This window comes from Hirundo rustica, chromosome 3, assembly GCF_015227805.2.
Source record: "Hirundo rustica isolate bHirRus1 chromosome 3, bHirRus1.pri.v3, whole genome shotgun sequence".
Classification (NCBI taxonomy): domain Eukaryota; kingdom Metazoa; phylum Chordata; class Aves; order Passeriformes; family Hirundinidae; genus Hirundo; species Hirundo rustica.
Genome location: NC_053452.1, coordinates 82,905,194 through 83,153,335, shown reverse-complemented (window position 1 = coordinate 83,153,335; position 248,142 = coordinate 82,905,194). Strand labels below are relative to the sequence as shown.

At 38.8% G+C, this 248,142-nt stretch overlaps 3 protein-coding genes across 8 annotated transcripts; all 3 read left to right on the top strand.

Moving 5' to 3' along the window:
• The first annotated feature begins 31,397 nt into the window (after positions 1–31,397).
• Positions 31,398–59,795, top strand: TTK (TTK protein kinase). Of its 6 annotated transcripts, none has more exons than XM_040060338.1 (24): positions 31,398–31,514; positions 32,877–33,046; positions 33,801–34,033; positions 35,232–35,376; positions 35,642–35,867; positions 39,103–39,209; positions 42,324–42,467; positions 45,565–45,673; positions 45,795–45,870; positions 45,953–46,050; positions 46,528–46,627; positions 47,341–47,464; positions 48,858–49,039; positions 49,161–49,297; positions 50,772–50,898; positions 51,980–52,072; positions 53,781–53,938; positions 54,022–54,173; positions 55,339–55,463; positions 55,780–55,860; positions 57,073–57,249; positions 57,577–57,667; positions 57,894–57,991; positions 59,087–59,795. In XM_040060338.1, exons 3-24 carry the CDS (start codon positions 34,013–34,015, stop codon positions 59,174–59,176), a joined length of 2,661 nt encoding a protein of 886 aa, XP_039916272.1. In that variant the 5' UTR covers positions 31,398–31,514; positions 32,877–33,046; positions 33,801–34,012; the 3' UTR covers positions 59,177–59,795. The 6 variants fall into 6 exon arrangements, with proteins under 6 accessions (XP_039916272.1, XP_039916275.1, XP_039916276.1 ...); XM_040060339.2 differs by having other exon boundaries at positions 31,455–31,490; XM_040060340.2 differs by having other exon boundaries at positions 31,476–31,572.
• A 27,317-nt stretch (positions 59,796–87,112) lies between these two features.
• On the top strand, positions 87,113–92,834 carry LOC120750970 (nuclear receptor subfamily 0 group B member 2-like). Its single transcript, XM_040060175.1, has 2 exons — positions 87,113–87,716; positions 92,581–92,834. Exons 1-2 carry the CDS (start codon positions 87,113–87,115, stop codon positions 92,832–92,834), a joined length of 858 nt encoding a protein of 285 aa, XP_039916109.1.
• A 19,398-nt stretch (positions 92,835–112,232) lies between these two features.
• On the top strand, positions 112,233–222,271 carry BCKDHB (branched chain keto acid dehydrogenase E1 subunit beta). The gene is made up of 11 exons (XM_040059896.2): positions 112,233–112,375; positions 114,862–114,939; positions 117,502–117,570; positions 135,223–135,356; positions 136,005–136,160; positions 139,722–139,830; positions 146,112–146,209; positions 149,446–149,556; positions 175,497–175,583; positions 215,683–215,835; positions 220,654–222,271. The coding sequence occupies exons 1-10, from the start codon at positions 112,240–112,242 to the stop codon at positions 215,821–215,823; spliced, it is 1,119 nt and encodes a 372-aa protein (XP_039915830.1). The 5' UTR covers positions 112,233–112,239; the 3' UTR covers positions 215,824–215,835; positions 220,654–222,271.
• The last annotated feature ends 25,871 nt before the right edge of the window (positions 222,272–248,142 follow it).

Sequence of the window (248,142 nt, the reverse complement as noted above, 5' to 3'; positions counted from 1 at the left end):
TTACGTAAATGTTAATTCCATAATATGAGGTGGGGTAACTGCACACAGGTATTCCACAGCACAGAGAGCCTTCCATAGATCCTGCTTTTCCACAGATCCTGCTTTTTGTTTTCTAAGCCATCTGCTAGATGCCATCTGTCCTTTCATGCATTTAACTGCATCAAAAGATTTTTTTTCCAAACTAAATATATTGGAGTGATGCATCAGAAAGTGTCCAGAGATGCTAATGCTCAGTGCAGGCTTTGGCCAAAACTTACCTTTGGTGTAAGTTCCCACAAGGTTCCACTGTTGTCACTAGCATTGAACTGGATTCCTTATATGTGTCAACTTCATGTTTTGAACATCAGCCATTTTACTGTGGCTATAGCAGAAATATGAGAATTAAAGTATGTTTAACATCCTGGTTTAAATGATCAAGGGCCTGACTAAACACTCCCAGTGAAGTAAATGCAAGTTTTTTTCTCCGAAGGGCTCTCTATGCCTATTGACATTTCTTCTTCATCTTTCTGCATAAAAATTTGGTGGCAAGAAGATGAGGGAAGTGGTGGGCAGCTTTCTCCCAGGCCATAGCAGGCTTTACTCTCAAGTAAATATAACTGTGGTTTGACTCAGGATCATTATATTTAGAGGTTTTTTCCTAAACTGTAGAGCTAACCCCATTTACTGCAGAGACTGGAAGTGTTGGCCTGCAGTGCTGGGCTGCATTCTGCTTAAACTGCTGCTCTTTAGTTCTGGTTCAGAAGAGGAGCCATTAGTCCAATGTTTCTCAGTGCCATTCTGAGAGATTAATTTATAATTGATTCCCGTGTGGGAGATGTCACTAAGCATGAAGCTAATGTGTATATCCAGTATCTGAGATATGTTGTGTACCCAGCAGGTACGCATGTATTCATAGACTTACCTGCATTGCAGCTTCCTTTTAAAAATGAATGCTCAACAGACACGAGGATGATAAAAACCCATATATGTACTGTCGCGCTCTGCCTTAATGATACTTTTCTTTATGGTTTCTCATACTTTTACACAGCTAAGATTTTTATCTGCAGCGATATCTGTCACAGCATCTATCATTTGTGAGGTGTGGCAAGCACGCTTTTGCAACGAGGGCTTCATATGTGTACATGCTGGAGAAGGACGATGCTAAACTATGGGCTGATGTTTTGAGGGCACTGTGTTGAAATGACAGCAACATGTATAGTCAGATCTGCAGCAAGTCGCTAACTACCAAATCCAGCCTTTTCCATAGGTGTGTGTCACTGCTACTGCACCCACTTCACTGGGTGTGTCAGCCTCCTGAAGGCGTGTAGCTGTTTGTAGGGATGATCTTGCACCTTTGCTTGTGCGCTAGTAATGGCCTGAAATGTAGGGCACAGTCCCCTGCAGAAGCTGCTTATAGCAATGTAGTCAGGTGGAAGGGCGTTGGTTATGCAAGCCGGGTGCCATTGTGCTGTCTCCGGCTGTAGCTGTGTGAGTGCTGGTGGTAACCATGGTGCTGCCCATACCCTTCGTCTGTGTGGTATGTGGAGGACAGAACTGTGGCAAAGGAGTTACATAAAGGCTGTGTCAGCCTCTGGGCCTCTGAACTGGTGTGACCCGGCCCACGCTCCGCCTTTCACTCTGCCAGGGGGATATGCCGTGGATCTGCACGCTCTGGACGGACAAGCCTGAGTGCCAGTCCTCATTATAGGCGTGTTGTCTTATCCTCAGAAAATCATGTGAAAGTATTTGCCACAGGCTTACACATTTTATAAACAGTAGGTTAGCCATATAGCCCTACTGAGGCAATCTGGCATTATTAATTTCATTTTATGTATGAGGGCAAACCTAGAGAAAAGCGATGCCAGTTCCAGCCATTTGGAATGGAAAAGAGCAGAAATTTTTAAATTAAACTAGCTGTCTCTTGGTCACTCCCTGGTATAAAGCCATGGTTCACTGGTCTTTCCAGTGCCATATGCAGGAACGGGCACGTGCCTCAGGACACTACTTGGAAAGAACCTGAAGATCCACCAGGTAGTTGAAGGCAAGACAGACACATATATAGCATAACACTTCCTCTGCTTGTATAGTGAAATTCCAAATTCCTTACTAAATATATGAGGTTTTGCTCTAAGTTTTTGTGCAGTGACTACTGTAAATCTTTTAGTTGTCAGGATTTGCAGTAGAAAATGTTGTAGTATGTGTATATGTGTGCGTATAACACAGTAGTGTCTCCAAAGAAAAAAGCAAAAGCAGAAAAAGATAACAGAACACATGAATATTTAGCTGTTGAAATCATAAATACAGTCATTACCTTGTAAAGGACCTTGACATCATCTTATACCACATCCTGTTCACACTCAGCCCAAGTTGCCATGCATCCATCTCTCCTGCCTGGCGAGAGGCAGGGAAATCCCCAGGGAGGGCTGCTCTGCAGGCACACTGTGCTTCCTGCTGGGATTTGCACTGCCCATTACAGGGTGTTGTGGCACCGGGCTTGGTGTTAGCCTCTGAGCCATCCATTCTTAGCGCAAGAGGCAACTAATGCTCAGGAAGATTTTACCAGGATTACAAAGCTCTGGTGGGAATGAAGTCACCTGTCCCCAAGGTAAGAGTCACAGCTCAACGTGGCAGATAAATGGACTCTCAAAAGGGAAGCTGACACCTTAAACTGTTGTGTTTTTTAAAAGACAATTATTGCCTATGAGTAGGTCCACAAAATAAGGACATTTTATCTGTGTGCACTTTTTATCTGCGTGCACATTTTATGAACTCTGCATCTACCCACAAATCTTTATTTTGCCTGCGGTCTTGTCTCAAAATATTAGGTCTTATCTATGTAATGGAGCAGGATGCTTAAAACTAAAACCTGTGAAGCCTGACGTTGAAAGAGAATCTGTTAGAGGCAATATTAAAGTATGTCCAAATGTCAAAGGCAAATCAGATACTGTAATACCTCCCCAAAAATCTGAGGTAATGAGAGGCGCATGGACACAAAAGGATAGCTCCGTATCTGAATTATTTCAAAAGTTCATGAATCAACACTTGGAATAGATCTTGTGTAAATGAATGGGACTCTGCTGAATTCAGCAGAGTCTTTGCAGACACCTATTTTATACTGTTTACAGCAGAAACCCCAAGAGAAGTTTACTACTTGCCTTTTAATTGGGAAAGTGGCCAATGCGAGGAAGGCCAAGGATGCTGGATTGGATTATAAGAATACAATAAAATATTTACAGTAGTATTGATTGTGTCGGTATTATTGATACTTGTCAAGATGAAAAAAATTGTGTTCTTTTAAATAAGCTTGTTGAATAATAAAATTGGTTTTTATTTCTGCCTAGCTGATTCTAATAACAAAAGAACCAGGATTTCTTGGTCTAGACCTAGTAAGCCATGAGTTTTGAAGATGGAAAGCAAAAGAGGCAAGAATTGATATCAACTCTGAACTTAAAAGAGGACCTCAGTGAGATTATTGTTGTGCAAATTCCCAGGAACTGCTCCTTTGAAAGAAAAAGCCCAGGACAGTGAGTCTCAAACCATGAGAAGCAACTTCTGCCTGCAGGACATGATGCAGATGTGAGACAGCCAGACTATCTCAATGGGGAGCTCCTGACAGGGCTTGGATCGGAAAAGGGAGACAGAAGAATGCATGGGCTACTCAGGATAAATACAGAAGGAATACCCAAGTTTAAAGCGATTGAATTAAAAAAAGAAAAAAAAAAAAAAATTAAAGACTAGCCAGAGTGAAAATTGGTGAAGTACATGAAGGAAACAGCAAGTGGAAGAATAAGGCCAAGTGAACAGGTAGCCTAGTAATGAAGGAGTCAGAAAGGTGGAGATTTTTACATCTGTTTTTATTGGCAAAATTTGTTCTCAGGCTTTCCATATGTTTGGTGGAATATAACCAGTCTTAGAGGAAGACTGAGTTAGGGATTACTCAAGCAATTTGAACAAAGAGCCAAGTAGGAAGCCTGACTGATATCACTGCAAGGCTGTTCTCTGTCCCAAGAGGTTACGGTGATCAGAAGTTCCCAATGACTGCAGAAGCAAATGTCACACTCATCTTCCAGGACGACAAGGAGAAAGAACTGGGGAAATAGAGACCACCTGGCCCTACTTTCATCTTTGTGGAGGTTAAGGAGCAAATTCTTGTGTAAGCCATGTACAGGCACATAAGAGAAGAAAGTGATTGGGGAAAGAAACGTATGGATTTACCAACTGCAATTTTTTCTTGACCAATCTAATTACATTCATCATTGTAGTGACTCAATTTGAAGATGAGGGCACAGAAGTGGATGCCCTTCACTTTGGCAAGCTTTTGTCTCTGCTCTTACAATACCTTTGGAGCTAAACTAGACAGACAGAGTAGGTGGGTTTACCCATTAGTTTAATTCACTAGCTGGGTGAATTACAGTGACTAAAAAAAAAGGCTGGGGCAATAGGCTGAAAATGATGTGATGTCTGTTTACAAGTGGTATTCCTTGGCATTCTTGTTGGGAGCAATATTATTTGACATCTCCATTCATGGCTTTGACAATGGAATAGCTCGTATCTGGCACAAGCTGATAGATGATATCCAAATTTATGAAGCAGTCATTGTGTTGGATGATATGTCTGTTGTTAGAGTCACCTTGAAAAGCAGAAGAAATGGGCTGACAAACATTTTATGAAATTCAACAAACACCGTCCGGTGTCTTGGGCAGAATGACACCATGCAACAGTACTGGTATCTATGCAGTATACATTATATATAGTATCATTCATCATGCCATCATGCTCTACAGAAGTGAAATGATACTTTTAATTTTTTTACAGTTTTACACAGTACAATATTGGTACCTAAAGAAAAATGCAGTGCAAGACAGCACGTGATTATAAAAGAACCTATCTCCTGTATTTTGCTGACACAGGGGTAAAGGAATGCACCAGAAACTTCTGCCAAAGTGCAGGTCCATGCATAACCCAGGGCCAGCCCAGAGCTGCTTAGTGGCTGCAGCGCAGAGGTCATGGTCCTCAGACCTGCTGGTTATTGTGTCAAGAAGCAGATGAAACATCCTTCTTGTTGCTGCCACCGTCTCTGCTCTGTTTTCAGCCCAGACTGGCTGCCTATTAAATTGCCTCCACATAACTTTCTGCAGCAAAGAAAAAAAGGTCATAACTGTGGCATACAAGTGTGATCGTGATACGCAAAGCAATCACACGAGAGACGAGAAGTTTCGCAGGGCAGAGACTTTCTCTGATCCAGCTCAAGCTGAGTCAGGGCGGAGAGAGCCTCCTTGTTTATTTCTTACTTTTTATACATTTGTGGGTCTGGCCGAAGATTGGCTTCTGGGGTTTTTTCACCCTTCAGGCAAGTGGGCAGACCAACTGTTAGTTACAATTGTTTTCAGGTTAGAAATATCCAAACAAAGGACAGAGAATGAAAAACAAAGGATTTGTTTATGTTACATTTGTGAGAAAAAGGTAGAAATTGCTTTTAATATTGTACAGTAGCTAAAAGGTCTGACTCCATTTTATGAAAATTCAAAAGGCTTTAAAAAACTCAGAAAAACCAGGGTAACATACAAGTGATTCCATTTATCTTTTTTTTTTCCCCTGAATTAATTACTTATAAGGTGTTACTTATCATTATTTTTATGTGTTAGAATTTCCAGTTGCAGCTTTTATACCTACTCAGCCCTGCTGTAGAGATCTGTCTATTTTCAGTAATCTCTTCTCTATGTAGGTATTCAATTCATATTTCTTCATTTAGTAACTTATTCATTTTTTTTTGGACTGCAAACCAAATTAGTATTATTTTGTTGATTAGTGTTAGGCACATTCCAGATGTTATATTGTTCACCAAAGTTTTTGCAAGTTTTTAGTATTTTTGTGGAAATGTGAATGCCAGATCTGTCCATGTTATCTCAGAAATTACTGTACTCCATACAGCTTATGGTCTATTTGCAGTTACCCCGACTTTCACATAGCTTTTTGTCAATCCATATAAATGAAATTAACTAGTTTTTGCACCTCTAATTTTTTAAACTCATGTAATTCAGATGCTTGCAGAAGCTTTATCTTATAGGCCAGTATCATTACCTTTATTGGTCAGACTTCTGATCTTCAAATAGTAAGCCTGTCTAACAAAATCTGTATTTCATAATACATGGTTGTTGGCCATTAATTGCTTACACATTTTATTTTTGTTTTAATGAAATCTAATTTCTTCCTTTTTAATTGAGTCCTGAACCTGAGTCATGGTGATGAGTTACAAGTTTATGAAATCAGCCAATTTAATATTTGAACATGCTTTCTCTAATGCACATTAAATTAATGAGTGTTTCAATATTAGGGAAAAATCAACTTTAATATTTAAGGGGGTCAATTGGCCAAGTATTTTATCATATTTTAAATTTTAATTTAATTTAATTTAATTTTTTGGACTCTGAGTTTTCAATTTCTGTACTGTTTGGTTTTTTTTTTTTTTAATGTAACCAATACAATTAAAGATCTGCATCCATTAAACTATAATATTGGCTCAAGTGTTTCAAATGGGATAGCTTTACTTGGTGACTTGTGAAGTGGCTAGGTGGGAAGCAAATTGTGTTCTATTCCATGTGTACAGCATTTAATGTGTTAGCACTGACAGAAAATTTCTGCATGACAAGTAAAAATGAAATCTATCCCTAGATTTTTTATTTTTTTTTTCTAATATGTGCAAAAGTATCCTAGGACACAGGTTACAATGTGACATGTCCTGAGGTGTACTTTCTGTATATGCTATCTCACAGTACATCATACAGGATTTATGATCAGGTAATGTTTATAATCCCAAATTTACTCATATTCATGAAGGATACAGATTATATAATAATGTAAAGGAATATTTGTGAATGTACAGATGTAATAATAATCACAACCATGCTACTGTATAATATATATATATTATACAGTGATACTATATATAATACTGTGATTAATAATAATAATAACAGCAATTACAATACAACCAGAATATCCAACATGGTCATCACAGGAGTTTTGGAAGACCATTTTACCTAGGAAAAAATCAAACATTAAACCATATATAGCACTTGTAGCAACTTTTATTGCCACTTGGGCTCAGATTCCCTATGAATAAATAGAGATTTTTCTTGCATGACAATAATAAACATGTTAGACTATCTTGTACTATATCCTAAAATGTGAATATTCTGTATGTCTTATGTAAGTATAAATGGAATTTTATCTATGACTGGAATACATCCACTGTATAACAACTATGGATTATAGGAGGTGGAGAAAATATTTTACTAATTGCAAATAATAATAGTTTATCTTTAATGTAAAGTGACTAGAAGTGGAACCTTTATGCTAGAAATCACACCTAAAGCAGGAACAGAGCCATTACCAAAAAGGCCTTGCAAAATAAACTTAGATAAAAATATCTTGCAGGCAAGTTGAATACTGGCAGTTTTAAAACACTCTAACATAGCTGCATGAAAAATGCTTTGGCCATAGGAGGGAAGGCTAAGGAATATGGCATCTGGTCCACGTTATAGTTAGAGGCTGCCAAGATAATATTCCTACATAGGTATAGTGACCTAAAACAATGATTCACTGATCTTACTGATGTTTAAATGGGTACCTGAGATGAGTTCACCTTCACCTCTTCCTACTCCTCCTTTCCTTCTTCCAAATGTGGGCTCAGCTCTGATGTTAAATTTAAATGGATTCTTGCTGCATATTCAGTTTCTGGGGTTAGGGCTTGCCATGCATTCAGCAAAGAAACCTGAGCTCATGCCTGCAGAACTTGGGAGTTTACAGAGTTTCCAGGTGATTCTCCAGTGTTATGTCTGTACACTTAGAAACACAGTGTAATGAGAACCCACATGTGCAATAATAAAGCTGGGTACACACTTGTATAATTTATTTTTTTTTAATGCAGCTGTCCAACTTAACTTTAAAGGATATGGTGGGTACAATATAGGGGATATTTTAGCCTTATCATTCTAACGAATAAGTAATAAACAGTAAGAGTTGCTTGATCAAAATGGCAAATTTGTGCTTAGTCCCACTTTCCTTTGTGCACCTGCAAATCTTCTATTTGCTCCAGGTTCCATAGCCAGTGGGGAGAAATAGATACTTAGAGAAGAAGATGTTTTCTATCACTCTTAGATAAAAAAGTCCTTATCTGAGGTTTTCTGTCCCTATCAATAATATTAAAAGCCTACAACACTGATTAGTAAGTGTTATGTGACTAAAGAAAATTAATCCCACTCTTATGTATAGTTTAGGTAAACTTTACTCATTCTGAGCCTTTGTGTATATTCCCTGTGCACATACAAACATAATGTGCTGTCATAATATGATTAATAAGAATACTTTTCATGTATCTAGCTCATTCACCCCAGGATATCCTCTGTTTATCAATGTTAATTAATGTGTCTTCATAACAATCTCATGAGGAATGAATTGCCCCCAATTTAGAGATGAAGAAACGGAGCCATAGCATATTTAAATACGTTGTCCCCAGTTGCACAGAAAACCAGTGGCAGAAATGTAAATACAAGAGGATGCCTCACAATCATAGCCCAAAGATAAGGTAATCATAAGGTGTGGTTCCCAAATCAATACAAACAGTGTAATATGGTCCTTGCTTCCGGCCCATCCAAAGTAAATAGGTTGAGGTGTGGTGTGCACAAGGCAATTCCTGATGAGTTCACATCACTCATACACTAAACTTGGTACAGATATAGCCAGACTGAGGACAGAGCAACAGGGCAAGGGTCAAATACCTGTTCTGCATACTTGACATATTTTTGTGTCTGTATGATTCGTGTATTTTGATTCCATGGAATCCAATCTTTCAGCAAAGAAGCAATTCGGTAGCCCTGATGAGAAGGACTAGGGGCACTGGTGGATGAGAGGCTGGACATGAGCTGGAAATGTGCACTTGCAGCCCAAAAAATCAACCATATCTTCGGCTGTACCAAAAAAAGTGTGACAAGGCAGTCAAGGGAGGTGATTCTGTCCCTCTGCTCTGCTCTGATGAGACCCCACCCGTGTCTAGCTCTGGGGTCCCTAGCACAGGAGCAGGTCCACAGGAAGGCCATAAAAGTGATGAAAAGGGTGGAGCACCTCTCCTATGAAGACAGGCTGACAGTGTTCGAGTCCAACTCGCTGGACAAATCTTCAGAACATCTGGGAAGAAGCCCAGCTGGTTTAGGCTGAAAACAAGACAGAGAGTGTTTTAGGAGTTGCTAGTGCAGCTAATTTAATTTCAGGATCATGAACATTCCCTGCTGCCAATTTATTTTTGGGGACATAAGTATCTACTGATGCCAGGTTTTGTTTACACATTCAGTGGGTTTGATGTCCCTACGTATGAGCTTGTCTTCAATACAGAACTGCTGTATATTTTTCCCCCACAGCACTCCTCTCCCCTCCTGGCTTCATTTCTCTACTGCCATTCTTGTCCAGCATTTATTTGCATGTCTAAACCTGTCATCACTGTGAGAAATGGCACAAGCCAAAGAGTGTAACTGTACTGAGTTACAGTTCAACTCATCAGTGGGTATCACCAGAGCTGCAGGAGAAATCCTGCGCAGTTAACTTCCTGCTTTGCTATATGAAAGAAGCAAACACATTTTTTGAAACTAAACTAGTTTCAAAGTATTATTAATATAATTCTCTTCACATTTTTATTTTCCCTGAATTTTCCCTTTTCACCCTTCCATGTACTGTACAACTTCCTAACGAGTTGACACTTGCAAAATGTTTCACCTTCCATTTCCATGTGCCCCTCTCCCTTTGCTACACAGTTCATCACAGTTATGCCATCCAACACAATGCCAAATCACTTTTCCTGCTGCTATCTGGGTCATGGTATGGTTTGGGTTAGCTGCTGGTGTGAGCAACCAACAGCCAACTCCTTGAGCCACCATCATGTGCTGTGACATAACTTCGAACAGAGGCTCTCTCACCCTTTCCCTGTAGGATACAGGTGAAAGTAGCATTCAGCCTCTCATTCAGGTAAAAGGGGTAAAAGGGATAGTACCTGAATGAGAGGTTGAGTGTCGTTGGCACAGAGGAAGGAGAAGAGACCACGATGACCGTGGACCTCAAGGTCAGCCTCTGGCTGTGGGTGGACTAGAAGATATTCTGCTGAATGCTCCAGGCACTAAGTAAAAGCTGTGTCTTGGAGAATCTGTGACAGGAAAAAGGCCACTGATCCTTTTTACTGTTGTCACAAGTGAGTTGTAACAGAACAGGAAGAGACTTCTGAATATTGCTACAGTATCAAGATTTATGCACTGAGTTTATTACTGGTTTACAGCTATGGTTTGCATTTGTCTTTGTGTAAAGACAGGAAAAGAGCATTTCTCTTGCACCATTTCCTTTTTTTCCTGTACCTGGTAAAATTCAGAGGAGGAAGGGAATCGATCTAAGCATACAACTAGGGCCTCTTTCAATTCGCCTTTGCAATTTGCAGAAACATAAGAGATATAGGTGTACTAAAGAAGAGTACCCATCTCTTCCAACATTTTTGTAGCTCTAACATAGCAGCAGACTAAGAAAAATTAACTTACACTGAAAAATTATCCTAAATGGACTGTGGAACATGGTATACTTACAGTCTTTGGCTTGTGCTATTTTTCAGCAAGCTTTTTCTGACTGAAAGGGATGTGGAAAAGCTTGTGAAACATTTGCTTTTTTGGAACTCCTATAGTTCAGCTTCTTTTCATGCTTGTCTAAATTTTCCTTATAGATATCAAGAGACATCTCAGACCACTTCATACCCCTGAATTGCAGTGGTCAGTGAGATGCTGGTGAGTGCTTGTTTTCAGTAGCAACTGCCATAACTAACACAGGTTGCAGTCCATAATACACTATTGAGTCACAAGGTAATGAAGAAATTTCCTTTGCATTAACAGATGGAATTATGCTTATCTTTCCAGGGTTTGCTTGTTTTCAGTCTCTGTTACTAATGTGTTCCAGGACCTACCAAGTATGAAGCAATAGTGAAACCATTTCATGACCATGATGCCATACAGGTTATATTATTATTTTCCCTAGCAAATCTTCCTTAAATTTTCTCAGTTATTAAATTTTTTTACTAGTTGATAAAGAAAAATAGGTTCTTAATGGAGCCCTCTATTTATTTTGCCCCAGACTTCATCAGAGCAGGCTTCCAAATGCACATTATTTCAAATGGGACTTAGATGCATGTCATGTTGATAACAATTCCTAACAAGGCTTTATTTGCTTAGATTAAGAGGAGAACATTTTTTCGCCTCTCCTATTAAAAAATATTTTCTGTTGTTCTGCACATACTTTTGCTTTTGTACATAATGGCTGGGTACCCTAAAAATGGTATTATGTACTTGGAAATTGAAGGGGAAACATGTCTCACCAAAAACATGTAATGTGGATAGAGTCTATAAACCCAGAAGCCTCTGATGCACAACATAAATCAGTCCATAACAGCAGAGTGGATGTGCATACCACACCAGTGCACAACACATGACACAGGGTTGCCTGGCATTCCTTCATTCCTAAGCTACGTCACTGTGCAATAAGGGATGTGGGAGCAGGAGGCATCCCTCATTTTCCCTGATTGCTTCCCCTTAGACTTAGAGGGAGGGGATAGAATTTCTGTCTGTGTGTGCCAGATTTACCAGCTGAGTGTGTATGGGGATTATGTACGCAATCAGAGCCTGCCATTATCTGCTCAGGTAATGAAAAGGTAACATGTAGAGTGTGCAAGTGCTTGCTCTGTAAGCTTGGCATTCTGCAAAGACATGGACAGGACTGCATCCAGGTGTTTCCCTACACACTGGTGTTTTCACTGCAGCCTGCACATTCTTTCATCATCGTGCAATTGGCACCGTGGTAGGAGCAAGTCAGTGGGATTTCTTGCAGCTACTGTGAAATCATGTGCTTTAAAATGACCTTATCAGTAAGAGACTAAAATCTGTCTTGTCCCAAAGATCAAACATCCTAACTCTTTAACAATGTGACAATGCATGTCTTTGTTATATCCCTGGAGGTGTTTGAGGGCAGGTTAGATGGGGCTCTGAGCAACCTGGTCTAGTGGAAGGTGTCCCTGCCCCATGGCAAGGCGGGGGTGGAACTAAATGATCTTCAAGGCCCCCTTCCAATCCCAACCACTCCATGGGTCTACAGTTTTGTGACTCTGTGGTATATACACATCCTCATGCTGAGTACCACTTGAGAATGATGGAATAGCAGCCTCAGCAATTCAGTTTCCATGTGTTTATTTAATGGATAAATAACATGTGTTTGAGTACCAGTGATGATACTGACACTTGGAAAGTCCCATTCCAGACAGCTGTTATTTCAGGGATATTTGCAAATTTTTTCTAGGTAACCTAGAGGTTATAATTTCAAGGTCTGCTTTTGTATGTGTGGTGTCCCACTCCTGCTGGACTAACCCTTTTTCTGACCCAGAGATGAGGCTCCTGAGAGGCTTTTAAAGACTTTTATTCAATTTTCAGTCTCATGAGAAGGGTGAGATGGTACAGATGTCACAATTCACACTGTAAAAATCAGAAGCCAAACTATTTCCTAATTAAAATACATTATAAGTGTTTTTTTGCCTATCAGCTTTTGTCACACAATGCTGCTAATGCTTCTAAGCCAATAATCTAAAAGTACCCCACATGGGTCCTACTAAAATACATCTTTCATAGTTCTAGTTCTCAAAAATATCTAGTCTATTTCCAAGATCATAATTTGAAACTTGTTTCTAGTTCAATTTCTCTCTCAACAATGTCTGTCCTATTCCATGGCATTTCTAAGTCAGCATACATTATCTCAAAGATTGCATACAGATGCATACTGTGTGAGCCTTATGTCAGGCTTTGAGAATTCTCTACAAATCCATTTCCCACACACTCCCAGGGAAAGGGAGCACCCAACAGTCATAGATGTTTGTGGTCAGAAAAGAACAACAGAATTTAGAGGGTCCTCAAAAACTTACAGAGTTTTATTAGCAAATTATACACTTGGAAATTGATATGAGTTAGTCCCTTATCTTCTACTATAAACAAACACTGGGGGAATTTGAATAAGGAGTAGGGTGAAAGAGAAGAGAGAGGGAAAGACTAAAGGGAAGGAGGGAGGGACAGAGGGAGGAAGGATGGAAGGGAGGAAGGAAGGAAGGGAGGAAGGGAGAAAGGGAGGAAGGGAGGAAGGGTTCTTCCTTCCTTCCTCCTTCCTTCCTTCCTTCCTTCCTTCCTTCCTTCTTCCTTCCTTCCTTCCTTCCTTCCTTCCTTCCTTCCTGCCTTCCTTCCTTCCTTCCGTCCGCCTCCTTCCTCCTTCCTTCCTGTCCAGGAAGGAATTCCTGACCACCATCCTGTCTCCAGCACCACCCTCCCTCTAGGAGGGTACCTATTGAAACAGGAGTGAAACATGCAGCAGTAGAGCAGCATCTGGATGCAAATAAGACAGATGTAAGTGAGGAAACAGATGGGTGTTACCCTGGGCCTTTCTGACTGGGAAAAACAATGTGAAGACAGAGGGAATAAGTATATTTGTAGATTTGGGAAAGAATTCTCTCAAAGAGGATGGGATTGTTGAAGAAGACATGAGTATAGTACAACCAAAATCATCCCATCAGAGAGGCAGTGCACATGTAAATCTAACTGTAGCTTCTCTTATGAGTACAATACAACCACCTTTCTTAGGAGTATATTAAAAAGGGATTGTACCTGAATGCTCAGGTTATTCCTTCAGAACTGTTCCCGAGGTCTTCAGTTCTCTAATGGAACTTATTTTCTTCTTTCTTTTTGCTTCTTATGATGAAAAATTTTGATAAATTTATAATTCCACAAAAAGCTGTCTAAGTCTTGCAACAATTATGCATTCCCTGTTCAGCATAAAGGTCACATCTGAAACAACCATCTCTTAGAAGTCTTATTTTAAAACCATCTTTAATAAATTCACCATTTCAACAGATGGAGTAGAGAAGAGATAAGACTAAAATGCATAATGGTAGAAACTCTGATGCAAAAAAGAGTTCCACAAAATATTCATGTCATATGAATTGCACCTCCTATACAGCTACACAACCCAGTCACTCAGCATATGGAAAGTCATTTAGGAAGCAAAAGTAAGTAGTAAATATAAAACAGACATGACATTTGATATTTCTGGCATGTTTATCTACAACAAAATCAACACCATTGTCAGTGCTGCAATGTTGTTAAGAATGCAGAGTAATGTACACACTCAAATGATTAGTCCATGATGACAAAAAATGGATGTAATGCCATAGAAACTTCATTAGTGCAAAAATTTTATTGAAACACTGTTGAGTAGGAGTTTCAAAATGTTCACTGTTTAGTGGGATCTCTTCTCTTTCTGATAAAATGATCTCATGTTTTACTAGGTTTTTTTCTATCTTCATGCACTCACTGCGTGTTTTTAATTCCCATCTAATTTTGGTGTTCATGCCTCGACAGTGATCAGAGGTACCTCAGCCTGACTGCTATTCTTTAGATGTACAGCATCAACCATACCCTTCAGCACAGACAGCACTTTTTGAAGTCTGACGTTGGTTTTGGCCTCAAACTCACTGTTAGGAACTCTGTAATGAATTACGTAATCGTTTCAAGTCAGACAGGACCGTGAACTTAACATCTGTGTTGATATACAAGACTCACTGTATTTCATTGCATTACATTTGTATTGAGACAAAGAAACTCTTGACAAAAAAAATTCTTTCAGAGTAAATTTGATTCAAAGATGTTTATTCACAAATCCTCTTGAAAGCTTTATGTCACTGCTTATGCTCACTGCTGTGCTTTGTCTCCAGTTTTATCTTCTAGACACTGGTTCCTTGGAACTTTTTCCCACTAAATTAGAGACCACTGTAATACACACTTTTTTTCCTCCAGCAAAGATTAACCTCAAACACCTTTTTCTTTTCCTCCTTAAATAGTAAGGCATTTTGTTCAAGTCTGAGGCATTTTTTGTGTATTTCAATGACTTGGCTTTTTTGAAATGAGTCATTTGCTGTTGACTAATTTGAGACTCCCCAGCACCACATGTAAAAATAAGATCGTGTCTGATCGTGTCTACTCACTAACCACATGATTTTTATACACAAGAATTGAATAATTTGGTTTTGCGATGCCATCATAGTTTTAAGTTTTCTCTCCCTAAAATCCTCTCACATAAATTTCAGAGTTTCCCAAGATACATAAGGGTTCTAGAGCAAGAAAGACTTTTTATTGGTGGATGAGGAAAATGTTAGGGACTATTTAAATAAACTGGACATACACACTGGACCTGATGGGACACACCCACAAGTACTGGCCAATGTAATTGAAAAAACACTCAATTATCTTTGGAAAGTCATGGCAACTGGGGTAGATAACCGAAGACTGTAAGAAAGCAAATTTCAGAGAAAATAGTTCTCTCTTCAAACATCCAAAGCAGTCCTAGAAAATGTCTTTTCTGGCCTTTACAGGGTTTTATGCAACATATTTTTTCAGAAGAGGTGTATTTTATATAAAAAAAATCAACCTGGAAATCATTCCATGATAGTATTAGAAAATATTTAATTTAAAGAAATTAGATCCTATTTTCTTTACTATGCAGCAACATTCACAAAACCACAGTTTAATATATCATCTCTGTAAATAAGCAGGGAAGTATTTTGCTTTGTGGGGAAATCTTGAAATATGCCTTTAAGCTAGATGCTGTGGGTTTTCTGAATGGAAACAATTATTCTTCTTGATTGCAGTGACTGTCCCTGACCTAAAAGCAATCAAACTTAGGAGAACAGCAATGGGGCAGACGGCAAGCAGTAATCTAGGGATCTGAAGGCCTCACATATCAACAACTCTTCAGTACCTCCCTATGTGTCCATTCTCACCTTGTGGTAAAAGTGAGCTCACTGAGAGGTGAACGGTTGACCATATTCTTTGGAGGTTAAACCAGACAGTAGTGCACAGTAACATGGGCACTTAGGCTAAATTTAGACTCTACCTTAGCCCACAGTAACTGGCCGATATATTCCTCTCTTCAATGTACCTTCATGGTATAAAGATGCGACCACACATGGTCGGAAGACATGTAAGATAAAGACTTGGTCAAAACCAGATCTGATGTTATGGGCTGCTCTGCCAGTCTTCTGGCCAGCTAGTATTAAGCATTGTGGTACTTACAGACCTGGGAATTCAGATTCCAGTGAAAAAAATCAAAATTAATTGTAATAGTTTCATATGTGAGAAAATGTTGCTGTGTCTGCCTAACGATGGGTGAGAACTAGGCAGACTTTTTGTAAGATGCTTTGTTGGTCTTTTTGGTGAAGAAATGAAATAAATCAGGGACTCTGATATCATTACTTCAGAGAGACAACAAGCACTTTTTTGGACAAAAGGACTCAGGGACTCGTTTTTTTGTAGAGTGCTCACAGAACAGTATAAGCTATATGGAATTGGATTTGTTCAACCATGAATGCTTTATTCTTTCAGTTTAACATGGAGAAATCTTCCTTCCTATCCATTTAGATTATGCTGAATTTCCACACTACAGTGAATAATTCACTACTGCTCTAATAAGACGTTAAAATTTAACTTCTGTTATCTTCGGTTTTAACTTATTTTTTGAAGTAATAACTCCGGTGAATATGACAACTCTTACTTGTAATCTTTTTTTCTAAGTCCTAAAAGTATTAGATTACATTTTTGTATGAAAGAGTTCGTACTGAGGCATGGGGTATGCCTGTATTTGTTAGTGGCTGAGCAAGCAGGAGTGCCTGTAAACACTCAGGATCTAGGCTTTACAGAAATGATAGAGATCATCTGCCGAAACCACTTTCAACATCTGTACAGTAGATTTCCTTTATATCACTCACTGACAGTTGATATTAATTGCTAATTCTAACATATTCCAGTCATCTCCTTTGCACGCTTTTTTCTTTATGCTAGCTCAGTCCTTGATCTTTGCTGCTACCTTGTTCAAAACTCAGGCCACCTTCAATGGGCTCAGTACTTTCTAAACATCCACTGGGATTTAAGACACCGATAGCCTAATGTTTCCAACATAATCCTTCAAACAGCATTAAGCTTGAAGGGTTCCTGACAGATTTCTCTATTTGGAAGACAGCCCTCGCATCACTTCTTGGTGTTATGGGACTTCCTTTTTGACAATCAAGGTATTTCATTTGGTCATAATTAAATTCCCTTCTCACCACTGCAAATGGGCACAGGTATTTCAAACTAGTTTTCATACTCATACATTGGAGCACCACAAGGCTAAAGAACCTCCTCACCGAGAATGAGGCTAAGTGCCAATGTCCTACCAAGTAATTACTGTAGCCAATAATCAAGCTTTCCTGGTATATATGGAGTACATACCAGGTAGGGTCAAAATGTCAGCAACCTTGCCTACATGCGACTGTTACTCCAGTTTTGAAGGATTTAATATGAGCAATGCTAAGAACATTTGCTTGCTTAAGAAAATTGCCTTAAGGTCTTCGAAAGTGTCATAATCTTGAATTTCAACTTTCCCAGGGCGTAAGGTAATAAACTGGAGGACAACTGATGGGCTTTCTCTGCTATACAGCATCAGAAATGTGCACTGCCATGGTGATTTCCCTTCGATTATCCTTGTATTTTTCTCCCTGGGGATAAATCCTCTTGTGATACAGTCTAGGCATGGGATAACTGTTTATCCACGGCCTTACTTTTAAAAAGAAGTTTTGTTTTGTCTTGTCTTACCTCTGGGTATCTATTCCATGCACAGTGTAAACAAGTGTTGCTGCAAGACTACCACATGTAGGTCAGCCTTTCCAATGAGCCTGGAGTTACCTTGGCAGGCAACCAAGAGTAATGCTCTGCATAGCATAACCCACTGCCTCCACTGGCCTCTCCCTGTGCTCATCCACAAATGGGATGGACAGCAGCAGCACTGGTAAGAACCACTATGTGGGCTGTGCTCTGGGCAGCTCAGATAACCACGGTGAACCACAGACAATGGGCAGTCGCCAGGGCTATCCAGTGAATATCGAACACATTCCTTCCTGGCTCACACTGTACGGCCATACCTCAACTGCTATTTTACCTCTGCTTATTGGATTAACCAACTTGTGCGTGTCCCCTCATGCTGCTCACACTCCCAGTAGAAACAGGGTGGACAAAGCCTTCTAATCTTTTCTTTTATCGGTATCATGTGTCTGGACATTTGCTAATTGCTAATTTCAACTCTTGTACCTTGAATTTGATCACTCTTGGTGATTGGTTCCATCGTGCCATTAATCTGTGGTTTACTTCTTGAGTAACCTCCTTCCTTAAGAAACCTTGGGAGGAGGTGTTGCTGGAGAGAGTTAACACAAGCACAGTTTGCTACTGAAACTATGGTTCCTTTCCTAATTTTCTGCTGCTTTCATATCCCATCAATAAGGGAAGTGTGCAGTCAACCTGCAATATCTTATTCTCAGGGAAATCACCTGATTTTTCATGATTACCTTCATTTCAAGCCTGTCAGGAGAGAACAGGAGAGATGGCTTTGCACAAAATTATCATCATCTCTTAAATTAGTCATATTCTTACGGAGAAAGCAACACTTTCTATCAGGCAGTAGTCACTATTGTGGTATATATTATAGGTATTCCTTAAAAAATGCTGAAGCAACAGTGACATCATGGAGAACTGTGCAGGATAGTGCATGGCTTCTCAGCTCAACAGTTCGCAGCAGTGCATGGGAACCCAGGTTGCTCTCCGTTGCTGCCCTTGGACTGCTTTCAATAACCAAGTTAGCTCATTTAAGACGAGCTAAAATTAAGAGCTCTAACAAGGATGTCCTGAGGTGGATCTTTTGGCAATCATGCTGGTATTTACAGCTGTGATAAAAATCAGTTACATATTTATTTCTAGTAATAAGATCTTAAAATGTACTTCATGTTTGTCAGGCTTAGATCCAATTTTTTTTTCTTTTAAATATCTCCTCAGGCTCCATTCTGGGCAATCTGCCTACTAAAAATTTTAATGCACTTTGCTTTGCTGTGTAATCTTCAATCATATTTTCAGCTAAAAAAAACCCAATTATTTTTGTGGGAAAACATCATTCCATATCACAATTTTAGCCCTTTCAATAGCTCAGTATTGGGGACTAGACTGTTAGTATTGGTATGTTTTTTGGACAATTGTTTTGGAAAGACATCTGGAGATTTGTATTCAGCAGTACATCCTGAGAAGTGGATGTCAGATCACAATCACTTTTTTTCTGAAAGAGATAATATAAACAATCAGGGACTGACTAATATGCTGTAGTAAAACTGCTCGTAGCAGCAGACTGCATTGCAAATAGCATAAGCTGTTGCTTGAATAATAGCAATTATAAGTAAATCTAATCAGTTTCATCACTTCAAAGAAGGGAGAGATTGAAGAAAGGGACTGAAATGGGCATCTCCTGGAGCATCACAGAGAAGACCACCCGTATTCCCCATAAGAGAGGAGAACACTCTCCAGTTCCTCCACTTACTTAGCATTCCATCTCTTTGGGCAATCAACAAGCAAAAGACAATAAGAAACACTATCAAGTTGTGCCAGAGGAGGTTTATATTGGATATTAAGGAAAACTTCTTCCCCCCAAGGGTGGTCAGGCATTGAAACAGACTGCTGGGGAAGTGGTTGTGTCACCACCCCTGGAAGTATTTGAAAGACACACATATGTGGCACTTAGGGACATGATTTAATGGTGGGCTTGGCAATGCTGGGTTAATAGTTGATCCTAAAGTTCTTTTCTAACCTGAACAATCTATGATTCTATGTCTTTTTCCTTCAGCGCCAATTTTTTCCTTTATGCTTTACAGAAACAGCATTTAAATCCATTTTGAGTATATACTAAAATTTCAGCTTGCTTCTCTTTTGCTCAAGTTTAATAACTATTTTTAATTCCTGCAATGGAAACAATCCCTGATATTTCAAATCTTACCATTCTTTGCTGTTTACATATTATGCAAACAAAAAAGGTTTTTATTTCTGTTTTTCTCTGGAACATATCCCAAAAATAGCTGAAGAATCGTTCAGATGTCTTCAGCTGACCAAAGTTTTATGTTTTCATTAAATAGAAAATAAGCTCTAATTTAAAACTTATCACACTTAAAAACTTGCAGAGAAAATATTATTTTCTTGACATATTAAAAATGAAACCACAAAATTCAATTCAAGGGAACTACTGACTCTTTTGAAGGAAATATATTGAGGAAAATAATCTCCCAGCAGAGCCAATGAAAGAAAACAGTTTGATGAGATTATTTGGCTGTATTTGTAATTTAAAAACTACTTATGTAACTTCAGCTTAAGCAGTATCCACAAGCAGGTATTTTTCTGAGGCAGTTTGCATCTCACATCCTATCCTCCTCCCTGGCAAAATCTGATCAATCCCTATTTCCTATATGATTGGAAATAACAGGCTCCTCTTTCTCAACAATACCGATGGACAGTAATTACAATGTACATCCAAAGAGTGCTCAAGACAATTAACACCAACATGATGCAGTACAAAGCTGACCTATCCATATGGTACTAGAATCTGCTGTCATTTTAAATATCCGTCCAACTGAATGGAATGATACTTTCCTGCTTCTTGTCTGGCTTCACACCATAATTTAATTAGATTTTGGTCCTATGTAATTTTTTTTTTTTACCAAATGCCTGCCTTTTTTCTAAACTATTTCCAAATTGAAAATATCTTTGTAATAACAATAATTTTGTGACCAGATGGTAATCAGGAGCCACCATGATGCTCTTGATGCAGTCTGTCCAGGGCTGCTAAAAACAAGATCAGAAAATTCAGCAGCATTCTCCTAATTCTGGCAGCAAAATTTTGACAAGCTTCTTTGTTAGCAGATCATTAATTTGTTGTACAGCTGTGGTTTGTGCACACTCATGGTTCATCTAACACAGGGGAATCTCCTGTTGAAATGAACAGATGAGTGCTTTGTGCCACTGGAGTCTTCCACAAAAGCTCAATATGAGATAAATGTGAAATACTACATGCTGAAAACATCAGAGTTGTTTTCTCATTATTATCAGCAGAAACAATGAGAACTTTCAAGGCAGAAAAAAATTTATCCATTTCCAGGGTTAGGAGATGATTTTGACAGTAATTGGCCTTGAATGTTTTGATCATGCTGCTGAGAAAAGAGGTGAGCCAGTCTGAGATACTCCATTCATCCCATGGCCTCGGGTTACTTTCCCTGTAGCAGAGTGCATCAAAAGGAACGTGTATTTGAGCTGCACAGCTTCAGTGGAGCATCCCACTTTGGCTGGGATTAAAGAAGTACCCTGGATTCTTTATCTGCATTATGAAAGTAGGGACCTCTAACAGAAAAGGGAGTAATCAGGTATGGGGTGAAAAACAAGGTTCATGAATTGCATAAAAGCCATTGCTTTGGGGGGCAGTTATGACATACTTAAGTCCTTGTGTAACATCACCTTCACTTCCCTTGCAGCATTACTGCTTGCTCACTTGGTCATTTTTTTTGAATGCTTACAGGGTTCTTTTTCCATTATTTTGTTTTCTGATGTGGTTTAATTTTTTATTCTTCTAAGGTTGTTATATGTTACTTCTATTCCAACTCCTTCTATTTACTTATCAATTTCACTAATATTTTATTTACTTCCGTCTTAAGGCCATTAGTAGAGGTTTAATTAATAGGTCAGAAGTGCAATCTCTGTGGCTTAATGATACATTGTTTGGATGCATTGATAATTCAGAGGGTGGAGTATTAATGATTGAGTATTTAAATAAATTTAGGACCCTACTTCTTCTAGTTATGAGGGGACACTTTGTGCCAGTACAAATATATTTTCATACATGCAATAATAAGAGTAACTCAATTTACATAGTTGTAATAGCATCTGCCACATGAAGCACTGAGATGATTACAAATCCTTTACTACCATCATCATTTTTCACAGATAAGGAAGAAGAAAAAAAACACACTCTAAGCCTTAGCTGTATATTGGTAAGAGAGTGGAAGACTTGTAAAGAAAACACTTTTCCTTATTAGCTTTTTGTCAGCTCAGTTTTTACAAAATTGTTGAAAAGGGACGCTGGGAAAAGAAGTAGCTGGCAACTAAGAGGTAGCATAGAAACAGGATCATAAGTATGCCTGAGGGGCAGGGCAAATGTTACTATATTTTGGATTTATCCTCTGAAGACCCTGTCTAAGCTTCTTGGACCTTGATTCTGCCTTCTTGGAGGTAGTTATCCTCAAACACATTCCATCACTTTTTTTTTTTTTTTTTTTTCTTTTTTTTTTTTTCCCCCAGCAGATGATTTCTGGAAAACTAACCCTTCTGTTGTTGTTGTTTTTTTAATTTATTTTTTTTTTCTGTTACTAAATATTACAGGTACGCTGGCTAATAGAAGCAGCATATAAATCCCGACGTGTCTGATAAGAAACAGCTTCTTGATTAAATATTTAGAAGTCACTTCATGTCCTTCTGGTTAAGAGCACAATTTAGATTGCTGAAATCTAGATATTAACATCACAGTGTTATATATTAAGAAATTCACAATTTTATGCGGTATCTTTTCTTGCTTTCACTGTTTGCGGTAAAGGAGACTGAACAGTTGCAATGGTATCAGCAGTTAACAGTCTGTGGAGCGCCACCACCAACACTTCATAGCTCTCCTAACCTCTCAAAGACCCCACATGGTCAAATGGACTCATGAATTAGCAAAAACAAATCTGTATCCTATTTTCTCTGCAGGATCCTACAATCTGGCAACAAACAATGTGGTTTGCTATTAATCCCTTTTTTCAGAGAGTGAAACAAGAAGTGTGTGATAACATATCCGTATGTCCCATTACAGCTACAATGGTGATTGCTGTTCACATGTCTATTACACCTCTTTGGAAAGATACATGTTAAAATGACGGATACACATTATTGCATTATGGCCACCTCCTCTCTGAAATAGTCGAATAATGCAAGGAACAATGGTGATATGTTGTAATAACTTTAAATCCTGATCTGGTATTGCACAAAAATACATCTTTCAGCAATGCACATCTTTAAATTTACTACTTTGAGCTGCCCAAGTAAAACCTTTTTTTTTTTTTTTTTTAATAGTCTAAGTATTTTCTCCAAAACCTAACAGTAGCTAAGTCTCAAGCAAGGAATTTATGAGGGAAGATGTCAAGAACGGATGTTGTATAAACTCAGGTCTTAGGTTTCTTAAACTGGGTGGCATTCACCAATTATATCACTCTGCCCCACACCCCTTGTTTTCATTAAAAAGTAAATAGGAGTCTCTCAGGGCTTCCTCACTCTTTAGGGAGTGGCAAAAATAGAGTCAAGTTTCTCTGGCCATGCTTAAGTAGTCACATAGGAACCACATGCAGTCTAAGGGCTGTGCAGAAGAACTCTTGCACAAAGTAGCATATGCTGTTTTCCAGACAGGTGTCAGAGGACAGTCTCAGCCCAATTGTGTCTTTTCTGAACTGGGCTTCTTTCATGTCCAACTGGACCAGAATGTAGGCAGGAAAGATTATAACTTGTGATTGTCTGACTAATTTGCCTAAACTGACAACTTCTGCCGAAGCTTTAATCTCAGAAGTAGTAGTCAGCATTAGCTGCAGTTTTAAAGATCAAACCTCAGATTTAAAATTTCACTAAAGAATTGAATAGCACCCAGTGTAACAAGTTTGATAAGTTTTATTGCAGTTAGTATATATTATCTGTCATTTTTAGAAATATTCAAGAACACACTAATATAAAGTGTGCTGCCATAAACATGGGAACTGTACCATGCTCAGCTTCTACAAAATGGACACTCAAAAGGAATTTTCTGACAGATATATACACACACATATATATAAGTTTTTTTCTGTTCTTTTTATGTGGACATTAAACAAAACCTACGGATCCAGCATGACCTAAAGCTGTGAACCTGCACAAGCAACATTTTACGATTTCTCAACTCTGTTCTTTTCTAGTTATTTCCAGCCCACATAAATCTGTAACTCAGTTTGGTCATAAATGAAATAAGCTGCTGAACAGCACCAGCTGGATCTGATGAAATCAGTGTGTACAGCTGGGTATTATCCTCCTACTGGAGGTACCACAACTCTCATATCATCACGGATTTCCTGTGTGGCCTCATACATGCATTATACTGGCCAGATAACAGAACAAAACACAGAAGAACTCCAGCTGAAAAGTCATCCACGGCGGATTACTAATTATCTAGTGGGCAGGTCAGCAATCATCTTGTTTGTTGTACTCATTGTCAACCTGGTTTACAGAATTCCCTAAGAGAAGTCCTGAGGGCAAAAGAGTCCAGGCTGGTTGGACATTCTTCAAGGAGGAACTCTTATAGCCGTAGGAGCAGGCCATTCCCTTGTGCCAAAAGATGACAGCAGGGAAATCTGGCCTGGCAGTATAGAGAGCTTTGGCTGGAACTCAGGGTTAAAAAGAGATCACCTTTGAAAGAAGGAGCAGGCAGCTTAGAAAGACTACAGGGATGTCACAGGGTTATGCAGCGAGAAAATTAGAAAGCCAATGCCCAATTAGAAGTTAATCTGGCTACTGACATAAAAGACAATAAAAAATGTTTCTATAAATATACCAACAAAAGGAGGGCTGAGGAGAATCTCAAAGAATCTCACAGAATGGACAAGGTGGATCCACAGTGGATCATCTGGTCCAACCTCTCTGCTCAAGAAGGGTCATTCTAGAGTACTTTGCATAGGATTGCGTCCAGATGGGTTCTGAGTATCTCTGGTGAAGGAGACTCCACAACCTCTCTGGACAATGTGTTCCAATCATGGTCATCCACACAGTGAAGTTCTTCCTCATGTTTTCCAACCTTTACTGGATGCAGGGGGAACATAGTGTCAAGGGATAAGGAAAAGCCTGAGGTACTAAATTACTCATTTGCCTCAGTCTGCAATAGTGAAACCAGTTGTTCTCTTGGTACCCAGCCCCCTGAGCTGGAACAAAGGGACTAGGAGCAGAACGAAGCCCCTACAACCCAAGGGGAAACAGCAACCTGTTACACCAAACAGACACACACAAGTCTATAGGGCCAGTATCGACACAAGGATACTGAGGGAGCTGGCAGCGGTGCCCACCAAGCCACTTGCAATAATTTCAATTATTTATCATCCATGCACTACAGGTGTTCTGGAGTTCCAGTGCAGTCTGACTCACTCTGTGGCAGACGATAGGGCTGTGTTTCCACTCCCAGGACAGTTGATCCCTGGTGTTCTGGATGCCCCCCGAGCAGTGTCCCACGCTCTGCTGACAAAGGACCGAGAAAAACACACAAGAAATGTCAATTGTGATATGCTTGTTGGCTGCCTTTGACTCCAACTTGTGTCAAAGTTCCAGCATGTCCAGTATGACATGATAGCACTGAGTGGTGGCATGACTTCATTCAGGCCATGATAGTTTATTGTTTGTCTCCTTTCTCTGTTAGACTTTCACACTGTCCATATGGGACTGTTAAAGGGTGAGTCCCACCCGTCACTCATTGACTCTTCAGTTTATGAATCATGGATGGGAATCAGGGAGTCTCAGTTGGTGCAGTAATACACTGTCAATACACTGCAGTGGTAGGAATCAGCACCTGCTGCTCTTCAGCCTTCAGCAATGCTGCTACAGAAGGGTTCTCTGAGAGACCTGGTAAGGTAGACAGCTGCTTAATTTCCTCCTGCTCCAAGGCAGCTATACTGAAAGGCCACCAACACTCTTTTCCTCCAGAGATGTCTACAGGGCAGATGCAGGGAGCCGGTCACAGAGGGGGGTTTTTGCCACTCATTCTCAGTTAGACTTAATTCAACCTTCAACACAGACAGATCCTGTGATGTCCCATTACTCCAGAAATACAGGTGGATTCTGCCTCTTTGTAATCTGATGGTATTAGCGTACTGTGCACTGGTATTTGCTAGAGCCCGTGGATCTGATGTACCAGGCCATTGGGGTTCAGACAGTCCAGTAAACCAGGCTGTCCTCTTCTTTCACCTGTTTGCAGGCAGGGCCCCTCTGGTCATAGATAACTCCATTGACTTGTAAAATCAGAATTAATTCCCACAGGATCAGAAGTAAGACCAGCCCTTCCACTCTGACTGGAGAACTGCCCTCTGAGGACTGGGGCAGCAACTTTCGAGGAAGAATCCCCATTTGTGATTACTTTTCTTTGCAACCCATGTACCCGTGCCTCTAGAGTCAAGGCAGATTTTCCATTTCATTTCCTCATGTCTTCTTTGTGGTCCTACAGGAAAAACCACAGCGTATCTTGTGGTGTACACCCTCTATATCCTCCCCCTTGAGCAAAAGAATGCTCACAGCTAATAGCTGAGATACTGGTCTGTACAGGTGAGGAGCAGGCCTTATTCTCTTTTTGTTGCCGGAACTCCTGCAAGTTTTCCCCACTTTTGGACAGGTTTTCTACAGCCAAGATGCAAGTTCATAGGGAGAAAGAAAGATTTTCTTCATATTGCCAGAGTTGGTGAGCCACTTAATCCATCATCAGTGCCTCTTTGTCTTTCCAGGTAATTACTGCCAATGAGGTGGCATATGCAGACCGTGCATTCTGTACAAATTTCTGCCACATGGGACATGTACATTAGATTTCATCTCGATCTGTGGGTGACTGCATATTGTTTGGGTCAGAATAAATCATCTCTAGCATGGCTAATTCCTGAAGGTACTGGATACTTGTCTTTCTTGAAGGGATTCCTTTCCTTCACACCTGACAGGAATCACCTCCACCACAGGCTGAGGACTTGTGTTCCCCTTTCCATCTGCCTTATCGATACTCCCTTTACCTAGAAAGTGATCCCAGCTGCTTGGCTTCCTTACCCTCTAACTCCAGGCTAGAGTCTAGAGCCTAGCCTCTAGATCCATTATCCCAGCACTGGAGCACCCAAGTGACAATGTGCTCATCTGAATGATGGCTGAAATCTTTTCACACATCCTGCAGATCACCACAGATAGGGATCAAGGAGTTACCTCTTGTTCTGCTTCTTCCTCCTGTTCTTTCAATAACCCTGCTTTGTCCTTTACTAAGTGAGCTTTCATGTCCATTTCTTCTTGTGTGCAGGAACAACTGACACTAGCACGGGTTGGCTCTCAAGTTCAGCTGCTGTGCCTGTCAAAGGAGTTGGATTAGCCCTGGTGTCTGTCCCTGGGCCTGGGGTAACCACAGTGCCTGTTGTTTTGTTCTCTGGTCCAGAGACTTCTTCTTCCCTGTAGAGTACTGAATAGTGATGAACAGCGCATGGTAGGTAAAAAAGTTATCATTATTAATAGTTTCCAATAGATGGCTCCCAAAGTACAGTGGTGAGAATGATGCTGAGTAAAAATACTAAATTTGTTTCACGACCAGCGGTTCTGTCATATCATAACCCGGTGTTAGAAAGTACAGCAACGTGAAAACCTTAGCCCAGTTCCCACAGGTGAGATACTGCAAGTAAGGTATGATGTAGCACAACTGAAAGAACAAGCATGCCAACTTTGAGAGCAAATAAATCAACATTGTGCCCAGTGACTGTTAAACTAATATAACAAATGCTTATAATAAAATTGTTCTAACACATTCTAGTCAGATTTGTCATTATCTCAAGACATCATGCCCCATATTGGGAGCCAAAAAGAACTGTTAAGGACTGTTATGGCTTAACCACAGTATCTCTCACTGCTCCCCACCACTGCTGGGATGAGTAAGAGAATCAGGAAAGAAAAGGTAATACCCATGGGTTGAGATATGTACAGTTTAATAATTTAAGTAAAATAAAATAAAAATAACAATATAATTTTTATGCAAAAAAAAAAAAAAAAAAAAAAAAAAAAAAACAAAAAAAAACAAAAAACAAATATAAACCAGAGAGAAATAAAACTTAAGAGGACAAAGTGATGCACAATACAATTGGTCACCACCTGCTGACCAATGCCTGTCCCATCCCTAAGCAGAGATGAAGCCCTTCCAGCCAACTCCTCCCAGTTTATACACAGGGCATAATGTTCTCAGATATGGGATACTCCTTCAGCCAGTCCAGCTCAGCTGTCCCGCTCATGCTCCCTCCCAGCTTTTTGTGCCACTCCTTACTGGCACAGTATGAGAAACTGAAAAGACCTTTACTTAGGGTAAGAACTACTGAGCAACAAACATCAGGGCGCTATCTACACAATTCTCCTACTAAATCCAAAACACAGCACTTTACCAGCTATAAGCAAAATAATTAACTCTATCTCAGCCAAAACAAGGACCATGTGGCACTTAGGGACATGACTGAGTATTGTGCCTGCTTTTCTCTGTCTCAGTCTCCTCCATACAGAACCCACCTCTAATTCCTTTTTCTCCACTGATCCTAGTTTTGATAAATCTACATTCACATCTGGTATGGCTGGCACCGTTACCCAAGTGATCTCATACTTTTGTGGTGGTGGTATTCTTGATGTGCTTATGTAGGTGCCCGTCATGGTATATGATCCTGATACATGAAAGATTACCTTTTCAAAATATTCCACTTCAAATACCTGTGAAGTTTAGCTGTCCCTCACACAACTCCTCCATAACAACATGTGAGATCCGGCCAACTTTTACAGTTTGATCTGAAGGTTTCATCAGCTGCTTACAATGTTATCCTGAGCAATTTCTCATTACCTTTTCTATATTTCCACCTCCCCTCAGTCAGCCTAACCTCCATCCAGGCCCTAGTCAAGAGCCTGATCATTTGCCTGCGGCCTTAACACCATCTTTGTGTCAAGTTAATCAGCAAAAAATTAAAATCACCAATATAATATGCACATCACTGTTACAGCCAATCCCCGAGGCATCCTTCCAGATACAAACAGCTTGAACACTTCTTATTGACACTTCCTTTCTACATCAGTATTTTGTGTCCATGAAAAACTGTGCATTTTATAGACCTTCAGCAGAAACTGGAATCAGACAACACAAAGAAGCCCAAAAGAGCAATGGTTCTCATTATTTTATTGATTAAATACGCCCATCAATATAGGAAAAAAGTTTACTTTCCAAGTCCAGCCACAAAGAATGCATCCAATCTGTAACTGAAGAAATGCCATGGGGTAAGATCCACTGATACACAAAACCAACAAAACAATTACACATAAATCTCAAAGTAGTCAGTAGTGACAAATAGGTAGTATGTCACGGAAACATAAGATGTAGGAGGACTGGGAATACATGACATCTGGTGATTATTTCTGCTGCTTGAAATTTTAGTAGTTGTTACTTACTCATTGCTTTCAGGACAACTCAGTTATTGAGGTGACTGTCATCTAGAATGTTTGTTGGCTTCTTCTCATGGACATCCACAGCTCGTAGCAATGCATTGGGAGTCAGGGATAGTCCAGATATCTCAGTAGATGGTGTCCATGAAATAGTCAGCAAAGCTTTCTTCAAATGCACTTTCCACCAAATCAGCTACACCGAATGTCTGTCTACTTTTTTTTTTTTAAGGTAAGCCCTTCATAGGCTTCAGACATTAAACCTCAAGTACCAAATTGAGAGGATGGGCTAGTAACTGCCAATTTTTCAAGAGGAAGGCCTCTCTCTTATATCTATCACCGAAAACACCTTAGTGTGGTATAAAGATTTTACCAACATTTGAAAAATGACTTTGTGACTCACCTGTACCTTTGTTACATTTAGATTTGCAATATCATTATCCAAACTGGATACAAAGTCCTACCATATGATGAGGTATTTATAATAGTCAAACAAGATTCCCCTGACAGTGTCCCATTACAAAAGACTGACCTCTTTCTCCTTTTGGTTGTTATCCAGTCTAGTACTTGTTTTTGCAACTCACAATTCACTTTGGTCATTCAAAGTGGAATTACCTTTAAGTGGAGACTTCAGTTCATAAACCTCTTAAATGCCCTATGTATCTATGACTTTATATTAAATAAAATGAGAAGCATAAACATTTATAAGCAAATAAAGAATGGTTCTACCAACCATCCAAAACCCATGCATATTCTATGTTTTGTTGCAGAATACTAAATGGAGGTTCCTTTACTTTTTTCTATGAGTATTACAGCCTTTCTTTCTCTGACTCTTTTTCTCTTGTTTGTTTGCGTTTTTTTCCCCCCCAAGATCTATCCCATTTTCTTTCTCCTATTTATTTTGATTTTGCCAGGAATGTATACGGTATCAAGTTTTCTTGTCACAGCTACAGAAATTAATGACAGCTCCTTATGGCATTATTCACTCACTAGAAGAATACAACTTTCCTCGCCTTTAACAACCATCAAAACTCTGCTAATAAAATAATCTACCTCTATGTCTCTCAAGTGAAGCCAGATGCAGAGAAGATTCATGCAACTTGTGCTGTTTCTTTACATATTCACTACATTTGGATTCTGGTGGAATGCAAGACCATCAACACAACAAACCCACCAAAAATGTGTATATAAACGGAGGAGTAAGGCAATGCCAAAAAATATCATCTCACTTAGCCTTAGCTGAGAATCAGCATTGTTCTTTATTTAGTAGAGAAACACAGAGACCTCCATGGGATCTTCCATTACATTCTAAAAAAGGTGTTTGGACTAAATTTCCTTGTTGAAATCTTTTTGTTGAGTGTAGAGTGAGCCTGCATCACTAGATTAGATGAGATGAGATACTTAAAAAGTAGATGAATAAAGAATAATGATATAAATGTCAATGAAAGGCCAGTGAAAGTATCTTATTATTAGACATCACATGTGATGTCTATGGAAAGCAACTGATTAGCAACTTATCAAATTAATAAGGCATAAATACACACTGATTTTTATAATGTGCTATCAATCTTGAAAACAAATCTTGAAAACAAATATAATATTGCATACATTAAAAGCATCAGAAGAACCATACAGCTGCAAAGAATACAAATTACTGCATACACCAAGAATGCAAACCAAGAGACCGAACTGCTCTGCTCAGTGTGTTCTGGTTACTACAATCCAAGAACGGGACAGCTCAGAGAAGGAGCTGCTTATAGCAGCCTTAGGCACACTGCAGATACCGGATCGGCTTATGAAAGATCCCCCGGAGGAAAAGGTAGAGGGGAGATGTAATCTTCAGGAGCTACTCAGGACACACAGCCCAGCTACTCCGTTACAGCTAAATGAAGCTTCAAACCATAACCGGCTATGGCCAAACGAGGAAAGCATTTTCAGACACATAACTTGAGGCAGTCGGCGCTCCCCCATTGCCGCGCCGCCCGTCCGTAACGAGGAGCGGGCCGCGGCCTCCCCGGCGCGCCTGCGCAGTCGCCCCTCCGCTCGGCCCCGCCGGGGCGCTGGGGCCCGCGGCCGCCGCTCACGGCCCAGACACCGGCCAATGGAAACACGCGCCCGCCCGTGTTTGCCTCCTGCGGCCAATCAGCGCTCGCTTCCTCCCGCCTTCCGGCCAATGGGAAGGGCTCTCTTGGGGCGTCGGTCACATTCAAACCGGAGGCAGCGCGCGAACGCGCTCGCGAGGAGTCGCGTCCCGGCCCCGCAGTGGCGGCGGCCTCGGTGAGAGCGGCCGGGCCGGGCTGGGTAAGACGGCGAGGGAAAAGAAAAGGGACCGGTCCAGGGAGCACCGGAGTGAGGGAAGGTGGGTGGGGGGGTCAGTGGGGGCTCTGGCCTGCGGTGAGGCCGTGGCGGAGCTGGGCCGGGCTCCTCGGCAGCTCCGGGGCTGCGGCTGCGCTGGGCTTCCGCCCTGAGGGCGAGGAAAGTTGGTTGTGTTTTCTCGCCTCCCTCGCCACCTCATTCTCGCCGCCTCACGGTCTTTGTTTATGCCACATTGTCTCAGCTGCTCTGCTGCTGTTCAGTCTCTCTTACTTAGCCCTGTTTCGCATCTTGGAGTCTTATATTTTCTGTGTCTTACACAGAATTTAATATTCTTCTATTTTATTTCTTCGTTAGTATTGCTATGTTTTCTACATCGATGGCGCTTTTTCTTAGTGTTAGGAGTTTTTTCCTTTTAAGAAAAATCCTGATTTAGGACTTGTAAACAAAACACAAGAAAGATCATGCACTTTTATAGATTGTATTTTTTAAAGTCTGGGTAGGTACTTCAGAAACAGGTGTCATTTTACCTCTCCTCCACAGAGGGCATAAACAGAACAAGTAGTGTAATACAGCAAATACTGTATTTCAAGACTGGATGATGTTACTTTGTATTACCAGTGAGTATTTTTGAGTGTTAGACGTGGAATTTTACGGCTAAGCTGTACTGCCACTTTTTCCATTTACTGCTCTGAAGTCTCTGTCCTTTGGCTCGTTGGGTCTGTACGAGGGGTTGAAATTATTTCAGCTACTTTATATAGGGGTAATTCTTCCTGATCTTTGCATTGTTCTCCCTGTTCCCTGGTTTCCTGTCCCTAACCTTCTCTCCTGTAGGCATTTCTAGATCTCAGGTATGCTGGCAGTGTAGCTGTTGCGGTTATGACCTCGGATCCTTATTTAGTGCCTTTGTATCAGCATATGATTGATTTAGGTCTTTGCTGTTGTCAGATTTTAAATATATGTGTATATATATAAACATCAGGGAAATTCATGGCAAATTATTTCTTTAAGAGTAATTATGCAGCAGATTAAGTAAAAACGAACCTTTGAATACTTGCTTGTGGTTGAACACTGGCATCAGTAGAAAGATTGCTGGCAAATCATGACTTGTAGATGATTATGCTCTTAGTGTACTTTTTAGTCTCTGAAAGTTAGAGCAAGCTGACACATTTGGAAGTGCTTGTCCTCATTCAAAAAGCTGTATTTACGCTTTTTTTCTGTTGTGTTTTTATTACTAACTAGGAATAGTTTAATTGATTTTGATGCAAATTGTATTTCTGGTATATGAAGATTTAGGAATGCTTACAGGGTAAGCTTTCAATGTTTAACCCATCAATTTTTGATACACAGGAACTTCTTCAGGATGGAGAATGTCATTTCTTGCCTTTGGGTTCCTGGGATCATCTGAGGTAGTCTGGCCCTCATCCATCTTACCTTTTTGACAAGGCATATCCATTCTTCAGGAGAGTTTTTCTCCATAACGTATTGAACCTTGAGCAGTTAAACAGCACACCAGAAATGTAAGTTTGATGTGTATTGTTGAGACTTAAGATCAATTTTTATACAGAAATTTATTTTTTCTGCTTGTCTACTGCATTTGGGAAGCTATCACTGCAGGAAGAATAACGAACCTTTGACATTGGTGAGGGAAATATAAAAACTATGTTTAAGAAATCCAAAATCCACCTGGGAATTGTTAGCAGTTACAACTGTAATGATATACTGTGGTATTCCTTAACATGAAGTAAATTTCTTTTGGTTGTCTTGGTGCTTCACGTTCTGGAGAAGCTGACTTCATCCATACTTTGAGGGAGTGGGTAGAGTTGAAAACCAGATCTCTCTGGGTGTTCTTACCCATAAAGAGGTGATTTGGATTTCCTGTAGTCCCTTCCTTTCTACAGTATTTTTAAAAGGTGAAACTGCAATGTGTCCTAAAATCTTCCTTATGAAATAAATAAGTATTATCTGTAGAATGGCACATGAGCATTTGCTCTAGTAATCCCCTCTAATTTTTAGTAGCATGAGCTGCAAAAGATAGGGCAGTTTACAGATCCACTCTCAGAACAGCCCAACTTTACTCTGAGGGAGAAATAGATATTAAAGCAAGTTCCAAACAAGCATTGAAATTAAAATTTATTCATTTTTCAATGCAAATGAGAGAGGGATTCCTTTATTTGTCTCTTTTTCAGTGAAACAAAAATAGTATTTCAGATACTATTGATTTAGCATACAGTCTTTAGCTTTCATGGGATTTTGTGCTTTCTTTCATCGTAGGTCTTGCTTGAGGCTATTTGAGTGTATCTCCAGACCCTTAAGGTGCTAAGGCCTCTTCATAGTGGTAATGTGGATGGTGCTTTTGCTGGACTAAGTCTTGGAACTTACACAGCAAGACTGTGTTTTGGACCTACAAAACACCACTTCTGTGTAGCCAAGAGCAGGCTTGGCATTGTTGGTGGCCCATACCTAGTTAAGGATGAACATGAAACATGCCTTATAAGCAAGCTCTTGTAAGCATGATAATCTTTCTGATTTCTGTTCTTCACTTGGGGAAAGCTGGGAGCCTGCTGCTTTTAAAGAGTTGCCAGCTTCTGGTGAATAATACTCTAAAAATTATTTGTGAGACTTTCTAAGAGTGGTGCCTGGTGTATTTTTTAGATTGTGGGGTTAAAGGCAGATGAATTTCATTCCATTCAATTCCTTCTCTAGCAATAATTCACTTTAAAGTAGATCTAAAGTTTCTAGCCCTTTAGCAGCTTTTTGTTGATTTGTTATATACAAGTACAAGAGGAACAGACCAATATTTCACTGTAAAACTAAATTTAGTCTTTCTTTGAACCTATTTAATGTTTCTGAAGTGCATTACTTTCCCTGTTTCCGTGCCCAGCTTCACCCTAATTGGGACATCAAATTCCCTGAAAATGCACTAAATTCACCACAGTTTTTACTATAATTCTCATGTTCATTAGATGCATGGAATATTGATGTGGGAAAAATATTTATTGTAGGCAGAAAAGGAAGAAATCATTAGGGCTTTTTAAGTTTATTTAAGCAGTCTTGCTCTGCTCAGATTGCCTAGATTCTTATTTCCCAGCTATATTCATGTATTATTCCAGCTGATGATAAACTGTCAGAACGTTGAGGATTTGGCTTAAGTTTCCTGTAAGAAGTCTTTGCATCTCTAAACCCCCTTTCAGGAACTTAAAAATAGGTGTCACTTGTCTTTGTCCTTTGAGCAGAAGAGAATGTGAATTCCTTTCTGCTTAGCCCGCTGTGAGAACTAATTGCTGTAACCTGTGGCAAGGAGCTTGGATTAACAATGTGCTAAACTAAAGCCAGCCTAATTATGAGTACAGAATGTGATTTAATGCAATGGACTGGAAGCTATTTCAGGCAACACATCGTACTTCCCATTTTATTAAAATGTTGAATATACCTTCTTGGAGAGGGCTACTGTGGAGCATGGATTAGGATTTGGGTGGGTCAGTTAAGTCCCAATTTCTTTTTATTTGTCCAAGTTGTCATCTGACAAGTTTACTTGTATAACTACATTGACAAAGGCTTAATAGAGTATTTGTTACATAATGTGGTTGAGTCTCAAGCTCCTCTCATTATACGTGAGAGGCTTTCCCATGGTAATTCCAATCAAAGTGAGCTACAACAGGGTTCTTCAGTAACTTCATGGTTTCTTAACCTTGTGTCTTGCAGATGGAGGAGACAGACCTAAGTGAAAGAGGATTGCCACAGATTACATCAATCATGAATAGAGTTAGAAACTTGAAAAACAAATACAGAAATGAAGAGAACATCACAGATGAATTTAATTATACTAAAATCTCAGCTGATACAACAGGTATTTGCTTTTGTTATTCTCTTGCAACTTACGCAAAAGATCTTAGTCTAGACTGAGTGAAAGAACCATTAACTGAAAGGATTTCGAGTTTAGTGTATCATCAATCTTAATGACCACAGAGTTAATTTCATCTGTCATTATTTCTTAGCTCTGTTGCTTTAATCTCTTTTAAAAAACAGTAACTGTCTTGCACAAAAGCTTATACAAAGTGTTTTCTGCTGTACATGTTTGCTGCTATTTTAATCAAGCTCCTTGTTTTTGTCAGATAACTCTGGAACTGTCAATCAAATAATGATGACAACAAATAATCCAGAAGATTGGCTATGTTTTTTACTTAAACTAGAGAAAAAGGGTGTTCCTCAGATGGATGTTAGCCTACTCAATAGACTCATTGGTCGTTACAGTCAAGCAGTGACTGCATTACCTGCAGAAAAGTATAGTCAAGATGAGAGCTATGCTCGCATCCTTGTGAGATTTGCTGAGTTGAAAGCGTAAGTATAAATTTTCAATATGAGAACTCATTGGTTTTTGACTTAAGATAACAGTACCTTGTTTCATTAGTGTTTTCTGCAACAAACTATCATTTTGAGTGTGGATGCTATCATTCTGGTTCCTTGAAGGAAGGAGCTTTGCTTAGTCAGCTTATCTGTTGTTTCCACAGTACTTGCATTTCTTGTACGTGCTAATAAACATGACTGTTTAGAGCTATTTGATTTAGAGATGTTAAAACACTACCTTTTTTCTTGGTTTTCTATGTAAAATACAAGGGAGAATAGCATGAGATCCTTTTTTGAGCTTTATTTTAGTGTGCTTTCTCTCTTAATAAAAAAGACTCATCACAGTTTGATTAAATTACTGCCTTAGGATAGGAAGAATGTCTTGGAACATTATTCTCTAGTTTCACACTTTGAAAATTAGTTTTGGTTGTGGTCGCTTATTGCTTTATTCAGTCCAAATTCGAGCAGTGTGGAGTCCTGTTGCTCAGATGTGTTCAGGCATAATTTGGGACAGGGTTATAATAGAATTTTTTTAATAAGGGGTCCTTTTACTTGAATTATTATTATAGCAAATATTTTTGAAGAGCTGTATTTAAAAAGTGGAGCAATGTAACAAGTAGAGCTGAGCAGGTGATCTTCCAGTGAACATAGCTAATCTTCTTGTATGTTCTTCCCCTATTTGACTTCTTGGCATATGATTTCATTTTGCAGTATGATAAATATGTATTTCTCTGCACTTCCATTTGCATGGATCTTGCTGCATCACTGTTACTAAAAGCACACAGTGGATGTAATCTGTTGAATCTCCTGTTAAGAAACAGGAGTGAATCTTTAGTATCTTGAAAAGGGGAGGTGTTTTTGTGTTAGTGGAGTAAAGAATCTCTTCCAGAAAGGTTTAAAGAGACATTGCAAGATGATGTCCTTATTCAGAAATTAATTGCTTTTCCTCAGAGCAGGAACTGTATATAGGCTTCTGGATCCTAGTTTGTGGGAATTCTAATAGTGATCAAGTCATATGTGTTATCTTGTAGGAGAGTTTAAGTTCAGAAAGATTATTTCCTACCTCCCTAATGACTTGGACCTATTTTCACTTGATCTGTAGAATATGGTTTGAAAGGTGGATGCTTTTAAGATGTGTGAAAGAGCTATGTTCAGTATTCTGCATGATGTATTGCAGAAAGCAAAACCAAAGGTGCTGTCAGTAGCTTGCTAATGCATTAATAGTATGAACAGTTTTAGTTAGTGGTGTCTCACTGAAATGTCTTCAGTTGTCTCACTGCTACAGGCCTCTAAGGATCTTCTTTGGAGAGTAGTCTGTCTTGTTTCACTACTAAAATGCACTCTACAGCTATACTAAAAGAACTTCTACTTTAGTAGCCAACATTACAGAATCTACCTATCTCACCAGGTAGCTCAGATCTGCTCTTTTTGTATTCTGCTGCATATTCTTTAATTGGCAAATACCATCAGTCAGGTTTCCTGACATGTCTGTAATAAAAATTTATTTTAAAAAGATGAGCTACCCACTCCAAATCCCTTTTAAAAAATGTACCCACCAAAATCTCATACAGCATCAATCCCACTGGAACTTGACTATAAGCATCTCCCTAAACGATGGTTCCTCATCTGGAAATTGCTTTCAAATACTAGCTTATTCTTAATAATTTTTATAAGTTAATACTTCCTTGTCCAGAGGAGCATATTATATCAATTATTTATATGAAACTGTGTTTATGAACTACCTCTGTAATCTCACCAGCAATGAAATTGCTTTTGGCTGATTGGATCTAAAAACCAATAGTGCTGACTGTCTGTAATTTTTGGAGATTAAATTAATCAGTGGCTACTTATTTGGATCTTTTGTGTTTGGTATGTTTACTTACTGCTCATAACTTACTCTCATTGCTCATAATTTTTTTTGTTTGAAATTTCCCTGGTGTTCTACACTTGCCTTTCCTGTTCCTGAATGTCAGTTTGTCCCATCCTATATATTTTGCCTTTACTTGGTTTGAGCTTCTGTTAAAGAAAATCTTCTCATCTTGTGACTTTGTAGAGTGTTTCTGGTTTATTTTTTAGCTATTTCAAGTAAAGCAATACTGATAGTGCAAGTTAAGCGACACTGATAGGTGCTCTGATGGGTGGGAGAAGAAATATGCTTTTCAGTAGAATTGTTTGCTGTTCTCCCAAATGTTCTACCTAAGCAAGGTGGAAAAGCAAATCAAACTTCATAAGCAGTATCTACTGCCATCAACACTGTTTTGTTCTGATTGTAGAATTGTAGAATGTTAAGTGATTGGAATGGATCTAAAAGATCATCTAGTCCCAACCCCCCCTGCTGTAGGAAGGGACCAGGTAGCTCCAGGCCTTTTCCTGCCTGGCTGTGAATGCTTCCAGGGTTAGGGCATCCACAACCTCCCTGGGCAACCTGTTCCAGTGTCTCACCACCCTCCCAGTAAAGAATTTCTACCTAACACCTGGCCTAACTTTCCTCTTTCATTTTGTATCCACTCTTCCTAGTTCTGCTGCTAGAGTTCCTGATAATAAGTCCCTTTCTGGCTTCCCTGCAGGCCCCCTTCAGATTCAAAATTCCACAGAGTTCTACTGGAAATATGTTCTTTTCCTTTCCATGTTGTATTTTCCTGTACTTTTTATTGAATCATGTCATAGATCTTTCGCTCTTCCCATTTCTAAGTGGTGCCTTTGTGTACCTGTTGAGCAAGAGGGAACTTAGGAAAGATTTCCTTTATTCCTTGATTATGGATGTTACTGATAAAAATATTAAGCTCCTTTTTTTTAATGTCAGTTGAAATGTAACATTAATGTATTTCATAGTGATGTAGATTTTGTATCTTGACCGGTATTTGCATAGGCTGTAGTTGCTCTTGAATATTTAAATGTTGATGTGCTGTGTGTAACCATTAACCTGCTCAGCAATCTATGGCTGAATGTAACACTAGGCTTAAAATTGCCTAAAATAAATGAACTATGAAATGTGAAGGAGCTTAAGGATTGAGTCCTTGAGTTTTGTCAGGGTCCAGCTTGACATTTTTCAATTGTTAGAATTTAAAATTCTTTGCTTGTTTGTAGTTCACTGATTGCTCTGAGAGGAACATCTTTAGCCTATAGGTGGATTGCTTTTTCAAAGTTATTTAAAGGCTTCATCAGGCACATAAAACTTCATCCTTTTCAGGCTCTTCACCTTATATAACTGAATGTGCTGTCTTTACAGTCTTCAGGATCCAGAGGAGGCACGGGACCAATTTCATCTGGCCAGACTGAACTGCAAGAAATTTGCTTTTGTGCACGTGGCTTTTGCACAATTTGAGCTATCACAAGGTGTGTAAAAAAAACTTGTTTGGTGTTGCTGTTCTGTGTTTTGGTGTTGCTGTTCTGTGTAGTTCTCAGTTTTGTTGTTTTAAACTTGTGCTCCTGTACATAATTGGTAAGGAAACTGGTAGGTATTGAATCAGAAAGAAATCTGGATTTTTAAATTGAAATTTACTGAGAACGTGTTCATTTTTAAAATGAAAATATGCACACAGTTCATTTTTTCTGTTTTAGAACTACCTTTCAAACCAGGTGAAAGTTGTTAATAATTTCAGCTTTTCTAATTTAGATCTTGCAGTGGAAGGCTTTTGAGTAAGGTTCTTCCTGCATTGAAGAGTGAGGCTCAAATACTTTGCTTGCTTGTGGAAGAAAATCTGTCTTCTGCCAAACAGCATCTGTAGATTGAGGATGTTTTTTATTAAACCAAAATGCACATTTTTTTCTATACATTTTTCCTTCAGTACTACTTTTTAACTGTGTTTTAGGATATAGTTTAGATGTTCAAAGTGTGGTGCATGAGGCAGAGCCATTTTGTAAAAATCAATAAGTTGATACTCATTTATTGTCTCAGATTTTCTAGTTTTTCTTAACTGATAAATTGACTGTCATTGCAGCAGGAAAGGCTGTGAACCAACTGCCCCCCCAAAATACATGTTACGTTTTATGAGTGTCTCCTGTACAGGATGGGAAAAGACAAAAATCTGCATGTTTGTGTCTTGAAATTACACAGTTTCTCTGTAATTTGACCAGTCAGTTATTTGACCAGTCTTGTTTTAATACAATCTTGTGGTATTGAACTTCTAAACAGTAGTAAAGAGAAGTTATTTATTTAGTGAGCACTGGATGCTTATTTAAACAGATAATTAAACACTAATACTGCAATAACAAAGGTATTGTTAAATAAGTGTAATAAAGCCTATTGTGTAATTTAATAGAGTGTAGAAATGTTACCACAGGTTACCAGTGACTAAATTCATCCTGTACCTATGGGATGTGTTCATGCAATAGTTTCTTACTTTGACAGCAAGTAATCAACCTGAAATGAAGTCCTAATCCTGAAGGAAAGAAGCCATTTATGATCGGCTTTGTTCTATCTGCAGCGTGCTCTCTGATTTGTATCTGATACCCTTGAGCTGATCTAGGTGTCCTTTGGTAATGTGTATGGAGCTACAGTGTCCCTGCTGGGTGCCTCAAAGAGGATTAGTGGAACATGTGAGTTGTAAATTGTTACTTAGGAGCACTGTTCCTTTTTCACTGTGTCCACTTAGGCCAGAGGGAAAGGAGGAGGGTAATGCATTATTGCTTCTTCATCCCTGTGATTTTAGCAGTGCTTGCACACCTGCCAGTATTTTCTTCTGCATGAAGAAAAACTTAATTGCACCTTCTCTTCTTTAGCTCAGTTTTGCTCAAGATAAAAGCTCAAGTTGAAATTGTGAAATTAGACTTGGCAAATTGATGTTGATTTCTTAATAATTTAATATTAGTGACCTGGAAATGGAGTGATACAATAAAGGTGCCATTGTTTTCTTTGTGGGTTGTGCTTTTTTTTAACTTAAATACTGACTACAATTTCATTTAAATACCTCAGATGAGGTCTTGTCTTTACTTGAGTGCCTTGGGTGGTATTCTTGAGGATGACTTGCTGTGAATTGGTCAGAACTCATGACCATAGATAAAACAACTCTACTCTTGACTATTTAAAATCTTATGACAATGTGATTGATTCAAGCTTCTGGTATGTGATGGAAACTCAGAAATAGTTCTGGCTTTATTTTGTGCCTTGCATCCTCATCTGTTAAGGGGGATGAAGCAGTCAATTTTTCACATACACGTTTGATGTCATGTTCTTTCTTACTCAATGAGAGACAATACTAGGAGGAATACTTTCGAGTAGTGCGTCTTGTTGAAGCAATGTGTGGTTACTAAATATAGCCAAAGGTAGAATCACAGAATGCTGGTTAAGGATTCTTAGGGACTAATGATTCATGAGAAAAACCAATATTTGACTATATGGTTAAAAACCAAATTCTAACAAACTAGCATGAAATTGTTGCTCATCTAATTTTGGTGCTTCCTTGCTTCAGTGTTTGACGTCATCCATTTAATATTCCTGAAATAGGTTACTTAAAGCTTAAGTTCCTGATACCTATACTGCACTTCCACCAGCCTGAACTACAGGCAGCAGTGATGTGCAGCATCATTTACAAGTGGAGTTTTGAGTGCAGGGGGCATGGTGCTCTTAAATATACTATAATGTATTATGAAAAATACTTAAGTATCTGCATATCTGGCATGAGTGTAAAAACAACGTGGTTTATGTTTTGCTGCTTTGCAATGGAGGAAGGACATTTGGGGTTTCAGGGGCATTGACAGCTGTAGTAAAACTTTGCATCATTTTGCCCATGTGATTTTTAAACCAAGTAAAGTATTGTGGTTATGGTACACTTTTTCCCTTATTTGACTTTTTAAATAGATGCCTGTGTACCTGTTTACATATGTAAATTGACTGCTTCAATGTGTTTAATTAACATACTTCCTTTCCCATCCCAGCTCTCTTCAAGTTCTTTTTATAGCATTTTTAGTAATGTCTAAAACCATAATGAAAAAATATCCTTGCTTTTCTCTCCTCTTTTCTTAACTGTAATGCTGTCCAGAGTAGTGATGTTTTATTTAACAACAGCTGGTTTTAAATTTGATTTCTTTTAAGTCCATTTAGGATGTTTTAGACTACATACATAATAAAACTTTTACCTGATCAGATCTAAATGGAAGTCCACAAAGGTCATATTTCCTTTGATACTATAGAAAATGTTGGATTTTCGAATGAATAGAATTTTCTTACAGTTCCTATAACACTAAAAAAAATACTGAGAATATGTATTTTGTGACTTGGTATTCAATTTAATGTGAAAAATTGACTTGTGATTTGCTTGTAACTATTTCCAGGCAGTTTCCTTAAATGGCAATGTAAGGGGAGGTGTCCCTGATGAACAATGGCTTCATAGAACTATGCAAAGTGCATAGAAGACAACAGGAATGTAACCATCTCGTTAAAAAGACCTTGGCCCAGTGTAATTGTTTTTTACTTCTGTGATTTCTAACTCTGCACTTCTTACCACTTAGAAAATGAGAAGAAGTGTAAGCAGATACTTCAGAAAGCTGTGGAGTGCTCTGCTGTTCCCATGGAATTGTTGGAAACTGCTCTGCAAAACTTACATTTGAAAAAAAAGCAATTACTTTCAGATGAGGAGAAGGAGAACTTTGCAGGTAATTGCAGTTTTATAAGATACTGCTTGTTTGTACATGTTGTGATTCTAGATTGGAAAAAAAATCACTAGTGTTTGTCCCTTCTAGATACAAACTGACTATTGCCCAATAAACACATATATTTGTCTGTACTGAGTCTTATTCCTTCAGTGCTTGTTTTCATTTTCTGTGCAGTGACTGTAGTTTGCAGTGGGATGGGTAGATTCTGTAATTCTGTAGAGGGTGTTCCTCTGTCATCAGGCATCCGCAGTGTGTAACAGACAGCTCTAAGTGTGAAGAGCTACTGTTGGTAGAGAAGAAACAGGGCTGAAATAAGCCTCCAAGCTACCCATATGTGTGTAGTTTAGTTGTGTATCTTGTGACAGACTGGGGAAGCTTTTACAGTCATTTCAGTGAAGTCAAGTCTAGGAAAAATAATCCGTTTCAACTGTATTTTGGACAAAACCCATATGTTTATCCGTACAAAACTGAAGTGCTTGGCCGTATCATAAATCCTAAGTGATCCTTATTGCTGGGTATATAACTTCAAAAAGGGAGCAGGTATTTCTTGAGGCTTTCAAGACATAGATTTGTTTGGAGTAGAATTAAGCAAAAAATATGGCTTGACTTCAGCACTGAAGTGTGTGTAGCTCTTTCAAGAGTGATGTCTAACACTTCCACATTTTTGCATTGTCTAAGGACAGAATTAATGTAAAATAGGTCTGATTTAGTTTCCTTAGGGATATATCTTCAGGAGTGGTGTTTGAGGTTTGCCTGGTACCTATTGAATCAACCTTTGAAACACTAGCAGGGGTGAACCCTTTTAATAGTATTCACCTATGGCATTATTTTTAATAAAGTCTCTTTTCTGTCTTGTTCAGTTTATTGTTAATTTGATATAGACATCATAAATGCCACTGCTGATGTACTGTGCCACAGGGAGGATGTCTTTAAGGTATATTTAAGATATTCCTTAAATTGAAGAATACCAAGAATATCCTTTGTGAATTGTACAATTTCTTGCTGACATTATTGACTTGCTGCTGCAGAGCTAAGGGAATACATGTGAGAATGCATGGCAAAACCCTGCCTGCCAGTTAGGAAGCAGTGAACTTTTGGAGCAAGAGTAGGCTCATTTATTTTTTCATGAGTTTGTAATTAGGTATTTGAGAAATGCTAACTATTTACTTAGTTATTTACCTTTTAAATTTTAATCTTTAAATAACACCAGACTTGAAATATCTCAAACTCTGGGATATACATGGCCTAAATCACTGAATTTGGCTTTAAGCAAATTTGTATGGTCCTCTGGAGCAACAGAGGCTATTTTAGTGTATTGGCAGTTATGTGTTTTCAGTTTTGTATTACCATTTGAAGAGCTGCTTTTGAAAGTTTATTTGAAAATATGAATGCTGTATATATAAATGCACTTAGTCACAGCTTCAAAAGATTATATAGAATGCTTTTGACAGTTATATGTAGTTAGTGTTGTGATGCAAATATAAACCCTGCATCAAGTCTAGAAACCCTTGGTTTAATTAGCTTTTCTTCTCTTTCATTCATGCACAGCAATCTAAAGTATTTGACATACCAGGTGCAGTCAAACGTTTAGTATTTAATATTAAAATGCAGAACTGTTTTGGGTGGAAGAGAGCCTTAGGTCATGGGGTCCAGCTGTGGTCAGGAGTATCATGAGAAGCAGATAGGCTGTCTTAGACTGTGAAGGAATGAAAGTATTTTAGATCACCAGCTGGATGGGAGAGTCCAGTGGCCAGCTTGGTGGTTAAAAAAAAAGGAAAATCTTTGTTTGGGAAAAAAGCATGGGATGCATTTGTGAGATGGTGATGATCCTAGATTGGTAATAAAACTACACTGTACATTGAGGCACTTGTCTTATTTACATGAGTGGTTTGGTCTATTGGAGTAAGTAGTTTATAAAGCAATAAGTACTAGAAATAACTAATACTGCACTGTTCATCTACCAGAAGTCTGACTTCTGGCTGAAAGTAGAAGAGGGATATGGGAGAATTTTTAAAAAAGTAAAATCCATTTGAATGAGCTAATATGAATTTAAAAATGTTAAGATAAGTGCTATATAAAAAAGTCCTTAAATTGTGCTTTTGTGGAAGGCTGTGGATAGCCATGAATTTTGTGGGTCAAGCAGATAATTTCCTATACTGATGGAACACAAGGCCTATGTGATGTAGAAGATCATATTATATAATAAGAGTTTTTGAATGATTTGGGCTAGAAGGAACATTGAAGATCATCTAGTTCCAATCCCCCCGCTATGGGACAAGAACACCTTCCACTAGACCAGGTTGCTCAAAGCACCATTCAGCCTGGCTTTGAACACTTCCTGTTGCCCTTGATTGTTTTTTTAAAATATGTTCTTTGATGTCTGTCTTTTTTAAAAAAATCTTGTAGCATTAAAGAGATTGCAATCAAAATAACCAGATATTAATTTAATTTTTTAAAAAAAGATTCCTCAGGAAAATGGCTGAGTTCGAGAGATTATTGTTTATCTGAAGGTGCTTAAAATAGCTTGTACTCCACATTGTTCCCTAAATGAAAAATTTAACTGTTGTAACACGAATGTGTGTTCATTAAGGTGTCGATACATTTTCATTAGTATATTCTGAGTTCTTGTGGTCTCTGTCTTTGAGAAATGACCTTCCCTTCACCTGTAGGGAAAAATAATGTGGAAGACAGTGTTGTTCTGAACTGTTTATTTGTGGGTTTGAGGTTCTAGAATGACTTTTCAAAAAACTTGATTTCGGGTTGTGTTTACCCTAAAGTACATCTGAAATATATACTTCCACAAAGTTTATTAAGTTGACTTGACATTTCATTTTAAGATTAATATACAACTTTATAAAACTTCATCTAAGTCTTCAATAATCAAGCAAGATTCTCTTCTGGATTAAGATTGGGCTGGTGAATGGGCTATTTTGCTATTTGTCTGCCTTGATACTCCCTGACCTTGCACAGTTTATATGACCACTCTCAAATTTGCTATCAATGAAATCAGCTGGTTTAATTTAACTCAATTAATTGCTTAGAATAATTTAGTTGAAATTATCTGATATCTGAATCATTCTAGCTATTTTCCCTTCAGTATCAAGCACACAGGAGTCTGGACTTCAGAATATAGGTGGAAATCACAGAAGTTTAAAAAAGAATGATTCTAGTGAAAATTCCTCTACTGTTACCAGATCTTTATTTAGGTAATGTCTTAATTTCTTATTTAATATCTTATAACTTCATTTAAACCAAAACTAAACACACACACACTACAGTGTTGTGTGTTTTGTGGATTTTTTTGTTTGAGTTTGTTTTTTCTTATAGGGAAGAGAAGTCACAGGAACTGGGTGCCCTAGTTAATTACCACAATCCATTGAGACCACTAAACAAATCTAGCCAGGTACAACATGTAACATTTTCTTTAAAATCTTAAACTCTTTATTCTGCTTTACACACCTGATAACTTTTGAATTTGCTCTAAGATTTGTCCATTTGGGAGGATTCCTGTCACCCTAGTAGCTGACGATGCTGATGACATGGAGGATTCAGATGTCCCACTCACGGCTAGTGTTATGAAGAGGTATGGTTATTGGGTTTACCTACAGCCCCACAGATTTTAACACTTTTCAATAGCATTTCTGTTGGATAGTGGAAATGTCAGATGTTAATGTTCCATTTGACCTGAAGGATAGAGAAAAATAGTCATTATAGTTACAGCAGGTACTGCAGTAACCTACTTCTGATCTTACTATGCAGATTCTTTGTATGAAGCATGTAAAGATGGAGAGAAGGCATGTTCTGGCTAATCAGTAAGCTCAAAACAAATGGAAATTAAAGTGGAAATAATTTAGCTCAAAATATATATAAGAGACAAGACAGTCTTGTAACTTTCAGAATATTTTTTAATTCTCATTTTGTAGGAGTTCTTTGCTTTTTTGTGTATTTGAAGCTTGTAGGCAAAAGTCTTCACACAACTTCTTTTTTCATCTCATTCACAAAAAAGGCCATTGCCACACTGTGTTGGCACGTGATGTAATTAAGAATGTTACTTCAACAGGCAAACGTCCAGCTCCAAACAAACAGCCTTTGTTGCACCTTTTCCACCATCAGAGCTGAAACCTTGTGGGCGTGATTCATACAGCCTGGGAGATTTGCAGGTAACTTAAATATTTTTTAAATACACAAAAGGAACTCTAGCTATCCTATGATATTAGTAAGGAAAATAACACCTTTTTCAATGCAAGAAAGAAATAATGTAGGGTTTCCCTCTAAGTGATTATTTGTGAATAGAAACATTCATTGTGGCTTTTAAACTTGAAAACTGTTATGCATTATAGGGCATTAAAAAAAGCTTTCTCTGCACAGTATATCTGATGGGAGCAATGGGAGTGGTGTTAGGAATGTCATTCATGAGGAGGGGATAAACAGATTTCAACTTGACTACAGGACGTCTTTCAAGCTGTAGTCATGAATTTTACCATGGGAAGTACCCTACTTAATGAAGTCCATTCAACTAAGGTATAGTGCTCTGTGGAGCTATAAACTACAGCTTTTGATAGATATTTGTTTTCATCAAAAAACAAATGTCTTGCTTTACTACGACTTACATTTTCATGTCCCCATGCCTTAAAAGAAAATTTCAGAATAGAAAGCATTTAGGCCTTTATAATAGAAACTGGATTATGGAAATACAAAATGTTGATGTATTTAAAATAAGCATCAGTAATACTTGTCTGTGTAACCTGCACAGTTCCCTGAAGCATGTTTGCTTTGCATTGCACCTGCCATTTAATTACCTTAAGGAAATGTCCTTTGGATACTACTCTTGAGTTTACCTTTGGTTCTTTAAGATGCTTTTTATGTTCTTTAGTCCTTACAAGAAAAAGCAGCTTTACAGTTGCAGATGTTGGATGAGGGCAGCTCAGAAACAGCTACCAATTCAACTGTAACTCTCAAAACCAAAGTGGATGCAAGTCTTGTGACAGAAAGAGAAGGTAACTATTAATGTCATATCTGAGTAGTTTGAAATAGAATAAGCATTGAAAATGTGCTGTTCTGTATAACTTAAAAATGCATTGCTAAACAAGATGCTTTTCAAAAAGCAGAAGTTACTGCATTATTAACTTTCAGAGACTTATGCTTACAGTTCTTTTAAAAACAGCCAGTTTTGGTGTATTTCAGAAATAAATACTTCATTAGATATCGGGTTATCAATACATGGACTTTGACTGTTGTGTGAAGTCAGCTAGATGAGGTCACGTTATGCTGTGTCTTTCTGGAAAATGTCGTAACCAACTTGGATTTATAGCAAGGATTTTAGGGCTAGTAAAATCTAGAAGGCTGCTAGTAATTTTTTACAGACTTCATGGAATATGGAACACGTACTAACCTCCTAGGCTACTTGCTACTTCAGTGTTTCATCAGAAAGCTGGTTCCCTGAGTGGCTCTCTCATCCTGCTAAAAATATTAGGTGAAAATGTCTAATATTGCAAGAGTGGGATTTAGGATTGTATAAGTACTTATGTATTACAGGAAAGAAACATTTCCGTTGAAAAATGGTGATTTTTCAACCTCAGTGTCCCCTCAGCCCTCCATTGAGCTTTTCCCACTGACTTGCATTTGGAACAGTTTGGGTTTCTGATAATACTTTCCTTGTTTTGCTTCATTCATGTTTCCACCTGAGATGCTAGTTGAGGTAGTTCAGTCCTTCAGCAGCTGAATTGCACTAAGCTGCTCAGCATGGGATGCTCCTTTCTAGAAATTCAAAAAGAAAACTCTTCAAGCTTGTGAAGGAACACTCTTAAGCTGTGCTGTTTGCAGCCTGCACTCACATCCCATTTCACTCTTGTACTATCTGTGCAAAAGCAACCAGGAGACAGGTTGCCAAGTCCCTTCAGGCCTCTGGCTTCAGTCATTACACTGAATTATAGGTTGCCAATTGTCACAGACAACAGGCTTCTAATTTGGAGTATGGTAATAAGCTTATCTTCAATGCTTTATAAACCTGCTCAATATCCCAGGATGTAGTACAGTTTATTAACTTACTCCTGTTGTGTGTTTTGGTGAAGGAAACAGTTGCATGTCTGTTACTGTTACAGTATTATTCTGAGATTTTGAAGAAAGTTGCCAGTTTACTACACTGAATTGAATATGGAGCCTGAGGATTTCATTAATTGTTTTTAAGGCCTAATTCCAGTAAATCATGGAGTGTTTGTTTAGTCTGATCTAGAAAATGAGGTAGAATTATTCTAGAAACTTTTCAAATGTTGAATATTGAATCATTTTAATGATCTGGGTGTTTTTTTCATTCTTGTTTGGTTGTTTTTTTTTTTCTTCCCTTTTTATTTGGTTTTGTTTGTTTGTTTTGGTTTGTGTTTTTTCCCGTAGAAAATAAAGTTCAGCATCTGGAGCTGAAGATACCAGAGCCCAGGAATCTGGAAAGTCAACAGCAACAATCTAGTTTTGGTGAAAGCTATAGAAAGCAATTGGAGCTGATTAAACTAAACTGTGTTAATGCCAGAAAAAAAATGCCAACTCAAGAAGTGTCACAGAAAAGCTGCTATGGAGAGGTAAAGTAACAAAAATATGTGCTACATGTGTGCTAGGAGCAGCCTTCTCATGTTGAACAAATTATTTCTATGTTCTCAATTGCAGCTCCTTGTATCATATATCTTGCTTTGCCCTTTGTAGGGAAAACAAACAAACCTTGAACAGTCTGGTCATCCTGTTTCAAGACGATTATCACCACCAGATGCTGGTTCTAAGAAAAGTGACCCATCACGCATTTATGGAACACCAAGTACCACATCTAATGATTATATGGCCTGGTAAGCCTACTATAACATGGTAGCTGATATCTGGAAAGACTTAAACAGATTTTTACAGGGTTTCTTAAATTTTTCTGTTTAGATAGCAAACATTCCAAGTGCTTCTGTAAAGTGCCTGATTTTGAGATTCAGATGGCATTTAAGGAACTTTGCTTTTTTGGGCAGCTTTTCAGTATTTGAATGTTTGCCATCAAATCAGTCAGTCCTTAGTAGAGCATTTACCTTTTTCCCTGATCCCTGCTACATGACACTTCCTTTTAGATAACTTTTTTAATGTGTCTGACAGGTTATCTAGGTTGATAAATATATATCAGTTTATTTCCCATGATGCAAGTGTATGAAGTTTTTTTAAAAGCACTTCAAGAAATCCAGAGGCTTGAAGAATTAAGCACTTATGTTAGGAAAATATAGCATTTGTTTATCTATATTACCTTAAATAAAGCATAAACCCCTATGCCTGTGTTGGCAAGTCTTTCTAATTATGATTGCTTATTATTTTCATAGGTCCTAGGATGAATCATACAGGTCAAGGTTATATGCAGAGTAAGCACGGTTCTGTTGGTAGGACCTCTGTCTCTATAGCTGTAGAATTCAGAATTTATGTAGGGCATGAGCTACATAATTTCATGAAGGAACTTGATAATAGTCCTTGACTAGATTCTCTTTGCTTAGTTTATATGTACGTGGTAAATATGCAGAATTGCTGTGTGTTTCTGTATTCAAAGAAAACCATGCTTTGGACTGGTTTTGTCTTTTTTTTTCTTCTGTGATTTTACTTTACCACTGAAATCTATCAATATATTAATCTCAAAAATCTACTCTTTAAATCTTAGTTATAAACATTCTTTTCCAGCTCTGGTCTTGGCATTAGATTCTGTAAATATAGTGGGGAAAAATAAAGTGTGTTCAGAAATATAACTAAATAGGTGGTAGACACACCAGGAGAACAAATAAAAAAACCAGGATTTTTTCATTCTTAAGTTTTCTTAAATCCATGATCTTTCTGCTCATACAGTGTAGCTAAAGCTCTCAAGGCAATAGTGAGGGTTTTTGAAGTTTGTGAAGGAACACTCTTAAGCTGTCTTAATATGCTTACTTTAAAACTAGATAATCTAAAAATTTTTTGAATAAATGACAATAAGCTGGAGAAGAGTAACTGGCTCAAACTCTTGAAAGTCAGCTCTTCTGGCTTTATACTTTCACTTTTCAGTTGCTGGGAAGTGCCAGCTATTGTCTGAAGATAGCAAATACTTTTAAAAACACAAACTCGCTAAGTATGTTATAGCTTCAGTGTATTTCTAAAAGGACTTCTAAATGAAGAAGTGGTCTTAATAATGATAACTTTTAAGGAGGCTTGGGCTCTTGCTAGTCAATAGGGTTTAACTTTCAAGGAACAGTGAAGATTTCCACTTTGTTGTTAAAATTACCTTAAGAAAATACAACTAATGCAGATATTGTTCACATTTTTTGTTAGTTTCAGCACACCAGTTGTAAAGGACAAGTTTCTACCAGGATGTCAAATTTCTACTCCCTACAGCCAGTTCCCTTATTATTTACCACATACTCCAGCAACTCCATTTCAAAATCAAGTTGGTTTGCAGGTAACAATTTTCTGTCATGTTTTTAGTACATATTTTCATTGGGAACTACTTTAGGTATGATAAATATATATATTTTTACTTTGAAGTTACTGTCCATCTTCCTGGGTGAATAATGGAAAGTAGTCTATTATGCCCAAAATAACTTTCTTCATATGTATGTCTGAATTTAGATGACATAAGTCAGACGTTGAAAAATCAGTTCAATTTTGTCAAAATGCTGGAGCCTTTATGTCTGCAACCTAAACCTTTTCAGATCCTACTTAATGACAGGGGAAAGAGTTGGAGCCTCTATTTCTGTCCTGCAGGGCTTTTAGAGTGGTACTACCCACTACATTACAGTACCAATAAAGAAAAGCAGTGTGTGTTGAAAACCACGAGTTTGAGGGAGGTAAAAGATTGCATTTCTCCTCCACCGTTGTTAGATTTCACAATTTTTGATACATTTATTGTGGGCTGACATAATGTGAAAATGGATTACCTTATATGTGTTGCACATTCAGGTAGGAACCTTCCCAGTTGTAGATAAAACTGGGGGATAGGTGTAGATAAAACTGGGGGATAGGTTTAAGCTTCCTACCAGATGATAAGTATAATAAATCAAACTTGAGGCCTTTCTATGGCTTGGTGTAGCAGATGCAATGTAGGCTGTTTCAATTTCACAGTATGGCAGTCTTCTAGCTAGTAATTAACTTCAAATAAAATGATAGATGATTTCAGTACAGCTCTTAAGTTTCATGCTGGGACTGAAAGTCTCTTGGATAATAGTTTCTGATGTTATATGTAAAGAGGGAGTTGTCCTAATGATCTGGGAAGCCATATTAAAGAACATCCTTCCCTTGATTTCCAGTATGAAGAGCATTGGCACCTTTTACCGAGAGTTCAATGATGTCACATGCCAAATTATAAACAGTATATGGGGATTTGGCTTTCATTTGAAGTTTCTTTATTGCTTCTAAACAAATTTCTTCTTCAGAAAGAGCGAGACAGCTTAAAATGTTTTAACTTAATAAAAAGCAGGGCTTTCTGAAGTTCTGTTGCATGTACCAATATTTATTTCTTAACCTTTTCTGTGTGTACACAGGTCCCAGCTTCTATACCTTCACATGAATGTCTTGTCATCAATGGAAGAGTTTATACAGTGTTAAAGCAAATAGGTAGTGGAGGCTCAAGTAAGGTAATGTGCTTCTTTATCCTTCTAGGCAGTCACTCATTTACACAGTAGTACTGTTGTTAATACACATTGAAATCATCTAATGATTGCCCAGTGTTAGCAAGTACATAATATTTGACCCAGGGAATCCAGAACTTGGCTGGTTTAGTGCTATGCTTAGACTCTTTGCTGTTGAAGATAATTTCTATGGTAGAATAAGCATTAAAATTCCTGGTAGAATCAGCACTTCTGTTAAGAGTTGTGCTGCATTGTGTACGTCCTAATGCGAGAGGCTGTTGTTTAAAGCAGTGTGATCACACTGTTGGGAAATGGGTGACTTGTGAAGTTGATTGAGAGCCTGAAGGAGGCAATCTTAACTACTGTAACTTGTGTGAGAAGTAAAGTTGTAGCTATGTCTTAAGTGGTAAGCAAGCTACTTTTTACATGGAAATTTGGGTTCATGGGAGCTTGGGAAACAGTATTGGTGGAATATCTTGGGATTGTTATAGCTCCTTACTTTCTTAACAGCATAAGCAGTTTATCTGGTTGTTGTGTGGGACTATGTCAAAGGTCTTACAGAATCCAGACAGATGACATCTGTCTCTTCCCTTGTCCACTGATGTAGTCCCTCCCTCACAGAAGGCCACTGGGTTGGTCAAACAGACTTGCACGTGCTGAAGCAGTGCTGACTCTCTCAAATCACCTCCCTGTTCTCCATGTGTTTTAGTATAGCTTCTAGGAGGATGTGTCCCAGGGATAGCTAATTTAACGGATTACTTAAAGAGGTCTTTCCCTTTGTGAATCCATGTTGACTGTGTCTGATCATTACATTTCAGTAGTACCCAGTAGGATATTCTCTGTAATTTTTCCAGCAACTGAGGTTTAGGCCCACAGGTTTGTAGTTTCCTGGGTCTTCCCTCACATCCTTCTTGTCAATTAGACTAATATTAGCCAGCTTCCAGTCAGCAGGGAACTCCAGAAAGAAGGGGTCCCTGTGTTGCCAGGGTATGATTGTAGAGTGAGGTAGGATGGCAGGGACCTCTGTGTGTCACTTTGTCATAGTCTGCTTAAAACAAGGCCAAAATAGACCACGTTACATGTGGGGGTTTGTGTTTAAATATCACAAAGGATGGAGATTTCATAGCCTATCTGGACAAGCAGTTTTCCTGTTGGACTATATGACAGTGAAAAAAACCAAAATATCCAATTGTAATTTTCCTTGTTGTTAGGTATGTCTGCTGCATCTCATACTTTGATGGTTCAAGAGGAGTCTGTCATATCTTCACTTTAAATAGCTGAAGACAGCAATAGGATTTTGTGCAGCCTTCTCATCTTAAGACTGAATGAGACTTTGTGCTCTCAACCTCTTCTAATGTGCCATGTGATCTAGCCTCCAAATGATTTTCCTGTGACAAAATGAATGTGTGAGGGCAGATCAAACCTGTATCTCTGGGAGTGTTATTTTGTAGTCTTTATCCTAGGAACACTGCAGACTCATGATGAACCTGGTGAAATATAATGCGGCACCAAGACAGCTTCTGGTAGAGGGCTGTTTCTGTTTTAGCTGGTGTCTTCTTTCTTGATTCTTTTTCATGCTGACTTGTATGAATTTCTTTGTATTGTTTCTTCCTTTTGAAAAGGTAGTCTTTGGTATTCTGGCTGAGTTGAGGTGAAGGACCCAAGCAAATCAGAATTGGGGTGAATGAAGTTATTAACTCATACTGTTTTGCAGGTGTTTCAAGTACTGAATGACAAGAAGCAGCTGTATGCTGTCAAATACGTGAATCTAGAGGAAGCTGATCAACAGACTGTTGAGAGCTATAAGAATGAAATTGCTCATTTGAGCAAACTGCAGCAACACAGTGATAAGATCATCCGCCTTTATGGCTAGTGAGTAAAGACTAACTTTATTTAATCAGTATTTCTCTATACAAAGATATTTCCTGCACTTTTAACACATATTTTATTTTTAGTGAAATTACTGATCAACACATCTACATGGTAATGGAGTGTGGAAATATTGATCTCAATAGCTGGCTTAAAAAGAAAAAAAAGATGGATCCACTGGAACGAAAGAGCTATTGGAAAAATATGCTGGAAGCTGTTCACACAATCCATGAATATGGTATTCTTAAATAATTCTAGGTATTTGTATAGGATATATGGCAGATAATATGGATCTGGTTTAATTTTGGAGGTGGTATTGTTTTTAGTGTTGGTGTAACGTAAAGCTGGGTATTTACTGTATTAAAAAAAAACAAACAGTGAAGCAAAGAAACAAGGTAAATCTTAATCCAGAGATAGACCTAGCTAACTCAAGAAGGAATCTCACAAATATCACTGTTTATGCAATGCTATTTTCTTTCAGCAGCCATAAAATATTTTCTGTTTTTTTACATTGTATACTCCCAATTCCACTTGTTCTGTTAGACTCAAATTTTAGCCACTCATTCTCTCCAGAAGTTGCTTTGACATTAATGACAGCTCTGCCATCTTTACTTTGACAGTGTTTTAGCCTTTTCCTGGAGTTCTTCAGGCCTTCCTCTCATATTTACCTATATACTTAAAGTGTATGCATTCTGTTTGTATAGCATAAACTAGAGGGCAGACTTGGATCTTTTCCTATGTAATAATGAAGTGAAGACTAGTACATATAGCAGAAAGCATCACCTATTTTCAGGACTAGAGCATTCAATAATATAACAAACAGCAAAACCTACTGAAAATCAGGGTACATACATACATGTGATGTTTTGAAAAAAAATACATTGATTTTTGTAAACTTTCAAGCTAGATTGGTTGATTATGTAGATAGTAACCAAAATTCATGTTAAATTGGGCAAGTAGAGTTTGTGAGAAATCAGTTGTGTATGCTCCTCAGTGAATGGTACCTTTACTGAGACTAAGCAATACAATTATTTATATACCTGCTTAGCTAATTAAAGAGAGAACTACAGGCATGGACAGGCCACTGAATTGCTCCAGAGCACCAGTTCAGTGTGGCCATGTGCACACAGAGCTGGAGGGTCTCTCCCAAAGTGAGACAAAACTGTGCAACTCAAATTGCTTGGAGCTGTTCTGGGGTACCTGCAGATTTGAATGAGTAGTAATTCTAACTCTGAACTCATACAAGTCTTAACTGTTGAGGAAAGAATGGAAGCACTTTTATGAAATCTGCCAAGACTCAGAAAAAGCCAATCTGCACTTTCTTTCTGTGCAGAGGTTATGGGAGTTGAGTAATGCTAAACCTTATCGTAGTAATATGGATTTACTTTAGACTCTCTTTACAGGCATTATTCACAGTGATCTGAAACCAGCAAACTTTCTGATAGTTGATGGAATGTTAAAACTAATCGACTTTGGCATTGCAAACCAAATGCAGCCAGATGTGACAAGTATCATTAAAGATTCTCAGGTGAAATACTTCTGGAAAATTCATGTCCATTTTTCTGTGAAGTGCTATAGTACCTGCTGATAACTTTGATTGTAATAACTTAGATTACTATTGAAATTTTATGCTGAATGGTTTTATATGTGTATATGAATATTCACATAGACTGTTTTTTACTTGTTTTTAATGAACAGAATAATAATAGCTTTCAGCCTTAATATAAGAAGATTTTCAAGATGCTTTTCAGTGTTTTGGGACAGAAATTTTAAAGTTTTTATTAACTGAATTAAATTTAATGCATGCTTTACTTAACAGGATATTTTTTCATGTTTATGGCTAGGCTGGCACAATGAATTATATGCCACCTGAAGCAATAGAAGATAGGTCTTCCTATGGGGAAAATGGCAAGTCTCGGTCTAAGGTAGTATGATCTTTTTCTTCCTATTCCCTTCATGTTGAGAAGGAAGTAATTCAATCATGTATATTCAGAATTGGGTTTTTTTTCAAAATCTTCCTGAAACTTGAACATAAGAAAATTTATTGTGCCATGATGATGGTGTGCAGAGTTGGAAGGTTAAGCCTAATCTCTACCTAAAAGCATTTGGCAGATGGTCTTTAGAAAAATGTAGAGCGCTCAATTAATGAGAAAAATTGAAAGTAAAACAGAGGCACAGGCTTGGGCATTTTAGGGCCACATGTGTGAGTTCAGTGTATCCTATTAATTTTTCTGTGCTACATAGTATTGTATATTGTAGAAAATTTTATAACATCACCAGGGCAATGGAATGTAAATGATGAGAAAAGTACTGAGGGGAGGCATTTTCACACTGGCAGTTCACACTTCAATGAGGGGTACATGGTTTGGTGAAAAAGTATTTAAAATCCAAATGTACTGGCATGTACATGAAGATTAACTTTTTAACAGTTGAATGAAAGTATTATTATGCAATGAAATACAATCTTGTCTTTCTAAATGGAGAATAAAATATAAGTGGATTTCTTGATAATTTTTTACCTTGTTTTGTAGTTTTAATTTAAAACTGCATGCAAAGTGCAGACTTGTTTAGCTCATCTAAGCAAAAATCTAACTGCTCTGCTGGGAGTCAGATTATCTGTCTGCATCTTTCTCCACTTCCCTCCTCTCCTCCATTCTGTGCTTCTTAAAGTGCTTCAACAGAAGTGGAAAGTTGTCCTGCAAGCAACAGCCTGGGTGTCATGGTTGAAATATGGTTCTGAATCCTTTAAACCCAGGGGGAACTGAATTGTGACTTTGCACTTTGGAGACATAGTTGTGATCTTTCACTCTTTCCTAGATTTAAATAATTTAGTATGCTTTTACTTGTATTTATTTTTAAATCTGAATCCTGCAGTTTGACTTGTTAAGGACTAACTTTAGTTTTAAGCTAGTTCTAAGTAAGTTGATTTTCAAAAATAGTTAATAAGAATAGTTTTCTTATGGAATATCAGTGAAGGAAGCCAGATCACTGTCTTAGTAGATAATGGCATGCTGCCTTGGTGATTTTGTGTAATAGTTAGAGATCTTTTATACAATGAAAACTGTACAATTACATGATAAAGTGACTGAAGGGCCAGTTTCATAAGTAGAGTAATCTTTATATTTTTCTTATATTAGATAAGTCCCAAAAGTGATGTGTGGTCACTGGGCTGCATTTTGTACTGTATGACATATGGAAGGACTCCATTTCAACATATAACAAGTCACATCAATAAAATGCATGCTATTGTTGATCCAAATTATGAAATAGGGTTCCCAGATATTGCTGAGAAGGATCTTCAAGATGTGCTCAAGGTAACTGTTCCCTTTGATTTAAATAATAGTGGTTTCTTTAAATAAAGCATATTTTCTAAAACTGAATGAATTGTGCTTGAGAGACTTTTTCCACAAATAGTTGCTGACTGCTACTTGTAGTAACAGGCCTTATTCCAAAAGTAGAATAAAGCTAGAGCTACTTCATATAGTTTCCATATTAAAGTCTCTTTTCAGCTCAGTACCAGCTAAGTAAATACTGAAAGCAATCTGACTTAAGTCCTTTGGTTGAACATCCAAAGTAAATACTGTTAATTCCTAGGACAATTCATAATTGATAGGCAAAACATTCTTCTTTCTCATTTGCAGCGCTGTTTAATTAGAAATCCTAAAGAAAGAATTTCTGTTTCGGAGTTGCTGGTACATCCCTATGTTCAAATTCAAAGTCATTGTCAAACAGGTAATTTATTTTAAATTACATTTTTATTAAATAGGATTTGTAACTATGCTTTAAAAAACGTTTTAGTCTTAGATATACTCTGAGCTTGTTGTCAATTTTGTTTGGTGCCTAAGTCTGCTTCAGAAAAGACTTCAATATTTTAATTCTTAAACCTCTTACCAACTGTTCTGGCAATTTTTATACTGCTAATGTATACAATTTCATCATAACTATAAATTAACTGCAGGTGTCCCAAATGCAAAAGGAACAACAGAGGAAATGAAACGTATCCTTGGCCAGCTTGTTGGCTTGAATTCTCCCAATTCTATTTCCAGAGCTGCGAGGGTAAGTAAATTCTTTTCTGTTTTGTACAGTAGTACATGCTCATGCAGACAAAGGTTAGGATGTTCGGTAGTGAAAGCTGAAACAATACATATATGAAATCTTTAACCATAAATGGAAAAACAGTGCATATCTTAGTGCTTTTATTTGCAAGGATGCAGAATCTCTCTACATTCTTCTGAATTGGAAGGGTTGAAAATGATGCCAGTTATCTTTACTTTTAGTTTTTTCTTTCCTTTCCATGTCCCAGTAGATCTGCTTTGCTTTTAAACTTCCCTTATTTGGGGGTCTTCTAATTTAAGAGCCCTCACTGTGGAGAAATTATCTAAATTGATCTGTTAAGTGTGCTCACTTTTGGACTGCAACGGTTCCTGCTTCCTGGAAGTTGCTGAACTGTTAATGCAGTGCTATGTGTAAATGAGTTCCTGTGTGTTACCACCTGAAAGAGAAGCTTGATGAATCTTCAACTCTCTTCTTCCTACCTGTGCCTCAGAAGAAGCAATGGTGGTAAACTATATATAAGACCTTGAGAAGACAAAGCTGCTTTCGTGGGGAGGGAAGCACATTCAGTGTATATTAAATCTAAAGGAATTTATGCTTACACTTCTAATTGCACTTGATCTATTTTAAATATGAGGATGACCAAGTAGATATTCTTCTAACAAAATGGTGGTCTGGCTGTTTGTGAGCATTTGAGTATCTCATGTAAAGCTTGCATGCTCTGAGTATACAAATAACTCTCCTTCCATGCTGGTGTTTCCATAGTGGAGATATTTAATAGAGTAAACTTGATTTTTAGATCTTGATTTTAGATTTCTGTAGCTCATTTGTTCTGTCCTGACTTGTGAAGCTCTGTGACTTTGCCCACACTGCTAAGTCAGTGTATGTATTGTCTTCTGGGCACAGCACTGCATTACAGCTGGTACAACTAAACTGTCTTAAGTGTTTTTATTTTTTGATTTGACAGAGTAGTTTTGGTATGGAATATTTCAGTATGTGATGATTTATTTCAAGTGGTAATGTTTGTTACATGGTTTGAATCCATGTACAGTACAGTACAACTGTGTTCACCTGAATACCATGTGTGTTAACTTTCAGACTTTATATGAACAGTGCAGCAGTGGTAAAACTCTTGATGTATCAGCGTTCACAAAAACTGGGAATCAAAACACATGGACAACAAAATGATGTACGACTGTTCAGGAGGCAACAGATGTCTGGTCTGTTCAAAATGTTTTGTGCTGCTAGCTTTTAAAAGGACACTCAGCATAAAGTTTGCATTTTTATATGTTCGTTGTGTTCTTCTGATAATGTTTGCAGGTCATTAAAAAGAATTGAATTGAATGCTTTTCACTGTGGGCTCTTTCACTCCTCGCATGCTGCTCGGGTTGAGCAGTGACAATGGCTACTTGGTGATTATGGTCTGTGTTACTTACAAAGCACTACAGTGTCTGGAGTACAAAAACTTGTATGAGAATCTTTTAAGATGAGCTTTTATGTGAAGCTAATATAAAAAAGTTCCCAAAAAATGCCAGTTGATGTATGTGAAAAACATGAAATACCTTTTGAAATATCTTTGAAGGCATGAACAGTGTTATGCTGTTCTGTCCTTTACTAACGAATACCTGGTGTCCAATTTTGACCATAACCAAGGAAATGAACACTGTATAAACCACCAGTTACAGTATTGGTAGATGCATGTGAATGTCACCCAGTTTTTGAGCTGTTCCTGTGGTTAAGTGTTATGATGGAATCATCAGCACTGTTGTCAACTTACATGAATAAAATGGCTCTTGTTGTATTAAAATGCTATTATAAGTGTAGTCTGCTTTTCCAATTTAAAAATAATACGAAATCCTTCAGGATTCACAATGGTAATAAATTACTAATCTGGATTTTTAAAAACGTTAATACTAAGCATTCTCTAAAATGCACCGAATGTAAGAGAAGTGGATTTTACATGGTTATTTGATTGGTGATTATTTAACTGAATTACATTTCTGGTGCAAATGTATGTTCATACATGCCCTTCCTTGTTTTGGGTTAGCTGTGATTCTCCACATTACACAGGGAGAGTGATCACGAGTGGGATGGGAACTATTCCTGATAGAGGAGGGCTGGAGCAGGGGCAGAGAATGTGTGCTCAGCCCAGTGTTGGAGCACACACAAGAACAAACCTGGAATGATAAACTTAAGGTGTTGATCTCACTGTCATTATATGAAACAGGGTGTGGAATCTCAATTAGTCATCTGTCAGGATGGGGGTAGTTGTCCCATATTTCTAGTGAAAAAGGTTTGTTCCCCATAATCGTCTTGTTCTTGCTAATTTTTTTAAAGACTTAGTGCTGCTGCAGAAGTTCAGTGGCATTTCAGGCATAAGGAGTACATATGCTAATTGTACTCCACCTTTTGTTTATAGTTTGTTATATAGATGTTAAAATTTTCAAAGTTGAAGCCAATGAAGAAAAAATATTGCTCTGCACATTTCATATTCTAAACAGCTTGAGAGACTGGTATGGTATGGGACCTGAAACGCTTTGGCTTTCTCTGGAAGGGGGGGAAAGAAGTATCGGCCATTTCAGAGAAAAACCTGTGAAGAAAGTCTTTACTCTGCAGAAATGTCTTTTCCATAAATTGAAAAGTTTCCCAAGTACTTGTCTAGATTACAGATCTTGGAAAAAAATCTGTAATTATTCTGATGTTACAATTGTTATTTTTTGCTGTTTTGCTTCACTAGCTTGTGTAGAAAATTGAGAAGCAGTGCTACGTTACTGCACAGCAGTGCTACAATAGCTACAGCTATTTTTTTTATAGTGTATGCTTTATCAAACCTTTCTCTTATTCCATGACTGCTGAAGAACCCACAGGAAATATAACTGGCATGAGAGAGAGCTTATGAAAGTGCCCTGGGGCTGCTGAGAGGCAGTGGGCTGTTATCAGTCATCCCTTTTAAATATTTTTTTCCATTGCAGATGGGTAGTTCATTTATATTCCTTCCCCACCTCAATGACATGCTGCAGGATGCCTGTCTAGCTTGGCAACTGCCACTTACCAGTCCTCAATCTATTCCAGGTTTTTTTCTGCCTTATAGACACCTATGTTCCTTCTCAGGTTCTGCTGCTGCCTTAACAGTATAAGTGAATTACAGAAACATTGTTTGATTAGCTTTAAAGGACACCCCCCGCCCCCAGTCTTAAATGTTGGGTAACAGGAAACTGCTAGGTGCCTTTTCAAGGTTACAAAATGTCCGTCCTGCATTACTGTCTCCCTCAAGGCTGCATTTTAGGACATTGTATATAACGAAAGACAAGTTGGCTGGTCTGTCTCTGTATAAGTTGTTACTGTATACATGTACAGTATAATACTGTATCAGCTAATAGTGAGATAGCACAGCTATGTGACCTGTACAGAGGTAAATGAGAACACTTCAGTAAGTTCTGTTGTAATTTTTGATGGAAAAATGGGTTTGGGAACTTAAATCTGAAACTGTGGTCCAAAAGCTCTGCTCAGCAGCTGACACTATAAAATAAACCGAACTGCAGAAACCTAACTGAAGAAGACTTCACTTTTCATTTATGAATGAGTATAGCATGACTCAGTCTCCAGCTCCCTCATGAGGGTAAGTGGAGGGGCAGGCACTGATCTCTCCTCTCTGATGGTGGGAGCTGAGGGAATGGCAGGAAGCTGTGTTGGGGAGGTTTAGGTTGGATATCAGAAAAAGGTTCTTCATCCCAGAGGGTGGCTGAGCACTGGAACAGGCTTCCCAGAGATGTGGTCACAGCACCAAGCCTGACAGAGTTCAAGAAGAGTTTGGACAATATTCTAAGGCACATGGTGTGACCCTTGGGGTGTTCTGTGTAGGGCTAGGAGCTGGAATTGATGATCCTTGTGCATCCCTTCCACTTCAGGACATTTCTTTATTCTATGAGTTTATGACTGCCTGAAATCGGCTTGGTAAGGTTACTTGGAATTCAATTAACTAAATAGTTAATTTTGAAGGCTCTGCTTATGTAGTCAATCTTGTTGTGACAACACCTAGAACTGAGTCCTTGACAAGTAACAAGAAAAGGGGGCTGTTTGATTGCATATCTCTCTGCTCTAAGGACACTTTACTAAGGAACAAGAAAAATCTATTCACTGATCCATCACCATGATGCTGGAGGAGTCAAACTCCTGCTCATCTTGTGGAAGGCACTCTTGAGGTGCTACTGCTGTACATGTAGCTGTGCAGGAGGGAAATGGTAAAATCCCTAACAGCAGAGAGTGCAGGAGAGGGTGTGAGTTAGTCTGAAGGTAAGTCACTATTTTGGTCCCTCCTGTGGATTTCTGTTCTTTTTTTAAGGACCTGATAATGCTAAACAGTTTAAACTAATTCTGGGAGTGGTGATAAGTATCAAATTAAAAATTCAACAGTTGAGGAAAGCTTGAGTTCTAGCCCAGGTGTGAAGTCTAGCTTGATCCCCAAACTCCTTGGCAAGGATATCTGGCTAATCCTTGCAGGTGCCAGTTACTACAACTCCTTGCTTCTCTCTTCCAGTTGTTTACACTTATTGCCTTCCTGCTCACACTAAATGGAGATCTCAGCAGCAATGATAAAACATACCACATTTTATCATATTTCTCTCTTTAACACTCTTATTGCTAAGGCATGTCCTCTTTCAGCTAAGGATAAGCTGCTACTATGGGTGTATTTCCTTTCTACTTGATGTATATATCTCCTCCCAGCTTGGGTATCTATGCCCACCTGCCTGGAGCACAAGGCTTGTCAGTCTGTCAGGGCGCTGGCACAGTGTGCCTTTGCTTACTGCTTCACATAAAGTAATCAAGAGATAAATCTGGTGAGATAGAGGCCATAAAGAATGGAGCAGGCAATGCAGTGTGATTTACTTGTAGGATACAGAGGTGTACACCTGTATGGACGCAGAAGAATTTATAGAGCCTGTCCATACACTTACATGGGAGTTGCTGAAATGAAACCTGAGATAAAAATCTGACTCCTCACCTCAATTCCTTTTCTTGGCAGGTAGAATATTCACAGCTAAACAATGATGCAACTTCAAGATTTTGGCTCTAATCAGATGAATTGCTAAAATCCAGGCAGATTTTGCAATGAAAGATATGACTAATTTGGTGTGGAATAGTGGTACCACTGTTCTGAACCCTGAATAAACACAAGGAATAGGTCAGTTTTGAACACTTCTGAACCCTGAATAAACACAAGTAGGTCAGTTTCAAGCAGCATCTGTCCATTGGTCTTAACCCTTATATGTTTTAAGGATCTCTGGTTTGTCTCTGTACCCACTTAATGTGTATGTTATGTGGTAAGTGCAGGCATGCTTTGAATTCCTCTTTGTTACATGCTCCGTGTCTCTGGCTTTTCCCCATTTTGTCACTGTTAATTGTATTTTTAATTGGCTTTTGAGTAACTATATCTAAGGAAATATGAATTGGATTTGTACTTCCTTCCTTTGTAGTCTTAATAGACTAAATAAATGAATCTGTTAACCTAGTACTGCCAAGTCACAGATAAAATATTTCAGTGAAGAGTCAAGCTCTTCACATTCCTTGTCTGGTTGGAGTTTGGCAGAAAGCTGTTCAGTACCACGGATCTGTACAGTGCTGCTTGTCTTCAGCAACTCATTGGGGCATAAAGCTCTTCCCTGCTATTGCAGAGTGGCATCGTACTTTGAAATGCTCCTATCAGGTATAAAACTTGTCACCCACATGTGTTTGGATGTTCATGCAGTGCGACATAGAGTTCTCTGCAGCAGAAGGCAGTGCAGTCCCCTCCACATTGGTGAGGAAGTGCTGGGTACTGCAGCAGCTGTTGTGTGGTAGAGGGGACTCCCGAGCAATCCATCAGGAATCACTCACCAACATCTCCAGAAGGTACCTCAGTAATGAGAAGTTCTGAGTCTTCAGCAGGTCTTGGGTACCTGAGTGAAAGGTGAGTGTCTGCCTAAATCTCGTTCAGTCTGATCTTTGGACTTCGCAGATGTCTAGCACTGTGAAGGTAAAGGCACTTCCTAACTGCAGTGATGGGTGCTGAGCAATGCAAATGTGAACAAAGCATTGGTTTTAGTGATAGCAGATGAAGCTTCAAGGAAACCCTGGCTTTTGGCTTGCTGTTTGCCATGGATTAGAGGAATGCTTGTGTTGCTGCTCTAGCTTCTCATCTGGAAAGAAAAGCCAAGTCACATGCATCGATGTTCAGAGCTGAGAAACTTGGAAATTTTCATGTCAATCCATACTCTATAAGATGTTAGTCCAAGGAACTACGTATGTGCCAGTGGCAGCTTTTTAGGGCAGTTGATAAAGCACTCCAGACCCCAGGCAGCTTTGACTGCTGGAGTCTAAAGGAGTTAGTAAGAGCTGTATCATTTTTAGATTAGCCTTAGGAACACAGAAAGGGAAGGCAGTAAATATGATACTGGTCTTCATACATGTTGAAGCTTGTAAATTAGACTGCCAAATATGCCTTCCATGGTAAATAAAGCCTATGTTGATAGAACAAAAAGGAATTCACATGGGAAAAAAAAGTATCCTAACATACATACAGCACAAGGGGCTGTGGAGTGGTATTTGGGGGTATTTCTGCATTATGCATAGTTCTCTGAAAATGTCTGCCCAAACCTTGTACCAAAGGAACAGGAAGAGAATGCAAAAAAATATTGGTGTGCTGCTATGTAAACATTTGGTTTGAATGCTGTCTGCAGTCCTTGGAAAGGTTTAATAAAGCTAGAGAATATGGAGAGAACCAATGCAGGTGTCCAAGGAGATGGAAATGACTTCCCTACGAGACTAAAAGCTGTATGACTTCCTGAGGAAACTCCCACTCTGGCTGGCTGCTGGATAGGAGGAATCAGCATTGCATGGGGCTAGGAGCTGATGAAATGATCAGACTGTTTGAAATGGATGAAAGGAAGATCCTAGGGTTTAGTATGTAACATGTAAGTACAGCTGAAGTATTGTAGAAGCCAAAGATACCAGTGTGTTCAAAAAGAGATTGGATGTATTCAAGGAGGTCAGGATGATCCTTGGCTTACACTTACTGTATGTAAGTGGTGAGATGTAATCTCTGGCTTGGCAATTCCCTCTCTATTATATATATATATATATATATATGTCTCTGATCCCAAGTGCCTGAGATGTTTTGCCAGAAATGGAATCGCTTACCTTGCTGAAAGGGTTCATGATAAAAAAGTTTAGCAGACCATATTACCTTGTGCTTTGTCCCCTGTGACAATAGATTCTTTAATTGGTTGGGTTTCTTTGGGTCCTAGATAATTGATTTCCATCTCTGTGTCTGTCAGTGTGGCAGCTTTCGCAAGCAGCATTCGAATGTATTTGCTCCATCGGTGTCAGTGGAAGGCGATCATGTTTTAGCAGGCATTGTGTACCAGCAGCGGCTTGGCCAGAGCTCTGCCCCCTTATCTCGCTTCCCACCTGCCATCTGAGCCACTGCCTCAAGGAGTCAGGCAGGTTTTGTAGCTTTGCTGTAACTTCCCTGCTGAGATCATACGCTGTACCTCAGCAGGGCACCGGGAAGCTGGGATCACGGCAGGCTGATGCCTGGGTGTCAGCTTTGAAGCAAGGCTACAAGAAAGCAAGTAGTGCAAGGGTCGTCAACTACAGCACTTTGTGGTAGAAGGAGGGTTCAGATCCGCTTGTCAGAGCTTTGGTCCCACAGATTCATTTCTAGGCTCTGTATACATGCTGTGGCTTTCTTGTGACTCTGCTTGTAACCACGTCCTGACCTAGTTGGCACGAGGTCCCACTTCACACGCTGCCTGCTGATAACACCAGCAGCAATTCCTGCTGGCAGCTTAGGTCGGTGCAGGTCGTGATGTTTCAATAACCACTTTGGCACACTGGTGGGTTTTTGTAGATGGGTGGGTCCTGCAGAACTTGTTCAGCTAGCCCTTCTTTTTCAGAGTTCCCTGTGTGCTCAGTCTTCCCACAGCACCTTGCCTCACACTTTGCTATATGCATGTCCCTACACCCTGTTTCAAGCAATAGCTGGAACCTTTCCAGTGGTGGTTTCATGGGGAAATGCTAGTTCAAGGAGCTCATGCTGTTCCTTTCAAATTCTTCTGGGTTTCACTTTAGACAGGGGTCTGGTATCGTTTGGGTAGATTTCTGCCATAATTCTGAACATAAGGCCTCCATGGCCTGGAGTTTAGGTCCTTCCAGGATCTGGAATAAGTGCTGAATAATAAGGAGCCCAGAGCATTTGCTGCTTACTTTGTGGTCTGTCGCTATATTGGAGTATTAAATCTTGTCCTTACAAACTCTGGCCAAGGATCTTTTTGAGTTCAGGGAGATTCTTCTTCATGGAATACAACTGAAAAAATAAACTTTCCTACATATCAGACATCCTGGTTTTGATTATGTCTGGAAACTTTATGTTCTCAGAAGGGAAATGCAGAAAAACTGGCTGTGTAATGAGTCAATCCATAAACATTGCTAATGCATGAGTTGTGCATCCAAAGCTACATCCAAGCAGATTTTCCATAAAAGCTTATTCATTGTGTCTGATTACAGTAAACAGGAGTCACTACAACTGGAGTCTTACTCAATCTATTTACTGAAATATTCTATCTTTCTCTCAATTTTGCAATAATAATAATAACTTGAAGTTTATATTGAGATATGGTATCACAGAGGTTAATTGATTTTCATCTTAAGCATCTCTTTGAATATCATAGCCTGATAATGAAAAATTTCCCTAAGACAGGCCAAGCATAAAGGAAAGATGAAGATATTAATCCAGGACTAGATGAAGCATCCACTTCTATCTAAAGGAAAACCCTGCAGTAGTTCCTGGTGTGAATGGATCCAGTTATAAAACCAAAACACACAACCAAGTTAAAAAGCCCAACCAGAGAGAGGAAGGTGTTACAGCCCGGCTGTTCTGCCTTGTGAGCTGTTATGAGCCTCTCTGGGAGGGTGTCTGCTCTCTTGCTTTCTCCCAGACTTCCTTCTTCTTGGCTGAGTGAGTCAGATTTTTTCTGCAAAGCATTTTCCTGACCCACCTACTAAACTATCTTTGCCCTTCTGCACATCCTGGTTGGCCACATTCAAACAAGATGCATTGAAAATGAAAAAATGTCAGAAGTCTCACCAGGTGCCTTTTTAGAGGGAAATATTTATCTTTTCAGGGAATGCTTTTCTAAGTACAATCCCTAGATAACATTTTTTTTCCTGGCTTAAGCAGTAATGCTTTGTAACTAATAATAATTTAAAAAAATACTTATGTAGAATTCTTCTTCTTGACCCTCTTTTTGACTTCCAACAGTTAGCTTACAGCACACAGTGAAAGGCTTTGGCTCTATGTACTTAGCCTGCTCTTTGTATGACTGAGGTTACCATGACTTCTTTTCCTTACCACCTAGACCCGAATGACTGATTCTGAATTGAGGATGATAAAGGTAGGGGTAATAATAAATTTTATTAGAATATTGGCGGTGTCATGAATTATCTGTGATCCTTAAACTTTGAAGGTGCTCCACAAGCCTCTTTTCAGACTACTGGATCTGGTTTTGCTTTGCACTGAGCAACTCAGGCTTCTGATTTCTTTCTGACCAGCAGGATAAAATCCAAAGTCACATGATGAATATGAAAAGTTAGTGCTGTATGTTGTCACCTGTCTTAATGGTTCACTTTTCCCCCATTTCACCCAGTAAAAAGTTGTGCCAGAAAATGCATGGAAAGATACATGCAATGCATCCTGATCTCCTGACTCTCATAAGGAAAGAAGCTATTTAGTAGGGTCTCATCATTAATACCCAAGCTGTGTTTTGTGTCAATTTCTACATTATTGTTACATATTTTTAAATCAAGACACACTTTTGAGATCAAGCTAGTCAGTCTTGCATGGATCAGCACATTTATTGCCTTTTACTAGTCTTGGTGATCTTCAACCATGTTACATTCACTCCAAAATGAGTCTACCTAAGCTGCAGTTTCATATGCCAACTCTTTCAAAGTTACTGAAAAGCAGCTTGTTGGGGTTAGAATTAAGGTCCATGCTGCCTCAGAGCTTGTCTCTGGCCAGTACTGGATGCTAAGGAAAGAGTGGCCTGGGGCAGGTGTGCAGTGATGCTTCTGATATGGTGATCAGCGCCTTCCCTTGGCTGCAAACACCACTGCTCTTCCAGTTCCAGGACAACGGAGTGGTGCAACACCATGCTCAGTTTCAATGCCTACCATGCCTTTGCTCCAAGAAGACATCATGGTCCTCACTGAAAACTGAGGCAGAGAATAGATTTCTTTTGGGTTCACATGTAAATTTAGCTATATTTATATTGTCCTCATTTTGTCTGTTTTTTTTTATGCATGAGAACATCCAGTTAATTTTGATTACCTTGTAGATGAAAAAAAATTTTTGAGAAGTTCTAAAACTCTCCCCTCCCCTTTTTGAAATAAAGTTCTGAAATGTTATATCTGGAATTCATGCTTTTTGAATATTTTAGAAATCAAAAGCTGTTTTCCTTAATCTGCATTTGTTTGTCCTGCCACTTTGAATCTCTGATGATTTGTTGTTTCCAAAAGCGTATCTTGTAATCCTTCTATCCTCTTTGCATAACAAAATGAAACCTGGCTTTTGGACTTTCAGATTTAGGAGCTATTTGGTAAGGAGAAGTGTCTCGCTCCAGTTTGTGTCTTGAGGTTTACTTTTGAGGTTGTCAGCCTCCCAAAGGGTATATCACATGGTGATATTAATCTGTTTTAGCCTCCAGGTCTCTGGAGAGCAGCTCTTTCCTGCAGACAGTGCTGCTGCCCAGGGTGGCAGAGCTGGATGTCATCTGCTGGCCAGAATGGTCATAAAGGAATCAGAAGCCTGAGGATCTTGGTCTGAGGCAAGCCTATAAATGAGGGCTCTCCTCATGCTTCTGGTTTGGTGTGGCCACAGGCTTGCCCTGGGAAGTGCATTTCAGGCTGGGCCAGGACAGGTGTTTGGTGAGCACTAAGGGCCAGAATGCTTTCTTCAGCAGAAGGATATTCTGCTACATCTTCTCCATCCCGAACTCAACTCTTTGCCTTGATCAAAGCATTGTCTTTTAATTGCTTGATGTTTCATTTCTGCAAGTAAACTAATGTTGTATTTCTGTTGTAAGTAACTGCTGCTTACTGGTTGCCCTCGTATTAATGACTGCAAGCTTTTAATGTGAGCGGTGACTATCCAAACCAGGTGTGTGTGTGTACCAGTGGCAGCCAGAGTTCAGATTTGCTTCCTTCAGCTATCCCAGTGTCATGGTCAGAACAAAGTGCTGGGAGTGGGCAGGGCTTCTTTTCATGCTGTCCTGGGGTTTGTTGTCAGTGATGATGCTACAGAGCAATATGTCATTGTCCAGTCAATGTCGAATTGATAGTGGCACTGGTCAAACAGCTGCTATGGCAATGTCAGCAGTCCCTCCTGTTCTCTGCATGGGCCTGTATTTTTGGCATAGAACTGGCAGGTGTTGACAGTGTCCTCAGTCCACCTTCAAGATCATATGAAATGTCTTTTAGCTTGCTTAAATCTCTCTCTATAAAAAATAATTTTATTAGTCAGAGTCTAGGTGCCTTTAAGCATGTTTCTACCTGTACTGACAGCTTCCTCCTCTGTCCCTAAGAGATTATGAACAATCTTATGTATTCATAGCTCTGCCTTTTTTTTTTGGTAGGGTTTTATTTGAGTTAAGCTCTTGTAATTGGCTGAGCTGTACAATACTGACATGCCACTGGCTGTGCACTATAGTTTAACTCACTTCTGATGGATCCTCAGGGAAAAATTCCTGCACTCACCAAATATCTCCCAGGTTGGCATTTGATTTGTGGGTTACCTATGTTGATTTAAAGCACACAGAGCTTTTTGACTATGTCTGAAAGGAATGTCTCTTGAGGACAGGCATGACAAATGTGTTTTGTCCAGAGTCAAACACTGGTCTTCCAGTAGTAAGTCTAAATTGTGCTGTGACTATAGGCTGTGATCAAACCTGCTGTTTCGGCTCAAACATGCTGCTTGCTGGGGTCTGTTTGTGCCTGGATCACATGCTAGAAGCACCATGTCCTGCTGGTGTTTTAGGAGTGCATTACCCATGTACTCCTTCAGTGACTCACAGGTATTGTAATCAGGTTCTTTAATTAACTCCTTTGAGAATTAAATCTTTAAAAGGTTTTTAACAGTGGCTTGGGTACTTATGCATAGAGATACTCTAAAACAGCTGATTCAGAGAACTAAATTAAGTAAGCCATTTCTGAACTTAGTTCACTGCTTTAAGAAATTTTGTATTCTTTCCTGCTCTGCTGGACAGTTGCTTCTGTTTGCCTCTGGTTGGCCATGATTCCTTTATGCACCTAGGAATGTTCTTTCTAATCAATATGGTTTGAGGTAACTTTAGTCTTGTATTGCCAGTTCTTTCCACAGCTGCTCACAAGTTTGTCATGCTTAACTAATCTGATGGCCTTCTATGGCAAAATGACTGGATCAGGGAAAGAGAGGTGAGCAAGAGATGATGTTTCCCTTGACTCTAGCAAGACTTTTGGCACTGCCTCCCATAATACTTTTGTAACCAAGGCAGGATATTAGGGACTGGGTGGATGGACAGCTAGAAGATGGATGAAACGCTGGCTGGATGACTGGGATCAGAGGGCAGTGCATAATGAGTTGCACTTCACAGACCCCTGCAGTTCTCTACTTGTTGCTCGGGTGTGTCCTATTCTACATCATCAATGGCCTGGAGGAGGCAATGCAATGCACCCTCATCACATTTACAGATGATTAACGCTTGAGGTCAGGGATGCTTTTCCTGGGCAGGCTGGAGGAATGGATAAACAGGAACCCCATAACACTCAGCAGGGGAAATGCCAAGCCTGCCCTGGGCACCAGGACAGGCTGGGACTGCTGGGGAATAGCTCTGTGGAAAGGGCCATGGTTAGGCAGTGAGCTGGGCATGTGTGTGCCTCAGATCAGCACCTGCAGTGCTCTTCCAACAGAACCTCTGCCCACGGAGTGTTTAGCTGAGGTAAATTAGCTAAACACTGATGTTACATTTTGCGTCATTCCCCCATGATTCAAGTTCTCTCTAGCAGTAGCATGACTTGCCCTGTGATCTCCGAGCAGTAAGCACAGCCATGCTTGCTGTATAGTCTTAAAAGTTAGGAATTTAAAAAAATTATGTGACCTAAGTGTCAGGATGTTTTTATTACCTTTCCAGCCTCTCAAGGTCTTCCCTGTCTTCTCTAAGGGTGGCTGTCAGAGCCTGTGCTGCCCCCACGTCTTTGTGTTGTGACAAAGAGCACAGTAAATGGGAAGAATAATCACGAAGAGGAGGAAGCCATACCTGGGTACCTTGCCACCAGTGAAGCAGCAGGTGGGAAATGGGGTATTTCACATCTGCTGGTCAAGAGAAGTGGTTGGATGGCACATTCATTGGTAGGGGCTGATGTCAGGCAATTTGGTATCTACTGCCAATTTCCAGAGGAAGGCCAGCAATACTCCATCTGGTGAGGGGAATCAAGCTCAAGGGCATTTGATCTGTGGTTGGACCCAAAAACATCTCTATTTTCAGCTTATTCCTTGAAAACATCATAAGGGTAGTGCTGTAATCAATCCTCCTTTCCCCCCCCCCCCCAAATCAAATAATTTATTAAAAAATAAATTCATCTTAGAAACTTTTGGTCTGGCAGTCTTAATGTTGAAGCACATTTATTCTTCTGGCATTGTAAAGAGCTCTTGGGGTGGGCATGGGCTTTGTTTTCAGGCTGGGTTGTGAGGCAGGGAGCAGGGACTGCAATGTAGCACATTTCTCAGCTCTGCATCCACTTGAGGGCACCATAGTATTGCCGGTAGCAGGGATTTTGTTAACTGCGTGGGGGGACTGCACCCTGTGCTTTAAAGGAATCCATTAGGGGAAAAAAAAAAAAAAAAAAAAAAAAAAGGCAACAGCATAATTTATTTAAAACCACCACCACACTGTAAGAATGTGCATTTCTATTTCTGCCCTGCGTGATCTTCCCCCAGAATGTGGGCACTTTGCCCCAGCACAGGAGACCCTCTTGGGGGTGCACACATCCTATCAGCCCTTTCCCTGCCAAGAGGGACATGCGCTTTGTGGGTGAACAGACTCAAATGGAGAAAAAAACAAGGAGTAATTTAGTCCTAAGCTCTGGTGAGAGACCAGCTTTTCTGGGAGAGCCAGGGCAGTGACAATTCATTTATTTGAGAAGGGCCTGTGAGCCAAAGGCAGACACTGTGCTCAGTATGGGGAGTGGGCTGGGCATGCAGCCCTCTGCACCCTCCCTCCAGCAGACAAAGCCACTGCCACCACTAAGGTGCTGAACCTCTTCTTCCTTCCTCATCACATTCCATGTCCCCATGCCACGCTTCCTCTCCTTTCGAGCACGGCTTTACTCTCATGCTCTGGCCTTTCCAGAGGCACGCAGCCTACCGCAGTCCCGTTTGTTAGCGCCCGCGGCAGCATCCCTGCAGGCAGGCGCAGTCCAGCCCCGGGTGCAGCTGCATTCCCCCAGCCAAGTGAGTTCCTTCAGCAGTGAGGTCTCGTTCGTGCGGCTGAGGAGGTCCCCCTAGTATCTGTCACACAGCTCCCTGGAGAAGCAGAGGCTGAACCAGCCCCAGAACAAAAAAATGGCCTTGGCTCACCTCAGTAGTGTGGTCCCTTGGCTGGGTTGCTAGAAGGAGAGCACTGCTGGCAGTGGTTGAGGGATGGTTACTTGCTGGTTTTAGAGGGAGGTTTCTGAATTTTCATAGTATCATTAAAGTTGGAAGAGACCTTTAAGACCATCAAATTCAACTGGTAACCCAGCACTGAGAAGTCCACCACTAAGCCATGTCCCTAAATGCCACCTCTGCAGGCCTGTTGAATCCTTCCAGGGATGGTGATTCCACCACTTTCCTAGGCAGCTGATTCTAATGTCTGACCACCCTTTCAGTGAAGCAATTTTCCCCTAATCCAGCTCCTCAGCACAACTTCAATGCATTTCCTTTCATCCTGTCACTTGTTACACGGGACAAGACAAGAGGCCGATCCCCACCTGGCTATAACCTCCATTCAGGAACCTGTAGAGTTGTAGGCTGATAAAAGGTGTCCTCTGAGCCTCCTTGTCTCCAAGCTAAATGCCCCCAGCCCCCTCAGCTGCTCATTATAAGGCTTGTGCTTCAGACCCTTCACCAGTTTGTTGCTGTTCTCTGGACACATGCCAGCCCCCAGTGTCTTTCTTGTAGTGAGGGGCCCAGAGCTGGACACAGCACTCTTGGTGTGCCCTCACCAGTGCAAAGGGACACTCCCTGCTCCTATTGGACACACTATTGCTGATACAGCCCAGGATGCCATTGGCCTTCTTGGCCACCTGGGCACACACTGGTTCATGTTCAGCTGCTGTCACCAGCACCCTCAGCTCCTTTTCCTCTGGGCAGCTTTCCAGGCACCCCTTCCCCATCCTGTAGTGCTGCAGGGGGGTGTTACCACCCAAGTGTAGGACCTGGCACTTGGCCTTGTTGAATCTTACAGTTGGCCTTGACCCAGAGACCCAGCCTGTCCTGATCCCCCTGCAGAGCCCTTCTGGAAGAGAGGGCTGACTGAGGATCTGACTAAACCAGAAAGAACCAGTGGGTGGTCTGTTCTTGCTAGAGCCATTTGTTAACAGGTCAGGAGTTCTCCAAAGCACTGTAAAGAGCTCACTGGTGAAACTTCCTGAGGGGTACTCTGAATTTAAGTTTATTACCTCAGAGGAACAAAAAGAAGGAGGTGTCTGCTGCTCTGGCAAGTGTTGCAGGCCTTGGAGTTGTGCCCCAAAAGTGTTTCTGTTTGCATTTCAGGGGCTGGGCCACTGCAGGCTTGTCAGGACAGGAATGGGCTCCTAAATGCATAAAGCTAAGAGGAGAGTTCTGTCCTACAATGCAAGAAAGAATATGAACTGACTCCAAAGGGCCCTGGCTGTTAGGGTGCCAGGTAAACAAAAGGAAAAAAATGGGTTTGAGTCTCAAATCTACCACCAGGTTGTGTGAAAAACTGTGTGCCTTCTCTGAGCTTCAGCTTCAGTAGCTGCACATCACACTTCATTATGTTCACATTCAGTGGCCTAAAATGTAGGGGTGACATTGCTGCCTAGATTTGTTATTTACGGCCTCATTGAGAACCTTATCTTTCTCATTGACTCATCTCTTTCAGAACTCCTCTGCAACAGATGAAATTTCACCTGATAAAATGACTTTGGACAGGCTGGTGTTGGTCTAAAGGGTGGGAAAAATGAATGCCTCTTGTCCCTGGATCAGCTGCTTCCTTGCCAACTATTATCTCTCTTTTAGCTTTGTTGAATGAAGTTGGTGATCAGACTATGAGATTTGGGACTGCTAATCATTCTGCTGAGCTTGTGCCAGCCAGGAGTGAGGTGCAGCCTGCACTCCCCACAGAGGCTGCAAATCAAACAACAGCTGATTTTAATTAACTGTTTGAAGAAAAACATTGATAGAAATAAATGCCTCGATTTCCACAGTGAGAACCCAGAAGTTTCCCTGTTGCAGAGCTGTTGCACTGAGCGAGCTGTGTGAGGGTCTCCTGCTGTCCCAGCCAGCCCATGTACTGGGGCTGTCTCTTGCTTCTTGAAGCAAAGTGTGGTCTGAAAGCCCAGGGATCAACTCCACAAGTTGTTTTATCTCTTTCCTCTGTCAGACCAGCTAACCAACCAATTTTCTGGAAAGAAAACAGAACTACGTGCTGTGAACATTGACTCCAGCGATGTTTCCATCACCCTTTTTAAGCAGTTTGGTGTAGGTGTCATAAGAGAATGGTTCCTGTTCACTGGCATCTAAGAGATCACTATTTAACAGGCATCTGCACAGTTCAAAAGGACACTGAGAATCAGGCTTGCCTATACTTTTGTGGTGTGTTTCTACTACCTTTGGAGGCCCTGGGCTCTTCTGCAGTTGTCTGTGAATTCTACTCTCCCTTTGAGGTGCTAGGTAGTTCAGTTCTACTTCTAAGTCTTCAATTTCATTCCTTCCTGCCCAATTGCTCCATTCATGCCACAAGGAGTATCTGCATGCAAATCCCTCTGTCTCCTGGTTTTCTTTCATATAAATCCATTATCTTGGCAGCTTCTAGTACCTTTACACCTTCCATGGTTCAACCCCCGGCAGCAGCCAAGCCCCACACAGCCACTTGCTCACTCAGCGCCCCACTTGCAGGTTAAGGGAGAGAACTGGATGGTTAAAAGGTAGAAAACTTGTGGGTTGAGATAGAGACAGTTAGATAGGGAAAGTAAAAGCTACTCACACAAGCAAAGCAAAGCAAGGAATGAATTCAGTGCTTCCCTTGGGCAGGCAGCAGTCTCCAGGAGAGCAGGACCCCATCACACCTGGTGGTGACTTGGGAAGACAAAAGCCATCACTGCAAACATCCTCCCCTTCCTCCTCTTCCTCCTCCCCGTCTTATATACTGAGCATGAAGTCATATGGTCCTGAGTGTCCCTTTGATCCACTGGGGCCCCCTGTCTCAGCTCCCCTAAACCTGCCGGGCACCCCCAATGTCCTCCCCAGCATGGCAATACGAAAAGTAAAAAAGGCTTTGGCTCTGTGTAAGCCTTGCTCAGCCTTAACAAAAACATCTCTATATCATCAACCCTGCGTTCAGCACAAGTCCAAAACACATCCTCCTGCAAGCCACTTGAAGGAAGCTAACTCCACCCCAGCTAAAACCAGCAAAACCCCTCATCTTCTCCAGTGCAGCTTTTTCATTCAAGTTCTTACTTTACCCCAGGTGGGCCCCTTGGCCACCATCTCTGCTGCAATGAGATACAGATTTCATCTCTGTGTCCGCAGAGTGGTCAAACTTGTTTTGTATTTCTAGTTCTGTCTTGTACAGTAGCACTTCCCCAGATAATGATTTCACATGGAAATACTAATGATTCAAACTGCCTGGAATATCTGCATGCAGTGGAACACAGGGATGAAGGTGCAAAGGACTCCATTAATAAATTTAAGTGAGGTTACACAGTTTACTTTTTCTTTTTTTCCTGCTCTAGGTCTCCCATGAAGATAAATGAGGAAATTAGTATTAGAGTCATATAATAATGGAGAGAAGTGCCTGCTTGTGTTTAAATACATCTATGTGTAAATGATTTTTTTTAAAAAAGACAACTTTTACATCTGCTAAGTGAACATTAAAGCACTGCTTTCACAGTGTAAAGTAAAGGCAGAGCCAAAGCAGTCCATCTTGAGACTCAGTGTTGAATAATACTCACTGCACAGTGGCTTTACAGGGTAAACATGGTCATGTTAGACCAGAGATTAACATTTTCCATTAATTTTACTTGTTCCATAAACAAGACAGGACTGCGTTATTATTTTGCTTTTAAGGCAGCATATTAACGAGCACATGCTGCTGCTGGATCCCAATTAAAGGTTAACTGCAGTCAGCTGTCATATTGGTGGCTTATCAGTTGCTTTCTATCAGTGAAGTCAGCTTGAATATATTTCTCTGTCCTTGGATTTTGCAATTACACTTGGGTAGTTTGGTTTACCTTTAAGATGGTTAAGGTGAAAATAAATATTATACTCATGGAGGTGACTGTCAGATCAAAAGTCGCTGGGTTCTTGCAGAGAATTACCAGGTGTGTGGTCATCATCCTGTTCTAGCTGTGCATTTAGGGACTCAAAAGTGTACCTGGATTTGCCCAACAAGGGAGTGAGAAAAGAAAATAGGAAACAGGGAATTGGAAATAGGGTGACAGAACAAAGCTTTATATAATACTCCACAAACAGGGAAGTATTTTCCTATCAGAGCTGCTCTTGTTATGTGCACTATCATAAATAGCATCTGCTATGTGATACACATACACAAGGGCATATCCCAGCAATCGTCTTAGAAATAATGATATTTGTTTGTCAGGGTTAATGTCCTTTCCTTCTTTACTTTTACATTTAGAAATCTTCTGGGCTTTGAGAGCAATAAGCAAGGATCCACCTGGAGCTTGTTTACTTCTTGTATTAATTTGTTTTGTGATGAATTCAAAGAAGGTCAAGGTCCAGTTGTTACACCTGCTCAAACATCCAGTGACAAACAAGCAGACAAAATAGAAAGCAGGAAAGAAAGGGTTAGAAGAAACTATTTTTTTAATAAAGTAAATTAATGCCCATTTTGATGTATCTTCAAATGTCATTGTTTCTTTTAGCAGTTCTGAATCATAGCATCAGCTCTGTGCAGCTAAGGCACATCCAAACCCAACAACTTGTGTGGTTTCTTGTGGAGATCAGTGATAGCGATGCCTATTTGCAGGAAAGAAATTATTTCAGTGTTAGAAAAGAAAACTAAAGGGTGAAAAAAATCTTCCCACCTTCATCTATTTTATCTTCTTTGAGGTTAACACTTCCATAGTAAGCTCATGGCTCAGGCAGTGAAGTGCTAATTTCCTAATAAAAAATAACAGTGAAAACAAATAACCAGTAGTAATAATTTTTTTCCCCAATAATTTTATTTGCTTGCCAGTTTTCTTCCTTAGTTGTTCATTTCTTCTAAATGCCTCCATCTGTTGAGATTTCTGTGTCAGGAGTTAATATGTCGCAGAATGCACCAAGACCTCACACTTAATCTCACCCTTATCCTTATCAAAATGTTAATTTTTCAGAAGGTTTGATATTCCAGAGACCTCTTCCTCTCCTGCTATAATTACTTAATAGGATTTTTCTATCATCTACTGATTTTTTTCTTCTGTTCTCTTGCTGCCTGTAATGATATTTTGGGTCAAGATGTGTGTTTTCTAAGGATGTATTATCAATCTGCTAATCCTCTGGGCACACTGAAACACAAACAGAAGGTGAGGAAGGCCAGCTAATAGAACAACTGTGCTTTTTTTTCAAAAAACCATATTGCTTGCTGTGGACACATGAATTGGGGCTGGGGATGGTTCTTCCAAAAATAAATCTTTCTATCTGTTCTGCTTGCTGTTTTTAAATATATTCTATATTGTTTGTTTTAACTTTAGAATTTTTTCAGCTGATGTCTTGCTCTGACATTACAAATAAAACCAGAAATACTTTCCCCCCTAGTTTTTTTACTTCATTGTTGCCCCAGGTTTTTGGGATTTAAAGGTGACACTCGCAGTCACAATAAACCAAACATCCCATGTGGATAGTTACTCAAGAGAAAACATGTGAAATTAAAATTTTCACAGGTTTGTTGTCTTCTGGGTGTTCCATTCCCACATTTGTTCCGAAAAAAACCCCCAAGCTATTCTTTGTCACACTTTATCAGTAAGGTGATGTTAGTATGACAGCAGAGCAAAGGTGAGTGCTGCCCTTTCCAAACTCTGCTTGCAGAAGTGTGGGGGACTGGGCAGGAGCACAGAGCTCTGAAGGGGTGACCTCCTAGCACAGGATGGGACCTGTTGGGCCAGCTTAGTACAGCTTATCCCAAAAGCCTCTCCAAACACCGAGCTGGGAACTGGGTCCAGGTACCCTCCAGGTACTGGCACCTCCACGTGTGGTTGCCACCAGCTCTAGTCCCAAATGAGATCAATAATGAGCTGTGTCATTTGTTCACACTTATGAAATCGTGTAAAGCATGATGGGCAGGGTACTTGGTGTGGGTTCAGAGTGGGAGTTCTAACATGAAGCATTTGTTTAATGGGATTTGGACATTTCCCAGATCAGTTCTACTTCACGCTGAGCTGAGAACTTGGTAAATCCTGGCTTGCTATGGAAATAGTTATAAACTGTGCAAGGAGAAATCCTTCTGCTTTGTCCAAGAGAGAATTTCATCTGCACAACAAATGGCATCAAGTGATGCCATCTGACTTAATGGAAGGAAATTCTAGGGCCTTTCCTGCTTGACCTAATGAACCAGAAGCATATGAGGCAGGAGGAGAGAAGAAAAAGGGGAGAGGTTTGGGCCAGAATGACCTGCACTGTTGGACCTGAGCTATAAAGGGAAACAGGTCCTGGAGATATAAATGCTTCAGTCCATCTGAATTTGGATGTAACCTGCCACAAGATTATCACAGGGCTCTCACCATCCTGTCACAGGAACTGGGGGGGGTGAAAGGACTGTTGAGCACTAACTAAACACTGTAGACCCATGCTTCTCTTGGTCTTTTGCTTCTTTTAATGTGTTCACACAAGCCTTGCAGTTAAACTGATCTGATTCATGATTTTCAAACCTTGCCTTTCTGAGCACAATTTCAATGCACTTGGCAGGACTCTAAGGTGTCTGTTCCCTTCAAAGTGGGAGATTTAGGTATCAGACACACTCCTGAGGACAAAGTTCCTTCTACATATGTTTCCCAGGGTAGCTAAGGGAGAAAAAAGTTTGTCTCTGCTTAGTTTCAAAGGCTGGTTTGAGAGGTGACAATGGATGCATCTCTGAAGGAAATGTATCTTCCAGTAGCCACTTCAAGCTAGGAGCAGTCACTGGCACGTAGCATGATAAAATCCCGCTGGAACTGTGTGGGTCCCAAAGGAGAATGTTACACACTTGATTTCTTGTCCAGTTTTAGAGTGTGTTTGAAATCAGTACATTGCATACTCTTCAGTTTCCATTGCTCTAATGATCTGATGATATCCTGAAACACTTTAATGGAATTTCCACTGACCTTAAAATAATAGTGGGGATTTTTTAAAAAGTGGTTAAGTGCAGACTTTTATGAGACAAATGGAGCCAGACTTCTCTTTCAAAAATATGATTTTTGCAAATGTGCATGGTTCTAAAAATCTCAGAGCTGTTTTTCATAGTGACAGAAATAACATAAATGCCAGAGTAAGCAGCAGTTGATCTTGCAACACTGAAGTTTCAATACTAAGTCTTTACTGTATACAGAAACAGGTCCAGAAGAAGCTCTGAATGTCTTTTAAACTACCACTGAACAGCATGGAAGTGCCTGTGTCTTGTGGCCACCTTTGACCCAGCAATTCATATCTTCATACAACTATTTGCATTTATCCTATCATAATCTGTTCTTATTAAATGTGCTCAGATTGATCTTTCCCTCCTTTCCCTCCCTTCTATTTTTAACCTGTACTATTTAACATTTTCAGGTTTCAGAATCTTCTACTCTCTCAGCATCCTTGTTCTTTCTACAGAGGCACCGTGACTGTCCTCCTCTGGGTTTGAGCATTAGAAATCCATCTCCTCAGCCTTAATTTCACAGGACTGCTGGCTCAAAACCATACATGGTCTCTGGCAAGGTTTTCAGTCTTCTTCATCCCTGCTGGACTCAATGGTTCTTAGAAAGTTGGCGCTTTCCCCAATCTATCTTGGCAGCCAAGCCTCTAACATGGAGATAGAAAAAAAATTAATTTGCAATTTGCAGTACCACTCAACATCTTTTCTTGCTCCCCAGTTTTGTCAGACCAACCTATTTCTAAAGAAATAATTGCCCAAGGGCAGGCAGACTCCTGCCCTTATTGGCCTCCAGTGCTGCCAGTCAGGTGAAGGTTTAACAGATTGAGTATCCATTGTATGCAATACCAGAGAATTTTCTGGTTTTAAGTATTCTGAGCTCTTAGAAAATCCAGATTTTGAGATAGAACTGCTTTCTTCCTTTCCCCCAGTCTGAATAGACAGATATTTAAATCAAGCATTATTAGTAGAGAAGTTATCCTATGGCAAACAGCGAGGGAAGTTTGGGCACGGTAATTTTGTCACACGGAAAATTCTAAAACTTCTATGTTTCTCACAGAAGACATCTTCTGATCTTTTTGCACCCTATATATTTCAAAATAAAATGAAAGAGCTTGAGATTCAGTTTCTTGGGCCTTGCTAATCTGATCATAAATGAAATGTGTAAAGGCAAGATTGAAGGTATACATCACATATCTAATCTGCCATCTAACCTTCACTCGCCAATCTGTGGTATTTATAGAGTGCTAATCCCTAGATTAGGCATTTATTTTCGATGATATACGACAGACTAAACTTTAATATGATACTGGGCTCCATACTACTTTAAAAAGTTTATCATCTAAACCACTCTTCTCAGCAGGGGAGGGGGCTGAAGGAGGAGTTGCTTTTCAGTGCCGCTCTGGTGATGGCATTGCTAGCCAGGAACATCTTCTAACCGTGCTTTGCAGCCTTTTTCACTTGCTGAGCAATAATAAGCGGTGATCTATCTGTATTTAAAATGACAGATGGTGCCTGTCCCGGCGCTGATAGGGGTGGCTGTACAAACACCATCTCCTCAGCGGGGAAGCTGGAGAAAAATGGCACAAACTTGTACAAGGTCACTTCTGGTTTATTTTAGAACCTCTACATCCCAAGATGTGCCCTTACAAAAAAATTGCCAGTTCACCCTTGTAAAAGTTTTAGCATGAAGAAAGCAAACAATTGGTGTTGGGCAGCTTGAAAGCTATTCATGTCTCCAGATTCATGTCCATTTCCAAACAAGACTTAAACCAATCCCTTACCTGTCACCAAGGGAGAAATGTCCCAGAAGCAGCACATCTGCTGTGGTGTGCAAAGTGGAGAAGGAGGCTCTGACCCCATGTTACTGCGAGGCAGGTTAGAGCTATTACAAATTTGCGGGAAGAGTTTACTTTTCCAGGTGGGTTTGTTTTATTTTCTTTTCTGTTGTTTTGTTTGTTTGTTTCTTTGCTTTCTTAAACAACTTGAAGAGCCCTTTTGGGTTTATTTCTGCATATGTATGCAAAGAAATCTATTGCTTCTTTAGATTTATAAGAAACAGAAGAGTTAAGATGTTCCTGTGCCATCCTTTCTTCTGCCTGAGGAGCACTGCTGAGCTGTTATTTACTTTTTGTGCTAATATTTTAGTCTCATATTTGGTTATAGCTCCAGATGGCACATGTTTGCATTCACATTTGCAACAGATGAGATACAGTCAGGCAGCATAATATCTCTAACAAAATGTCCTTGGTTTAAAATGAACATGAACACTCCCCCTACTTCAGCTAGTGAGCAGCAGCCGCCAAAAAGTCACTTTAAATGCTACCCCAAGGTTTCTTGAAACAAAGAACAGGAGGACATGAGTTAAATATGATGGTTTGGATTGGTTTTTAGGGAGGGGGCTTCTCAGAACTCCAGTTTTGCACCAAGATTTGGAGCAGAAGTTCAGAGATACTTGCCTTCCATCTAACTCAGTCACCAGAGGCAAATTTAAAACAGGCCCAGTTTCAGTGATAGACAACATTTCATAGCAGGGCAGCTGCCTCTCTATTAATTTGCTAATTTATTCAAATGGCTATCATCAACAAGATGATGATTTTATCAGACATGACCAACCAAAGTATTTTAGGCACATACTTAATTTTTAATCACTGGAGCTTCAAGGTAGGCTAAACATGTTTAAATTAACAGGATTCATTATTCATGTAGACTTGCTTCAGATATAAGGATCAAATCCTACTGTACCATGGCATTTTCATAAGCTAAAGACACTGTTTCAGAACTTGTTTAAAAGCTGAGCAGGCTTCAATGTGGCCTGGTATTTCCCAGTATCTGCCTAGCCAAAGGAGGCAGTCTGAATGGTAGCTCTTGATTTCTCTAGCTAAGAAATTAATGCCTTTACTGCTCAAAAAAGATGGAGGAAATGCAATCCTTCTAGAAAGATAATAGTTTTATTGCTGTTTCCTTTTCTTGAGGCTGTTAGAGAGGTCAGCTGTCCTCCAAAGTGCCAGTAGCATGGAATTCACCCAACTTGTCCCAGGAAACACATTGTATAAAACTCCTAGAGATTCCTGTTCTGAAGTCATATGGATGTTTATAGGCCAATTAAATGTTTTCAAGTGAGACCAGAGAGATAAGAGGTCACTGAATCAAGGAATATGTGCATATATCAACCTGGTGTGACGCCAGAAAGGCTGCTGTCAGTTTCCTAGGAAGGCAATTCCCTCTTATGGCCCATATGTAATAATAGCAAAAGATTCTTCTCCTCCAGAAATGCAGCTGCCTCCAATCTCACCTTTTAGAAAAGTAGGAGAGCTCACATCAATGCTTGATAATAACATAGTTCCTATATACAGTGTACAAACATATAGTCCAACATGTATGTGCTTGTAGATATGGAAACTCTACTATAAGGACAGTGTCAGATTTTCTGTCCCATAGTTAAATTATTACATTCTTTTAAACAACTCACAGGTTGAGTGAACTATTCTGAAGAGCAGTGCCTTCAAAGTTTGAGAATACGAATGTCTGCTGATGGTACAAAATTATTTGGAGGAAGTCAGGACTATCAGAAGAATTGTAGAAAGGCTTTATGAAAATCATCAACTAGGTGTCAAATGGTGATGAAGTATATGTGTATATGCATATATGGCAAAAGATGCACATAAACCACTCCTCACTCTACTTCTGATGAAGTTAAGAGGCTCTGAACTGATGACCATCATTCAGGAATAAAACCTGGGGGCTGTGATTGTTCCACAGCAACAACAGCCCATTGTTCAGAAGTGATTTCTGAGAAAGGCAAAATAGAGAATTTCATCCTGTCTCTGTTTAAATCTGTGCTTTCCCAAGTCCTAGATACTGTGTCCTATCCTGATACTTCCTGCATGTCCCCCTAAAGAATATCTTAGAAAAGCTGTAGGGCTAGGAAAGAGTCAAACAAGGGTAACAAAATGATCAAAGGCCTCCTGTCACTCTAAAGAAAGAAGCTACATCTCTTTAGTTTAGACAAAGAGTGACCACAGGAGTCTTACTGAGGTTTATAAAGTAGGCCAAGCAATAGACAGGATGAATAGAGATTGATTGATTCCCTTTTTCCCTCCACAGTAAAAGACCAAGAAGGCAAGAGATCCCATAAATGTAATGTTTGATCAAGTATTGCTTTGCTTAGAGGCATCCACAGAATGGACATAGACTTGACGTGGATGTTCTTGACATAGACTGATGTGGATGTTCTTATGGCTTTAGGAGCAGACTGCATAAGAGCATAGGTTAGAAACTAATGGAAAGTTATTAAATGCATAAAATCATTCTGGTTCAATAGTTCCCTAAGATGCAAATTATTGAAGGCAATAAAAATAGTCATGAGAAGAGTGGTATATCTCATATACTCTTCCTGAAAGATTTGAATTTGGCTAGTGCCAAGGTAAGATTGCCATGTAAGCCCCTGTACTACCTGACAAGTCTCTTCAGACTTCCAAGTATTCCATTAGGTGAGTTAATGCTATGGACTATGAGCCAAAAATAGTACACGTCTTATATGTTTGGACCCAATGAGATATTTATTATTTTAATTCCCAGCAATGGTGCAGCAATCATAGAGACATAGAAAGGAGGGGACCTTAAAGATACCTAGCTCCAACCCCTCTGCCATAGGTAGGGGACACCTTCCACTGACCAGGTTGCTCAAAGTGCTTTCTAACCTGGTCTTGAACCCTCCTAGTGATGGGGCATCCACAGCTTCTCTGAGCAACCTGTGCCAGTGCCTCACAAGTGCCTCACTGTCAAGGTTTCCTTCCATATATCTAATCAAAACCAACTCTCTTTGAGTTCTTTTAATTTCGTGTATGAACTTAGGACACATTGTGTTATTGTCCAAATGGCAGCACCTGTGCCAGAGGAGCAATTCTGACAGTTTCAGAGAGAATGTGGTGGCAGTGAGTATTTGTGGGCATGGTGTCTTCTAGGTTGAAAAAATGTATAAAAGCAAAACAGAAAAAAACCCACTGATGTGACTGTGTCTTATTGTTCTCAAACCAGCATGCTAGAGACAGCTAAAATAGATAAAAATCCATGGGGATTTGTCACATCACAAAATTGGGTTTTGTATTGTGTGTTTCCTTAATGTTTCAAAGTATGAAGCATTACTACGGTAGCATATGCTTTTTATCTAGATGCATGTGGCTGCAACCATTCTATAGGTAAGATTTAGAAAGAAAAATTAACTGTTGCCTAACTTATGAGTATAGAGCTGAATTTGGCTGCTGGTCTTCTACCTTTGAGAAAACTGTGTCATGCAGAATGTTCGTTTCAGTCAATTTTGAATCAGGGCGACCAGGATCAGTTTCACCTGCAATTCAATGTTGACTCATAATGCTAAGTAATCATTTTCTCAGGAAAGCTGATAATGTGTAATGCGTCCCAGGCAGTCATACTCATGCAGCGACCTTTACTCTTATTTTTGGTAAATAGTCATAAAGTTATTTTTTTAAAAAAAAAATATATATATATATATATTTATATTTATATTTATATTTATATATACACACACACACACACACACACCCCCCAGGAATTTCTGATAGAAAGAAATATAATTTACTTCTGCCTCTTAGATCTATACACAACCAAAGGAACTAAATGCTGACAAATAGAAATGGTATCCAATACCATATGTTGCTGACTTCAAGGCTCTGGATATGACTGATGCAGACCTCAGAAGGAAAGAAGAGTAGGAAAATAACCAATTTAATCTGAGGTAGAATTTTCATAAACACAGTTGATAGGAGCTGTGAAATAATGACACGAACCAAGACAGTGAAATGATTAGCCACGAGATGTTGCTCTTGGAGCACAGCAGCTGGGTTGTTCAGAGCTCCACTGCCTAGACTACATGCTTACCAGCAGTTAGGAGACAGAACTTCTTTTAACAAGCAAACATTTTGCAAGAATGATTTTAGCAAGCTCAGTCTCTCTTTCTAGTACATTCATTAGTCAATCAATGTAATTCACGCTGAACCTCAGGTGGCATTGGCCCTGTAACTGGAGTTCATCCAACTGAACCTCAACGCAGCTTGAATTTTACATCATGAATAAGAAGGATGGGACTTTCTGGTGACTTCCCTGTTGCTGTGCCATTTACATAACTTACAAAGCTCTTTGATGCCCCAGCAATGGACAGCAACAGGGAGCTGTTGAATGAATGGAGAGGTGGACAAGCAAACACCACCAGGTGTTCAGTGCTGTGTGTGCCTAGAACCTCCACAGCAGTTAGTAGTAACTGCACCTCAGCAGCACTACACTCCTAAGTTTCTCAGCTTAAGAGCAGTCATCTCTTCTTCCACTTTTTGTCTCCTCAGAAGGGAGACATAAATATCATGAAGAGGTAAAGAAATGTAATTTTTAAAATGGTCTACCATGGGAAAAAACCCAACAAAACTGGTGTAGCAAAACATAATTTGCAATTATGCCTCTGATGGTCGGGGCAGGGCAGGGGGACTTTACATGCCAAAGGCCTGGAGATCTGGCAGATGAAGACCTTCAAGCTGTTATTTTTAATGCTCAGTTTTTGCTAAGACATGCTAAAAGCCCAGATGGTAGGAATGCATAAACATCATGCTTGTGAAAAAAAAAAAACTTAGTACCTTTTCCCCTCTATAAGAACAAGCAAGAGAGTAGACTGTGAAGTAACAAAAACTTGAAGTTTCAATGTCTTCTTATTAAGGCTGAGTTCCTTTCATTCCTGCTACCTAGAGTTCCCTGATGTTGACTGAAGAGTCCTGACAATTCAATCATTCACCTCTTGAGCCGCTACAAAAGTTCACATGTACAGTAGTATGAATTACCATTTGTACTTCATCAGTTTCTATGAGGAAGATTTAATTACACAGCCTCTCTGGGAGAAATATTCTGAAGGAATAAACTGTACTGGATGTCTTGTGTCGTCTTGTTCTACATCAAGGCCCAGATTCCCAGGCTGCTCAGGGAAGTGATAGAGTCACCATTCCTGGAGGACTTAAAATCATGTAATTGTGGCACTGTAGAAAATGGATTAGTGGTGGACTTGGCAGTGCTGGGTTAATGGCTGGACTTGATCTGAAAGGTCTTTTCCAACCTAAGAAATTCTGTGACTCTAAGCCCTCACATTCTGTGTTTGAAGTTATCATTTGTGAAACGCAAGAGAGAACACTCTCATGAGTTCCAACAGCTGACCTTCTCTGAAGTTTCTCTCAAATCTCACAGAAACATGAGGTAATTCTGAAACACAGGATTTCTATCCTCAGGACTGGCCCATGTCACCCACTACCCTTGGGCTACAGCAGCCCAGGGACATCAGCAGCTTGCAGCCACACCTCGTTCAAAACACACTGGTGCAAGTAAAGTTCAAGGTAACCTTATGAATCAGGGTCATATTACGTTTCAACACCTGCCCATGTGTATATAACCACACAATGCCTCCCTGTGTGGCAGAAATGCCCTCCCCTGCTGCTGACGCATAGCTCCAGACATGCTGTTTCCTGCCGGAGGGAACTCTGCCTCCATGGCCACCAAGACCCCAGAGGAGAAATTTGGGAAATGTCAGTGTGAGACATACCATTCTAAAAGCATCCTGTACCAGATCCTTCACAAAGAGCATGCAAGTGAGACCAAGAGGCACCAGCAGCATTGCAATCCCCACTGCTCCACAAGGAGCAAAGGCTGCCCTTGTTTGGACAGAAGAGTTGTCCTGAGGACACCAGAAGCCATATGCAGAAGAGCATCTGAAGTGCTGTTGAAGACTTCAACTTTTATTAGAAACTTACCTTCTTTTTATCACATGCCTTGGGAGGATCAGTTTGTACTCATACAACAGAACTGGGCCCCTCTTTTTGTCCTGGGCATGGCACAAGAAGGGGTGGATTTTGACCTGAGAGAGATTCCAGCCACCAGTTTATTGAAAAAAATCCTCCTCAATCAGTCTTCAACAGCTATGAATGAACTGGGCAGCTCATCAGCGGGAGCATCTTTAGCAGAAGTTCAGAAGATGAAGAATTTATTGTGGAAATTCTGGGACCTGGACATAAGTGCAAAGGAATATGCCTATCTTAAAGGAATTATTCTTTTTAATTCTGGTAAGTCCTCCTAGAAATTACACAAATGATTATGTGCCTAGAAAGATATTTGACATTTTTATTTACCTATAGACAAATGTTTACTCTTTTCTATGAATATAGTTAAATATTCTCAAAAACCTGTATTCCATGATTTAACAGTTTTTCTGCCTGATGTGGTTTATTTTGGTTCCTTGGATATGTGCAGTATGTCACCCACTGTAAACCAAAACAATCTCTATTACACAAATTTTAAACCATAAAGAATTAAGTGCATAACTTCAAACTGACTTCCAGTTCAAAGGTAATAGAGCTGCCTCGCCCTCACGTCACAGCAAAGGAGAGATGGTGCATGGATATGTGATGCGAGCTTTAGAAGTATTTTAACAAAGTAACAAGAACACGGGAGAAGATAACCATCTGATTTTCATCAGTGAGGTGAAAGGATGCTGCATTGAGGTTACACAGCTTTTATATGTTTATATCCTTTATTTATGTAATTTAGAATCTCTACATTCAAAGCCTGAGACAGCAGTCACAGAGCAAACTAAGACTGCTGATTGCATCCTCTCACTTCTGATGCCAAGTCCAGGCTCCTTAGGAAGGAAGGTTGCCTCGGTCAGCACCACGGAGTGCATGAGTCATTCAGAGCTGAGCTCTAAGTACACTAAAGTAAATGGAAAGACTTATTGACTCCAGTCTGCTCTGGCTCAGATCCCCGGGTCCTTCCACAGCAACCACTGCTGTTGGCTGCACTGTCAGCAGCGTGCTGTACTTGGGACTGCACCAAAAGGATACTTGAATGCTTCAGTTATTCCATTATATACCTCGTGGTGGATGGTTTATAGGCTGCTCAAAGGCTGTGTGACTTTATATTTGTTTCCAATGGGATTCAAATTCTGATTCTTGAGGTGTAATGTCATCCAGATGCTTGGTATTGCCTTGAGTGTCTATGCCACAGAATCAAACCAAAAAAGTTTGTTTCAGTGCAAGCTTTTTTCCACAATAAAAATCAGGCTAAAAGAAACTAGTGGTTATATCCAGGGGGATGATAAGAAGAGAAATCCCTCATCTGCAGCAGCTTGCACAGTTTAAGTAGCTGGCATTTTTATTGTCTCTGTGCGTAAAACGCAATTTCCACTTAAGAAGAAAGTAGCAGAAGCAGGGTTATGTTCTGGATTTGTGCCTTCTAAGGCCTGCTGCTTCCCCAGGGTGCTGTATGAGAGAGCCAGCAGCCCTCGATGCTCTCTGTAGATACATTCCACAGTTTCAGGAGTGACACTCGGCTCTTAGGTGGGCTGACCCTATTCTCTGGAATGTTTTTCCACAGGCTGCAGAAGGCAGCCCAGGGAACATCAGTTAAGCAAGCCTCCATATGAAACAGAGTCACCATCTAACTCTGGGCTGAAACAGGTAATCAGGGCTTGTACACAGCCCAAACCAACCTCTGCTGCAAACAAATCTGTACAGCTGTTGTTTCACAGCTGCTACTTTTGATAGTTTTTCAACACTTTCCACCAAACTCAGAAAATGTTTTCTACATAGTTACAACATATTTTTAAACTTTTCAAGTTTTGGCTTGATGTTTGGCAAAGTGCTACTATTTTTGCAGGCCTCAGTTCTAAAAGGATTTCAGGAAGTCACCAGCAGTGACAATGGTAAACTAACTCTCTTTTGGATCATGGAGTACCTCATTACTACCCTTAGTGTTTTGCTTCTGTTGGAACCGTTACAACAGCCATCTCATTAGAAGGAAAAAATGAGCTGAGGCACGGACTTCTTGTTAAACACAGCATAAAAAGGGTCCTGGTTTATTCCTCTCCATGGCTTAGTCATTTTAACTCTAACTATTCAGTGACTCTGGCTGCAGGAAGCTCCTACTGTAGGCGTCCCTTGCAGCCTCTGACTGCTGGTTATTTCCTGCTGAACTATGACAGCGTGTATCAGTTTGCAGACTCTGAATGCAGGCTTTTACCTAGCTAGACTGTGGTTGCAGGTTCTAACAACAGGCTCTAACTGCAGACCCAGACTGACCTTGCAGCAATGATTCTCTCTCCCCAGGATCCTCCTTCATTAATCCCCAATGCTTCTCCTCCATGATGACCCTCCCCTCACCGCCTACCCCCCTCTTTTATCTCACCCATCCTTATTGGATACAGCTGTGATGCCTCAGGGGCGAGGCTGTCTTGGGTAATTAACACAGCTGTTACTTATCAGGGGTGAGGTCACCTCTATCCCCTTCTCCTACAGGGACCACCAAAACTGACGGAAGCAATGGGCAAGGGTCAGGTCCAGAGCTGGGTCATGAGCTGGAGTTCAACAGGACATCGAGGCATGCAGCGGTAGCAGTCATCACTTGGATAAGAAGCATGACAACTATGCAAAGCCTTGCTTCTACCCTGAGTGATCTTTGTGGCACAGACATTGTGCTTACTACCCTTAGAAAAATCCCTTTAGCAAGATGGAATGTAGGTCCTCCTGCCAGAATCATAGAATGGTTTGGGTTGGAAGGGACCCTAAAGTTCATCTAGTCCAACCCCCTTGCCATTGGGAGGGATACCTTCCATTAGACCTGGTTCCTCCAAGCCCCATCCAGCCTGGCCTTCTGATCATCTTCTGGGGCTGTGGCATTCATACATCTCTGGGCAACCTGTTCCAACACCTCACCACTCTCACAGTGAAGGATTTCTGCCTACACATTTAATCCAAGCCAACCTACTCTCTTTCAGTTCAAGGCCATTCCCACTTCTCCTGTCATCACAAGCCCCTGTTAAAAGTCCCTGTCCAGCTTTCTTCTAAAGCCCCTTTAGGTACTGGAAGGCTGCTCTATGATCTTTCCAAAGCTTTTTCTTCTCCTGGCTAAACAACACCAACTCTGTCAGCCTGTGTTCATAGGAGAAGTGCTCCAGCCCTCTGATCATCTTCAGGGCCCTCCTCTGGAGTAATTCCAGCAGTTCCATGTCCTTCTTATGCTGAGGGCCTCAGAGCTGGAAATGACAACAGATTCTGTGCAGCACCTCTGTGTGGAACCTCTGGCTGGGTTACTCATTGACCACATTTGAGACAGCAAGAACCAGTGAAGAAGAAATTGTGCACCAGCCCCTGAGGAGAAACCAGCATCTTGTATCAGCAGAATCCAGACTCTCCAGAACATACAGGCATCCCCACTCTGCCCAGGGGAGCTTTGGCTGGGTGTCTTTGGAGCTGTCTCAGTATCTGTGGGTGAGGAGTCCAGCCTCAAGGCCTTGTCTACTTGGACCCAGGCAGTAAGTTACGGGGAGGAGCAGGTAGGACTGTTCTGCCACACAGGAACAGCACAGAGTGAGGTGAAAACATTTTTGCATTTTTGACAGCTTGAAGAGCACTTGAGACTGCACAGTGAAGAGATGGGAACAGTGAAAAACAGTGCTCTTATTATATCAGTGCCATACATATACATATTTATGTATGCATATATATTCAAAAACTCCATCAAGGCTGTGACAGGGCTTCTGCTAAAAAGAGATAGTCTTAAGAGGTTTACAGTTCAGCTGGAAACATATGTTTGACTGAATATTATTACAACAGATCTCAGAACAAGAAGTGTCTCCTTACATTTAAATTAAAACCAGTGTTTGGTTACATAGAAAAGAAGACCAAATGGGGAAATTAAGCATATTTGAAGAGATATAAACTATTGCAACTTCATCCTGAATCCACAAAATCCTGACAATTTCCTTTCCATGAAAAATTTAACATTTGGAACCAACCTCACAGCTTGCAGCTGCTGGTAATCCTGGGGGAAGTGATGACTTTTCCAAACTCCTAATTTCTGGCTAGCTTGTTGCAGGTCTGGCTAAGGCTTCTCTTCTTCTGTCAGTGATGTCTAGGAAGAAGAGAGGTGCTGAAGGCTGACAACAGTCAGCCAGTTACAGACTGAAGGAAACCCAACCAGGTTGTTTTTTTCCTGGTACAGAGCACAGGGCAAGAATGCTAAACTTTCCACACTGAAAGGAATGATCCTGTCTGAAACACACCTGGTGTGAGCTATTCCAATTCTGTTCAAGGGAGGTATGGATTCAGTCACTGTAAAAGATGCCAAAAAAATGTGTTCTACCCTCTGTCCAGACTGCAACAATCCTAGGAGAGAAAAGATATCCTTAGAGAATGAGGAGGAGAGGCAACAGGTTGCTGAGAAATACAGGACAAGGCGATCCCTCCAGAGGCAAAGGTGTCCTTAGCACTGAGTTCTGGCACTCACAAACACCCTCACTGAGCCAGCAGGTCACATGCTATGGGAGGTATGTCATTGAGGCTCAAGACCATGACTCCATAGGGCAAAGACCTCTCCTTCTTCCGGCACTCCTCTTGATCTTTTTAGACTGTAAATGAAAATACCTAGATAGTGTGGTGAACCACAGTGCCCCAGCTTAGTCTAGTAAGCAGAAGCAACAAGAGGATGGAGATGGGGCTGGGTATACAGGAAACCTACGTCTTCAGGCTGCGAGTCTGCTCACTGCTCCAAACCATCATCTCCATCTCCTGATGTTACCAAGGCAGAGTAGATTGGAGCTGGAATATTTCCACCTATGCCCTGACTACTACCTCAGCATCATTTAGTGGGTAGACAACACTACAAAACTTCTCCATCTGTACTGAGTCAAAATTACTCACTGTTACCATTTCAAGGCTAGATTGCAATGTGCTTACAATGCTGCCCAGTGCTCATTCAAGTTATTGAGCTACGGATACCTTCTTTTTCCAATAAGTATGTTTAGAAAGTGTTTATTTTTTTTTTTTTTTCTATAGAGAAAGTAGTGCTATAAGCCAAAAATCCAGACACCCATCATTACAAAGGGCAGTAATGTTTACTCAGGATTTGTTATTTTACTTTTTGTTTTGACAGAATGTAGCGTCCTGAAGTGTCTCCCTTATGTACAGTCACTGCAGCAGGAAGCTCAAAAAGCCCTGATGGAGTTTATCTCAACAATGTTCCATGGAAGCCTCGGAAGGTTTTCTTTGATTCTTCAGCTAATCAAGTCTCTTCGAGACATTGATGCAAATGCTATTGAAGAGCTCTTCTTCAGGCCCGTCCTAGGAGAGGCCACCCTAAATGTACTACTTTTAGAAACCCTATATATCAAGCCAGACTGGCTTTGAAAACAAAGTACATCTGAGTGCTAAAATATTTCGTTTTGAAGAGATGAGACAATGTTATGAGCTAAATAAACACATTTCAAACAAATCATTGATGCGTATCTGTAAGCCATATATGCTTCAACAATGAAGTAATTTTGTAACATTTTAGAATTAAAAGCAGACAAAATTAAGCATTTCATGATACTGTGTGCTTTAAAAAAACTTTAGTCTAAGTATTTAAAGATGGTCTAGGAGGAGCACCAGCATACTTTCCAGTTGTGCTAGGTTCAACTGTATTATTTCTAGTAAGCATTTTTACAGCTGTTTATGCTTTTGGCTTTAAGGAACAGGGACAATGGTAAATTTTATTCACTTGAAGATAGACACATAAATGGTAAAATGGTAAAATCAGTATAAATCCTTCACTTTCCTTGTCCGTCCCTGATCCCAATCCTTTTTCTGTTCCACTGACAACTCTAGTCCTTGGCTGTAATTGCTGGATGGAGCTCTCCCTTACTGTTTTCTTATAGGTTCTTTTCTAAGTCTTGCAGCAAACTGTGGGCATTAAATCCCTCTCCCAGTATTTACAAAGTCCTTCCCTAACTAAAGAACTAAACAACATGAATCAAAAATTTGTTGACTGGACAAAAGCCATTGTTCAGGATTGTTACCCTGGTTTTTCTGAGTTTCTTTATTAGCCTTTTGATTTTCATAAATGGAGCCAGATCTTTTAGTTACTGTAGAATATTAGAGCAGTTTTTCTACCTTTCCCACAGAAGTAATATAAACAAATCCTTTGTTTTTCATTCTTTGTCCTTTGTTTGCATATTTTTAACCTGAAAACAATTGTAACTGACAATTCGTCAGGCCACTGAGGCTGAGGGGTGGAAACCCCAAAAAGCCAATCTTCTGCTAGACCCACAAATGTATAAAAGTAAAAGAATAAACAAAGGGGTCTCTTCTCTCCGCCCTTTTAGCTGGAAGCTGGATCAGAAGAACCTCTGCAGAAATCTCTTGTCTGCGTGTGATTTCTTTGTGTTTCACGGTGACACAGGATTGTTTCCAGAATGGCAATAACAAGGGCTGAAAGTTACTTTGTCATGCTATAAGTGGCAGAACTAATGTAGCCCAGTTTCCTACACATTTAAGACCTTTCCCTTTAGCCCTGCCTGTGCCCTTCTATAATCACCCTCATTTCCTTCCAAATAGATATCAGATATTTCTTGGACAGTAGAAATGCTAAAATACGGTTTCCTACAGATGTGTGCAATCTGTTCCTACATCTCTCATTGCAAGAGTTCCATGTCTCCACCTCCAAATGCACTATAGCATGTCCCAAAAATGTCTCTGTCTCATACCCATCTGGCTGGAGAAGAAGCAGCACGTGTTGGGGCGGGTGCCAAGCGATGTGTGTGCTGACTGCACATCTGTCAGGATGAAAAAAAACATTGATCTTATACTTTAGCTGCAACAGGGGAAGCTATTTGTATCCATTTCCTGTTCCCACTCCTCTCCCAATGATTTTCATGAAACTTAAGGGAATTAATTTCTGAGTTTTTTCAGTAGCAGATCCAGGCTAGTTTTGCTTGACAAGGGGGCTCAAATTCAACAAATGAGGGCTGACAGACACAAAGACAGACAGCACAACAAAGACTATGATAGCTTAGAATTCCTTAGAATGCCAAGCTAAAGTCAAAGGAAAGAGAACTTGTAAATATACATATATATATAAAATCTATATTTATTTGTAAAAATGCACATCAACAGAGATGGATGTTGAAAGGACTTCTAGAAATCAAACAACTAAGGGAAAATAAGTTTAAGTAATAATAATAATAATAGTTTAGTACCTATCAGTTTTGACAAAAGAAATCACATTTTTCTCCTACTTTGGTAATCGAGGAGTAAATTGCAAAAATAAAGGGGAAGAAGCGAACCCCAAACAAGACAAACCAACTAAGCCCCTGGGTAGTGGTGATCACGGAAGTAATAACTTCTACAGTAAACACAACTCAGCTTCCTATGTCCCTAAGCTAACTAAACCTTTCAGAACTGCAGAGTTTTGGACTGATATTTTCCATGGAAAGCCCTCAGAGTAGAAATTTTCAGTAGCTTTTCTTTTGTTAAAATGGTTCAATAGTACTGCCACAGATCTGCTGGTGCAGGGCAACAGGATATTCCATGGTTAGTTGTTTGTGATGCTGAATGAAAACATTAGTTTCAGAGGTGTTTTTTTTGTTGTTGTTGTTGTTGTTTTTGTTGTTGTTTTGGGGGTTTTTTTGGTTTTTTTTGTTGTCTGTTCTTCTTAAGATTTAAGCAAGCAGAATACAGCCCAAACTGGCATTTGTACCTCTGGTATCTACAATATGATTTGGTAGCAGACACAGGAGTTCAAACACCTCCCAAGTCCCAAAAACTTCTCCCTCTACTACAGATACACCACTTGCACCCAGATAATACGGGACAGGCCAGGGTGGAAGGGGCAGGGTTCAGGTGGCCTTGCACATGCAGCAGCTTCTGCAATGGAAAAGGGAAGAAGGGCTATGCTCTCATCTCAGTGCTGCCAGAGCTGGTTTGAAGAGTGTACAGAGGGGAAGGAATACCCTCAGCTCAGTGGGAGGGGTGAGGAATTTTAGAAAATTTTAGAAAAATTTTAGAAAATTTACAGAAAATATGTATAATGAAAAACAGATATGGGGGCTTAGACAGAGGAGCACAAAGGCTGAACAAAAAAAAAAAAAAAAAAAAAGAGAGAGGGACAGAAGCAGCTTATTAATAGAGCTCATTTCTATGTAGAATCCAGATCACCTTCATAAGTCAAAGGGCTGCTTAATGACTCACCAACAACCTGAACCCAGGACATGGTTCATGGTTCTGTAACCTGAATTTCAGGCTAATGAGACCACACCAGACAGTCTCTGCTCACAGCTTTATTATCAAAATCTGTTCAAGGTCTTTGACTTTATCTACATGATATACAACAGCTTCAGGCTGTTTTCCAGGCTTGGCTCACCTGGAAAACAATGGTGCACTTGCTAATGATTCTTTCAGCCTGGTGTGATTCTGTCTAACCATGTCTGAAAAGAGTGCCTAGTGCACCGCAGGGAAGACTGTGGTAAATGTCTTGGGTTTTGAAGATGACTTCACCTTCTACCATGAAGGCAAATACTAGGTTTCAAATGGAACTCCCACAAGATCTGATACTCATAGATCTCACCTCACTGTGCTTGGAATACAAGATTCTTCAGAAGATCAACAGATCTTATCTCAGTATCCTGTTCAAAGGGGCTGAGATACCACAGTCTTGCTGAGGACAGAGTAAGAACCTGTATTTACTCTATTTAAGCATCACATGAAGTTGGAGGCTTTGCAGGTACAAGAAACTGGCAGGAACAGGAGAGGTGAGGGATTGTGAGCAGAAGTTAGGAGCAAAAACAGGAGCTCTCCCTGGAAGGTGGAAAGGCACAGCACCAGACAGCCTTTAGAAGTCAATGGAAATAATGCTTTGGAATGAAGAAGCAGAAACAGAAATGAACAGAAGGCAAGAGGATGGCAACAGAAAATCCCTACTCCAGGGGGAAAAAAAAAAAAAAAAAAAAAAGAAAAAGAGAGAGAAAGAGGGAGAGACATGGAGAGAGAAGCAACGAAGAAAAGTTTGTCACAACTTTCTTTGGCTTCTGGGAATGTGAACAGAAGCATTGTTTCTCCAGCTGTGAAATCCACCAACAAAGCATGTGTATCCATCCCCATCTAGCGCCCAGGAGATGACAGTATTGCCATCACATAGAGTGTGAGCTTAGCTGCTGGAAGTGTGCCAGATAAAGCACCTACCGCTGCTGATGACCCAGGCAGAGCCTTCACTCAGGGACACCTCTCCTCTCTCGTTGCTGACTTGTTCAAAATAGCGTATGACAATATTTTTAAATCGTTAGAAGAAACTTACATTTGCAAAATCAAGAATGGAAAAGTAAATTCAAATTGCTTGTCAAACCTTACTCCAGCCTCCTTCTGAATGTGATCATAAATTCTTTTCATGTCCTGATTACAAACTCCTGTGGTTTCCCCTCAGGACTCCCTGCCTTACTTGGGGCAAAGAATGGCCTGTGTGTGCTGTGGGAATTTGTTATGACTATGTTATGACTATGAATATGTGCAATGGAGGAGGCTGCTGTCAGCTAAGGCTCAGCTGCTTCTGTTGCAGCACCATCACTGCAGAACCTGAACTAAAAAGGATCTGCAGTGCCAGAAACAATGTTCTTACAGTGAAATTGGTTGAATGACACCTTACCGAGTGTGGGCCAGCCACGTAAATTGAAGTGGCATTATTCCAGAGTGGTATTGTCCCAGAAAACAGCTACTGCTAACAGTGTTAACTGGAGTAAGAGGTTATAGTTTTTCACACTGGCACACACAAGACCTGGGAAAAGGTGGTTTGCAGAAGTCAGAAGGCTCTCACAGTTAAATCCAGGTCACAACAGGCTGTCTCACACTTCCAGAATGATGTATAATGCTGTAAGCACTGAAAAATCAGTCTATGCACACCTGAAGTGCAGGAAGCTTTCATCGATTCTGATCTACGTGCTTCAATTCCTCCTTTGTAAAAAGAAGTGGTAATAATAATGCCTTCCTTTTTTGACACATCTTTGAAGATTTTAATCAGTGTTTGTAAAGAGACAACAAATACTGTACTTGAGAACATGAGGCAATCCAACTGAAAATTAATAAATTCACTGTTCTACACTAAATTGAACAGCACACAGTAAAATAATGGAGAATCCTACACACTACAAGGAAAGGATAAATAGAGAAGATACTGAAGATCAAGCTTTAGTAAGCATCAAGTAAGGCAGTGATCCAGTAGCAAAAGTAACATGACATTTCCACTGGTGGGATCCATCTTGCAAGAGTCACTTTGCACTCTCTCTAGAGCATGGAGACGGACATGCTCTGAGGGAGATATGCCTCAGACATCTCTCTCAGTTTTGGATGAATCACACCATGAAGTGCTTTACTTCTGCCTATTGTACATCTAAGGAGCCCACCTGACCATTTGAGATTCACCGCCTAACTTTCACCTGGTAAAAATGAGATTAATCCTACCTCTAGGGCATATACAGAAGTGGTCTGGATCTGGTTTGCACCTGAAATATTAACTTTAATGTCTTCTAATTAATGTCAGAAGCATGCTTGGATTTGCAGTCTTGACCTTTAAACAGTAGGTTTTGGACTTTATTTTCACCTAAACGTGTATTTCTAATAACAAAAACCTGATAGAGGCTTGGAAACAAAGATAATCCTGTGATTTTATTCACCTGCCCACAAATGACTAAGAAGGCACACACAGGACATCACATTTATAAATCTATGTCCTATCTATACTATCTATATTATTATTTCTATGGAGTTGTGGTTTTGTTTGTTTGTTTGTTTGTTTTTGTTTTGTTTTGTTTTGCTGGGTTGTTTTTCCTGTGGGATGCCTTTCTGACCTCCTTGGTAGAAACAAAGGCATTTCATTGAAATCCTAAAATTTCACTACTGCTAGAAAGCACTTGCAAGTCATAATCACAGACAAGTTTATTTGCAGACAGGGCACTATTGTAGGGTACGGGTATGTGAAATATGCAGTTCCTGACTTCATATTAATAGAGGCACACAATGAAATATATGCCCCTTTTCTATCACAGGTCTACTGATAAAAGCACCCTGGCTCAGGGGAAATAATGGAGACAACTTTCTACAATAAATGCATTGTCTAAAAAAAGCATCAATTCCTTTAATGACAAAAAAAAAAAAAAAAAGAAAAAAAAAGAAAAAGAGGGTCTCATTGAAGCCAGTGTTACTATTTGTGCAGAAATCATCAATCTTTCCCAGTAGGGTAGGAGAGAGGAGGGTGAGTCAAGGTTTTGCTTGGGCTTGTTATCAACTGTTGTCCTTATGAGGCTGTGATTTTGAAAGTACAAGTTGTCATTCTTCCTGTGTTCTCTCTCTCTTTCTCTGCCTGGGGGGGTAGCAGAAATGTTGCAAGATGAAGCACTCCACATCTCACCTAAGATAAGAACATCTTCATCAAAGGAAGACATGGCCACAGCTATCTGCAAATAATCTCAGGAGCCAATAATGCAAAGCTTCAAGTAGTGTGGGAATGGTCCCATTGCAGTCACAGCGGAAACACTGCAACCCACGCACACTCATAACCATAGATAACTAGGAGGGAAAAATAGAAATCTAGTGTGAAAAATGAAGGCCTTGTTTGTGCAGAAGACAACACAGTGAAGGGTCCAATGATCTTTCCTTACCAGGATCTTATTAGCAATAAAAAGTAATCTGCTATACATCTGTAACAGACAAATGACTGCTTCCAAACATACAAATGTCAGTTGGTGCCTTGGAACACAACTTGATGCAGTAGATGGCTGTGGCCTCTGCAGCATGAGCAGGGGGTTGCACATCTGTTGAGGAGCAATGCAGCTCCTGGGAGCAAGACACAAAGTATGATGATAGACCAGGAAGGGATACTCCAACCAGGAGGAACAGGACACCATCTCCACTGTGCAGCATTGTGTAGGAACTCAACACCACTGGGAGGGCAACCAAAGATGTAAGAGCAAGTTGTCATTCCTGGTGCCATGGTGCACACTGGTAGTGTATCAGAGTAGTCTGCTACAAAACACCACATTGCCATACGGAAGCGACCACAGAGATGTTGCAGGCGGCTCCTGACCATACTGCTGTGGCACCCTGGTCTGGCAGATGTTGCTCCTATACTTCTGGGATCTTGAGTGCCCGCAGCCCTGCTACATCACCCTGTACAGTCCCTGCATCCCTAATCTATGGAGTTTTCACACTCCTCTGAGGCACCAAACATGTGAGCTCCGCATAGCCTTCTGAGGGTGTATGGATAGGTGTGAACTCCCTCGCCCACACTCCAAGTTAGGTGAAAGCAAGCCAGTTCAGATCTGAAAGTCATGTATTTGCACATTTACAGATTTAACAACTTGGGTACAGCCTTGGGCCACCCCAGCTACACAGATTCCAGAAGTGGGTGGCATCCCGTTGGCTTGGAAAGTGAGTGAGGCAAATGTGTGTCTGTCTGCACCTGTCCTGGTCAATATATATGAGTCAACAGCATCATCATTAGGAAAATAAGATTAGGGTAGGGACTAGGAAGGTCCTCCTACGACATCCAATCTGGTCTCACTCATCATGGATATCAATTGTGTATATGATTGCATCCCCAAACTTATCAAGCTCCCCCTGAAGATAATCTAGGATGTGTTTGCATACCCTGTTCCTATTAGGACAGCATGTAATGGGACAGAGCCTTCTGACCTGATGGTTAAGAACTTTCTAATTCCAATTCCAGATTACTAACATTTTATTATATTCACATTCTTTCTACTACCAGTGTCAATTCAAATTGCTTTTGTCACTCAAGGTTGGATATCCAAGCTGTTTGTAAACAACAGCAGTGTCCCCTATCCATCTGCCTCTGGCAGCTCCACTTGCCATCCCCACTCTGATAGTTTGCAACTTCTGGTCCACATCTCACTCTCTTGTTTTTGACTGATGAGCTAACATTATGCTCACTTCACCTCCTTGATGAATCTTTTTGATAGAGAGGTGAATCTCAGATTTGCTTCCATCTGTTCTCTCTTTCACCTGAAGATCATTTTGTTTCCTGTCCTACGTCAGTATCACATAAGGCTTCATTGCTCTGAGACTCCACCTTTGAGCTATCTCAACCATATCTCTCTCTCCTCTGTTGCAACTGTCTTCCCTAATTTTCTCTTTTGCCATTCCATCATCTGCCTGATTTTTCATATCCCTTTCCATTACTGCAACTTAATTTATCATTTTGTTTCTTCTTTATCAGTTAGTCTTTTTTTGTTTTAGTTTTGCAACTGCATTCTTCTTCCCCTCTTACCCTTCAGGTTAGTTTCCTAGATCCCAGCCTTAAAGAAAGGATGAAAATTCTCAAGTCTCCTCCTACAAATTGCTACACAAGCCACCCTTGCTGTTGTTTGTTTTAGGTAGGTAGAGCACTGCTTGCAAGAGTAATTTTTCCTTTGGTCTTGCCTGTAACAGTCTTTCACAAGAAGCTGAATGTGTGCAGTCGTAGGCAGCAGCTTTGACAATACATATGAAACTACTAGTAGGTCTTGTACCACCTCCTGGCACATTTGAAGGAAAACAACCCTAGGCATTCTTCTACTGCGATGTAAATTGTCCCAGCATCTTCAGACCTGAGCAAAACCACTCCTGTTTTCTATCTCATCCTACTTCTTGCTATCATCTTTTCGGCGTGCTAAGAAAAATGTACTAGGAAAGCATACTTCTTTCTTTCCTTCCACTAAGCTCATTTCTGGGTGATGTGATAAGCCAATCAGGAAGACAGAGATGTTAGATAGCATAAGTGTTCACAAAGTCATCATATGCCTATGAAATATGCTTTATTCTGCTGACCTCCAGAATATTTTGACTTCTCAAGCTAACTTGCTTCTACTGTCCTGCCTGAGATCCCTCTTTCAAAGGAAACTCTTTTCATTCATTAATCTCAGTCAGTTTGGACCAATGGTTTTGCATTCTGAAATATGTTTTAGTTTATTGAAGGCTCCTCAAAAGAAAGCACTGGAAAGTACAAATCTACAATTTATTATGTAGGCAGTTTAAGAAAAACAAAACCAAACTGTTTAGTACTTTCTCTAAAAAGGAGATGGCAGAGAACACAAATAGCTTTTTTTTCTGGGCAGAGGGAGGGGGAGTGAGGCAGATAATTTTTCAAGTTCTTTTTTTTTAATTATATCCACCTCAGAAGGTAGATGGAAGATGCAAAGTCCTGCAAAGGGGGCTGAACTTTGTCCTCTTGGACACAGCTTAGGAGAAATCAAAAAGGTGGTTGTGCCCACTCCTGCAAACAACTGTAAATTCTAAGGAGAATCCCGGAAAACTGCTTGTTTAGGTCCTTACATTCTGAAAATATGACAGTATCTCAGAACATATTTATCCTCTTCTTGAGCAGACTTTCACATCTGATTGTACAATAATGAAAGGACCAAAGGTACAAAAGGAAATATTCAGGATTTCGGCTTAGCTGAGTAAGCAACTCTGGACATCTCTGATAAAACTGTGAAGAGTAACATAAAGAAAACAGGCTGATAACATATAAATAATATTTCCTAGCTTCAGGCATATGGTAACCCACATTTGAATTACGCAGACTGGAAAGATCTTTCCTTTGTGGAGATCCAAATAGTTTGTACTACTTATCTGTGGTTTTAAAAACAAAAGGCACAATAAGTGATCAATTTGATGGTTATGATTGTTCCTCCCTTTCCCAAAAAGATAAGTAAACCACCACTGCCCCTGACTGAATCCCAGCATTAACCCAGGTCCTGTTAGGCTCTGTGCTAGTGAAAGCCAGCAGCAGCAGTAGGATGTGCAAACACAGACCAGTTCACGTGCAATCCACCCCAAGGCTCACAGTGTGCTGCAGACTCCAGGGGAAAATTGCCATGTGCACACAGCTTGTATTGCATATTGCATTGCATGGCATCCACATGTTCCCAGCAGCCTGTCCTTCAGAGAGCCTGCACAGCTCCACTGAACACAATTCCCTCTGAGAAACACACTTGCTTAGTGACTCCTGTTTTTCATCAGTCTCTCAAAGACAAAAAATTTTTAATTATTGAACAACTTACAGTGCACTGAAAAAAATATTGCTTTTTGATTTCACACAGGGTCCAAGCTCAATCTCCTAACACACTGCAGCTCCTCTCTCATGATCTCTATGTTGCATGGTATATGTTGCATCTTTCCTGGGAGGCCTGTGATCTACACAGTTAGAAAGTAGAAACAGGGTACGGTGATCTATACATTGACTGCTAGACTGATCCATTGGGAGTACCAATACTGCTGTCAGATGCTAAAGGTGATAGCATGTTGAATTAGATTTCAATCCTGCTTGGCAGCTTTCTGAAATCTGTAGCCATTATTTGTGAAAGAAAGAAATTGCTGTTGAAGACGACCCACCTTTTATGCTGACAGCCATGGCGGCCATGGGACTGTGATGTGCACAGGCATTGAGTACTTATATTTGGAAGGAATCTGATTTTCTTCAATCCAAGTTAATAGAATCTGTTGCTCAAGTCATCTTGTGGTACAATCATTATTATTGGGTTTGGCATTTTTAACTATTGAAGATTCCTGTTTCAGATAAAGAGTTTCCCACAAGATTGCCTATGTCTGAACTGTGTGGATATGACACAACTGCTAAAACTCAGAGACTAAGATTAAAAATATTGAATTCTAACTCAAGCAGACATGTAGAATTCACAAATAATGAGGTTATAGCTTCTGTAGTTACTGTCAGTGTCCTCAGGCAATGCCGGGGCTGAACAAGAGGAACAAAGGACCCCTTGCTTCTAGAGGCAACTGCCTGACACAAAACAGAAATATTGTTTCGTTCTCTGAGTTCTCTGAGTTGCTACCACACATTTCTCTGTGAAGAATGGATTTCTGTCTCTTTACTGTCACTCACTTTACTGTCACCGCCATGTTAAAACTGCATTGAGCTGAATTACTCTGCATATCAGACTAATCAATAACAAATCAACAAAATCTCTCTCTTGTGCTTCTCTTCCTTTCAGCTGTCACCTTATCAAATGGGACTGGCAAACTGCAGCTGTATAGTATTTTCTGGAATTGTTACTTATTTGGCACTAGATTATTACATAAACATATGGAAAAATCTGCTTTGGGTCTTTCCAGTCAAGCATGGTGACAATATCTGTGGCACAGCTCCTACCAACATCACTTGATAAATTTGTGGGAACAAGAATAAATCTGTTAGGGGCTACTCTTGGAGGGATTTAATTCCACATCTCTGGGAAATGCTGAGCACAGATTTCCTTATCTCCTAGAGAGTCACTAGTAGAGCAATTAACTTCCCATACATCAATCATTGAGTGAGTTATCAAGCAGACAAGTCTTGCCCTGTGATTCCTGCCACCTACCTTCTCACAAGTGACATCCATTGCAATTCTAAAATCAGCGGCCAGCTAGATTTAGAGACATAAAAGTTGCTAGCAGTATAAATTTCCTATCCTTTCACTTGCAACCATCTGTCTGTCAGCCTGGGTGTCTAAGCCTTGTCAGTTCCATCCTTTTGTACCTATGCTATGTAAAAGGTCTCTATTTATACCCAGACCCAGAGAAAAGTATAACGTTTACAACCAAGGCCCTCAAAAGAATAATAAACTTTCTTACCTTCCACCAATGCCTACTGAATTAGACTGGCCTAGGGGCTACTTCCAGCAGTCAGATTTAGCCTGACCAGAAGCAGAGGTTAGAAGTAGATACACAACAGTGCTGATGTTTAATTTTAAGGAACTCCCAGTGGGATGAGCATGTCTTGCTTTGCTTTCTTTTCTCCTTATTTCACAAAAGGATTGCACAAAAATGAAATCTGAAGCAGTTTTGATGAAAGCAGTGAGCCCTGTTGGTAAGTCATTTAATAATTAGCTAAACAAATCTCTTGACAGTTCACAGCAGGAAATCTGATTCAAAAAGGGTGGAGAGAACAATCTGATAGATCTGTATTTCAACATCTGTATTTCGTCAAGTAAATCTTTATTGTTCCCTGCCACCTAATGGTATATATGAAAAATTACAAACTACGAAAACAATTCTTAATTTATGCTATTTTCAATAGACTTTGATATATTTATTTAAATATAGAGATAGATGAAAGGGATAAAAAAGTGAATTATTATTTCTGGCTTTCAGTGAAATCCACGCTGCCTAAATTTGTCTGAATCCTGTGTTTTAGTGAAGCTGTATTTCTCCACTAAATGCCTGTGCTGCCTAAGGGTGCCACTGAAAACCTGTTAAAAGATATCCTGTTCATCTAAATCAAACTTAAGCAGAAGCTTGTCATAGATGCATTTGAAACAATCTTTTATGTAAAAGTCAGAAAGCTTTAATGTACAATGTTGCCACAACCTAGTTGTCTTTTTTGAATGGGGCATAGAAATGCTGAACCCACCCTAGATTTCTCAGACCCATACAAATTGTATGAGTGTTAAGCACTATTTCTCCTGGTGGTGACCCACAGAATTTTCAGGTATTCTGTGGTGAAGAAAATCTTCCATCAAAAGAGAATACAGAAAGATACATTCTGTATTAAATTTAAAAAATGCGCCTAGATATTTTTTGCTAAGATGAAGAAAATTGATTGGGTAAAGGAAAAGTAATAATAAATACCACAACCAGCTACTTTATTTAAAAACAGTTGCAAGTGGGTGATTGCAGAGGAGAAGACAGCAGTGCCACAATGAAAGCAGCACTAGAATCTGAATGGGAACCAACATCTGAAACCTAATCTAGAAAAAAAATACCTAGAACATTCTGTAACTGCACAGATGGTCAAACTAAAGGAAGAGGTATGTAGAAGGAAAAAATCCCTTGCAGTTTGGAATAAATTTAAGCAAACTGACAGCTGAGTATGAGGTTTGGCTCTTATAAAATTATTAGCACAGGTATCCCTAAAGTATGATCTAATTTTGGGTAGCTTTGATTATTCACACTCTGAATACAGTTCTCTTCAATCTTCTCATGCTTGACAGCAATGAAACATGAGGCCGGATACTGCACTGACTTATGCAACACCGCTTCTCTGGCTAGTGATGCTAGTTCAACAAATGGCCAGGTGATGCAGAGAAATTGATGCCTCCACATGTAAAAGTATGGCATATTTTACAATTATATGGCCACAGTTGTACTTGTTCACTGGCTGGTAGAGTACACATTCGGTATGTTTAATTTCAGAAATTACTATTAACATTCTGGGGAGAGATTTATTACTTTTGTAACTGATCAAAGCTCCCACTCTGATCAGCAGCTAAAGGCCAGTCTGTGGCAAGGTGAACATTGCCTCAAACACTTACTTAAACCTCTTGAATGTGTTGCTTGGTACATGGCTATCGCTAGAGCAGTATCTGCCAGCAGTAGACAGAACACTGTGGAAACCTGTTGGGAACTCATGGGATCCAAATGTGACTTCTTTATATCACATGACCATTACTTAAAGCCATCTCTGTATATTTGTTTTTTGAACACCATTTACAATGTCAGCGATATGTATATATATACATATATACATATATACATACACAAAAATGCATTCAATATACCTGAAGAATCCATCACTCCACTTGTTTCTGAATCTGATTAAGATTTTTGGCATACTTTCTTGATCAGCCAGATAGCAATTTTCACTTCTTACTGAACAACAACAGGTATTTTAGAACTGCAAAGTATTAATAAGATTATTTCAGTATGACTTCACCCAGTAGTTTTGCTGTCAAGATAGTAATTTTTGTTCGAGCTACAGCACATCTTCTAAAAAGAAATCTAGTTATTATTTGAAGAGTGGAAGTGATAAGAATCCAGCATGTTCTCAGGTAAATTGTTCCTACATTTAACTATCCCCAGTACAAAAATGTGATCCCCATTCCTTGTACAAACTGGATTCCATTATGACTTTTTTTGGCATTAGAATTATGAGATTTTAACTATTAGAAATCATTTCCCTGTACAGGAATTTCTAGATCAAGTCAGTAGAAAATAAGTCTGCAGTTACAAGGCAATTAAAACTGATTGAATTAAACAGAGGAGTGGGATTCTCGTACTGTAATTATGAAAGACTGTAATGTCATATAAAGAAAGGCAAATAATGTCTCTGTGGATTGACACCACAATTTCTAGCCCGGATTCACTTAATGTTATGAATTATTAATGTAATTTAAAATAGGACTGTCTTCAACTTAAGTGTGCAGTGTTTAAAAATTGAAAAAGCAATTGGTGATGAAACCCACAGTTACTATTCTAGACTGAGTGGGAAGCACTGTCTCACCACAGAGGTTGGTCATATGGCAGAAGTAACTGGATGATTTCTGATCTTACAGGAAAATGAATGCAAAACTCATTAAAGCTTCTTTACGCCATTAAAGCTTCTTTTCCTTTTTTTTTTTTTTTTTTTTTTTTTCTTTCTGCTCTCTACCAGACTACAGATTGCCCTGACCTGCTTTTTATCAAAGTGTAAAATAATAATTTTTCTGCTAAACTGCAAAACAGTTTCTGGTATTTACGCTACTTAAGATGAAACTATTTATTTCTAAGTGTTGATCAGAAACATTACTGCTCTGGTCTTGCTCATTTTGTCTTACTCATTCTTAGGGATAAGACAACCCTTTCTGTCCCCACATTTAATTTGTACAGGACTGCTAATAAAACCAGTCAGGCCAGATGCTACAACTTCTCATTCTCACATATCCAAGAAAGAGATGACTGTCCCTAATCAGCAAAAAACCCCATTTGTCTGAGGGAGAAGGGATGGGAGAAAATAGCTCCAAGTATCAGTGTAGAAAAAGAAGGACAAAGCAGACAATAAAGAACTGTTGGGATAGAAACATGCAACGAAATTCCTTCCATGAACCACAGAGCAGGAAGGTAAACTTACAGCAACACTATACCATGTCAGACAGAAGTGAAAAGAAAACAACTATGCTTGAAGGCATGCAACAGAAATTGCCTGAATACTTCATCATCTACAGAAGTGAAATTTAAATAAAGTAACACTTACTAGGAAATGTGACAACTTTAAGGTTCAGCTGAAAGCTATGTAAAAAATTTTTAGAGATTTTGAAATAGAATAGCAGATTTGGAGCCATATGTTTATGTCCAAATCCTATATTGCAATTTGCTCTCAACTAGATCCATGTCAGTCAGAGGCAACAACATGGACTTCAAAGGAGTTACATCTGATTGATGCTGGCATAAATATGGGCATAATCTGGTCTGTGTCTGTAGGGTCTGCAATCATCATCACTAGTTGCTTTGCATGATGATTCACAAATAATAGTAATCTCTGCCAGAGTTTTTTAATGGTTGTCAACAATACTAAGGATGTACAAAGTGACTAATACACACAGATGGGGAATGCAGCTGATTTCAGCTCCTAATGTCTGCTGTACAGATTTAACAGAAGTGGCCTGAAGTGACTTAACAACTTCCAAAAGAGAAAAATGTCTTCAAAATGTAATTGAAGTTGCTGGAATATCATAACATATACCAGCAACAACATGGATATAATTATTACCCCATCAAAGCTGGAAAGACATAAATGCTGGGACTAAACTCCACTAAAATACTGTTCCGCCAATGTGCATTTGGATAAACCTCTTTGATTGCTCCCCCCCTCCCACTGACAATTTTTCTTTTTTTACCAGTTCAAATATCCAAGGCCATGTGGACAAACAATTTTTGTACTCAAAAGGCAACAAAAATTTAGGTGTTAGTATATATCCAGATACTTTTTTCTCTTTCACCTACGTCTGATTAGCAGGTGAACATCTTACTGATGATATTTCTTCTTTCCACCCTTCCATCATATATGCTATAACTTTCTCTGTAAGATACTGGGCCACATGAGCATTCTTTTCCTTTTCAAGTTCCATATATCACCAGGTATAGGAGACAAGTGTCACAGCATGGCATATACTAACTGTATTTAAGCAGAATATATCTTACAGTTTATAGTACGAGTTTAGCAATTCACAGATCCAACAACTGTCGTATTAGTAATAGATGACAGACTTGATGCCTTAAGCTTTAGCTTTCATATTTGAAGATTCTGTGCTGCCTAGGGATGTAGTTTTGAGCCTCATATTAAGTGTCAGTAAGCTCTCTTTACAGAGTAGGTAGACAAACAAATCCTTTTCCTGCTGAAGACCAAGAATAACTTTCAGCCCAACAGCATAAACAATGCTGGACTGAAGAGAGAAAACAAGAAGGATGACACCTCACAACCTGAAGATGTAATTGGACAATTAAACCCCAATATGCAAATGGACCAAAACTTATAAAAATATAAGATCTCATGATGGGTCAGCTATTTTCTGTGACCATTCTTGGTCCACCCCAGGTGCAACCTTGGTCTGGCTCCTGTCCTGCCAAGGTAGATCCTGGAGGTCTTTCAAAAAATACCTATTTTATTCTCTATCTCTGTCCAGTCTCTGTTTCAGGTCAGCTTTCTTAGGCATCAGACTCACATGTAAAGTAATTAATTCCTTTCTATAATATTGCTCTCAATTTTTAAGTTTTGCAGATCTTTCCACAATGATGTGAAATATATCTAAATTCCTCCTACTCAGATACATTGCTTTCTGAAAGAAACACAATTATTTGAATAGTAAACTTGGATATTTGTAGTATCTTCCACTATTAGCAATACATATTACATGATTATATATCACTTGATGGTTAATATGTTTTCAAACATCTAGGTGTTGCCTTCAGTTGAAGATGGAAGCAACCTCAATATTTGACATTTATTTTCCTTGTTCATTGCAAAGATGGCTTTTCTGTTGTTTGTTAAAATTCTCACCCCCTTAAATAGTGCCTTTTTTCCCTGGGATATACTGGGATATGTTCAAACTTGTTTGATTCCCTGATAAATCACTCAAAATTTGAGTGCCTTTTCAGCAGTCCCTAAGGATAAAGGGCATGTTAAAGAGCAAGTGGATGTTCTCCCCAATTAGCAGAAGGATTAAGCCTTTTATTTTGCACAAATCTTAATGATTAATAAATTCTAAATCAAAAATATTTTTTCACATAATGAATATATACATATATATACATATATAAATACATAATGAAATAATAGTCTTCAATGAAAAGGAACTGTGGTCATCACTGGGATATTCAGTAATGGCTTGGAACTCAGATAGAAAAAAAAAATCTAACCATAACAGTTATACATATATTAGACACGAAATCTAACATTCCAGTACTTAAACTAGGCCCTGTTCATACAGGGTTACATATGAGCCCTCTAATTTGAAAGAGGTGATGCCATTTATAGATAATTCTAATTTCTAGCCCTTTTCTTTGAGCATGATATTGAATTAGAGTTCTTGGAGCAAAGTAAAAATGCTGACCAGTATGGTTGGTCTTACAGATAATATCAAAACAGACAGGGAAGAAAAACTCAAAGCTTGTTGTATGTTGGAGGCTTTATGCGTCACCTTGGTTTTTCTGAGTTTTTTAAAGCCTTTTGATTGTTCATAAGATGGAGTCAGACTTTTTAGCTACTGTACAATATTAGGAGCAGTTTCTGCCTTTTCTCATACATGTAACATAAACAAATCCTTTGTTTTCATTCTCTGTCCTTTGTTTGCATACTTCTAACCTGAAAACAATTGTAACTGACAGTCGGTCTGGCCATTTGGCTGGGAGGTGGTAACTCCAGAAGCCAATCCACAGGCAGACCCACAAATGTATAAAAAGTAAGAAATAAACAGGCAGAGGGGCTCTTGGCCTTGGCTCAGCCTTGGGCTCTCTCGGAGGAACTCTCTGCCCTGCAAAATCTCTCGTCTCCTTGTGGTTGCTTTGCGTATCCCGATCACATTTATGAAAGGGGCTGGTGAAGAGGCATGCACAGGGATAAGATGTGAAGCACTGACAAAAGGGAAAGGATTGATCTGGAGACAACTAAAAGGCAGCAAGGATGGGTGTACAGAGGAAGAAATGGAGGCTGCAAAGTTGGCCAAGAAGATTCACCTGGATGATGGAAGGAATGTGAGGTGGTCACTTTGGCGAGAACATTAGAAAGAATGCTTTTATAAAACCTGACAAAGAAAATATGTGTCTATGAAAGATCATAATTTCAATAAAATAATGTAACAAAGGTATGAGCAAGAGTGTTTGGAAGAAAAGACCTTGGAAAAAAATAATTTGAAATGAGACAGACTGAGAGCCAGGTTGGATGGGCAGGTTAAGAGGGGTTTTGAGAGACAGAGTGGAACAGGTAATATCTGCAGGTTTATGAATTCTTTTTACCCTTCTGGGGTAGAATTTGAAGATTTCAGATATTTGTGAAGTGAGCCTAGAAAAAAGATGGAGAGTTTTACAAGGGCATGTAGTGACAGGACAAGGGGGAATGGATTCAAACTGAAAGAGAATAGGTTTAGATTGACTATTAGGTAAAGAATTCTTTACTGCAAGAATGGCGAGGCATCAGAACAGGTGGCCCAGAGTAGCTGCGGATGCTCCATCCCTGGAAGTGTTCACGAACAGGCTGGATGGGGCTCTAAGCAACTCTGCCTACTGAAAGGTGTCTCTGCCACTGGCAAGGCCGTTGGAACTGGAGTGCTGGAGTCCAGGGCATTCCTTTGGTTGCCCTGGAAGGTCAGAGACTTGGGCAGAGGGGTCTGGGACCTGGACAGGGGGGTCTGGCACCCTGGCACAGAGCCCAGGAAGACACTGGCTTTGATCCCAGTCCGTGGGAGAGGCTTCCTGCACTGCGGGATGGATTGCAGGCCACAAGAGTGTGAAAGATTTAGTTTAGTTTATCACAGGGTGAAAAATAGTGGGTTTGGGTTTTTAGTATAGAAGTGGATGGGAGCAAGATGGAGGATTTTGGGCATTGTCTCTTGCTGCTTCTTTCTTCTTCCTTCACTCCATTTTCTGTAGTGATGATGGCACAAAGTAGTTTAAGGAGATTGGGTCAAAGTAGGGATGACCTGTTTAGTATAAGTGATAGGTATTGGCAAATAATGATAAATAAAGAACAGGTAACCATTAGTATAAAAGATAGCGAGAGCCCAGTTCAGGAGGAGTCGTCAGATGCCCAAGGAGCTGCACAGACCTTAGTTGGGCACTGAGAAAACTGTAAGATAAGAAACATTAAACAAAGTGTGCAACTTTGAAAATCAGAACCTGAAGACTGTGTCTCTTTCTTGCGTCCGGCTCAGGGCTTTGCAGGAGGCAAAAAGACTCTAAAACCACCTGAATATAGGGACGAAAAACCGAGATCTAAGGTCCCTTCCAACCCACAGCAGTCTACGATTTGTTGATTCTGGGGTGGTGACACAACAACCCCTGCAGTGAAAGAAAAGACGTTGAGGGGAAAGGTGAAGCCTTTGGTTTCAGCTGCGACTGTGACAGCACCGAGCGTGCGGAGACCTCCCGTGCAGCCGTGCCTATGACTGCGGCCATTGCTGTGCCTGTAGCCATGCCTACAACTGCATCCGTGGCTGTCGCTACGACCGCACCCGTGGCTGTCCCTGTCCCGCTGCCTGTAGGGCTCATGGCGGCAGCGCGCTCCCGCCCCCAGGCCGCGCGCACGCTCCTGCTCGCGGCCGCCGCGTGCCGCGCGCGTTCCCGCGCCCCGCCCTCTCCGCCCCACCCCCCGCGCGCGCGCAGCAAAACTCCCTTCTCTCCCCTCCCTCCCTCCCTCCCACTCCTCCACCCACCGCGGAGCCGCCGCTGATTGGTCCGTCCCCCCGCGGAGCTGGCCAATGGCAGGCCTGCCCGGGACCCCGCCTCTTTAGAACCTGCTGGCGGCGGAGGGCCCGGCATCACGGCGATGGCGGCGGCCGGGCGGGCGCTGCGCGCTGCGCTCCCCGCCGGGCTCTGGGGCCGCCTGGCCCCGCTGCCGGGCGCGCCCCGCCGGGCCGCCGCGCACTTCGCTTTCCAGCCGGACCCGGCGCCCAGCGAGTACGGTGAGAGCGCGGCTGGGCCGGGGTCCACCCCGCGGGCCGGCCTCAACCTCGCTCTGCCGCCGGCTCCGCCCTATCACCACCGCCTTCTTGGGGGAGGCCGCCAACAACCCCATCTGGGATGGGAGGGAGGCAGGCAGGCAGAACCCGCCGAGGACCCGGTGGGGCCGTGCGAGTCGGGCCCCGGGCCCCGGGCGGCCGAGGCAGCCGCTATGCCGCGTGACCCCGCTGTGTCCTCAGCACTTCCACCCGCGGGTTTCCCGCAGAAATCCTGCGCTGTGGGTGGGAAGGCTCCTGTGGGCCGCTGGTGGGCCCGGGGGTGCCGCAGGCCCCCTCGACGGTGGGGTGGTGAAGTGTTTTGTGCTGTCAGTGCTAGAGCGGCGGTAGATGGGCCCGTCGTGTGCTCAGACCTGCAAGGCCATCCTCGGCCCCTGTCCTGTACCAGAAGCTTCTAGCAGTAGCTTACGGACTTGACATCTGTTCTGGCTTTTGTATTGCATGCTTCGGTCATGAGTGTGATAATAAACCTATGATGAATAAAGACTGATGTCCGCTGAAAGGCTCGAGGTCATCATCCTCGTGGTCACATCATTGAGAGTAAACACAGATAACTTGGAAATGAACAGCGCATGGTCCTTGATTTTTGTTTCTGAGGTGTATCCCTGCAAATGGCTAGTGCTGAGTTCTGAAAGAAGCTTGCACAACAGCTGTTTCAATCACATGAACCTCACTATCTAGGAAACTTGTTACTTGGTTGGATACTTTGGAGTTGCCTCTTAATCATAACAACAGAGTTGTCTACTGTTTGTTAGTGATAAAGATGTACAGGCATCCAAGGTGCTACATGGTGAAGCTTGGGTATGGCAGGTCCCTGCCTGAGAGCATGTGAAGAACTCTGGAGTGGCATGCCAGTTATTGTCATTAATTAATAGAAAACTAATTCCTTGAGAGTTAAAATACACTTTGAAATTCTGAGAAAAGTAGTGGAAGTGAAATAAAGTTATGGCAATACTGATCCTGATATTGTTGAGATACTGCTTTTCCAACTTCACAGTTCAAATCTAAAAGGCACAGTAAGTTCCCCCTTTCCTCTCTGGGGCTGGTACAAAGGCCTGTGTTATAAGGAGGAGGAGCAGGTTAGAACTATCGTGGTGAGGAGTTTTTGACAGTAGGCTAAGTAATAGCCATCTATTTATATCAAGTACTGGAAGGATGGTATCTTGTAGAAAAAATAACCTAAGTACTAAAGTGGATGACTAGGGAAAGAGAGAAACAGCTGTTGTTCCCCAGCTTTTCTTCTCTTGAATTTGTAAATTTTGCTCATTAGGGCTTTTGTATAACTTGAACAGTTCCCATAACTTTTTTTTTTTTTTTTTTTTTTTCACATTTTCCTCTTCTTAAAGGGCCTTGTAAAGTATAACGAGTAAAGTTACCAAGCACAGGGATGTGTAGGAATGAAGCTACTCAGCTACGCAGGTGTGGAGTGACACAAGTCTTTAACAAAAAATACTAACATTAATTAACAATTTAGAAGAAAGGGAATCTGAAGGTTGTTGAAAGGTACTGTAACTCCTGGAAAAATAATGTAGTTCTCCTTTCTGAATTCTGACACCTGTTATGTTTGCATGGGAACTTCATCTAGTCATCTTATATATTTGTTTAATTTTACACGCTGTGTGCATTGGCATTCACAATTCAAATCTAAAAGGCACAATTGCCCCAAGGTAGCATTCTCCTGGACTGTGGCTTCTAGTCATGACTTTAGAGGTTTTGCCAGTTAAAGAGTGCCAAATGTCAGCCAAGCAATTTCTTACTTACTTGGTTTCTTTTAAGGATTATTTTATATGCTTGGAGAATCTGAATTGGTCACAGTAATGGGGACTAGGCTATTGTTTTGGTCCATCTTTGCTTTCAGGCCTCCTTGTTTTTCCCTGCAGTGGCGGAATTAAGAAGGGCAATCTGGTAATCTTGGCTTGAATTAAACAGCTTGCTTTACTTCGGCAACAAGTTGCTTCAGAGACTTACTAACTGCAGTGCAGGGAGCAGGCCAGTGGTCTAGAAAATTTCTGATAATAATAGGTGTCTAATGTGATTAAAGAATGATAAAGTAAGATTCAATGAATTTTGGTGGGAGGGGGATCCCAATCGTCAAAACTATTGTTTTCTTTGGTTTCTTCCTTTGAAAAGGAAGGCATTGTTCCCAGTGTTTGACTGAGCATTGCAAAGCTGCATTTGCTCTATGCAAGAGCATAGATTTTTGAAAAAATAAAAATTAAAAAATTGGAAGTAGAATTACAGTCCTTGGGAAGGCCAAGTATACAATCCCATCTATCCCATAATTTAAGTTTATTCAGCAATTGAATCTTGGGTATTCCTAACAGGGATTTTGGTTTTGGTGGTTAAGTTTTTATGCATGTTTGCACCTGTGTTTTCTAATGCACTTTGTGTTTTGAATCAAATTAAATTGTGGCATGATCACTTTCACACAGGGCAAACTCAGAAGATGAATCTCTTCCAATCCATAACAAGTGCCTTGGACAATGCTTTAGCCAAAGATCCAACTGCAGGTACCTTATACTTGTTAGCGTGTTTTGCTTTATATAAATTGTAGTTTGGTTTGCCTATCTGTGTGCAATATTTAGTGTACTTCTCATGGCCTTTAAAGTTTTCTAATGAGTTATTTCTAGTCTTTGATCTCAAATCTTAAAAATGTGTTGCATTAACAGATGGATTATATGGTCTAAGATGCAGTTGTATCTTCTATATTAGCTCTGTGTATTTCACTTGAAAGTGAGGACAGAAGATGCATTATTTAACATGCTTAAAATATTACAGATGAGAACTATCCTTGATGGCAGCTTGAGTCCCGCTAGTAGGAGTATTAAAAATGTAAACATTACTTTTACATTTCTTAAACTTTCTGTTCCCTAAACCCAGTATTTTTTGGAGACCATATATTCCTTGCTCTGTACATTCTGTTTTCTCCCCTCCCCTCCAAGATTAATTTATAGCTTTACTGATTTCTGTTCATTGTTGGGCATTGTAAGGCAGTGTAAGATTTGCTTGGCTTTTGCGGTCTGGATAACTTGGAAGATGCTACTTCATTATAGCGGGATTTAAAAGGCTTATCCTGAACTATTGCACAAAGCTATTTATTGCACTTTTAATTCTTATACATAACAGGAGGTCTTTTGCTTCTGTTGTCCTAACAAAGGCATGATGATGGCCAGATATCTGAAAGAGATGCTTCGTGCCATGAACACAGCTGCAAAGGCTGCATCATCTTGTGTAATTTTGGTTTTTTTTAGTATGTTAGCAGCCCTTTTTGGCGCTGCTTGAATCACTGCTCAACCTAAAGTCTGACTAATTGTCTAATCTGTTGGGACAAATTCCATATTGTCTGTCCAGTACTATGCCTGTATACATTTCCTCTCAATCTCAGCTGTTTTAAATGCACCTTGATTAGATTAAATTTAGACAACTGAGGGTAAATTAGTGCCAAGAACAGATTTTATTACCATTTCGGTAGAATCAGCCATATAAAAGCAAGTAGAATGTTAGTCCAGCAGGAACCTAGACTCGTATAATCTTGAGCCTTTAGAGAACCAGTTTCTCCAAGGTTCCAGTCTTCCTCCTCAGCTTTGCAGGGCTTAGTCTTTGTAAAGCCCTTTGCAAGACCATGTTGGAGTTCTACAGTCCAGACGTGAGTTCTCAGAATCACTGCCTTACTGAATTAATTAGGACTTTTTGCAGTCCTTCATATGTTTTTAGTTGTATGGGAATGGAGCAATTGTTGTTTAAGTGTGGAAATCCTCATACTTGTGTTGATGAGAATTAGAATCTCTCCAGGAAAATATATTTCAGTGGCTGAACTGAATGAGTAAATCCATTCAAGTTTGTGGATACCGGCATTAAATGGGAATTTTTTTTGTATATGCCAGCTGGCTCAAAATAAAGGAGCCATATGGTAACAGAAAGGACTTACAAAGATTTTAGATACATAAAATCCCTCTCAAATTATTGTTAAAAGTGAGAGAAGTGATCTAGGGACATAGTTCAATCATACACTCCGCGAGTGCATTAATTTTACATCTTTAGACAAGTTATTTTTCTTCAAAAATAACACTTTTCTGGTGTCATTGATGTGATTAGCACAAGTTTGCTAATCCCTTTTAGTGATTCCAATCAGAAATGTATTTTATTTAGTTAAGAATAGTATTTGAAAGGCAAGAAGGTTAACTTACTATTTTATGTCCTGAAGAATATGAAGAATATGGAAGAATTTGGAAATAATCAGAACTGACCCTGTTTCAAGCAGCTATTGGTGATATTGCTGCACATCTTGCATGCTTAAAAATTTGAAATGGACAATATTTGTTTCTATGAATCAGATGAAAAGCTATTTTAAGAAAAATTAGACATAGCCATACCCTAAATTCAAAGAAAAAACCCTAACAGATTAGTTGGTGTGAAGCTAAGTTTTAAAGGCAAATACTTCTAGTTATAAAACTTTTTTGACTACAATAGTAGTGTTAAATAGTGAGAACTGTCCTAGTTATTAAATAATCATCTTTTCTGTAGAGGGGTTCCTTTGAAGTCACTCTTCGGGGGTCTGGCAAGTATTTCTGAAGAAGGCTTGACAATCAATATTGGATTGATATTTTGGAAAAACTTCAATTTGATGATTTTCAAAACACTGTATTTACTGAACTCTGTGGATGAGGAATGCAAATGGTTACCAGTTGAAGCAGAAGGCTTAATTTCAATGACTCTTTGGTGACTGAATGTAATTGCTTTTTGTAATTTTGCTCATTTAGTTTCAGACACTGTGTTGTTATAGGATATTTGAAAAAAAATAGATAGCTAATGAAAACTTAACAGAATCAGTTTCATGAATTCTGTTTTGAGACAGCTGTGTTGGTGTTCTGAGTCTTCATTAACCTTAGTTCTTAATTTGTTATAGTCAGGCTGTGCATGAGAAACACTTAGATATAGATAAATCTTGGTGTGAAATGAAATGTTAGGAGTTACTTTTGTTAGGGTCAAATATAAAAGCCTTTGAAACATGATTTTTTAAAAGTAGGATGCATTGGAGTAATGTTAACCTCCCCTTCTGTTCTTATTTTCAGTTGTGTTTGGTGAAGACGTGGCCTTTGGTGGAGTCTTCAGATGTACAGTTGGCTTGCGAGACAAGTATGGTAAGTTAATTTATAAATCTGACATCAGTTTCATATTAGCATCTCTGCTCTTTTTTTTTAACCGATTTTGCTGTGAGAAGCGCTGTTACTGGAATGCTAAGAAACCGTAAAATCAATGTTTCATGTGTGGCAGGCTAGTTAGTGTATAGCATTTTACAGGTCATGGAAGCTGGTTGTGGAGACAGTAACACAATACAGCTTTTAATTTGGCAATTGCTACTCTCCCGCTGGGCTATTACAGAGAAGAAGAGGTTATTAAGTTTCAGCAGCTTACTTTCTTCAAGGCACGGAGATGACTTGGACCTCTTGCAGCAAGTGATGAAATCTCTTTAATGATAATAAAGATGTGTTACAACCATCTTGAAGAGAACAAAGATCCACCTTTTTTTGACTAAACCAGAAAAGGTAGAGGATGAAGACTATATTTCTAAGAAGTTTCAGAAACACAACCATATTTTGGTGTCTCGCTCCTTTGCTTCAATTATTATGTGGATGTTCTCTTGTTCTAGTTTACATGTTAATGTTCAAATAATTTGGATAGAACTCCTGCTTGTTGGGACTGAGTTACAGCTCTGTAACTGGTGTGATATGTTGACTGTGTGTGTTAGACTCCATATGAAAACCAGGCCTCTGAGACAGCTACCAGTTGCTGGAAATGTAGGCAACAGAGGATGTTTTTTGGGAAGTAAGTGACAGGAGCAGATGGTTGTGTAAGCAACCTTCTTGAGTTTTAGCAAACATCTCCAGTTTAAAAGACAGAAGAGACAAACTTTAAATTTTTAGGGTGGTGCTTTGAGGGTCTTTTATTTTTTTTTTTTTTAATGTAAGATAGTCATATAATACTGGAATGAAGGAAAGAGATTATTTAATCTTTGTAGTAGCATTTTATTGGTAGTGTATTCCAACATGCCAGTGCTGTTCAAAGACTCTGTGACAGCCCTGACTACCCTGACTGAGCACAGAGGGAATGCAAAGGACTGTTTACAGTGTGCTAATCAGGATGATAACCAGCAGTCACAGCACATCATCAGCCTAGCTAGAATTTGGTTTATTTCATGGGTATAATAACAGAGATTTTTAATGAGATTTTTGAGGAAGCTATGATGTGACTTTGGGAATATTTGGAAAGAATTCCTTTAAAGCGTGAGAGGGAACATGAAAATTGGGGAAGTACTTACATGAACATTGAACAAGGACTAATGAAACTGGCATCGCCATTTGCTCAAAAAGGGTACTGACCTCTTCAGGGTGAAAAAGAGGTTAGATTTTATAAGGAAAAACTAAGAAGTGCTCTTGTTTCAGGTGATTGTAAAGTAAAATGGGTAAGTATATGAAGTGCTGGTGAGATCAGATTAACAAAGTAGGAAGCTGTCTCTTCACATTCATTCGGACCATTGCAAAGATCATACTTGCTAGAGGAAAAATGTGTCAGCTAGAAGAGAAGAAAAAAAATTGAAAAGCTTTTTGCTGTTTTTCTACATTAATAAAAAGTTTATATTACAGATTCTGGTGTTTAGGTCTAGGTGAAATGTGAACTGAAGGTATTGATGGTGATTGAGAGAGAAGGTGGTGGAGAGGGCATGAATTGATGTGATGGTTTTGACCCTTGCTGGTGACCAGTACACACCAAAGCTGCTCTATCACTCCTCTCAAATGGACACGGGGGAGAAAATGTAAAGAGAGGCTCATGAGTTGATATAAGGATATGGAGAGATCACAAACTGATTACTGCTATGGGCAAAACAGGCTTAACTTTCAGAAATTGATTGAATTTATTGCCAGTCAAAATCAGAGTAGGATAATGACCAGTAAAACACATCTTAAAAACACATTCCCTCTACACCGCCCTCCTTTCAGGGCTTAACTTCACTCTTGATTCTCTGCCTCCTCCTCCCCTCCAGTGGCACAGGGGAGACAGAGAATTGGAGTTATGGGCAGTTCATCACTTGTTGTCTCTGCCACTGCTTCTTACTCATGGGGAGGAGTGCTTTTCCTGTTGCAATGTGGAGTCCCCACGGAAGACAGTTCTCCATAAACTTCTCCACCACGACTCCTTCCCCTGGGCTGCAGTTCTTCTTTTACTGCTCCAGTGTGGGCCCTTTCCACAAGGTGCAGCCCCTCAGGAACAGGCTGCTCCAGCATGGGTCCCACATGAGGTCACAAACTCTGCCAGCAAAGCTATTCCAGTATGAGTTCCTCTCTCCACACCGCCACAGGTTCTACCACAAGCCTGCTCCAGCGTGGGCTTCCCATGGGATTGCAACCTTTTTTTTTTCTGAAATCCAGCTGCTCTGCCATGGTTCCTTGAAGGGCTGCAGGTGGATCTGTCTTCTCCCATGGACCTCCATGGGCTGCAGGGACATGGCCACCTCACCATGGGCTGCACCAGTCTGTGCCTTAACTTTTTTTTTTGTTTCCTTCTTAAATACATTATCACAGAGGCATTACTGACCTTGATGATGGGCTCATCCTTGGCCAGAGGTGGGTCTGTCCTGAAGCCAGCTGACAATGGCTCTGTTGGACATAAGGGGAGGTTTCTGACAGCTTCTCACGGAAGCCTCTCCTGTAGCTCTTTCTTTCCCCTTCTATCTAAATCTGGCCATACAAACCCAATACACAGGAAGAATAAAAGTTCCTTATGATGTTGCTGAGGCACCCATAAGTAATTGAGAGACAATATCTGAAATACAAGTTTTAACAGAAGGAGAGTCTGAAGATAAGGTCCTGAATTTAGGACTCATTTACAGAATGGAAATTCAGTTTTGTGAGGCAGATGAGAGAACACGGGTAACTCAACTTCTTTCTTCACTGATAGTGAAATTCAGTAGAAAACAGGCAGTGACTGAAGAGGGAATGGCAAAGATGAACTGGAGGGTGTACTGAAAATATACTCAAAATTCTGAGGAGATACAGAAAAGACTGAAGGTGCAAAAATTGAAAGTATACAATGTTTTGAAGAGTGTGTCTGCCTATCAGTACAGTCTCAGAGATAAATAAATTCTAGATGGAATGCTTGTTTATGAAAAGGCTAGATTCTCTGTAAAATAAGGAGGAATTCCAGATGGAAGTGTCAACCAACTAACCTGATGAATCTTGTGAGGAAGATTACATACACTTACACATCCCCCTCCTGAATTTAACATCAAACTATAATAGGTGATGCAAGTAATATAATGTGAAATTGTTTCTATATGTTGATACAAAATATGGAGGATTGAATGGGGATTTTTTTTCTCCTATCCTGGAAGAGAGAGGCTGATTTTTTAGTTTCTTTTTCCTTGTAGATGATTCAAATCACTAGGTGGCAGTCTCTGCCTGTGTCTATTTTGATTCAAATTGATAGTTCATTTTTAAGCACTTTTCTTGAGGTCAAGGTCTAAATATCATCTAATATTATAGTAGGAAGAATTTAATATATTAATACTCAGTAGTAGTATTATAGAGATGTTGCTGTCCAGAATGTTAGTGAAGTCTTTCTGGAGAGACAGAAAAGAAATTTGCTTTTAGAATAAATGGGTCATTAAATATAAAAGCAACTTCTTTTTTTTTTTTTCCAGTGCAGTGGTATGTTGTATAAACATAGCCAGAGGTCTGTACTAGTAAGCGAAGGAAAGCTCATTGACTTTTAAGGAAATAAATACAACCTTTCAATCAGATGAATTTTTAACATGCTACCAGGAATTTTGTTTAAAAATATTTAATTAAGGAATTGTATGTAAATAAGTCAGTGTGTAGGAGTTTAATTTCCATGATAGTATGACTAAAGATAGTGTATTTGTTCCTATACATCTTATGTAAAGGTCTGAAATACATTATTCCAGTTTTCTGGGATTGAGTTGAATGTTTAAAAATCTGTCTCTGTATCATTCTGAAAATGAGTGGACTTTCTGAAATATTTATGCAGAGTGCTCCTTTCAGATAAGGGAAGTAATTGTTGTACACTTTTTTCCTTTGTCCCCTCCCTCTGGTCTGGTACACTGGAAGGCATATTCATGTTTTATTTCTTATCTCCTTCCCCATCACCCTCTCACAGGTTTTTGATTGTCATCATTTTGCAGAAGTTACATCCTCTAACCTCTAGAGTATGTTTATGAAATAAGGAATGCTTGCCATTCCGTAGTCCTGCTCTCTGGAGTTGTTTCCTGTCCTTAGAGCAGTGTGATGTAAACTGCCTACTGTATTTTTATAGCCTAGGTAATGTGTGCAAACGTTTTTTAATTTTTATTTTTTTTTAAGGGAAGTACATTACTATTCCAATCCTTTGGAGAAAATGCTGTCTATTTGTCTTTGAGTCTGCAAATGGATTTGAAACAATGATCTTGGAGCAACATGTCCTGCTGCTCTGTATGAATTGTGAAATTAAGTTGCAACATGTAAAGTTCACTATTATCCACAGAAATATAGAGAAAATATAGAGGAGATCAGAGATAGGAATTAGATGATAGGAGGTAAAGAAATGGGAGGAAAAAACAGGTCAAAACAAGGTAAAAATGGAGAGAGTGGACAGAAGTGAAGACTGAGAAACAAGAATAGCAGAAATAGTGATTGACAAGGGATGTCACTCAGAAGAATGCTAGGGCAGGTATTTTTTGTGTAACTCAAAACACTCCCCCCCCCCCCCCCCCAAAAAAAAACCCCACCCCCTCTCTATCCTACTGTGGCAAAGAAATGAAAATTACATAAACAAGAAGGTGAAGAGTGTGTATGTGTGTGTGTGTTTGTGTGTGTGTGTGTATAAATATAAATATAAATATAAATATAAATATATATATATATATATATATATATATATAAAATACTTTCCTCGAATGTTCTTTCTGCTGTCCTCCAAACACCTACCCCTTGAGGGCTTCCTTATCTGTACGTGCCTCTGTGGTGATTTGTCTTTCATACCATTCTGGCCTGCACTTGAAGGGAGAATTTAATGTGCACTTGCTGCCATGTCAGAAGATTGTCCTTAGTGACAGTAAGGATCAGGAGCTTTCTGACTATGTCAGAGCTCGATATTTTGATATTTTGAGAATGTGTAACAGGATCAGTCTTTCCTCAGGACTCTGAGAGTCCAACAGAAGAAAGGTGAGCTTGGCAGGTCTTTCCCCATAGCAGTGCTTGGGTAGAGGCTGACTTTTTGGGGGTTTATATGTTCACTTTTACAGATGAAGTTTGCAAACTTTTTGAGGTTCCGCTCAATTCCCTGTTGTGCAGCAGCTTGCAGCTCCTTGTCATGGAACGTCCTTCTGTTTGCCAACAAGGGAGTCTAGGTGACTGTGTAAGTTGGATTCCCAGTATTTGCAGGCCTGAATAGGTTGTTTTCTAAGTTTTTGAGCTGAAAATTATTTTTGAATGAAAGAGTAGTGTAAAGGAGTCTTTTACTTTTCAGTAGGGAATTTCTGAATAATGCCGTTTTAATTCCCTTGCAATTATTTGCAAATGCAGGTAGAATGTGAATACTTTGAATTGGAGTTTTTATTTCAAAGACTCTCTCAATTCCAGGAGGATGTCACTGTGGTATCTCCTACCAGAAACAAATGTTTTCCCAGGGTATAAGAGACTTAGCCTAATGCTGTACCTTGGGAGTTCTGAACTTACTCTACAAAGAGTTGACTGAGATACCAAAACCGATAACAGCAGAAATGCTTTTTTCGGAACTTGTTCTTTTGAAATGTTTTGGAATGAATTTGTCTTTTGCTCATGTGATTAATTTGTCACTGTTTGGATCTTCCATGTGATCACAGAGTGAACAAAAGGAAGATAGGTTTCTTCCTTTCTGGATTAATATCCCATCACTGATTGGAGGGGTTTTGACTCATGGCTTTTTTTTTTACTTGTTCTGTTTCATCTCCGTTATTGCTGTTCCCCATTTTTTGTTTGTCAGTGCACTCAGGGATGTACTGCCCATAGCAGCTTATGGTATCCTGAAATACAGTCAATTAGAATGAAGTGCTTTTCCCAAGGTTTCTGTGTAAAATTGCTGAAATGTTCTAGAGTGACATTTGCTGCTTTTATTAGCAATGCAGTGTTGACTGTCAGTTTGTGGCCTGATTTAGTCCCCAAGTATTTTTCTAATCTACTGCAATGCAGCCACTAATTGCTTTTTTACTGGTGGGCACTTGATAAAATGAAACATAAGAACAACTGTGTGTCACTGCTATACGTACATAGGATAAACCAAAATCAATCTCAGATCATTTCCTTTTAGGTAATTCTGAGTTACACATGTGGCTAGAGACATTTATACATGCAGACAGAAGTAAATGTGTAATAAACAGCTTCATTTTTTTTTTCTCCTTACTCATTTACAGTTTTGTCATGTAGAGTAGAAGGGGAATGCACAAGTAACTTGAAACTGAATTCTCTTTTTTTCCCCTAATATTTTTAAGCTGATAAGATTATTTTAATCTTTCCTGTGCTTTCTTATCATCATTATTATTATTTTGATGCAGCTAGAAGTGTAAATATAGTTGCTAGGATTATTTTCTTCCAAGCCATATTTTAAAAAAGTGTGAAATAGATAGGGAGCAGACTGCAAATAGTAATTTCTGTCTATTCAGTCAGTTCAGGAAATTTTCTTGCAAATTTATTAATCATAGGAAAAAAAGGAACATGAGGAGGAGAGGTAACACTTACATTGGATCCTGTGAGAATAGGGGGAGTTGAATCAGAAATTTCCCCTGTGGCAAATTTCAAACACATCAAAAAACGAGTGACTGAACTACGTATGTAACCACAGTTGTAGCTGTGAAAGAAAATAGTATCCTTATGTTCCTTATGTCAGGATGACCTAGCCACATTAGCAATCAGCTGGATGTTTTAAAAATTATTTTATTTATCACTTCCATACTTGTTTTCTTTTCCTTTCTGCCTGCCTTACAAATTTTTTTCTCTGAGGCATAGGGTATGTTTTGGGACAGAACAGCAGGCAAAGGCTGTTTTTAGCCTTCAGTGGTGAAGTTTCTCTGGCTTTCCTACACACATGGTCCCAGTGCAGGATTATTGTTACAGTTTGAAGCTTTTCTTTATTGATCAGTTTTCTCTGAACTGTGGTTGCTGCAGCTGGAGGATATAGGGCATCCAAAACTGGATACTTTAGTCTCGTGTTTTACTGAGTAAAACCTGGTTGCCTACAGCTCTCTGTTGCTACATCTTATGATAATGCTAGCTTGTCTTGCAGCAATAATGTTTATTTACAACATCTGATCCACTGTAATCCATGGCTGTTATTCTGTAGACCTTGTGTCTAAGGTGTAAACACCTGTGTGAGTTTTCAGGGAACACTTCATTCTCAGTAATGAATCATTTATTTATAGTCCAGTAAATGAATTCAGTAGTCTTTGTTTATTTGGCCAGGAGATGGCTGTACCTAGCCATGCCCAAGGGACACCAGCTTTTCTAAAAAAATAGTAGTATTTCTTTGAAGATAAGTATTTACTTGAGCACAATATTATTCTATGAGCTTTAGCTGTAGAAAACTCCTGAAAGCAAGTTCTGTGTTTTAAGTGAAAAGCCTATGGAGGAAAACCTGGGTGAGAAGATAGAGTTGTCCCCATGTTATGGTATTTGGTGAAAGTTTGTTGGCTGAAGTTTAGTTGTGCTTGCAAAAACTGCTTAATGTCCTGATGGCTTCTGTAGCATGAAATGACATAAGAAACTTTTGAAGCTGAGCTAATAGAAGTAGATAAAGTATAGGCTTGTTTTTAAAAAAATTCTGATATTTTTCCTCCAAAATATATCAAATACTTTAAAATTTTTATATTGTAAGTATTTTTGTTAGTTATTTCAGGACATTTTTTATTGTGTAGACTACACTTAATGTTACTGGTAAGGGAGCAGAGATCTGTCAGTGGAGATTTTGGGTTGTTCTTGTGGTCCCAAATGTTACAGTGCAAGGGTAAGAAGTACAAGAACACGATTTGGATGGGCTGTAATGCAATATATTATGGCAGTGTGTTCTGCCTCCCAAAAACTACTACTAGTTGGGTCTTAATTCAACAGATGGAAAGACAGTCTGAGGTTTTTGTGTGGAATTTTTAGTCAATAATCGTGGTGTCTTTTACATTCTTTTAGAACATAACCATATGCTATCATGAGGAGGAGGAAAAACTCAGCCTGAAGTAGATAAGTGTTAGGGCTTTACTGTATAAGCAGATAGAAAAATATTATCTCAATGCTTCAAAAGCAGACTGCAAGCTTGCTGGAGAAACATGCTGTTTCTTTGGCATGGTTCCTGGTCCTTCCCAAAAGATTGCATTAGGTGGAAGGAAGGAGTTCAGATTTTTTGACATTGTGCACATAAGCTAAGGGTGAAACATTTTATTCAGAGTTCCAAATGACTACTTTTGTGTAGATTGAGTAAAACCTAAAGAGCCTGAAGTTTGTTTTTTGTCATGTATTTGTAGATAGATTTAAATGGAGAATTCTGCGGCTCGCTTGCCTGGTTCTTCCAGAACAGTTTGGCAAGACCTGGATTTGTTCTGATTTATATAAATGTCTTTGAACAGTAACATCTGGAGAACGTGTTCCAGACTCATTACACAATAGTACATTTTGTTCATTTTCGTCTTAAATAGCCAAATCTTTTTTTAAGATTTACAGTTAGAAAATGAAGAAGAGTTATTTGAAAACTTGATAAAATGTAGTATGTCCTTTTTACACCTTTTGTATTTGTGGGATTATCATGCAAATCAGTCTCTGTCAGAGCTAAATAGCTTTTATTTGAGTTTTGTTCCTTTTTAGTTGTTCTAATAGTGTGCCTGTTGTGAAAGCTGTCTTTTATTTATTTGGGGCTTACTAATATTTGTGATGTTTCTTTTCCTATGTTATAAACCTGTTTGAGGGAAAGATAAAGAATATGTTCTTTAATATAGAACTTGATGCTCAGTGCAGAGCTTAAGAAAGCTGTTCTCACATTTTTAAGATATTTCAAAATACATTGCTGAGCAAAAAGGTATGTGCTGCTGAACTTCATGAAAATGGAATTTTCCACTTTGGAAAATACTTGCAGTGAAACATGAAAAACAATATTTTGATAATATCATGTCAAGGAGGATGAAACTTCATGTATTAAAGACCCAAAGTGTAAATGATGAGCATAACCAATCTTTGCAGTCTGTATTAATACCACATCTGTGAGCATATTTTGTGTACCTTCTTTTAGAAATCTCTATTAGTGCCTTTGCAATTCCTTAGGTGGCATTAAGTGATTTTCAATTTCTTTGGTTAATCCTGTGATTCCCTCTGTTTCATTTGTCTGTTTGTTTATCCCACTCATCAACTGAGGTTAGTTCAGTATGTCTGCTGTTTTTACTACTGTGAGTTTGGTGGTAAGACAGTGTTTTTTTCAATTTAAGAAGGTGCTGCAGGCTTTATTACAGGGAATAAAACTCTCAGAGTTTTCTTGGAAGTAATTTGGTTGAAGCCTAAAACAACGAAAAAAATCAAGACTAATATCCAAGTCTGGGAATTGTGTAAGCAGTTTTGCAGCAGAAGCACTTTGAGGTGCTTCTTATTTTGACTTGATTCAGAGCCCTCTTCCAATGACCAGGTTGACATAACATGCTAGTAATTTATTATAAAAGATCTCTTTTCTTTTATAATTTGCAGAAACATTAAATCCTCAAAACCTGGCACAGGGTTTTCACACTTAGATGGAAGCACCGAGTATAGACTAATTTATTAATTTTTCTCATGGACATGCTTTGTATTATAAAGGGACAGGCATGATTACCAGTGAGATTTGTAAGATGCTTTTCATTACTGCAGGTCATTGAGCTCTTTGCTCCTGAGTACTTCTACAGCAACATGAGATCCTTGCTCTTGTGTTGAGAATACTTGCTTCACAATTCCAGGTAGATCTAGCATGCTTTCACATTTACCATAAACTATATCTACACTGCTGATACTGAGGAATGTGAGAGAGAGTAACTTGTATTTGATGTTTTTGCCTGCTCCTTGATTTGTCATCCAGATGGTTGGGCGCAGCTTATTACAGCAGAATTTTCATTAACAGGTTGCAATACTTAGCTTTGACAACTGTTCTGTTTCCTGTTGGACCTCTGTCATGTCATAATTTAAGCTGGTGTGTTGTCCTCTGCTTATACCCACATATATGTATTTGTTAGATGTCAATTTTGGGGCATATTTTTGCAAGTAAGCCCTCTGTCATCTGGCATAGCTTCTCATGTTAAACTGTATGTCAGTTATGCTTTTCTGCAACTGTGCTTCTCACATAGCTAAAGTTTTTTGTAATTGACAAAGGAATGTTATTAATCATAGCTGGAGGAATATTTGGATGCTTTGTCCAGTTAAGCATTGCTCTTTTTTTATTTAGGTTGCAACTGGGTGTATGAGCCAGATGATGAGGAGGATTTCAGTCAGGAGTGGGCAGCCTGCATGAATGTTTGAACTAGCAGTTCCAGCTCGAAGTGTTCTCCACAAGTCATTCTTTTACTCAAGATGATGCATTTTCCTTCCAAGAGCTCATTAGCTCAAAACTAATTTTTCACCTCCTCTTCCTCCAAGAGGCCCTTAGAAAAGTGAAAAGAAATTCTGGTGAGGAATTGTACTACTGAGATGTGAGCTGCTTTTTAAATGTTTTCCTAAGAGTGTGGATCTATTTTATTGATGTCATGAAGTGCTTCCATCAACAGGACAGGTTAAAAGGACAGGCATTAAAAGTTTTGGCTGTCAGCATGTAGCCCTGCTTGGGGCTGTTAATTAACCATAGAGGGTTATAAGGAGAAGACCTTGAAATTCATCTATTTCAAACCAGTACTCAACACAGAGTTGAGTTTAAGTTGCCTGTAGTCTTGTCCAGGTGTGTTTTGAACATGTCCAAGGCAGGAGCTTCTACAACCTCTTGGGACAGCTTATTCCAGCATGTGACTTCTGTCATAGTGAGGATTTTTTTCTTTAATATAATTAGTTTACTTTTTGGCATCATTCTTTCACTTGACACGGAGTACCTGAAAAGAATCTGCTCTTCCCCCTTTTCATGCTACTGCTTGGCTGCTCTTCCATTGTGGGAGAATTAAATGACTTGCAAGGTTACCAGCATTGAAAGCTAAAGCCAAAGCTTTGTATTAACCTCTCCCAGCTCCTCCTACTTCTTCCCTGAGAAAGGGGGAGAATTACATAATATATTTTAATATTTTTGGTTTATTCTTTAGCTTTTGGTGGGTGCTAGTTTGTCACAAATGACAGGAATTTGAACTAGGGGAGAGGGCTAGAAATAAAATCTTCACTTTTTGCTTTAGGAAGGCAGAGGTGTTAATGAAGTTTTTCTGAGTCCCCTCTAATCCAAAAGTCTGTAAGCCTGACAGGGACCTTCTTAATATTATATTCATGCTGTGAACTTTTAGAATTTACTAAGTTTTACCAGAAAATTTTCCTTCCAAGCCTGAAATTTGGTAACTGTGCAGATTGTAAGAATTTCTATGTGATGGGGGAGGTTACTCCCTGTCCATGGTAACCTTTTCTTTGTACTTCAGCAGTTCTCCTGACTCTGATATTATTTGTAGTCTTTGAGAGTGAGGGTTAAATGAAAATACAATAAACATGCTTTTTCCCCTGAGGGAATCTTGATGGAGAGGAGGTGAAAGTGTAGTGTGATCTAATAAGCTCTTAGAGGAAAAATGCATCGTCTTGGGTCAAAGAATGACTTGTTGAGAACACTTCGAGCTAGAACTACTAGTTCAAACATTTATGTTTCTTCAAATGTGTGATTTAATAACTGGGGGAGACTTAAGAGGAAAATACACCCCTCAGCTGTTCCTAATTTCCAAATTACTTGAAGTGCTTTTCTAAAGTGTCCTTTATGTCAGTGACATGTATGATAAACCTGTGAAGAATTCCAGTTCCCAGGCAGAACAGGTGTCCTCTACTTTGGGAAATACAGTGGTGACAAGTGGTTCAGAAGGATGCATTTTCAGTGGGATTTTCTTTTTTTCTCCCCAAATGAAGCATAATTAAGACTCCTGTGAACACGTGAAACTAAGTAAGGAAGATTTTCTGTCTTCTAAAGATCTGTAAGTTGATCTTTAAAACTTCTGTTTAAAAACTTCGGTCTAAAACTAGAACAATAAGCTATTTCCTTTGTTACAGAATCGAGCATGATAGTGGATTTTGCAGCAGCAGAATATGAAGAAGCTAATTTAGTTTAGTGCATGCAAATCTCATTTCTGACCCTGTTGTCAGTTGCTCACAGATTTTGGCAGTATTTTTTTTTTTTTTTTAACTAACTTTTGTGTCTTACTGCCATAATGTGACTTTTTGAAATATTTATGGAAAGTGTAAAGGGAATGCCATTTACTTAGTTGTTAAATAATCAAAATTTGAATGACTTTTTAATTCAGGGTAAATAAATGTTGAAATTTATTTGAAGGCATAGGCAGTGTATACACAATGTATTTCTCCTATTAACAGACCCAACTTACTGCACTTGACTTGAGACTTTACACTGACTTGACTGGGGGCTGGCACCTGGTGGCTCAGCCCTGGGATTGGCTGAGTTATGCCAGAGGCATGGCTGGGTCCTTGAAGCCTGTTAGGAATATTTGGGCACACAACAAACATACACAGGTTCTTGGCTTTTGCAGGATACAGGGTTGGCGAAGAACTGGAGAGGAGTATAGCTAAATTCTGTTAGTCGTTCTATGCACAGCAGGTAAAAGCCATCTTCAGAAGTTAAAAGCTACTTGTGTATGAAATAATTTTCATTTCATATAATCACTTTTCATCAGTTAGGTGAAATAATGTATTTTAACATGGATGGCTCTGGAAAAAGCAGCTTTTTAAACAGTGCAGCATGTTAGTGTGCAAGGTTTCAAGACTGGAAGTTAAGCCATCTCTGTGTCAGTGAACCTGAAGCCCTGCTTTGGACAAGTGGGTTTGAAATTTCTATATTCAGCTGTAAAGTTAATGTATTCTGGTATTCTCTTCAGAGCAACAGGGCCTTTTTTTTTTTTTTAAAGCTGGAGAATTGTGACTAGGTTATCAGTAGAAAAAATGGTAGAACAAAATGATTAAAACTAGTAAGTTAGTGGAACTACTTTTTGTTAACCCAGGAGCTCTAAAAGAGCTGAGTATAAATCTACCAAATTTACTTACTCTTTGGCCTGCCCTCTCGTATAGTATCAGAGAAATGGAAGACTACAAGTGTCACCAGTTGTAAAAGGGAGTTTAAAAGGGATGGTGGGACCAGGAAAGCTTAAATGTTGAATAGATTTTGTGTAAGCTGTGTTAAGAAATAAAATTAGTAGACTGATGTAGAAGTACATCTCTGAAAAATCCTAGATATTTTAAGGATAAAAATGGTCTTTAAAGGCAGGACTGATTGTAAATCAATAATTCCTGTTTGAATTTTCTACACAAAGTCCCTGGGGAGTAGCAAAAAAGCTCATCTGCTGGAGCTTCCTTTTCTTTCCAGTCTTTTCTGCATGTGCAGACTGACTGCTTTGGTTGAACTCCTAATATATCTAGCTTCCTAGACTTTGCTATTTGACTTCTAATGGATGTTTTAAATGGAAGTCAGTGAGATTGGGACAAATAAAATGCTGTCCATGTATATTGTTAATAGAGTTCAGTACTGACATCTTTTGAGGTATGTTATGCATTTTTTAAGCACCAGTGATGTAGAAGTATTTTGAAAACAAAGCACAGTTTTCCTTTGGCTACATCACCAGCAGTACTCCTTAAAACACCCAAACGGTCCAGGGTGGACTCATGCTGAGTGATATGAAATTACTCAGAGTTGGAGCATTGGGTGGTGTGTTAACATTATAGGAGATTTAATATTGTTTGAATATCTCATTTTTGAAGTTAAATTAAGGCAGGAACATGACTCGTTGCAGTTACTGAAATCTGAAATACTTTTTTCCTGATGGCTTGGAACAAATAAATATGAAGCAGCCAAAACATTAATGCACAATAATTGACTACAAATGTCTGTAAACATGGTTCTGTTAGGTTGCTATGAAACTCCTTATTCCTGGTGAACGAGAAGATGACTGTGAGACTGCCTTAAAGCTGTTGTCTCTTACACAAAGGGTCAATAGCAATCTGAACATCCATGGGGTACACTTTGTTCTGAAAATCACAAAGATCACTCCTTTTTTATTTAAGTAAAATTGAACTGAGTATTGCTTTTTTACTTAATGTTTGTTCTTCATAATTTCAGATTTTCCTTATTAGGGAAGGCTTCTAGAGTGTTTTTTTTCACTTCCTTAACATGCATCTAGTTTTACTCCTGAGTTATTGGGACAGAGAGATGAGAAGAATCATCCTTTTTATCACATAGCTTTCCCTGTTTGCCGAATTGCTTCCCTCAGTAGCTGGCAAAGGGCACTGACTTGTTCAGATGGCTGAAACCAGGGATGTTTGTAAAGCCAGGCAGGTCAATAGAGATGCACACCAGCGTCATGTCTTCCTGCAGAGACTGACGCACCTGGCTTCAGAAAATGTAGAGGTGCTGCTTTCACCTGGACTGACAAGTCAGCTCCTTGAGTTGGTGTTAGTTTGTTTTGAGCTGCGTGGCTGACGCAAAGCATTGGAGAGGAACACAGTTTAGGAAGTGTTTCTTTGTTGGTTAGGAAATTAAATGTCGGAACACAAAGTATCTCTGGGTTATTTGTCTGCTTCAGTGACTTAGCTGATTTGCAGAGGGTGATGTGAATGGCTGTTTATCAAAATGGACTTCTTTTCATGTTTTGAAAAAAAGTGAAAAATCAGAAAATGTGAAATAAAATAGGTATAAATATATAGGCTTAATGCATATAAATGCTAAATATTTAAATATTTTTTGTTAGTTTTAGTAATGATTTTCATACTGTATCAATAAAAATAGAAGGTTAAAGCAACACCATACAATTTTTAATGTTGGGGAAATGAATACATTTGTTTTATCCTAATAATGTGTATGTCTTTCTGTCATAAGAGGATAGATTTTATAAAGAAAACCCTACCCCTCAAAACTCTACCATAAGTTGTTTTTCTGATCTAATATATAGTAAAGTGCTTTAGGATTTGCTTTTAAGATGTCAGTATTCTTTTAATGCTACAATCAAAACCATCAAAACTAGTAATAAATTTCATTCATTGAGTTCCCTAGCTCAGTCTTTTCTGTTTTAAGTCGTGCTTCGGAATTGTACCTTTAGTACAATTCTGAAACTCCAAAGTAGATGCTTCACACTCCTCACATTACAGCTGTCTCGTTACATTTCACTTTTGCTTTATTGATTTTCATTTCATTTATTTCATCATCTTCCATTGATAGCAGCATGATGCCTCTCATTTAATATCTCAGTAATATTTCAGCAGTTTTATTGGGATGTATTTTATATTTTGAATTATAGTTGCATACTAGTGTGGTGAAGCTAACATGCTTTTAAATTAATTCACCACCCTAAAATGAAATTAAAAAAATAATTTTCAAGTTTGTATCAATTATTAGTTAAAAGCTCATTTTACAGGATTATTCAAAAACATTTTGATTTTTGTGTGAGGGTTATTTATTTATGGAACCTGTATGTTAGGCTATTTCTGTGTACTTTGAAAAATCTGTTAATAAAGGATAAGGTTAGGTAAGCTAAAATTCTTAGATCAAAATGTCCTGTAAGCAAGTGAAGTGAAAAATAGTGATCTGCCAAGGGACTTATTAGAAACAGGAAAGTAGAAAGTGGGAAAAAAATTACCAACGTTGCCATATGTCTTCATAATGTTAATGCATTTTTTGTTTACCAAAATAAGATTGGTTTTAAATTAAAATCAATTGTGTCAGTGAAAGAGAAGGGAATCAAGATAGCTAATTGATGGTATGCTAGATAAGTAAAAGGGAGAGAAGGAAATGTTTGCCAAGTTTTTATAGTGTTATAGATGAATATGGGTACAGAGCTTCTGTCCCGTGAAGACACCTTCACAGTTGTGGTGGTAAGGCCTGCGAGAGCTACACAGTTAAACAGGAAGTTTATTTTCCTCTTTTTTTTTGGCCATGATGTCTGGCAGCAGAGAGGGTGCACCAGAGGATGCAATATATGAACAGAGATTACAGCTCCTTCAGGAACAAGAACAATCTACACAGTCAAGAGTCTCTCTGAGGGGAAAAATAATCTTGGATTCTCTCTGTTTCCACTGTCTTGTATGAGAAATCATGGTCTGTCTTGCAATTGTGGCAGTTCTTTGGACTTGGTGTTGGCTTGTGTAGCCTCACTGACACCACCAACGTTGTAGTATCATTTGATGGCATTTCTTTTTTACTTGCTGTAAATGAATGGGTCCCGGTGGAGGGGAAAAAAGAAAAAAAAGAAAAAAAGAAAAAAAAAGAAGAGAGAAAGTAGAGGGAGAGCCAAAAGCATATTCACTGATATATACATACATGCGTATGGAAAGGATACAAGGGGCATCAGTGACAGTGCTGTGCTGGGTGATGTGTGAAAATGAAAGATGTGTCCTTTAAAGATTTGTTAAACATACCTCCCTTTACTATATTGCAAATACAGCCCTGGACTATGTTTTTTCCCTAATCATCCCTTTCTGAAAACTTTTGTTAGCTTTCCTTTTTATATTTGAATTTACAGATACTGAAATTAGAAGTCCTCCTAGTAACAGCTTTCCCACTTATTAGTTTAGTCTGGTTTTTTGGTTCGTTGTTTCATGGTTATTTTGTTATTGTTTAATTTATTTCATAGCCACTGGTGTGCACTGTGCATTTTTTCCATCCAATTTGAAGTCTTGGCATTTTCATGCATGATGGATTCCTATACAAACCTACTGTCTACCCAATGTTCTAAAGGGAAGATTCAATAGCAGACCAAAATTTTTCTGCTGTACCCCCTTGGCAGAAAGGTACTGCATGCAAATATTGTAAATACATATTATAGAGGATATTGTGGTGGTGTTTCATCTCCCTCTCACTCATTTTTGCTTTTAATTTAATGAACTGAACAATTTTGTGTGCTATCTATTAGATTGATGCGTATTTGGAATCTGAAATTACTGTGGCACCGAAATATGTCAGGACTAAAATAACCTTTTGCACTCCCATAGGGAAGAAATGAAATCAAATGTTTTGGGTTTGTAGCAGGAGCTGCTGTTCCTTGGAGACAAAGCAAATTTTATAAATGTGGCCTTACCTTGAGAGAGAAGAGTGATAAGAATGGGCATTGTTCATAGGGAGTGTGGACAAGAGGCAGCGTGCTTTTGTACAGGTGCTCCTGGACATCTGGCTGCCTTTGTGTAGGGGCAGTTGCTTTTCAGGAAAAAAAATGGAAAAAACAACATTTACCTTTATTGCAAACTTTTAAAAATGTTTGTAAATATTGTTAACTCCCATATAAGCATGAGAGGTATGCATGTTTAAGTGTGAATATGCCAGAACAAATTTTCCTTCAAGTGTTAAGAATGTTGTAAGTTGAAGAAACTGTTTTTAGCTTTCATTTCGTTTCTCCTTTTCTCCCTCTGAGTTGTAACAAGTTAAAGTATCTGTAACTGTAATGGATTGTTGTTGTTTCTACACCTAAAAAAACCCATCTAAACAGCCACATGCTTAATTGCATGTGACTTTTTTTTAAGTAAAATATTTCTGGGACAATATTTTCCACTTAGAACTGGTGTATTAAAGGAATTGTGTGTTGTTGTTGTTGTTGTTCTTTTTTAATATAGGTAAGGACAGAGTTTTCAACACCCCTCTATGTGAACAAGGAATTGTTGGCTTTGGTATTGGAATTGCTGTTACAGGTGCTACAGCCATTGCAGAAATTCAATTTGCAGATTACATTTTCCCAGCATTTGATCAGGTTAGTACTAATAAATTTGAGAGCAGTTAAAAGAAATCTTACCACTGTTTAAATTACTCTTCTATTAGCATTAGTACTTGGTTTGAATATGTAATTTTTGCAAATACAACCACAGCTGTATTACTAATATTTATGCATGCCTTAGGTAAACAAGCATAAACTGCAAACAGTGCTAGTACTGTAAACAGTAAACTGTGCCATCACCAATTTGAAGGCTTATTAAATAATGGAAATTAAAGATCTGGTTTGAGGCAGATGTCTGTTTGTTTTAATTTTTGGTTTTGTGGCTGTGTTGACTTCAGCAGTCATAAATTCAACAGGCTGTGTCTTCTGAGCACGGTCTCATTTCTGCATGCAGCTGCAGCTGGCCACAGGACAAAGTACAGATCTGGACTGGGCTAATTGACAGTATTGAATGAGGAAACAACTGGGTTATAAGGCCACCCCTGAGGCTTAGGCATCTAACTTGAACACAATAAATTATTGATTTATTGTCTTTGTGCTGACTTACAGTATTTCCTTTTAATTTCATCCTCTGAATCCCATGCATGGAACAGATGATGTAGTTACATTGCATGTATTGAAGTGTCTTGATTCATAACTAGAGGTATTGGACTTAATGTTACTTTTTTATATAAATTTTCCCAGATTGTTAATGAAGCAGCAAAATATCGTTACCGCTCTGGAGATCTGTTCAATTGTGGAAGCCTCACCATTAGAGCACCCTGGGGCTGTGTGGGTCATGGTGCACTATATCACTCTCAAAGTCCAGAAGCCTTTTTTGCTCACTGTCCAGGAATAAAGGTATGGTAACTCTTACTTTATAAAGATTAATTTTTGTTTGTTTATTTGTTTTATAATGGACCTGACTTGCATTGAACCTGGGTGCAGACAGGGGAAGAAGAGTAGACATAAATCCACAACAAAATATCTGAATAAGTTAATTAAATACTATTAAAAACCTTAAACTGTGTTAAATGTTTGAGAATTTATAGCCATTATTGAAGCAATTTTTAGTAGACATAGCATTTTGTATTTGTCTCTTTTTGTGCTACAAACATACATTTTACGTAGTTTCATGTCAGTACAGTACAGAACCTAAGAACTAACACTTAATAAGTAGTACTTTCCTTTTTTTATTATTTTAAATTCCTGCATCTCTCTTAAGTGAATTATTGAATTAATTTACGTGAAAGACGATGGTGGGCAGTAGGCACAAACTGAAACACCAGAGGTTCTTTCTGAACATGAGGATGCACAGATTGCACAGAGAGTTTGTGGAGTCTCCATGCTTGGAGGTAATCAGAATTTGTCTGCATGTGGTTCCAGGCATCTGGATCTGGATGGCTCTGCTTGGTCAAGGGCATTGGACCTGATGACCCTCTGGAGGTCCTTGCCAAACTCAACTGAAGTGAGAACTTCAGGCAGGCTTTCTGCCTGAGATGGTGGCATCCCTTGAAATGAAGATGCCTAGTGCTTAGGTGGATAACTTTACTAGAGAAGAGGGAGTGGCATCATCTAGTCATCTCAGATTAAGAGAACACTGTTTGTCAGGCTCTCCATTTTTTCCTGACTAAATTTTTTTCTGTGAACTTGTACTTTTGGGTTAGCTGGCATGCGGTCCATTGAGCAATGACTCAGGGCAGATTAATGTAGAAGATTTAAGCAGAACAAGTATTTGTATTCTAAAGACACATGTTCATTGTTTATCTGCTGTCTAAACTGTTGTCTCTATATGATTTTGGTGTCCCAAAGCTTCAGATATTACTCATCTCCAGGGAGGCCATAGCCATTTCTTCTACTTGTTCTTCTTTTAAATAAAAAAAACTTGTATTGTTCACACTTTATTTCATTATATTTGAAGAATGGGATACAATCTTGGTTTTGGGCGTTCTTTATGGTATTTGAGCTCCTCTTCTGAACTTGAAAGTATTTCCTGATTATCGGCAAAAGCAGTCTACAAAGCCTTTTGCCAGGTTATTGAATCAAATGTTTTCTAGAGTTTGTTTAAAAACTAAAGTAGTTTATTATTGTATGAAAGCAAAACATAACTCAGATGATCAAAATGTTGACTCCAGGTCTAGCTAATTTCCACTGATCTTGTAGGTCAATCTCAAATTTTTATATACTGAACCAAGGGATGAGGTTTAGTGCTCCACTCTGGTGATTAAAACTCTTTCTAATTCATACCAACTACCTAGACTGATGGCTAGTTGCCAATAAGTTAGTAACTCAGAATTAATTATTTAGTCACTCCAGGTAATATAATTTCTTTGTTCCCATGTCTGATCTTTGTGTTGATTTTCACTTTCTTTCACTTTTCCTTGGATAAAATGCTAAAATGGGTTGCTACCACTAAGAGTTATCATCTTAGTTAAAGGTAAAGGCACATTAATTCTGTGGAACTGATGGAACAATCTGCTATTTTCTTGTGCACAGAGAAGTGTTTTAGACTCTTATCTTTTGAATATTGTTACTTTGTGAAAACAGTGTTGTTCCTTTAATATTTTTTGCAAAGCTGTTTGTTGATACAATTCTTAATGTTTCAAGATTGTAGGTGTTTTTGAATAACCCTGGCCCTCAAAACAGATCAAGAAGTTAAAATGAAATGGTCGTTCAGATACATTTTCAGATGTCCCATATCTAAGCCTATTTTCTCCATATTACAGGAGGATATACAATGTCTTACAAGCTGAGAAGGGTAGGGTGTGATCTTTGGAAAGAGTGGCTTTCAAAGCAACCCTCTTATTAAACTTTGTGAGGGGTTTCTGCTTTTGATTTTGTGTTTTTCTTAACACAATTTGGATTGCCCAAGCCCAAGGGAGTTGGTATAATTTTGGTTATTCAGAGGAAGGATTGTGGTTATTGGTACTTAGGCAGTGCCTGTTGGGGTTTGGGGACACGGTTGGATGATTGTATCTTTTGTCTACTTTCTTGTGAGGGTGTACATGGAAAACATTGTTATTGATTCTATCCATTCTACTGTAGGAATATCTACTCTCATGGTTAGAAGCTTTCATTTCTGGCCTAAATTTGTTCTTGACTAACTTGTATATTTAACTTCCCTGTCCTTTGCCATCCCGTTTATATCCTACAGCACTTGTACTCTCTTTAGTCTTTGTTATGTTAGACTAAACAAATCGAAGTATCAAAGAAATGTTAACAATATCTGGAGCTCTTTTGATATCTGTTTCATTTGTTTCCTTTTCAAAGGGTTGAAAGAATCATTAAGTATTCCAGTTGGGTTTGTAGTAGTGATTTCTGCTGTAGCATTAACAGTTCCTTGTCTACGTTGCTACTTTTTTTTTAGGACTTTACTGCATAGCATGCTAATCATCTTTTGAGCAGATAATAAATTCAGATCTTAATTTCTACTCCTGAGTTCTAAATCTATAAGAAAAATGTAGTCCTTAAACATGTGACTTTCAGTATATATTTTTCAGTTTGTTTTTGTCACTCATGTCCAAAATGTGAACTGGGTCTTTTTAGTATTATCCTCTCTAGCGTAGTGATTTCCAGCTTCGGAATAGTTTCCACCACCATGTTCTGACTTAACATCGTAAATGAATAAGGTAAATAAAGTCTGTCCTAAAAATGATTAATTCCTAAAGAGCTGTACAAGTGACATCCCTGGCTAATTTTCCATGTGTCTGTTACCAAATGTTTTCATGAAATATTAATAAACTACTTCTCCCTTGTTTAGAAAAATCACTTATTGACTTAATTTCACATAATAGGAGATTTAGGTTGTGTTCTTACTATTTTATATTACTTTCATATAAATAATTGATATTATTCTCAAAATATATTTTAAAGCCATGGCAGTAGTTGAAATGGATTTTTGTTTTTAAACAAGTGCTAGAACTAATGTTCTCAGTGGCTTCTAGCTTCACAGCTGTAAGAGTGTTTGCTGGTAGACTAAGTTTGAATACCTTTAAAGTCTATTCTGATGAATCTTTACCAAGTGACTGAGGATCACTCACCTACATTTTTTTGTTATACATCTACATTAATTTTTTAAGTTTATATGTATATATATGTATATGGATATTAATCTGACATTTTTCTGTTCCTTTTACCTCAAATATTACTGTTAAGATGTTGGTTCTACCTTATCTGACAGTACCTCAGTATTTAAGTCACTGTATAGAGGGGAACAATTAAAGCCTCATCAAGGAACAAAATAAAATTCAGAATTTGAAGTATGTTTTAAGAATGAAGTACTGATGCTAATTCGCTTTGTAAGAAGAGCTCAATCTTTATGTAGATTTATTTAAAGCAAATAATTGCTTAGTTTTAAGTATTATCGAGGAATTTTCTTGTAGAATTGCAATTTTAAATAAACTACTTAAAATAATTTTACAGGTTGTTATTCCAAGGAGTCCTCTGCAGGCCAAAGGATTGCTGCTGTCATGCATAGAGGACAAAAATCCATGTATATTCTTTGAACCTAAAATACTTTACAGAGCTGCAGGTAAAGATTTGTATGTTGTATTTTCCAATAAAGCAACAACGTTTGGGGTTTTTTACATATATATGCTAATAGTCACAGCTAAAGCAATACTGCAGTAGAAGTCTTGACTTGTTTGGTCTCTAGCTGTGTTGTGGGCTCAGCTTGTAGAGGAATTGTGAAAACTGAATGAATTCTTGAAGTTTGACTGTGAAGATAAATGAACATTTACCAACTGATTTATGCTCAGTTAGGTTTGGAAATGGAATGCTTTGCAGCCTAGAGTGAAAAAAAAGAAATAGAACTAAGAGGTATTATTCTATCAAATTCTGATATAAGTTTGGCAGAATTTGAACTGCTTTCTTGTGGTAACTCTGAATACTAAAATAAGTTTCCAGGTCAGTTTTTAATTTTCCAAAAGAACTGAGCCCCACCATCACCGTTTTCCCAAGGTTAAAATTTCTTTGAAATGCTTAATTCCTAAAATTTTCAAAATCTGCCCATTTAGTTTTTAACCTTATTTGAAAGGAAATGTGATTGCCATTACTTTGTTTTTAGTCATAGTGAACTTTCTGGTTCAGAGTAGTTTTAGCAACTCTCAATTTTGTGTAACATATTGGAACAGCAGAAATTGACAATGATGGTGTTTGAATTGCTCTAAAAATGAGCTTCTTACTTCTTTGGACTAGAGAAACTTTGCAGAAAACAGATGAAAAATTTTGCGCGTGGAGTTAGGCAGAGAAATTGGATGAACAACTGATAAAATAGAAATGAAGTCATGACTTACCCATAGCATTTCCCTGTCCTATGGCTTTATATGTGAACTATACTTGATCCATCAATCCAGTTTATAAGCTGTCTCTGTATGAACTGACTTTGAGTGACAGACAAAATATTTCTGTTTTGCTTTGGACCTTTTAAAAGCACTTTTCCACCAGTGCATCTATTTTGTCAGTAAATTTATCCTCTTCCTAGAGAGACAGTAAGAAGGCAAAAATTTAGAAAGCAGACATCAAAACTAAAAAAAAAAAAACCAGTAATATAACTCAGGATCAAATAGGACATTTACTGGTAAAACTGCTTATTTGCTTTTATATTTTAAAAAAGGGCCCAGAAGTCTGGTTAGCCATGTAAATTTAAAATTACAGCTATTTGTAGTGTGGTGGGGTGTGATGTATCCATGGGGTATTGCATTCCTTAAGTTCAGTGTTTTTTGAGAGTTTACTAAAATTCAACTAAAAGGTCTCTGTCCATTCATTTAGAGGAAGTAGTTTGAAAAATGAGCTTGAGTTCTGAGTCCTGTTAAACAAAGAAAAGAAAATGAAGTGATTTTAAAACAGGCTGTTGTTTCTCCCCATTCCTGCCAGTATTTACAAGTCACAAGTACAGACTGCAGAGTTAATAAAATACTCACTTTCATTCTGGCACGAGAGGCTGCACATTAATATCACACAGCTTTTGAGAATCTAGGGAGGTTTTTGTGTTTGAGGAACTGACTTGTAAAGCAACTGCTGGATCATTTAGTGAACCTAAATCAGGCTTGTGATGGAAATCTCGAGTGTGCTGAAATAGTGTTCAGTGGGATGTATATGCTGGTCAGTAACCACCTACAGGGTTGCTGCTGTTGGTAATTTCTGAAAGACAGTGATTTCCACCTGCATTCTGATGGCTAAATATCAGACACTTTACCTATATTTTTTGTCTTAGAATTTCTGAGAACATCAGTTTAGTGGTGTAAGTTGAAATTTGTAGTACATTTGCATCAACATGTGACAGGGATGATTTTAACAGATAACTTCTTTCATCTTCATGGTTATTTTATTATCTATACAATGTAAATCAGCAATATCTTACTATATGAAATGGTTTTTATGTTCCTTTTACTTTCATTGTAAACGTTTCTCTCTGTTATCATTAGTTTGTCATCTTTGCTATTAAGCTGTCCCTTGTGGGTTGGCTCAACTTGGGCTGGAAGATGACTGCTGTCTGGGAGTTTCTCCTATAAAATTGATCTCTTTTAGAGTACATTCTTATTCTCTTGGCCATAGTCAGGGTTTCTGGTAACTCCACCAGAGAAACCAAGTGGCCTGGTGCATTCAGAAATGATTCATGATTGATAAGATCAAGATGCAGCAGCAATGAGACACAAGCCTGTTGAACAAGAATAAGATAAATGGTGGAAAGAAGGATTTTGAGAATGTGTCTTGTGTTCTGTAGAGAAAATTTTTACAATGCCCCATGTGTGTGTGTTGATTCTAGCAGGAGAAAGAAAATCCTACAGATTCAGAAATTGACTTAGATAGTAAGTTTGAACTATGTTTTTATTGTGTCTTTCCATTAGTGTCTCAAAACAGTACAGGATCTTCTGAAGGCTGGGAACATGCAGGCTTTCCAAAACGTGAACACAAAATGGTATCAGTTGCCCTCTATTTTTTTTTTTTTTTTTTTTTTTTTTCCCTTTTTAGCATGGTATAAAACTTCACCTAAGATTTGGATCTCATTGTTCCAGGCAAAAATAATTTTCTTTATTTCCATTATGATGGCTCAGTCATTGAATAATGAAATTATATTGCCCCTACCATAGCTTTTTTTTTTCCTTTCACTTCATGTGAATAGACATGTTTGTTCAGAGAGCTTTGTGACTGATGTGACAAAGTGGGTGTTTAGGGACTTAGCTGAAAAATTAAGGTGTTAAGGATGTTAATGGGAAGGAAGATTTTCTATCTGTAAAATTAATGTAGGCTTTTGAGCTTCATCATTTGCCTCTAATAGACTTTTCTTTCTTGCTATGCAGCCTCTGAATATTTGTCCTTGATATTTTGTTCAGAGTTGTTGATGTATTTGATACTACAGCTGAAAATAAACTGTAGGCGGGATAGCCTTTAAAACACAGGGTATCTATCCTTATTCAGGTGGCCTGAAGCTAACAGTGCTTTGTTTAAACAAACAAGCAAAAAAAATCAAACTAAAATAATGACAAAAAATCCCACTCCCACTCCATTCCAACTACCAAAAATCTATGGCCTTTCTCTGAGTGTTCCTGACGAGGTTTGTTTCTTGTCTTAGTTACATTTGTCTTCAGGAATGTGTCTCCATACTTTGTTTATAGCTTCTCCTTTTTCTTTATCGTCCCATCAACTATTTTTACTGAAAGAAATAACTCCTGTATTCCCCATACCCTTTTCAATACGTGGGACTGAGCAGGTTTGGTTCTTGTAACTGCCACCCTCAACCTTAGTGGTAGGGTTTGTGTCCTTGTATGTTCTTCCTTATGGGTTCTCCCTCTTCCTATTTATCTCCTTTTGTGTTGTAATGATCCTTGTCTACACACCCTTCAAGAAGCAGAAGCTGCCTTCTTTCACATTACCATGCAAGTGTTTATCAGAAGTATTACATATGTTAATTTTCTTTCAATTGTATTAGGAAAGAGCAAAGAACTGTAAGCCTGAGTAAAAATCTAGAGTTAAATATGCAAGTACACATGCAAAGAGAGAATTCTGTTGCTATTTAACTTAAGAGCTCCTAATGTTATTGAACGTGCAGTAGTGACGTCCCCCTAAATGTCAGAGATACTAATGAAATACCTGAATTAAAAAGGAAAAGGAGGCTTTGATTTATAAAAAGTGTTAACAGCCTGTGCAGTGTCAAGAGAACATAATGGTTATGAATCAAAGGAGAAGATGAGTCACCTTGACATTATCAGGTTTAGACATCTTGTGGAGAACCTACTCTGATGTTTTTTGACCTTTTCAGTTTCATTTAATTGTACTATATATGACATTGGTGGTGTAGAAATAAATACGACTTGCATCAGTGGTTGTTATAGAGACAAGGCAGGTAAGATGAGAAAACATGTATTTTCTTTCTGCTGTTCAGACTGCTCCGTTAGAAAATGCAACAGATGTTGTAACCCTTTCAAATTAACTTGTCATGGCCCTTTTTCACCGATAATGACAACTTTTTGTTAATTGCTGTTATTTGAAGTCCGTATTTGAAACATTTGATTTAAAAAACTTATTTCTTTAGTAATAGATGAACAGGCTGCTTTGTATGTAAACATTGTTATCCTGGATTAGATAATTATTATGAAAGAATATTAATAGAATAATTTCATATGCTATTTTTCGTCTGTATTAGTTGGGAGAGGAGTTTTTGCAAAGGCAGTCAAGAAAAATCCTTCGAAATTGGACTTTGCTATAAATTGTTGACAGGCTGAATTTTCCATTTAAAATTGTCAGGTATTATAGATGAGCTCATTTAATGGGCAATTTGTTGCAGAACGGTTTAGCTATAGTAAGAAATTATTTAATTTGTGTAATTGTTCATTATATTTAATTTCCCTTAGTGGATAAAACCGTTGCATAGAGAAAAAGCTTTTATTTGTGTTTCATGTACACCTTCCAGTTCTTCCTCTGGCTCATCCCACTCCCTTCAAAACCTTCTCATTCGTGTCAGTATCTTGGTTTTCCACTTGAAGGTCCCATGGTATCTTTTTAAGTTTCTTGTTCTCCAGGTTTCATGTAGGTGACCATTTCTTGACAAAGACAGTCATGCAATGCCAGTTAATATAGTTGTGGGTTTCATTATCTTTCAGGATCTCTTTCTGTTGCCTGAGGGTTGTACAATGTGCAAAATCTGTAGAAACCTGGTCTGCCACTAATGTGCAGTGAGCAAGTGCTGGATTTGCCTTTCTTCCATTTCCTTCCCAGCCCTATATTTTTCTAGCCACTTGTTAGTGAAAGAAATTATTACAGAGCAAGGTGCCTGGACTAGGTGATCTGCAGAGGTCACAGCCATTCTGTGATTCTGTGACATATGTGGTATTTATATATCATTATCAACAAGAAAAAAGAAAATTGTCTGCTATGATTGAAAATTATTTGCTACTTCATTTTTTGAACTTACATTTGGAACTTGTAAGCCAAGTAAAACCTAGGTCATTATACTTGTATTCAATCAACCATAACAGTGAAGGAAAAATATGGTCTACTTTACTACTGGTGTCACTCAGGGAGAGTCTTTATTGTAACTTCAAGAAGCAATTTTGTTCAGCAGGAACTCAATAAGTGTTTTATGAGCTGTGAAATAAGTTAATAAAAAAAGGCAGAGTGTTTTCTTTATAAATTGTTTCTGTGTATTTAGTAGATTTTTTTTTTTTTCTACTTATCACTAGAATATATTTCAAGAAGTATTATTTGACTTTCTGGTGCATAGACAAGTTCATCTTTAGATCAACAACAGTATTTCTTTTAAAATATGATATATGGATGTCTTTTATCATCGTTTTAGTCATTAAACCAGTCAATTTATGGTGTGTTGAAGCACTGATTCAAAACTACCACAACTGACCTAACATTTTTCCATCTGAAAACTAGTAAATGAGTCTTGAGTGGAGCTACCTTAAATGTCTTAGGAGAAGACAAGATGCTTAATTCTTGCCTTCTCTCTTGAACTGTGTTGTATTTTTGGTGACTGGGTAACATTTTTTTAAAGGAAAAATATTTAAACTTATTTAAAACTGCTATAATCAGAAGCAGAGCATCAAGCTTGGAGCATCAGGAGGATGCTGGCACAGCTGATCCTTCTTGTCTGAGTATTAAAGTATAATTTCAAGACTCTTCTGATGATTACTAGAATAATAAAGATTTCTGATCAATTAGTTGTTACTTGAGATTTTTTTATCAACTGTAGCAGTGTCCATATCCAAATCTGATGCTGATATTTTGACTTGATGTACACCAGAACTTAATACTATCTTTTACATGTGTATATATGCTTCATCTTGTTGTGGTATATAACATAAATTAAACTCTAGGCTGAACATATTTGTAACAGTTTAATTAAAAATAATTTGAATTGCAGCTAAAGCTTTGAAATGAATGGTAATATTTATTTTGGCCTAATAGAATCACACAGTTGTTAGGGCTGGAAGGGACCTCTGGAGATCATCCAGATCCACCCTCTGCCAAGGCAAGGTTACCTAGAGCAGGTGACACAGGAACACATCCAGATGGGTGTTGAATGTCTTCAGAGAGGGAGACCCCACAACCTCTCTGGGCAGTCTGTTCAGCACTCTGCCACCCACAACATAAAGAAGTTCTTCCTCATAATGAGGTGAAACTTTTTCTGGTTTAGTTTGTGGTCAGTGCTCCTCATCCTGTCACTGGGCACCAGTCATACTCAATATAATTTTTGTGTATTATTTTAGATGGCTTTAACATTGAAGAGAAATTTTAGTGTATGTTTATATGGGATAATGTTGACTAATAAAGGAATCTAATGCTTATTTTCCCCTCTTTTTTCAGTGGAACAAGTTCCTATAGAGCCCTACACCATTCCACTGTCTCAAGCTGAGGTGCTGCAGACGGGCAGTGATGTGACAATGGTTGCTTGGGGCACTCAGGTCAGTAATTCTCTTACAAGGTATTTGTAAATACCCAGAAGAGCCTGGCCTAGGGGGTAGGTGGTGTTTGCATTCAAGCTCAAGTGTCAGACATTAAAATGTGTGCCATCTTCCATCACTATATGCGTGAATGAATGTTTGCCAGTGTTTATATTTCTATAAAAACTGCTTTTTATTGTGTAAGTTTTTACTCATTTTTGATTGAAGATGATTCTGGAAGTGCAGAAGAGGTACCTGTGCATCAGGTTAATGATTTTTCTCTGATTATGAAAATGATAGCTTTAAGAATGGGGCAGTGCCATGTAACTCTGAGGAAAGAAAAGTTCAAAATAGTATGCTGAAAGAAGAGTATAGATCTTCACTGCATGATTTAAAGAAGTGTAACCTGGGGATCCCTTTATACAGAAAGCTAAAAATCCATGGAACATTTAATACAAGTAGGGTTTGGAATAGTTTTGATTCTAACAGTTACATTTCAAAGCTGTTCAGGAACATCACTGGCAACCCTCCCCCTCCACACCCCTCCGCCAAATAAAGATCTGCAAATCTCGAAAAAGCTGTTAAGAAAATATATCTTTGTAGTCCAGAATTAAAGAAAAGAATTTTAAGTCTAGTTTGGACCAGAAGTTACTATTTTCTTTGCCTAGTTGTACTTGAGAAGCTTTTAGAGGAGAGGGTCTTACAGCTTTCGTGACAAAGAGTATTGAACTCATCTCTGGGTTTGCGCCTTTTTGTTGTTGTTATTGGGTTTGTTTGCTTTATTTTCTTAGAAATTTCTAGTCTTCAGTTCTCATCTGTGGTAGTTTCCTTGTCTTCAGACTAACTTACCTCCTTTATCTATGGTTATTCCTACTAGTTTCGGATATTTTACACTGCTAATAAATGATGAACTTCTTAAATATCTTTGCTTGTACTTCTTTTTCTCCAGCAGATATTAATAAAGTAATTGACTTGATAAAGTAATGGCTTAAGAACTGGCTGTGGAGGTTTAATAATATCCTGAATTTACTCAGTAGGCAGTAGTGCAGAGAGAACTTGGAGTGACATGCTTCAAAAAAGCTATGTGTTCTTGGAAAAAGTTAAGACATATTTTTCTTTTGGTGTGACTAAGAATAGGACACATGTGCAGACTAATCCAGGTTTAGGAACTGACAAAACCATGGGTGAAGCTGAATCATATAGCATGGGAGCAGATGTTTCACACATATGCAGTAAATCGTGTGTTGGATTGTCACTGGAGGTGACAGGATCAAATATGTTCAGTGAGTTTGTGCTGAGGATGTATTCAAGCAAAGCACATAAACTTGGAATTTGATTCCTACCTGTGCTACCAGTCCAGAATTTACTGTCAATAGGCAGAGGGGTTGCACAGACTCACTGGTAACTTCTCTTATGGTTTTGGATATGAAGTAGTTGCTTGTCAGCTGCTGCTCTGGTGGGGTTCCCTGATGCTGATTGTCCTGGGTGGTGCTGATGAAGGGCAGCAAAGGCTAAGTTCCTTTCCACTTGTGCTCAGTCTTCTGTAGTCAATAACTAATGTGTTTATTGTCAATAACTAGTCCATGTGCCTTGTGAGCTAGGTGTTTTTACTTTTACAGGCAAACAGCAAAAACATCATCCTGTGTGCCATGTTGAAAATTTTCAAGCATTCTTACTACAGCCTGATCTACAGCCACAGATGCATTAGAAGTTTAAACAAAAACACTACGCGCTGCATTTTCTTTGTTATTGCAATGCTTCTATTGATGTCCCATGTCCCATAATAGTCCTTTTGCATTTAGCTGTTCATATATGCATGGTATAGTTTGTGTTTAAATCCTTAATCATGTTTCAGTGTAGAATTTATGCCTGTGTAGGATTTATTAATGCCCTCTGACCTTCGGGCAACTGACACTGCCTGACCGTGTCCATGTTGCAAAATTCTGTTCAAGATGAAGATGACCACATCCAAATTGATTATGGGCAATGGTTCTTGGCTTCAACTTCTTAGCTGTGCCTAGAAGTTGTTCGATGGAGGTAGAAGTTATTTGATGGAGGTCATCTGCCACAGTCCAAATCCATACTGTGAAATGTTCTAACAATAAAGAGAGCATGAGAGTTTATTGGCAACATCATATGGAGAATGTTTTTTAACCACATATTTCATGAACAAATGCTTCTTGCTGAGATATTTGTGGAGAATAATCTGAGTTGTAACAGTTGTTATTTTCCATGTTGAAACATTTGCTTGCAAACATTTATTTTAGGGAATCCAATGCTTGAAATAGATTTTGCTGAAAAGTGTTTTATAACCTAATACCAAGATACAGTTTTGAGTGTATGTAGTATTACTTTCTTTTTTGTTCTTAGCATAATACACCTTATGGAAAGGATGGGAATAGATGTGGATTTTTTTATATCTATTGTGATGCACTACTACTAAATAGATTCCTTGACTGGTGGATAGGGAATAATCTGTATTCCAGTTCAGTGATAGCCTCCTGCTAGAGGGGAATACTTTTTTGTTTTAGTAAGATGTTAATTGTAGTAATCAGGTAGTGCAGCATTTGTAATGTTGGTGTTAAACTGTGTATTGGAAGAGCAATAAATGGTTATAATGTCCTGCTACTGCTCTGTGCTTTGGTTGTGGGGATCAGGACTGCATATTCACAGGCAGTAGTAATTACTTTCTCTCCTAGCTGCTCATAGGATAATGCTTTGGAGATAATCACTTGGCTATGTTTCAGTAAGTTAAAGTAAGAGTAGTTACTGAGACTACTAGAACTGTTCTTGGCTTTTTTGCTAAGGTCAGATGTAGTACAGTGTAGTACTTTTAAATACTTTACATTTAAATGTAAAGTTTAAATGTACATTTAAATACTTTACTCTGATGTATTTGGGTATTAGCTTAGTTAAAGTCCTAACAAAAAACTCCTAAAACTAATTCAAATTGATTATTAAAAAAAAATAAATTAGTGAGCACTGATACTATTTACTGAAAGACACTTCTCTAGAAAGCAAATTTTGTTCTCAGTGATTCTTCAGTGAATTTAGTTTTTGGAGTGGTAATAAAATACTGGGAATAATTAGATACTAAGTAAGAAGAAGGCACTGAATAGTAAGTGGTTATTATTGAATAGAAAGGTCTCTGCTCAACATGCAGGTGATATGTTAAATCACTGCTTGTATTCTGTATGTGTAATTTAGAGCAATTTGCATAATTTAGTTTATTTGGTTATGATACATTGCTTTTTCAGGTACATGTGATCAAAGAGGTGGCAGCAATGGCTCAAGAAAAGCTTGGTGTGTCCTGTGAAGTTATTGATCTGAGGACCATCTTACCATGGGATACAGAGACTATTTGCAAGGTAAGGAAATGATGCATATTAATTTGAAATCAACCTAGTTTTTTTAAAAAATACCTACATTTTTTTGCTTTGTTTTGTATATATTGTTCTGTATTTTTTGTTCTGTATCATAAATACAGAGTACCTGCACATTACATGGACCAGACATTTGCTTTAGCATTGAAAGAGAATTATGTTTCAGGGCTCAAAATAGTATCAGAATACATGTTCTTTACTTTCAAGCAGAGGGCATGATTTAATCAGACTTCTCCTTGAAAATTGCTTTTCCGTGATTTCTGAGTCTGTCTTCCTGACATCTTTGCTGTCTTTGGCAAAATCTTTCTTTTTTTTCTTGCTGTCTTACATAAAGTTCTTCATCTAGTTGTAGGTCTTCAACAGTGTGCCTTAGTGTCGTTTAACTATATTTTTAGAGATAAATGTTATGATTTAAGATACACGAATCCTTGGGGGAGAAAAAGCAGCATTTACTCTTCTCAGACTACCTAGCTTGGGATTCCTGGGTACCAGAAAGTCCTTTTCTTCTTTGTGGAACTCTTTGTTAAGAGAACACTTAACTGCTTCTGCTAGAGCTGAGAGTTTCCTTAAGCTGGCAAATCCACAGTCCTGCAGGACCGTGGCTAACAACTTTTTGGGTTGTAGTTCAAGCTTGGTTCACTCACTCATTTTATGCTGCTGATCAAATTACTCGGAAGATGGAGAGATCTGCAGCTTTCTCAGCTCAGGCCTAGTAACTGTAGTGTACTGAGTTAAACACAGGGATAAGAGCAGCCATAGGATTGGAAAAAGATGTGTGATTCCATCAAGTACTTTGCCTGCAGTTTCTAATTCAAGGCAATATGGTGTATCTACAGCTAACTCAGATTGTACAGATGTTTAAATAGGGCAGATCAGGCACATAACTGACTATATACTTGGAATATCTTAATTGTGTAGGCAAGTGTTTTGCTATTCTGTATTTGTTCAGTTAGGGCCTTGCTTCTGCTCAGGTAACATATAAACACATAAAGTGTGATAAAGGGAAAGATGGGCCATTGGTCGGCTACTCTATGGCAAAGCTTGTATTTCTCCTCAGTTTTATTTATCTGGGGGACTGCCAGTGGGATGGGATGGAATAGATTATGGGAGGAAAGATCCATGTTGTGCATCTGCTATTGGCAGCATTCTGCTGTCTGGTTGTAGATGTGTTACAAATTGTGTACTTATATGTGTAGCTATGAGTTGCCTCATACAAATTTGATCTTCTTAGATGAAGTGTTTTCATTTTTTGTTTGAAGTGTATTTCTTGTTGCTTGGATATACTTTCTAGCTGTAAAAGTTACTGTCATCAATATGGAGTGAAATTGAGTTACTGTCATCATTGAGTTACTGTCATCGATATGAAGTGAAATTTTGGCCATAATAAATCCTTTACAAACTCTTCTGGACAAGTGAAATGACTTTTTTTTTTTTTTTTTTTTTTTTTTTTTTTTTTTTTTTTTTTTTAGCTATTTTTTTTTCCCTACTTTGAGGATTTGAGTTGTCATTCTTTGAAAACAAAGTATCTCTTTGGAAGAGCATTAAGTCTGTTTTGTTGTGTTGGACCTGTACTGAAACACCATCAGGAAAAAATATAGTTGTGCATAGGAAGTGCAGAGCTTTAGTTGTACAATATTTTGCAAATATGTTCTTTAAATTTGGATATTCCATGAAGATTTTAAGCTCATGTTCTGTCCTGAACATCTCTAAAGATAACTGTGGCATAAATAAAAATACCATAGAATCGTTTGGGCCCAAAATGACTTTAAAGATCATGTACTCTCAACTCCCCTGCCATAGTAAGGGACATCTTCCATTAGATCAGGTTGCTCAGAGTCCCATCAAGTCTGTCCTTGAACACTTCTAGGGCTGGGGCTTCCATAACTTTTCTGGGCAGCTTGTTCAGTGCCTCACTGCCCTTGCAGTGAAGTTTTTTAATTTCCTAATAACTAATCTAAACCTACTCTCTTCTTTTTTCTTCTGTCACTACGTGCTCTTGTAGAAAGTCTCTCTTCATATGTATTGTAGGCTTCCTTCAGGTACAGGAAGGCTCCAAGTAGGCCACCCCAAAACCTTCTCTTTCCCAGGCTGAACAATCCCAATTCTTAGTGTTTCCTTGTAGGAGAGGTTCTCCATCTCTCTAAAAGATGAAACAGATGGTTCTATAGCTTTAAATCTGTTAATAAGTTTACTATTAAGAATTAAGAGAATCATTAAAAAAAAAAAAAAAAGTATAGTGCCTGTTGGCTAGGCAGTTCAGCTGTTTGTTATAATAAATACCAAACAGTAAATGTTTTTAGTTAGCATTGCTGTTGTGTTAGTTTGTCTGTATGCTGGCTGGTCTGATGGGAGAAATTTTACGTTCTCTTCTTTAGATCTTGCCTCTTTTGCTCAGCTGAAAATAATTAGTTGTTTGCATTTGTGAATTAGTTGGTTGCATTATGTAACACTGAAACTTTTTAAATTTAATTTGCATCCTGGACAGCTTTTAAGGGAATTGCTAGTGTAAACAGAAGATGGAACTACAGTTCTAGCTGCTTGCTGTAGTCTTATCCCAAGTGGAACTGCCTGTGGCAGCTGTTGCAGTTGACAGTGGCTTACAGCCTCAGTTTGCGTGATGGGACTTGTTATTCCCTTCCTGAGATGCCAATGTCCAGGTCCAAAAGAGCAGTAGAAAAGTTGGCCATTCTGGAGAAAGTTGTCAGCTGTCCATTGGTCTGCTTATGTTCTCTCTGTGGGCTCTTAAATGATAATGGAATTACTTTTACTCCAGTCCAACCAATAAGCAAATTATTTGCTGTTACAGGCAGCCCATTGCCTCTGACTATTACTTGTGGCAGCACTCATAAACATCAGGCCAGCTTTTTGTTTTCCCTTGTCTCACGTGTGTTTGAAATGCTTCCATTGTCTCTTCGTCCTGTTGGATGCAGATGATGGTGCACGTAATACGCTGTAACCTTATTGCTTTTTGCAGTGCTGGAATGCGTGGTCCATGGCTGATTGATGGGAGTCTGCGTGGTGTTGGAGACCAGGACTTCAGGTTTTGCTGTAAAAACCTATCCCTAAGTTTTACTGCTGGGAGTGGTGTCCTTTCTGATCAGTAAAGGCATTTAGTCTTAGCTGGAAATATACGCAACTTTATTTTGACAGCTGCGCTGTAGCCATGAAGAGGGATGGGCTGAAATTGTTAGAGATGAATTGCTTTGGAGATGAGCAGTAATATGTCAATCTTCACTGCAAATCTAACTCCTTGGTCTGCTTTCTGTAACTTTTTCTATACAGAAAATTTTGTCATCAAAATGCATATTTCCTAGAACTATGAGCAGTTGTACTTCACAACTGCCACCAGAGGCCTCTTCTAGTCAAGTTAAGCGTTTGTTTTGACTTTGCATTGCTCCTGTGAGCGCATTTATGAATATATGGCTTTAAGGGAAATAAACATAAAGAATAAATACAGTGAACGTAAATAAAAATTGCTCCCTAATTTTACTGATATTTTCTTTGCATTTTTAAGATTTTGACATTCTGCTCAGTTTTGAAATAGGTTAGCATTTGTCATCTGCATGAGGAGATGAGGTTACACTGGCCTGGAGCAGACTGCCATGGACTTTGAATGGATCCCAGCAGTAATTGAAACTTTTTTTGGTACAGTTCCTGGAATGGGTCAAACAGGGGCTAGATTTTTCTTTTGTTGATCTTGAAGTGTCTAAGAAGGAGAAATGAAGGTTGACCTAGTTGCAGGAGCTCATGGAGATATTCTAGAGAAAGGATATTTTCCTGAGGGTCATTAATCACGACTGCTTCAGCAGTCTGTTTTTTTCAGGAGATAAATTGGCCTCTGGAAATGTTATGGTTTAAAAGTTTGGTCTTTAAAGAAAAAGTTAGAGAAACCCTAGTTTTCCTAGAGTAAATTTAGGTGAGGCAAATTGAACTCTAATTTTGTAGCTGAGAGATGACACCTGCTGCTGACATAAAGGACATAAATAGTTGGCCTGTTTAAAAAAAATCTGACATTTTTACTAGGATAAAAGCAAAGAATCTATGTGTTTTATATACATTTCTGTACATTAAAATGCATGATCTTAATCTTTCTAAGGTCTTTCTCAAGACCAAAAAAATGGAATAGTTTGTACAAGTTGTACATGCACAGACTCCCAGTATATTAATTCTGATTGAGACATGAATCAAAAGTAAACGTGCTTTTTCTTTGCAGGATTGAAACTAAACCCAACATTAACTCCCAATATGTAGCTATATAAATCAATTTAAAAGCTTTTATTGTTATGTGTCAGAAAAGTGACACAAGCTTGTTTAAAGAGTAGGTGCTGTCGTAGCTGCTTCCTTAGGAAGTGGAACAGCAGAGGCTGTCCTTAGATTACTGAGCATCTTGACATCTTGTGTATCTATATATTTTCGAAGCACAATGTCATTGTGGTCAGTGAGAAATTTGTTAGGTCTCTTGTTTACCTTGACAGTCTTCACTGTTTTATTCACTAGGACTGGGGCATAGGTGGTATAGCAGTTCAAAGATAGATGAGCTAGCTGTCCATAGAGTTGATTTTCTTTTGTTTGTTTGTTTTTTGTTTTGTTTTTGTTTTGAGGGAGAGAATGTTTTCCCTGTGCTTATTCTAACATCAGCATCCTGCATCTGTGTGTTTTATTCATGTATGGGTGGACTGGAATCAGAAGCGATTTTTTTCTCATTATATCTTCACCTGTAAGCACAAATTAATTAACACATTAGTATGTTTCTCAACATACCCTGCTGATAAAGAAGCCTCTGCCTTGAATGCTCTGCTGACTCCCCAACTCTTGCACATGCATGTAGACATGTACATTTTGTGCAGCCATAGCAAAGATGTCAGTTCCTAATCCAGACAAATAATGCTTTTCCATTACTTGATTGATTAGCTGTGTTATTATTGAAAGACTAAGCTGCCATGAAGGACACTGCTCAGAAAACTGAAATGTGAGTTATATATGAAATACCTAAAAATTGGTTGTTATAAACCACAAAACTGTTTAAAAGCATTTTTTATCCTTTTCAGAAATGAAGTTTTCAAACAGAAGTTTTATTTCCTTCACTACACTTAACAGATTTACTTGGACACTTTGAATAGATTAGACTGTGTGGACTTTCCTGTGTATGAACTGCTGGGTGGTGTGGTATTGATTAAAAAGCCAATGGCACACTTCCCACTTCACTGGGAAACATTCAGGGTAAAATTTTGTAGTTGTAGTGGTTTTTATATTGAAAGATATGTGTTACTGGAAGTAGGAAATCTAGCTTGGGATTAAGTACTTTTAATGGATTGTGCAAGTTACTGTAATTTTTTCACCCTGAATTGAGCCAAGAATATAAATTTAAATGTTGAACTGATTAGTATCAGTCTGCCATTTTAACATTGCACATGAAAATTTGCAAATGCATATTTTTATACATTTGAATTATTTAAAAGGCAATTATTTGCCATGTACATTGATACCTAATTAATCATCTTAACTGTCTCTGAATGGTTGCTGTGTTAGTGCAAAGAAGTGTTGAAAATAGTAATTCAGAAGTCGCTTCTTTAGGACACTATGCTACAGTCAAGTGAAGGGGTGTATGCAGTTCTGAGCACTCTGTGTTGCTTTGCTCCTCTTCAGGAAGGATTCCGCACACCCCTTCATGGAGGTCAGCATAAATGCTTGTCAGGCTGCAAACGTATCTGCTGCTCTTTGGAAAGAGCAAATCTGAGCAGAAGAAAAGCAGAGTTCCACAGAGGAAACCAAGGGGTACTACAGATTGGGCAAACTCTGTGCCTGTTTTCCATCAAGGCTCTTGATGGGAGCCTTTGAGCATGTATTAAAGCAATATCCTTAATGCACAAGTGGCATTTTTGTCAGATATCATCAGTGAATAATTTTCAGTAGTACATCTTTCATGTCCTGTACTTAATAGGCAGCATGTCCTAGCAGACCTATGGGTCTACCAGCTTGTTCCATTCCTTCAAGTTTACTTCATCTATTTGGACCATGAATAAAAGGAAAATCAAGACCAGCAAAGCCTGATGTGGGTTTTTTTATGCATTAACTACACTCACCAGGCATTGAACTGTACAATTGTAACACAGGTATCCTGGGATCAGATTTATGTTTCTTGGCTATCTGTTCTTGATCTTTTGCCATTTTACATGTTGCTCCTTGGATTTCTTATTGAATAGATCTTGTACCTATAAAATGTGATTAAAGTTGTACTGCTTGCATGATGACAGTTAATTTTGTCACTGTTTCCATAAGAAACTTGTGTCTTTTGGTCTTGTAGTTTCAGGTTGCTAGAGCGTGCTGTGGACGGTTGCTTGGCTTCCAGAAGCAGAACTCTGGAGCCATTCTTGGAGGCAGACATTTTAAAGTTACAAGAATATATACATAACCATTTTAGAAACTAATTATTCATATCTTTGCTCTTCTATGTTTTAAGAAGGCTTTGAATTGAAGCCTTGGTTTTTTGTTCCCATGCATCTTTTTTTTTCCAGGGAAGTACCTCAGTGCCAAGGTGTTTGTGTATATATAGTTGTTTTCTCCTTTCTCCCTCCCAACATAAAAAGAGTTCTCAGTCATTCTGTCTATGTATTGACAAATGATACTTGAGAAAGAATCCAATTGACCCGTGATGTAAGCTTAAGATTATGCAATTAATTCTTTTTTTCCATTCGATTCATACGTGAGGTATTTATTCACTTGCCTAAGCAATGCTCTGTTTAAACTGTAGTCACATTACTTGGATCAGCAGTGAAGTGTGCTCTGAGTTGGAACTGTGCTTTTGTTTGTGTCTTGTAGCTTAAGACTTGCTGCAAATGTTTACAGAGAATGCTAATCAAACTTTACAGATGAGAAAAAGAGGAAATGGTAATTTAATACCACTTGGTTACTGAATAATGCTTGTGCTATAAATGTGCATAATGATTTCTCCATCCAGCTAAAACCCCCCATATTGCCAGTTTTAATAGTTCCTTGATCTGCACATGACAAAGCTGTAAAATCACTCTTTTGGCATGTGGTCAAACATTACCAGTAAGTACTAATCTATACAATATTATCACATCTGGCACTTGTGGTATATTTACTGACATGCTACCTAGACTTTGAAATTTACAACAGTGCTGTCTTTGGAAGCTTACAGATTTCTTAAGGAAGAAGGACTTAAATGGTTTTGCTGTGACAGGGGAATCAGTTTTGAATTTGAAGAGCAAGTGGCATCTATTTTTCATTTGCCATTAAACTGGTATGTTAGATTTGTATTAAAGGGAAAAGTTGATTTATTAAAACTCTTTCAAAGTTTTAAAAAAAATTCTCTTAAAATTTTCAGTTTTTAAATTAAATTTAAAAGATGTGTGTTTTCTGCTTCTTCTTACAGGGAAAATGGTGTTGAGAAAAAAAAATGGGTTATTAAGCTTGGCAGTTTTTCATGTGTTAGTATGGAACTGTTTGCAATATGATGGGAACAATTGTTGCACTTTAACAAGCCCATGGAAACAATTAATTTCTGATTACCAGCTGTGGTGTTTTGCTGACATTAGAGAACTGTCTTGATACAGTCATTTTTTTGGCTAGGAGTTCAGTGTTGTTTTAAATAACACATTGACTAGGGGAAGATGTGATTTTTAGATCTTAAAACACTGTCAGCAGTTTGTGTTGATACAGTTTTATTTTCCAGTGAAAGAAAATAAACCTTTCAGAGTAATCTGTACATAATTAGTCACTTGGAAATTGTTCTTTCTACTGGATAATCAAAATGTATTTGAAGTAGTTAATGCATATATTACTGAGTATGTATGTGTCTAGATTTAAAGTATCATCTTGATTATCTAGACATTTAAGTATCATCAGGATTGATCTATATTGAAGTCAAACCTGAAAGATCTTGGCTGTTATATATAATTGCGTAGGTGCAATACTGAAATGTTGCAAAATGTAGGGATATTTTAGAGCAATTACTTAGGGTAATTGAAAAGCTTATATATGGACCCTTTCTCATTTCAGAAATAACTTAGTAACACACTAGAATTTGCTTAATAGAAAAGATAAATTTGGCTATGTATTTTTTTTCTCTGTGACTTCAGTAATTCTCACATATTTAGTAAAATTGTAACTTGCTCAAGTCATCACTGTTAATTTTCTGACCTGTTCCACACTGGAATAAAATACCTTTTTTTTTCTCAGTATTGGGAAAAGGTCAAAATAAAGGTGTGTAGAAGACTCACAGTCCCCCTCTCTCCTGTATTAATTTAGTATTTATTTCATTATCACCCAAAGAAATACAGAACTGACACAACTGAGCAGCCGATGATTCAGCAAAGTACAGAGGAAATTGGTGATGTGATGAAGTTTTGAGCCTTCACCATCTGTGTTCTAAAGAAATAAAATATGTCTTGGTAATGCAGAAATGCTGATCTTTAAATAAATAAGAAACTCTGAGCAATTTAAAATTACATAATTTAGAGGCTCAGTGGTTTCATGAGTAAACATCATTAGAAATATTGAAGTAGAAAGGAAAAATTTGTGATTGACACTAGTCAAGTGCCTTACAGATCCTTTAAGATATTTGTGAAACTACTCAATTTCTTTATGCTGTGATCTTGCCTTTTATAGATTTTGTATTAATCCTTCATTTTTCTAGTGTTGCCTGAGATAAATATATTAATTATTTAGGGCTTCCAGTAATTTTTAAAGTTTTAGGTCTTTTGTATAATTTTCTTCAAAGCACCACATACAGACCCTTAGTCCCCTTTTCCAGTTTTCTAATTTATCATGCTAACTGTTAAACTTTTGCTTAACCAGTTCCCCTTTGGGGAAGATAAGTGACAACAAAGACTAAGCAACAGTCTTTCTCTAAAATGATTACATTCCACTCAAGAAAAATTTACCCAAGAAATTTAGAAACTCTGATAAACTTGCTTCTGAAAAACTTTTTGCAAACAGAGCTCTAAAGAATATCAGAGAACACAGAATGTGTTGTGGGGCAGTAAGCTGCTGAGCTTCTGTGAGAAGTGGTGTGCAGCAAGTCCGTAAGCAAATGTTGCTCAGAGTAAAAAAAAAAAAAAACTGAGAAAACTAGTAAACAACCACATGCTCTTTGCTGCTTACAGTGCTGGGTGATTGGTCCTCCCTCTGGCCCTTCCCCTAGTGAACTGAGGATTTTAGAGACCCTTAACAGAACTACAGCTCTGCAAATTACTGCTTTCAAAAAATGAATTGACATTCTGGTCATATATAGTTTTGCTCTGTTGACAAGCTTGGTTATGCTTCTTTGATTGTCATGCTTTTGGATGTACAAACTCCTTGGCATTTCCATGGATCTGTGTTTAATGCCTTCTCTCTCTGGTTCCTGCATATATAGAGAGTGTAAAGGAGGAGATCTCTACAGGCATTTCAGTGATTACAGGGATGCAGCATTAATTCCAGACTGGGAATGAGTGTTATTCTATAGTATTGCATTTGGAAATTAAAGTTTCAAGACAGGAAGTTCTCATTTATGTCTTGTATGATTCTTACAGAAACATCATGGTTTTTCTGTCTGTATCCCGTCTGCCATCAAATATAAAAACTGCCTTAGCGATTTGGGAGAAAAGTATTCATGTGACACATAGTGTAAGACTGACATTTCAAAATGTTTAGAGGAAAGACTGTCTCAGATACGCAAAGAGTACAAAATAAGCAGACAGGAGGGAACAAAGACTATTATTCAGCAGTATTCAGAACTCCACCATGAATGAGTTACAGGTTTTGAATATTTATTCTGTCATGTACAAAGATGCCTGCTGTCTTTTAGTTGATAAGCATGTAAAGGGTTCAGTGTCTTTTAAGCTGCTGATCTAAGTGAAAAATGCAAATGCCTGTGTATCATGTTGAACAGAAGAATCCAAATAGTCATTTCTTTGAGGAGTATACACCAAATAGATAAGGGATATTTGCAAACTCTTATTGCTGATAATTTTCTCATGCTGTGGACTCATTTTAATGCTGTAATGTGATCAGTGATCAATGGAAAAAAAATTATATCAGGCTGTTTTTCCCAGATTATTTTCACAGTTTTTTCAGCTCACTAAGAGAGGCTATTTAAAAATAAAATTCCTTGGTCTGTAGATAGAATTACTTTTGTGTACCTTTTAAAATTACCATAGATACTGATTCTTGGGCTAACATTTTAAAAGGTTCAGTGCAGTGATTAAATGAAGCTCTGTTGTGTGTCAAGAAGTATCTGTCTCAAATACGAGGCTTGATTCGGTGTTTGTCACTAAGGAGACTTCCATTGAGATCAGTGGCAAATGCATATATTTTGTGACAGTTTCTGTGTATGCTAATGTTTCATTGTCCTGTGCTAACCCATCAAATGTCATTGCCTTACTGTTGCTCTCAGTAGCCAAAAGACCATTAAACTTTATGGAAATGAATAATTGGGGAATGACTTTGGTTGAGTACAAGTAGCACTAAACGGCATATGATTCACCTTAGTAATGTTTTTGAGCATTGGAAGAAGTTCTTATTTTACTGTAATCTAATCTTTTTATTAGTTTTAGCTTGGATATGGAAGTCGTGTGGAACATGCTGGAAGATTATAATAATGGCATTTGCTAGAAAATAGAATCATAGTTTCTAAAATACAAGTCTATCTATTAGAGGAAAAACTGCTGAATATTAACCTTTGTTTATATGATACAGTGTCAGACTTTTTGTTACATGCAATTGGTCCAGAAAACAGGAATGATAAAGTCTGCAAATTTATATAGACTTGAGTCATCATGTGATCATATTCAATTGATATGGAGAAGTAATGTTTTACCTTTATCCCAAGCACTGCAGCTGTAGTCCCTGTTCTGAGAAAAAAGAAATTATATCCAAATTACTAGCTTCAGTGACTGTGTCTGGTTCCGTCCCGCACCGGGCGGGAGATGACCTCTGGCTAGCTCGAGTCAACACAGCCACAGAATGGTCCCGGTTTGTTTCGGCTTCTCGGCTTAGCAGCTGGACCCCAAAAGTGTTGTGACAGCAACAGCAGCAGAAGAGAAAAGGCTGGCTCTCAGCCACAAGACAACAAATCAGGGGATTCAGGGGGTAACAAGGTGTGCCCACCCCCAAGCCTTGGACCACTAAAATCCACAGCTAAGGGAATTCCCCCCAGGGGGCCTATCACCTGAAGCCCTCTCCCTGAGATTTCGCAGCCTGGGAGGGCTCCTCAAAGTGATAGACAGGCTGCCCCAGAGAGGGGGGTGGGAGGACTGACACAAAACACCTTGTTATACAGACAACACAAAAAGGGTTACAACATTGGGGATACAGTGAAATGAACCATAACATAAACTTCTTATAAAAACCTAATAAAACAGTTCTGCACCACCACAAGTGACAGACATCAAAAAGGTTAAATTAATTGTTATAAAAGCAACAGAGTTATTACTTAAATAGAAAACAGCTATTGTTTTATGGTATTTTTATGGAAATTTAAATTAAGAAATTATGAGCAAATTACTGAGGGATAACTCTGTATTGATGATTTAGAAATCCTAATGGCATAGTAGGACTGTTCCATGAAACAGAAGCCTGAAAAATCCCCAGAGAGCTCTCAGATATGTGTTCCATGGATTTTGCATTTGGCCTTACCATCTTTTCCCTTCCCATACAATGCTGTGAAAGCACAGAAATGAATTTATTCCTTTACTTCGGATGACAGCATTATGATAAAGAATGAAAAATAATTACTGCATGAGGGGTGAAGCCTTTTTTTCTATGAATTTATGTCCCATATTTCCTGCCTTCCACCATTCCATGTCCTCCATTTACCTACATTAAGATGCTCTGCTCTTTTCTAAAATGGATGGCTAGACTAAAAGCAACAGGGCCAATTTATTGGTGCTTACTGGCTGCTGCTGAAAGAGCTGTGAGAGATAGTGTTAAATGCAGCTAGTCTTTCATGAGGTTACAAAGTTAGCAAGAGTACTGATCTTCCTCATAGCGACTGATTTTTACCAAGCTTTCAGGAACTTAATATTTTTAAGACTTGTATTTGGCTGCAAAATGTCTATCAGGACACTGACAAATGGACAGAAAAATGAGATCATGTTTCAGGACCCTCATTTTCTTGGCTGACAGGCTGAAAATTAATATATATCCTGAAAATGACTATTCCTTCTTCTGTAAGTTGAAGTAAGTCAGATATGGAGAGAGTGAAACTTATTTAAAAAAACCCAAAACAATGGAGATTGTAGAAGAAATAGGAGAAAGAAATGAGGGTTACGGAGATGGTCTGAATGAAGAGATCACAAAAGATATAGAATAAGACAAAATATGATGCTGAAAGAATGAAAGGAGAAGGTGAAATGGTTGTTACTTTGGAAAAATAAATGGGAAATAATACAGAAAAATACAGAAAGAATAAGAAGAACCTAAACAAGGATACAGTAATTTTTATAGCCTAGGTTTTCAAGATACTTGGCACAAAGTTCTGTAATAATCTGTTATTCAAATAGTTACCACGTCTATTACTTTACCTGCTAATGCTTGTTTTTGAAAAGGGCAGAGATGGCCCAGCTCTCATTTTCAGACATCTACTTGATCATCCCGGTCTACTTCATATTTTTATTTAATTATTTAGTGATTATTTTGCTCAGATCTTTCTCTTATATTGCCTTGTGCTTTCCCGTATGGTCCAGGTTACTTATTCAGATACTATAGGTTCAATCTCTGCAGTTGAATTCAGCTGTCTGTGATGAACTTTATGAATTTGTGCTATCAGAACTGAAGGTAATTTAGGAAATAGGAATGAAGCAGATGCTGGATGCATAGATGCTGAAGCTCCCACTTCTTTGGGACATTTGGTGAAACAAAGTCCCGCTGCTGGCCTGGTCTTGCTACAATTCCCAGTATGAAGCAGAGTGAAAAACAAACGAGGGCTATGACACAAGTGGTACTGCCAGCACTTGTCTCAGTTCCTTTCTCCATACCTTCCAAAATCTGGATATTTTCTTTCTAGAAATTGGCATCTCTCTTGCCTTGGCCTTTCCTTTTTTCTTGCTGTTCTTCATTGACATTCCTGCATTTTTCATTTTCCAGAATTAATGTTTTTCTTCTGTCTGTTCTGCCTTCAAGTTCTTCTATTCTCACAGTCTTCATCTACAAATTTAAGAAACATCACTTTTATTTTAATCTTTCTTTTTGGATCAAAGCAGTTTTTTTTGCTGGGACACTAACTATTGTTTGTCCTATATGGTTATTTGAACTGTGTTAAAAGCTACTGAGCAATTTAGTGGGGGAAAATGAAAGTATTGTTGTCTTCAGCAATAAAATTTCAGTCTGTTTTACTTACTTTATTGGTGACCTGATGCTGTTTTTCTCTTTTCTTTTAGGAACAGTTGCTGACTTTTTTCAAGTTCTCCAAACCTATAGTTCAGTAAAATTATTCTGAGGAGACCTGTTATGTGGGTCGTATCTGGCAGAATAGTGTTTTGCTTCTGGATGAATACTGCCAAGATTTGTTCCAGACAGTGTTTTTGTGTGTGTATTGGAGTGTGAGTGTGGCAATGAATTAGCTGGCCCGTTCTTAGATCCTCTAGAATAACTGGAGAAGTTCTCTATCTGGTGTTCTTCACAGAAAGCATAGTACAATATTTGGATTAATAGAGGATTTATGGATCTTATAAATCACTGGATTGTCCATGGGAGGCCTTTAAGAATTTCCCAGGGTCCCATCTGTTTTTCAAGAATAAAAGAATAACTGAGGCACTGTTCATCCTCTTGTTTTATAATTTGGCTTCACTGTCTGACTTTTTGATGTGACTCTACTTGAGAATCAGAGCACCTAGAAGAGCAAGGGTACTGAACAGAGAAAATGGTGGTGATTGTGAGAAAGGGAGATAGATAAAGCTAGCTAGATGCTCTTAGTGTGTCAGGGATTTAGGTACCTTCATAGTGCTGATAGATCCCTCTAAGATTTTGGGACTTTCATCTTACGGAATGTGGGTGTTTTCCGTGCCTTTTTGGCTGTAGAAGACTGCAGTCTTTCCTTAAATGTTATCTTGGAGAAACCTCAAAAACACTCAGACTTAAAAGCTTGGATTTTATTTTCTAAAAAAATGTATTATAGTGAAAAGAATATGTAATATCTATTACAGCCTGATTATTCTGGGAATTTGAGGGACAGATGAAATTTTCAAAACCTGCGAATATTAATAAACAATATACATGTAATTTCTGAAAGGCAAGAGGAGGGCTAGCTAATCTCAAATTTTAATTTATTAATAGACTTAAAACCTTTAACGTCTAAAATAAGTGCTGGATTTGAACATGAGTATAGAAAAACTGAAGAAGCAAGTTAATTTCTGAAGACACTAATTTGTATGTTTAACAATTAATTAAAACTCAGAAAAGGACTTATCTCCATGGAATGTCATATGAATGTGGCGATACCACACAGACTTGTAGGGTGTTTTATAATGTGTCCATGAAGATTTTTGGGATGAAAAGGATCTCTTTAGTGTAAAGGATTTCTTTGGTGCAGTATTGTTCATCTGTATTTCCTGAGACTTCCTAATTTCGCTCCTGTAAAGAAGAAATTAAAAGGTATAGAGTATGGAGGAAGGACAGGTCTATCCATGGTGTTTTATTCACACTGGTGAAGCTTGGAAGTTGCTGTAAAAGTTCCTGTTTTCTGAAACCTTTGCAATTAAACTTTATGTTTTAGGCTATACATAAAGGATTGTTTGAATAGATGTATTTAATTGTGGTCGAGTAGGCAAATATAGTTCAAAGTACTGAGGAGTGAGGAGTTACCAGTCCAGTGGATTCATGAATATTTTCACAAAGTTTACTTGCCATCATACTTTAAATATCTATTTAAGGAATCTGCTCACAGTTACTGCTAGAACACAGTGACTGGGAGATCTAGAGGCATTTGGTTAGAAGTTGTTTTTTTAATATTCATGCTACGTATTTCAGTAGTGTTAGCAGATTGTATATGGAGTCCTCAGAAGTAAACATACTTTTCCACCAAATGTATATTAAAATTATTAATTGTTACTATTAAGGAGAGCTTCCAGTGCCAGAAAGTAAATGAGGCGTGAAGAGGTGGAGGAAAAGAATGCAATAAAATCAGTGTAGTGTATATCAAGGGACAAGAATGAGCCAGATGGGTTTTATTTTCAAATGTACTTTTGAATTCTGCATCGGTTTTCTTCCCTAACCAATTCAGTCTAGTGTGTTTGTAGCAATTTGTCTTAAGGATGTCAAAAAGCCATGCTATGGAATTCCAGAAGTACATTTTCTTTGCCCATGTCTTGATGAAGTTGATGAATGTGTTCTTAAATACTTTTAAGTTAAGCAGGAGTATCTGTACAAAATATAAATTTTCTCCACTGTCCTCACAATCCATGACCATTATTATCACCTGTTGTTTTCTCAGCAATTGTCTGCTTCAGGGTGCGTAGAATGATGTCATGAAATTATTACAAGTGGGTTTGTAGCAGTGTCGTATTACAAGAGTAAGTTTACTGAAAGGCATTGGGGAGTTAGTCACAACTTGATAGAATATTAGTCCTTTTAGTCTACTTTAACCCTTTTCTATTAAAAATTATATCAAGCAGCCCACACTGTATTGAGTTGCACCCAGCTGTGTCATGCCTCATTTCTCTTTTCACGGTCTCAGCTATTTAAATTGCAAGTTCTTTGGAGAGGAATTCTCTGCTACTCTTTATATGCTGCTCTACACACTGGGGGTCTGTCTTTGGTTCTTGGCTTTGCAGGAAGCTTATAAATCTCTGTGTTGATCATCTCAGCCAAATGCTGACAATATTGTGTAGGATATAAAAGCAAAAACTGTTTTATCATCATCTTACTGCTTCTTAGGATGTTCTACCTAGCCCTGTAGCAATCCCATTTGGTTTTGACTGCAATTTTTAAAATTTCCCATGCTACTTTGCATTATTCCTGTACTGCTTTTAATTTTTCTTTATCTCTGCACCATCTTTACACTACAGCATTGTTCTTGGTGCTGTGCAGTAGGAATCCACATTAGTATTTCAGAATTTTTGGCATTTATAGTGTAAAATGATACATACAGGAATATTAAAATCTTGGTATGTCGTGTCAGTAAATTTTATGGTTGTGTTAACATTTCTCTGCAATATGTTTCATATGTGCATCCCTGCTCTGGTCACACTAGTTTTTTATGATCTATTTCTGCTATACATACAACTGTGGAAAAGATCCGTCCTGATGTGGATTTCAGTATGCTACATCAGCATAACAACAGAAACTCTGCCTCTGGGCTCCACTGCAAGGAGCCTGGCTCTGTCTTGTTTGCACCCTCCCTTTGGGAATGTAGATACATCAATGAAGTCCCCTCATCCCAGTCCCTTAATTATTTTTGTGGCCCTCCGTTGGATTCTTCAGTATGCCCATGTCTCTCTTACTGAGGAGTGCAGAACCGGGTGCAGCATTTCAGTTGTGGCCTCACCAATGCTGAGCAGAGGGGCAGCATCACCTCCCTTGTCTGGCTGCCAGCACTCCTCCAAATGTAGCCCAGGATACCAATTGCCTTCTTTGCTACAGCGACACATTTCTGGCTCATGGTCAATGTGGTGGCCATCAGGACACCCATCTCCCTTTCTTGCCAGGCTGCTTTCCAGCTGTGCAGCCCCCAGCATGCACAGGTGCCTGGAGTTGTTCCTCCCCAAGGGCAGGACTTGGCGCTTCCCTTTTTTGACCTCCATGAGGTTCCTGTCAGCCTGTCCAGGTCTCTCCAGATGGCAGCACAGCTCCTTTGGCCCATCAGCTGCTCCTCCCAGTTTGGTGTCATCTGCAACTCTATTAAGGCTATAGTCTACCCCATTATTCAGATGCAACTGCAGATTTGTCCAAGAAGAGAACAGTAATAATATTTTCTAAATAATGATGTAGAATGCAGATCTGAAAATGTGTATTGAGATTGCTAGAGTGCTCCCAGCTGTGGGTCATCTTACTGACAGCACTCAGACTGCTCACAGGTGCATGTCTTCTGCTTCAGTGAGCACTTGGTTGCCTTTTTGTGATCAAATTTAAGAAAGTGTTATGTATTTCGTGAAAGAATTATCAGTAAATGCTTTTAAGCTGTTTTTGATAGAGCTAGTGTTCTTCACCCAAGCTGAAAGTTTTGCATGATTTCTGAATGTATTAATGAGATAAGGAAAAGTAAGCATGGCCTTGCTAAAGCTAAATCTGTGATGAGTATCTGGATCTGTGGACGAGGGATGAGCAATGAATGACACCTTGACTGCAAGAAAGCTTCTGATAATCTCAGAATACTCCTGTATCCAGTGAACAGCTCTGGTCCAGTGGACAGCTGGAGAGGAAAAATACTGTTTGTTTGCTTGCACAGTCATGGTTAATGGGTAGAGTACAGTATTCTACCGGGAAGTCAGTGACAAGCAAGGACTGCAGGGATCTGTACTAAGGCCTGTCCTCCCTCCCTTCCTTCATCCATGCTGCTGTTAGCATCATCTGCCTCTGCCTTTGCACTGTCAAAAATATAACCCAGCTTCTCCCTGAGCTCCAAATTGTTTTCTTGTTGCTTCGACTTCCTTTGAGCTCTCAAGAGGATTTTCCTTCAACTATATATTGCTAATACTAGGGAGTTGGTAAAAGAAGCAGCCAGGTAGAAGCACAGTTGGACTGATTCTTTAGGAGAGAACAGATTTAAAGGGGCTATGTAAAATGAACTTCAGTTTCTTTTTTTGAGCTTTGCTCCTTATTAGACATCAATATTCAAATGCATAGTATTCATTTTCCAGGAGCTGAGTAGACAGCATGGCAGCTGTCTACAGCATACTACACTTGTGTACATGGTTTGATAATTTCTTTGACGAAACATTAATCATTTGGTTTCAAGTCTTACTGGGCAGTAAACACTTTTCTAATACTTCTCTTAATATTCCTACACTTTTGTCCATTGCAATAATACTTGCAGTTGTAATACATCATACTTTTAGATCTTTGTTGATTTTCTCTAATATCTGGTCTTTTATTGTGATTTGAAATAACTGGAAAGGAGGTTAGGCTGAAAAATTCTGGGGTTTTGTGTGGTGTGTTTTTTGTTTGGTTGTTTTTTGGGGGAGGGGGTATTGTGGGTTTTGTTTGCTTTCATCCTTTGCTCCAGAGAAAGCAGGTAAAGGTGTAGGGACAGTGTCAGAGGGGTGTGTATAGCAGGACAGCCTCTCTTGCCCCTCTTGATATGTGAAGGTCACACATTGTGTGCAGCATTAGTGGATGACTGACTATTCTCTGTTCTTTCCCTTGTCACAGTTTCCTGTTAGTGTTGTGTTCTTCTATGTTTTGCTTCTCCTTGATAGAAACCAGAATCAAAGTGTCTTCATCTTTGTGCTCTTTGCAGTCTGGGAACCGTTAAGGATCTGCTTGTCATCATTCTTGACGTGTAAATTACTTATCACAGATCCTTTTGCTTTGGGGAAGCTCATTCTGTGCTTCCAAAGCTGGCAGTAGGTCTAAGCCTGTCCCAGCAACTTTGACTGTGCCATCTGCAGTCAATGAATTCCAGACTTGTAGGTCAGAAAGCACAGGTCTTGGTTGCATCAGCTGAAAAAGCAGACAGGAGTGGATTAGAAGTCTCATTTTTTGTTAAGGAGTAACAGGAAGACTAAGATTTGTGCTGTGCTAATGTGGGTCAGTTCTACTTGGCAACTGTTTAGCTGTTTGTCTCAAGCTAGAAAGGTGATGAACTTGTTTTCCATTCCCTGCTGTTAATCACCGTACTCATCTATTACAGAATTGCATATGTTTTTTTCATTTTATTGTTTGAAAAGTTTTGGTTAAAGATTTTTGCCCAATGGCCTTCCTAAGTGATGTAATAAAAATGACTCTTTTTCTTTCCAAGTAGCTTTATCTTTGATCTTCATAGATTGTTGTCAGTGTTAGGCTAGGATTCTCTGCTATACAATTGCAATAATGTGATAATGTTTGTTATATTTACCAGAATCTTAACAGAAGGAGGGTAAGGCTAACTGCCTTGTTACCAGTAGTTGAGAAGTCTCATTCATGCTTTGGGCTGTTGAGCTGATGAAATAATGTTTTTTCATGTCATTTGTTTATCTTGAAATTGTCTTGGTTTTACTGAAAAATGACTCAATGAGTTTCAATCAACTTTTAGAAGCATAGTATAGACACTGTGATATAGAGTACATCTCTCATTTTCTTTCTCTGGAAATCTAGTTCTGTTGAAACCCACAGCAAATGATGTTATTTTGTGTTCTAGTTTCATTTTTTTCTTCAGTTAAGAACTGTTTTTTGTTGGTTGGAACTTTAAACAGGGCATACTTTTCCTTGCTTTTCCTTCTTCTAGGAGAAGGCACTCTGGGGCAACTATATGGCTATAATTTGCAAACTAGAACATGATTGTTAGGAAGCTGCAGGGTATTTTTGTGTCCAGGCTATTAGGGACAAAAATAGATACAAACTGTTCCCCTTCCCTTCTATTCCTTCTCTTAGGACCCTGGGAAAAAAAAAAAAAAAAAAAAAAAAAAAGGTGCTTGAGGATCTGTTTGGTTTTCCAGAGATCCCAAAAATCCAGTTGGTTTTGTCCTTAGGGTTGTCTGGAAAGTGGGGATGGAATAACTGCATTTGCTAAGACTGTCAGTGTATCACATGCACAGACAATTCATTGTAGTTGGGATATGTCATCCTGTGAATCTGCATGTGCTAAGTGAATGTAATCCTCAGTGATTTATCTGGCAGATTATGGTACATATTTCTTTGTGGGAAGTGCTGAATAGAAGTCTGGGATCTTATTTCTGTCCCTATGCTTGTAGTGTTCAGTACCAAGAATGCTGCTATGCAATTTGTTATTGAAACATTAAAGGGAAGATAGAAGTAATGGGTTGGGGAAAGTATCCTCCCTCAGGTTTTATATTTTCCAAGCACAAATTCATTAAAGCTGATCTAAAAATGAAAAAGGAAAATGTTTTGCAAGATATTTATTGGAACTTCACCAAGTATTTTTTTAAAGCTCCCATATTCTGATTCTTTTTATAAAAGCACATATCAATTAATGTTAATTTTTATACAGTTTTATAATTGCTTCATACATGCTCAGCACAAAATGGGATCCAATTAAAAATACAATTTCAGTACTTTTGCCAGCTTTTAAAAAATTATTGTGGCAAGCTAGTTTTTCGATTATGCAGGAAATTTTTATAGTCTCTAAAGAACACAATCAGAAGTATGCAAAAATAAAAAGGGGAAAATGAACATAAACCCCCCTCCTTTTCTGTAAGAGATGGAAAATCTTTTATATCTGAGAACAGAATTTTCTTCCTAAAGAAAATACTGAGTTTGCTATTGTGACTAAATAAGAGCTATTTATAAGAAAAGTTTGATAATTTCTCTAAAGGCAGTGTCTGTGTTAGTGAAGCAGCTGGTTACACTGGGACTTGTGGTGCTGCTATATGTGGAGAGCAGTAGTGTTAAATGTGGTATAGCATCAAGTTCATTTTGGTTGGCTGCTTTCTCCTGAAAAGGGCAGGATATGTTACTGGTAGTGTCAGAACTTGGATTTCAAAGTGCTTGGAAGTGCCAGGATTGTGTTGCTTTCTTCTGTCATCAGTGCCTGTAGGAGAGGAGAAAACATCCAACACAATGAATTGAGAGTTGAGCAGAAAAGTGATTATAGAAACTCTTGGATCGAGAGTGTGGTCAAGGAGGTTGAAAACAATTTGCTGAACTGCTTCACTATAAAAGCACTGGGTTGCATCTCAGAAAACCTTCAGAGTGCACCCTGAAAACATTGTTTTGCGAAGGCATTAGGTTTTTTTACATTTTCTTGTCAGAGCAATCGGTCTGTTAGCCTTCTGCTCTGATGCACAGTCAGTCATTATTCTTGTGAATGACATCAATGTAGAACAGCCATGACAATGAAATTGAGGCGGAAAAGTATAGTCACTATTGATTTCTGGTTTTGTTTTGGAGGTAACTTAATAGTTTGAAGCCCTAGAATCTCTTCTCTAATGACTGCATATAGCAGAGGTGACATTAGTGTGCCATAACCTGGGTCTCTGCTGCCTTCCAGAAGGAGAGAGCGCTTGCTGAAGCTTTTACTGTGCAAATCTTGATGTGCCTTCCATCTCTAAATCTATCTCTGAAGTGATGTTTGCTGCTCTGTGCTATCTGTACAGCATAAATCAGATTGTCCCCTTCAGCTGACTTTGCAAGTAGCCCTCTCGGTGTTGAGGAAATGTCAGGGATGACCTAAGAAAAAGAGCTTCCGGACAGGGTAGGACCTCTCCCTTTTGGAAGCCCAGGGTTGTGTCATCTGAACTTGGTTGTGACAGCTCAGAGTGATCATGATACAAAGAGAACCATGCTTTCTAAGTGCCTGGGTGTTGTCTCTGACTTCCCTTTATGGTCTGTTACTAAAGATGGCAAAAAAAAAATAAATATAAATCAATCTTCATTTAATTTGAGACATGATAAACATACAGAATCTCTTGGTGCCCTCTGAAGTATATGTGGACTTTAAAGATCAGCAAGCAAGAGCTTCTAGTTGTAAAGAAGGAACATTTTTATCAGTGCTAATCTCTTAAACCATACCACATTTTTTGAAGATATATTTTCAAAAGTCCTCTTCATGAGCTGCAGAATGTGCATGCATTTCAAAATTATATTTTTTTTTACTTAGGCAAGAAAAAGTTTGAAGACTGTGGTTTTGGAAGACAGAATGAGGATGTTAAGGAAATGGGGGAGAATCAATTCCTTACAGAAATACAAGTGTTTGGTTGTGAGGGGACAAAATACATTGTTCTTTGAAAGGCCATCCTTTTCTCTACCTAATCCAGACTAATAAAACCATTCCATCTGTCCACCTTCAGAAAACGTGGTAAAACGGTAGGATTCTGTGCTGGCGAGTTTACTACACTGCAAATTTAGCCACTGTTTTCTCCAGTTTTATGCAGTGGTGCTTCCTATGAAGTTTGAAGGTTGAGAACCCCATTACCTGATGTTACTGAGCTGCATTTATTTGTACTCTAAATGCTCTTCTGAATATTGGGCTTTGGTTGTCCTGGAGGTTGAATGATCACCTTGTCTAAATTAACAGGGACTAATATTTTGCCATAGATTTAAAAAACAAAATTAATGTCTTATAGAAGAGCAATGACACCTGCAAATAATCATTAACCATGTCTGCTATGCCCTGTAGATTGTAGAGCAGCTAGTTTTGAAATTGGTGCTTTTACCTGAATAAGTATTTTGCTTCCAGGAAATAAGTTTATATTTTCCTTTGAAGATACAGAAATTAAATTTTAGCTATTCTACAACACTATGAATGTATTTGCCAGGCTTTGTTCAAAGCTATGTGGACCTAAATATTTTTTCATTATAATAGATATTTAAAAATTGTGTCTAGAAGAATCCCATCTGTTGTTATTGACTGCTGTTATTTCTGTATTGTGCTGTCATATGTAAGATAGAAAAAACAATGTCATAATTGAAATTAAGAGGGTATACAAAGACTGCAATATCTTTGCAGTATGTTTGCTAACTAAATGTATCTCTTGACCAGGAATTTCTTAGTCTGATACCTTATGGATCAGTTTTTCCATAAAAAACCACTACTAAATCAATTGGGGAGAATAATCTGTAAGCTCAAAAGACACTATCAAGAAGGAAGCAGCTATTCAAAAATAATTAGAAATACATGATCAACAGTTCAGCGTTGTTTGAGAACATTTAATAGGTGCTCAAAAAAAAATTATCATAGTTTGAAAAATAAGACATTAGTAGTGAGCTGACTTGTAACTGTGTGGCATAGAATGGCAGCATTAGCAAATGGAAATAGTAGTCTCAAGGTCCTGCAAAGTTGGATTTTGAACCTGTGTTTTTAATATTTCTATCAAATATATGGAAAATATTATAACCATTTCTGGTAAAAAGTTAGAAGTAATAAATGGCTAAGAAACAGATAAAATAGACACTTACTGATAAGGAGAAGATAAACTCATTTACTGAGCTAAGCTCAGGCACATAAGCAGCATATCCAAATATAATTTTGTATCTTGAAATAATAAAGGCACACTATATTTTCATCTTTATTCCAGGAAGCCATTATCCTTTAACCTTCTTCCAACAAGCAGGGAGTTGCAGTTATCAGTAAAAGCTGGACTTGTCCTTGTATGTCCTTGTATGCTTTGGCCAACAGGCCTCATACATCCAAGAGCTGCAGTACTGCGGCTGCGTTATCTCTGCATTTGATGGTGTTCTGAAAAAATCTGGAATGCTGGTTCCAGATGGGTGTGCTTCAAGAAGGACATAGAAAACTGGAGATGATTCAGGGTAGGGTTGTAAAAATGATGAAGGAATTGGAAATGTGCTGTTTGCTGAAAGATTTAGAGCTCAATCTGCTTAACTTAGCGAAATTGTCTTTGAGAGACCATTTGATCACAGTCTTAATGTGTTCATTTGGAGTAGAAATGTGATAATAGGTAGTGCCTCCTTCTAGCAAACAGAAATAAAACACAAAACAGCAGCTTTGAAGTTAAGTCAGCCAAATCAGTTTGGAAATAAGGTGCAAAATTGTAACCAGGAAGGGAGTTAAAACCAGGAACAGCTTACCAATAGGTATGATACATTTACAAACACTAGAAATACTTAAGATCGCATGTGTTCCTGAAGGACTCACTGCAGGCTTGGTTGAGTACTAAAAGCACCAAACTTCTGCATGATTTTGTACCAGGAGTGATACATATGGTGTATAGTAAGGCTGAGATATTTGTATGCAATGCTTGGTGATCACAGCTGCTTGTTCCCTCTTAACAAGCTCCCACAGACATGGACTTCCTTGAAGCCCTTGGGAATCATATGTAAAAACAAAGATTTCTCACACAGTAGAAGCAGGTTACCAAAAAGAGATTATTTTTCCCTTCCCCTTTTCTTTGTTTACATGGATTCAATTTGAGAACAGATGAAATAAAAGTTAATTAATTATTTAGTACAAAATAACATATTGGCTTTGAGAAACTGGAGATGTGAAAATTACTGGAGACTGAGACATAGTGAAAGAACACATTAAAGGTCCTTCTCTTATTCTTCCCTAAACAATAAATTATCCCTTTGGGGAGATAATTTACTGGACGGACAGATTATTGGTCTGACCCCATGTGAATTTTCCTATATGCTAACAGTGCTTGATTATATTATCTTCTGAGAAACAAAATCTGTAACTTTACTGATAGCTTGTAATGTATCAAAATGTGGACCTCTCAGAACAAGTATATGCAGAAGATTCTTTCTTTAAAATAAAGAGGATTAAAAAAACCTCTGAACAACCGAACTGAACTTTAACATTGATTAGTTGTATCATTTTACTGTAGCAACTTGTACTGTAGCAGCTGATCGTATCAGTCTTAATCATATCAACATATCAACTTAAAGCTGGAGTGTACATTTTGTTCACGGAACTGTTCTGTTGTACTGGACAGATTTATAGTGCAGTTAATACCTGTGTTCCTTTAGATACAAGTTTCCAGTGCTGGAAAAATATCTCAGGAAATCAGCCTATGTAACTGGATTACTTTCCAACTGCTGAAATTACTTTTTCTGTCTTGTTAACTCTGAATGTTTTCAGATCACTTCATAGTATAGTATATGGAACATGTTCATAGCCTGCAAGTTGCCAGTACATCTGTGCATGAGCTGCTTAGAGCCACTGATTGAGTCATTGCTAGAAAAGGAAAAGAATTAGTAAAATACTCGAATCAGAGAGAAAGCTGCATAATTAGGGCATTGCCTTTATATATCCTATTATGTAGATAACATGGAGCTTTCTGACTGGGGAGTGTGCTGGTGTAAACATTTGATTGAAGTTCACAGTACTCAGAAGGTCTGACCCGATAGCAAGCACTATCTTGGGCCCTTCCACTTGATGAGTAATATTAGACCATCAGTACACTATGTACTTATCTTAAATGTCAGACTGTAACTGTTCTTGAAAGATTAACATTCACAATAATCTGATTTTTTATTTCTGATATTCGTATCTAGAAGTTTATGAAACCTTTTAATGAGCCTTTTTACAACAGTAATTTTAAAATGCATATCATGGAAGCAGAGACTTTGCTGCCATATTTCTTACTAAAGGTATCTGATACTGTTTGATTCAGGCAATTTAGCATAGTTGCAATAAACATCAACATACTTGTGTGTGGTGAAGCTTTATATTTCCCATCAGATATTTTGATTTCATTGTTATGTTTCTCAACGAACACAGTTTTGGGTTTTTGATCAAAGATGCTTAGGTCATCTGTATATATTATGTTATTTATTTATCTATGAAGTAGATTACATAAAAACTGCACAAACATTGAAATCTAAAATTAGAAAATGATACTTCTAATTGCCATGTAAAATTTAAATACACAGCACTAATCTACATATTTTCTAACTGAAATTTTAATTAGTGATTTTAATTTCTGAATAGCAATGGTTCATGACTTTACACAGGATCTATTTATACAGGCATATCAGTGAAGGATTTCTTTGTGTATGTATATTTTAGTATTTTGAGGACTCAAATTTTTACTGGCTACTTGTTAAAATCCTTATTCTACTTCAGAAATAGTACAGTTTGCATTGACAGGGTAAATTCATATGAAACGGGTTCAAATTTATTTTTGATACTTGCTTAAAATTGCATGGAAAATGTGAATACTTTTATAGTAAAACCATCCTATTAATGACTCAATTTAGTATTTTAGTATAATTTATAGTTCACTGGAAATGCAAGAGGAGAAAAGTAGATGTGTTCTAACACTGCTAACAAAGGCATATATTTGATATATTCCACAAGCAGTACAAGTAAGAAATCAAAGAGCTGTAATTTGATGACATTTTGGGCGTTTGTTTTTCCTTTTCAGTCGGTGGCAAAGACCGGGCGATTGCTGATTAGCCATGAGGCTCCCTTGACAGGAGGATTTGCATCTGAAATCAGTTCCACAGTTCAGGTACACAGGTTATTTGTTTTAAAGTGTTCTGCATGGATGAATATGTTTTCCTGTAGAAGAAATACTTAATACTACATTAAAAGTTGAGGTTTTATATTTTTTAAAAGTTACTCTCTTTTGCAGCTTTGTGGATGCTCGCCTTACTTTATCTGAACAGCTGAGAAATCATGTACCTACTAGGCACTGTGCATACTATCTGCTAAGCTAGAAATTTAACTTCCACTGCAAAACAGGGAGAAGGTGCACTGTGAGATGCGGGGGAAAAAATCTTCATGTATAGTCTGGTTTTAATGATCTTTTTTGTTTTTCTCATATGCTTACCCCGTGAGCTTCTTAAAAATACATTCTAGGAATGTTGAAATCAGACACAGAAAAAGCATTCAGGTCCAGTACAGTATAACATAGTGTGACACACAGTGTTCAGAGACTTCATTAGAAAGGTCTGCAGAAGTTGTTCACATATGTTTGTGGTGATGCTCATGCACTTGTCGAGGTTGTATGCACAGAACAAGGAAAGGATGAGATGTGCATCAGTATCAGTTACATCTGGAGCATTAGGTTTTGGAAGGCCTTTTTAGCTTTCTGATGTGTTTTATACCTGTACCTCCTTGGAAACTTCCCCCTTAACTTGATTTTTTTTCCAGTGCACATCAGTGGTACTGGTTTGTAGAAATGTCTAAATTGTGTCCATCACTATCTGATACTCTTTTCTGGTTATTTTAGGAGAGTTAAATTATAGGACTAGAGTGAAATGGGATTGTAAAATTCACAAAATGTAAACCATGTAGGCAGTACTTAAAGCTTGATAATTAGCCTTTTTATGGGAAGGAATAGAGTTATTCGTTCTGGGAAGGTAATTCTGAATAAAATATGCAGAAGGAATCAGAATACTATGTTTCTTTATCTTTGTGGTGCAGTTTCTTTTAAACAATGGTTGTACTAATTTTATTGTGGTTATATTAAGGTAAATTCATTTTTTCTACCAAAATGTTTTCCCATTAAGAACCAAATATTTGGTTTCATGGAGACCTCATAGCAGCCCTCCAGTATCTGAAGGGAGCTTACAAGGAAGCTGGAGAAGGGCACTTCATGAGGAACTGTAGTGATAAGAAACAGTCATGGATTCAAACTTAATGAAGGGAAATTCATGTTAAATGTATGGAAGAAATTCTTTACTGTGAAGGTGGTGAGGCACTGGAACAGGTTTCCCAGGGAAGCTGTGGATTCCTCATCCCTGGAAGCGTTCAAGGGCAGTTGAAAGGAGGAGCTCTGAGCAACCTGGTTGAAGATGTCCCTGCCCATGGCAGAGACATGGAACTACATGAGGTCCCTTCCAACCCAAACCATTCTATGATTCCATGATTTTTCATCCTTCTAAATAATCAGCATTTGACCTCCTTTCTTTAGTACATAGTCTCTGATTAAACTAGGACTGATAAAGTAATAAGGTACTGCCAGCTGTGAGTGTAAGAAATTAATTCTCTTTATAAATTCTCACAAAAATGTGACATAGACTCAACCGAAAGAGCCTGTCTTCTAGCATCTTGTATTATTATCAACACTTGAGGAGAAAACTATTCTAAGGTAAGCAGCAGTCAGAATCTAAAAAAGGAAACAAAGGAAAAAACAAAGGAAAAGCAAATGTGCTGGATAAAAAAGTGAGCTGGAAAAAAAAGTAGCAGTAAATATAATTGGAAAAACATGGGATGCCCAATATAATGCTAAAATTATGACATGAGTTTTTAGTCCTCATACCCCCACTGGGAAAGCTGATTGAACCTTTTAGAGGTGTTGTTTTTTATATCAGAGATTTAGCTGACAAGTATCACTTGTTTAGAAAAGTTGAAAATGCTTTAGTAAAGGGCTATTTATCTCTGTCAGTATTGAAAGAAGGTATTTTTATTATAGTTGCTCATAACCTTATATGCATCTTTCTTACGAAACTAGGCTTTGTATCTTAAGAAATATTGTTCTATTACATATGCTCCCTCAGAATAAATTAGAATATAACTCTTCAACATCACATTTATCCATGACAAGTTTCTTTCATACAAATTGCCTGACTTGACTCTGTGTTATAACCATATTGTCATTACCCTGTGTATGCATTCTTGAAGATTCTGTCATCCATACTAAAATTTTGATATAAATACTTTAAAGATTATACTGCAAAAGATATTAAAATAAAAAGTTAAAACTTTTTAAAGAACAGTATTGCGTTAGGCATAATAAAGACTTTGCTTTTCTTATGCAGTTAAAAATATTGATCTCTTAACGATCAAGTTAAGTCCATATGTCTAATATCACTGCGCTGTAAAAATGAAGACAAACAGTGAAATTCTGTTTTGCTGGATACAATGCATACTGAGAATGCCAAAAATTGGGGATTGCAGTTGGCTTTAGTTTCTTCTTACACATGGAAGTAATAAGATTTCAATAAAATATGTCCAGTTGGATTAGATGGTTAGTTTCCATATTGTTATTCCATCCTTGCTGTGAGGTCTCATCATAGAAATAAAGTGAATAGAAGTACATAGGCTATGGAAATGATGGCTTTCACTCACAAACTATAGGAAAAAATACATTGAATGGTTTCATTTTTGCATGTGAGACATTAAAAGCAGGTTTGTTGTATGTCAAGTACAGAGTATTTTAAAGAGTCACATTATTGCACTAAGTGGTCATTTACTCTGCTCAGACATAAAACTAAAAACAAGAAGAGGTGGTGTACATAAAACTCTGCATGACACAACTTTGCGCTTTACTCCAATGTTTCATACGTGCTCTCAATGGGTATTCTGAAGTGAGCAACAGATACCAGGACCAATTCAATACAGGTACAGTTAAAAGTCAAAATATTTTATATAATATATAAAAGCATGCAAAACTGTCATGTTCAGTAGAGAAAGTGTTAAACTTACATAAAGCGCGGTTTGAGAAGCCTTGGGAGAGAAGCCCACTGAGATGTCACTTCCAAAATAATGAAGAATTGTGTGTGGAAATCATCAGTACATTAATCATTTGTAATACACAGAAACATAAATCCAGTAATGTGTCCTGTTTAAAAATATTTTTTTAAAAAAAAAGGAGGAAAAGAAAAAGAAAAGAGAGAACCAGGCAGGATGGAGACAGCTAGCATGAAGAGTAAGAGACTCTTTGAATTACTTCACAGGGTTGCTGGCTGCTAGCACTGGTGACTTATGGGATGCAGGAGGAAGCATTTTGCAATCATACAAGTCTTGTGGGATGTTTAGAGGAGGAACCAAAACTAGCGAGATGTGGGGGGCCAAGATGGTTTGGGGAGACACAGATATGGGAAAACTGGGAGAGAAAGGGATAAAAAGGAAGCTGGTATTATGGCTTCAATAATATGGTGGTTGCTTTTTTCTGATAGGGCTCAAATTAATGTAGGGAAGTAGCATTTACCCTCTAGCATTGATCCTGCAAATACAGGAAATGTACATCTCAGGAAGATCTTGGTGGTTTTCTACCCATTCTCTGCAAGTATTAAATTAAGAATTTTGATTTTTGTGTACATTGATGCCATTATAGCAGGATATACCATAAAAATATATGCTGTTATTAAAATAAAATAAATTTGTTATCTGACCCGGTAAAAGTCATTGCTGTGTGTAAAATAACAAGTCAGCACATTGTTTTTTGTAGACTGTTGCACAGATGCATCATTCTTGCAGGAACAGAGCAATTCTGATTTTGTTGCAGTTCCTGTCTTTGTAGCAAGGATTCTTTTCTTACTGCCTGGTAAGTACTTTGTCCTTGGGCCCCTGTCTGCGCAGGGGACCTTGGGTCAGCTACCAAGGAAATGTACAGGTGAACACAGCTCAGTCCTCAGGAGCCCTTCCAGAGGACTCAGCATGTTTCTCAAAATTATGCAGAAGTATCAGTCTTCCAGAAGACTGGTATCAATCAGAGGATAGGACTCAGAAAACTCAGTGAAGTAACCTGTTTCTGAGAGTTGAATTCCATGATCTTATCTTTTCAAATCTCGCATTCTGTATCTACAAATTTGATATAACAGTATTTGACTGTTTGATCGGTGGTGCTTTACATTTCTTCCTCCTGCAGCAAAATAAGGCCTAATCTCCAGTAAGTGGTGTAATTTCCTGCTAGAGTGTGGCATATGGGGAAACTATTAGATGAGCTGGTTTTGTGAGAAGCATTTCAGGAAAAGGAAAAGTGGATATATAGTGAAACAGATTTCAAAAACATAAGAGTTCCACAGCAGTTTTGTCCTAAAGCAGGTTACCATGGGAAAAAATGTGCCCAAAAAAGTTAAACAACAAGAAAAAGAAATGTAATGATTTCAACAGTATGAATATTTAAAATAAAATGACCTGGTATTGACTGATGTGGAACAGGAACTGTGTTGAGTAACTATTATTTTACAGAGTCCTAATGAAAAAAATTTCACCTTTCCAACAAAATGCTTTCAAAATGTTTGTCCCAAATACTTCTTCACACTATTGCATTCTCTGTCTTTAGAATTTGGGGTGTTGAGATATTTCAAACAGTTAATTATTTTAGTTTTCCCATGAGAAGAAGTTAAGGTGGGATTTCCCAAGGAAGCTGTAACAGTCCTCTGTGGCTCTCTGTGGTGCTTTGAGGGAGTGAATGCAGTGCAGTACTGTAAAATATCCATGGGACCAGGTTTGATTTTCAGATTATGCACCTGTGTTCGTACTTAGTGCAAAAGGAACTAATGATTAACTTTGTCTATGGGATTGACTTTGAAGTTATGCTGAATAGCATCAGATTTTGTGCTGGTACCACTTAAAATCCTCTTTTAATGAACAGGCTGTAAACTGGTATTAAAATCTGACTTTATTGAAAGCAATGATTCTGGTGTAACTGTTATTCATTTATAGGTAAATGTATTCATTCTCACAAGGTGTGTTGAAGCAAGCTGCCTTTTGAACTGATCTTTGAGACATAATGGAATGTGTATGTGCTAAGAAGCTGGAGGAGCTTGAAGTACAAATTGTTAGAACTCATAATTATGGAAATGAAGGAAATATTAAGTGTTCTTTATTCAGCTGGAGAAATAATAAAACCCCTCTAATATATTTCCCCAAGTTGATTAAAAAATAATTGAGGCCAGCCTGGACATCTTTTTGTAGGACAGACTTTTTTCTCTGAGTACCATTTCATGGAATGGCTAAAGAAAGAGGCTCTGGACTAAATGTAACATACATATCCAAGGAAAAGGCTCACTAAAACAAGCAGGTACAGCAGTATGGTTGTTCAGCTCATGTAAGAAAATTATTACATCTGAATTGATGCTTTTTAACTTTCTTTGACACAATTACAGCAGGCAGTAAAATTGGAAGAGATGAAATATTGACACAGTGTGGTCCTTCATTTGTTATCCCGTTTAACTTTCACTCTCACTCTTTTGGCACATCTATCAGCAATCACAAACTACAATATAAAAGTCTGCTTTTATAGATCACACCATCAGTTTCTATCTGTAGAAGTGTGATCTAAAATACTGGTATAGAATATAAAGAAGAGCTAGAATAAATACAGGCAAATGAATTCAAGGTGGTGTTAAATTGTTTAACAGTACAGAAAAGAACAGGGATTTGAAGGAAAAGAAAGTCAGAGTATACAGAAATAAGCAATAATAATGAAAAACAATAAGATTATTTCTTAAGTGAGGGATTTGGAGCAGTAAGGGAAATATCAGCATAAAGTTGCCATTCAGTGACTGGAGACAAAGCTACATGAAAATGTTGCCTGTGTTTATTAAATGTGACTGCAAACAGTTCAGCAAACTCCCAATTTATGAGGCAGGATGAACTAGAAGAAATTTTTGCTATGCAAGTCTTACGTAGCATTGAATGTCAGCATATTTTGTTAAATAATGTAGAAGATAAAGGAGAATAGACAAAATGTTACAAACCCAGGGTTTCTCAAAGGAAATGAAGCTATATTATTCATTTATTTTTAAAAAAGAGAAAAGTTTATGCACTACAAAAAATGTTTGAAAAGTAAGATTCAGCAATGATTCTGAAAAATTAAGACATCGATATTAAAAAAAATCCTCTTTCAGATTAGGAGCTTGATGTATGAATTTAATGTGAATCATTTATGATAATTATCAAGCTAAGAGTTATTCTTTATCTTAAAAGAGCTTTCCAAAGAGCTTGGATATAGCAGTAAACATTTAGGGGTTTTTTTGTTTGTTTTCTTTTGTAAATAAGAACGAACAAATTCTGTGGCTTGTAGTCCACTGTGTGCCCTGTTGTAGAGCATTGCCCCTCACTGCCATAGTGCCTGCACAGTCCTGGGCTTGTGAGCCCAACTGTTGGTATTTGGTGATGGTGTTTGTCTGGCAGAGATGGCATTTTTCTGATTCACGTTTAAAAGAGAACCAAAATCTGACAAGCAATGCCTGTGCACAGGATGGTGCCTGGGACTTTCTTCACACTAAATCTTTAGGCCAAAATTGTTTTGGATGTTACACAAAAATCTCTTACTATATTTTGTCTCACTACATGGAAGTATCTTAATTTTCATTTGTCTTATGTTCTGTTACCTATACCCACACAGATGTCTTGGTTAATAACTACATTGTTATTATGCAGTGCAGGATGTGAGAAGTTCAGCACAAGATTAAATGGATTTCTAAGACATTTTGTTTGATGTTATCATGTCATAAAGTCCAGTTTACCCATGAGACATTATGCATACTTATTTAATTTTAGTGAACATAAGGAAGAACAAATTCTTCTACAATGTAAAGATTAAATTATTGTAATAGTGGCGTATGTTATCAGTTCAGCTACAAGGGAATGTTGTGTTCTCTCTAGGCTGGAATAAATTCAATGCTGAGCAGAGAAAAGTGATTTAATGAATTCAGTATAGCCAAATATTGAACAAGACACAGTATTCTGTACTGTGCAAACCTCCCAAATACATTTCTTAAAACAAGCAAACACCCCCCAGTTCCTAAAACAACATTCAACATTTGAAAATTAAGTGCTCAAGAAACAGTGGTGGATTTTCATAAAATCGGCCCAGAAGGCACTCTCTAGAAGTGTAAACACTGAGTGTTTATATGTCCAATTAGTCCAGTTTCTAGACATAGCAAATATCAAAATGTCTTATTCATCTGCAGTTCAGCTTGAAGTCTCTTCAGCTTCTTTGAAGCACTTCATGAAGAGGTCCACACAAGAGCGGGCACGTGGGCTGAGTAGTCCCAGCCATGAGGTTGCTCGTGCACAGTCGCTCCTCTGGGCCTTGGGCTCAGTGTCATTCCTTGTGTGAGCGAGCACTTGAAGCAATGCCTTGCCTTCAGGTGGTGCTTCAGTCAGCCACTTGTGGCACATCCTTCCGATGGCAAATGATTAAACCATGTTTGAATCCCACTGGCACTGATTTGGACATGGATTTCTACACTGTATGAGTGTGCCCCGTCTACTTGGCTTTGAGTCTGTTCTGTCTAGAAAATATGAATTGGAGTAAGCTTTTCCCATGTGCTATGGGGCTAAAGCTGTTTTTTTCTTTTTTTCCTTCAAGAGGCAGAGCAAAAAATGAGACAGGAGCTTGGTAATTTCCATAGGTACTGAAAGGAGAGGAGAACAGTAAGTGCCGCCTCACTAAAAGTCTTCTGAAAGTGAGAGAACAAGTCCAGCAGTAAGATTTTGAGGGACTGGTCCCAGTGCATGTGAATAAATGACCACTCTTTTGGAGTGTGGTGCACATGCCAGCTTTGCTTCTGCAGGACCAGAGTTCACAGATGGCAAGGATGGGTTGGAGAGGTGTGTGCCCATGAACTTTGGATGGAAAAGGGAAAGCTCAAGCCAGTGACCAGCTTGCTTGCTTCTCCAGGCTAACATTTATGGTAGGCAAAGCCCTCCAAGATAGGCACTTTTAACAAAAACATTCAACTGAGAAAAGAGCATTTTTAAAACTTAGGGTTAACTTGAATGCTTTCTATGGAGTTACTTATTTTCAAGTAATTTATTGAGCAAAGGCTTTTGGTGCTGAAACAAAGTAATCCTTTCCTGTCCCACTTTCAGCTGCACTGTGTGTTAAGCAGAGGGCAGCGTTTCTTCCAGCTGCATCAAACCCTGTTTTGTCTTCTGTCAGATATGGTTTTCCTTGCATTGGTGGGGTACAGAAGTGTGCAGACAAGTACTTTTTTTAAAAATGGAAATTTCTGAAGAGGCACAAGTTTATCCCTGGGCAGTACAAAGTGGTAAAGTGACAGAATATGCTGAAAGTCACTGTGGTTCAGTGAAGTCAAAAGTTTTAACTACTGAACAAGTTCAGTGCTTGATTCACCTTAATCACTTGAGTGTAGAATATAGTGTGCTCTTAGTGTATCCAATGAGGACATTTTTTCCATGTGCTGATATTTAATTTGGCATGCAAATGTTCATAAGCCTGAGAGTGAGCTCCAGCATCATTGTCCTGCTGATACACTCATGTTCATTCATTGTGATTTATAACTTTGAACAGTGTGTTCAGTTTTCCATATGCTAATTCTGAAAAAGACCAAAAACATGGGCACTGAGGCAGAATTAAAATTTTCTCTTTGCTGTGTGCTGCCCCCCATTTGCATTTCCATCTTTCTAGCTGTCAGGAATTCTTCTAATGGAAGGTCCTTTTTTGTGTTTTTACTTACTCTAAGGTAGAGTTTACATTTACAGTTTTAATGCAAACTGTTTTGATTAGAATCATGTTGTGATTCTAACATTTACATTTCTGATAGCTCATGGAGCTGATAGAAATGAAATGGTTTTAATCCACATTTTGAGAAGGGGAAAAAACACCCTTCTCTGAACTGCACATTCTATGTTTTCTTCTCTGTGATCCAATGATATTTTTCCTTTTTCTTCCCCCCCCCCCCCCCTCTAATTCCATATTGTACTTCAGTAATGTCAGCATTTCTAATGGATATCTAAATATAGCTGATGATGATTTAGGAGAACATCAAAACTATGAACTTCCCTCTAGAAATTTTGGGTGCCTATTAAGCCTATTACTCAGCATATTATACCCCGTCAAATCATCGACTTGCTGTTTAATGAAAATAAATTATTTATAAATGAAGGGGTTTTTTTAAGTCTGACTCTAGTCTGATAACAGATGATCTGTGACAGGGCTCTAGAATAAGGCAACTCTGCAAAGCAACTACTAATTCAAAGATATTCAACTCTTCTGCCTGAAAACTGAACAATACCATGTGTAACTTGCTTTATTTTGTTTGGCATTATCTTTAATTCCTAGTAAATTATGAGTTGCATTAGAACTACTGCTAAGTGCTTTGAACAGCAGTTTATGTTAGGGAGCCCAGGAGTCCCCTGTAAAAGTATAATAATGACCTTTCTTTCAATTTCTAGTGCTTTGGAGCTATAAAAAACTTCTTGGGTGGTTAAAGTCACTCAACCTTTGGCATCATTTCTCCAAATGCCTTGGTGGGTTGCTAGAATCCTTTACTAGCCACAGGTATAGCAACTTAAAATGTACTAAGGCACCCTGGCAATCCAGGCTGAAGGAAAATGTGGAGTTTTTTAATTGCACTGTATGTCAGGTTTGCTTATTCTGGACCATACAATCAGTGCCTTGTCTTATTTACTGAAAAAAATATTTTAGTGGGTTGGTTTGGGATTGTAAAGTGCTGATTCATGCAAGTATATTCTATGTTTTTCCTGGCCTTCCATATTTTGATATGGCTATTAGAAATGGTCTGGCTAGACTATTAATTTAGAGCAACAGACATAGTTCAGGGTAGCATGATGAGTGAAAAGTGGCCTGTGGAATATAAAAATCTATGCAGAATAGGGGAAAATTATAGAGCAGAACAGAAAAATCTATCCTATGTTAATGGCTCAGTGAAGTTTTAAAAATAAAAATAAGTATGTAAGAAACTTTGCCTTTTTAATTCTTTTGCAGGTTTAATTTAAGAAATACATAAAAGGCCTGTGAAACAGTGTATATTTATTGATATTTTATGTATGCTCTCAAGATCAAATTACTTCAGTTCTGTGGTGAATATTTTTGTAGGAGAGGATGTAAAAAATCCCTCCTGAGCTCTTCTGAGCTTCTGTACTCTTCCAAAGTACTGTGAATTTAATACTGTTGCTGTTGCTACATTAAGATTTTTTATATAGAAGAGAAAATGGAAGGTACACTTTTACTACCTCAGAAAACTAGTTTGGAGCTTCTGCTGCTTCCTTGAAAAGGGAACTGCCTGATCTCCCTAGGGCAGACACAGCTTCTCAGTGCCCAGATGTCAAACCTGGCTTAAAGCCTCAAATATGGATCTACAGCAGTATGTTAAGTTATGACGGTGCTGAGTTTCTATGTTACAGGTAGGCAGAGAGGAAGAAATTTTCAAATAGTCTTATTTGTCCAATACTCCTTTTGAATGCAAATGGGTACATGTTCCTTGCGATCATGTAGAGATCTAGCAGTTACAGTGATGCAATTAAAAAGCTACAAAAGTGGTTAAAGCTAGTTAAAAATGCCTGAATAGCAGATGTAAGCCTGAAACTGGTTTCCAAGGAAAAAAAGTTTGCAGTCAGTTACATGAAAAAAACAACCATACTGAGAGAGAACCTTGTGTATCTTTCTCTTCCTGTGGTCTTACCTGTGACATGATCTGTGCTAGGGAAAGCTCTATTCTGTAGTGTAGCAAAAGAGAATGAGCTAAGGTACTCCTAATTGTACATATAATTCATATGCTGTATATCACCAGTGCCTGTGATGCTTTTTGTCATTGTGCTATTTGCTACCTCAGTAGGATTTTGAAAAGCAGCTTTATTGGCAGAGCTATAGCAGTACTGGCATCTGCCTGCATCTTGTTGGAAGTGCGTCTTACTGTTACCACACTTAACAGTGATCATAGTGAGACAGGAGACAAAGTTCTAGGCACACACAGCACAAATCCTTCTAATGACACTTATCTCACAAGGAGAGAAGGCTGGTCACAATTTAATGCTCATTGTGACTGAGGAAGGAAGGACTGCTACCTCTGTACCAACCACAGAAGTGATAATTTTATAAAGCAACATTCAAAACTGAAAAAGTTTGTCTACAAAGAGCCAAATCCATCTCTTACGAATCCAAATACAGAAGTTTGTGATGTTTCTGGAAAAGCTGATCTGTGTAGCTGTAACTGGAATTGTTCCTCAGATACACTTGCTTGGAAAGAATATTTTGTTCCCTGTCATCGCTGAAGAAGTGCCTTTTGTCCATGTTCTAGCAAGTGGCATGCTCATCACTCTGATGTGCTTTGCTGAAGCATTAAGCATACAGAAATGACTAACAGTAACTGAGATGTCTAAGGGAAAGCAAATGACTTATTGAATAGATGTTTGAAATGGGCACAGAGGTGTTTCACTTTTTCCCTATATATAGCGAAAACATGCCATTTCTCCTGCACATTTTAAAGAAACTGCTGTCCTACATTTGGAGAAATGCAGATTAAGAAGAAATATAGATAAAATGTGACCTTCCAGTCAAAGAAACATTAAAAAAATACCTAAATCTTCGCCCATAAGGTGGTAGGCAACACAAGCTGTACAGATTTCAATCATTATCTGGATGCCATATCCTCTCAATCCCCACGTGTCTCTGGCATTATCAACTTGGCTCTGAGTTGCCCACAGTGAAAATAGAGGCCCTGGTGATGAAGTATGTAGAATTAAGATTTCATTCTGTATACCTCTTTTTTAGTATTCTACTTCCTTTACATGTCAGTGCATGGAGAGGATGGTTTGCCCTAAGAGTCACCTGTTTTTTTCTTTAACTGACTGCACACGTGTACAATTGCAAAGCTCTAGTTCTTTAAAGCAAAGACTATAATGCTTTGATTTTTTTGTACTTTCTTTTGTTCAGCCAACAAGGTTAGTTCTGCTGTGCATTGATGAATAATTTTGCAATAAGTAAATAGCTGAAAAGTGCCAAGAAAGAATATGCCAAGACTGTATTCTAATATTACAGTATGAGGAATAATGTTGATAGGTGTGTAAAAAAAGTATGTCACTGTGTGTTCTAGAGAGGAAATGTTTCATGCTTTTGCTCTAATTTTGATGATTTCATCAACATTATATCAGAATCCCATATGGCTTTGTACCTTATATTGCATGATATCCAGTACTTATTGTGTATTGGGAAGCCTAAATGAAGCTGTATACCAGCCAGCTGTAAGAGTAAACTTGTAACTTGGACACACTTATTTTAAGCTCTGTTAGTCAAAATGAAGTGCATTTTTTGAGAGAACACAATGTTCCTCAACACAATGATTCAGTTCAAAATTGCACCCATGCCACATGAAATGGTAGAAGCAGCAGTAAAGAGGGAATCATCATTATCCAGTGTGTCTTGCTTTGCTGGAAGTTTTAAAAGGCAATGCAATACATTTATGGACATCACACAACCACCTGAAAAATATGCCACAATTACGGTAGGTCTGTCACAGAGAATTAGAAAAGGAAATTTTATTATTTTAACCTTTGTTTCAAAAGCCATTTGCAAGACTTTACAGTCTTCTGTTTTTCAGTCCTTCTCATATAAGTTTTCTTTTTAAAGGTGTCTGGTTTTTTTCCTCTATAAGATACCTGTAGTTAGTCTAAGAAGTCTGTATTTGTAGTTTACCTAAATATATGGCCTGACTTCAAAACCACAAAGAAATTCCACATCTGTCTTGAAGAGTACTGAAACATTCCTGATTGCTTCTTTTTCTTAAAGCTTCTAATTCAAGAAAAAGTGAGTGATTGAAGAAAGGTTAATCTAATCTACTCTAATCTCCTAGTTCTTCCTTTTAAAGCTGATAGTCCGTAAATCATCTGCAGAAGAAATGAGAGAGAAATGTCATAATCACAGCGATACGTTTTCAAAAGAAAGGACTGAAAGAAAAAGGAATGGTCTATATCTAACTTTTCTGTTCAAAGATAATTGAACCACTGAGATCAACAAGTCATTAGTTAAGTTTGGCATAGTTAGCATTTCAAAACTTCTTTATAAAGAAGCTTTTCTACCTTTTGAGAGAGATCTGATTTTTACACAGCAGTTTTTCACTCATAATTGTGTGACTGAAAAGGTGTTGGGTTTTCTGTGCATATCTGCCCATTTATTTACTCGTTTCAGAACTTCTTCAAATTTAGACTGCTTTGGACATAAGAATGTATGAAGTTGTGTGGTTTACAAGGGTCTCTTAAAATAGATAGTAGATTTGGGAGTATCTTATTTCCTGAGGCAGCAGCACGTTGCTGTTTAACAGTGATGTGTTTCATGGTTTGCAAATTTAAATGATGAAATTTGTCTCCCCATGGACAGGCAGAGATTGACACTTGGCTTGCACATGTATTATGCCAATAGCTACAGAAATCTATTATGCTAATATAATGAGAATTTATTTTGAAATAAGAATAAAAGTAATATTTGGAATAAAAAATATTTTTCCTGTCCTTTTCTCTGATTTATTTCATTACCTGTGGGCTGAACTTCTCCCTGAGCAAGCATTAGTTATAGGTGAGATGGCTTGCAGAAAAGGATGGCTGAGAATTATTGCAAACTATGTTTCAGAAATCTTTCAATACTGAATTCAGAGTTTCCACATCAGAGATATGAACCTTTTAATCACTTAACTTTTAGAAAGTTGTGTGACTTCTGTGAAGACGTGAGTACATAATTTGAGCCTCCTGTGGTTAAAAACATGGCTTTCCCAGGAACTGATTCAGTTAAAAGATGCAGATGTAATAATCTCTACCATGCATATAACATTTCTTGGACGGAGGGATATCCTCTGTGGTAAAATAATAGGATTTTTACAAAATATATGATCAGTTAAACTGATCATATATTTTGTATTAAATGTGTGCAAAGAGTCTAATGGAAAGTAAGCAGAAATAATTTAATAATAATTGATGCTACGGTGAGGCTCTTAGTTATCACTTCTCGTGAACATCACAGCTAAGTACACTCTAGATGACATAATAAAATTAGCTGCTATGAATTTAAAAAAAAAATCCCACATACCAGTTTTAAATACAGAATTACTGTGATACATACTAGAGTTGTACTATGAGAACTGTTGAAATGCTTGCAGCCAAGTGACTTCATATTGCAGAAGCGAATTTCAGGTCTGAGTTGTGGTAGTACACAATACTACTAGAATTAAAGATGAAAGAAAATTCTGCTACCGATGAAAGAAAATTCTGCTACCGAAACTTGCATTCCAGTGTTAGTAACTTAAACTCTGACCAGAAGAAAATGTATTTCTAAGCACACAAACATGCATTGCCAAAGAAAATATCTTCCCTAATCTGACTGCAGCTGGTAGTTAAATAAAATTGCTGAATATCTAAAATAAAACAGTTTTACAGTGTTAAATAAAATAGAATTTTGGTTTGTTATTGAAGTTCTATAGGCTACACATTTTTATAATTATGTGGGAAGTTTTTCTTTAATCAGCCCTTAAAATATTTATTATGGTAGGTATATTTTACATTATTAAAACCAGGTCCTCCCAATTGATATTTTAAAATATTTTCTAAGGAAAAAAAAAAAAAAGCACCGGTTGTTTGCGTATGTTCCAGGGCTTTAGTGCTTTACTGTGGGATGTAGTTCTGCATAAGCTAGTCCTGCTCTGAGTCATGAGCTGGGGGTGCTGCTAAAAATATGATGAAGATCACTTACACCTCTGGAAGTAAATCATATTTATTTGACTTGAAAAGCCCTGTGCAATATTTAAAATTTGCTGCAAGTGTGAGATCTTGGTCCTTTATTTGGGTGCTAAAAGGTATCGTGCCAGCTGCAGACAGCAGCCCAGCGCTCCCTGCCTTGTCAGTTACCTGGCACTTTGCGTATGAGAGGTATGAGGGCCAATTATCAGCCCTTGTGTAACATGTGTCTTAATACAGTCCTGCTTTGCTATAGTTAAGGTTAGCAGCGCTGAGAGGCATAAAAATAGAGACAGTGATTGCAGTGTATCAAAACAAGCCTGAAACAAAATATGAGATATGTAAGAGCCAATATATAGGTTACTTCTATTCTTGACTGACTGTGGCAACATTAATGTCACAGCCAGGATTGCAGTGAAAGTAAACACTTAAAATGCTGATTGAAACCATCAGGAAGAAGGAGCTATAGGAGTGTGGGGTAACATTAAGAAAGGCTGCGCTTCATGATTTACTGGATATACAGATCTGACAGGTGATTCAGTTGTGACTGAGTTAAAGATGTGTACATTTTCTTTCCTCTTTGTCACAAGCAGAGGGAGAAAAGTCTCTTCATTTCAGCCGTAGGGAATGATATGAAGCATGTCTCCCTGAGAGGAAAAATACAACCTGAGTAGTATCAAAACACCCCAAAGCTGTCATAACTAACTCCCCTCTGATACTGGCTAGAATGGAGTCTCACTGGATATCACAAATCTGGTAACTTGAATAGAGCAAACAATGTCATTTTCAACAAAACCCGAAGGTGGTATCTTCTCCCTCTCTCCCTTGATATCTGTAGAGGGCTGGAAGGAACCCCCCTGTTTGTCTTAGAGAATTATCGTTTACACCCACTTCAGTTGCTGGAGCCGTAACAATTTGCTTGGAAATAGCTGCACTGTGCAACAGCTTTATTCCTCATAGCTGACAGTTTCTGCAAAGACATGGAGACAAATTTGTGACTATTCCAGGCAGCTTCACTGCTGAAGTGTAGGACACTTTAGGAGTTCTACATGTTCATCATACCTTTCTTCTGTCAGTTGCGAAATGCTCTAATCTGTGTTTGCTTTTAATTTTGTCATAATTTACTAGCAGTAGATAAATTAAAACATGAAGCAGTTGAGGAAGATGGCTGAGATAAGGGTTTCAAATTACTATTAAATTTGGCTTGGCAGCTGAAGTAATTAAAAGTAATCAGCTTGTAACGTGCCTTTGTATCTCCCCTGAAGGAAATGGCAGTGCTTGTGCTTCCTGAAACCTTAGGGTACACAAATCAGAAGGAAAAAGAATGGAGAATTACTGCTGCAGATTTTACTGGCAATTTTCAAGTTTAAGAACAGTGAAATAAATATTGTTTTGATGCTTCCAAAAGGAAGAATAACTCTTAGGTTTTTTAAACAGTAAATTTTTTTCTCTTTTTTGTGGGGGAGGTTTTGTTCCTAAGTTCCTGACTAGACTGGGTTATGTGAATGATGCTGAACTGCTGGCATACATCAACCATGAAAAATCAAACCAGTCATCACATTAAGCTTCCTATATAGGTGGTTTTGTTTTCCTGTCCATTTTGACGAAACATTTTTTTAGATAACATGAAATAATAGGAAAAACTAATTTTGGGGGAGATACGTGCCAGCGTGCTGCTTTTATACTCTCCTCTTACTATCATACTTGCAAAACCCACAGGGTTACAGTAGCTATTCTGCTAAAGAGTCATGTCTGTGTTTTGTTCTAAAGATGAATATGAATTGAATTATTGCTCCATAGTTTCTTTGGGGCTGTGTTTGTGCTACTGTTCTTCTGGACTGTTTTCCCTGCTTTCTCATCTGTACTTGGCAATGTGAGCTGCAGCTCTCTAGAAGATCATTAAGATCGTTAACAGATCTTGGGGATATTTTCACAGCCGTGGCCACTCTTCCTTCCATTTTTGTGTGCCTTGGTGATGGCATAGGAGAGAAATAATGGCTTTTGATTAACAGAGAAATGCATAATCTTGTGCTCCATGTTTATGGATTTTAAATAATCATGTGTTGAAAGTCAAGAGTGTTACGTCAATAGAAGGCATGATACCTCTGTCATGCAATGCTGGGGACTGTATCCGCCGTAGCAAAGAGTGTTAATTAGCGAAAGCAGAGCAATGAGGGCTTAGAATTTTCTCAGTTCTCACAGTAAATCCATGTCTGTTATTTTAGAAAGTTTTCAAATCATAAAAGCTTTTTGCAAAAGGTTGTCCAGTGTCTAATAACCCTACGGTCTTGATGTCAGTGCCTACGCAAGCAGGCTTTCTGGTTTACTTTGCACTTCCCCATATACAATGCAAACAGATAGCTAATGACTGGGTAAATACAATGGGAATGTACTTTGTGCACTGTGTGTTCTGAGCTTGAGTGTTTTGGTCTTTATTTTGTTTGCCTATTTTTATATTCTTTCACAAGCACATTTTGTAATGATGGAATATTACAGAGTTTCTAGTACAGTACAGAGGGATAACACAAGGCATGTATTGTGCTCACTCTCTTTAAATCTGAAATCTTTGCCGATGCCAATTATTTTTGGCTTTTATTCTTTTGAACAACTATAATATGAAGAGGGGTTATGTGTTACGATTCATTAGCACAAGAGTGTTCATTTAAAGTAAAAAAAAAAAAAAAAAAAGAAAAATGCATCTGTCAGACTGTTCTCCTTTTCTAACTTTTTAATTTATTTTTTAAATGAAAATCCATGAAAAGTCCAAATATGTGAAAGAAAAGACAGTGAGAGCTGAGGAGGAAGTCATTAGCTGAGAACTACTCCCAGTTGTAGTATTAACCCACGAGGATTACATTTGTATCTTGTAAGGAATATGATTTTCAAAACCATGAAACAAAGACATTGAAAGCAAAGTAATGAAAACCAGTCTGATCTTGCACTTGCTGATACAGCCCAGAACACCATTACCTGCCCTTGCTGCAACTGCCTGATGCCACCTGTCATGCAACTCATTGCCTGACAGGATTTCCAACATCTTTTCCACAGAGCTGCTTTCCAGCCAGCTGGTCCCAGCTTGCTGTGGTGCTCGGGTGCTTGAGTACAGGGTGCAGGACTTGTTTTGCTCCTTGAGATGCTTGTCATTCCATTTTTCTGTAGGATGAGGTGCCTTTGACTAGCTGCTCCATGTCCCAGCTTATCAATCCTTTCCCCCATGCTTGTCTGCCCTGTATTTTTGCTATGTGTGCTCCATCCTGTCCTGAAAATTGGTGATAAAGCTGTTGGTGAACACTGATCCCCAAGGAACATGTCTACGAATCACCTGCCTATTGGATTTCGTTCTGCTGATCACCACCCTTTGAACCTGACTGATCCAGACAATGCTCATTTTTCCACCGACGCTCATTTTTGCAACTTGTGTTTCACCAGCTTGACTAAAGGAAGGCTGTTGATAAGCCTTGCTGAAATCCTGGTGGAATGGTATCTACTCTTCGCCCCTTGTCCATTATCTTTGACATCTCATGTTAGCAGGCAGTCAGGTTGATCAGGCAAGATTTTCCCTTGTTTAATTCATGTTGACCATTCCCAAACAACTTTTGCTCTTGGACATGGTGTTGAGGCCCATGGTGGTTTTGGCCATGGAATCAAAAATTATATGCTCTGTCTTTCCAGAAACTTGATATTAGGCTGACTGGCTTACAGCTGTAGATTCACATTTCTATAGATCTGCCCTGCCTCAAAATATGAATTAATTATATTGCTCTGTAGATCACATCCCTACTCTGTCTGATTCCTACAATCATACAGGATTTGAGGAACCAAGTCAGCTTTTATAAATATTTCTGTGGTACCAGGGAGTCCCTCTAAGCAAAAACCCCCAACCCTGTGTCAAACACCTGATTTAGTTGAAGGGTCATGCTGGGTTTTATTTATACAGTACCCAGTGGCCTGAACAAAATGGATTGGCAGAAGTGCATGGGCTAGTCTATTCTTACATAACTAATTTTCCTAATTAATTTAGAGTATTATGGTGGAAAGAAAACTAATGATAGCATTTCTGAAAAAAAAACAACATAGCAACTCAATGCCTGGCAGTTATTGTGTCAATATGAAAAGCTGCAGTAACCATATGAGACCGGAATGCTTTTGCTATGTATTGTGTTAACATCTTTCACTACCTAAATTACCTCTCATCTGGTCTGTCAAGCCCAGTCATCATCAAACAGGTCAATCTGGGTTTTCTTTGAAAGGTTCAAACAATGACACTTGGAGATATTTGGAAAAGATAAGCTGAATTAATATTTTATTATTTTTGAGGGAAGGAAGGTATTTATTTTGGAAGTCTGTTAGGCTTTATATCCTGCAGAGATGCATAGTTTTCAGCATCAGATTTCTCTGAAGGCTTTTTTTTTTTTGCACAGCATTCCTTTGCAACAGCTGGAATTGGGCTCGAAAAGCAGACAAATGGAACAGCACTCAGAAGGAAATATGGAAAATTTTCTCTCCTAGATTCCTGGTTTCTATATTGCTGACTGATTTAGATAAAAAGGGACTTCAGTTTGGAAAGTTTGGGAACCCGTGATGTGTTTGTGTGGGAAAAATTAGCAAGAAAAGCAGCAGAGCATTGGAGCATGGGTGTGCATCTCTTATCTAGGACTGCTTGAACATATTTCTCCTGATCCTTGATGCCAAATAAGCCTTGACTGCTGTTGACAAATGGCTTTTACTTTATCTCTTACTTCTTGGTGTCGCATAGTTTCTATAAAATTTTAGTGTATGAATCCATTTTCTCTTTGGGATTACTAGAAGCTATCTGTGTGAGAAAGAGTGGTTCTGTATGGGGCAGTGGACTGGATGTTCTGGAGTGCACTTCAGATCGCCCCACTATCAAGTTATATGGCCCTGTTGCATAATTAAAGTTTAGTTTTTGGTTTTTTCCTTACTCTCTGTTTTTAGCATACTTTTCTTATTTTAACTTTTGCTTTTTCTCATAGTCAGCACTGTTCAGTTATTTTAGCAGCTCTTTCAAATAATCCTGGAAGGAAAGCAATCATATGGTCTTATTTACAAGAAAATATTTTAAAATGATCTAAGAAAAACCTGTAATGGTAAACTGATTTGTTTTTAACTCAAGCCATAAAAATAATTAGAGAAGCATTTTGAAGTTGCAAGTAAACCTGTTACTGTGTTAAGATGGACTGCAGAGTAAGCAAGGGACTCTGTAAGGGATTTTGCAGAATGCAACACAAAGTTTTTCCAGAAGTTGCAGAGGTGCAGTGACTTAGAATGCAGGGGACATCCTCTAAACCTTGGCAATATTGGCAAGTAGCTAATTGATCTTGCTGAGACTTCTGCTCTAGGTGGGTTCTCATCAACAAATATTATGTAGTTGTATTGAATTATTGCTTAACTGAGCTCCACTGCTCATGTATTTTACCTCCACTTGGAGTCAGTGCAATCAATAAAAATGTTAACAACTGAAAATAAGTTCTTAAACTTTGAGTTGTTTTATAAACCTTGCTAGCTTCATTTAAAATGATAGCAACATATGATCTTTGTAACTCAGAAATGTATTGATTGGTATCTAATTATTTTGCAGTACCTAACAATTGTTTAATAACAGTCAAAGAAAATGTTGAATTTATTACATATGTGACTATTTTATAATCTTATGCTGCATATATCTATGCTTGACTGGGAATGTTCTCCAAAGGGAAATGTGCTGCTTCTGTAATTGAATATTACACAATAGTTTACATTGTATTGCAGATAGATAATTTCTTAATGTGAACTACTTTGTCAGACATAGTTTTAATTGATTAAGGTCAGATTTTATTTTATTTTATTTTTTAATAGCAGATGAAACAGGATTTTGCACAGAAGAGCTGACCCTTCTCTAAAACTGACTGACATATGCAGAGGATGTTTAATCTCTGCTGTATATTTGGTGCTAGGTTAGGATGCGTGACTTAAACTGATGTTAGGGAGAATTTCCACTCTTAGAGGGAGTAATAACAGACAGCTGAACTAAACAGAACAAAATGCATAATTTACAATAGACAATTTATGAATTCCATGTCTGGTAAGAATTACATGCTGAAAATCCCTCATTTTGAGAAAGGAGTGCTAATGTCATCTCTTCAGACAATTCATAAATATTTATAAGACAGCACATTGTTTTCAGGAGTACTTTTTCAGCTTTATTGTTTAAAGGAGATATGTTTATAAATTATTTGTGATTAGCACTTGAAGACACTCAGGTTTGTCTGTTCAGAATCAAACAATTTATCTCCAGATAAATGATTCTTTACCAAGTAAAGGAGGACTACTGTGCTTTTTCAAAGAACAGTTGTTTATTTAGGATAATTCAGTATTTCTAAGAAGATAAAGAATGCATTTAGATCTCAGATTAATGTTCTTATCTCTGAAGATGTGGTGTGGAGATTAGCTTTAAAATGCAGAGGCAATTAAGAATTTTGAACGGAGGACAATATCTAAGAACTGCATACGCAGCCCTCTGAGCTGGAAGGCAGGGAGGGGGGCCTGAATGAAGATCCCATAATCCAAGGGAAATGGCCAGCAACCTCCTACACCACAAAGACACATGCAAGTTTATGGGTCTGGATAGGTTCCCCACAAGGGTATTGAGTGAGCTGATGGAAGTGATCACTGAGCTCTCTGAGACCTTGCTGCTCTCTACAACTACCTCCAAGGAGGTTGTAGCCTGAGAGTTCGTCTCTTCTCCCATGTGACAAGAGGTAGGACAAGAGCAAATGGCCTCAAGCTGCGCCAGGGAAGGTTTAGGTTGGATATTAGGAAACATTTTCATCGATTGTCAAGCCATGAAACAGGCTGCCCAGGAAAGTGGTTAAATACCACTATCCCTGGAGGTATTTAAAAGATGTATAGATGTGGCAAACTGGGACATGGTTTAGAGAGGGACCTGGCAATGTTACATTAATGATTGGACTTAATGATCTTCTTAGAGTTATTTTCCAATGTTATAAATTCTTTGACTCTGTGAGCCTGTTAATAAAATGTAGATGAAACAGAAGGATCAGCTACCCTTCAAATACCTCTGAATATATCTACATACCTCTAGATTGCTATAAAATAAGGATTCACACTTAAAAATCTTGGGGAGGGAAAATCTGTGAATAAGTATTTATGGTATCATAACCCAATCAAAATTACTATTTAAGGTAACATATCATCTTTAATAAAGATTCTGTATGATCTAGGAAGATACAGTTTCCCAAATATCACAGAAGCCTTTGTTTTATGTGCCTAAGGCTCACCAGGTTGTAGGAGCGCCTTGTAATGGTTTCTGTGAAAAGGGAGAATTAAACCTCTTTTTCTGAAGACAACTGCAAAAACAGCCTCTTACCCTATAATAGCAAGTATTCAATGGGAAGTTTGTAAGAGATATCAAACTAAATTTCCAAATCCCAACCTTAAATTATTCTTAAAAAAGGGGTAGTGTATCCTTTTAAAACATTACTATGTACATAAAGAGTAAGCTGTAGTGTTACCCACAATGCAGCTGAGAAATGTGAGGATTAAAAGGTTTTTGAAAATTACTTAAATAATAATTCTCTCTTAAATAATAATTCTAATATAAGAAAGTGAAATAGGTCTGTCAAAAATCTGACTTGTTTAGTGTAGCGCTATAGACAAAATGACACTTCATCAAGTGAAAGGAAGCAGAAATTCCTTCAAATTTTAAGTATTAGTAAGAAATGTACTAACAACATTAGCTTTATCAGTGTGGTGTGTTTGTTCAATGCTGGAGTTTTCAAATATCCTAAAAGTGGCAGAAATCTGGATTTTTGTCCAAAGCAATTACTCTAATTCTCTCACCAATAGTACTGGAAAGAAATAACATGGGAGTTCAGATTTGAATCCAAAAAGAGGACTGAGTTCAGGGGATTTCAGGAGCATTTGCAAAGTTCAGAATTTATAGAAAGGAGTGGATATGCGATCAAGATGGTAGTCTTTAAAATGACAGATGACATAAATTCTAGAGGACAAGCATATGAAGCACAACAAAATAAGTAAGTGTGATTGAAGTTTTATATAAAACTGGCATTATCCTTGACTTACTAGCTTTAGTAGTGTTACAGACTGAGAGGATTGTGTACATAAAAATTTTCACAAATTCTATTTCAAAATGCAAGGGAACTATATCAGGGAAATATATTCTGTTGTTGAAAGATATTCTTCCATGTCACTCAGGTTTTTCCACAAATATTTTGTTCCGGAGATTTGTTGCATATGGCTGTAATTATGTTGACACTTTTCTGGACTTTCAATTTTTCTTCATTGCAAGCACAATTTCTAGAGAATGTGAATAAGATCAAGAATAAAACATACTTAATTGGAACTTTAAAGGCCCTTCTTAGGTTTTTGCTCTGGTTCATAAGATCCACATTGCTATGTGGCTGCTAGATTTTACAAGTGAGCACATTTTACTATTCAGAAGACTTAAGAATGATGTCCTGCATTTGAATTTTTGAAAACCCTGATCTTTGCAATAATTGTCTCTGAAATGCTGTTGGTGTTTTGATTTTATCATGTGCTGTAACCTCTAAGTGCTCAGTTGGTTGGAAAAGCTGATTCAGACTTAGCAGAGTGTTTGATCCGATTAGAACTACTGATGGTTTTGTTTCTGTAGCTGGGAAATGGTGAGTGACCCGTTACTCATTATTCTCCTGCAAGCATTCACTGTGGAGTATTAAGGAGACAAAATGCTTTTTGAGCTCAGAAATGCTTAGCATTTATAGCAAGAGAGATGAAAATTAGGATTTTCAGCTGCAGAACGGGTATCTGTGTTTTAAACTGAGGGAGGCCGGTGTAAATCCCAGATAGATGCACTTATTTCATTTAGGCACTGAGCAGTGCCATAAAATGGTGAAGTCCTGGAGCCAGAGAAAAGATCTGATCTTTGATCAGATATGTCAAATATATCAGATAAGCAGATAACCATGCTGATAGGCAAGTGCGTTACAGTGTTGAAAGCTGTTGAGCATTTTCCCACTGCAGAGTATTTTTATACTTTCCTTTTAACCCTGTAGTGCTTTTTGGCATGTGGGAGATTTTAGTGCTGGTTCTTTGCAGTTCTTTGGCTGAATAGTTTTTAGGTATTCCTCAGTGGCCCTCTTGATTTAGACATGCTCTATAGTATCATCTACCAGCATGATTTATTGCACTGTATAAAAAATAAAGGTTCACCTCACTATGACGGCAACTGTCAGGATGACCAGGGCTCACAGTAATTCTCTGTATGCAGTTTTGTACTTTCTTTGTGGCTCAGATACATTAAATTTAGTGGTGATAACTCTTGGTATAAAGGGAATATAATTTTTGATTTAATTGTTGCTTGACAGGACAATTGCCTGGGCCAGGGTAGGTGCAGAGACTGGGAAGTTTTGGTGCCATAAGCTCCCTCTGCAGTCCCAAAGCAGAAGTCTCAGTCACACAGAATGCCTGGGGTCTGCCGTGCCTTTCTTCTGCTCAAACTGTGAGGAGTTTTTGGACAACTGGCTTAAACCAGATGCTGGCTCTAAAATAGCCAGTTGAGGTCAGAAACTGCCCACTCTCTTGGACCAGTTTCAGACAGTTTGTTGACAAAACAGTTTTAAATTAAATGTTTTACTGTCCAAATGCATCTCGAAGTTCTTTCAGGTAACACTCAGCTGTGGTTGCTGCTTTTTTCCTCTGGGTAGTACAGTAACACAAATTTATTCAGTGGCTTCTGAGTAACAAAACCTGCTTTTAGGTGTCTTAAACCTGCCAAACCTGGGTATTCAGCGTTTACTTTGTGACTTGAGGGACTGAATTGTACTGCCCAAGGTTGGAGAGTGATCATTATGCCACTCCTGCCTGCCCAGTGGAGGGGAAGGCTCTGTGTCCCCTGGAGATGCCCTCTAACTGTGGGGCTCCACCCTGAGAGGCTTTGCCAGTCACTGCAGTGATGCGCTTATGTCTTGAAATGTGTCCTGAGGGAAGTGGAAGTCTTGGATCTGGAAGTTGCCTGGGGAATTTGCAGGTGTTTGGCACTTGAGTTCAGAAATAAAAGTGGAAGAAGGCCCACAGAATTGATTTTATTGAGTGGAACAGATGGCTTTTCTCAGGGCCCACTTCCAGAGCAGCGGTTGAAGCAGGCTGGTCACTGTCTTCGAATGAATTGAATTACAATACGTAGAAAGCAAAATCAGTTGTTTTAGCTCTTACAGTTTTTGACCAGATACTGCAAAAATGTGAATATTTGACGACTGGGATGCCGATCTTCCTATATAGCCAAAATACCCAGGGAGCTGAACTGGAGTACTTGCCAGAGGGTACAAAAACCAAACTGAGGAGTTGTTTTAAAAATGAAGTGTTTCTTGCTTTTAGTCCATGGTTTAGTGGGCTGTAACATGTTTGAGGAGGAAAAACGAGGAAAAGTAAGAGAGTTTAATGCCTTAGCATGTTTTGTACTGTTTCTTTCTTTCGCAAAAAATTCAGACCTAACCCTTTGTGCTATTTATTGCTGTCACCTCTGATTGAAATCTGAGTTTTAAGTAAACATAGGAAAGCATTTCACAACTCACAGGCCTGGAACTGTTAATGTCTATGCAGCTCTTTTTTTTTTTTTTTTTTTTTTTTTTTTTGAGAATCCTGAGCCAGTCATTTTGTTTACATTGTAGAAAGAATTCAGAATGTTGATTAGTGGAAGTAATAATGAAAGAATTTAGTGTGTTTATCTATATAAATATTAGTAACAATTATGCCATATTCCAGAGAAAATGTATGGGTTTTTTTCTTTGCATAGTTTGATACTAAAAAAAAATTGGATTACCTCTAATTCTTTTTATGCATACCCCAAGCATATCTGCAAATCATCATAATTTTAAATAAATATTTTTAAAGCTTAATTTTCTATAAACACAGCATAAGCTGATTACAATCTGTGTTAATTGCTTCAATGTACTCAGGTTTGTAGTAGCATTACAGCTTTAAAATCTGAAAGCCATTCTCATGCCTATTTCATAGCATGAAATTTAGCAGTGAATTATGGAACATACATTCAGAACTTAAATATGGAATTGTTATTTTAAATAATTTCTTTCTGTTGTAAATTGATATGTTTATAATTTATTGCTTTAAAAAAGTTATTAAATTTAATTCTAAAGATCAGAAAATGTTGACCGTATTAGTAATTGTCTTTTAGAAAAAACTCATAACTTTTGATTTTAAAAAAGGACTGATTGATACACTGTAAACCTTAAAAATTAGTTTTCCATACCTTAAAAATATGATAATAATTATTTTATGGTCTGTGGAACTCCGTATATTTAAGTTTTTACATTTTAACTCTCTTATATAACTTACGCCTAAAGGGAAAATTATTCTTTCTACAGCTGTTCATAGGTTTTATAATCAAAGCCAGGTTTAAGTAATACAATAGAAACTTAAAGGAGCTATTGTATTTTTGCCAAATAATGTAATTAATCTATTGTAAAATACATTAGAGTATAATAAAATTATAAAATTGCACAAACTTTAGATTAAGTGCAGTCATCTTAATTTAAAACAATTTACTGTATGTGAATAGTCTGTTACCCGAAGCTGAAACACAAGTTTAGTTTGATGTGCTTTATAATCTGATCTCAGTGTACAAAATCTTTGGAGCTGTATAAACTTATGTGTAAATGAATTGTTTTAACATTCAATTTTTATGATATAATTGCTCTGAATCATGAAACCTCAGACCTAAGATGTCCGTCAGGGCGGCAGAAATACTGGTAACAGTGATATCCAAAAAGCATACAAGAAATAGTTGATGAGGCCAAAGACAACTCACGTGGTATTCCTGCAAAAACTTGGAGGGGAAAGAAAAAAAAAAAAAGGGCAGAAAACCCCACTCCTTAAATCCTGCATTATAATGTGAAAGCTCCATGCTTTTGTTGGACAGCTGAGATGGATGAATTGTATTTTAGGATTGGCCGCTGCTCTAAATACAGTCAAACTTATACTGTTCAGTATTGTCACAGAAAAAAAAAGTTATCTGCAGGCCCAAGTTTCGGTAATTAAGTCCTGGAAGGCCCCTTGGGTGGCTAGCATTGACTGGTGTTATTCCAGAGAATGAAGCATTGCATTCATTTATGAAATATTCAAGTAGAAATATGATGTATCTGTGCCTTTGCCTAACATAGTTTCAATATTTTTTTTCAAGATGAACTGTAAAAGATGTTCAGACTCTTACATTTGAATATATCTGTGAGTCATGGTTAGATCCAAGACATTAATGGTAGGAAAAGAAGACAGATGAAAGCTACTGAGGACCTGGAGGAAGGATAACCAATTCCACTGGAGCTGCTAATATTTAGTCCCTGCCAATCTAGTATTTCAATCAAGCAAGAAGCTAATTACATGTAACACTTCCATTCTTTAGCAAAAAAAAAAAAACCCCAAACAGATAAAGTGCCTCTATTTTAAGACTGACCATGGTCTTTTGGGCAAAATACTGTTTTGTCAGAAAACGCCAATGTCAATTTTTTTGCCAATTTTATCAGGAGGTTTTTCAGGGAATACTAGTTCTATCTTTCCTGGTGGAATTTCTGACAAACTTGATGTTCTTGGTTGAAAGTCTGAGCTTCTTTCCTGGATAGTTTTCTGTTTTGTGTTCATGTCCATTGGATAAAATGCTCATGTGAGGAGCACTGGGAATCGGGAGGTGCCACCCTGAGATGAGCACCCTGTCCCATGGGTAGAAGTGCCCTGCTTGGGCTCCCTTCTTTGCTGCTCAGTGGCACTGTGACTTTTGGGGTGCCGCAAAGAGAATGTCCTTCTTTCCAACCCTCTCTGTGGTTATTTATTATTCATGGGAGTACTTAAAAAGTTAGACTTGTTTGTTTGTTTGTTTATTTTTTATTTTCTTGTTGTAGAATATCTTCAAATACCTTACTTGGGGATTAGGTTCCAAATATTCGATTCTTGCTGGCCTGGCCACCACCTTACATTAAGGATGCTGTTTGGCTGAGAATAAGAAATACTGAGTTTAAAAGACTAGCATTGAATATTGTGTATTGTAGGTGTCACAATACACATTCTTCTATTGTAGGTGTCAATTTCAAGTCTGCTTGTGCATATGTCATTGCATACTTCAATGACAATATATATTGATATTGATGGAATTAATGTGCTTATATGCTAGTAATATGTTGGTGAACTTACTCTCTATTCAGTCCCAAAGGGATGAAGTGAAAGGAGACAAAATGTCTCTGAAATATGAGTTGTAAAATCATATATCGCTATGTGTTGAGTCAGAAAATTGTTCCCATTTATTCAGAATGCCTCAGGTAAGCAGTTTATCTCCAGAATGTGTTGAGAATGTTTCAGATGTGCAAGAAACCTGGTAAGTAATACAGAGGAAGCAATCCACTGTAAATCAAATTACTTCATCAATGCTGCATTACCAAGACAATTTTTGTAGCTTTTCTTTGAGAGGAATTCTACTTAGTTAAACCAAAATTGAGAAATCTACTTTCCTCTGAGGCAAAATCCTCTAATTATTGTGTAGTTAATCATTGTCTATATTGAGAATACCAAGAAAAGGATTTCTTATATAAGTAAGCTTGATGGGATTGTGTGAATAAATGTGGATGTTACCATTTTTGCATAAGCTATTAAAAAAACCTTTTACTGTTCTTTAAGGATGGAAATTCTGATTTAACTTTTGAGTAGGAAGATCTGAACTTACCTCATTTTCATATGGAGTTTTGAGCTACTTGAGGGAAACATGGTTCTAGATACTATACATAACATTATGTATGGATTTAGAAGTTTCAAGAAGCCAGTGGGTCTGCCCAAATTATAGAAGCAAATTCAGTTGTCAACTACTTCAGAAGTCAACTAATGAATGTTTTTTTTATTCCTTTTATATGTTTGGTTACTTGCAATCTTCATTCACCTGTAAAGCTGCATGTTATACCAACTTTGAATTCCAGGTAGTTAAGAAACTTGAAAAATCTGAAGACCTTTCACTATCTGTGTACTGACAATATATGTTGTCCTGTATTTTATGTCCGTAAAGATTTTACCACCTTTGGCAGTGGATAAGGACTAAAAAGAGAGGGAAATATGGATTGATTTTTCAAGTATCATTATCTCATCCACTGTTATTGATGTCTTACCAGTCTTACTGGTACTACAGATTTTGTAGTGGTCTAGCTTCTGCAATAATTCCATCTAATTGTGAACATTTGTCTCATCTCCGCAACTACCTCTGCAGAGACAGCCACTGCAATGAGATGGCATGGATTTGAATCTTTATTCATAATTACTCAGTTGGGATTGATCTAAAAGTTACATATCTAATCTATGCACTACAGGCATCCTTTATATTCAAAAAGGATTAACATCTTCAAAGGATGGTACATTTCATTTTAAAGTAAATATCCCTATGGAGACATTTGAAACTTTCTAGCAGTATCTGAGAACTAGAGATCCTGTTGATTGTCTCCTAAATCTGTCTCCCTTTCAAGAAAATAAATAACTTTATTTTTAATGGTAACAAGCCAATGAATTGCATAGAGCTGCCTGTTCTTACCCCCAAGTGATTCTTTAGCTGGTGGAAAGAAAGAAGTCTTGAAAACAGCTGTAATCACTTAGAAAAGTTATATCAAATAATTAAGAAAACTTTCAGAAGATGTTTGAATAAAGCAAACCATTGTATTCAACAACAAAACTGAAAAGCAGCAACTTGAATTTCAGCATGGTCACTGTGCTACGGCAAATCTCAGCCCTTGTTTTGTTTGGTCAGTGGGTCTTCTAGGCTGAAGCTGTTTATTAACCACTATAAGCTAAGCTTTTCTTTCTCTATATAATTTGTGGTGATGACTAAAATAAGTAGAAATGCCTTGAAGAATTATATACTGTTCAGAGAAAGATGCTTAAACCTCTATTTTTGTAGAGCATTCAAAATAATATTGATTTTACAATGGATAGGAAACTATGAAGCCAACAAAACTCATAATTTCTGTACTATCCCTGAACTCATAGCAGAAACAAACCAGGACAATAATGTTACATCTGAACTTTTATTTCATTACTCTTTTAAAGTGAACCACAAAAGAAGACATTTGAGAACATGTTTCTTGTCTTGATCAAGAAAAAGTACAATGTCAAAGACTTAAACTGGATCTTTGGCGATCTAAACCCATATCTGCATGTTTCATTTTTAGAGTCGTTAGCAGATTGACTGTATTTCTGCCATCTGACAAGTGAAAAATCTCACCAAATACAGTGAGAAAAGCCCCTTAATAACTTCGGTACCAGCTGGATTTTTCTGAATCCTGTTCTTCTGTCTTCATAGCTGTAGATTCCCTCCTAAAAGCATGAAGAACTAATTTTCTTCTGTTAATTGTGCTCTGATAAAAATGTTGTCAGCCTGGTGTTTTTGAAACTTAATTTGTTAGGGAATTTGCTGGGCTTTACACAGTGAGTGTAGATTGTGCTAGATTAACCTGACAGATTAGATCCTGACTTTACAAAATTTTGTCAGTACAAGAACTGCAAGGTATATGATGTGGGGATTGTAGAATGGTGGGCTTTCAAAAATATTAACAAGTTGTAAAGTGTAGCTTTTTTAAAGACTTGGTTAGATTTTAACAGCCTCGTAGTTTCTTAGTTATAAACCCCTGAATTTTTAAGTCACAAAGTCAGTCTATTATTGATATAGTAAAAATTAGACTACTATAATGAATCCAGCTGATATTAAGGGTCTCAGAAACAGAGTTTCTAGATGGCTAGGAACTACTAACCTTAGCATAAGCTAATAAATGATTAGTTGGGTGAAAGAGCTGGTATATCAGTTACCTTCAGCTCAGTTGTGTATCCTGCAGTTGGATAAAATGACAAGTGTGTTTGGAGAGGCCCTTATGATAGAAATAGTAAGGACTTACTTTGTTGTAGAAGACAGCTAATTGTTGGTTTTTTTGTTTTTTTTTTAAGTATTAAAACCAGATATTGTGAGTGAGGAGCTGTTAGGGTCATCAGAAGCTGTGGAGAGCCTGCTGTATGAAAGTAGCTTAACAGTGACGGCCGTCTTGCCACTTCCAGGCATTAGTCTTCCTTCAAAAGGAAGACTAATGGAATGTAAGTGCTGTTTATAAATTTACTGGAAAAATAAACAAAGGTAACCAGCAGAAAAGTGTTTGCTAAAGTAATACTGGGGGGAAAGTATATATGAATGAATCTGAAATGAGTAGCTTGAAGTTAGAAAGAGGGTTTCAAGATGATCTGTCATATAGAAGGAGTGTGGATAACAAAAGCCATTAACCACATTACAGCATTATCACCACAACAGAATACAATATAGTCAAATATGATCAAATTGTGGTAGAAACTGTGGCCTTCTGTGATGGCGGAGGCAGGACTTCAGTTCTGAGACCTTGCTTCGTTTTGTATCCTTATGTTTTGTCGGAAGTTTAGGGAAAAAGCCCCAACTTTAGCTGTGCATAGCCTGGTGGTCTCATTTGATGAGTGGAAATCAGACATATGGGCTGGTGGGCACAGAAGCTTCCATGACTGGATAACTGTTGTTTAAAGATGTGCTTTGATTTTGTGGTTACCCAGCTGGGAGAGGACATCAGTGTAAGTGCACCTAATCCCTGACTTCTGCCATCAGTAATGGCTTTAGGTGACAGGAAACCTGACTCAAGCAATGGTGAGTTTGGTCACTGGCAAAGGAAATAAAAGCTCAGGCTTTCACAGAGTTCTACATTTTGGGTTCTCCCTTTATGCTTCCTGTGGTTTGTATCACAGTCTCTGTGATTGCAGGAGGCTAGAGTTTATGCTGCTGTACAATCACAGTACGGGATACTGGATGAAACCAGAAGCCCAATGTACACTAATTCTCAAACTGTTGTGCATTAGTATAATACTGGTGGTTTGGGGGGGTTTTTAGATTTTTTTTTTCCTTGTCCTTTTATTTTTTTTCCCTTTTTTTGGGGGGGAGGCAGATATAAAGTAGGATTGCTGTTTAATAATTAGATTAATAAAATCAGACCTTGTAAATAGGAAATGAATGTCCATTTGTACTATAGTTGTGGTTTATATTTATGATATTCTGATTTTGTATATTATACTTTCAAATGCCATTTGTTAGAGATATCTAGTCCAGTAGAGTCCTGATGGATTGAGTTCTGAAAAAAAATTAGTTAGTGAATAAACTGAGAATTTATCTCGAGTATTTATGTGAGGGAAACTTTTTTTTTTTTTTTTTTTTTACTGTTTTGTAGATACATAGGGGCAAAAGAAAATCTCAGTTTGAGATCTATTGCAATTTTTCTTTTGCAGTATTACCAATAGCTTATTTTTACATTTCATTTGTGGCAATTTTATGTTGAGTGCTAACTGAAACAGAAAAGAAGAAAATTATGAGAGGTGCTTCACAGTAACTAAGGCAGCTGTGTAGGTATTTTGCTTTGTTTCTTCAATAAGAAATTTCAGTGTACAATTGATAACATTGGTGAAAGACATAGGTTATATAAAGAGTTGTAGTTTCAACTTAAAAGCAGTAACTTCATTAGTGAAGTTAATTAGAATTAGAATTTAATTAGAAAATTAAAATGTGTAATTGCGTAAATGTTTTAATATAAAAGTAAAGTTCATATAACTGTTTTAAGTATAAAATTTATTTAAACGATCAGTTCCAAAACATAGACCAAGTTAAATACTTGGGATTAATCCAATAAAAACTTCAGTGAGACTCCTAAAATATACATTTGACATCCACTGTTATGTTTCTCTCTTGTGTAAAAATAATTAATTCTGTTATCTGTGTTTCTGTGTGTAATATTGCTGAATATGTCTCAGGTCCCACACATTTGTTTTTATACACGCATTTCATCGACTCTTCAAAATCAGGGTAATAATTTTGAGCTGTTTGTTCTGGCATAAAAGAAACTCAAAATTTCATAGCCTCTGAAATATGTTATTCTTTGTCTGCATTTTTGGACCAGTTTTTAAATTAAGAGATGTAATGCTAACTGTTTATTGTCTTATTAAACATCTTAAAATAAAAGTGTTTCATTTGCAGCCCATTTCTTCGTCTTTTCTAACATACTTACGTTGAATATTTGTAGCTGGAAAAATGGATGAAGTATTAATTTCTTATTTTCTTAGAGGTCTTGTTTTAATTTGTTTTGTTGGCAATTTTTCATTACACTGGAATATCAATGTAGCCTGTTTAAATAGTAATTTAGGAAATGAAGTGTAGAATGATCACAACTATAAAAAATTGCATATCTGTAGGAGAGAAGAAAAGCTAATTATGATAAGAAATTTGGTAAAATTATTATTTCATGCTTTTTAGGTTAGCCTGTACCCAAAAGCTCAGTCTCCAGTATAATTAATTTAGTATTTCTGAGTACTTTTTGCATAAACATTTGTATTAAAACCTCATTACATTTTTCTCCAACTTTTGACACTTTTTCTGTAGAATAAATATTACATCTCTATTCTTACCAGTCAGATTTCTTAACTGTTAATTTTGCCTTTATATAAGAGAATGTTTATTATTCATTTGAAGCTATTCACTAGAATTCTTCTACCTGAGGGCTTGAACCATCAAGCAACTTCTGATAAATTAAATCTATTAGTAAAACGATGGCTTGGTTTGCATAATACACCATGAAATTCCTTATATTTTTGTGTCAAGTGATCTGATAATCCCCTCCACTCTGAGCTTGTTTTGCGAACGCGATCACGTAAAAAAATTCTGGAAAGATAACTACGTAAGCCCTCACCTTTTCACTTTACAAAGTCCCTTTGTACTTGTTTCTCCCTGGCTGCCTGGACAAACTGTGGCTTTGCCCTGGGGGAGGATTTGGTGACAGTCACAGTGACAGCACCATTCTCACTGCTCTGTCTCAAAATGTAAATGCTTTGATATAAAAAGGGAAATGTGCTGGTTTAAATTGTTTAGTAACAGCAGCTGAAATTGCATTTCCTTTGAAGTTCATTAGTGTGTGTTGAGTGAAATACTTCTATGAGAATTTTACTGTGCCAGATACGTAGACTGACAAGGCTGTCTTTGCAAGAATCTCTCAGCTGCCTCAACAGCTGTAAAAATAAAAATACCATTCACTGACTATTAAAACTCTTAGCAGCAAATCCTTCCAGTCACTTTTGGCTGCATGCTGAGCTTAACCAGAAGATGTTTTTACAAAATACTTAAATAAGTAATTAGAATGGTAGGTGATAAATGACAATCTAAAAGTATAAAGTCTGATTATATGGTAGCATATTTCTAGTTTTGGTATTAAAAGGTAGGAAGTAATTAGAAGCAGGTTAATCTTTACTGAAAAGCTTAACAAATGTTTGTTGTGCAGAACAACTGCTCATTCATGCAGAAAAATGACCTGTGATCTGCAAACATTTTCACGTAAGAGTAATTTTATGCAGGCACTTCAGCTGTGTTGATTTCCCCCGGATTATTCAGCCGTGTTACTGTACGTGTAGCAGTTTGCGGGATCGTTTACTGAACAGATCAGTTAGTAATGCCAAGTAGCTAAATAAAGCAAGAACGTTCAGATACTCATGGGCCTGGGAAATCATTCTAGCTCTGGGGCTTAGGGCATGCTTTTAGAAAATATGTGGGTGCTGGTGCAAATATTTGTAATTGCCACTTAAGAAAGTGCACAGGAAACTTGGAATATCCTATAGAATAGCATAATTTGTAGTGACTTTGCTGTAAGGTGGTTTGCTGCTATACAGAGGAATAACTTCTTTTGAATAATTTTGTCATATTCTGCATATCTAACATGATTGCCTAGGAAAAAATATTTCTAGTATTGGTAGCAAAAAGGTGGGAAGTCATCATCTAGCGGATTGCAATTAATTATCAAAAATCTGACTTGCCAAAAGACAGTCTTAGGGTTGGTTCACTTAAAGTAGCATATTCCATAAGCTGGAATTCATTCCACAACCTTTTGAGTGTATTTGTCTCATGACATTTATTTTTTGGAGAGGAATTTTGCTGGCTGCTGCACCTCATACCCCAAACAATGCAAATTATGCATTTACTAGGAAGAACTTAATTCCTGTCTGTGTGTTATTCTGAATTGAATATATTTCAATTCTAGTCCTAGATTCTACCAGAGTCAGTTTAATTGGTATAATATTTTCGTGCAAAGTCTTTGCCTTTTTGCATAAAACATAGGATAGGTTGAGAAGAAATAAAAATTACTTTTTATCCATTTTCCTCTTTGTTGAAAAGATTATTATTTGACATAAGTAAAGTTTTGGGTTTGTTTGGTTTGTGGGGTTTTCTTTGTTTGGTATTGTAAATACCTTGGGAATACAGTGCTGATTGCTTTGTGCAGTTCTGCCACCAAGAAATCTCAGCCACTGACCGAGGCTCTAATTCCAACAGGTTCAAGTTAATGCTCTTGCTGTGAATGTTTGTTGAAGTGGTTCTGCTGTTAACTTGATAAGGAAAATTTAACAGACCATACTGGTTGTGTATTGCGTTATTAAAGATTCTTCGATTCGTTTTTGAAGCTGACTGAAATGAAATTCGAAGGCAATCTTCAAGCCTTTGTATGAATTGTCCATTTTATTATATAATACTTTATCTATTATAGGATAAATATGACTTATTCTATAAATACTGTTTTATGTGATTTATTACTGTAAAGACAACATTTGCAGTTAATTGCTTTATAATGGTAATAAAGCAATGAATTGCACAGAAGAGATTTTCTTCCCCCTAAATTTTTCTCTGGTTTATAGTTATTGAAGTTTTTTGTAATTAAAGATACAATCTCTTTTAGCAATCACAAAATAGATAATTTTAGTAGCTGTTTTTCTGTATTTGAGAAGATATTAATAACACAAATTCAAGGAATTGGTAACAAATAAAATGGATCGCTATTAATCTGTGCTAAGTTATATAGTCTTAAAGTGATTTGAAGAGGAGAAAAATATTTGGTAGAAGTTAAAAGCTTACAACATACATCTGCAGTGTTCTCTGAGGAAAAATTGCATCACTGTTGTAACTATCAGGAAAAGATTTATAAAAATACTTTAAGACAAAAATGACGAAGGTGTTGGAAAAAAAATGTCCCTCTAAAGAAGGAACATATAGATCTTCCTCTCTACACATATCTCAACTTGAAAATATCTTGTGGATGCATTGTATAGTACTTATGTAGCTCATAGAAGTGACTGTTCATCAGAATATGACATATATATGTTGTCAAAGCAAATTATGTTTAAAATGTGTAGCATTTGGTGCTTGTAGCTGTAAAGTACTGTACCACAATTGAGAAACATATGAAAATTGCAGATGCGTGACTTTTCTGTTATAGAGAGTAGATTTTTTTTAATAAGATATTATTTTTAAGCAGAAACCAAGGAAAAGTATGTTTAATCTTTATTTAGTGTCAGCTTTATTGCATGAAATCTGCATTTTATAAAATGAGGCTTTGCTTGACAACATCTTTGGAAAGCTTCTTCTGAAAATCTAAGCTATGATTATTGTAAATGATCTGATGATTTTAAATGATGATGATTGTAAATTTTCTTCTGAAAATCATTTATTGTAAATGAGATTGTTGTGTTCATTATTCTCCTATAGCAGGTTTCATCTTATTTTTACAATAGTAGGTTATTTACAGTTGAAAAACCATATGTGGAAGTAATAGTAATATAGATGTAACAATCATCAACAAAGTGATCTAAAATAAATTTTCTTAACTCTTTAAGCGCCGCACTTTAGTTTATGGCAACAGCATAAATAAATCTGAATAAAAGTCCAGAACAGAAAGTGAAGCTCTGATGCAATAAGTCTTCCCTCTGAAATGTTCTTCAATTAAATATGTGAATTTTAAAATTTTATAATCTGTTGATGAGATGATAAAATTCAGAGTTCTAGTTGACAGAATTGACCACAATTTAATTAAAGCTTTGCAACCTGACACATGAATTCCTGAGTCCAAATTTTGTTGTTGTCAGCCAAAAAATGAGTACTCTAGTATGAAGAATGTTTCTATGGTTTGCTATGTGTAATGGACTTGATGTTTAGTCTTCTTTTTATTATAATAGCTATAATACCAAAATAAATATCAAGAGTTCTATTCAACTCTTCATATTCATATTAGGCTTTTATATAAATCTTTTGTTTATCATCCTTCTCAAGGTAAATTCCTGTACTGAAAAAAAAAGTAGAATCAGTCATCTCATATGGTAGCCATCTGACATTCTAGTACCTGTTAATTTTTTGGGGTACTTGTAGTGTTGCAAAATAAGAATAGTATGGGAGAGACTCTGAGGACATAAAATGTTGCAGAAATAATTTATTTTTAAAGGAAAGCTTGCTCACTTAGGAAGTATTCTACAGAGAAGTAGAAATGAAAAAGAAAAAAAAAAATCCTGTTTACAGATTTTAATCCATGCCAGGTAGAGGGGAAAAATGAAATAGATCCCCTCAAAAAGGGAAATAAAGTTAGACTATAATAGGGGAAAAGACTGAGTTTGATTTTGTCTGATTTGCTAGCTGTGCATTAAATAGTCTCATTTACCAGTACTTACTTACCAAAGTGTTTGCATTTGAAGGTCTGTTTACTATGACTGTAGAATTGTAGAGATCTCCTTCAGAGGAAGGACAGGCAGAGCAAAAAAACTTTTAACTATCTTCTTCTTGACCAGATGCCTGAAAGCACTTCCTCCAAACGGCAGATGAGATTGCTTTATTTTTCCATACATTGCAGACGGATGAGTAATGTTTTCTTTCAGTAATGCCCAATAATGGACTTGGTTTTTTATTTTATCCTTTTTGTACAGCTGTGTATCTCTGTAAATGTTTGCAGTTCTCACTCAAAGATTTAAGAGTTTTTAACTTAGAACCCTGATTTAGCAATGAGTACCTGAATCTCTGATAAAAGTAAAATATACTTTTAAATAAAGCTAAAATAAACTTAGATAAAATTTTCTGTATTAGCATGCTAGGGTACTGTAATATGGGGAAATAGGTTGAGTGTACCACATACTGGATCATCCATTTTGCATACAATTATGCAACATCCAGCAAGTCATTTGTTTTAGCTCCTATTCTAGCATGTGACTGTTTTAAAGTGGTGCATGTGTGATGCATTTGAGTGATTGCTGTGAATTTCAAGAACAGATTTTTACTGGGACCTGTGCTCTCAAGTTGTTTTGAAAAGTCCTAATAAGTGTATATTAAGCATCAAATGTTGAAACAGAATTATGTGACCAATTATATGCCTTTATATCTTAATATAATAATGTATTTTCCAGAAAACTTTGAGTGAAAATCAGGCAAATGAAGGAAAATTGGCAAAGTTCATATTGGATAACTGAGGCCAGAATTTGGCCTCTGGAGTTAGGAGCAGAGCAAGAAGAACAGCAATTTAATGTTTTATCGGATTTTTTTACATTAAGAAAAATCTAGCTATATTGAGCTAATAATTATAGATGTTGCTTTATAAACACTTATTTTTTTAAAAAAATTTTTTTGTTTACTTTAATTGAATTTTGGAAGTTATGGATATCCTGCTAAGAGTATGACTTTTTCATACAGGTTTTCAAAACGAAACATTTTACACTGAATCAGAAATCCCATGCCTACTACTTTACTTCCAAAACTATTTAACTTTTTTTTCCTAATGTCTTTCCTAGAAAGATATCAGTTTGTTTAAACAGTCTGTCCTCTAGATAGTGGTCTGTATTGGGTACTTGAAAACAGCACTGCAGGACTGAGAGACTAGAATAGTCTAGTGGGTCTAGAATATACTTACATGGTTTTGGTGTAATGCAAGTCACAGGTGGATTGGGCAGTCAGTTTTGGGATGGTCCAAAAACTCTTGCCTGGTCTTATTGGTCAGTTACAACAGGGGAATCAAGGTCTGTTCATTATCAAAATTACCCTTGCCAGCAGGTCAGAGCAAGACATCATGATCTACCTCATGGACAGATAAAGGATTTATTACACTCTACTTCCCAGGATTTTGTACTAAAGTGAATCTTTTGCTTTACAAAAAAAACAGAGTGCCTGGAAATGAAACTCAAAAATATTTATATTGTTTGCATATATATTTTACGTCAGACCTACTCAGATTGTGAAGTTCTCTCGGTGAATTAATGCACTATTAAAGGTAATTGATACTGTGTGCAATCACACAACTTCTTGGACTTTTGACTCTGGTTCATTGTCCAGAAAAACCCACTTCACAATGCTGAAGTGAAAGGTTTTGATCTCAGTGTGTAATCAGTGCCTTCTATACTGCCAAATATTGTGATGTATAGAAAGCACAGTAAGTAGTTAGGCTGCCGTGGACTGCAAGGCAACGTGCATTCAAAGCGGTTCATCAGTCTGAGAAAACACTTAGCAGTCGTTTGTAGAAAAGTATAGCTTTTTAACTGTTTTCCTTGTGGACCTGGCAGAAAAGGACCGGTAGATAATACTTCATCTTCCATTTTGCTCAGCCAAGTACAGGGAAAGTTGGCCAGGATTTCTCAGTTGCTGCACTCCATAAAAGAGAGTCCAGGAGGAGACATGTTTCATCACTTCATTTGTCTGCTTTGGAAAGCAAATACCTGTACTAAAGATATGGAGAAAAGGAGAGCTGATAATTAGCATCAAAATTACTTTGATCTGGCTAAGTTATTTGTACATCTACTTCTTGCAGATTTTTGTGGTCCATGCCATCATTCTGGTACTTGAGAATAAAAAGATGGAAACCCCACTATTTATTTTATTATTAAAGCTGATAATGTTACATATTTACAGGTTACTTTCCAATTAATGTGGTATTTGAAATATTCTGTGCCATTCTAGGTCCAGTAATGAAACTCTCACAGATATTATCAAATCTGATCTCTAAGTAGAACACAAATTGTGGGGGGGTTGAGTAGAGCATGGATCTGACTCAAAGGTCAGAAATACGCAAATCCACTTAATTTTCATAACTGCCTAATGCTTAGTCAGAGCCTTAATAACCTAAGAGTTAAAAGATGTTTGAATATGATGTTCCTTTATCCAACAAATAATATGCACTCTTAGATTATATAATTTTTCTATATGTTTAAAAGTGGCAGGAAAGAGACTCTTACTCCTTTGTTCCTAAAATATTTGTTTCTTGGCAGCAGTTGTCTGGATGTATAGCAGATGTACTAAATATAACCTGCCTATGATTAAATGCAGCACACATGTAGAGAATGAAAATAACATTAATAGAAGTTGTTTTTATAATAAGGACCTTTGTGCAAGAGGAAGCACTATTCTGGTTATGACTGCTTATTCAGTGATATAAATAGAACTTTTGAGTTTCCAGGACTGTCAGTCTGGCAAAGTTCATTTGACCTCAGTTTGTGATGCGAGACTCCTGAAAATAATGTCCTCACTAACATTTATTCTGTATTTCTGTTAACAGGAGGAATGCTTTTTGAATTTAGAAGCTCCTATTGCAAGAGTATGTGGCTATGACACTCCCTTCCCTCACATCTTTGAGCCTTTCTACATCCCAGACAAATGGAAATGCTATGATGCTCTTAGAAAAATGATTAACTACTGAGAAGTAGTACAGGTAAGAAATAACATCTTGTACTGACAGGTTACCTGCAAGGGTTCTGACAGGATAACTGCAAGGTTTGGGGCTATAGTACTACTTGTTTATTTAGTTTATTTACTACTATTTTATTTAGTTATTTTTAAAAAGAATTGCCTCTTACGGCTTTGGGCCTTCAGTCTTAAAGGTCTGAATATTTTTGAGTACTGCCATTGAAGTCAGTGTTTAAAATTAATTACCTTGCTTAATCAATCTGAAAATTAAGTGTCTTGATCCTGAGAAGTGAAAAGAGTATAAAGTGGAAGCAATGCTTATGCAGAGAATATATTTTCATCTCTATTAGAATACTCAAGAGTTACTTCATAGGCAAACCAGAGTGTTAAATTTTATAAGTTTTCACTCCTCAGGGTGGCCTGTAGTCCTACAAGGTACAAATAACACCCAGTTTACCCTGAATATTGGCTCTGTATTGTAAACATACAAAGACCTTTGGAAATATGTGAAGCATCTGTAGTGTCTTGCAGTTCTGTTGAAGTACTAATATTCAATATTTATTATAAAAATAATTTTTCTTTATGGTCTTCAATGCCATTTGATCATGCTTAAAGATTGCTGTTCGCAGAGCACAAAGACTGCGAAGTAATACACATTTCTGTGTCTGTTACTCAGTCTGTAACATCTTTTTGTTTCATTATAATATTATACTCCCTAACATTTGACTGTGGGGTGGCTGACCAGGATTTAGAACTGTGCTGTGGGAGAATTTCTGCTGTTTAATGACCAATGTTTAAGCAGTTTAGAAAATGTGTTAACACAATGTATTCTGTGCTTCCTTTAACTGAACAAAGTAACCTAGTTTTTGAGATACAGTCTTGACGGATCTTGTACATAGGAAATGAAAAGAAGGGAGCAACAGAACCTGTAATGGGCAGGCAGGGGATTTTTAGCTGTTGACACCAAAGACAGGAGGGCCAAGGTGGGCCTTATATTAGAGGCGCCATCTTCTGTCTGTTTTACCTCTGCATTAAACTGTGAGTTAAATTTAGAGCCATGGATAGAAGGTTACCAATACCATAATGTTAGTTTCCTTTATATAAATAGTTACTTTCAGGAGACTTTTTGGCATTCCACTTTGTTTGAGTCCCTCAATAGCTGGAGTGTCTGTATGAGAAATGGGGTTATTACCAGTGAAAATATATACGAAAAAGAATGTAGTTTTACTTTTCTCAAAAATAGCTTGTTACTGACATACCAGAGCATTTCATAGAATCGCAGAATATGGTGAATTGGAAGGGAGCCATCATGATTATTGGCTCCAGCTCCTAGCCCTGTGGAAGACACCCCAAGAATCCCATCACGTGCCTGAGAGTTGTCCAAATGCTTCTTGAGCTCTGTCAGGTTTGGTGCTGTGATCACTTCTCTATGTGCCTCTTCCAATGCCCAACCACCCTCTGGGTGAAGAACCTTTTCCTGATATCCAACCTAAACCTTCCCTGACTCAGCTTCATGCTGTTTCCTTGCGTCCTGCCTTATCATGAGAGCCAAGAGATCAGTGCCTGCCTTTCCTCTTCCCCTCACGAGGCAGTTGTAACTGCAGTGAGATCTCCCCTCAGTCTTCTCCAGGCTGAACAGACCCAGTGCCCGCAGCCACTCCTCACGCAGCTTCCCCTCAAGGCCCTTCACCATCTTCATTGCCCTCCTTTGGACACTCTCTAACAGTTCAATGTCTTTCTTACACTGTGGTGCCCAAAACTGCCCCCAGCACTCGAGGTGAGGCTGCCCCAGTGCACAGCAGAGTGGGACAATCCCCTCCCTTGCCTGGCTGGTGATGTGGTTCTTAATGCCCCCTAATTTCATTGGAATTAAAACTACAGCTGTTTTCTGACCTGTCATTTTTGTAGAATATGTAATCAGTGCTCTCTTTTTTATAGCAGTTGTCCTTGCCTTTGATCTGGGTTGAAGTAAACTCATTAAAGACTTATTTTCTTCTTTTGTTTGGCACCTCTGTAACAAAGTCAGGGAATCTTACCTAAAGAGAATGGCTTGGTTATATCTGTTCCTTGAGGTGAGTTACTGGGTCATGCTAGGTAGGCTTTGTTACTTTTCAAAGGGAGCCAAATATTGTTACCTCTAAGAAAAGGGAGATAAACTGAGGACATTTGGTGGTTCAGAGACTTAGCTAACCCCTTGTTCCTCTATAGGGTCGTAAGGTGAGGGAGGTATGAGCTGAAAAAATGCATTTTGAGACTGCATCGAACTTGCACACAATTCAGTGTCAACGCTGGAAGTCCACACTAAACCTGGTCTAAAACATGGAAGAGTCATCTGCATTTATACTTACATTTCTTTTGTGGGCTGGACCCCACACAAATATCGGAGGAGGTTATCGGTCAGCTGAAAATGTAAATTTAGCATGTCAGGGAGCAGGTTTATTGGGGGTTGTCTGAAAAACAGTGTCAAGACAGAAAGCTCTGCTTTCTGCCTTGTCTAACAAAACATCCATATGTTGGGGTCTGTATATTTTGGTTGGTGTGACTAGATAGTAGTGTCACAGAATGAGCTTCTAAAAGTTTTTCAGTGTTTTTCTGTGAGAGAACATTAATGTACCTTGTTGTAAGGCACATTCAAGGGACTATTCCCTTATTTTTCTGTGTGCTACACATTGGTCTTACATACTTGACACAGCAGTTGCAGCAGACCTCCATTCTGCTGTCAACTCCACAGTTTTCCTGTATGGTAATGTTTCTTATGTCTCTGAGAAATGGAAGGACTGCTTTGCATTTGCTTCTTTTTGTACTCATGGTAACATTTGTTACTTGCCGTTGGTACAGAGTGATGAGGTTATGTGTTCCAAACCATCTCGTGTAGTTCTAAGAAACAGTTTTACAGTTTGTGTGGATTTGAGCAAAGTCAGTCCTTCTGGATGTTAGAAGAGTTGGGCCCCTCCATGTCCTACTGTTGGAGAGGCAGGGGAGCTAGAAGTTCCCTGTGGTGAAGAGGGGTATAGGGTTGGCTTTTGAGTTGCAGAAATGATCAAGCTGGTGGTGTGGTGTAACCCCAGCTGGCAACTCAGCCGCACACAGCCTCTCTCATTTCCTCCCAGTGGGATAGGTGAGAGGGAACTAGAAGAGTAAAAGAAGCTATGTCCTGTGGTTAATAATTTCTAAAGTCAGCATTATTATCTTAATGTACATTTAGTTTTGTTCAGCCTATGTTGACAGCATCTCACACACAGGTAGTTGCTTATCTTGAATTTGTCAGTACAGATGGATTTCCTGCACAAAGGCAGTGTTTGCTAATGTGTCCTGTATGCCTCACCAGTGAGACAGGCAAGAGCAAAGTCTCTGTCTTTCAGCAGCTTCTCAGTTATTAAAATTTGTAGCTATGTTAGCTATAAGAGAAATAGCTTCCAGGTAGGCAGCTGTGTTCCAGATAACTCTCTGTAGCTGGAAAACAGATAAAGATAAAAAAAAAAAAAAACAGTGAGATTAGGATGGATATACATTTCCTGGGTAAATGGAACAATGTCTGGCTGTTGAGGGCTGACTGTAGCATAGAAATAGGCAGGTATTTAAATGCTTTTCTGTTACATTTTGCAGCTTTTAATACCACACTTGTATATTTTGTTTTCTTGTCAAATTCTGAATTTTAAAGCTGTTCCTTGCTAGGTTACAGTTTTCATCTGTGAGAGTATATGTGTTCATGGAGAACCATTGTTACTGTTAGAGACTTAGTCTCTAAAAATGTAAAGTTATCACACTGAACTTCATTGCAGAACTATCTTATGAGAAGTTTAATCTTGGTGCTTAAGGGTTAGGTGATGTTAGGGGATCTTAGGGGGTTGATTTAAATATATTTTTCTTTCCAAGCATGCATTTGAAATTGGTTGTGCTGGGAAACAGGAAGGGACCTGGTAGGTACTTTAGTTAGTAATTGTGTCTTCCTTGCACTCCTGGCTGTTCAGCAGGGCTTCATACAGGTTAGCTTGAGCACAGGACAACTGTACTTCCTCTCCGTGTTTGATAAATAAGATAATAATAAGGCTGTGCAAGATTTTTTTACCCGATACTAACAACCAGGTTTTTTCAATACATACATCACATACGTGGCAGGCTAGACTGCCTGCTTAATAAGTGCTAACTGTAACCCACTAGAATAAACAACCTCCAGAAGCTTGAGTGGGACACAACATTCCTGGTTTATAATCTTTTCCTGCTGGATGACAAAAATCATGCAAGTGGCCACTGAATCATGTCTTACAATAAGTGAGTAGTCCGCATACCAGATACCACTCTACTAGAGCTATGAGTTAGACTGTTAGTATGGCTGCTGCCAGTCTATACTTGCATTCAGACATTGCTGAGAATTCATGCAAGATAAATAATGAATGTATCTTTTTAAAAATCCCTGTAAATAGGAAAGGTGTTGACTATAGTTTATTTACCAGACCCCCCTTCTCTGTACTAGTAGAATGATAGTATATCGAGTAGAAAAAAATACAAAACATTCGCTTAACATTCTAGAGTAGGAGGGAAGGTATTTCATCATAAAATCTTTTGTGTAAATGGCAATAATTAGTGGTGTGTTGACTCTAGGTATCATTTGCAGTATTTCTAATTTCTGTGGATCTACCCTGGCAGCTTTAAAGATGTAAAATAGTATTTAATGCAAAACAGTAAGCAACTGGTAGTAATTTGTTTTAGTTTATACATCTTGAAGTTAAGACATTATGTATTTAAGAAATAAGATTACCTTGGAGTGTGCCGTCTGTCTGATATTCAGATATTAGTTTCAGTCTTCAGATTTGTAATCTATTTTGTCATTTTTTTTCTGCAGAGAGGAGAAGAACAACAGCGAAATACTGAATCTGCCTTCAAAACTCTTGACATTTTAAAAAGATCTTTTGGGTTTGGAATTTACATAGCAGACTTTTCTTTTAACTCAGCTATCCTGATTGTTCATCTTGGCTATTCTTCAGCAAGTTCAAATTTTCCTTAATTATGAAATCAGTGACGGGCAGGTGATTGTTACAGTAAGTATTTTCAGATGTATTTAAAGATATTCCAGATGTTGAATGAAAATTGCACATTGCCATGCTTCACTAAGTTACATCTAGACTTCACTGTGTAAATATTAGGAGCAGAATTTTATTCAATAAAACATATTACGCTCATGTTGTCTCTTAGTTTTGCTGTTGTCTTGAAAAAACCCAAAGAAGTTATTTGAATGTGACTCTATTTTCAACACAATAAACCTGAGACAGCCAAGCCAACTTATGTGGAGATCTGCTTTAACTGGTGGCATCAGTGTTTTACTTGAGTGGCTTCATGCAAAATAGTCCCAAATACTGATCTCCCTTTCTGTAAGGGGAAGTCCATTTTTCTTGAGAAGGGAGGAGAGGTTTTTTTTTTGCTTTGTTGCTGTGAGAGGCATAATTGGTACATCTTTGCTGAAATACCCTTCCTTCTAGAATTGAAATGTGTCTGCTACTAAGCAGTTGTGCAAAAAGCAACTCCTCTTCTTTTTGCCTACTTCGCTTTCCGTACAAATCAGTCTCATGCTGCATTGCTTCTTCCCAAATAGAGGAAGGAGTTGGGGCGGGGGGTGGAGGAGATGGATGCCAGTAGCCAGATAATCACATTTCTGTGATTATTCAAGGGGGGTCTTTCTGAGAGAAAGAAGAAAACCTTTGTACACAAACCTGATCAGGACAATCCTCAAGGTGACAGCTGAAACACACCAGGGAGGAACCTGAGGAGGATAACTTCACAGTCAATATCAGTGGATCTATGGAAAGTGCTAAATTGTGTACCTTTTCAGGTCCTACCATTTTGTGTAAGATTCTGTGTTCGTAGTTTGTGCATTCCCTAAAGAATCCCACAATTGATAATGAAGTTAATTCTTAATGTATTCAATCAAAATGAGATTGTTGTCAAATCTTGTACATCTCCTGTAAATGCCATGTAAAGAACTTGTTTATTCTCTGAAATAAGATAGATACATTACATACTTTATATTTTTTTGCGCTGGATGAAAGCTATTTTGGTCATATGAAGAAAAATGGTTTTAAAAATTATTTCTGTCTTTGTAGAACATCAATAGATATTTTAATAACTGTCTTCTAAAAATGTACTGTTACTGTCTTTCAAAGCTTATAATATAGATGCAATTATAATACTGCCTTAGTAAAATGTACTTTGGTAACTAATAGCCTTAATAAAATATGCTTTGTATTTACAGTTTTCACAGAAAAAAAGCAATTTCTAATTTAGTGCAAAGCTTAAGTTCAAGTTGGCTGTATTGAAATATGGAATTATATATTTCTTAATAAACATGTGGAAAACATTTGCTCTTAATGTGGACTGCTACAGTCTGGTTGAGGGGCAGGTTTTGTGTTTTTGGTGACTGGTGTTGTGTCGGTTTTAATGGTATAAAAAATTGTTCCTTTCTCCTCTCTTTTGGGTAGTAGAATATTTTTCCCTGGCGAAGATGGATTGTTCTAAAACAGGTGCTGCTCCCAAAAACCGGCCTAGATGGCAGTATTCACTCACATAACCTGTGCTTAAGGATAGAGGCTGTTTAAGTGTGTGTGTTACAGGAAAATGACTTGCAGTGCTAAACTGAATGGGAAGGTGTTTGCTGGTACATACAAATAACTGTTTCTTATTAAGTTTCTTAATAATAAAATCCAAATACAAGTCATATTTTCTGGTTTTTATCCACTTAGGTCTCTTAATTGGATATTCTCAGATATAACCTGGGCAATGATTGTTTCAGTGTAAGTAACTCCTAAAGGAAAAAGCATGTCACTACTCCTTGCTGACAATCCAGAAAATTAGTAATCTATCTAGTCATGCTCATTTAACGCTAATTGCTGGAAATAGTTACGGTACAAAGTTTTTTTCTGAGTCCTGAGATATTCACCGAAAGGGTTGTCAAGTATTGGAACAGCCCCAGGGAAACAGGGGAGTCACCATCCCTGGAGGTTTTTAAAAGATGTGTAGCTTTGACATTAGGAATATGGTTTAGTGGTGGACTTGGTTGTGCCAGGTTAATGGTTGAACTGGGATGATCTTAGAGGTCTTTTTCAGCCTAAATTATTCTATGATTCTTTGAAAGACCTACACAGCCTTCATGGCACCCCAGATTTATTAACTGCAGATGAAAGACTTGTATCCTTTTTCTGTTGCCTAGCTCAGTTAAGACTGTAGTGCCGTAACAACCTCACTGTAATAAACAGTGAACTGATTATATAAAAATTGGATTTAAATCATTAGAGGTATTTTCCTCGTGCAAGTGCATGTGTTTATAAGAGGATTAGCCAGTAGTACATTCTCACTGCAGTAGCCAGGAGCCTTGACACAATGACCTTCTGCTCCTACGGTCTCATAATCAATTCTGAGCCCATGAATCTTTCCAGACAGCTTTCTTGCTCCCATAGCTAAAACCTGGTGTTCCCAGTGCACTGGTGTACTGCAGAAGCTCTGTTCTAGCCACATAACTTCAGAGGCAGCAACTGAAAGGAATCCATTCAGCAAGCTGGCAGAGATTGTTATCACAGCAGCTCATGGGGTTCAGTGAGCATTATATGTTCATAACAAAATAAGCTGACACAGTCTGTAAGCTCTGCCAGATTTCAGCAGAACCAAAATAAGGATGCAATTCTTTTGTAGCTCTTTTTCAGCCTAGCTGCTCTGCAAGGTACATGTTGATTAGATATGGGAGAGCTACAGCTGACTTCAGTATAAGCAAGATTTTTAGAATTTGTTTCAGTTGCTTATGCTTTGGCATCAAATACTATTTGAGACACCCTGGGGTATCCTGCATGGTCTCCATGGCTGCAGCTGCTGCTGCCATAGGTCCTATGCGGTATCTGCCAGTTCCATGTGTATCTTGGGTGCCTCAGGGCATCTCGAATAACATAGATGCTGGCGTCTGGGCATCTAAATGGAGACCTTTGTTTTATGGAACTTTGGATAGCTGATGTCTGACTATTTTTCTGTGCCAGCACTGAGATTGATGCATTCCTTGATTTTCCAAATAAATTGCTCATATTCTTAGTATGTACATAAGGTGGGATACATGACATTGTGTGTGAAAGAAAGGATCATTTCCTAGATGATGAGCTGATGCTGCAGTGGACTGTTAGTTCCTCAAGGAGAATACTATAGAGCAAAATCCCAGCCTTGGAACTGTTACCTGGCTGAAGGTGGTTGCCATAAGTCACAAGGTTTCTGATGGTTATCCAAAGATAATGTGGGCAGGACCTGGTTCGATTTCAGTGAAGTCATGAGCAACAGGGATGAGGTAATGGGAGATGAGTCCCCTTGCTTTCTGTAGGCTCTGTGTGGGATTCAGCTCAGGATTAAGCCACCTAAACGTGTCCAGATCTAGGTGTGTATGGCTGAGCAGAGCAGTTGAGCTGGTACTAAGTTCCTTTAAGATAATCTTGACTCTGCAGGCTCAACTGACTCCACTGACTGGTTGTTTCTGCATGGTGCCACATTAGGTGCTGTAAGGTATCCTGCCCGGCCCTCAGCTGCTTGTCTGGAAAGGTTCAGGTCTCCCATCAGTCCTTGGTCACACCTGCTACTCAAGACACATCTTTCACCATGCTCGAAGTCATCTGGGGCATCATTGCTAAATGTGTGGGCAGGATCTAATTCCCCAGTGGCCGTGGCTGCCATGGGATCAGAGCCCAAAGGAAGGCATTAGATTATTAACTTCAGATGAAATTACCCATTCCATGCTTTTGACAGAAGGGATAGAGCGGAGAGGAGGCACATGAAGTGTTATGTGGATGCTGGGGCTGTGTGCACTAAGTGGTGGAAGCTGGGAGAGGATGGTCTGTCCTTCAGTCCAGCTGCTACAAGCAGCATTGGTCTAATCCATACTTCAGATCATGTTAGTCATCCCCAGCCCCCTAACAGAAAGAACTAAACCTCCTGATGAAGAATGCCAACTAATTTGATCAGTTGCCTATTTGCATATTTCAAGGGCAACACTGAAGCAGACTCAGCCTTGGTTTTATGTTATTTGCTTTGAAGTTGCTTTATGGTCTTTGGTGATGTTTTTAAACCCTATTTTTGTGTGCCAAAATAATTCTGCTACTCTATGAGCAGAAACTAGTGTCTGGTCTTGCTCACGTAGGTCTGTGGCTAACTGTTCTACAACTGACAGCAATGTGCCACCAGTGTCTCATAAGGCTTCCCTGTTGATTCCTGCGTGTAATTAATTACTTTTATATGGTAATTAAATAATTCCTGTTTACTTGCACTCTGCTTGCAGCTGAGTACTTGCTGAAAAGAGAAATTGTCTGAATTGCCTGTGGTTGCTCTCTTGCAGCGTTGTAAGCTCTGCCCTGCCTGAGCCACTGCTGGTTCCAGGTTTAAGCAGTCTCTGGCAGTCCTGAGGAAAGCGACCCGGGCTGCAGGCAGGGCTCTGCGGGTAATAAAGCTGATGCAGCCCCTCTCCCTCTGCTGCCCTGCCAGTTTCAGCTGTGCTGAGGACCTCGAGGCAGCCCCTGCCGAAGGTCCGGCTGGCAAAGGACGCTCGGGGGTGCGGAGCTGTGCCGGCATCCCAGGAACCTTTGGTTTGGCTGGGGGCGGGGGCAGGAGAGACCGCAGAACCCTGCCCCTGTGAAAGCTGTGACAGCGGCACCGCTCGTGTCTGTGAGCCGGGAGAAGGACTCCGCGTCTGGAGCAGCACATCCAGGCGGGTCTCAGTGGCAGCTGCACGGGGGAGATATTAAACATTGTTTTTCAGTGATGATCTGGGAAGTGAGAGGCACTATGTGACTCCAAGCCTGCCTGCATTTGCAGTGTACAGTGTTCCACATGCAGCTCAGCTGTCTCACACTCTTTATTTGCCACTCTGGGGGTTTGCAGAAAGGTGCAAACCTAGCTATGTTTAAAATTTTTGGGTGGTTTGTGCAGGAGATGTAGAGAAGGTGCCTCCAGCAGGACCCACGACTGCAACATAGTGCTGTATGCTTTTCTCTGCCATTCAGCCTGCTGCAGGCTAATGCCACAAGTCAAAGAGGAAGATGATTGAGATGTGTGTGTCACATAATAAAGTGATTTTGGGTAATTGTTTATCCCATAAAACCCGGAAAGATCATGTTTACTGTGCTGATAGTGTTCTAAGCCTACTGGCTTGGCCTCAGGAATTTTCAGAGATGCCTCTCAAGAGGGCGGTGAGGCAGTGGAGGAACAAAGTGTAGCCTTGTTCAAGTGCAGCTTTGATGGTTTCATGGCATCTCTTGTATTGGTCCTGTGGTTTGTTCACAAAACAATTTATCTTGGGAAGGAAAGTGTGAGCAGGTTGGCATTGAAATGTTAATACATGGAGAACAAAAAGGACTAAAAACAGCTTAGCATAATCTTAACGTAGTCCTCTCAAATGATTTTTTGTTAGCCCCCCCACCCATCCCTTCAGGAAAGTTTCACCCCTCCCTTTTTGCCAACAACCTAGTTACTCCTTCAACTACAACACCTAAATTTTTGAAGTAATTTTTGTCACACTATATTGTAGTAAAACCAAACTATTTTTCCTCATTTGGTGTGTTGTAGTTGTGTTAGAGGCTACTGAAGCAAATGGATGTTGAACAGCCTTTCCAAGCAGGGCCCATCTGAAGCCCTGGCTTCCTCCTTGGTCCTTCCCTTCCTGGCTTAGGCCCATGCCACAACCAACCCACAACTTTCCTGGGTGTGGGAGACTTGGCTGCCCCAGGCAGGGAAGCTGAGCTTGGGGAGGTCACGGAGAAAGTACCACAGCAGTGGTGGCTGCTGCTGCTGGGTGCTGAAGAGTGAGAGGGAGGAGAAAAAAAGTGAGGCGGGCATTAGCATTTTATTGCAGGGTGATATCCCTGCTTGTCCTCAACCAGTGACTCCAGCCTCCCCAGGCTTCCCACTCCACTGCCAGTCCCAGCCTCAGTCCTGTGGGAGAGGGAGCCAGCCTGGACGTGACAGACTGCCCATCTCTCCCTACCTGCAGTGCGTGCAGCCAGCATGTCCCATCCCTGAGCATTCATTCTTGTTCCTTCTCGCCCAGGTGGAGGCAGTTTTGGTGATTTACAGCAATTCATTGCTTAGCCTGTGAAACACCCACTCAGGCAGTGATCTGGGTGTTGTCATATGCACAGCTTGAGCCTTTGGGAGATGACACTTTATCTAATTAGCTTTTGACGAAGAACGTGTGATTCATCTTGTGTTACGAGCCGTGAAATCACTGAGCATTTTGCTGTCAGCATTGCTAACCGAGCCTTCAGCTTCCACAGTACCGCGGTTTAAGGGAGGCCCCGGGCAAATTTGTTGGGGTTTCTGTCATTGCTGCACCAGCTCACTCCTCTCAGCTTCATCTGCCCCTGCTCTTGCAAAGCTGTTTTGTGGCAGCACAGCAACTGCCTGCATTCATCCTGATGATTTGGGAAGGAGGATGTTCAAGTTATTAGTACAGTTAAAATTATCTCGGTGGAGCATAGCTGGACAATGACCAAGGATTGGAGAACGAGGTTGCCATCTCTCTGACCCCACTGGTCAAACCAGAAGTCCATCAATTGTCCCTCCTCCAGAGAGGAATGTGGAAACAATCACTTTGTTTATGTTACAATCCATGAGAAACTCCACTACAAAAATGCAAACATTAAGAAGGCTAAAAATATTAGGGCAACACCCACGCAATGAGGTGAGTTTTGTCTGTGAACACTCCCCTTCACTGCCAGGAAATATAAAGACCTGGTACCCTATCTGAGTGTCCTGGTTTTGGCTGGGATGGAGTTAATTTCCTTCACACAGTAGCTGGTACAATGCTGTGTTTTGAATTGAGTACAAAAATAATGTTAACACTGTGGTGCTTTGGGTTTTGCTTAGCAGTGCTTACCTTAGTTCAAGGATTTTCCAGTTTGTCATGCTCTGACATGTGAGGAGACAAGTGAGAAGCTGGTGGGGAGCAGGGCCAGGACCCAAACTAGCCAAAGCTATATTCCATACCATAGAATGCCATGCTCAGTATATAAACTGGGGACAGTTGGCCAGGACAATTGCTGCTTGGGCATGGACTGGTCATCAGTCAGCAGCTGGTGACCAAGTGTGTTATGCCTCTTGTTTCTCTTGGGTTTTATCTCTTTCTCTCCTTTCCAATGCTATTTTTTTTTCAATTATTAAGCTCTTCTTACCTCAGCCTACAAGCTTTACTTTTTTCTTCCGTATTCTCCTCCCTTCTGGGGAGGGGGAGTGGAGAAGTGAGTGGCTGTGTGGTTCTTAGTTGCTGGCTGCATTTAAACCACAACACTGAGGAAAAAAGCCATGACTACACTGTCCTGTGTCTTGTACACCTGGAGAACACAGCTTGCTGCCTCATCACCAGGCCCTGGCCCTAACAGCCAGTGCAGCCACAGGGCTTGTGCAGGACTGACCGCCCCTCAGGGCAACCCTGCAGCTCAGGGAGGGTGCTGACGGCTGTGTAGTGGCAGGAACACCAGACCAGAAGTAATCCCACGTGTCTTTGCATGTGAATCAGGTCTGGGTCACCATCACCAGCTAAATGTTGTGCTCACTGAGGTTGAACAAAATTTCAGTCTCTCTGTTCCCATGCTGTGCATCCTTACTGGCCTATGGCTCTAAGCTCGGTCTCTGCACAATCCTGCATGCCAAGCTCATCAGGCAGGAATATTCCAGGCTCTTATTTGCACATAAACCCTCTTTTATTTCCAGGGCCGCTGAACTGTGTGGGTGGCAACCCTTTCAGCTTCCCCAGCCGGTCGTTTCCTCTGCCCACACTGGAAACGATTTAGGTGTCTCTCTGCCTTGGAGATGGATGCTCCTTACCTTGTAATTTGCGAGCCCCACCATGATGAGAGTGCAGCACAGAACTCCCGAGGCAGTGTCCCAAAGCAGGGCTCAACCATGGAGACTAAGAATGAGCTCAGTTGGGCTGGTCTGGGATTATTAAAATGCTCAATTGGTTTGATCAAAAATTATTTGCAATGAAAATCAGTGGGGGTGGCGTCATCCACCTGGTGTGCAAGTGCATAAATTCTAGGCTTGGTGGAGCAATGATTGCTGTCTGTGCGTGCATGTGCTACAAACACACACTTCAGCGAGGAGCATACTCAAGCATGAGTATCTTGAAGGAAAAAAAATCAACAGAACACTGCTTGTGAGTTTTTAAGAGGCTGTATATAGTGCAGCACTTGAGCTGTGTTCCATTATTTGAATGAGATGTTCAGAAACGTCTCAGTTAAGAAATAAAGAAGTGACAAAATGTGGTGAAGACTGTAAATTGTAAACTACAAAATAAGCCCACATCTTGCAACAAAAGTTGCTTTATCCAGACAAGGAAGTGCACTTAGGCGTAGCTTTAAATAGCATGCATCAGAAAAACTCTCAAATTCTATATAATTTCACATAATTAAATGTAGGTATTTCATCCTACTACAATTTACTGCCTTGCCCCTGTGCCTACAATGTTGATATTCATCATAGAATTGAGCAGTTTATTTCAGTGAGAGCTAACCCACACTTGCAGAGCCCAGATTGTAATTATCCTACTGTGAAGTGCCAGTCACGGTTCCTCAGTTTCCCATCTGAGAGCTGTTGGAGCCAGATCCAGGCAGTGAGGCATTCACAGTGCAGTGGCTGCAGGTGGATCCCTGAGTGAGTTGTGGCTCACCCCATCCCCATGTCTTCCTTCTGGATTCTTGTCTGTAAGACACTTCTGTTTTTCTTCTTGTTTTGCTCCTCTTAGTGCAAGGCTAAATGCAGCTCTGCCTTTTGGCTGCTGAGATCTGGAAATGTCTGGAGAAAAACATGGGTTTGGGCAATATAAACAGTAGGAGAAAGTCCTGGGAACATTTTTGTCCTGTTATCTTCAAACCACTGAGAGCCCAGTGATGATGGCTGTGAGGTGGACATATGGACTATGGGACCAGGTCTGGTTTCTCCTAGACCTGAAAACTGTTGGGGTTTGATGCAAGACCTCACAGGGCTGGGATATTAAGCATGAATCATAGAATCAGAGAATAGTTTGGATTGGAAGGGACCTTTAAATGTCATTAGTCCAACTCTCCTGCCATGGGAAGGCATACCTTCAAGTAGGTCAGGTTGTTTAGGGCCCCATCTAACCTGGCTTTGAATACTTACAGGACTGGGGAATCTACCACCTCTCTGGCAACATGTTGATTGCCTCACCATGCTCAGAGCAGAGAATTTCTTCCTAATATCTAATCTAAATTTGCCCTCTTTTAGTTTAAAGCCATTCCCTCTTGTCCTATCACTACACCCTTGTAAAAAGTTCCTCTCCAGCTTTCCTGTTGCCTGCTTTAGGTCATGAGGCTGTCATGAGGTCTTGGCGGAATCTTCAGGCTGAGCAACTCCAACTCTAGCAGCCTATGCTCAGAGAGGTGCTCCAGCCCTTTCATCATCTTTGTAGCCCTTCTCTGGACTCATTGCAAAGGATCCATGTGTTTTTTGTGTTGGGAACCACCAAGCTGGATGCAGTGCTCACAAGAGCAAAGCAGCAAGGCAGAATCACCTCTCTCAACCTGCTGGTCATGCTGCTTTGGATGCAGCCCAGGGTACAGCTGGCTTTTTGGATTGCAAACCCACACAGAAATAAACAGGCCAATAAAAATGATAGAAGAGTGCAGGGGCTCCAGCTCTGTCCCACGCCTGGGAAGAGCTTCCAGGCCATGAAAGAATGCAAACCACAAAGGTGGTGTGGTGGTGTGCTCAGGGTTGTGAAAGGCTGTGAGCAGAGTGATGTCAGCTTGCCCAGAGCGTTGCTGTCACACTAGAAATGTCTTTATGAGCAGTGACACAGATGTGCCTGTGCCTGCAGCATCTCTTGTTTGAGTAGCTAGCAGGTAGGGCCTTGCACTGAGCAGGCAGGCAACCCCATGCCACAGTGCAGGAGTAGGAGCAGCTCTGCTCTGCCACAGAGCTGGGAGGAAAAGGCTATTGTCCAGTCCAGACTGCAGCCCCTGGATTATGTGCTGTTATGGGTGAAATTCCACTGGAATATTGTTACACATGCAGTGAGCAGGATGAGATCCTCACCTACCCCCTCAGCCAGCAGCCCTCTCAGGAGAAAGCAGAGAAACACCAGGGAACAGCTGAGGAGCTTCTCCTTCATCACTGTCAGCATCATCACTTTAAAAACTACCTCATCTCTTGCATTTCTCGTTGGAGTTTACCCCAGTATTGTCAGTAAACATTGTATACTGCTGTCATGGGTTAGTACACTTTGGGTTTTTTAGTTATAGAAGAATGTAGAATAATTCTCCAGGTCAGGACCTGGGAATTGCTTTGGAAGAGACAGCAGCCTATCAGAGGGTTAGTTAGAAAATTGGCATCCGTTCTGACCACTGAAAATTGTTGGCTATGACTTTGGGAAGTACCATATAAAACCCCTTGATTTCCTGTAGGTGGGCCTTTTTCTTCTTTCCTTTGGCCAGAGAGAGACAGGTAACATTGAGCTGGGCCTGCTGCTCCCCCCTTTTTGGGGGGAGCTGGCCTGAGGCCTGGCCGGATTCCATCGGCTCCCGGGTGAAGCGGAGGGAAGGAGAGGTTGCTGCTTTACAACAACTACTTTCTCTAAACTTCCCTGGAGCAGGGAGAGATCTCTGCTGGGCCCCTGATAAGAGCTATGGGCACCATTTGGGCTGAGGCCACCCCAATTTCCACCGAGGGGTGGGCTGAGAAGGCATTTATGATCCTGCCTGTTTTTTTTGTGATTCCAGACTGCCCGGGTGCTCTGATCTCTGATGTTTCTGTGTGAGTTCTTCCTCCCTCACCAGCGTAGCCTTAAACATCTAACACCACAAGCTACAGAGAGAGAGAGAAAGACTCTGAGCAGATTTAACCCTTTCCTGGCAACATGAAGCTTCCAGAGCTTGGCCCTTCTCTGAGAGTGTAAGAAAGGACAGAGTGAACAGAAAGAACAACAGCATGAAGTCAGTAGAGCAAGAGTGAAAAGACTATTGGGACAGAGGGTTGAAGAGCTGGTTGTTCCATTCTTACTTGAGCCCTGGAAATGAGCTCTATATTTAGATCATTCCTTTAAATCATGGGAAAGATATGCATTTGGGGAGATAATTGTTTTAATTTGTGTGTGGATTTGAGCAAAAGTGTTTGTGATGGACTAAGTAATATTAATCCTATAAGATGCTTGAACAGAGATAAAGATGAGAAGCCCTCTGTGCCAGTGAAGAAGTGAGAAGATATCTCTGTACCTTGAGATGAAGAATCCTTTGCTTTGGAATTATTCATCTTTAAAAGGTGACACCCCAGTATGCAAAAGTCTAAGACCCACAACCCATAAGCAGCTTGGGAAACTGCTCCTGGGAGGGTCACAAAGGCAGGTTTCTCTGGGCAGTTGTTTTTGTGACAGTTTAAAACCCACAAGAGAACTGTTCTAAGTTGTCAGTGGGATCCATGACCCTAAAGGATACTCTTCCCCTAAAGAATTGATGAAAGACTATTGTCAAATAGTGAAACTGACTGAAAATTACAAGTTTTGTCTCTTTATGTTGTTTTGTAGGAAAGTGAACAGTTTGTAAGGGGAGGGGAGAGTGTTTTTGAAGTTTCATTCTGTTTTAGTTTTTTTCCAACTTTCTTTTTCTATTCTTTTAGTGTGTGTTAATAAAACTATTTGTTAATTTTTAAGGTTGAGCCTACTTTTTCTCCTAGTCTCTCTCCCACAGAAAGAGAAAGTACTAAGACTAGTGAACGTAAAACCACTACAATTGCTATATGCCCATATTATACATATTCAGCCTAGGATATGCTATTAGACTGACAATATTTTTTGCTGTGGTGAAATCTTCATGTATTACCAAAGTTCAGCTTTATTCCTTTTCTTCCCTTGCCTATTGTTGTTTTCCTTGCCTTCATTGTTGAAAGAGAAAAAATGCCCAAGAGGCATCTCTGGTGTTTCATGTGGAGAACATCTAAAACTGGCCAGCAATGTACTAAATCAGTTCTCTAAAGTGGATCAGATGAACAGATCTCTGATTAAAAGAAGAATTGCTCAATTCCTGTTGGATATGCCTGAACACAACATTCCCCCCCCGCCATTCTTTTCCCCATCATGTTTTTCTTTTCTAAATGCTTTTTTTTCCTCTTCCTTTTATTTGTGTAAAAAAAAAAAAAAAAAAACACAACAAAAAAAAAAAACCCAAAAAAAAAAACCAACCAACCAACCAACCAAAAAAAACCTGAGTAAAAAGTGCTGATCTTCTGCCAGTGTGCTATATGCCAGAAATTCACACAGGTAGGTATATTGAAAGAGAGGGATTATGCTTTAGCTTGTTTGTTAAGATTTGGATTTAGCTCCAGAGACTTAAGACAGGTCTTCTAGCAATGGTGGCTAAAAATATTTCCAGGAAGATGTGAGATTTCTGAATTGACACAATTTCTTTAACAGAAAAACCTGTTTATACAAAGTCCTTGATTTATTTTTTTCTCAACCCCACCTCTTGGCCACCTTTAGTCTGCAGCACAGGTACAGCTAGAGATGATGAAAAACATGCAAGAAAGTGTGATGGGGGATAGCTTCCCTGTTTAGCCATTCCCTAAGCAACACTGGCCAGGCTTTCAGGGAGGGATTACCACATCCATACATTTCTATTTTTACATCCTGCAGCAAACATGTTATTACCTCTGAACTGAGCAGGGACTGCTGAGAAATGAAACTCTGGACATCGCCTCTCACACACCAGAGAAAGCCAGTGCCAGCAGCCCAGCCAGGGGAGTTTGCATCATGTCAGCTCTGGAAGCAGTGGCGGGGGGTGGGATGGGATGGGATGGGGATGCTCAAGCCAGGGGAGCCTCGGCCTGCCCTGGCTGCCATTTCTGGAAACAGGAAGGGTTCCAGGGTGAAAATCAGAGCTGGTCCTTTGTTTTCCATGTCCGCAAGGGAAAGCTGTAGGCTGACACCTGGACCCAAACCTACTGGCAACTTCATGGCTTTGCAGTGAGAAATAACCTTTGTCAAGCCCTTTGTAAGTTTCTATTTTGCAAGTAGTACACAGCTCTGTGGTTTGACTGCACAGTTCAGCTACCAGGATTAAAGTTTCGAGTAGACTACTTCCAAAATAATAATCATAATTAACCCACCCAATTTTTTTTCTATTGTATGGATGTGCCAAAAGATACAGGAAATCCTTGGATAGATGGCTTTTTCATTTTGGCATATCCTGTAAGGTTAATACGTTTGCTGAAAAGCCCTTTTTCAAGCAGTATTTATGCCAAGAATTCCCTTCTGAAGCTCACAAAATATCTGAAAGTATTAAAAAAATCCATGTTCAGTACCTGTATGGCTTCCATTATAATAAAGTTAGTCATGTGGCAGATAATGATTGGCCTGATCTTTTGTAGCATTTTGGGTGTGTTTACATATTTGAAGTTTTCTAATTCAGACCCCTGTGCCAGAACCTTAGCAACCTTTTCACGCTGAAATATTTTGAAGTATTATTTTTCACTCTGTTCTCCAACAATCCCATGTTGTGTTTTGATACAAACTGAGAAAACTAATCAATGAAAGGTAAAACTGGTTTTCCAGGCATGATCTTCACTGCAACTGTTTTCTGGGATGACCTGTCCTGTACCAAACATGCCAGTCTTGCTTTTCAGACCTGCTTTGGGCAAAATTGTGGGTGTGGAAGTGTGGTCCAAGTTAACAACACCACAGCTGATCCCAGAGGGGCATTTTCTGCAGTGGAGAGGCTCTGGCTTGGCCAGGTCAGAGACACATGTGCTAACCGCAGTAATAGCAACTGGGAATGCCTTAGTTACCTGTTTGATTTGTGAAGACCAACGATGAATGGTGTTCCTGAGGAATCAGTATTGAGATCAGCATCGTTTAACATCTTAGCTGGCAGCATGGACACTGGGATTGCGTGCAGCCTCAGCAATTTTCCTAACAAGACCAAGCTATGCAGTGATGCTGACTTGCTGGAGGAAAGAGATGTCATCCAGAGGGACCCTGACAGGCCCAAAAGGTGGGCCCATGTCAACCTCGTGTTGTTCAACAAGGCCAGGGGCAAGATCCTGCACATGTGTAAGGCCACAAATACAGGCTGGGAAGAGAATGGATTGAGAACAGCTCTTAGAAAAAGGACTTGGGAACGTGGCTTGACAAGAATCATAGAACTGCTAATGTTGGAAAAGACCCCTAAGATCATTGAGTCCAACCATTAACCCAACACCAACATGTCAGCACAAAACCATGTCTTCAGGTGTCACATTCACACATTTTTTGAACACTTCATGATGGTGATTCCTCCACTTCCCTGGGAAACTTTTTCCAATGTCTGGCCACCATTTTGGTAAGTACATTTTCCCTAATATCCAACTTAAATCTCTCCTGGCACAACTTGAGGCCATTTCTTCTTGTCCTATTGCTTGTCATTTAGTAGAGGAGACTGGCCCCCACCTGGGTACAATTTCCTTTCAGAGAGTTGTAGAGAGTGAAGAGGTCTCCCCTGAGCCTCTTTTATTCCAGACTAAATGCCCCCAGCTCCCTCTGCCATCCCTTACAAGACTTGAGTACCATACCCTTCCCCAACTCCACTGTGCTCCTCTGGACACATTCCAGCACCTCAATGTCTTTCTTGTAGTGAGGGGCCCAAAGCTAAACACAGGATTTGAGGTGTGGCTTCGCCCGTGCTGAGTACAGCTCGTGGCCTGGTCCTGCTGGCTCTTGCTGATACAGGCCAGGATGCCATTGGCCTTCTTGGCCACCTGAGAACACTGAAGCTCAACATGAGCCAACAACGTGCACTTGAGGCTCTAAATGTCACCTGTATCCTGGGCTGCATCAAAAGCAACGTGGCCATCAGGATGAGGGAGGTAACTCTGCCCCTCTGCTCCTCTCTGGTGAGGCCTGCCTGGAGCGCTGCATCCAGCTCTGGGGTCTCAACATAAGAAGGATATGGACTTGCTGGAAAGAGTGCAGAGGGCCATGAAGATGCTTACATGGTTGGAGCATTTCATTCCTCCTATGAAAACAGTCTGAGCAATCTGCGATTATTCAGCCTGGAGAAGAGAAGCCTTATAGCAGCCTTCCCATACCTAAAGAGGGCCTACAAGAGAGCTGGAGACGGACTTTTTTCAAGGGCATGTTGTGATTGGACAAGGGGGAACAGCTTTAAACTTAAAAAGGGTGAGTTTAGATTAGATATTGGGCAGAAATTCTTTACTGTTGGGGTGGTGAAGCACTAGGACAGGTTGCCCAAGGAGGTGTTGGATGCCCCATCCCTAGAAGTGTTCAAGGCCAGGCTGGCTTTGGCCCTGAGGAACCTGGTCTAGTTGAAGGCTGTGGCAGGGAAATTAGAACTAAGTGACCTTCAAGGTTCCTTGCAAACCAAACCGTTCTATGATTAATTGGAATTTGGTCTTCAACTAGCAAGAAAAGCTTGCTTCTGTGGGAAGGGACAGTGGCTGCAGATGGGAGTAGATGGGAAAGCTTCAGGGACAGGAGGTTGTGTATGACCTAAACACAGTGACAGAGACTCAAGAAATTCCATTGGAGAGCCTAGGCCAACCATGACCCATAAAGTCTTTGCAATGATCTCCTCACAGTGGTTTGCAGAGCCCAGAGAAGATCGTAGCACCTGGGGCATGTTAGAAAAAACAGAAGAAACAAAATTGCAGCTCTATGTCAACAATGAACATGGCATAAAACACCATCCCCATACCAGCCAGCTGTTAAAATGTAACATCAGGAATTAGACAAAGGTGATAGTAATCACCTCATCTTTTTTTTTTTTTTTTTTTTTTTTTTTTTTTTTTTTTTTTTTTTTTTTGGGTGAAAGGGATGCCTTGAACAGCAGCACTGGGGTGGTGCCAGATTTTGGAAGGAGCCCTGGGTGTGTGGGTGATCTTGCAGCACCTACTCCTGGCATGCAGACAAAGTGCAGCACCTGATGTGGCAGGAAGGCCTGGATAATTCTTGTTTGCTTTTCACTGGAGAAAAAGAGAGGATGCAGCTCAACAAGAGACAGTAAAGGCCAGTCGTGCGAGAAACACGAGAGGAAAAATCAAGGAGAGAAGCTGGCAATAACCTTTCAACAGGTAAAACAGTAAAGCAGTGACATATCGTTCTTCCTGCTGAAAAACAAATACGGGTGGTAAGAGTTAAAGTCATTCACATGTTCTCATGATGTTGGCAGGGAGAAAGAGTTGAGAGGACATACTGGGTTGTGGGTCTGGAAATGTCTCAGAGAGCTGGACCACAGCCAGTAAGCTATGGTAGGAAAGCTTGTTAGAGCAGAAAGATGCTAAAGTGGAAAGCTGGCAGGGACCTGTGGCTAATGGGTCCAGAAAATGTTTGGGAAAACAAGTCAGGGATGACCAAGAGCATTGTGTCAACAAAACATTAGCAGAGACCTAAATGAGCTGAAGATCAGCTGGGAAGAAGTAGATGAAAGGACCAACGTCTGCGGTTTTGGCGATATCATCTGCTGGGTTTATGAGTCACGGAGACCAAAACCAGATAGAAACAAGAACTGGGCAGGCAAAGTTATGGCCTGCTGGGTCTGGGAATGAACCACTAATTTATTTTGCATGTACTGTATTGCTGATTCCCTCCATGTCTGAGTTAAAAAATAGTGGGTTTTACACCCAGAAAAATTAGTAACACTTGTGAGTTTAATTCATACCACTTGCATCACTGCTTCCGTGAATCTGGTGGCCATCAGTTTTAGTGTATGTGGGAACCTTGGGCTGTTCCCTTGCTTTCATTTCATCTATTTACTACACTTATGGTGGGACACTGGAAGTGGTGATGAGCATTGCAAAACCAGGTTGTTTTTGCTGAATCCCACTGCTTTCAGCTTCAGCTACTTTCCTTTCCCATGAAGCCACTGACTACTGCATGCAGAACTTAATGTCCCAGAGCAATAGCTGGAGAGGTGACAGCTGTCACGCACCCATGGCCACATGTGTGCACATGGCTGCATCTGCATCTGTAACCAAATGGGATGCAGCAAGTTATGGACTGTGGTTTTTTACGATGTGCTCTGTTTGCATGGAGCCTGGCTGAGGGCAAACTTTTTCTGTCACATTCCTGAGAGTTTGGGGAAAATTTTCTCAGGGCCTTTTACAGGGTGTTACTGCAGGCCACCATGACACAGTAATTCAAATATGTGACACTGAGTATTTCTCTGTCAGTAATAGCCTTGTGGTGCATGTGGATTGGGATGCCAGCATGACTGATGGATCTGGTGTTTTCCATCGCTCTTGAAGCTCATTGACTTTCAGGGGAAGGACCCTGATGTGCTAGTTTTTCCTCCTGTTTGTGTAGGCAGTGGCATATCACATCTTGAAATTTCTAATAACAGCAACAACCATGGTAAGCCTGCAGTCCAGTTGGGAAGACCAGTGGAAAAAGCAGCACTGGTGATCTATCTGGGTTCAGTTTTTACAGCTCTAGTTGACAAATACAAGATTTCACCCAGTAGACAGAACAGAAAGCCTTGCCAAAACTTCTTTTACCTACGGAAAGAGATTGGATCTGTTTTTTTTTCCTAAATGAAACTTTGATGCAGTCAGTCATGAGATGTTCTTTACTGCAGTCCCAGAAATATAGGGCACATGGTTCCTTCACACAGCGTTTCAAACAGTTCACCTGAAGGGTGGTGTTCACTAGATGAGGTAGTTCCATTTTCAATTGTCATTCCAGAGCAATGCTAAGAATGTAGGCAAAAAAATGCCATGACATAAAACTTGGAGTGACTTCAAAATAACTTCTAAATTTGTTTTCTGCATAATCACATCTGTTTAGAGGTAGACATATTTTTTTCAAAATCCTGATGGCAATTTGGAGACCACAATACATCTCTTCATAAGTGCAGTAAGCTTCCGGCCCACACTTTCCCAGAGTCTCTCCTGTCACTTCCTTGTGCAAATCCCATCAAAGATGCCTGTAGCTCACCAAAAAACTCCATTTTGGTTATGTTTCTATAATTATACAAGTGGCACAGGACATGTACCTCTCTAAGCACCATTACTTTTTTTCCATATCAAAGACACTTGTTCCCTTGTTCAGATCAAAGACACTTCTCAATGTTAGAAGTTTCTCACATGAAGAACTAAGCTGAACAATTAAATCACTCTTGCTTGATACTTCTATCAAAGTATGATCATTATTTTTTACTTTATGCTCTGCTGAATTTATGTTTGTTTTCTTTTAACTCCAGAAGGACAGGACTGCTGCCACTGAACACCATAGAAGCTTCGATATTCTGGTTGCTATTCAGATATTTTCTTAGTTTTGTGTTTAAAGCTTCATAAAGTGCTTGTGTACATATTCCAGAAGGTTATGACAGGTATTTAAAATTGGACTATGGGCTGCCATAGAAAATTTTATTAATAAAAAAGACATTGCCCAGCCAGGTGGATGCAGCAGGGATGGTGAGCTCCAGCAGCATTTGTATTCCTTGGAGTAATTGCCTCTATGCTCTAGAAATTGCTCTGGGTGTCAGACCATATGCACTTCAGAAGCACAAGACTGTCCTTCACTATTTGCTGATTAATCAGAAGGCTCTGATAACACCAGCTAAAGAAAAAACCAAAAGCAAGCAGAGCTGACCGTCTTGGCTGTCTTGTCCTCTTCAGTAAATCCTGCCCAAAATATACAGAGACACCAGCACTTGCAAGTGAAAGCCTCGGACTTGTGGGAGTCAGGTTTGGGCCTTTTCACTATTTTGGGCACCTGTTGATAGGCAAGATAGCCAAAAGAGGTGGTGGCTTTCTCTTTCCTTCCCATGGCACTTCCATGGGCACTTTTCACATAAAACCCCAGTGGCCAAAGCCCAGAGCTGAGAATGAAGTAGGGATGAAGTTAAGTGTGCTGATCCCAGAGCTGCTAAACATGCAACAAGCAAGAAGGCGTGAGGCAGGCTGGACTCTTGTGCCTCTTGCGCAGCCACAACAACTGAGCCCAGCTGCAGGAGTGCTACAGCTGCAAGCAAAATGTGAGCAAAAAAGATCTACTCAAGTTTTAGGATGAGACAGACAACATCTTCCCCATAGAGATGGGAAGCATTAGCACTGCTGTGCAAGGGTTTGTGCATGATTTTGTTTAAAAAACTTGTTTCCAGCTCTGATCAGCTGTGTTTTAATAAAAGATAAACTGAAACAGATGTGGTGAAAGGCTCTAAGGGTGATCAAGGCAATGGGATGTCTATCTTCCACGTGGAGACTGAGTGACTTCTTTGGCTTAAAGATATGAAGAAAACAGGATCTTCAGGAAAAAAAAAAATCATGTGTTGAAATCACAGCAAGAGAAAATAACTATTTAGGTTAAATGGCAGTGTTGATAGTAGAAAAAAAGAAATGGTGATGAAGAAAATTAGGTCAGAAATGAGAAATTGTCTGGTTACTTAAGAAATGGCATCTGGCTGGATGCCAGATCTTTCTAAAAAAAGAAAGCATCAAGTAGTTGGGGTGGCTTCAGAAGGACCTTATTATGTGTGTGGAAATGTTTGTGTGACACTGGGGATGAGCCTTCACATCCCTCCTTGCCCAGTGATGTGCCTCCTGCTGCCCACATAATGCAGCCATGTGGGGCACTGGAGGGGAAGTTGTACATCCCTAAGCCTCCCTGTGTATTGTAAAAGCACCAGGCTGTACCTGCTGCTGGATCAGTTAGGTAGGAAAAGACCTCTGACATCATCAAGTCCAACCTATGACCAAACACCATCATGTCAACTGGACTATGGCACTTTGTTCCATGTCCAGTCTCTCCTCAAATGCCTCCAGGGATGGTCACTCCACCACCTCCCCAGGCAGCCTATTTTAGTATCTTATCACTCTTTATGTAAAGAAATTGTTTCTAATGTCCAACGTAAACCTCCCCCAGCACACTTTTCATCGTGCTGGGCAGCAGAATGCCCGAGTCTTTTTGTGTCTCTAGCCCTTGATTTCTGTACTGCCATTTATCACTTGCTGTAAAGCAGAGCTGGTACAGCCAGACTGCTTGGCAGAGTGCTGGGAAGATTAATGTCTGGAAGGTGGTGAGGTGCTCCAATGCTTCAGTTATGAAGGTCATGTGAGTATGCGAGGCAAGCAGGTTGGGATTTCAAAAGCATGGAAGAAACTCTGCTGAAAACCAGCGACAGCTTTACTCCTGTATCCCTGTGGAACTTTTGAAAATATTTCACTCTGATGCCAAAGAAAACACTTTTTTTAACAACTGCCCCTCTGAAGTTTTAGTGGGAAGAAGGGAGTAGGGGATGTACTAGCCAGCCTGTGAATGGCATGCACTGAGGAGTTCTCCCTCATTCCTGTGGTCTCCTGTTGTATACTACAGAGCCTCATTCTGCCCTTTAGCACCCAACCACTTCTGCTCAGATCTTCATTCACTCATGGTCTTGCAGAGTTACTTGTGGCGCATGCTGCTTAGAAATCTGATGCCTGTTAAAAAAACCCAAACAAACAAACTCTAGTTTTTGTCCTCTGCCTTTTGGGACAGTGAGTTAAAGCTACTTTCCATTCCCAAAAAAAAGCAGCTGAAGATAAAATTATTATCCTCCAGATGTTCCTTCCCTCTGGCTGGTGGTCAGTTCCACAGTAATCAGTTGGTCTAAGTTTATCTGTACAAATGTATTTTTTTGTGTAAACAGGAAGGAAAAGTGACAAGGTGTTTGTGTAGTTTGGATATTGTTTGCAGGGCTCCTGAGGACTACTAAAGAATCACCGATGGGCAGGAGCGGGATGACAGTTACTTCAACCTGGTGATAGTCTTCAGGATGTCACATGTTCTGTCAAACATCTATGAGGAGATTGCACTGATCACAGCTCGTTTTTGGTGGTGGCTAGGGTATATCAGGAAAGGAAAGCAAAGGATCAAAGCTAAATAATTTCTGAATTAAAACCACAGCAAACTAGCTGAAATGTGTTTCCAGTTAGCTGAAATACATAGCACTACACTGCAGCACCTCTTCTCCTACCCACTCCCTTGGGCTTTCTGCTGAAGCTTCTCTATAAGTTAATGATTTTTGCCTCACTTCTGATAGAAGAAAGATAGCCAGCTTGTGTGGCTTTGATTCCTGTCTCATTTATTTCTGCCTGTTGCATCTGTGGCTTTGCTGAGGTTATTTCTTGAAAAATAGGTTCTGTGGTGCTCTAAGTGTTACCCAAGCACAGGTCTGAGGGATTAATAGACTTCGAGGACCTGGTCAATATAACAACAAAAACACCAATTTCCTCCCAGTCAGTGGCCTAATCAGTTTTATTGCAGCTCATGCATTATCAGCACTTGCTTTTTGATCAAAACATGTTTTGGCTTAGGGTTTGCCACTGCAATTTGTCTGCTTAATTCAATTACTTTGATCACTTCTGAGAGAAGTACCTCTAGATTAAATTCCCATTTAGTTTTTATTGGACGTGAGCAAAAAACTCTCTTTTCCCCTCATTTCCCGGGATTGTAGCAGCAACATGAAGTGTATCTTTATTTGCACAGACATCAACCAGATGTCATTAATCCCTCTTTTCAAATAGCTTTCAAATGCAAGAACAAGTGGCGCTCTTTCCCCATGAACCTCAGTTATCTGCTGGGAAATGCAAGAGCCACTCTCATTCCCCTGGAATGACACACACCCCTTCTAAAGCCTTAACTTGGACCCCACAACTCTGCTGCACTATTTTATTGCCATTGTGTCAGATATAACACAGACATGCAGTCTGGAGTGATAGAGACCAGTGGACAGATTTTATTCCTGATAGAGCTTCATAAAGAGCAAAACAATTGGTTCCCTAAAGGAGCTGCAGACTCATATTTCAATAAAACTCCATAAAATTAGTAATTTATGAGTACCCAGAGAGCAAGTCATATGCAGCTGCAACAAAAGGGATGGAGAAGATACAAGCTGCTCTCAGGCAGCTCCGGCTTCTTTCCCTCCCAGGACATTTGACAGCACAAGACCTTTTTGCTTCCATTTGAGGACACTTTGGACTTATATCTGGAGGACAGAGCTAATCAATTGTACTTTATTCCCTTCATCAGCTTCTGGAACTCTCTGAACTGGATGGCAAGAATAACAAAGAATTTTTAACAAAGAATAGCATAACATAAAATTCTTTTAACAAAGAATAATATAACAAAGAATAACAAAGAATTTTTTTTTTTTAACTCAGAATGTCTGTAGTGCCTCACTAATTATTTTTAATTAGTTTTGAGACTCAAGACTAACTGTATTATGTATCTTGTTGTCTTGGTTATTGTGTCATTGCCGTATTGGTGGGAATGATTTTTTATAACCAATAAGGACATTACTGTAACACATTGATAAGTATGGTAAGACATGCTAAATGAATTTGTAAATATGCAACAAGATGTAAAACAAATTTAAATAACTAATTCTTCACAGTCTGTCCTCAATGTCATTTCTGGATGCAATCTTGCTATTCCTAAGATGTGTGAAAACAAACAAAGAAAACTAACAGGAAAAAAAGCACTGATTTTAACTATTAGAAGCATTAATCCCACCTTTTAATGCTCAGTTGAATGAAACTACGGCTTTGTAGGGCAACTGTGTTCTGTTCAACAACAAGGAACTGTTAATTATGTCTCATTTAATCTCAGCCTGACATGACAGTCTAGAGTGCCCACATCATGCATCCAGCTCAGCTGAAGAGTTCTGAGTGCACCTCTACCTTCTCCAGCTCTTGGTTGCCCAAAATATTCCTGTACTCATTGGTGGCTCCTTCTTATCTAAGGTTCCTATCTCTGTCTTCTCGTATCTCTCCCCAGAGGTTCTGGTGCTTAGCTAAACCCTTCCCACAGTTCCACTTGTAAGAGACTATTGCTCTGGCCCCCTTCCCAGGCCCTGAAATAACACCTGAGAAGCTGGTCCATGCGGACATGTCAAAAAGCCAATATGGAAGGGTTTTTTCTGCAGGGTTTTTATTTTTTTTTAGTGATGGTTTGTAAGCCTCATTTTAGCTTGACCTCAGGTAAACTCCAGAGCTGTAGGCAGGATTTGGCATGGTTGAACATAATACTTTTCTTCTACTTTCAGCTTGCAGCCCTCAACATTTCTATGGTAAGTTACTTCTGTCTATTTTAGTTCATGATTAATATAGAATATACTTTAAAAATGTGTGAGAGTATCAAGCTGTAAAATACTCCTTAAGTGAGTCATGAGGGCTAAATAACTCCACTGGAAAACCAAGAGCATTTCCTAGGCCTTACCCTCTCCATGGCCACCCACATTTCTTGTGCACTTCCAGTTCCTACCTACCCCACACTGGGTCACTGGATGTGACTGGAAATGGAGCTGCTGAAAAATCCTATTCTGTAGTTGTGCTGAGGTTATAAGCATGGCCTCACCAGGTTTCATATGACCCTTGTGATTTAAGGGATATTCATATGACTAAATTATTTTGTATGTGCAAGGACTTTTCAATCCTCTCCTGTTCTCTGATGAACTGGGGTCACAAGTGCTCATTGTTGAGTCATATCCAGCTGTAACCCACCTGCACCCCCAAATCCTCAGCAGAGGTGCTTTCAATCCTTTCATTCCCCAGCCTGTGTTGATCCTAGGGGGTTTCCCTGGCCCAGGTGCAGCAGCTCACACTGGGCCTTATTGAACCTCATGAGATTCACATGGGCCCACTGCTCAAGCTTGTCTAGGTCCCTCTGGATGGCATCCCATCCTTGAGGTGTTTCAACCATGCCACTCAGCTGGGTGACCTATACAAATGTGCTCGATATCTTCACCTACATCATTAATGAAGATATTAAATAACAGTCAGTACAGACCACTGAGGGACACCACCTGCCACTGATGTCCATCTGGACATTGAGCCACTTATCACAACCCTCTGGATGTGACTATCCAATCAATTTATTATTTACCAAACCACTCACCCATCCAATCCATCTTTCTCGAATTTAGTGAGAAGGATGTCTGTGGGGAACTGTGTCAAAGGCCTTACAGAAGTCTAGATAGATGACATCCATAGCTCTTTCCTTGTCCACTGAGGCAGTCACTCTGTCACAGAAGGCTACTGAGTTGGCCAGGAAGGACTTGCCTTAGGTGAAGCTGTACTGGTTGTCACAGATTGTATCCTTGTCTTTTGTGAGCCTTATCACAGCTTCTAGGAGGATCTATCTGTTCCACGGCCCTCCCAGGCAGTGGTGCGAGGCTGACAGGTTGGTAATTCCCAAGGCCCTCCTTTCTACCCTTTTGAAACATGGGTGGAATATTTCCCGTTCTCCAGTCACCAGGGGTTTATCTGACTGCCATGAGTTTTTGAATATTGTGAAGAGTGGCATGGGAACTGCATCAGCCTATTGCCTCAGGTCTTTGGGATGTATCTCATTAGGCTGCATAGACTTACATATGTTCAGGTTCCTCGTGTGGTCATGAGCCTGACCTTCCCCTACAGTGGGAAGGACTTTGCTCCCTCAGTACCCGTCTTGCATTCCACCCATTTGAGAGGAGTGGAAAAAGAGGCTGACAGAGAGCACTGAGGAAAAAATGTCATTGAGTACCTCAGCCTTCTCCTCACTCATCATTGCCTGTTTTTCAGCCATGTTTATCGGGCAGTACACTTCCTTTGGCCTTCCTTTTCTGGCTAACAGGTAGAGCTGGTATAACTGTAGAAGCCCTTCCTGTTATTTGTTGTGTCCCTTGCCAGGTTCAGCTCCAGGTTTGCCTTGACCTTCCTCACCCACTCTATTACCTGGCTCAAGAAGTTATCCTCCACACATTCCAGGATTCTTCTGGTTTGCCAACAGCTCACTGTGCTACATGTCCAGCAGATGCTGGAGAGGCTGAAGTCCCCCAGCAGGACAAGAGCCTAGTTTCTTGCAGGTCTATCTAAAAGAAAGGCATGTATTTTTTCAAATCACTAAAATCGACACTTTATAGTTAACTCTGCAGAAATGCAGTCTATAAATGGCATTGTCTAAAAATAAAGTTTTAAAATTACTTTTATTTTAAAAAATTGGAAAACATTGTATAGCTAAATGAAGACTTTCAAAATATTATTTATTCTGGAAACAACTTTTCCTGACATTTATACATGTTCATGTAATTTATTACTGAGCTGTGGCAATTTAGAAGGTTATACTTACATGGTAGTAAAAGGTACTTTATCTTCCATTTAAATATATCACCAGAAAATAAGACTGACTTATGTATTATGACTTACGATTTTTAGCTCCAGGTTCAAGTTGTTGAAGAAATATCAAGTATATATTTTGAACATGATTTGTGTCCCATTTTCCTTTTCATAAGCTGTCCACTATCTCTCTGTCAGGCTTCTTGATGATGTTACATAAATTATGTTAAAGGCTGTAGTAGCATTGTTAGCATTGTAACTTAGATGATTTCACAAAAAGAGTTGTGGCCCTTTTCTGTGTATTTAAAAGATAAGTTACAGTTACTACAGGCAGCAAGAGAAATCTATAACTTCTGCATCAACAGGAAACTCAACAGCAGCAGAGCCTGTGTGCTTGATGGTTTTAGGTAATTTTACTGGGGTTACAGTATGCACTGCACAGAGTCAGACCAGCTCCTGTGATGCCTTAGTGCTGTCATTGCCATCAGGGAAATCTGACGTCTTAGTAATTTTCTCACTGATTTTTCTAATCCTACCTCTAATGTCAATAAAATGTAGGTTTGCTGTGGGAGATTTCTCTGTGGCTATATGCTCTCAGTAGGATGGAAATGGAGCATGTTTTGCGCCCTGCCCCCAGTCCTTCATCCCCTGTCTCCTGTTCTGGGTCTCAAAGGAGGAGCCAGGATTTGGGGCCTGCCTGTCAGTGGAAGGGATGTCGCAAATGTCCCCCTCCAGAGCTGCCTTTCGGGGTGGAGTTTATCCCACTCAAACTCATTGCACGTTTACAAACCTGGTCTTCATGAGTTAGGACAAAGACTTGCTACCCCCCTGAGCTTTCTGAAAGTGGTGGACTATTTATTCCATTTAATTTTGCTAATGCGGTGTGTGGGTAATTAACTCATTAATTTTGTTTCATTTCTGTTTCTAAATAAAAGAAGCTTGTAGGCATCAGTAGATGTTTTGTGAAGTTACCACTTTTGGGCACTGAGGGATAAATCAAAACATCTGGCTGGGCTGGTGTTTTGAAGAGCTGCTGCATGACTGAGTATTTTTCAGGATGAAGTGATAGATAGAGGACATGGCAAAGTATTGTACGTATGTATCACTGTGATTACCATGGGCAGTGTCACCCAGGGCTGAAGGCCTGGCCCCAGGGGAGACAGTCAGTGCTTTAGTGATAACCGCGAGGATGTCAGGTCAGGATTGAGATATGTGTTTGTGTAGTGTCACAAATGGAACCAGACTCTCAATCTCTGCAGAGTCTCTCAAAGCCATCTTTCCAAATCAAGGAGCCAATGCAGATTTCAAGCCAAATCCAGTCCAATTTTTCCCTTTCTCTAAACAGGGCTAGACTACCTGAAGAAAGTGTGTTATAAAATCAGCACTGTCAGCATTGTGTTGAAAGGAGAAAAATCCCATTAATTCCTTTTTAACGATAATGACTACATTGTTGCAAAATGGAAATGTCATAACCACCTTGGTGAATTTATTAGAATACAGTGAGCAATTTATCTGTGGCAAGAACAAAATAAAAATCCCTTATAGGCAGATACCATCAGCATACACCTTGTTTACTGCTTTTAGTTAAAGCAGAGCTTTTGGCTATTTAGGAAGGTCTTTATGGAGCCAAATGCCAGGGTCATGGCTTTTTACTCAGTTGTCACTCTTTTAGCTGCACACACACTCAGCTGCTGTAGCACTTGTTGTATGTTCCTCTTGCTTGTAAATATGTTCCTCTTGGTGGCATTTTCATGAGCAATCTGGGAAAGAGCAGGCATCTAAACATTGATTACATTTATGAACATATTATTGCTGTCAGAGTGATACTCTGGAAATGCCCTTTCTTTGCCCTGATAATTTCATTGTGCTTATGCTTCTTACTGCCACCTTTAATTTCATTTTTTTCTTCACTTATAGATGTGCTATATGTGTTTGCTTGAAAATACACTCAAAGGTACCACTACTGCTTAGTTAAATGCATTATAATCAAACATTCCTATAAAACTAAGCTTTAATTCTAGATCTGATGAGCCTAAAAAGTGCATTTTTTGAACACAGTCCAGACAGTCAACTGATATTAAAAAACCTAATCTGAGGAAATGTTGGCAGCATCCATGTCTATAGGTGTTGCATTGTGCTCTTTGTTATTTATTTTCATATTGTATTTTATGTTAATTATTTTCATTGTAATGGTTTGTTCTGTACTCCCCTGTTCTCCTTAGAAATGTTACATTCTGAGGTTTGTCCCTGC

Excerpts from the sequence above, each read along its gene's own strand:
- BCKDHB (XM_040059896.2), top strand. The coding sequence starts at position 112,240 with ATGGCGGCGGCCGGGCGGGCGCTGCGCGCTGCGCTCCCCGCCGGGCTC. Across the intron at positions 114,940-117,501 it reads AGCCAAAGATCCAACTGCAG|TTGTGTTTGGTGAAGACGTG; the intron begins GTACCTTATACT and ends TCTTATTTTCAG. Across the intron at positions 146,210-149,445 it reads TGGTTGCTTGGGGCACTCAG|GTACATGTGATCAAAGAGGT; the intron begins GTCAGTAATTCT and ends TTGCTTTTTCAG.
- TTK (XM_040060338.1), top strand. The coding sequence starts at position 34,013 with ATGCCTTATAAGCAAGCTCTT. Across the intron at positions 52,073-53,780 it reads GTAGTGGAGGCTCAAGTAAG|GTGTTTCAAGTACTGAATGA; the intron begins GTAATGTGCTTC and ends ACTGTTTTGCAG. Across the intron at positions 55,861-57,072 it reads ATGGCAAGTCTCGGTCTAAG|ATAAGTCCCAAAAGTGATGT; the intron begins GTAGTATGATCT and ends TTCTTATATTAG.
- LOC120750970 (XM_040060175.1), top strand. The coding sequence starts at position 87,113 with ATGCTGTTTCCTGCCGGAGGGAACTCTGCCTCCATGGCCACCAAGACC. Across the intron at positions 87,717-92,580 it reads AATTATTCTTTTTAATTCTG|AATGTAGCGTCCTGAAGTGT; the intron begins GTAAGTCCTCCT and ends TTGTTTTGACAG.